At 42.7% G+C, this 237,058-nt stretch overlaps 11 protein-coding genes across 15 annotated transcripts; 3 read left to right on the forward strand and 8 right to left on the reverse strand.

Moving 5' to 3' along the window:
* Positions 1 to 21,669: 21,669 nt before the first annotated feature.
* Positions 21,670 to 24,061, reverse strand: LOC121576701 (P3 protein-like). The gene has a single exon (XM_041890070.2). It carries the CDS (start codon positions 23,569 to 23,571, stop codon positions 22,162 to 22,164), a length of 1,410 nt encoding a protein of 469 aa, XP_041746004.1. The 5' UTR covers positions 23,572 to 24,061; the 3' UTR covers positions 21,670 to 22,161.
* A 4,325-nt stretch (positions 24,062 to 28,386) lies between these two features.
* On the reverse strand, positions 28,387 to 33,894 carry LOC121576702 (charged multivesicular body protein 1a). Its single transcript, XM_041890071.2, has 7 exons — positions 33,769 to 33,894; positions 33,140 to 33,159; positions 32,966 to 33,043; positions 31,888 to 32,034; positions 31,563 to 31,691; positions 30,118 to 30,314; positions 28,387 to 29,810 (listed from the first exon to the last, which is right to left on the reverse strand). The coding sequence occupies exons 1-7, from the start codon at positions 33,773 to 33,775 to the stop codon at positions 29,789 to 29,791; spliced, it is 600 nt and encodes a 199-aa protein (XP_041746005.1). The 5' UTR covers positions 33,776 to 33,894; the 3' UTR covers positions 28,387 to 29,788.
* Positions 33,895 to 42,074: 8,180 nt separating this feature from the next.
* On the forward strand, positions 42,075 to 54,856 carry cdk10 (cyclin-dependent kinase 10). Of its 3 annotated transcripts, XM_041890073.2 has the most exons (15): positions 42,075 to 42,168; positions 43,192 to 43,235; positions 43,904 to 44,034; positions 48,187 to 48,259; positions 48,473 to 48,544; positions 48,716 to 48,818; positions 49,148 to 49,229; positions 49,352 to 49,419; positions 49,642 to 49,694; positions 50,015 to 50,084; positions 50,188 to 50,247; positions 52,795 to 52,918; positions 53,827 to 53,966; positions 54,160 to 54,212; positions 54,307 to 54,856. In XM_041890073.2, the coding sequence occupies exons 3-15, from the start codon at positions 43,945 to 43,947 to the stop codon at positions 54,399 to 54,401; spliced, it is 1,083 nt and encodes a 360-aa protein (XP_041746007.1). In that variant the 5' UTR covers positions 42,075 to 42,168; positions 43,192 to 43,235; positions 43,904 to 43,944; the 3' UTR covers positions 54,402 to 54,856. The 3 variants fall into 3 exon arrangements, with proteins under 3 accessions (XP_041746007.1, XP_041746008.1, XP_045065172.1); XM_041890074.2 differs by lacking the exons at positions 42,075 to 42,168; positions 43,192 to 43,235 and adding an exon at positions 43,245 to 43,426; XM_045209237.1 differs by lacking the exons at positions 42,075 to 42,168; positions 43,192 to 43,235 and having other exon boundaries at positions 43,786 to 44,034.
* A 100-nt stretch (positions 54,857 to 54,956) lies between these two features.
* On the reverse strand, positions 54,957 to 63,660 carry vps4a (vacuolar protein sorting 4 homolog A). Its single transcript, XM_041890072.2, has 11 exons — positions 63,393 to 63,660; positions 62,828 to 62,939; positions 62,566 to 62,710; positions 62,321 to 62,382; positions 62,100 to 62,219; positions 60,223 to 60,379; positions 59,927 to 60,075; positions 59,640 to 59,721; positions 59,125 to 59,344; positions 57,701 to 57,841; positions 54,957 to 56,075 (listed from the first exon to the last, which is right to left on the reverse strand). The coding sequence occupies exons 1-11, from the start codon at positions 63,411 to 63,413 to the stop codon at positions 55,974 to 55,976; spliced, it is 1,311 nt and encodes a 436-aa protein (XP_041746006.1). The 5' UTR covers positions 63,414 to 63,660; the 3' UTR covers positions 54,957 to 55,973.
* Positions 63,661 to 64,756: 1,096 nt separating this feature from the next.
* Positions 64,757 to 73,358, reverse strand: sntb2 (syntrophin, beta 2). The gene is made up of 7 exons (XM_041890077.1): positions 72,444 to 73,358; positions 68,198 to 68,408; positions 67,836 to 68,043; positions 66,962 to 67,104; positions 66,566 to 66,762; positions 65,699 to 65,889; positions 64,757 to 65,600 (listed from the first exon to the last, which is right to left on the reverse strand). The coding sequence occupies exons 1-7, from the start codon at positions 73,162 to 73,164 to the stop codon at positions 65,508 to 65,510; spliced, it is 1,764 nt and encodes a 587-aa protein (XP_041746011.1). The 5' UTR covers positions 73,165 to 73,358; the 3' UTR covers positions 64,757 to 65,507.
* Positions 73,359 to 74,573: 1,215 nt separating this feature from the next.
* Positions 74,574 to 99,841, reverse strand: spire2 (spire-type actin nucleation factor 2). Of its 2 annotated transcripts, XM_041890075.2 has the most exons (17): positions 99,534 to 99,841; positions 98,914 to 99,406; positions 93,645 to 93,688; positions 93,062 to 93,439; positions 92,873 to 92,947; positions 92,572 to 92,736; positions 92,382 to 92,468; positions 92,096 to 92,216; positions 91,802 to 91,968; positions 91,195 to 91,417; positions 76,957 to 77,084; positions 76,687 to 76,824; positions 76,388 to 76,455; positions 76,135 to 76,162; positions 75,890 to 75,928; positions 75,279 to 75,376; positions 74,574 to 74,891 (listed from the first exon to the last, which is right to left on the reverse strand). In XM_041890075.2, exons 2-17 carry the CDS (start codon positions 99,215 to 99,217, stop codon positions 74,648 to 74,650), a joined length of 2,307 nt encoding a protein of 768 aa, XP_041746009.2. In that variant the 5' UTR covers positions 99,218 to 99,406; positions 99,534 to 99,841; the 3' UTR covers positions 74,574 to 74,647. The 2 variants fall into 2 exon arrangements, with proteins under 2 accessions (XP_041746009.2, XP_041746010.2); XM_041890076.2 differs by lacking the exon at positions 75,890 to 75,928 and having other exon boundaries at positions 99,534 to 99,840.
* Positions 99,842 to 105,990: 6,149 nt separating this feature from the next.
* chst6 (carbohydrate sulfotransferase 6) lies at positions 105,991 to 124,503 on the reverse strand. 2 transcript variants are annotated; one of them, XM_041890081.1, is made up of 2 exons: positions 124,347 to 124,503; positions 105,991 to 108,869 (listed from the first exon to the last, which is right to left on the reverse strand). In XM_041890081.1, the coding sequence occupies exon 2, from the start codon at positions 108,846 to 108,848 to the stop codon at positions 107,649 to 107,651; it is 1,200 nt and encodes a 399-aa protein (XP_041746015.1). In that variant the 5' UTR covers positions 108,849 to 108,869; positions 124,347 to 124,503; the 3' UTR covers positions 105,991 to 107,648. The 2 variants fall into 2 exon arrangements, with proteins under 2 accessions (XP_041746015.1, XP_041746012.1); XM_041890078.1 differs by having other exon boundaries at positions 105,991 to 108,872.
* A 5,126-nt stretch (positions 124,504 to 129,629) lies between these two features.
* On the reverse strand, positions 129,630 to 133,013 carry tmem231 (transmembrane protein 231). Its single transcript, XM_041890082.2, has 7 exons — positions 132,455 to 133,013; positions 132,030 to 132,196; positions 131,812 to 131,940; positions 131,538 to 131,681; positions 130,852 to 130,933; positions 130,614 to 130,719; positions 129,630 to 130,141 (listed from the first exon to the last, which is right to left on the reverse strand). The coding sequence occupies exons 1-7, from the start codon at positions 132,591 to 132,593 to the stop codon at positions 129,979 to 129,981; spliced, it is 930 nt and encodes a 309-aa protein (XP_041746016.2). The 5' UTR covers positions 132,594 to 133,013; the 3' UTR covers positions 129,630 to 129,978.
* Positions 133,014 to 133,354: 341 nt separating this feature from the next.
* Positions 133,355 to 157,520, forward strand: gabarapl2 (GABA(A) receptor-associated protein like 2). Its single transcript, XM_041890083.1, has 4 exons — positions 133,355 to 133,657; positions 139,810 to 139,865; positions 152,973 to 153,145; positions 156,989 to 157,520. The coding sequence occupies exons 1-4, from the start codon at positions 133,624 to 133,626 to the stop codon at positions 157,077 to 157,079; spliced, it is 354 nt and encodes a 117-aa protein (XP_041746017.1). The 5' UTR covers positions 133,355 to 133,623; the 3' UTR covers positions 157,080 to 157,520.
* On the forward strand, positions 147,899 to 149,152 carry LOC121576711 (dynein light chain Tctex-type 3-like). Its single transcript, XM_041890084.1, has 2 exons — positions 147,899 to 148,094; positions 148,440 to 149,152. The coding sequence occupies exons 1-2, from the start codon at positions 148,068 to 148,070 to the stop codon at positions 148,758 to 148,760; spliced, it is 348 nt and encodes a 115-aa protein (XP_041746018.1). The 5' UTR covers positions 147,899 to 148,067; the 3' UTR covers positions 148,761 to 149,152.
* A 35,198-nt stretch (positions 157,521 to 192,718) lies between the features above and the next one.
* On the reverse strand, positions 192,719 to 194,065 carry adat1 (adenosine deaminase tRNA specific 1; the record flags this gene model as incomplete). Its single annotated transcript, XM_041890914.1, has 3 exons — positions 192,719 to 192,809; positions 193,242 to 193,341; positions 193,909 to 194,065. Coding segments are annotated over 3 exons (348 nt in total), but the record flags the coding sequence as incomplete, so codon positions are not given.
* Between the last annotated feature and the right edge of the window lie 42,993 nt (positions 194,066 to 237,058).

Consider the following 237,058-nt stretch of genomic DNA (forward strand, 5'->3'; position numbering starts at 1 on the left):
CACTCGCTTCAATGGGCAACCTCCTCACATCTGGCATTAGTCTGGAAATTAGGTACAGCATTTGCAAATATACACGCATACATGCACACACACCAATTCAGGCTGCAGCGATTATACTGCTGCTGCGGTTCAAACTGTGACTCACTCCTGCAGAGCCCATAGCACACTGCAACCACGCAGAACCTGGCCAACAAAAACAAAGCTGTCCACATAAATACATATTATGATAGCACTGTCCTATCGAGCTAAAGTTAACTGTGCCTTTTGGTTTACAATATACTGTATAATTAGCATAATGTCATCCTAGATGCTGAGGTTCCCTCTCCAGTCTCACCCACCTAACACAGAAGAGCATGTTGGTTTGGGTGGTGCAGGGCAGGGTAGTGGCCAGTGCCTCCGAAACAGACACAGGGCCGGGCAGCAGGGGTGGGCACAGCTGCACCAGGGGGCACTGGGCCTGGGAGGCATGAAGGTGCACAACTCTATAGGGAATGACAAAAGAAGACTACGTTTTAAGAAAAAGGAGGAGGGGGGGTAAGAAAGAGAGAGAGAGAGCAAGAGAGAGAGGGAAAATGAGATGAGAGAGCGAGAGAGAAAATGAGATGGAGAGAGAGAGAGAGGTGTCTTGGGTCACAGAGCACATTAAGCTCAAAGGAGAGAAGTGCAGTTTTATGCTGACTTGCAGTTACACTTGTGGAGGCTAAGAAGCACATAATATACACAACTATGTGCAGATGGACTGTAAAGAAAATCAAGTAGTGACAATTCTGTATTATTCCTCTCCAAATCTCACTCTTCCATACATCTTTCATATTTTGACTGAGTGACATGATTAGTTCCTCACTTATTTGGTGGGCTTATTCTGGAGGCGTCCAAAAGGCTCTGGCAGAAGCTACTGAGGATCATGTTCACCACCTGAACAAAGACAGGACAGACAGACAGGCAGTGTGAGAGACAGAAACAGTGAGCTTGTCAGACCAACCAGTTCTTTAGCACATTCAGGGAACACAATACAGTGTGTGAGAGATCCTGGCCAGCTGGGCAGACAACTCTGTGAAGTCAGAGAGAATAAGACTATTTTGATTTCTATGTGTGTTTGTTTTTGTTTAACTATTTGAACAACAAACAACACACACAAAACATCTGTATCAGTCTCAAAGCTATTACAGAAAACTGTATGGTAATTCAGTGGTTGTATGGCTGTGAGTGTGAATACCAGAACTGTCACGTTCGTCGGTAAGAGAGGAGGACCAAGGCGCAGCGTTGAATGCGAACATATTTATTATAGGTGATACACGAATAAAACGATAACGTGACAGTCAACGGTCTAACACAAACCAACTAGAACAAGATCCCACAACTATTGTGGGAAAACAGCCTGTTTAAATGTGGTTCCCAATCAGAGACAACCAGCCACAGCTGACACTCGTTGCCTCTGATTGAGAACCACACTGGCAACATAGAAAAGAAACAACTAGACCTACAACACAGAAATCTACACACCCTGGCTCAACATAACAGTGTCCCCAGAGCCAGGGCGTGACAAGAACTTACTTTTTGAGTGAATCTATGAAATTCATCCTGATATCAGGCTTCACAGGAAGCTGAAATTGACAGAGACAAAGAATACAATATCTGGACAGAGCAAGTAAACACACAATTCATTTTAAAGCAAGAGAGCATAAGACTTACCACACGTGGAGTTAGTGTTATGATTTAACTGGATAGAACCCAAATGCAGACAAGTACACCAAGCCAGAGAAGGTTTAACAGGTTTATTTACAATGTTCAATAGTCCAGGTTTCCAATAATCGGGGAAGAGCAAGTCCAGGTTACAGGGAGGGTAACAGATCCAGGTCAGGGCAGGTGTGGTACCGTAATGGCCTAGTGTCCGTGGTGTGTCCAAAAGAGAGGTCCGGTAGTGGAGAGCAGGATGGTGGTGGCAGGAGTGAAGCGGAGGCAGGAGTCAGGTTCCTAATATCTGTGGCACAGGAGAAAAGTAAATAGAACAGACCAAAAACACAAAGAGCAAAAAATAAACAGGTTGAGTCGGCAGCGAGACTAACATGGTTGTCTTGACTATGATCTGACGATGAGTGGTAAGTTTGACCGGGTCTTAAAGGCTGAGGTGATTATGGTGAATGAGCTGCAGCTGGAACCCTGACTCCCGCACACCAGACTTCACTCCTGCAATCAAGGACAGACAGAGGGGAGGGAGAGAGCAGAGAGAGAGCTACCTAGCAGCAGTAGGCCTAACAGTACCCCCCCTCTACGGACGCCACCTGGCGGCCGACGGGGTTTCTCGGGATGTAACCTATGAAACTCTCGGACCAGAGCAGGATCCACAATGAAGCTCCTGGGCACCCAGGAACGTTCCTCAGGACCATAACCCTCCCAATCCACCAGGTACTGGAAACCACGACCCCCGGCGGCGAACATCCAGAAGTCGCCGGACAGTGTAGACCGGACCCCCACCCACGATCCTGGGCGGAGGAGGGGGACGAGAGGGCGGGCACAGAGGGCTAACCGACACAGGCTTAATCTGGGAAACATGAAAGGTGGAATGAACCCGTAGGGAGGCAGGGAAGCTGTAGCTTAACCGCGCAGGGGTTAACAATAGACAGTATCTTGAACGGTCCTATAAAACGAGGCGCCATCTTCTTAGACTCCACCTTCAATGGAAGGTCCCGTGACTTCAGCCATACCTCTTGACCAGGAGAGTAACCGGAGCCTGGGACCGGTGACGGTTGGCTTGCCTCTGCATATACGCCGAAGCTCGGGACAGAGCTACCCTGGCCTTCCTCCAGACCTTGGAAGCAGCGGCGCATGTGGGACTGCACCGAGGGTACCGCCAGTTCCCTCTCTTGAGAAGGGAACAGGGGAGGTTGATAACCCAGAGCACACAGAAAAGGAGACAAACCAGAGGAAGCGTTAGTCAAGGTGTTATGAGCATATTCCACCCAGGGGAGCATGGAGCTCCATGACCCAGGGTTAGACCCTGTGACACAGCGAAGAGCGGTCTCCATCTCCTGGTTCGCTCTCTCGGCTTGCCCGTTGGTCTGGGGGTGATATCCAGAGGATAGGCTGGATGTAATGCCCAAAGCTTTACAGAAAGCTTTCCACACCTGGGAGACAAACTGGGGACCCCCTGTCAGAGACAATATCCGTGGGTAGACCATGAGAGCGGAACACATGTTCAACCAAAATATCAGCCGTCTCTCTGGCAGTGGGCAGTTTAGGTAGGGCCAAAAAATGAGCGAACTTAGAAAAACGATCAATCACCGTGAAGAATGACAGTCTTTCCAGACGAGGGGGAAGTCCAGTGACAAAATCCATAGCGATATGTGACCAGGGCCGGCTGGGTATAGGTAGAGGTCGTAGATGACCAGCGCTGGCCTGGGTGGAGTTCTTACTTCGTGCACATACCGTACAAGCAGCAATGAAGGCTCGAGTGTCCGCCTCCATCGTGGCCCACCAGAACTTCCGTTGCACAAAGTCAAGGGTCCGCGAAACTCCAGGGTGACAGGTAAGGGGAGACGAGTGAGCCCACTGAAGTACCTGGGAGCGAGCAGACTCAGGGACAAACATCCGGTTAGGAGGGCCCCTCCCAGGGTCAGCTTGATGATGTTGAGCCTGTCTAACAATCCCCTCGATGTCACATGTGATGACCGCAATACTGCAGGTAGGAGGCAAAATGGGTTCAGGGTTACTACCAGTCTCAACAGCCGAATGAACACGAGACAGAGCGTCAGGCTTGACGTTGCGTGACCCAGGACGGTAAGACAGAGAAAAATTGAATCTCCCAAAAAAATAGTGCCCACCTGGCTTGACGGGGTTGAGCTGCTTCGCTGACTGGAGGTAAGCCAGATTCTTATGATCCGTCCAAACGATGAAGGGTTGTTCCGCCCCCTCCAACCAATGTCGCCACTCCTCGAGAGCCAGCTTAACGGCGAGCAGTTCACGATTGCCAACATCATAATTCCTCTCTGCCTGAGAAAGTTTCCTTGAGAGAAAAGCACAGGGATGCAGTTTGTTATCTTCAGGAGAACGTTGTGACAACACCGCACCTACCCCAGTGTCGGATGCATCCACCTCCACGACAAACTGGCGGTCGGGGTCCGGCTGCATCAGAATGGGAGCCGAGGCGAAGCGATGTTTCAGTTCTTCGAACGCTGATTCGGGCCCTTCATTCCAAGCGAACGGTCGTGAGATGGAGGTGAGAGCGGTGAGTGGCGCCGCAATGCGGCTGTAGTCCTTGATGAACCTCCTATAGAAGTTCGCAAAACCCCAGGAATCGTTGAAGTTGTTTGCGGGTAGAGGGGGCTGGCCAGTCCGGTGACAGCAGAGATCTTAGCTGGGTCCATCCGCAACTCCCCCTGAGCTATGATGTAACCCAAAAAAGAGGTCTCAGACACATGAAATTCACATTTCTCCATCTTCACAAACAGTTTGTTCTCCAACAACCTTTTGCAACACCTGGCGCACATGCAGTTCATGTTCCTGGGAGGACTCTGAGAAAATCAAGATATCATCCAGATAGACAAAAACAAACCGATTCAACATGTCCCGAAGGACATCATTGACTAGTGCCTGAAAAACAGCAGGGGCATTGGACAACCCAAAAGGCATAACCAGATACTCAAAATGTCCCAAGGGTGTGTTGAAGGCAGTCTTCCATTCATCACCCTTACGAATGCGCACCAGGTGATACGCATTTCGTAGATCCAGTTTCGTAAAGATGGTAGCACCATGAAGGAGGGGAAAAGCAGAATTAATCAAAGGCAGAGAATACTTGTTCTTAATGGTGATGTTGTTAAGTCCACGGTAATCAATACAGGGTCTGAGGGTCTTATCCTTCTTAGCAACAAAAAAGAATCCCGCTCCTACAGGTGACGAGGAAGGACGCATAATACCTGCCGCCAAGGAGTCCCGAATGTAGTTCTCCATAGCCTCCGTCTCCGGCCGGGGAGATTGTACAGGCGACTGCTGGGGGAGCGGGGCTCCTGGCTGGAGGTCAATGGCGCAGTCGTAAGGCCGGTGAGGAGGAAGAGAAGTAGCTCTGTGTTTGCAGAAAACGGATGCCAGGTCATGATACACGTCAGGAACAGCAGAAAGATCAATGGACTCCAGTGGAGGTTGAGGCACAGTACTGGCAGGAGTCTGAGCAGAACACAAACAATTCACATGACAAAATGTGCTCCATGAAACAATTCTACCTGTCACCCAATCAATGTGTGGATTGTGTCTTATGAGCCAGGGGATACCAAGGACCAGGGGGGTCTGTGGGCAGTCGATAATATGGAATTGAATGTTCTCCTGATGATTTCCCGACACTCTAAGACAAACAGGAACAGTCTGATGGGTAATACGGGTCAACAATTGTCCATTTAGACCCTTAGCCTGCAGCGGACAGTCCATAGGAACAGTCTCCAAATCCATTTGTTGAGCCCACTCTCTATCCAAAAAGCTTTCGTCGGCACCAGAGTCAATCAGCGCACTAACCGAGAAATTCTGGGACTGCCACTGGAGGGATGCCTGGAGCAAAATGCGGGGAGAAGAGGAAGAATCCGCTGCTCGGCTCACCAAAACTTCTCCCATTAATGATGAGCCGGCCCTTTTCCCCGGACGAACTGGGCAGGAAGGAACGAAATGACCAGCTTCTCCACAATACAGGCAGACCCGAGCCTGAATACGACGTGCACGCTCCTCTGAGGACAACCGTGCACGACCCACCTCCATGGCTTCGGGTTCAGTGCTCCTCGTATCGCCTCGGGGAAGACACAGCTTTCTCCGTAGGGAAGATGCGGGGAGGAGTTTGTTGATGACAGACAGGTTGCTTGGAACTAACACTCCTCTCCCGGCGGCGCTCCCGAATCCGATTATCCAACCTGATGGTGAGTGAAATAAGATTATCCAGCGTAGGCGATTCATCATATGACACCAATTCATCTTTTAAAGTCTCAGACAAAGCATTGATGAACACTCCTTGTAATGCCTCGTCATTCCAACCACTCACTGCTGCTAAAGTCCGAAACTCCACTGCCATCTCCGCCACACTGCGAACCCCCTGCCGAAGAGAAAACAACCGTTTCGCAGCCTCCTTGCCTCGTACGGGGTGGTCAAAAACCTTCCTCATCTCAGTGGTGAAGGCAACGTAAGCGTTGCAAATGTCCGACTGACTCTCCCAGACCGCGGATCCCCAGGCACGAGCGGAACCGCTAGTAGAGTTGATAAGGTAGGCAATACGGGCTCTTTCTGAGGCGTAGGTGAGGGGCTGTTGTTCAAACACTAACGAGCATTGAGTCAAAAAAATCGCCACAAGTTCCCATGTTCCCGTCATAGCGCTCTGGAGCAGGAACAAAAGGCTCTCTGATCTGGCCTGAAGGGGTAGTAAGGGCAGACACTTGATTGGTGAGTAATTGAACCTGATTAAGCAGCACCTGACTGTCCTCAGCAATCGTCTTAAACAGGGTATCATGTTGGCCAAGTAAAATGCCCTGATTGGCTATGGCAGTCCAAATTTGAGTGCACTCTGGGGTGGTATCCGAGCTACTGTCTGCTGGGTTCATGTTGGTCAGATCATACTGTTATGATTTAACTGGATAGAACCCAAATGCAGACAAGTACACCAAGCCAGAGAAGGTTTAACAGGTTTATTTACAATGTTCAATAGTCCAGGTTTCCAATAATCGGGGAAGAGCAAGTCCAGGTTACAGGGAGGGTAACAGATCCAGGTCAGGGCAGGTGTGGTACCGTAATGGCCTAGTGTCCGTGGTGTGTCCAAAAGAGAGGTCCGGTAGTGGAGAGCAGGATGGTGGTGGCAGGAGTGAAGCGGAGGCAGGAGTCAGGTTCCTAATATCTGTGGCACAGGAGAAAAAGTAAATAGAACAGACCAAAAACACAAAGAGCAAAAAATAAACAGGTTGAGTCGGCAGCGAGACTAACATGGTTGTCTTGACTATGATCTGACGATGAGTGGTAAGTTTGACCGGGTCTTAAAGGCTGAGGTGATTATGGTGAATGAGCTGCAGCTGGAACCCTGACTCCCGCACACCAGACTTCACTCCTGCAATCAAGGACAGACAGAGGGGAGGGAGAGAGCAGAGAGAGAGCTACCTAGCAGCAGTAGGCCTAACAGTTAGGAGGGCAGGGAGGAAAGGAGTCAGGAAATATGGCCTTCTGAAAATGCTGGAGTAGGAAAAGAGTGCAAGTCTGGCGACACATAAAAAAAGACACAGTGCAGAACACAATACGATACGTAAGTCATCAGTACATTGATCTCAATAGGTGATTTGTGAAAGTTATGTAGCATGTTGATGCTATATTTTTAGGGTACCTACCTGGCCTCCATGATGACTGTGGCAGATATCCTTTCTGTGCTCTCAAACAAAGAGACTGCTTTGTCCACATCCTGACGCGCCTGACACTGGGGCTGAGAAGGCAGATTGCACACATACACAGACTGATACACACATGATGAACACATGAAAAACATTAATTGAAGAGACGGCACACAAATACAACCAGCAGAGGGCGCTCAACCCTGCACAAGAGCTCCTGCCCCAGAGACATCCTCATAAAGGCCCATCTCCACCACTGAGACCTGCAGACTGAAGGATGGGGACCCTGTTTATACAGCTGGAGGAGAGTAGATGAATGGGCTGCATGATGAGAGGGTTTGTGGTATGGCAGGTCAACCAGTCAGAGTTAGTTACATTGTAATAACCGGATTGTCTCAGCTGATCTATGTACGCCTCACATAATGGTTCAGTGACTCTACGCCCTACCTTCAGGTCAGACTCTGATCTTGGCAAGGGACACATACTCCTGTAGGAGGGCCCAGTGTTTCACAACCACGTAGGGCGGATGGAGGATGTGGATCTGAGAGACCAGACCACCCAGAGACATTAGGAGTCAGAACCACACAGACTAAAGGCCCAGTCCAGCAGTAAAGTGTTAAAGCAGAGCCAGAGTATCTGTCACATGACCTTCAGGTACTGCGGGGTGTCAAAGGACACTATGTCCGACAGGAACTTCAGCAAGAACACCAAAGACTTCTTACTGTTCCCATGGTAACTACTGGCACCGCCGAAAGACATCTAGGATGACAGGAGAGAAGTCAACTTTGTCTAAAAGGTCCAAACATAAGACGAAAGGGGACCAACATATTGGTATTCCAGTAGCCACTAACTAAACTCTGAGGGGACTTGCCTTAAACCACTCGCTGTAGGAGGGGAAAACACCAGGCCCTTCCAGTGCACCCCGGCGGGCCAGGAGGAAAGCAGTGATCATGTTCTCCAAGTCATACCCCTCAAATGCTGAGCTTAGCAGCCTGGACAGCAGCTCTGATGTACAGAGAGAGAAATGTCATAGGAGGAGCATTGTTGGAAATAACAAAGTGTGTCTGTGTGTGTGTACACCTTTGAGGTTGGTTGTTTGGATTGTACACGGAGAGACAGGAGAGCACATGCTGCCAGTTAACCTCATGTGTCTCTAGTACTTGCTGCAGGTGAGACAGCAGCTCCTCTACCTTGAATATCACTGCCAACTAGGACAAAGAGAAAGAGAAAGGGCTAGATGTTATATAACACCACAGACACAGTCACATCACAACTCTCTATTATAAGGGTTACACTTGTTATTCTATAGACCGGTTTTAACATACCCTACTGTAATTTCACAATGTCCTATAAAAACGTCCTAATTTCATATCTCACACCCACAGGTACATCATCATTCACTTCAGATGTATGTGGTCAGTCACACAGACAATACCTCACAAACAACTACATGACAAAATACATATTTGGAAGAGCAGCTCACATTAATCAGACAGGGTAATGTATTTATAGATGTACTAAGGTATTTATAGATGTTTCTTTAGAACAGAGCAGAACACCAGTCATTTACCTTACGAAACAAGGAGGTCAACAGTATGCAGGTTTTAGCAAAGCCCCACTCTCTTTGCATGGCAATAGCATCAGATACTATGGAGAATATACAGTGGGGAAAAAAACTATTTAGTCAGCCACCAATTGTGCAAGTTCTCCCACTTAAAAAGATGAGAGAGGCCTGTAATTTTCATCATAGGTACACGTCAACTATGACAGACAAATTGAGAAAAAAAATCCAGAAAATCACATTGTAGGATTTTTAATGAATTTATTTGCAAATTATGGTGGAAAATAAGTATTTGGTCACCTACAAACAAGCAAGATTTCTGTCTCTCACAGACCTGTAACTTCTTCTTTAAGAGGCTCCTCTGTCCTCCACTCGTTACCTGTATTAATGGCACCTGTTTGAACTTGTTATCAGTATAAAAGACACCTGTCCACAACCTCAAACAGTCACACTCCAAACTCCACTATGGCCAAGACCAAAGAGCTGTCAAAGGACACCAGAAACAAAATTGTAGACCTGCACCAGGCTGGGAAGACTGAATCTGCAATAGGTAAGCAGCTTGGTTTGAAGAAATCAACTGTGGGAGCAATTATTAGGAAATGGAAGACATACAAGACCACTGATAATCTCCCCTCGATCTGGGGCTCCACGCAAGATCTCACCCTGTGGGGGTCAAAATGATCACAAGAACGGTGAGCAAAAATCCCAGAGCCACACGGGGGGACCTAGTGAATGACCTGCAGAGAGCTGGGACCAAAGTAACAAAGCCTACCATCAGTAACACACTACGCCGCCAGGGACTCAAATCCTGCAGTGCCAGACGTGTCCCCCTGCTTAAGCCAGTACATGTCCAGGCCTGTCTGAAGTTTGCTAGAGTGCATTTGGATGATCCAGAAGAGGATTGGGAGAATGTCATATGGTCAGATGAAACCAAAATAGAACTTTTTGGTAAAAACTCAACTCGTCGTGTTTGGAGGACAAAGAATGCTGAGTTGCATCCAAAGAACACCATACCTACTGTGAAGCATGGGGGTGGAAACAACATGCTTTGGGGCTGTTTTTCTGCAAAGGGACCAGGACGACTGATCCGTGTAAAGGAAAGAATGAATGGGGCCATGTATCGTGAGATTTTGAGTGAAAACCTCCTTCCATCAGCAAGGGCATTGAAGATGAAACGTGGCTGGGTCTTTCAGCATGACAATGATCCCAAACACACCGCCCGGGCAACGAAGGAGTGGCTTCATAAGAAGCATTTCAAGGTCCTGGAGTGGCCTAGCCAGTCTCCAGATCTCAACCCCATAGAAAATCTTTGGAGGGAGTTGAAAGTCCGTGTTGCCCAGCTCTAGAGGAGATCTGCATGGAGGAATGGGCCAAAATACCAGCAACAGTGTGTGAAAACCTTGTGAAGACTTACAGAAAACGTTTGACCTGTGTCATTGCCAACAAAGGATATATAACAAAGTATTGAGAAACTTTTGTTATTGACCAAATACTTATTTTCCACCATAATTTGCAAATAAAATCATAAAAAATCCTACAATGTGATTTTCTGGATTTTTTTCTTCTCATTTTGTCTGTCATAGTTGACGTGTACCTATGATGAAAATTACAGGCCTCTCTCATTTTTTTAAGCGGGAGAACTTGCACAATTGGTGGCTGACTAAATACTTTTTTCCCCCACTGTATGTGTGAGAAGAAACGGCACAGTGCATCAGGTGATACAGACACCACACAAGGAAGCATCAAACATCTGTACCCCATTCCAACAGAAAGAGATACATAAAAAAGTGAATATTATGGATTATTATGTCTGTTCTATAATTCTGTTTGATTAGCAGCCTTTTCCACTTCACTATAATTCAGCTGCTGTTTCACCAGATTGCAGGGTCTGCTTGCTATCCAAAGTATCCAGCACACCTAAAAAAAATTGACAAACAAGTAAAACAAATTACACAGGTTCAGAAATTAATATTAGCAGTTGGATAAGATAAAGCCTCTGTCTATTGAATGCAGTTTTGAGCTGCAACGAGAGGGGACATTCAAACTCACAGGAGAGCATGTCATCCAGCACTGAACAACACACCAGGGAGAGTCCTGGGTCTCGTCAAAACCAGCTCGCACCAACACCGTTACCACAGCTGACACAATACATAGTTGGACGTATACAGACTGAGGTGAATGGCAGATAATTCGGAAAGTATTCAGACCCCTTCCCTTTTTCCACATTTTGTTATGTTACAGCCTTATTCTAAAATTGCTTAAATAAAAAATTTTCCTCATCAATCTACACACAATACTCCATAATGACGAAGCAAAAACAGGTTTTTAGAAATGTTTGCAAATGTATTAAAAATAAAAAAACACATACCTTATTTACATAGGTATTCAAACCCTTTGCTATCAGACTCGAAATTGAGGTCAGGTGCATCCTGTTTCCATTGATCATCCTTGAGATGTTTCTAAAATTTGAACATCTGTGGTAAATTCAATTGATTCGACATGATTTGGAAAGGCACACACCTGTCTATATAAGGTCCCACAGTTGACAGTGCATGTCAGAGCAAAAACCAAGCCATGAGGTCGAAGGAATTGTTCGTTGAGCTCCGAGACAGGATTGTGTCGAGGCACAGATCTGGGGAAGGGTACGAATACATTTCTGCAGCATTGAAGGTCCCCAAGAACACAGTGGCCTCCATCTTAAATGGAAGAAGTTTGGAACTACCAAGACTCTTCCTAGAGCTGGCCGCCCGGCCAAACTGAGCAATCGGGGGAGAAGGGCCTTAGTCAGGGAGGTGACCAAGAACCCGATGATCACTCTGACAGAGCTCCAGAGTTCCTCTGTGGAGATGGGAGAACCTTCCAGAAGAACAACCATCTCTGCAGCACTCCACCAATCAGGCCTTTATGGTAGAGTGGCCAGACGGAAGCCACTCCTCAGTAAAAGGCACATGACATCCCACTTGGAGTTTGCCAAAAGGTACCTAAAGGACTCTCAGACCATGAGAAACAAGATTATCTGGTCTGATGAAACCAAGATTGAACTCTTTGGCCTGAATGCCAAGCGTCACGTCTGGAGGAAACCTGGCACCATCCCTACGGTGTCAAGAATGCTGTAGGTGGGTGTAGTGGTGGAATCAAGCGCAGGACACCGAAGTATAGTCCAAAAGACTTTAGTTCAAATTCCAACAAGGAAAATACGAACAAAACTTGCCCGAAGGCGAAACTACGCACGAAGGCGACACAAACAAAAGGCGCACTAAACATGTGTGTAATGTTCCAACACAGTGGAGTGAAGCTCAACCGAGCGAAAATGCAAGCACAACACACGACAGAAAAATAATCACACACAAACACAGACACACCCAACGAGACTTAAATAGAACACTAATGAGGACTAACTAGACACAGGTGTACAACATCAAGACCAAACCAAACGAACATGAAACATAGATCGGTGGCAGCTAGTACTCCGGGGACGACGACCGCCGATGCCTGCCCGAACCAGGAGGAGGAACAGCCTCGGCCGAAACCGTGACAGTACCCCCCCCTTGACGCGCGGCTCCAGCCGTGCGCCGACCCCGGCCTCGGGGACGACCAGGAGGACGCGGAGCAGGGCGCGCGGGATGGTCCCGGTGGAACTCCGACAGGAGAGATGGGTCTAGGATGTCCCTCCGCGGCACCCAGCACCGCTCCTCCGGGCCGTACCCCTCCCACTCCACGAGATACTGGAGACCCCCATCCGGCGTCTGGAGTCCAAGATGGACCGAACGGTGTACGCCGGAGCCCCCTCGATGTCCAATGGGGGCGGAGGAGTCTCTCCTATCTCATTGTCCTGGAGTGGACCAGCTACCACCGGCCTGAGAAGAGACACATGGAACGAGGGGTTAATATTCTTATATTCAACAGGTAGATGTAACCTATAACACACCTCGTTCAATCTTCTCAGGACTTTAAAGGGCCCCACAAACCGCCGACCCAGCTTCCGGCAGGGCAGGCGGAGGGGCAGGTTTCTGGTAGAGAGCCAGACTCGATCTCCGGGTGCGTACACCGGCCCCTCACTGCGGTGGAGATCGGCGCTCGCCTTGTGACGAAGGACGGCCCGCTGCAGGTGGACGTGGGCAGCGTTCCACGTCTCTTCCGAGCGCCTCATCCAATCATCCACCGCAGGGGCCTCGATCTGGCTCTGCTGCCATGGTGCCAGAACCGGCTGGTAACCCAATACACATTGGAAAGGGGTTAGGTTAGTAGAGGAGTGGCGGAGAGAGTTCTGGGCCATCTCGGCCCAGGGAATGTAACGCGCCCACTCCTCAGGCCGGTCCTGGCAATACGACCTCAGAAACCTACCCACATCCTGGTTAACACGTTCTACCTGCCCGTTACTCTCGGGTGGTACCCCGAGGTAAGGCTAACCGAGACCCCCAGACGCTCCATAAACGCTCTCCACACACGGGAGGTAAACTGAGGGCCTCGATCAGACACTATATCCTCGGGGACCCCGTAATGCCGGAAGACGTGGGTAAATAGGGCCTCAGCGGTCTGTAGGGCAGTAGGAAGACCCGACATAGGGAGAAGACGACAGGCCTTAGAGAACCGGTCCACAACGACCAGGATGGTGGTATTCCCCTGAGAGAGGGGAAGGTCTGTAACAAAATCCACCGAGAGGTGGGACCATGGTCGTTGTGGAACGGGTAGGGGCTGTAACTTACCCCTGGGCAGATGTCGGGGCGCCTTACACTGGGCGCACACCGAGCAGGAGGAGACGTAAACCCTCACATCCCTAGCCAAAGTAGGCCACCAGTATTTAGTGCTAAGGCAATGCACTGTCCGGCCAATACCCGGATGTCCAGAGGAGGGTGACGTGTGAGCCCAGTAGATGAGTCGATCCCGAATCTCGAGCGGAACGTGCCTCCGACCCTCAGGACATTGTGGAGGGCTGGGGTCTGTACGCAACGCTCGCTCGATCTCGGCATCGACCTCCCACACCACCGGTGCCACAAGGCAAGACTCCGGTAGTATGGGGAGTAGGCTCAACGGACCTCTCCTCCGTGTCATACCGCCGGGACAGTGCATCTGCCTTACCATTCTGGGACCCAGGGATGTACGTGATTTTAAATACGAACCTGGTGAGAAACATACTCCATCGAGCCTGGCGAGGGTTCAGTCTCCTCGCTGCCCGGATGTACTCCAGGTTCCGATGGTCAGTCAAAATGAGGAAAGGGTGTTGAGCCCCCTCAAGCCAATGCCTCCACACCTTAAGGGCTTGAACTACAGCTAACAGCTCCCTGTCCCCAACGTCATAGTTACGCTCCGCCGGGCTGAGCTTTTTGGAGTAAAAAGCACAGGGGCAGAGTTTAGGTGGCGAGCCGGACCGTTGAGAGAGAACGGCCCCTATACCAGCCTCAGACGCGTCCACCTCAACCTGAAATGGAATTGTGGGATCCGGATGCGCCAGCACCGGAGCCGACGTAAACAGGTCCTTCAGTCTCCCAAAGGCCCTGCCCGCAACAGCTGACCACTGCAGGCGCACCGGACCCCCCTTCAGAAGGGACGTGATGGGAGCTGCCACCTGTCCAAAACCCCGGATAAACCTCCGGTAGTAATTTGCAAAGCCCAAGAACTGCTGCACCTCTTTTACAGTGGTTGGAGTTTGCCAATTACGCACAGCGGACACACGATCCACCTCCATTCTCACCCGACGCGGACAACCAATAACCCAAAAAGGAGACCGACTCCTGGAAAAACAGACATTTCTCTGCCTTGACATATAGGTCGTGCTCCAACAGCCTCCTCAATACACGTCGCACCAGGGTTATATGCTCGGCTCGGGTAGACGAGTACACCAGAATATCATCAATGTACACGACCACCCCTTGTCCCTGCATATCCCGGAAAATGTCATCTACGAAGGATTGGAAGACTGATGGAGCATTCATCAACCCATATGGCATGACAAGATACTCGAAATGACCTGACGTGGTACTAAACGCCGTTTTCCATTCATCGCCCTCCCTAATGCGCACCAAGTTATACGCGCTCCTGAGATCCAATTTTGTGAAAAACCGCGCCCCATGCAATGACTCCGTCATGGTCGCAATCAGAGGGAGTGGATAACTGTATTTCACAGTAATCTGATTGAGACCACGGTAATCAATGCACGGGCGCAACCCTCCATCTTTCTTTTTCACAAAAAAGAAACTCGAAGAGGCGGGGGAAATGGAAGGCCGAATGTATCCCTGTCTCAAAGATTCGCTATGTAAGTTTCCATAGCTTTCCTCTCCTCTTGAGACAAAGGATACACATGGCTCCGTGGGAGCGCTGCTCCTGCCTGGAGATCAATCGCACAGTCCCCCTGTCTATGGGGAGGCAACTGCGTCGCCCTAGTTTTGCTAAACACAAGAGCTAAATCCCCATATTCAGGCGGAATGTGCAGTGCGGGCACTTGGTTTGGACTTTCCACCGAAGTCGCCCCCACGGAAACACCCAGACATCGCCCCTCACACTGAGCAGACCACCCATCGAGAGCCCTCTGTTGCCACTAAATAGCAGGGTTATGGGTGCTTAACTAGGGAATCCCCAGCACCACTGGGTACGCAGGAGAGTCGATCAGATACAGCTGTATAGTCTCTTCATGACCCCCCTGCGCACACATCCTAAGCGGCGCTGTGACCTCCCTGATCAACCCCGACCCCAACGGGCGACTATCTAAGGCATGTACGGGAAAAGGTTTGTCAACAGGCAGGAGAGGGATCCCTAACTCTAAACAAAACTTTCGATCAACAAAATTCCCAGCTGCGCCTGAATCTACTAGCGCCTTATGCTGGGAATGAGGTGCAACCTGTGGAAAACCAACAGGTATACAAAAGTGCGCAACAGAAAGCTCTGGGTAAGCGGGGCGTCTACTCACCTGGGAGGCCCCCCCAGTGCGTGGCCTGTTGTCCTCTCCCTCGGAGAACCCTCCCCAGCACCTGGCCGCAGTGTGCCCTCCACGACCGCACTTGGTGCAGGAGACAGGCCCCCCTCGGGCTCTTCCTCCTCCGCTCTCTAGCGCCAGCGCCCCCGAGCTCCATGGGGCACGGCTCAGAGGCGCTGGAGGGTGAGATGGACGGACCCCCCTCGGAACGTCCGCGGGTAGCTAGCAGGTTATCCAGCCTGATGGACATGTCGACCAACTGGTCGAACGAGAGGCTGGTGTCCCTACAGGCCAGCTCCCGACGGACGTCCTCGCGAAGACCACATCTGTAGTGATCGACGAGAGCCCGCTCATTCCACCCTGCATCTGCCGCTAGAGTACGGAATTCTAGGGCGAACTCCTGGGCACTCCTCCTCCCTGCCGGAGGAAGACCAGACGCTCCCCGCCGCTTTCCCCTCCGGGGATGGTCAAACACCGCCCTGAAGCGGCGGGAGAACTCGTCGTAGGTGATGGTATCCGCGTCGATCCTCCTCCACTCCGCGTTGGCCCATTCCAACGCCTTCCCGGAAAGGCAGGAGATCAGGGCGGACACGCTCTCATGTCCCGAGGCGCCGGGTGCACGGTGGCCAGGTACAGCTCCACCTGGAGAAGGAATCCCTGACACCCGGCCGCAGTCCCATCGTAGGACCTCGGGAGCGAGAGTCGAACTCCTCGGGGGTTCCGGAATGGGAATGGGCTGACTGGCCGATGGTGCTGGCAGGGAGGATGGCGGTGGAGGAGTCCCCCAGCCTCGGATGGTGGTGATCACCTCCTGCAGTGCGGACCCCATCTGCAGGATCTGGTCACTTTGTTCCCGGACCTTGTCCTCCAGCGTCGCCTGGGCTGCTGCGGCTCCTGCTGATTCCATTCTTTATGGTGTGTGATTCTGTCAAGAATGCTGTAGGTGGGTGTAGTGGTGGAATCAAGCGCAGGACACCGAAGTATAGTCCAAAAGACTTTAGTTCAAATTCCAACAAGGAAAATACGAACAAAACTTGCCCGAAGGCGAAACTACGCACGAAGGCGACACAAACAAAAGGCGCACTAAACATGTGCGTAAACGTTCCAACACAGTGGAGTGAAGCTCAACCGAGCGAAAATGCAAGCACAACACACAGACACACCCAACGAGACTTAAATAGAACACTAATGAGGACTAACTAGACACAGGTGTACAACATCAAGACCAAACCAAACGAACATGAAACATAGATCGGTGGCAGCTAGTACTCCGGGGACGACGACCGCCGATGCCTGCCCGAACCAGGAGGAGGAACAGCCTCGGCCGAAACCGTGACATACGGATAATGCTGTGGGGATGTTTTTCAGTGGCCGAGACTGGGAAATGAGTCAGGATCGAGGGAAAGATGAACGGAGCAAAGTACAGAGAGATCCTTGATGAAAACCTGCTCCAGAGCACTCAGGACCTCAGACTGGGGCGAAGGTTCACCTTCCAACAGGACAACGACCCTAAGCACACAGCCAAGACAATGTAGGAGTGGCTTCGGGACTAGTCTCTGAATGTCCTTGAGTGGCCCATCCAGAGCCCGGACTTGAACCCGATCTCTGGAGAGACCTGAAAATAGCTGTGTAGTGACGCTCCCCATTCTACCTGACAGAGCTTGAGAGGATCTGCAGAGAAGAATGGGAGAAACTCCCCAAATACAGGTGTGCCAAGCTTGTAGCGTCATACCCAAGAAGACTCAAGGCTGTAATCGCTGCCAAAGGTGCTTCAACAAAGTACTGAGTAAAGGGTCTGAATACTTATGTAAATATGATTTACGTTTTTTTTTTTTATACATTCGCTAACATTTTAAAAAACCTGTTTTTGCTTTGTCATTATGGGGTATTGTGTGTAGCTTGATGAGAAAAACAACAACAATTGAATCCATTTTAGAATAAGGCTGTAACCTAACAAAATTTGGAAAAAGTAAAAGGGTCTGAATAATTTCCGAATGCACTGTATATAAAAGAGTATCGGTTCACTGTGAAGGATGAGAAACTCTAGTGTAATGGCTTACTTGAGAGAACCTGCTGAGGCACTCCATCTCCTGCTTCATCCTCAGTAGCTGTCCAACCACACAGAGCCTTCAACTCAGACATCAACCATGACTTCACCCCATTCTCACTGCAACAAGAGGGGAATAGCATACCAGAGATTGAAATGGAGATATCCCATTTAAACTTGTGGGAACACAATAGAAACACAATCTAAAATGCTTTTGAATCGCACTAAAGATCACAAAACACAGAATCTGATACATTGTATACCATAGTAGTAGTATATGATAAATAGAGTTTTAGCATAGTGTGTAGCTATTATCTAGGCTACTTCAGATACCTTTCCAACGTGTACTCCAGAGTGAGGATATTCTGTGTGTAAGTGGTGCACCACCTCTAGCATGTGCTGTTTCTACACAAGGAACAAGGAAGTCATTGTAATGTAAACATAAAGATATAACACAGGCTCAAACTGCCAGTGCCAACACCCGAAGGTATGCCATTGGCAGTCTCAAGACAAGAGCTTCTGGTCTGTGTGCACACACTCTCCTGATCACTCCAATACTCCTGCCAGAAGAGTTTAGAGCAGAAGGCTCCAAGAGAGAGAAGCTGACAGGTTGACTGCAGCAGCACTAAGAGGTGGACCTGAACAGAAGGCACTGAACATTCATAAAGGCATTGGCTATGTAAAACCTCTCGAACTCTAGGCCTAGATGTTGGATGATGAAAAATCATAATTGAAACAAACATCGACATACACTACATGACCAAAAGTATGTGGACACCTGCTTGTCGAACATCTCATTCCAAAATCATGGGCATTAATATGGAGTTGGTCCCCCCTTTGCTGCTATAACAGCCTCCACTCTTCTGGGAAGGCTTTCCACTAGATGTTGGAACATTGCTGCGGGAACAAAACAAAAAAAACTGTACTCGTAGGCTGCCACTCAAAATAAAGAAATACAGTAAGAAATACATACAGTTTAATAATAAATAATACATTCAGTATAAACAGGAAAATAAATTCTGCCAACACCACCGATCCATCATGTCTCCATCAAACACCCCCACCTAGCAAACTTTGCTTTTTTGATAGTCTTGAAAAGGGTACAAAAAAGGGTCAAATGATTTACCTTTAGTTGTTCACCATACCAGCTGGTACAATTTGACTAATATATTTGACATCTAAATTTCAGATAGTGAGAAGATTGATCATAGAACATCTGGATTGATCTATCCAATACAGAAGACATTAGTTGACCCTGTCAATTATCCCTCTTGCAATAATTGAAGGTATTTTAAGAAATCTAACTAATAGCAAATGATTTTTATTAAATTAATCTTAACACAATGAACAGAGGCATTATTAATGACCATCTAAAGATCAATCTCCTCAGACAGGACATGGGACAAACAGATCAATGCATTATCAGGGTTGGCAAGGCTAACATTTCAGTCTCTGTCTATCTTGCCAATCGATCCATTGAAGGTAAATGACACCAGCTAGTCCATTAGCGCTACACTGTCACTGGGATGATGAAAGTGTCTGCAACAGCAGTAATGTGAGGTACTATAGTTTATTACTCTAAGCAGACACATTGTTTATAGTCATTGAACAGAATGTTCCTCTTTTGAGTTTATCCTGACAGCACCAATGCTGCTAGAACATCGACTTGAAGGCAATTTGAGTACAGCTATGACTATGAGCTATCCATCCATACTATTGATGGACCAGAAAAGACCAGTCCTGGTTCATAATTGTATCTGTCTCTATTTTGTGTGAGAATGGCACATATGCAAACGTTTGAATGTAAGATGAGAGAATTGTATGCCCTTCAGACTGTCTTCCTTTGTTTGTGGTTCCAGTGAATAGGCCTACTGGAGATACAGGCATACATGAATGAGAATATTTTTGAGGATTTCCTGGGAATTCCGCCCATGTTTTCCTGGCCTCCCTGTCACTGCGGCAGGAAACCTGCTCATGGAAGGTGAAAATAACTCATTAAAATGTAATCCCATCTGTCTCATGAATTTGTAAGTGTTTTTTCCTATTGTGTCACTAAACCACAGCATAGGAAGTGTAAATACTGCAGCTGCTGGGAATCACCTGTCAACCTGTAAAGTACAGTGGACACTGTTACCTTGGGGAAACAATCTGAGCTGTCGCTCAAGTGGACGTGACACTGTCCTTGCACCCACAGCGGGTACTTTCACCCGTTTCTCTAATGGAAGTGACACTTTAGGCATTTCCTCAAAGTACAATTTACAAAGAGGCACTTTGCTTAGAGTTAGTGTAAGATTTTACAAACCACACAGCTCATATGGTAACCTCATGGCTCTGTAGTGCCAAGAAGAGAAATATCATACCAGGTAAATGAGAGTATATTGTGTGTATCTGTGAAATAGTCTAGGCCCTATGTCTCCGTCTGTCTCTGTGCAGCAGAGTACGAGGTGGAATCCATGGGCTGAAATCTGAAGTTATCAAAGGTCAAATTACCATTGAGAGTGAGGCTGAGCAGCTTTCGAGCCTTTCATTGAACTTACAGACAGGGGGTGCGTGGCAGTGAGAGAGAGGGAAAGAGACATGCATGCATTGACAAAATTGATGACTCCCATTGGTAGTGGCTTGATTGTAACTCACCATGTGAATTTACATCATTTTCATGCAAAGTTTAAAATCCTTAAAATACCTTTGGCTAAAAATAGGTCTAACAGCAGGTATATCAATTAAATGAACGATATGTTGTGCATCTGAGCGTAATTGATCTGCAAGGCTTATGACACTGCACAGGAGGGTCCAAAACACACTGTAAGCAGAGTCATGGAAACATTTCCCATTGGCTTCAATGTGTGTTAATCCATTCGTTTTAGATTAGGGATAGTTGCAATTGGAAAACAAAACAGTTTTTACAGTGGATCAAAAGATTTTCAGTATATGGCATTTTGTAATGGAAACACAAAATGGACTTGCCACAAAAATATTCCAGGTTTTTACTATTGTTTCCCAAAATATTTCAAAATACAACTTTACCCATAAACCCGTACTTGTTTTCCAATGGAAAAGTGTCAATAATTGACAGGAATAAGGAAACGTAATGATTTTGGGGGTAGTTGAGTTATATCTCAATTTACTGTTTTAACTATCACTTCTCATTTACAGGAAAACAATCAAATACAGTGGCTTCCCACTTCGCACAGCAGTTGATGTATGCCAATATTGACAAAGCCTCTTCTTACACCAAACAATTGAGTTCAGCCCATAGACCTAAGCATACATGCTACATTCCTGAGGTCCCACTCACACGTCTTGTGCCAAAACCAAGTTCCAATGCTGTTTTCACTACAAATGCGCAGAGAAACACAGTAATGAAAATACTTAAGTGGTGTAAAAGGGAAAAACACTCTTACAAAACTTTCACTCTGCTCAGGTGTCAGTTTTGCTTTTCACATAGGCAGCTATTCTGACTGTATGCGCATATTTCAAGTCCAACACCTGCTGAAAATCATGTTAATTCCAGTCATTTAAAAAAAACATTACACCTTTAAAAAGGTAACCACATAACATGTAAAGATAGATGAATAATGAGATTATTAACACAAATGCAAATACACAATGCAAAGAGACATGCAAATGTCCTCACATTGGCACACAGTCCACAAATATTATGCACAGGCAAATATTGTTACGGAAACACCCTCAGAAACAAAAGTACTGGCTATATTGCTCAGCTGTGCTGCAGCACAATCTTTACTTTAGTATGTCTCAAGAGTTAAGATTCCTTCTTTAAATAAAGATCCTCCTTGGACAAACTCAAGGCTGCTTTTATGAATGCTTTTATTTTTTATGTCTCCTCTTTATAAAGTACATGGATTCTTAGAAAACCATCTTTGAATCCAGAACAAAAACATTTGTAGCAGTACTTTTCAAACACCATACATTTTCCATCCGACAAACAGTTCCCATTCCTTCGACACATAGACCAATTGTAAACATGATACAAATCAATAATTTCAATTACAAAAAATGTTTGATAGAAAAATATATTATCTTTTATAGGTATTTCTCTTCTTCGGCCTATTTACATGAGGTACTCTTCAGTACAAGCTCATTAAAAAATAAAAAAAATAAAAAAGGGGGTTAGCGGGAAAAGGCCTTTGGTTTCAAGAAAAAAACTAACTTAAATGTCCATTCGCTGTCCTGTGTACACAGTGTCAATGTCATTGATTGTTTTCATCTTGTTGTGTGTGATTTGTAGCCAAGTCTGTGGGACCTCCACAGGTTTGGTTTAGAACAGAAACTCTGCCTACAATCAGGTTTCAGTCCGGGTGGTGGGGGTACAGAACTTTCGATGGGCGAAGTGACCGAGGACGATGAGGAGCATCTCAGAGGTGCTGCTGAGCGCCACTATGAAGGGCGCCTGGGATGCAAAGTCAGCCTCCGCCCGTCGGAACGACAGCTGCATAACCGCCAGTGCCAGAAGGCTGTTCTGCACCCCCACCTCAATACTGACAGTCTTCCTCTGTGGCACTGCCAGTCCTGCCAGCTTCCCCATCCCAAAGCCCAGCAGCAGCCCAAACAGGGGCACGGTTACCCCCGCGACCACCATCTGAGGTCTCACGTTGGCCAGGATAGACGCCCCCATCTGGTAGGCCATGAAGATGCCGCCCACAATGAGCACAAAGCTGAAGGGCCGGATCAGTGCCAGCAGCACGCGGGTCAGTTTGGGCAGACGTAGTTTCACCAGCATGCCCAGGGAGATGGGGATGGCAATGAAGAGAAGGGTGCCCAGGATCTTGATAAAGGGCACGTGGAGGGCAGCGTGGACCCCCAGTAGCCTGCCGTACAGGGCAGAGGACAGGGGCATGGCTGCTGCAGCTACCACTGTGGACACCAGGGTCATGGAGATGGCCAGGGTGACGTCCCCGCCCAGTAGCAGGCTGTAGAGGTAACCTCCGCCGCCGCCCGGGGCAGAGCATGTGATGACCAGGCCCAGGGAGAGGGCCTTGGGCAGGGAGCCCAGCCTGGACAGGCCATAGGCGTACAGTGGCATGACCAGGAACTGCCCTGCGACCCCCAAGAGGAGGGGCACAGGCTTCCGCAGGAGACCCCTCAGCACCTCTACCTCAACCTTGCACCCGAAGGCACACTTGTTGATGAAGATGAGCGGCAGCAAGGCAAATAGGACAGGGTTCTCAGAGAAGTGGGACAGCACGCCCGACTGTATGAGCTGGGCAGCTGGGTCATCACTGCTAGGCGCCACCCTGATGGAGTAGTCTGTCCTTTCTTCAATTACGACCGGGAAAGAATCCTGGTCCAACTCCAATAGCTGGATGAGCAGTTGTGCCAGACCCGGCAACCCAGACCTTATGTTGATAATGAAACTCTTCACAGGCCCCGCATGACTGTCGCTTACATTCAGGATGGAAAGAACCTCCGAGTCCAAGGAGCTTACCTTGACCGTCTGCTTCCAGCTCTCGCGGCCCTTCGTACTTGCGGCGCTTCGGTATTGACTGGAGATTACAATCACGCCCTTAGTGTTTTCGGGAAACTCAAATTCCTGGGAGGTCCCGTCCCCGATTTGTATATACCTTCTGTTGCTGTCGGCCGTCACGTTCGTGTTGTTGTTGTTGTTGTTGTCTGTCAGGGACCTGCCCTCCGTCGGCTGGTCTGCTCCTCTCGTTATCAAGAAGAGACAACAGAATGCAAATAGCGTCCTCATCGTTAGAGGTGCGCCGCAAATACACGCTGCTCCCCAGCCTGCGACCTCCCCAGTCCGTCTTAAACCGCCTCCCTTTTACAAAATGCTATAGAACTTCTCAGATCCCCTGATACAATAGCTACGTAGGCAGCTGGGTCTACATTCCTTCTGGTTCCCATTTAGCTTCACCCGTGTTCTTGCTCTCTTTCTACCGGAACTTAAACATCACCCCGCCCCATCCTACACCAAAAATTAGCTGTCATATTTTCACCAATTTCAGACGATTCACGACTCATTTTTTCGTGCTAAGAATAAATATCTGCCTCGGTGAACGGTCGCCACGCATTCCGGTTTTTATTTTCTCTGCTTGTTGGCAACTGTCACCACCGCTGTTCCCCCCTGCTTCTCCTCTTCTTTCACTCACTCGCTAAGACTTATTTTAATCCAATCAGAGAAGCCCCTAGCGTTAACTCTCTATGTCCCTTACCAAAATAACCACCAACGTCACATGAGAAAAATCTAATTACGGGGGTGTTCTTTCTTCCTGTGTGGGCTGCATTCTCAGCATCATAGAGGAAACACCGTTTAATGTCTATGGGGGAGGACCCACTGCAAAATGCTGTGGTCATGTTATGTTGACCAAAGCAAAATGGTAGAATAAATTAAACATAGTCCAAAACACATAATGAATGGAAAATAAAATAAACTGCAGTTCATTATGGCTGGAGGTATTTTCCTTTATTTAGTTATTCTTCCCTTACAAAAAAAGAATGCAGTTTTGAAACTGCAGTAAAAGTGCAGTAACTGCAGTTGACTGGTATTTTGGATGCAGTAATTGCTGAATAACTGCAGTGTACTGCAGTTGCACTGCAGTTATACTGTACTCTGACTGCAATGTTTTTTGTAAGGGTGGCATCACACACAGACACACGACTTATACAATAAATAATACATTTAAGATGGGCATTGGGGCTTGTTTTCTTATACTGGACAAAAATATAAAGGCAACATGCAACAATTTCAAAGATTTTACTGAAGTACAGTTCATATGAGGAAATCAGTCCATTTAAATAAATTCATTAGGCCCTAATCTATGGATTTTACATGACTGAAAATACAGATCTGCTGGTCACAGATAACTTTTAAAAAAAGGTAGGGGTGTGGATCAGAAAATCAGTCAATATGTGGTGTGACCACCATTTGCCTCATGCAGCGTGACACATCTCCTTCGCATAGAGTTGATCAGGCTGTTGATTGTGGCCTGTGGAATGTTGTCCCACTCCTCTTCAATGATTGTGCGAAGTTGCTGGATATCCCAAACATGCTCAATGGGTGACATGTCTGGTGAGTATGCAGTCCATGGAAGAACTGGGACATTTTCAGCTCTCCAGGGAATTGTGTGCAGATCCTTGCGACATGGAGCCGTGCAGTATCATGCTGAAACATGAGGTGATGGCAGCGGATGAATGGCACGACAATGGGCCTCAGCTTTTTGTGCTTATGGAACATTTCTGGGATCTTTATTTCAGCTCAAGAAACATGGGACCAAAACTTTACATGTTGTGTTTATATTTTTGTTCAGTGTAGTATGTGTGAGAGGGATGTTTGTCGAGGAGAAGGGTGGATTTAAGGTGTTCAAGTTAGTCTGTTCTAGTGCCAGATGTTTGATGTCTGGTGAGCTCTAGAATAACACATCCTCTGTGTGCAATAGAAAATCTAGGTTGAATTTAGTAGGCATCTTGAGGTTTTGTAACCTTGATGCGTTTATCTATGGAGATTCTTATGTCTAGTCCATGAGACCAGACTGCAACGGAAGCTTGTTGAGCCACTACAGGAACAACAACATGTTATACTATCAAATTCTATTGATCTTTGCCCGGCTGTATATTTGATCACTGAGCAAAAACATAGTGACCATTAACACACACACACACACACACACTGCACGGTATCCAGTTCCAGGTCGCTGCCAAGTATTGTTGATGGGACTTTGTACACAACGAATGCAATTGTGAAATGTTATTCTTTTACTGCCTGAATTTAAAATGGATACATTTAGATTTTGTGGCACTGGCCTACACACAATACCACATAATATCAAAGTAGAATTATGTTTTTAGAAATGTTTACAAATTAATTAGAACTGAAAAGCTGAAATGTGTTGTGTCAATAAGAATTCAACCCCTTTGTTATGGCAAGCCTAAATAAGTTCAGGAGTAAAGATGTGCTTAACAAGTCACATAGTAAGTTGCATGGACTCACTCTGTATGCAATAATAGTGTTTAACATGATTTTACAATGACTACCTCATCTCTGTACCCCACACATACAATTATCTGTAAGGTCCCTCAGTCAAGCAATGAATTTCAAACAGATTCAACCACAAAGACCAGGGAGGTTTTCCAATGCCTCGCAAAGAAGGGCACCTATTGGTTCAGTGGGGGAAAAAGTATTTAGTCAGCCACCAATTGTGCAAGTTCTCCCACTTAAAAAGATGAGAGAGGCCTGTAATTTTCATCATAGGTACACGTCAACTATGACAGACAAAATGATTTTTAAAAAATCCAGAAAATCACATTGTAGGATTTTTAATGAATTTATTTGCAAATTATGGTGGAAAATAAGTATTTGGTCAATAACAAAAGTTTCTCAATACTTTGTTATATACCCTTTGTTACCAAAAAGTTATATTTTGGTTTCATCTGACCATATGACATTCTCCCAATCCTCTTCTGGATCATCCAAATGCACTCTAGCAAACTTCAGACGGGCCTGGACATGTACTGGCTTAAGCAGGGGGACACGTCTGGCACTGCAGGATTTGAGTCCCTGGCGGCGTAGTGTGTTACTGATGGTAGGCTTTGTTACTTTGGTCCCAGCTCTCTGCAGGTCATTCACTAGGTCCCCCCGTGTGGTTCTGGGATTTTTGCTCACCGTTCTTGTGATCATTTTGACCCCACGGGGTGAAATCTTGCGTGGAGCCCCAGATCGAGGAAGATTATCAGTGGTCTTGTATGTCTTCCATTTCCTAATAATTGCTCCCACAGTTGATTTCCTCAAACCAAGCTGCTTACCTATTGCAGATTCAGTCTTCCCAGCCTGGTGCAGGTCTACAATTTTGTTTCTGGTGTCCTTTGACAGCTCTTTCGTCTTGGCCATAGTGGAGTTTGGAGTGTGACTGTTTGAGGTTGTGGACAGGTGTCTTTTATACTGATAACAAGTTCAAACAGGTGCCATTAATACAGGTAACGAGTGGAGGACAGAGGAGCCTCTTAAAGAAGAAGTTACAGGTCTGTGAGAGCCAGAAATCTTGCTTGTTTGTAGGTGACCAAATACTTATTTTCCACCATAATTTGCAAATAAATTCATTACAAATCCTACAATGTGACTTTCTGGAGAAAGAAATTCTCAATTTGTCTGTCATAGTTGACGTGTACCTATGATGAAAATTACAGGCCTCTCTCATCTTTTTAAGTGGGAGAACTTGCGCAATTGGTGGCTGACTAAATACTTTTTTCCCCCACTGTAGATGGATCAAAATAAATAAAAAGCAGACATCGAATTTCTCTTTGAGCATGGTGAAGTTATTAATTACACTTTACATGGTGTATCAATACACCCAGTCACTACAAAGATACAGGCATCCTTCCTAATTCAGTTGCCAGAGAGGAAGGAAACTGCACAGGGATTTCACCATGAGGCCAAAAACAGTTAAGAGTTTAATGGCTGTGATAGGAGAAAACTGAAAACAACATTGTAGTTACTCCACAATACTAACCTAAATGACAGAGTTAAAAGGAAGCCTGTACAGAATAAAAGTATTCCAAAACATGCATCCTGTTTGCCATAAGGCACTAAAGTAAAACCTCCAAAAAATGTGCCAAATAAATTAACTTAATGTCCTGAATACAAAGCGTTACGTTTGGGGCAAACACAACACATCACTGAGTACCACTCTTCATATATTCAAGCATGGTGGTGGCTGCATCATGTTATGGGTATGCTTCTCATCGGCAAGGACTAAAAATAAACGGAATAGAGCTAAGCACAGGCAAAATCCTAGAGGAAAACCTGGTTCAGTCTGCTTTCCAGACACTGGGAGACAAATTCACCTTTCAGCAGGACAATAACCTAAAACACAAGGCCAGATATACACTGGAGTTGCTTACCAAGACGACATGGAATGTTCCTGAGTGGATTCAGGCAGTAACACAACAAAATGTGGAATAAGTCAAGGGGGTATGAATACTTCCTGAAGGGACTGTACTGTAGACAGTTTAGACCCTTGTTTCAGTATGACCATGGGGACAAAGAGGTTTACTTTGAAGCTGCAGTAGGCATGTACAGTACAACAAGTCTGTCTCTTTGACTTCAACAGTTACCTACAACATGACACAGTGACCTGTTTACACCAGATGAATGCATAACACAAACAATATTTAATGAAGGCAAGCTTGTTATATAATCTGATTGGCTAATAATAAGGACCATCACGCCACACAAAAAAAAGAATGTGTGAAGCAGTACTGCAGATAAATGTTCACATCACAGATAATTTTTTAACAGCATGAACTCTTCAGAATGTGAGCTTACTTTGGCAAAATGTAAAATATGCATTTGAGGATGTGTTGAAACATCACCCACAGACTGATGGTTGAACTCATGTCATGGTTACATGGTTTTCTGATTACAAATGCTGCCTATCAGTTTGCTTGTGGTGCCATCTGCTGCTGTCATTTCCTGAGTGTTGAAATTACAAAATATTTGTATCAGATGGCTAAATCTACAAAAACACTTCAAAACTTGCATAACTGAGTATTAATAACCATTCCCATGTAAAATGAAAGAAATTAATTTATTCCCAAAATGTCTTTGCTACAGAAGACAAATCTCTGGTTTGTATGTGATGTGGACAGAAAGGGGACATCCTTGTTATATGGCAACATCATTCGAGAGCTTGGGACTGTAAGGATCTGCACTCTTAAATGTTTTGTTATTGACATAGCCTTGTTCTGTTCAATAACTATATAGCACTCTAAATACCCCAATTCATGTCGTTAAGTTAAAAATAATACAAGATACAATTTGCTAACACACTTCAAACCAATGAGGGTTCGGAACTTTAAAGCCAATTATCTCCAAAAAAAATTTTTTGCAGATAGAACCTTATAGTCCCAAAACCTCGATATTACAACCTTACATAGGATCAATCAATATATCTCTAACTAGATACATCCAGGCACTGAGGAGACCTATGCAAATACCTGCATCCCAATAAGGCATACATATTCAAAGCAAAATAACAGTCATGAATTAGCAATATATTTGAACAGAAATAATCAGGAAAACAAAAAAATATGTATGACTGAGACTTGTCCTCCCCTCTATACAGAAATAATGACATTTATTTTAAGAGTTGGGAAAAAACAGTACAGAGTGTGTCTTAATTTTGTTTGTTAGTGTTGTCAATACAGTGGGTCAAGAGGTGTCTGTGGTTTAGTGCTGAACAGAGTGCAAACTGGGAAACATCAGAGCACTCAAAATAAGTCCCCATTCAAGTCAATGATTTGTCCGTTCTATTCATTCTATTTTTATATTTAATCCTATCCGATAGGCGAAATCCAGATAGATAACTGTTGAAAACCTGTGCCCTGGGGTCCAAGCTTCCCTATATTACATGAATATGTCTGTTTTAAAACACCTTTTTCCAATATACTATTTGTACATTTTGTAAAACCCTTGTTCTCAGGAAAACCCCCCCATTCAAATATACATCAAAAAATGTGTCATGTGACAATGTACTGAAATTCACAAGTACAACTAACCAAGGGAGATATTTTTTTTCTCTGCATTGTTGTTTTACGAAGCATGTGACAAATAACACTTTATTTTGATTTGAGGGATCCCTGAATAAGAGAAGACAATGATTGAGAGACGGAAAGACTGATATGGGAAAGGGAAAATGAGAGGTGGAAAAAATAGATTGTTGTGCAACAGAAAAAGAGAGGGATGGACAGAGAAAGAGGGGGAAGAGATAGAGGGGGACCCATGCCTTCTCAGGTGGTATTTTCAGCACCACAGTGTGAGTGTATATATAAATAGATATGCGGATGGAAATCAATAGGCTCATTAGGTCCTCACGGTATGAACAGTTCGATAGAATCACACAGCTCTCCGCTGTTTGTTTCCAAGCAGTTGTCAAGCCTCCATTTGTCTGGCGAATAGTTGAGAGATATGTTCAGTTCCGCAAAGCAGCCAACCTGCAATGTAAATAAAAGTGTCATTGTTGATTTATATGAAAATCTTTGGTCTATGTGCATATTGATCATGAACAGTAATTGTCTTTTTTTTTTTTTTAAGTGTTTTACATAGTCCATGGAATATCACCATGCATAATTAAAAAGGGGATCTATCAAAGCTCCAACACATCTAGCCAGAATCTACACTACTTTACAGTCAAATAATTTCAGAATAGCTTAGGTCCGCTTGTCATCATCACATTTCCTTAATTTAGAAAACAAGCTAAATGTCCCACAGTAACCAGTGAAAGATGCATTGTTAGTGTACCTGCGGGACAACTGGTCCTCCTTCTCCTGCTGTGAGCGTGAGGAGCTCTCTCCCAGTGAGGTGGCTCCTGCAGGCAGCTGGCTGAGCTGGTCCATCACCTCCAGACCACTCTCCTCTGCTATCTGGACGATGAGGTCATCCACCTGGTCCTGGGGCGTGGTCAGTGTGGTGGCCGAGCTCATCGAGTCCTCCATCACCTACAGGTGAGTGGGTTTATGTTGTTTCACCATTAATGCAATTATCCAGAAGGGTACAGTAATGTATGGTGAGATAAAGGGTTTAGTGAACTAGGATGGTTAGTTAATTAATTAGGAGGATAATGGGCGAGGAGGCCGAGTGAGCTAGAGGTCTTACGGAAGAAGGGGACACATTAACAAAAGGTTAGTGAACTAATGACTTGAAGAAATGAAATTGATTATGAGTACAACTGTTATGTATACTGAACGAAAATATAAACACAACATGTAAAGTGTTAGTCCCATGTTTCATGAGCTGAAATAAAAGATCCCCAAAAAAATTCATATGCACAAAAAGCTTATTTTTCCAAAAGAAAAAAGGCACAAATTTGTTTACATCCCTGTTAGTGAGCATTTATCATTTGCCAAGATAATCCATCCACCTGAAAGGTGTGGCATTTCAAGAAACTGATTAAACAGCATGATCATTACACAGGTGCACCTTTTGCTGGGGACAATAAAAGGCCACTCTAAAATGTGCAGTTTTGCCACACAACACAATGCCACAGATGTGTCAAGTTTTTGTGGTCCTCTGTAGCTCAGCTGGTAGAGCACGGCGCTTGTAACGCCAAGGTAGTGGGTTCGATCCCCAGGACCACCCATACAAAAAAAAAATGTATGCACGCATGACTGCGCTTTGGATAAAAGCGTCTGCTAAATGGCATATTATTATTATTATTATAAGTTTTGAGGGAGCGTGCAATTGCCATGCTGACTGCAGGAATGTCCACCAGAGCTGTTGCCATAGAATTGTATGTTAATTTCTCTACTATAAGCCACCTCTAACGTCGTTTTAGAGAATTTGGCAGTACGTCCAACCGGCCTCACAATCGCAGACCATGTGTAATAACGCCAGCAAGGACCTCCATATCTGGCTTCTTCACCTGAGGGATCGTCTGAGAATGGGGAGGGGGGTTCTGTCTGGAATAAAGCCCTTCTGTGTGGAAAAACTAATTCTGATTGGCTAGGCCTGGCACCCCAGTGGGTGGACCTGGCTCCAAAGTGGGTGGGCCTATGTCCTCCCAGGCCCACCCATGGCTGCGCCCCTGCCCAGTCATGTGAAATCCATAGATTAGGGCCTAATACATTTATTTCAATTGACTGATTTGCTTCTATGAACTGTAACTCTGTAAAATCTTTGAAATTGTTGCGATTATATTTTTGTTCAGTATAGATTAGGAATATTTTCTATAAACTTGTGCCACTCACTGAGGTGTGAACATCCAGGTTCTGAACCTGCGACTCAAACTTATCCATTACAGCAGACACCTTCTGCAGGTCCATGGAACCCAGCGCCTTGTCCAGTGCCTTGGTGACCTGTGTCATATTCTTTGTGACCTAGAGATATAAAAACAGCCAGGATCAGATAAGCAGAGTGCCACATACGAAGGTAGGACAGAGAGTGCATCCCTATGAAACTAGCGAGGATGGTAGAGATTGGGGGTCAAGAGAAAATATGACAATGACTAATATGATACAGACAATTGAATGATATTAACATACGATTATGATTAGGCAGAGGGAATAGACTCACCGCTTTCATAGTGACAGCAGTCTGGACCTTGGAGGCAACAGCATCAACACGAGATGCCATGCGCAGACAATTAAGGCCCTCGTTCTTCTTACGGATGGCATTCTCTGCATATACTCTGGCAACTTCCACATTCTTCTGCTGAAGAGCCTGGTGAGACGAACACACACATACTAAAAGTCAGTTCAGTTGCCTATGAAAAGAAGTTCAGGGGCTGTATTTGTAACAATCATCTTCCAGTAGGAATACTGATCTAGGATCAGGTCCCCCCCGTCCATGTAATCTTATTCATTTTGATCTAAAAGGCAAAACTGATCCTAAATCAGCAATCTCTACTCAAAGACATTTGATACATATGGCCCCTGGTCGTCTGTTTAAATCCTTATGTCAGTAATGGACTGGTGCAGCCTCAACCATGATCTTCCACTGCCACCTGCTGGTTAATGTGCTGCACACCTCTTTATTCGACCTGGCCAGTCAACTCCAACTGAACGTGTGACACGGATGCCTAATAATTATTATAAATTATTATAAATTAACTATTTAATGACACATTTCATCAATAATGTTGTTTATGCTATGGGATAGACTGACTGCTGATCCTGCCTAGTCTTTTAAGTATGAAAAAAAAAATGTATGCACTCTGGATAAGAGCGTCTGCTAAATGACTAAAATGTTAAAAAGTACAGTTTGAACAATACCCCAGGAGATGGCATCTTAACTGGGGTGGACGGGCTCGTGGTAAAGGCTGAAGCGGAATCAGTGGAATGGTATCAAATACATGGTTTCCATGTGTTTGATGCCATTCCATTTGCTCCGTTCCAGCCATTATTATGAGCCATCCTCCCCTCAGCAGTCTCCACTGAACAATACACTCACTAGCTCTAACAGCCACACCCTGTATACACGTAACCTAGGTCATGTTCAGTAGGGCCCAGTGCACACCATATAGCAAAACGTTTCGCATCAGAAATCAAAAATCTGTTCAGGCAGTCCCTTCTGTTTCAAAACATTTTCTCCCTACTACACACGACCATGTTCTAGCCTACATTGTTTCTCAGAAAGCGCTCCCTTTACTCACCTTTTTAACTTTGGCTTGCTCGGATTTTGAATCCTTCTCTGCCTTTTTGGCAAGTTTTTCGAGCTGTTTTGCTGTAAACTGTAAGAGAGAAGTATATGCAGACATTTGAGATGTGTAAAAATGCTTATTAACTGTGTTAAGCTCCACAAAGACAATTCCTCATTTCTTATATACCTTCAGTTGGAAGAGTGTGTCTGAAAGAAAGAATGAAAAAAAATGGATGAGAGGGGTGATACACAGATACAGCCCAGTGCATTGGGCCTGGTATACTTTGCACTAACAGTGTGCAATGACGACTATGACAGACTGAGGGTAACTAGCTAGTGATCTCTGAGACTGGGTCAAAATCACTGAATTGTATAAGTTGTCAATGCTTTCTGATAATTTTAAACTCTACAGTCCTCCAATGGCGATAACATACGTAATGCTAGCCATCTACCTACAAATAAATGAATGAAAGTGGGAAGTTAGCTAGCTATCTAGGCATCCAGACAGTTTAGCAAAATCATCTCAATAGCCATGCAGCTAACGTTACTCGTCTAAACCTTACTTCTTTGAATAGTCGTCTAGCTTCTGGTGACATCTGACATGGCAGTGAGACTTTAATAGCTAGCTATAAAACGTGTATATTTGGTCAAATCTCATAGAAACTAATCTCATAGCTATCATAACATTTAGCTTACCGACTGGCTGCCAAACTTTGCCTTTATGCTAGTTTATGTCGGCTAGCTAGCGTTATAACGCGCGACATAGATCAAAGTAAGTTGACAATCTCGTCAAATCAAAAGTCGAAAACGACTTACCATCCATATCAGCGTGCCTTCACTAGACCTAAAACAATTTCCTTATTGTTATGATATTCTGTTATGGGATGAGTCTTTTTTCCCCCAAACGAGGTTAGCCAAAGCCACGCCCCCTTTCAACTATGGCGTATTCCAGCCTACAAACGTCCACGTCATTGGTCAAGCTCATGAGAGCGGTGATTGGATCGAGTCAGAGAGCCTCAGCCAGGCGCTTGCAGTCAAAAAGCACTAGTTACCGTTGCTAACAAAAGCATCTGAGACGAATGAACGCCAATAGCGCTACAGCAAGTGGCGATTCTAGCATGTAAATCTTGGTGGGGCAAACTAAAAAATCAAATGTTAGATGCATGACAGCAAAGCCACTACACAACAACACTAAACAATACATTAATTGCACTATAACGGTGACAAACGGTGCCCACAAACTGTTAGGGCCTACATAAAGCTGTCCCAACAGCAGAGCTTTCAACTTTATTTTCTGCACCATGGAGTGAATCCTTACCACTGCTACACCTGTCCTGGCTATCAGCTGAGCCTTGTCTGGCAGCGAAACAGTTAATTCAGCCTCATTTACTGCCTTTAAAAAAAACATAGCTGATATGTATGGAGGACTAAAAGTGCCACAATTAAATAAATAAATACACCATTAAATAATTACTTAAATGTGTCATTAATTAATTAAAATTAGAATTAAATACATAAATGTGTTATTAAATGTGTCATTAATTAATTCAAATACCGATTCATTTTATGTAAAATACATATATAATAATTTCACTATTTACATTTACATTTCATGGTCCTGCGTTGGAGTGCTTCCTGAATTACTTAAAACTGTCAAACTGACCCATCAAAAGTTGGTAGGCGGAACCTAACGCCTGATTGGTTACCCTCTGCATCAAGCCAAGACAAATCAATTCCGGATAATGGATTGATGCAGAGCTACTGAACACATTCCAATACACTGGGTGGCGCTATTCACCTCTACGTTGGTTTAGTTACACGGTTAAACAGAACTTTCATTGCAACGGCTAAAAATCAAGAGAAGACTCGGTCCTGCTAGCCCCAATGTTGAGACGCTGTGTGAGGTGCAGGACAAAATGTCTAAAAGTTACCTTCTCGGCTCGCCTCAGCTCGCTTGGAACCTCGACTGAGCAGGTGCTAAAAAAGTATATGTTAGCAGGTACCAGGTACTTTTTTTCGTAATGGAAAACCAAAAAAGGCGAGGCGAGGCGAGTAGGTACCATGTAATGGAAAAGCACCATTAGATTTTGAAGAAGTGTAATATCGTTACATGGTAAGTTTAGTCTTTTCCTGGTTTCAAAGGCTGCATTACAGTAAAGTGATGTCATTTTCTGAACTTACCAGACTGTTCTAGCTGTTCTATTATTTGCCTTTTACCACTTAGTCATTATATCCACAATATGATAGTTATTTATCCGAAATCTAAATGTGGAAGATATTTTGTGAATGCACCAATTGTCAACCTTACAATATCGTTGCAATATCGACATCAAGGTGTTAGGTCAAAAATGTGATATTTGATTTTCTCCATATTGCCCAGCCCTAATGTCAATGCATACACAGTTCAGATGAATTGACACAAGTTCAGTGTCTTTGAAAACATTAACACACTGTGCAGTAGTTGACTTTTTTTTCTTCCATTTACTAAAATCAAACTGTTCTGCACCTTCAGTGCTAACAGTACAGCATTCATGTTAGTCATTCTGTGGACCATAATGAGACAGGAAGCTTCAAAGAAACAGCTTTTTTTCCTTTCTTTTAAAAGGAAAGTAAACTTTCAGTTTTTCCTTGCTTGTTCTAACACAACAAATAAAAACATGGGTTGGACATCAGTCTAAGATTCTTGATAACACTTCCACAGTCTCTACATATAGTCTAAGTGCATCAGTAACAGAAACTCCTGGAGCTGGCAAAATTGCAACCTCTTCATCTGAGAGCTCACGGGCCAGCTGAACCTCGGGGACTGACACAGTGCCTCGATGAAGGCAGTGAGGTCCGTTCCAATCGATCCCATATTCTTCAGGAACCTGAATGGATGACAAGCATAATCAGTCTTGTACTTAAAACTAGTTTGACATGTCCTTACACAAGATTGTTATTTTTGGTCACCAAGGCAGTGAGAAATGAAATGTTACTTATTCAGTTTTTTAAAATAATACAGCTTTGCATAGTATGCACTGTAGAAACTACAGCTCACAGGTTGATCTTTAAAAGCTCGGGAGATTTTAAAGAGACAATAATCTATAGTAAATGTTTCATTTAAAGTATCACATTTAGCACCATTTTTTTCTCCCATAATTCCTTTGGGGAAACAATTTTAAGAAAGTGTTTAAAGTTCATTGTTAACCTCAGTAGGATCCTCCTCAGGGCCTTGCTCTCTGTAACTTCTCCAGAGTTGCTGTGGTGACTGATTCCTTTCAGTTCTAAGACCGTGGAAGTTCCAAGCATCTCGAAAAGAGTCGAGGCTTTGCTGAACCAGTGGAAGGAAAATCCGGTGCAGAGCGAAAAGATGGACTTCATTGTCTGGATTCAGTGTCTCCTGATCTTCCAATGAAGTAAAGATCTGATAGAAGAGGTCCAGGGCATGTTCATAAACATCTCTCCACATCCTCTCTATTCTGTGTTTAGGATAAAATTGAGAAATTGTTAATTTATGACATATGCTAAAGTACATTCAACTAGTATGTTAGTTGTGTGAGCCTAGTTGCCAAACATATTTCTTTACCGCTGATTGTGGACACTTCTGCCTGTGATGTGTGAATTCCTGTCGGTACCTCTGCTTCTGATCATGAATTCTGCTACATCTGCATTCTCCCCCCCTTTGTCAGACCGTACCCTTGATGGCAGCCCATACTGCTCAACAGCGGCGATAAAGCTCTGTAAGACCGTATGAGCTCTATTATTGCCGGCCACAGTCAGGTAGACCACTAAACGACTGAATCCATCCACCCCACCGTGGACAACAAATCTCCACCTGTTGCAAACACATGAAAAAATATAACTTTATTGTATAACAATTGTAATGAAACATATAGAAAGATGCATTGTTTATCTGCTAATATCACTGACCTGATAAGCTTATGGTGGCCATCTATATGCCACAAAGAGTTTGGGCCAGGAACAAAATACTGCCGTCGCCTTAATACACGCAGCCTCAGACGTCTCATGTAGACTCCCTCTGCATTGACTCTGCGTAAAGACTCTTGCAGTCTTGAGACTGAGGGGAGGAATTTAAAATGAATAACCACACACTCACTGGCTACTTATTTTGAGGATATAGTGGTGTCATAATAAAATAAATAATGTGTGTAAAACAGTCAACTATTACAGAACCACCACAGCTTCAAAAATGTACTTTGTCAGATATTGTACATATACATATATATATATATATATATATATATATATATATATATACACACATACACATATATATACACATATATAAAAATTACATATACATATATATATATATATATACACATACACACATACATACATACATACATATACATACATATATACATACATACATATATATATTTATATATATATACATACATATACACATACATATATTTATATATATATATATTTATATATATATATATACACATACACACATATATATACATATATATACACATATACATATATATACACATATACATATATATACACACATATATAGATAGATAGATAGATACCACATGCTCGAACAGAGATGACCTGAGATTTTTTGCCTCCTATGATATTTTGCTTTTCTATGATTATATTATACCCTTTACAGCAGGGGCACATCCGGACAGCTGAGAATATTACTGTCAGATATTGTTCCACCTCTATTAAACAGGAGGCTAAAAATCACAGGACATGTCTATCCTGATGATACAAGTCAGCCGTCCTGAAATGTGTGTTTCTCTTCACATTTCTTCTACACATTCTACATCTCAGAGGCGATGTCTTTCCATAAGCGGGCTTCCTTCACCTTTCAAAGGGGCAGAGCTCCAAATTAAAAATACATTTAAATAATGCCCATATTATTATCTACTCACTTGGAACATGCACACCTCTTGCATTCAGGTGACCACGCATTAGCTTGTAGCCGGTGTTTGGATGACTTCTGTGAATTTCACTTACAATACGGTCTAACTCCTCATCATTCACAGCTGAATAGAGATCTGTCTTTCTGTACAAACAAGAAAAACACAACATCAAGTAATGTTACCTTAAACGTCATATTCTTTCCGAGTGTATGAGAGCAGCAATTCATAAACAGAAAACTCATGAATTTAGTGTAAATACCTTAAACTGTATTGTTGCATGCGCCTCCTGATGGTCCTCTTTGACACACCGAACATCGCTGCAATTTGAACTGCGGGAACTCCACAAAGAAGTTGATGCTCCAGAACTGCACTCGGTATGTCAAACGCCAAACGCCCCGGTCCCTGTGTGTGTTGGGCCTGAAGTGCCCTGGTACCAGAGAAGCGGTGGACAACTTCTTCTAGATTTGCAATCACTCTGTGGTCGATATCTTCGTCGGAAAGTGCGGAAATGACTCCAACAACTTCAATAAGTTCCTCTGCTTTACTAGCTACATGCTCTGGGTCAGCAGGTCCTGCTTCTACATCCTCTGCTAAGTTTAAAATGTCTCTAACCAACTCCCTGGAAAGTTCACGGAGATCCTCCATTGTCTCTATCCAGGTTGGCCTACTCTACTTCAGACCAAAGCAATGGATCAGACTAGATTCGCGTTAGCCCCGCCCACTGACTTTGATGGGTCAGTTTGACAGTTTTAAGTAATTCATGAATCACTGCAATGCAGGATCATGAAATGTAAATGTAAATAGTGAAATAATTATATATGTATTTTACATAAAATGAATCGGTATTTGAATTAATTAATGACACATTTAATAACACATTTATGTATTTAATTCTAATTTTAATTAATTAATGACACATTTAAGTAATTATTTAATGGTGTATTTATTTATTTAATTGTGGCACTTTTAGTCCTCCATAGATATGGCTGACTTGCTTAAACAAATGTGGTTTCTACTGACAATTGAGATGTACAAACTATGGCATAAGGGGATGAGGAGCGGATAAGAGGCAATCCGTAATTTCGATTAAGACTTTAATGAGCGAGCTAGGACCGACGTAGTCAATATAACTATTTGTTAAGCGCTTTTTAAATGTACAGCGACAGAATTCTGAACATGGGCCGTTTTTATAGTATTCTCCCTGTACACCAAGTCAGAACCGTAGGATAAATAAAGGGGGCATATAAGCAGACAATGAAAGCTCTTACAATATTAAATGATTACATTTCTCTAAAACAGTCTATAGGCTACATGTGCACCACCAAGTCAGAACAGTAGGCTAAGTTATGAGGGGGTACGGGACCAAATTATTAGGGTGAGGCACACGGGCTACTAACATACACTTAGTATTACTTTCTTAGCTACAGTATACATATCTCCCTGGCATATTACATAATTTATGCAGCAGCATACAATACATTTTTGGATTCACCATTGTTGTGCTCACTTGAACAGCAAAGTGGCACGGCAGTCCTTCTTGTGGACATATTTTGTCATCAAACTTTGTCATCAAAGTCTGCCATTCTCTGGATTTATGGTGCTTTCAAGACAACTGGGAACTCGGGGAAAAAAAACAAGGTCGAATCATGACGTCAGTGATCTTCAGGTCGGAGTTCTAGAAAGAGGCCCCAATTCCCGACTTGGATTTCCGAGTTGGATGACCGTTCAAAACGTATTCCCAGTCAGAGCTCTTTTTTTTTTTTTTTTTTGAGTTTCCAGTTGTCTTGAACTCACTGAAATCTGAGATTTCCCAGTTCCGAGTTTCCAGTTGTCTTGAATGCAGCAGAAGTCATGCTGGATTGACAGCATGGCCAATGTATTCAACCTTTTCCGGCCCATGGTGTTGCGTGTGAATGTTTATCCTTTTAAGCTTGGAAAAGAGACCCTTTCAGACAGATGTTTTAAATCCTTAATCCCAGACTTGGACAACACACCCTATCCACCGAATAGCAAGCAGGGGAAACAAAATAGTGATTGCTTTGCAATGCTTGCAGTTAGCCACTGATTCCTTCCATTGTTGAATTTGCGATTTCCGACTTGTTGTGTAATGTTTATGTCCAATGAGCACCAATAAATGTTTTCTTTAATTTCTCTTCATATGACAAGGATTGAAAAGGATTTGCCAGTAGATTGTCAACGTGATTCATGATGATGACTGCTTGTCTAGCTTGCTAGCTAAGATTTTGAAAGTATGATGTTGACATGACTGCACCTGTACACAGCCCATCTGAAATTAGCCCACCCAACTACCTCATCCCCATATTGTTATTTATTTTGCTCATTTGCACCCCAATATCTCTATTTGCACATAACCTCTTGCACATCTATCATTCCAGTGTTAATACTAATTGTAATTATTTTGCACTATGGCCTATTTATTGCCTTACCTCCATAACTTGCTACATTTGCACACACTGTATATATATATTTTCTGTTGTATTTTTGACTTTATGTTTTGTTTTACCCCATATGTAACTCTGTGTTGTTGTTTTTAATCGCACTGCTTTGCTTTATCTTGGCCAGGTCGCAGTTGTAAATGAGAACTTGTTCTCAACTGGCTTACCTGGTTAAATAAAGGTTAAAAAAAAAAGATAAATCAAAGCTATGGTAGATATAATGTCATTTGACGTTATTTTATCTGTGGCTAATGACCTTGAACCTTCTTGGATGGGCACTTCTAATGTAAATCTATGGCAGCACCCAAGGGGGCTTGAACTGCCAAGCTCTCCCTGTAGATTATGCAGTGACGTGGTGTCCCCGTGAGTGACAGAACACTGAGCCAATCACGGCACAACTAGAGAAGATTACCAAAGCCTACACTCTATTTCCCACTGGATGCCCCTCCACCATAGAAAGCTCTGAGCTAGGCTGAAACACCTGCATTTTGTAGCTGCCTTTACTCAAGAAAGCAATCAATAAATTTGTTTTTACATTGTTTGCAAACTGATGTGACACGAATTAATGCCAAGATAACATGCAAAACAGGCAACAAAAAAACTTTTTTATTTTTTCCCTAAACAGATGAGGCTCAAAACAGGTGAATAAAGGCTTGCCACTGATCGCATATAACTACAAGTTTGGTAAACCTTTCTACATAATATTACAGTTACACTTGTCATGTTAGGGGGCGGCAGGTAGCCTAGCGGTTAGAGCATTGGGCCAATAACCAAAAGGTTGCTAGTTCTAATCAACGAGCCGACAAAGTGAATGTGTCCTTGCTCCAGGGTAATGGCAGACCCTGGGTCAGGGAGAGTGGAGATTAAAAAAAAAAACATTTCCAATTCACACATGAATATTAGTTTACATGTGTTACATATGAAAAATAAAAAAACACCCACCAAATTATAACAGAATGCAACGTTTAAAACAAATCATGTATAATATCAAACTTAACCAACTAACTATAATAATAACTACCTTACCTCACAGTTCCATGTTTGAGTGCAGTATCAAGGTTTGCAAGGAAGTTTTGAAGCCAGCAATGAACAGTTACCACGAACTAATTATGTTTGTACATTTCCCAACAATAACAATAATAAGCCAAATAACATCTCGTGAACAAAAATGTGGGTTCAATCGCATTTTCTCCTGTATTTTGACAGCAGTTACCTGATTTTCTCTTGTCTTTCGACTGCACGCGCCTGGCTGAACTCTCCGAATCCATCCAATCACGGCTCTTATGCTGTTGACCAATGACGTAGACGTATGTAGGCTGGAATACGCCTCTAGCTGAAAACGGGCGTGGCTTTGGCTAACCTCGTTTGGGGAAAAAAAGACGCGAATGGGATACTCTTCCTGTTCAGAGCAGATGACGTGAGAGAGGCTTTTCTGTTGCTGAAGCAAAAATGGAAGAGGCCATTATTGGCAGTCACATGACATGATGTTGCTTTTTTTAACCCCTTGTCATCCACTCTCCAAGGTACACGATCAACCTCCCCTTAATCTCCCCAAATAAATCATAAGCATAAATGATGAAAAATGCATAAATGGAACAGACATTATTTAAATGTATGCTCTGTGAAGGCTCATAGAAAAGGGGCCAGAGAGAGAAAGAGAGAGAGAGAGAGAGAGAGAGAGAGAGAGAGAGAGAGAGAGAGAGAGAGAGAGAGAGAGAGAGAGAGAGAGAGAGAGAGAGAGAGAGAGAGAGACTTCCTGTCTGGGTAATTCCCCAGGCAGTGACAGACACACCAATAGACAAAGCATGGATACTTGCAGGTTGTGTTGACCAAATGTCAGATGGGGTCTGCAGTGAGCCAGCAAGCAAATGAGGGTAAGCAACCAGGCTAAAGCTCCTAATGGTAGTTATTTGTCTAGAATATTGCAAATTGCACAACCCTTAATTCATGTCTATGATAAATCTGTTGTATAAAAATAATTACATTCATTGAGAGAGAACAAACATTTTGAACATAATTGTTTACTGTCAGAGTGGCCAATAAACAGATTATAAAGTACTCTTGGGAGCAGATAGCCTACCAGTGTGAACATTTTCAATGCAAACCCATCCACCTTAAGTGTAGACAACATCTTCTTTTTGATTCACTATTTTCTTGTATGCTTTGAGAAAGACCTTTGAGTCAGAAAGCTTATGAGCACAATGAAAATACTATGAAAATATTATACAAAGTTAGACTACCATTTTGGTTGTTGCTATTCATTTTATTTTTGGGGGAAGACAAAGACATTACTATTCTATTGGTTTTCCTTAAGTTTAAAACACAAAACACACATGTTTTTTTGGGTAATGCTCAGGTAAAAAATAACTGTAGTATTTCAGGTTTACAAATATTTAAACAGTTAAAATTACAAACACATGAATGAGTAGATAGCATCTGTTGTTATGAGGTTAATCTTTATTGTTCCTTGAATGATGCTCCCTCTAACACTCTTAAGAAATTAGCACAATCCAATTTAAAGGTGCTTGCATTACACTGATCGATCCTCAAGAACAAAACAGAATGACACTATTGAGGCACGATATTCCACTGGTATTATTATAACAACCCTATACACCCTTACTCATATCTAACAACTGAAGACAACTCACTCAGATTCATCATGATTGTGAAACCTTTGAGTGATACTTGAATTGGCTACATATGATACAGGAAGTTGCTGAAATTAAAGGTATTTTAGATTTAATTGCTTCATTAAAGGTGGAATTTCTTGCCACGTGTTGGTTATCTCACCTTCTGAAATACCTCTTGACATTTTGAAGAATATCACTTATAAATGTCTTAATTAGCTTTGTGAAACTAAATGATATAACAATGTTCACTTCTTCATCTTCTAGTGGTAGAGCCAAGTAAGCCAAGCCCCTCTCCAGCAGAGATTTCGGTTGGTGAAACTTCCTCCCCCTCTTCATTCATACCTCCTGCCATAATTGTCACTGCCCCATCCAAAGAGGACCTCTATGCTCAGCCACCCACCAAAAGTATAGAGGAGGCAAACAAGGAGCCACGACCTAGCAGGCAACCAATCTGTGTTGGTAGAGCGATCACTAACAAGGCATAACGATGTTGGAAAAAGTAAGGTCACATAAATACTACAGGCCTGCCATCCCCTTGAGCCAAAGATTGTGCTAGAGGAGTGCTAGAAGTACCAATTACAGTAATCCATTATAAGAAGTGGAAATAGATATGGACAGATTTGAGGAACAAAGTAATTTCTGGTGCTTTTTGGATGCATTACATATATTTGTTGTCATTTATCCCCAGCCTTAGAAAAAGTGGGGATATTATTGCACTATTTAATTCATATGAAGTGTGACTCAAGTGGATATGGACATATTTGTGGGAAAAGCTATTTCTAAATAGATGTAAATAAACAAAGTAATTTCAGTTCTGAGGGGAAGCGCATCTCACCGTCTTCAACCCCGGGAAAGCTTGTAGTCGTCCATTTAATAGACAAGGCATCGAGTGTGTGTTTTCCTGCCATTCATACTGTTTTGAATTTTTCTGGACGTATATTCGCTTACTGGTCACATTTTATGTAATCATATACAGCAAAGGGCGAATGAACCATAATCTTGGGCGTCCAAACAACAATGGAGACCGCTACAGATACTGACCCGGACCCCATAAAGCTGAAGTCGATCAAGAACAACAGAACGTTCACAGTACCGCAAAAACACAGGGTAAGCAACATGCAGTAGCTACTAGTTAGCTACTGCATGTTGATTGTTACGTGGGCAACGTACGCTTTAACAAATTACCGGCACCCTAATAGACAGCAAGGATACATCAAATGACGCCACTTCATTTAGTCGGAATGTATTTAAGACAATCTTATTAGCTGGACACAAATACGTTGATACGATTGCAAGTCGGGTGCCTTGTCTGTTTAATTTGGAACGTCACTCTCGCACACACTGCCACGCAATGACGCTACCAGCCAAAAAGCTTTGTTTTGATGTCCCTTCACACCGTCAATGGAATGTCCTGACCTTAGAACTCAGTGACCCAGACAAAGCTGCCTGTGAGATCCCTCTAAATCCCAGCCAGGTTCATTTTGGCTGTATCAAACGGCATTGTGTGCTGAGAAAGTGATCTGGGGCAATTCCAAAGTAACAGTGACGCTGAAACTCAATTTTTCACTTTAAAATGTATGCCAAGCTAATACCATTGATCATAAAGTTTAAGAAACTATACACCAATATGCAGAAATGAACATTTTACTCAAATACATTTACTTGTAACAGAATGACAGTAAAATATCCCTCAGTTGTTTATGTGACCACGTTTTCCAAAAACTGTTAAATATCTCATTCGAATTAAGATTCAAAGATGTCTGCAGAAAGAATGGAGTGTCAGCTATGATATGACACCTTGAGTTTGAAAAAAAATCTATTTTGATTATTGAACTACAGTAACTGAAGTGGCTCACCACCATTAACATAATGATGGTAACAGAGTGACATCATGGGTCCTAGATCTGTACTATACATAAATGCATAATTATGAATGTCATTCTCTTCAAGGTGATGTATCCTGAATAGGTACACAAAGGTAGAAAAATGTAATATCCTCCTTTGCATGTTTGGGTATTATTCTACACACTGGCTATTATTCGAATGAGCTCCGCCCCCAAACAAGACCAAATTTAGTTGGTCCAGACCAGACCAAATCTGTACCAATCATAGAAGTCTATGTTTCACAAATTTGGACATCACAGTAAAGCGCAGTAGAGTACAGCACAGCACAGCACAGTAGAGTAGAGTTCAGTACAGTAGAGCACAGTAGAGTATATTTAAGTAGAGTACAGTAGCAAACAGTAAAGTAAAGAAAAGTAGAGTATAGTAGGCCTACAGTACAGCAGAGTACAGTACAGTAGAGCACAGTAGAGTACAGTAAGTAAATACAAATAGTGTATAGTTCAGTAGAGTATATTACATTAGTCATGTGTGCTCTACTTTACTGTAATGAACTCTACTCTACTGAACTGAACTATACTCTACTCTTCTTTACTATACTGTACTCTACTGTGCTCTACAGTTCTTTGCTGTACTGTGCGCTACTGCAACTGTGGTTTGTGACTACTATGATTTCCCATTGTGGCCAATTCAATTGCAGTCATTCTGTTACTGATATTTCAGTTACTCTGTTACTGATTTGGTAACAGAGTGACGCGTTGTAATCACTTTAATAATTTGAAGCAAAATTGTCCTCAGTTAAAAGACAAATTGGTAGGTCTACCTTTACTTGTTACTTCTGTGAACTTTCATAATCTTCCCTCCTCATGAGGGATAGAAAATATCTTAGATATGTGGGTTTTTGGTAATAGAATGGCAAGACACTAGGCAACATTTTTTCTACTTAAAGAACGCAAATTGTTTCCCCAAAACTATATATAAATGTTGATATTAGTTGGCATGGGCCTTTACTTCAACATTATTGTGTTTTGATATATTTCTAATACCTCTTAAGACTTTTTCTAGTAGATTAACACCCCTTTTCCATCTGTGTGACCAGAAACATTTTTAGGATAGAAAATGGTTGAAAAACATATCTATATACCACTGCTAGGTGATCTGAAAAGTATAGTCAATCGATCAACAATATAATAATACTCTTAGCAAAATGTTTTATCTTTAATTTACAATCTGTAGAAACTATGAGAATAGAAAGGTTCTGAACTTTTGTGAAACATCACAGCACAGTTGAAAAATATATGGCAAATATAAATCAAAACTGGATGGTCTTCAGAGATAGATGGGAGGGGTTGAGGGTAGTTGAAGGATGGGACTAAAAACAAACAAAGGATAACTAATGTAAAATATACTGTGTCCGTAAAATGTATATAGTATGTATAAGCTGGAAGTAGAAGCCTAAGTGTTGTTGTCCATTAGTTTACTCCAATTAGGGGAGGGGTGGTAGGGTTAGGGGACAATAAAATAAAAATAAAATAAAATATATATATATACAGTACCAGTCAAAACGTTGGACACACCTAGTCATTCAAGGGTTTTTCTTTATTTTTTTACTATTTTCTACATTGTAGAATAATAATGAAGACATCAAAACTATGAAATAACACATATGGAATCATGTAGTAACCAAAAAAGTATTTTTTATTTGAGATTCTTCAAAGTAGCCACCCATTGCCTTGATGACAACTTTGTACACTCTTGGCATTCTCTCAACCAGCTTCACCTGGAATGCTTTTCCAAATGTCTTGAAGGAGTTCCCACATGTGCTGAGCACTTGTTGGCTGCTTTTCCTTCACTCTGCGGTCCGACTCATCCCAAACCATCTCAATTGGATTGAGGTCAGGTGATTGTGGAGGCCAGGTCATCTGATGCAGCACTCCATCACTCTCCTTGGTCAAATAGCCCTTACACAGCCTGGAGGTGTGTTTTTGGTCATTGTCCTGTTGAAAAACAAATGATAGTCCCCTAAGCGCAAACCAGATGGGATGGCGTATCGCTGCAGAATGCTGTGGTAGCCATGCTGGTTAAGTGTGCCTTGAATTCTAAATAAATCACAGACAGTGTCACTAGCAAAGCACCCCTACACCATCACACCTCCTCCTCCATGCTTCACAGTGGGCACCACACATGCGGAGATCATCCGTTCACCTACTCTGCATCTCACAAAGACACAGCGGTTGGAACCAAAAATCTCAAATTTCAGACCAAAGGACAGATTTCCACCGGCCTAATGTCCATTGCTTGTGTTTCTTGGCCCAAGCAAGTCTCTTCTTCTTGTTGGTGTCCTTTAGTAGTGGTTTCTTTGCAGCAATTCGACCATGAAGGCCTGATTCACGCGGTCTCCTCTGAACAGTTGATGTTGAGATGTGTCTGTTACTTGAACTCTGTGAAGCATTTATTTGGACTGCAATCTGAGGTGCAGTTAACTCTAATGAACTTATCCTCTTCAGCAGAGGTAACTCTGGGTCTTCCTTTCCTGTGGCGGTCCTCATGAGAGCCAGTTTCATCATAGCGCTTGATGGTTTTTGCGACTGCACTTGAATAAACTTTAAAAGTTCTTGAAATTCATGTCTTAAAGTAATGATGGACTGTCATTTCTCTTTGCTTATTTGAGCTGTTCTTGCCATAATATGGACTTGGTCTTTTACCAAATAGGGTTATCTTCTGCATACCACCCCTACCTTGTCAAAACACAACTGATTGTCTCAAACGCATTAAGTAGGAAAGAAATTACACAAATTAACTTTTAAGAAGGCACACCTGTTATTTGAAATGCATTCCAGGTGACTACCTCATGACACTGGTTGAGAGAATGCCAAGAGTGTGCAAAGCTGTCATCAAGGCAAAGGGTGGCTATTTGAAGAATCTCAAATAAAAAATATATTTAGATTTGTTTAACACTTTTTTGGTTACTACATGATTCCATATGTGTTATTTCATAGTTTTGATGTCTTCACTATTATTCTACAATGTAGAAAATAGTAAAAATAAAGAAAAAACCTGGAATGAGTAGGTGTGTCCAAACTTTTGACTGGTACTGTATATATATATTGTATTTATAAAAAATTTAAAAAAACATATCTATGCCTTCATTTCCCAAAAATATAAACACTTTCATTTGACACCAAATGTGATATTCTCCTATAGACTACACATGTTGGTGCTCATGGGCCCTTTACATGGAAACTACATCTGTTGAGTTGCCAAAATAATAGCTTTATAGCAAAACATTAGAAGCTGCATTGTCACACATTTCCTCACAATTTATGTGTAAAGAACAGTTGCAGACGGCATTAGCAATAATTGCAAAGGAATTGATCAATTCTTGAAAAAAGTATGTATTTCCTCTCCTTCTGTTAGCTTGGGAACTGTAGGAGTGTGAAGGAATTTGAGAAACTGAACCGAATCGGCGAGGGAACATATGGAATTGTGTGTAAGTTATCCTTGATCTGTTATCACAGGATTGGCTGTTCTTAGAAAGAGATGATAAAATGGAGTAATTCACGGTACTGTCCAGAGCAACACAGATTAGGCCTACGCATAGGCCCTATTATTTAATTACCGGTAAGAAGATTTCATACTGTACAACTGTCTGTCTGTGTAAGTGCCTGTAAGCCTAGGTTAAAACACTGTATCCTGTTCACAGACAGAGCCCGAGACACCAGGTCTGATGACATTGTAGCACTGAAGAAGGTCCGGATGGACAAGGAAAAGGATGGTAGGCTGACAGCTGGGGTCTCAGCCACTTGCCTTGCTTCAGTTGCTTTTAGCAAAGTATACAATCGTTTTGAGACATTTCCATCATATTATTAGGTTATCTTTGTTATTTATGGCCTTTTATGTTCTGTGTTTGTTTTCCTCTGTTTGACTTGTGTTGTTCTACACACAGGGATCCCTATCAGTAGTCTGAGAGAGATTACCCTGCTGCTCAAGCTCAGACACCCCAACATAGTGGAGTTGAAGGAGGTGGTGGTGGGAAGTCACCTGGAGAGGTAGGCAGCACACACTCCTTACAGCACACACACACACTCCCTCTCAATATACCTTAACTTAATTCAATAGACAATGATAACATTTTTTGAAATGATTAAGCCTAGGCCTACTCTTTCTTAACAGAAAAAAACATTTGTTCACATACTCTGATTTAATGCTTGTGTCACAGTTTACAATGTTTCATTAAGTTGTAATTACTACAGTAACTCAACATTGTTGTTGCATAGTATTTTAGTTTTGGTGTATTCAGTATTTACCTGTCCCATCTTGGTTGTCTGTATTCAGTAGCCTACTTATCAGTAATAGACCTGTGTGTGTCTCTGCTCAGTCTCTTCCTAGTGATGAGTTACTGTGAGCAGGACCTGGCCAGTCTGCTGGAAAACATGCCAACACCTTTCTCAGAGGCACAGGTACAACAGTGAAAAGTATCAAGTATTAAAGAATGTCCTCTTGTCTGGTTTCTGCTACTGTATTGATACTACACAACATTGATTATTTTAGAGAGTTGTGTGTTGAAATGTCCCTCCTTCAGGTGAAGTGTATTGCCCTGCAGCTGCTGAGAGGTCTGGATTATCTTCACCTCAACTTTATTCTGCACAGGTCAGACACGTTCACTGTCAAACTCCATATCTGCATATCTCAGACTTGTGCTGTTATTTAGGATGGAATATACTTCAGTCTGTTTTGGGATATATTTATTTGATTATAATAATGGATCTGAATTCTGTAATGAATTTGTGGTGTGTACTCTTGAGTGCAACCTTTCAATGCTTAGCGGTCATTTAGTTTGCTACTTTATTAAATGGCATGACTATGTGGCAGGGATCTGAAGGTGTCCAATCTACTGATGACAGACAAAGGCTGTGTAAAGATTGGTGAGTCATCACCATACAACTGCTGTGCTCTTGGATGATGTTTGTATGCATGTACTCCTTTCGTTGAACAACAATACCTGAATGATTTTAAATCTGCACTGTTCTTAACAAAATGCTTTAACTGTACTGTTTTTACTTCTGAATAGTGAACGTTTTACCTACTGTAACATGCATAACAATTAGCAATGTGCAGAACAATTAATTTGACATAGTTTATAACCAGTTTACAACATTATTTAACAATGCTGCTGTCAGTTATTGTGTGTAAAAGCATGCTTCTGTCAATGGTTGATTGTGCTAATGGTTCCCTCTCTATCCAGCTGACTTTGGCTTGGCACGTTGCTACGGTATCCCCTTACAGCCTATGACGCCCCGGGTGGTGACATTGTGGTGAGTCAGTCCTTCAACCTCAACTTTCTCCAAAGGCACTGATCCCTAACCCTCCCTGAGCCTCATCAGCTCCTGTTATTTCGCTCTCTCTCTCTCGCTCCAGGTACAGAGCCCCAGAGCTCCTCCTAGGGACCAAGACTCAGACCACAGCCTTAGACATGTGGTAATTTGTTTTAAGTCTCTACTTTGTCCATACACATAAGATACATAGGTCACATATGCTTTTAAACCTATTTAGAATTGTGTCACTATCACAGAGCTCCCTCTCTTCCAAACAAGCTCTAACATACAGAGAGAGTTGTCTATGTCATGTATGTACAGTACCAGTTAAAAGTTTGGACACACCTACTCATTCCAGGGTTTTTCTTTATTTTTACTATTTTCTACATAGTAGAATAATAGTGAAGACATCAAAACTATGAAATAACACATATGGAATCATGTAGTAACCAAAAAAGTGTTAAACAAATTAAAATATATTTTTTATTTGAGATTCTTCAAATAGCCACCCTTTGCCTTGATGACAGCTCTGCACACTTGGCATTCTCTCAACCAGCGTCATGAGGTAGTCACCTGGAATGCATTTCAATTAACAGGTGTGCCTTCTTGAAAGTTAATTTGTGGAATTTCTTTCCTTACATTTACATTTACATTTTAGTCATTTAGCAGACGCTCTTATCCAGAGCGACTTACAGGAGCAATTAGGGTTAAGTGCCTTCTTAATGCGTTTGAGCCTTCAGTCACCCCGCTATCATACAGAAGGCGAGGTCAGTACAGGTGCATCAAATTTGGGACAGAGAGGCTGAAAAACAGCTTCTATCTCAAGGCCATCAGACTGTTAAACAGCCATCACTAGTACAGAGAGGCTGCTGCCTACATACAGACTTGAAAATCACTGGCCACTTTAATAAAGGGAACACTAGTCACTTTAATAATGCCACTTTAATAATGTTTACATATCTTGCATTACCCATCTCATATGTATATACTGTATTCTATACTATCTTAATAATGTTTACATATCTTGTATTACCCATCTCATATGTATATACTGTATTCTATACTATCTATTGCATCTTAGCATATGCCACTCTGATAATGACATTGCTCATCCATATATTTATATATTCTTATTCCATTCCTTTACTTAGATTAGTGTGTATTAGGTTTTTGTTGTGGAACTGTTAGATATTACTTGCTAGATATTGCTGCACAGTCAGAACTAGAAGCACAAGCATTTCGCTACACTCGCAATAACGTCTGCTAACCATGTGTATGTGACCAATACATTTGATTTGATTTGAGCCAATCAGTTGTGTTGTAACAGGGTAGGGGGGTATACAGAAGATAGCCCTATTTGGTAAAATACCAAGTCCATATTATGGCAAGAACAGCTCAAATAAGCAAAGAGAAATGACAGTCCATCATTACTTTAAGACATGAAGGTCAGTCAATACGGAAAATCTCAAGAACTTTGAACGTTTTTTCAAGTGCAGTCGCAAAAACCATCAGGTGCTATGATGATACTGGCTCTCATGAGGACCACGACAGGAATGGAAGACCCAGAGTTACCTCTGCTGCAGAGGATAAGTTCATTAGAGTTACCAGCCTCAGAAATTGCAGCCCAAATAAATGCTTCACAGAGTTCAAGTAACAGACACATCTCAACATCAACTGTTCAGAGGGGACTGTGTGAATCAGGCCTTCATGGTCGAATTGCTGCAAAGAAACCGCGACTAAAACACACCAATAATAAGAAGAGAACTGCTTGGGCCAAGAAACACGAGCAATGGACATTAGACCGGTGGAAATGTGTCCTTGCTCTGGAGTCCAAATTTGAGATTTTGGGTTCCAACCGCGGTGTGGGTGAACGGATGATCTCTGCATGTGTATTTCCCACCTTAAAGCATAGAGGAGGAGGTGTTATGGTGTGGGGGTTCTTTGCTGGTGACACTGTCTGTGATTTATTTAGAATTCAAGGCACTATTAACCAGCATGACTACCACGGCATTCTACAGCGATACGCCATCCCATCTGGTTTGGGCTTAATGGGACTATCATTTGTTTTTCAACATGACAATGACCCAACACACCTCCAGGCTGTGTAAGGGCTATTTTTCCAAGAAGGAGAGTGATGGAGTGCTGCATCAGATGACCTGGCCTCCACAATCCTCCGACCTCAACCCAATTGAGATAGTTTGGGATGAGTCGGACCGCAGAGTGAAGGAAAAGCATCCAATAAGTGCTCAGCATATGTGGGAACTCCTTCAAGACTATTGGAAAAGTATTTAAGGTGAAGCTGGTTGAGAGAATGCCAAGAGTGTGCAAAACTGTCATCAAGGCAAAGGGTGGCTATTTGAAGATTCTCAAATATAAAATATACTTTGATTTGTTTAACACTTTTTTGGTTACTACATGATTCCATATGTGTTATTTCATAGTTTTGATGTCTTGACTATTATTCTACAATGTAAAAATAAAGAAAAACCCTTGAATGAGTAGATGTGTCCAAACTTTTGACTGGTAGTGTAGTTGTCCCCTTTCAGTTACGGAACTTGACTCTGTTCTAAATAGGATCCTCTCTGTTCTAGCAGAGAATCTCCCCTCCCATCCATACATCAACCCTCCAGAGAGTATTTTCATGGAATAGTCACCAATGTTTATTACCATACCATCTGTATAACCGTACTGGTATCTCATATTTCTCCAGGGCGGTGGGCTGCATCCTGGCCGAGCTGCTTGCGCATAAACCTCTGCTGCCAGGGGGTTCTGAGATCCAACAGGTGGACCTCATAGTGCAACTGCTGGGTACCCCTAATGAAAACATCTGGCCGGTAATGTCTCTCTCCTAGTGCTGTGCGATTAACCAAAATGTTTTTGTTTTTTACAAATTGACCTACATCGGTTCAATTATATGAATTCCATTTAATTCAGGGTTTTCTGTGAGCTCAATGCGCACATTGCGCTGCAGTTTCTCTAGAGATAAATCAGATCATGCCCAAACTGTGTGACGTAGTAGGGAGTTGTAGTTTCCAACAGGCCAATGTTCTACATAGTTTAGCACAGAAAACTTGATAATTAACTACAATGACCATAATCCATTGCGCGGCTACTTGTCCAGTCTGTGTTTCTTTTATGCCTGCTACATAAGAGACAGAAGAATGCACAATCAAGAAGGGATACATAGAGAGCAGTTGCTTCGCGAGGTATTGCCTTATTTACTTTGAAGAACTACTAAAATAGTGATTTTGTCAGACTGCATAGGCAACAGATCTATAGAGAGGAGATGATGACTTGGAATGAAATAATAAAGTCATCAAATAAAACAAATGTAATATACACAACAACTGAAATATTTGATTAAAGTAATGTGAATTATTGATGGTTAATAAATGATAAGTAGTCGTGGGCAGTCACTACCATCATGGGACTTTTATTAATTGTTTTATTCTGTGTTGTTACAGCATTCAACACACATAATGCATAGTGAATTTAATGTAATAAAAATTAAATTGAAAATGGTGATAATCTAACCAAAACCGACCTCAAAAATCACCAATCGCTCAGTACTACTCTCTCCTAAAGAATCACAGAATTGAGGATTTTACCATTCCAAAAGTTTAATTTTGGAGTCACTTAATATTAATACATTTTACACTATGCAACAACCAATGATAGTAGTTTCTCCTCAAAAAAGAATATTGTCGGTTAACGCCTGTCTGTTGTGTTTTTAATTTTGCAGGGCTTCACTCGTCTTCCCCTAGTTGGACAGTACAGTTTGAGGAAACAACCATACAACAATCTGAAGAATAAGTTCACCTGGTTGTCTGATGCAGGGCTGCGCTTACTCAACCTACTCTTCATGTACAATCCTCTACGCAGGTAACTACCAAAGAACAAACCTGCACAGCATTATACATACATGAAGAGACCCGCATACAGTTCTACACATTCTGTCATTCACATATTTACACACTCCTTCAATATGGTATACACAGAAACCTTAAATTAAGACATGTACAGTATACTTCCTTTCACTCCTGCATGGCTCACAAGTGTTTCTTGTCTCTGTTAGGGCCACAGCTAAGGACTGCTTGGAGAGTTCCTACTTTAAGGAGAAACCTTTGCGTAAGTGTGGCCTCAGGGTTATATGACAGAAGGGATTGGAACAGTTTTTGTGGAATGAAATAAGTGATTAACGTCTGTCTTTTTCACTTTTTAGCTTGTGAGGCTGACCTGATGCCAACCTTCCCTCATCATCGCAATAAAAGGGCAGCCCCAGCTGTAGAGAGCCAATCAAAACGCAATAAAGTGTAACTTCATTAACATCCTTGATCGCAGTTTCAATGAATGAATGACAATCTTACAGATATATGGACGTTTACTACTACACATAGATTATGTACCTGGTTGTAAAAAAAACGTGTTAGTTGTCATAGAATGCATGTACCTAGCAGTAATTATCCAAATGGATGGGGTGCTGGTAAGCTTTCAAGTATTCCACAGTTCAGCCTTCAGTTACTGCTTGCAAAATCCTATTTCTTTCACTGTGTGTCTGATGAATATCCATAAGTATGTGATTAACATGCATAAGTTCAATTGAATTCACCAATGTTGCTTTGTTTTTTGAATGGATGTTGGTTAACCTTTGACAGTGAGGTTCAAGGAACCAAGAGGATTTGGTTTGCTGTATTCATGTACATAGACATTTTATCTCTTGAAATTCCTTGAATATTGTAGTTTAGTTTTAATAAACTGCTTTTTCAAATTAATGTGTGTGGAAAGTTTAGCTACATCATTTGGAAAGGCAGCACATGTATATTTAAATTACCTGATTCGAAACTTGTGGACAAAAATATGGGTAGAAATAAATAAAGGTTGTAGTCTTTATTAGCCAGTGAAATGCTATATAATAACAGGGATAATGTAAAGTTGAAATATAATCATCACAAATCTTATTATTTTTAAATTCAGGTTTTATTAAGTCAGGGTAACTTGGTTATCATGGATATGTGTAACAGCAGTGAGATCCCCTCTGGGACCAGAACTGACTTCAGTATTACTGAACCGATACCCCCAACTATACAGAGACACAGCAATACTATTATGACATGTTGGAACAATGTGATCATGTCTGTCATGGAACTATTATTTTCAATGCTCAAATCCAGAAATAGAAAAGGGCTCTTGTCCCCATCTTCAGTCACATAACATGTCAACAGAGAAATACTGAAATCTAAACACCTCTCCCACTCAATGATGAGATAAAATAAATAATCATAAATAGTGTACGTAACACTGCCTGTAACATAGGGGCAGCTCTAGTGGGGACTGGGAGAGGTGGCAACACTGGAGCAGCTATGGTCAGTCAAAAGCTAAGTAAACAGAGCGATCATACACAAGACATACATTAAGGCTGCGTTTAGACAGGCAGCCCAATTCTGATATTTTTTCCACTAATTGGTCTTTTGACCAATCACATCAGATATTTTTCAGAGCTGATCTGATTGGTCAAAAGATCAGCCTATGACTTACACATTGAATAAAACATGTATGCACTTACACACATGCGAGACAAGAGCTATGTTACATGTAATTGTTCAAAGCTCTTCACCCCTCCTTCATAATGATTAACAACTTTAAAAAGTGCAGGATGGCAAAGAAAAATATAGTCTCAGTCTTCAGGACTGCAATAGTGTATGATCGGAGGGAAATAATATTTATGAGGTTAAAATGCTCCATCATTCTTGCCAATGCAGGTTAGTCGAACAAGTCCAAGTTTGTAGTGTGGTAGTACTGCAGCTATTACTTGACAGGAGGTTGTATGAATGGGGCTTGAGAGGAGAGACAGGGTAAGGAGTAGTGAAGCCCCTGGCTGACCAGGACCTCTCAGCCCTCCTGTCCAAAGTCCTCTGTGAACTTCCTGACCTTGAACAAGTCCTCAGTGTTGACTGTGGGACGCGTGGTGGACAGGGACCGCAGCATGTCAGACTGGAGGGCAGAGGACAAACCATTAGCACTGTTCAGTATTTGTACAAATATGAGTGTGTAATGCCTGAATGTGTATGTTGAAAAACAGCATGTACACTACCGTTCAAAAGTTTGGGGTCACTTAGAAATGTCCTTGTTTTCGAAAGAAAAGCAATTTTTTTGTCCATTAAAATATCAAATTGATCAGAAATACAGTGTAGACATTGTTAATGTTGTAAATGGCTATTGTAGCTGGAAACTGCTGATTTTAATGGAATATCTACATAGGCGTACAGAGGCCAATTATCAGCAACCATCAGTCCTGTGTTCCAATGGCACGTTGTGTTTGCTAATCCAAGTTTATCATTTTAAAAGGCTAATTGATCATTAGAAAACCCTTTTGCAATTCACAGCTGAAAACTGTTGTGCTGATTAATGAAGCAATAAAACTGGCCTTCTTGAGACTAGTTGAGTATCTGGAGCATCAGAAATTGTGGGTTCGATTATAGGATCCAAATGGCCAGAAACAAAGAACTTTCTTCTGAAACTCGTCAGTCTATTCTTGTTCTGAGAAATTAAGGCTATTCTCCATGCGAGAAATTGCCAAGAAACTGAAGATCTCGTACAACGCTGTGTACTACTCCCTTCACAGAACTAGCAGCTTCATTAAATAGTACCCGCAAAACACCAGTCTCAACGTCAACAGTGAAGAGGCGACTCCGGGATGCTGACCTAGGCAGAGTTGCAAAGAAAAAGGCATATCTCAGACTGGCCAATAAAAAGAAAAGATTAAGATGGGCAAAAGAACACAGACACTGGACTTTTTCTTTGCAACTCTGCCTAGGTCAGCATCCCAGAGTCGCCTCTTCACTGTTGACGTTGAGACTGGTGTTTTGCGGGTACTATTTAATGAAGCTGCTAGTTGAGGACCTGTGAGGCGTCCGGTTCTCAAACTAGACACTAATGTATTTGTCCTCTTGCTCAGTTGTGCACCGGGGCCTCCCTACTCCTCTTTCTATTCTGGTTTGAGCCAGTTTGCGCTGTTCTGTGAAGGGAGTAGTACACAGCGTTGTACGAGATCTTCAGTTTCTTGGCAATTTCTTGCATGGAATAGCCTTCATTTCTCAGAACAAGAATAGACTGACGAGTTTCAGAAGAAAGTTATTTGTTTCTGGCCATTTTGATCCTGTAATCGAACCCACAATTTCTGATGCTCCAGATACTCAACTAGTCTCAAGAAGGCCAGTTTTATTGCTTCTTTAATCAGCACAACAGTTTTCAGCTCTGCTAACATATAATTGCAAAAGGGTTTTCTAATGATCAATTAGCCTTTTAAAATGATAAACTTGGATTAGCAAACACAACGTGCCATTGGAACACAGGACTGATGGTTGCTGATAATTGGCCTCTGTACGCCTATGTAGATATTCCATAAAATAATCAGACGTTTCCAGCTACAATAGCCATTTACAACATTAACAATGTCTACACTGTATTTCTGATCAATTTGATGTTATTTTAATGGACAAAATATTTGCTTTTCTTTCGAAAACAAGGACATTTCTAAGTGACCCCAAACTTTTGAACGGTAGTGTATGTGTGAGTGAGCATTGTGAGTGTCAGTGTTGTGGATGTGTGTTTCTCACCATGCAGACGATGGGCTCCAGCAGCTTGTCGCTAGGCACATCCATCCAGGTTAATTCTATGGCAGCTGGGTCCCCAGGTGAACACGGGGTCAGAAGGTCATCCACCATCAATTGACTGTTGGCACGGGATGGCCCTCGCACCTTGAGTACCATAACAAACAAACAAACTATCTTAAATCTCCTCAGTAGTAGAGAAAGAGATACACCTTTAGTGTGTTGTACAAGAGTCAACTGCAAAAGAGTTCCTACATCATGGGCAATGTTCCCTCTAAGCTGCGCGCGGATACGCAATAGCCCAAGACTGCCACGCAGAGCGCAGAAGAAATATCAGCCCATTGAGAGAAGCATGAGATTGAACTTCACTCAACTTTCTAGAGTTTTCCCTGTTAGTTACCACTATCAACGTTTCCCTTTACTGTGGGAATTGTGATCGAATCAACGCAATATTAGCCACTTTCAATGCAACATACCGAAACAAACTATGCAAGAGATTTTGTTGTAGGATTCTGTTGTGCACGACACATACTCTACACAGACTGTGTAGCCAATCAGAGTTGCAGTAGGCCTATATGCAAATAGACCATTGTCATATATGGATATGTGGTTTTACTTTAAACTGGACTGTGTTTACAGTTGTGGTCGTGAGTAGATGCGCTTGTTTTGAGATCAAAGTGAGAGCTGCATGTAGCCACGTGTGCACATTTTGTTCATATCCTTTGCTAGTTAGTGAGTTATTAGTCCAGTTATAGATCATTTGTAGTCAGTAATAGGCAAGTGATTGCTTCCTACAAGAGCACAAACGTATACATTTCTAGACATCTTTGAAAAGCTAGTCAGGTAAAGAGCTTTTCTTTTTGTCTTAAAGGGGCAGTGCTGTATTTTGAGTCAGGCTTGAATAAGCAAAGTAGCCAATAGGAAGAGGGTGGCATAATTTGTCTGATTCTCTATAATAATGGTATGGGAATAATAATGCATTTTATTTTGTCAAGTGGTAGCTTGCATCAAACAATAACATTTTCAGTCACCTCCTTGTCTGAAGGACAAGTGGATAAACAGGTTAATGTCAAACCCTGCATGTTTTTTCTCTCCAAAAGTCTCAATGAATGTAGGCCTACATTGAACACCACACATTGGCTGCTACTGTAGGCTGGATGATAGAACAGCTATTATGGGACAAATTTACTCCATTGTTTTTGATGGTAGGCCACTCTGCTAGGCCTACATTATGATCAAATAGCCACAGTAGCCTACTTCGCCACTCTTAAAACTGTAACTTAAAGCAGGTACAGCCTCAATGTTCATAGTAAACGCGCGCTGGAAGTTGCACAGAATTTTCACAAAGTTCAAGTTTGCACACAGCAGACCTGAAATTTGCTCAGTGCGGCCATTTTGTTGAGGGAACATTGATCATGGGTATAAATTACCTTTTTGAAGTGTGTGGCTGACTGCACTTTCCTGACAGGCTGCATGAGGGCATCTCGTACGATGACGCTGATGTCAGCCCCGGAGTAGCCTTCTGTCTTTTTGGCAAGCTGACGCAGGTCTGCGTCACTCAGGCTGTGGGGTGTGTTGCCCAGGTGCAGCCGGAACATCTGGGACCTGGCGGGCTCCTCTGGGAGAGGGATGTAGATACGCTTCTCAAACCTGAAGGTGACATAATTCTGATGAGAATGCTTGATGATGACTATTGTATCCATTAGGAAATTATTTTTGCTTGAACAATACAACACAAAACATTTCCCATTTTGGGTGTTTATCTACTGTTGTACAAACAATTCAAGAAAAATCCAGGGCTGGTCTTCCACTCAATGGAATCTACATTAATAGGTACAGACAGTTTAATCAAATATTCAGTCTTTATCATTACTTTTGTGAATCTGTTAAAACAACAAACATACTGTATGACCCATCCCAACTTGTCCCTTTATTGACTACTGACCTTCTCCGGATGGCAGCATCCAGAACCCAGGGAATGTTAGTGGCCCCAAGGGTGAGGATTCCATCGTTGTTGTTGCCCACACCTGTCAATCAGAGAGGAGGAATGAAGACTATGTAAGCCTGTTGCTTATATAGAACATGTTACGCATTGAATCGGAAAGGTCAAGTCAACTGATGCAGTAGACTTAAGTTAAGTCCTCTTTGATGGGGTGTTTGTTTGATCTGAAGTGTAAAAGGTGTCTTGGCAGAAAGTGGGGAGTGGGTGTAGACTGTAGACTAAATTCTCACCTTGCATCTGTACCAGGAACTCGGTCTTAATCCGCCGGGCTGCCTCACTCTCATTCTCATTCCTGGAGCCACAGAGCGAGTCCACCTCGTCAATAAAGATGATGGAGGGCTTGTGCTGGCGGGCAAGATCAAACAGGTTCTTCACCAGTCTGACGGATGGAGAGAGAAAGATAGGCACAAACATTCAACAGGATACATAAGTATCAGTGACAAAAAATTTTTTGTCCAATCAGGTGTGGATGCATAATTGAGATTTACACAAACAGTAGAATTACAAATTAGAAATTATGTCTCACTTCTCACTCTCTCCAAGCCACTTGGACATGAGGTCTGATGATGACACAGAGAAGAAGGTGGAGTTGTTGGCTTCTGTGGCTACTGCTTTGGCCAGGTAAGACTTTCCTGTCCCAGGTGGTCCAAAGAGAAGAATCCCTCTCCATGGAGTGCGTTTGCCTGCAACCAGAGACACATTGAAGCATAATGAACAAATAGACAGAAAACACATACAGTATTATATCATTATGGCGACACATCCATGCAGAAGATAGCGAGAGAGTATACAGTGCCTTCAGAAAGTATTCAGACCCCTTGACTTTTTCCACATTTTGTTACAGCTTTATTCAAAAATTTATTAAAAAAAAATTCCCCCTCAATCTACACACAATACCCAATAATGACAAAGCAAAAACTGTTTGAAATTTTTGCAAATTTATTAAACATAAAAAAACGGAAATATAACATTTACATAAGTATTCAGACCCTTTACTCAGTACTTTATTGAAGCACCTTTGGCAGCGATTACAGCATCGAGCCTTCTTGGGTATGACGCTACAAGTTTGGCACACCTGTATTTGGAGAGTTTCTCCCATTCATCTCTGCAGATCCTCTCAAGCTCTGTCGGGTTGGATGGGGAGCGTTGCTGCACAGCTATTTTCAGGTCTCTCCAGAGATGTTCAATCAGGTTCAAGTCCGGGCTCTGGCTGGGCCACTCAGTGACATTCAGAGACTTGTCCCGAAGCCACTCCTGCGTTGTCTTTGCTGTGTGCTTAGGGTCGTTGTCCTGTTGGACGGTGAACCTTCACCCCAGTCTGAGGTCCTGAGCTCTCTGGAGCAGGTTTTCATCAAGGGTCTCTCTGTACTTTGCTCCGTTCATCTTTCCCTCGATCCTGACTAGTCTCCCAATCCCTGCCGCTGAAAAACATCCCCACAGCATGATGCTGCCACCACCATGCTTCACCGTAGGGATGGTGCCAGGTTTCCTCCAGATGTGAAGCTTGGCATTCAGGCCAAAGAGATCAATCTTGGTTTCATCAGACCAGAGAATCTTGTTTCTCATGGTCTGAGAGTCTTTAGGTGCCTTTTGGCAAACGCCAAGCGGACTGTCATGTGCCTTTTACTGAAGAGTGGCTTCCGTCTGGCCACTCTACCATAAAGGCCTGATTGGTGGAGTGCTGCAGAGATAGTTGTCCTTCTAGAAGGTTCTCCCATCTTGACAGAGGAACTCTAGAGCTCTGTCAGAGTGACAATCGGGTTCTTGGTCACCTACCTGACCAAGGCCATTCTCACCCGATTGACCAGTTTGGCCGGGCGACCAGCTCTAGGACGAGTCTTGGTGGTTCCCAACTTCTTCCATTTAAGAATGATGGAGGCCACTGTGTCCTTGGGGACCTTCAATGCTGCAGACATTTTTTGGTACCCTTCCCCAGATCTGTGCCTCGACACAATCCTGTCTCCCTCGACCTCATGGCTTGGTTTTTGCTCTGACATGCACTGTCAACCGTGGGCCCTTATATAGACAGGTGTGTGCCTTTCCAAATCATGTCCAATCAATTGTATTTACCACAGGTGGACTCCAATCAAGTTGTAGAAACATCTCAAGGTTGATCAATGGAAACAGGATGCACCTGAGCTCAATTTCGAGTCTCAGAGCAAAGATTCTGAATACTTATGTAAATAAGGTATTTCTGTTTTTAATTTTTAATACATTTGCAAAAATTTCAAAAAAACTGTTTTCGCTTTGTCATTATGGGGTATTGTGTGTAGATTGCTGAGATTTTTTTTTATTCAATCCATTTTAGAAAGCGGCTGTAACGTAACAAAATGTGGAAAAAGTCAAGGGGTCTGAATACTTTCCGAAGGCACTGTATATGTGAGAAATAAAAGGCAGACTAACCTGTGAAGAGGTGAGGGAATTTAATTGGCAGGATTACAGCTTCCTTCAGGGCCTCCTTAGCTCCCTCCAGTCCAGCTACATCGTTCCACCGGACATTGGGCTTTTCCATTACAATGGCACCTGTACCAGGACATGGATCAGTTTAGCATCCAAGTTAATTTCCTTCATGAACATGACACACAGTTTAGACAGCTGGTGTGTGAAAGAGGAGACACACTCACCCATCAGTTGCTCCTGCAGTTTCTTTCTCTCTGGGTTTTCACCCTCACTGTCACTGTCACTCCTAGAAGGAATGTGTACATGTGAAACAAACTATTTGGTGCCAGTGACTATGTGGCCCTTGTTATTGTCTGCAATGCATGCATACACAGTGTTTGTTGTCTGTTTAGCAAAGTGTTATTTCCTAGGTATGCTTGTGTTAATGTAGGCCAGTGTCTGTGTGAACAGATGTGTGACGTCAACATACTTATCATTACTCTGTGCTTCCTTGACAGGCTTCTTCCCTGCTTTTTCTTTGTTTTTCAAGAAATCTTTGAGTTTCTCGGCCCGGTCTAGGTACTGCATACACTTTCCACGTATGCTCTCCTTTGCCTTGTCACTGTGGGCCTCATCTGGAAGAAGAGATCAAAATACATTACTTTTTGCCTCCATAAACAACAACCTTATTTCCACTCTGCATACTTAAACAAATTGGACTGGGCCAGGAAAATATTAAATTTCACTCTCACACTTGATAGCATGCAGGAAGTACTCCACTGCATGCTGGTAAAGGCGCAAGGCCTCCTCATAGTTCTTGTTCTTGTCCTCCTCTGTGGCTTTGGTCACAAGATCAATCGCTTTCTGTGTGAGGGAAGAGAGGAAGGGATGAACGATAAAAAAATAGGGGAGTCCAGGTTCAGACCATGGGTCAAACCAAACAAATAAACTGTAGATTTACCTTTAAGGTTGGAATCCATATACTGTAACAGATTATAGCTGACATTTACAGACTTACTAATAACTACTAATACTAACTAGACTTGACCAGCAAACTATTTTGTTTGCAAGACATTCCATTACAAGATAGATACATGGCCTCGTAACAGTTATTTGTGCCAATGTTCAAACAAACAACAGTGGAAAATGTGGTGTTATTGTTGTAGCTACAGTATTCAGTTCAATAAAAAGTTGACTGGTAACTATTAAACAGAATGTATAATAGTGTAGCTCGTAAACTAATGGTGATAACGTCAGATATATTTTGTTGACACAAGTTAGCAAGCTACGTTAGCTAGCTAGCTAATGTTTTTCTACCTGTAATGTTGACGTTGTCATTTCATCTCACTCTTCTACTCTTCGCCCAGCGTCTCTGATGCTAATTCAAGGTATCTTTCAAAATATGTTTGCTATATTTTCAGGAGAGAGGTTGCTGCAATAATCATGACAAAGGTAGCTTCGCTAGCCTATTTGACAGCGGGGATTCGACAGCCACGGCCCAGGCAACAGCAACAACCGTAGCTAGTGGTAACTACAGACATTCATGCAGCGTCTGCGTCACTCCTGAAAGAGAAGAAAAACAGAGGTGCTGCTGCGTAGCGGACAGGATGATGACTGAGTCAGATGTTATTTTTTTAGGAGAGGAGTGGCACCGTATTGCGAAATCTATATATTTTTAGTTTGGCTTTTCTGAACCAGCTTTCTTTCCACTGCAATGACAGACAACAAAACCATTTGTTACAGTTGGACATTAACATGTTTTATTCTTATAGATATTTACATTTTAGATTATTACATTATTATCATACATTGCATATATCTTAATGCAGGCTTGGAAGTCTAAAATACTTTGCATATAACAGGTTTGCAGCAGCAGTGTTTCTCCTATGCTTTCTCTGCTAAATGATTGTGTGGAACGCAAGCTGCCACATGTAACTTTGGTTAAATAACCCTTTCTCAAAAAAAAGAAGCGTTGCTATAACAGTATACAGCTCAAAACTAACAACCAAAAGGAAAACAAAGATATGACAGTTTGTCAAACTGTGAAATGCGAATTAAGATACATTCATGGGTAAACTAAGGTGGCTATCAAGCTTGAAACGGAACAGTTCAGGTCTGTATTGATAGAAATGTCCATTATTAGAAGTAGGCCTACAGAGACTGAATTGGGATAGAGTTCAGTCATACAGTTGGCAGCATCCACTAGGCCCCACTTACAGTATCCGCTTACATACTGAGACAAGCTGTTAGGATGATCACGTGGTAGAGCAGGGTCTGAAAAAGAGCTTTAACATATGTAGGACACAGAGACAGAGGTCACATACAGCAAGATGATAAAACAAAATAAAAGAATAGCATCCTATTTGTGCTAGTAAAAGCATCCAACGCTTCCTTTCACTAAATGGACATGATGAGGTACCATATTGCAGCTGAAATTGTATTTTCTCAGATATCATAGTGCTGAATGAACATCTTTGAACGTTCTTTATAGGTATATCGCTTATTTTAATTACGTACTGGGTGGAAACATTCCCCAGAACACTTAGCAGACAGCTTGTAGCTCAGTGACTTTACTGTGGATGCCTATTGACAGTAAATATCATGTTTGCATTGTGTGTATACAAAACTTCCTCAGGAAACACAGAAAAAGATGAGGTCAGAAAAAGGCAGAGAAGCTTAGGTATGACCTCATGAGCTTTAATAGAAAGCATTGGCTTAGAGCCAATGCAGAAGGGAATGATAAAGGGAAGTGGTGTTCTCAGGCAGCATGGGACAATGGTTTGGCAGTGTGACTAGCCTACTGGAGAGCAGGTTGACTTTGAGGCAGATGACAGGGGTCACTGGTGTTACACCATGGTTTTGTAAATGCTCAAAAATAGCATCACATTTTCATAGTCAAGTAATGCTAAACATAGGATATACATACAAAATAATTAACTGAAAAACAGTACAGAAATAGCATGTTAACAATATAAGAATAATACTACTTGTTGTTGAAAGCTTACTTTGCTTTAAACCTATTACCTTTTGAAAATACAGAATACTTCTACACACACTAAAAATAACATTTAACAAGGCACAGTTGGCAATCCTGATTATAACAGTCATTTTGGATAATGTGCTAGATAATCAGTTTTCGAGTAACAGGCACTCTATAAAGCCAACAGAAATGCAAAAGTATAAACCCATTCATTCTGGCAGTATGCTCTAGGCCACTCACACTCAGTTATCAACTTGGAAACCCAATTGCATGTACACATGCTCATATGAACAAACACATACTCTGTTCATCACAAAATCACTCATTCGCCTGACAAGAACAGAGTACATGCATAAAAATAGCCAAAAGTATATTGGAAGGCTGTGATGAATGATGCATAGTAAAAATATGAATATTTATGGGTATGTTCCCGACTCCAGCCTCTTCCCACTTCACGTCAGCAGGCCCAGACGAGTCAGTTTGGCAGACAGGAAGGAATGAAGAACAAACACCATGGGCTTGGGGCCAGAGTGCAGGTCAAACACCTGAAAGAATGAGACAAGATAAAACATACAAACAGTACATGAATCAATACATTCAATGGACTTTTAGACCATTGCACTCTAACAGTGATGTAGCTTACCATTTCGCCCTCTGGACCTCCAAAGTCCAGGTAGAGGTTGCGGATCCCGTCGTCTGCAGACATCTTGAGCTTCTCGAAGGGGTATCTGTAGAGCACAGCACCCCCTGCAGACTCCCCTGGCTCCCGGGTCACAGTGAAGCCCTTCTCATAGTGCAGTATGAGGCGAACGTCCTGCCTGTTCAGCATGCAACCTGAGAGACAGAGGGAGGGAAGTGTGAGAACAGTACTGCACAAAGTAAACGTGTGTGTGTGTGTGTGTGTAATTGGAACAGTATGTATGTGCCTGTGTGAAAACGTTTATGAATATGTTTGTGTTGCAGTGGAATAGGGAAGGAAAAGACTGAACATTTCCAGCACATACTAGCAGCCAACTATTGTTCTCTATTGAGTGGAAACATTCCCCCAACTGACTAAGCTTCTTCCTTTACAACTTTTTTTTCCCACTGGTGTTTTTGGTACATTCACTTTTTTCTGTCGCTACTTCCTGTATCACAGTGAGAAGTGAATCATGTGATTCCAAAGCTTCACTCAATAATATATGCAGATAGTTAGACAAACCAATGTTAGAAATGCAGACACACATACACTTACCATCATTAGACATACAGACACACATCCACTCACCAATGTTAGATATACAGACACACATCCACTCACCAATGTTAGACATACAGACACACATCCACTCACCAATGTTAGACATACAGACACACATCCACTCACCAATGTTAGACATACAGACACACATCCACTCACCAATGTTAGACATACAGACACACATCCACTCACCAATGTTAGACATACAGACACACATCCACTCACCAATGTTAGACATACAGACCTACAGACAGACACACACACACTCACCAATGGAGACCTCCTTAATGAGTTCTGCGGCAGCATGCGCCCCCTGCACCAGTGCCCGGGTCCACGAGGACAGGTCCCAGTGTGTCTCTACCCGGAACACATGGGACTCGATGCCCCGCCCTGTACCCGTCCGAGTGGCAAACACCAGGTCTGCCCCCTGCGCCGGGGAACTGCGGGCACTGCCAGAGTGCACCAGTCTACAGAGAAATGCGAACATACCACAAAAGGTTATATCAGCTCACTCTTTGCGCCTCCCAGTGATTCATAAGTTATGATAACAAAATGCCAACACATCGCAGAGTGAAAAAGGCAGAGAGAGAGAGAGACAGACAGACAGACATAAAAAGAGAGATACAACCTTCATTCTAATTCTGCCTGGCAAACTTGTTGTCCTACCTTGTGGCGAGTAGTGGGTGTGTGAGCAGGGGTGTGGACCAGGCTTCGCGGTTCCATGGCACTGATTCAAACAGCAGGATATCTTTCTCTGTCAGTGCCATGACGATTGGTCGGAACTGGTGCCGCCCACCATCCAGCTGGACCTACACCATAAAGAAAGAGAGACAGCATGAGAGAAGTGAGTGTCAAAGTGCTCATGTCATTTCTGATGAGATTTTCCATATCTGTTTGTGTAGGTGTGTGTGTGTGTCATGCTAGGTGGGCCCAGAGGAAATAGTTAATGCAACGGCAGCTTCCTTTGGTTTTCTGTCTCAAAGTGCGTCCTGTCAACCCTCAACATGGCCAATTAAAAACACACACAGACAATATCTATACATTTAACATGGTATACTGACACTACACCGCTACCTGCTTTGTGGACTATTGCTCCCATGCTGCTATGCCCTGTGGACTATTTGCTGCATTCATTTTGTTGAGCTGTTTCTCGCTTTTCCCCATTGTTGCCCTTTCTTCAATCGTGTTTTCTCTATTGTTCTTTTTAATTATGTGTAAAGTGTGCTGTGACTTGTGACCCATGTAAACTGCACTTGAAATACATTCTGATTTTATTCTGATTTGCACAACATATAAGACAGCACATTTAAAAGACTACAGAATATCACAACTGAAAGTTCAGAAAACACAGTGATCCATTTAACTCTTTACAGTACACATGCACTATTGTACAAGACTGAACAACACTACACAATGCTGTATGTGTGAATCTGTACATAAGTGTACTTGACAGCAGCATACAGTCCTTCAATTTGGTTATTTTGCTTAATATTAAGTGTGTTTGTGTAATTTATTCTGAAGGCCTATATGAGTGCAGTACCTGTTCTGCCAGCCAGCTGATGTGTTTGAGTTGGGGGTGTGACCCGGTGGTGCTGGAGCCCAGGTAGGAGTTAATGTGGACCAGGGTCTGGGGCAGCAGGGCAGCAATGTTAGTGTGGATGGCTGTGAACCAGGAGTGGGCGCTGGGGCCGTCCTTACAGCGCATCACCACCGTGTGCTGGCCATCAGGAGAGTGCAGCTCCATGAGCCTTTGGAAGTCAACAGTCCTCATCATCATTATCTTACTAAACATACCAAACCAACATTCAACATTCATGCTGCATTTCAATTGCTCTCTCTCATTCACTCACACACACACACACACACACACACACACACACACACACACAATGCAGGTCTTACCTGTTCTCCAGGTCAGGCATGGTCAGGTTCCTGCTGATAAAGCACATTTTGAGGAGGATGATCTTCCGGTCCTTGGCCCCGCTGTGTTTGGGGGACCCAGAGTCCTCACTGCCACTGAAGTTGGGGGACTGAGGACGCACCCCATCCCACGGCAGGTCTGCCACCAAGGAAGGCTTCTTAAACAGTGGGGAAACCTCTCTGATATATTTCACTACCGAAATGCAGAAATACACAAAATAAAGAACATTAGTGATTAATTATGCATAGACCTCAAGTTGTACAAAAGTGTGTCCAAAAGCAACACATGATTGATCATATTTCAGACTGTGGTTGAAAAGTTGCAACGCTCAATTACAGAGTAATAAATGTCTTATAAGGAGGTATTAGTCTCTTGTGGAGTTGCTCTGAGTGGGAGAGTTGGCGATGCAGTTGTGTGCTTGGCAGGTCGACTGCTTGGAGAAGAATAGCTTTGACTGAAATCATGGATTCAGTTTCCAAATTTGGTCCAGCGGCCTATTCCACTTCTCCTCCATTCTCGCTTTCCCTCTCTCTCTCTCGCACGGTCTCTCTCTCACTCACTTCTACTGCTGTATGTTAGTCCTCTGGATTGCTCTGCTCTGACTGAGAAACTCGATATGAGGAGCTGAAAATATGAGGTAATTGTTGCATGTAGGAGAGGATTAGGGTTGTGAAAGTAATTGGCCCAAACATCTAGAATGAATATGGGTGGACTGTGTGTGTGTGTGTGTGTGTGTGTGTGAGGGAGGTAGAGGTGAGGCACTAGGCCAAGGATTGGAACCTATTTCCAAGACGCTGCAAACCACACTGTTCTTATTAACAGTGTCAGTGAATATTTCTGCTTATGCAAGTCTTTTGGTGTGTTTATGTACTGTATGTGTGTATGTATGTGTTTATGTGTGTGTGTGTGTGTGTGTGTTTCACGAAGCGGCTGGCCCTCAAGATATGAGCTATAGCATGACGAAACCCCCACCAAAACCCAACCCTGAAGAAATCAAGATGGACAGAGCCTGCTACAGTCATACAGCGAATCCTGACGGAGCAAAATATAGATTATACTCACTGCCATAGTGTCATATGTCCAATACACACAGCCACATGATTTAGTGCAGAAATGTGAGGAGTAGTAAATGACGAATCAAGTTTTAACGTAATCATAACATTTACTGTAAAGATGCTCAGTCAATACTTTTTCCAGTCACAACACCACTGCAGTGTTCCAGTGTGGTTATAAATGTCATGGTATGTTTAAGTACAGGCTCTGTCTCTGTGTGTGGTATTCCTGCGTCCCCACTCTACTGTAGCTCTGGTATCTGTACGGATATGCTTTAGCCATGACAGGTTGAGCTATACGTGACAAAGACATTATGACACTGGCTCGCACTCAGAGGAAAGATACATGTTGGAGGCTTGGAAGCTTACCACTACATCTCCATCTGCCAACACTCTCTGCTTGAGTAAGTGCAGACTGCATTGGAACAAGGAGGATGTTGGTGTTTTATGGCAGTGTTTTCTGTTGAAGTGAACGAGGAGAAAGTGTGTCCCACACCCAACATGGAGTTAAAACTTTGTGAAAAGTTCTGAGTCAGATAGTTGGTTCCAGAAGATGCCCTCACTGTCCCTCTCTGGTGCTGTTTAAAGATCTCATTAGAACTGTCAGCATTGTCACTCAGCTCCAGTTCGGATTTTAATTAGGGCACTACACAGAGGACCGCGTGTGTGTGTGCATGTCTGCGTGTGTGTAAGAAGGAAAGAAATAAGGAAATAAAAGAAGAGAGCGAGAGATTGAAAGAGATGAGACGAGGTCCCTAGAGGTGCCATCACACATAGCGGAGCTTGTCCGTCTCTCTCCCTCCATACCTCTATGCCCACAGCAATGCAGAGGAATGCCACAGAGAGGAGGAAGGGGAGTAGAGCCACGGTAATATGACCGACTACAACTCATATTTGGCTGAATGAGTTGTGGTTCAAACCCATGCACTGTTGCGCACCCTGCTCCTTTCCCCATGGTTTGATCATGTATACATTTGCTCTCTTCTTCTTGTAGCCTTCACCTGGGTATGACTTTAAGTGATCGCTTACACCCCAGACCCTTACCACTGTTTTTCTTCTGACCAAAATCCCCCTGTGGTTTGTCCAGCTTCACCCTCCTTTCTCTCCCCCTCCCCCTGCCACAGACTGTTCTCATTAAAGGCCTGGCAGCACACAGTGTGTCAGACTCCCCAGATTGGGAGGGGGTAGGGGGGTTGTAGAAGGCTCTGGAGAGGCTCCCTCTGCTCCCCTCAAATATACACACCTGCCCCCACTCAACAAAAAAAAACCTCTGCTGCTCCCATTCAAACACACACACCTGCCCCCCTTCCTCACATATTTTCACCCTGACCTGGATCACAAAAGGATGGCATGCCAATTAGCATTGTATATATCCAGTATGTGGATAAAAAAAATAAACATTATACAAAGTGCACATGCTACTACACTGTCCATGCAATGAATCACACATACAAATGTCTTAGTTAAGTAGGTTATACTCAGATATATTTATGTGGATATCCATCTCTGTTTACAAACACAGACAACTTGAAAAAAACATGAAAGAACGATGAGAAAGAAAGAGAGACTGGAGAGCAAATGTGCTTTTTCCACTGATATGAATCAATAACGACAGTGTTTCTTAAATTAGTTACATACAACATTAACCTGGATTCATACTTTATATGTGGTGGCTTTTATGATGCATTGCAGACTCAAGTGAAATGTTCAATGGTCATTGGTCAGTAAGTTTTGGCTTGTGAGCATAAGAAAATAACTGTCTCTAATCGGGCCTGTCCCCATTTTATGAATAGAGTCTTTGTCTCTTTGTAGTGTTTTTATTCTTCCTTTTAACCAGACAATGGCCTCCTCCTCTATCCACCAACGATCAGACAAACTAAACAAGACAGCCATGATCCAATTGACTAGCGTTATTCAGTTATTACATGTCCATTACAGTGAGCTCATATTTATTATGAACGGTTAAATAAAGCAGCTATCATATTAGTTAGAAACACAAAATCCATGCCTGTGTGAGAGTTTTACACAGGCCTTGGAAGCAACCTGGGTCAGGAATGTGAAGTCACTAATTGCCATAATGTCTAGCGTTTATGTATTGTGTACATTACATAGTGGTCTGGAAATTGAAACCTCATTCTGACCTTACGTTATGTCGGTCTGTGGTTAGGCCTATCGGAGTCTTCAGAGGATGAGGAGAATGCAGACAGATTGGAATTGGGGTCCATTTACAAACACCACAACTCACTCCCTGTCATTCTAACAAACAGTGACAGGCAACTGGCACATTCCTTAAACAAAATCCCAGGTTGCCCGCAATGGAGAGACACAGATTACACAAACTCTTATTTAGGACTATTAGGCCTATTTCAGACGACAAGCAGAAAATACTACTTTATTTTGGGGGTTATAGTGAGAACTAATTTGACTTGCTAAATGACGCAAACTGCTTCACACTAACCAACTCTCTACATCCAACCTTATTCAGTATTCATGCTGGGTTAATTTCCAAAACATTAACCACCACACAGTGCATTTCAGCCACTGACCAGTTGTTTCCAACCCCCGGGGAAACAAAGTACTCTTAAAATCAATATAAGAGCACACAAACATGATGATTCACTGTTTTAGCATACAATGATTTACCTAAAATAATCCAATGCCACAAATCCAATGTAGCTAATTTTGTAACCACTGTGCAATACTTTCCTGTTTACAATAGGCCAAATGATAGGCTACGTTGAGTCAGTTGACACCGCCCCCTTTAAAATCCCATCAACAGTTGTGGAGTGTGAACTGGTTACATAGTAACCTATAGCTATGCGCTGTGGTCTGGCAATGTGCCAGAAAGTAAACATCGTAGCCTAAAACCATGGCCAGAATTCTGGCTACGTTGAAAATAAATGGAAAAGTAGCCTGGGCATCAATCAGTTCAATATACTGAATGTTCATCATCCAACTGGCTGCTCATTATCTTATTTTTGGTATTTCTGTGTGTCTATTTCCTGACGCAATATTCGGCCCACAGCTGCATCCTAGGCCTAGGCTACAACTTCTAAAAAGAGGAAGAATAAAGTTGTATTTGGATATAAAGCGAACATTGTTTAGGCTACTACTGAATGTTGCTGTCAGACTGACTGGCCTTCTCAAATCCCCGCTATTGCGTTTGGAAACTTACCTTCAAGCGTAACCTCTTTCCCGGCCTTTTTTAGAGCCTGGACCGCTAGATCATGCGTAGCCTCCCTAAGGTCATTTCCATTGACTGACAGGATCGCGTCGCCGACCCGAAGAGCCCGACTCTGATCAGCTGCAAGTCCGGGGAAGATCTTGGATATGAGGATGGGCATTCGGTTTTCCCGACCCCCCTTGATACTGATCCCCAACCCGCCCGACTCTTGTTTTACAACTCTAACTTTACGCACAGCTTCCGATGCGCCGGATTCTAAATTGATGGAAGTTTCGCCATGCCTGGAACTGAAGCTAGATCCAGGACTACCGTAACTGGACCCCGGGCTGCCAAAATCAGAGTTCGTACCGTTATCGCGATTATACTTGCCAGAGCTGGGGCTATTAAAACCGTCGTAGTGACCCCGATTGATGCCCCCGCGCGCTGGGCTAACGCTTCGTCCTAGCGCACCATGGTTCGGATGTTGCTCTGGGTTCGAGTTTTGACCACGGTTCGAATTTCCCGACGCTAACCCCGGATCGTTTCCGTTCGACATTCCATTTCGCAGGCCCGCTGAATTGTTGTAATCCAAGTTGTTCCCGTGCGCGTTTATCTCTGCTTCGGCCGTTAATGTGAAAGTCTCGCGGGTCAATTCGGCGGCTACCCGAATCCAGCGGTCCCGGAGCAAAAGGTCTAATTGACCATTTTTGTCCGCTCGTGTCCAGACAGCCATCCTGGTAGTCCGCGGTAGGTTTCAGACTAAACTCATGATGAACTTTTCCTCTTTTCAGAGTGCGTAGGGTACCCAAGCACTAGCCTACACTACATTTGACACACCCACTTACGCACAGATTGCGGGAAATTGAAGGACATTTTTCTAAAAAGGGTGGAAGGGACTCAACTGCCTCTGATGTACTTCCTCGTCATTTGGCGTGCTGAAGCCGGCAGCCTGCTGAGTAAAAACTCCGAGCCAGATGACAGAAACAGCCAATGAATGGGACCTTAAATTACTTATTCATGAAAGAGGCGGGGTGTCAAGAAATTCCCAGACATGTAGGCCTACTTTTACCTTCTTCAGACATAGGCCTACTTTTTTTATATTCTGAAGGCTAGTCCATCTCCCTTCTTGCTATAGGGCTCTATTATCCTGTCTATTACATTGTAACAGACACTTTCTTATATAGGTGTATCTAATGGATTAATGAATGATAATAGCATTTAACATGTAGGCTATTGCATATTAGTGAACAATTCATTGACCTTTTAACCTATCTAACAAAGCTTTAGATCTTCTCATGGTAGCACAACATCAACAAGCAGACTAGACTACAACAGTTTTATAGAAATATACCTACGAAGGAGATGGACAGATCCACACTGTAGACATAGGACTTCCTTTTTACATTAGATTTATTGCAGTTGAGGTTTACTGGGTGATTGGAAAATTTGAGCAGATCGCACAGGGCCATCGAGGGTGAGAGAGGGGGTTAATGTCATTCTGAAGCAGCAGAGATAGGAGGCTGGGGTCCAGTCCAGTTTGGTGCCAATGGGACAGGTCCCTTCCAGGACCACTTTCACCCAGAACTGACCCTTACTGGTCCTCTCGGACCCGATTACATTCAGGCAGTCAGAAAGACGGTGCCACCGTGCATCATCAAGTTGGACCACAGATAATCCAAGCACATTCTAAACTAAAAAAATACTTATAATGAAATATCTCTTCTATTCAGCCTGCCATAGTGTCATTTTAACATTCCAGAAAAAAATTAAGTGTTCTGAGGAGGTGTGTCAATGTAAGATGTGTTCACAGAAAAATGTGTTATTTTGGTGTTAAAAGAGTATATTACATTCATAACTAAAACAAGGCAACTAGGGAGCTAAATATTTAGCCTACACCTTAAACTCTTGGCTCCTACAGTAGATATATCTCCTCTTTCCAATCATCCTCATCAATTCCGCTCTCACCTCTTTCCTCCTCCCTCGTATTTTGCCTTTCCTCTCTGCTTGTGAATTAAACCAGGGAGTGAAGTCAATATATGTGTGATAAGGCAGTCTTATATGGTTGTCCCTAGGCCATGTCCTATGAACCTCTCTACAGAGGAGGCAGAGAAACAACCCTTAACAAGCACTTCAGCAGGGGGTGTTTTGAGTGGGCTAGTAGTGCAGCAGAGGGGCAACCCTGCTAAGGAGGTGGGGTAAACCAACAGTCAATCTATTCACTTGTCCTTTCTCTTCAAGGTGGGTGGCTGTGGTGATGCGTGAGGCTGGGGGTGTGGCTTGGGCGTAGCTCTCTCCCTCTTGGGAGTGTTGTTGAGGATGTCCAGGCTCCGGCGGCTGGACGAGATGACATCAGCCACAAACTTGGTGCAGTCTGCACAAACATCCCGAAGGCTGCAGCCATGGGTGTACAGGTGGGGGAACTCCTCCTCCACAGACCGGCGGGAGAGAATACACAGAGATCTGTGGAGAGGGAGCGAGGTGTTATAATCCATCAGTGGAGCGCTCAGTATATAATATGACCAGGAACATTCTGGGCCTGGAGTTTTTCCTGATCAGGTCACATGGTTTGGAACAACTCTAGGCCCTTCCCATCTGTAGGGGCTTGCAGGGGGATATTAAAGACGGACTGCGGCGCAATCGGATGGGTAATTACTACAAAAAGGCTGCTTAGAGATCTGGATGAACCAGAGGCATTATACAACAGATGCTGAGAGATCTAGAGGAAGGACAGTGATTGGATTGAGCATGTAAGTTACTATTGGCTGGGGTGAGCAAAGACTTCTTCTGTTGAGGTAAAGACAGATCCAGTTCAGTGGCCATGAAGACAGACAGACAGATAAGACTCACTTGTAGACCTCACTCTTGCGACCATGGCTCTTTGGGCTGCTGTGAAAGCCCACAGTGTAGACTGGGATGTGGGCCATCTTCTTGGAAGGAATCTTCATCTGTGGCAGAGGGCGAGGGAAAGCAGAGAGTTAAAATAGGCATGGGTGAGGAGGAGGAGGAGGAGGAGGAGGAGGAAGAGGAGGAGGAGGAGAAGGTGGAGTAGGACGTTTAAAGAACTGAGTGAGATCATATCGGCAGGAGAAAGTGAAGAGGAAATGGCAGACTTGATATGATTAGGAAATATGAGAAAAGACAGAGCTGTGTGTATGAGGGAGAAACAACGTCACAAAACATCAACCACATACCACAGGCACCCAAATCCACACAGAACCACATATCTAAACTATAAACTCACACAACTCAGAACCTCACTGTACACAAACACAAGCAAGGAATCACCAAACATAACCATACACTCATATAGCATCACATACAACAGAACACACAACAGAACCTCAAGGCACAATCACAAACTGTATTCAGAACCATGAACTTACAAAACACAGAACTACACAGCACAGACAAACTGCAATCTCACACAACAAACTCAACAGCCCAGACCTCAAACCTACATAGCACAGAACCACACATCCAAATGGTCTGGTGGGTGACTGAGGCACAGTTGAAAATAATTGACATAATTAAAAGCACATAATAATACTATGAGCCAACACAGAATATCTTAGATACCTTTTGCTCGTAAAATAGATATTTTCAATACAAACAACATTAGCAAAAAGCACTGTAGAAAACATTACACATTCAAAGAACATTAATTTGCATTTACACAGACAAAGACAAAGGGACTGTAGGATACCTTTGCACTGCAGAATCCACAGACAGACCTGAAGGGGAGAGAACCACAGGGACAGAGTTAAGAATCCCCTGAATTACACTGCCAAAAACACGTAGAACACTATTCAATCAAACCCACAATGGTATGTCAAAAACAACATTATTCTTGTGCTTCTTGAGCAGAGAGGGACCAAGTTTAAATTAATTGAATATGGTGTTATTACAAAAGGAGCATGTACTAATGTAATAATACATACTGTGTAGTGTGTACTCACCTTTTACAGAGCAGGCAGCTGGATGGCCAGGAAAAGAGGGGGAACTTAATTCTGCAGCAACAGCACACCTGCGAGACACATACATATACTGTCGATAGAACCTCGCTCATAAGGCTTTGAGAGAACGTTATCATACTGTAGATAGAACATCGCTCATAACGCTTTGAGAGAACATTATCATACTGTAGATATAACCTCACTCATAAGGCATTGAGAGAATGTTATCATACTGTAAATAGAACCTCGCTCATAAGGTTTTGAGAGAACGCTACCAAAGGATGTGACGTCACTGCCTGTACCTTGCCTCTCCTCAGATTGTAATACAGTTCCTTGTTCTGCAGGTACTTCTCCATCTCTGCTTTCACGAGCACACGACGCACATTGATGACCTCATCCACTGTTAAGGCAAGACTCTCCACTGGGTGACTGAATTCCTCCTTACAGGGAGGGGGAGAGTAGGTAGAGGGAGTTAGCTAGTATAATATAATGGTCAGGTCAGGTTGAAGTGGAGCAGAGAACACCCAGGGTAAACAGTGTGGAGAGGTTATCAAAGATAATGGGCCACTCACCATCCACTGGTGTTTATTGCCATTCCGAGAACTGGAGCCGGTCTCAGCTCTCTCTGTGGTCTCATCCACTGAGCTGAGAGAGAGACGGGCAGGGGAGGGTGGCACCCAGCCTGGCACAGGAAGAGAGGCTGGGAACAAGGAGATGGAGACACAGAGGAGAGAGCAAGAGAGAGAGAGAGAGAAGCTTTGAATCACAGTCCATGTTCTTCTATTGAGTCAGAGCTCTGATCATCCAAAAGTGTAGGCTACATAAATTAGGTGGCAATTAGATAAATGAGTGGTGACATGTTTTATCTATTTGTTTTTAGTAGGGTATAACACATGCTGCCAGAAACATTTGCAAATCAGATCACAGTGGATCTTTGATGAGTATGATATGAGGTCCATTTTTCTAACATTCAAGAGAGTAACTCAATTGGGGTCAGAGGAAATAAAAAGTAGGCTAGGTATTAGTATAAATACTTTCTACAGGACATAACCTCTAAGACTAAGTACCAACCTACAGTTGAAGTCGGAAGTTTACATACATGTGTCAATTCCTGACTACAAGCTACAAGCCTAAATCCACCCAGGGTGCTCAAAGCACTCCCAACCTGCAGGGGCAACCATGCAACCGGAGCTGTTGAAACCAACCACCAGGAAGTGCTCTGGGGACCATATTAACGTGCGCACCCACAAGCAGTGCATGTGCATGGCACCGAAATGTTTGGTAAAAGCTTACTTGGCTCTCACTCATTCCTGAGAAGAGATACCAATGACCACGGCTCCTGATCATCCAAAGACGCAACTGGTAGGACAGAATGTGTTGTGAATTCATGCTTCTATATGCCCTTTTGTTTGGTTGTAACATACAATACAATTATTAATTAAATTAAATAGTGAAGACTTCATTATGTGAACGTAGTACTTGACAGTAACGTTACTATAATCATGTGTATTGTTAAATGTTTAATTAGGATATTGATATTTAATTATTAACTTGCAATGATCCTAGGTTAATCTAAATGATGAAATGATTGTTTGGTTAGGTTGAGGATTCAGTAACATTAGTTTATGCTTATTTTGAGAAAGTGGAATTGAGAGTTATTTGTAACTAATCCATGGGTTTTGTTTGTGTGTTTGAAGGTTATCAACCTATTCTGTTCCATCTTTATGACAATAAAAAATCATAAAGTGAACAGTTTTGAGTTGTCCTTTGCGTTCATCAAGGATAAAGCCGTTTTCAAGTTTGGGCAGAGCTGTGGTCAGCCAGAAATCACGCAGAACTTGACAGTTGATAACCAGCGCGGCAGTGAGGACGAGGATCAAAGGGCTGAAGTCAAGCTGTCGACGCAAAGGAAGAATTGCCTGTAAAACTCTACACCATGGCCAAGGAAACTTTTGGGAAAACAGTCAAGCAACTGAAGCAAGAGCGGACCTTAGCCAAATCTGCTTTCACCAGACAAGCGAACTACCTGAGTAAAGCTGCAGCTGGTATGATTAAGCATGAACTACAAGAGGAGTTCAGCAAGCTCAGTTCCCTGGCTAGAAGTGTCGGTGATTCAAATGATGACTACGCGGGCTGGCCTACTGGCTGAAGCGGGAACTAAGGGAGATGAAGAGGTCAAGCTCGACAAGGACCAGCATGCTGATCTTGAAAGGACGATTGAAGAGTGCGACATGAAATTGGAGGAAATCCGAGAGGCAGTCCAATTCAACCTCTGGCCAAGATACGGTAAAGAGGAGGTAGACTTTGCAATCCAAGAAGCGGAGAAAGCCTGTGACAGAGCCAAAGAAACCCCCGTCACTGCTATTAACAGGGACGGCTATGAACTACAGCTGGAAAGAGCGAGGAAGCTAATCCATGATGCAAGTGAAAGCCTGAAAGACTGGGAAAAATGGGTCCCACACGATGAGACTGCAGATCTGAAAGGCAGAGTAAAAGATCTGAGAATATTCGGCAGTAACCTCGAGGCCAAAAGAACAGAATTCCTCATCGCACAGAGAATTGCAGAAGAGGACAGAAGACCTACAGAGCTTCAACCAAGAGCAGTCCCACAACCAGTGGTGAGAATAAAACCAACCAGTCTACCTAAATTCACTGGGCTTAGGAGGAATTTCCACAGATGGAGGAAAGACTGGGAGAGCCTGCAAAAGCAGGGAGAGCCGACTGGTTCAGTGGAGGTGAAGAAGTTTCAACTTCTTGACAGTGTGGACGAGAGAATATGTAGAGACCTGCGCCTGTCATCATATAACAGTGCTGAAGACATGTTTAGAGTACTCCAAAACCGGTATGGAAACAAGCCAACAATTGCTTTGGAGATAATTGAGGACCTGGAGAGGATCCCTCCTTTAAAGTCACACCAACCAAGGAAGGTTATTGACCTGATTCAAGCTGTGGAAAAGGCCCTGAATGACCTCACGGAGCTCGAAAGCAGTGGAGCCATAAGGAATCCCCTTGTCATCAGATCCATAGAGAGCAAGCTGCCGGATAACATGAAGAGGGACTGGCTGACATTCATGGTCAACCCAAGAAATGGAGTCACACCTGACAATCACTTCGACAGCCTTCTAAGATTTTTAAAGACACAAGAAGACATACTGGAGAAACTGGATCAGTTGGGTGTAAGTGAAAACCCTGAAAAGAAAGCTACGTACCCGGAGAAGCGGTATGCTTCCACAAGGTCCACGAGAAAGGGAGGATGCGTTGTGTGTGGAGATGAAAAGCACCGTGAGAAGATTTTCTTTTGTAAGCAGTTCAAAGAACTAAAGCCTAGTGAGAAGCTGAATGCTGTCGAAAGACTGGGAGCATGCAGAAGATGCCTCAGATGTCATGGAGAGGATGAGGAATGTACGGACACTTACCTTTGCAGGAACAGAGACTGCAAAAGAGGAAGCTCCTCGGATCACCATTTCTTTCTCTGCCTTAAAGGAGGGGCTAAGAGGAAAGAATACGTGAAAGTGGAAAGACCCAGCACCAGGAGGCAAACATTCACAGAGGAGCAAGAGAGATTAATACGTGAGCTCACCCCGAACATGGCAGACAATTTCAGGAATGCTTTCACCAACATGGCAAAATCACACTGCACTGGAGGAAGCCTTCCTGGGGTAATGGACTCAAGCACACGTGAATTACCAGTTATTCTTATGCTTCTCGAAGTAACTACTAACGCAGGGCAGAAAATTGGAACTCTCATTGACTTAGCATCAGACACCAACTACATCACTCACACAGCCGCCAGGAGACTGAAGCTTCGAAGTGAAAGGATCACACTAGTCGTCCATGGAGTTGGAGGCATGGCCATGAAGGTGAAGACCAAAAGATACTTACTCAAGGTGAGAGTCAAGACACCAAGAGGCACGGAGAAAGCTCATGAGCTGATCTGTTATGGGTTGGATGAGATTGCAAAAGTTCACAGAGCAATCAAAGCACAACACCTCAAGAAGTTCTTCCCCGATACCAACCTGGAAGACCTTCACAGACCAGAACATGTTGAGCTTCTCATAAGCCACCGGGAAGGAAGACTTGCTCCACAGAGAGTAAAGGTAGTAGGAGATCTTGTCCTGTGGGAGAGCCCTTTAGGAAAGACCGTTGGAGGAGCACATCCAGACCTCTGTGAAGTAGTGGACATGGCCCTGCACAATTCTGAAACTCATTTTGCACGATCTATGAGAATCACAGCAGTAAAGTATCAAGAAATTGCTGAGATGCAAGAATCTAGAGCTGAAACTAAAACCACTGTTATTGGCAAAGAGTTCTTGGACTGGTGGAAGTGGGACAGCATTGGTGCGGCCTGTGAACCCATGTGTGGAGGATGTCGTTGTGGTAACTGTCAACCAGGAGGCAAAGACATGACTCTTAGTGAAGAAAGAGAGCTTGAGATAATCAGGCAAGGTCTCAGTTACGTGGAGTCAGATGTGCATAGTCAGGAGCCTCACTGGGACACAAAATACCCTTGGATTGAAGATCCAAGTTCCCTGCCCAACAACAGAAGCGCAGTGGAAGCCACGTTTCTGAGGACGGAGAAACAACTCAAGAGAGAACCAGATTGGCGTGCAGCATACACAACTCAGGTTCATGAGATGGTGGAAAGGAAGGCAGCAAAGAAACTCACTAGAAAGACCATTGCCGACTGGAAAGGTCCAGTATGGTACGTCAGTCACTTGATAGCACCAAACCCACACTCTATAACTACACCTGTCCGACTGGTATGGAACAGCAGCCAGAGGTTTAGAGGAAGCAGCATGAATGACCTTCTTCTGAAAGGGCCTGATGTACTTAATCCTATTCGAGCGGTACTGCTAAGGTTCAGGAGAGGAATCCATGCTGCTCTCGGCGACATCAAAAAGATGTACAATTCTGTGTGGCTCGAAGACCTGGAGATGCACCTCCATAGATTCCTCTGGAGAGACGGGGATGATGGGGACATTGAGGAATATGCCATCACCAGGGTCAACATGGGCGATCGACCAGCAGGGTGTATCGCACAACTAGCCATGAGAGAAACAGCGAAGTTGCCCATGTTCACACATCTGAAAGAGGAACGGAGGGTCCTTGAAGAGGATTCCTACGTAGATGACATCCTGACATCCCATAATGACCTGGAAAAGCTAGACGGAACCACCAAAAAAGTCGAAGAAATCCTAAAGGCAGGTGGATTCTTCCTCAAGCCGTGGGTCCGATCAGGCCAAAGTGGGAGGCAAACATCGACATCAGAACATCCAACATCATCAGATGAAGTCTTCATCCTCCCCAACCAAGTGAGAGAAGGAGACAACAGAGCCCTTGGAGTTGGTTATTTAGTCGAATCAGACAAACTGTACCTCATGACCTCGATAAACTTCTCAAAGAGACAAAAGAAGATGAGGATCAGTCAAGATCTCGTTGGAGAGGAAGTGAGAATGAAAACTCCAAACCCACTGACCAGAAGGCAACTGCTTAGCCAAGTAGCTAGTTTGTATGACCCAATAGGCCTTGCAACACCTGCCAAACAGAAAGGAGCCATTTTAGTCAGAAAAGCATTCCAAGAAACTGGAGGCAAAACTCTAACAAGAGACACATGGGACACACCTCTGTCTGAGAAACTTAGAGGAGAAGCAATCCACCTGTTTGAGGAATACACACGCCTCAACCAAATTACCTTCCATAGAAGCCTGACTCCAGTCAAAAGGATTGGAGAACCCTGGGGAATAACATTCTCAGATGGGAGCGACCAGAGTTATGGAGCAGTGGCATACTTCAGGTGGGAGACCGAGCAAGGCATCCTGGTCCGACTTGTTGAGTCCAAAGCCAAGCTTACACCACTTGACCAAAAAGGGGAGAACCAGTGAAGGCTGAAGTCTGTGGTGCTGTGTTCGCTGCAAGACTCAGGAAATACATTGAAAAGCACAGTCGGATGCAAGTAGGACGTTGGATCCATCTGTTAGATAGTCAAACTGTGCTGGGTGCAATCCAAAGGGACAGTTATGGGTACCAGACCTTTTTTGCAAACAGAGTGGGAGAGATCCAGAAGTCCACATCAGTTGAGGACTGGAGATGGATTCCAGGTGAGCAAAACATTGCTGACCTCATGACAAGAGGAGCAACCCCAGAGGACCTCAAAGAGAACTCTGTGTGGCAGAACGGCCCAGAGTTTCTGAAACGACCTGTAGAGGATTGGCCGACAAAGTCAGCCAAAGAAGTCGCTGCAGATGCCAAAGAAGGCATAAACAAGCTCCAAAGGAAATGTTTTACAGCAGCCCTGACCCGAGCGCAGGTGGGGAAAAAAATCCAACATGCTCCACGTATACCAATATCTCCAACCTCTGACAAAGGTAAAGACCTGCAAAGCAGCCCTAATGGAAGAGGGCACCAAATCCAAGTCCAAAGACCACCTTCTGGTTATTCAGTAGGGAATATCCTTAACATCAGCAAGTTCAGCAGTTTAACCAGGTTGACAAGAGTCATTGCCTGGGTGTGGAGAGCTGCCACAAGGTGGAAAGAAATGCTAGCCAAGACCACCACCACAAGCAAGCCAAAGAAAAAGGAAATTCCTTCAGCTCTTGAGATCAAGTCCAGAATCAAGAAAGCTACACTTACCATCATGGAGTGTGAAGATGCACTCAGGGATCTCTTCCTTGCAGCCCAAAAGGATGTAACCTGGCCAGACACCACACTCAGCAGGCTTGCTGTGGTCAAAGAGGAAAACACTGGACTCTTGCTCTGTGGAGGAAGATTCCAAATCTTTAATGAAGAAAAAACTGCAGTACAGGCTTGCCAGAGTTATTGACGTTAACACTGACAAGAAGGGAATTGTGAGGGATGTATATCTCCGATCCTTCCCCAGCTACCCAGTCGCAACCGTGAAGCCCACTAAAAAGATGGAAAAACATTCAATCAAGATACCAGCAACAGTTCTTCACAGGGATGTCAGACGGATAGTTGTCTTGCTTCCAGTTGAAGAGCAGCAGCAACAGGATCAAAAATAGAGTAACTGAATCCAACACATCACAGTTCTGTGTGACCTCCTTGGGTTGAAGAACCAGGAGGTCAAGTGGGAGGTGTTGTGTCAATTCCTGACTACAAGCTACAAGCCTAAATCCACCCAGGGTGCTCAAAGCACTCCCAACCTGCAGGGGCAACCATGCAACCGGAGCTGTTGAAACCAACCACCAGGAAGTGCTCTGGGGACCATATTAACGTGCGCACCCACAAGCAGTGCATGTGCATGGCACCGAAATGTTTGGTAAAAGCTTACTTGGCTCTCACTCATTCCTGAGAAGAGATACCAATGACCACGGCTCCTGATCATCCAAAGACGCAACTGGTAGGACAGAATGTGTTGTGAATTCATGCTTCTATATGCCCTTTTGTTTGGTTGTAACATACAATACAATTATTAATTAAATTAAATAGTGAAGACTTCATTATGTGAACGTAGTACTTGACAGTAACGTTACTATAATCATGTGTATTGTTAAATGTTTAATTAGGATATTGATATTTAATTATTAACTTGCAATGATCCTAGGTTAATCTAAATGATGAAATGATTGTTTGGTTAGGTTGAGGATTCAGTAACATTAGTTTATGCTTATTTTGAGAAAGTGGAATTGAGAGTTATTTGTAACTAATCCATGGGTTTTGTTTGTGTGTTTGAAGGTTATCAACCTATTCTGTTCCATCTTTATGACAATAAAAAATCATAAAGTGAACAGTTTTGAGTTGTCCTTTGCGTTCATCAAGGATAAAGCCGTTTTCAAGTTTGGGCAGAGCTGTGGTCAGCCAGAAATCACGCAGAACTTGACACTTAGGTTGGAGTCATTAAAACTCGTTTTTCAACCACTCCACAAATTTCTTGTTAACAAACTATTGTTTTGGCAAGTCGGTTAGGACATCTACTTTGTGCATGACACAAGTAATTTTTCCAACAATTGCTTACAGACAGATTATTTCACTTATAATTCACTGTATCACAATTCCAGTGGGTCAGAAGTTTACATACACTAAGTTGACTGTGCCTTTAAACAGGGGCCTGTTGCACAAAACTAGGATAAGGGATTAAGCCAGGATATCTTGGTGATCCTGGCTCAATTGATCCGTAATCCGGTTGCACTAAAGATGGATAGGGGGCAGGAGGATATGTTATGGTATAAATTACCATGGAGATTTATTCTGTGGAGCTAGCCTGCTCCAGACCAGGCTAAATTCCAGGATCTATTTAATCTCATCCCTAATGTCAGTCAGCAGTCACCACAAATGGAAACCAATAGTTATTTCACTGCTCACTATACATTGTTATCACATATAACTAGACCCACTGTCATTATTTAAACGTTTGTGATCATTAATTTCAATGATTTTGGATAAAAAAATGATTTTTAGATGATGTTGCTATCATTAGATAATTTACAGTTTCCCATAGACTATAAGGCTATATATAAAATGATAGAATATTAGGGCCACAGAGGGAAAAAAACACAAGTCATAATATTGTAACCAGTTGTTTTAAAGGAGGACAGTTGTTAAAATGACAGATGTGGGGCATTTCGTGAAATTGTACTTCAGTATGGTTTCATAAACAAAGACATGCTGATGTGCCAGAATATTAAGTATCACATTGTCATAAGTATCAAAACTGTAAAAACAATATGTAGCTTTTCTGCAGAAAGAACCAGCCTCATAAATGTATGACTTTATCCTTTTTCTTCAGTGTGGCCCTAGTACTCTGTCATATAAACAAATACACATTCCATATGAATATAAAAACACAATGTGTAACATTATGTTCCTTTATTGAATAAGGACAAAACAAAGCAGGTAAACCATCAGCTCCTTTCGAAACTGAAGTCACAGTGACTCTACAAGATGGAAAGCACAGAATCCAAGCATATTATACAAAATGATACATACACATTCAAAGGTCTGTATATAACACACCCTGCATGTCTGCACACTAAAATAAATGCAGGACAAATCCATACACATCAACTGAACAGACAAATGAATGGATGCAGTAGCCTCCCTGCAGCCTTGTATTACACACAGTATACCGCACAAACATCATAAGAGGCCAAATTCGTAAAAAACGAACCCAAAAAAACACAAATTCCTCTGCCACCGCAGGACATATTTAACCAAAATTGAAAGCACACATACTAACTAAAATAATTCAACACATATTGGTCCCTCAGCAGCCGACCACTGTCGTCATCAGGAAGATTGCCGGATTGTCCCAGTCCATGGCTGGTGGCACTCTGGGGGCCCTCTCCTTCCTCAGGCAGGCCACATTGTGGAGGACAGCACAAGCCACAGTAATATCACATGCCCTAACAGGGCTGACCCTTAATTTGTGAAGGCAGTGAAAGCGTGCCTTCAGGAGGCCAAAGGTCATTTCAACTCTGGCCCTGGTCCTGGCATGGGCATGGTTGTAGGCCTGCTGTGCTTCCTGGGGGTCTGTGAAAGGTGTCAGGAGAAAAGGCTGGCAGCCATACCCCCTGTCTCCCAGCAACACACCAGAGAATTCACCTGTCAACACAAATATCTCATCATTACTACCTCATAAACACAGTGATATTCTTGACACAGCCATGATGGTTATAAATAGGGGTTGTGTGGCTTACCTTGTGATAGGCACTGATAGATTTCAGAGGCCCGAAAGATTCTGGAGTCATGGACTGAGCCAGGCCATTTTGCCACAACATTGCTGATCACACAGTCAGCATTGCAGACCATCTGAAATCATAAGATGAGGAATATTACACCAATCAATGCACATCACTGGCAATGCAGAGTGTTCGTCAATGGACAATATCAAAAAGTTATGTTCACCTGAACATTAATGCTGTGAAAGGATTTCCTATTCACAAAATCGGCCTCATGGGCACCTGAGGGGGCTTTTATCCTTATGTGTGTGCAGTCCACTGCACCAATGACATTGGGGAAACCTGTCACACAAAGTAATGAGTATCCTACTATGTGTTAACAGTTGTCCTGTAATTTGTAGATCCTCTTACCTGCAATCCTATAGAACTCCTCTTTGATGTCACAGAGTCTTCTGTGGCCAGGGAAGGAGATGAAGACATCTGCTAATGCTTTGATAGCCAGACACACACTCCTTATTGTGCGGCAAATTGTGGCCTTGTTCAGCTGTTCTGCATCCCCCACTGAGTACAGGAAGGCTCCACTAGCAAAAAAGCGCAAGGCCACACAAACCATTTGCTCCACACTCAGTGCATGGCTCCGTGCAGTGCGGTGCTTAATCCTGGGACCCAGTAGTCTGCATAGATACCTGATGCCATCTGCAGAAAACCTGTATCTTTCATATAGATGGTCATCAGGGAAGGCCAGTGGGTCCAACCGGTCCCTGAAGACCCTTTCTCGCCTGAAGGCTCTCCTCCAGCACAAGTGCTTCTTCATCCACCACATCTCGCCTACGAATGGGCATGCCATTGTCAGAGCAGAAAGGACACACAATTTTGGGCCTTCATATAGGCTAGTGGCCACACCTGGTGCTGGGGGGTGGGCAAAGAGGGCGATGCCTTATAACGATGACTTGGTTGTACTGATTGCTGGGAAAATAAAAAAAACCTTAGAAAGATGCCACCGTCCTGTGTGCTCACAATAAGAGCTCATATGTCATGGCTCACTTGACTTTACGAGAATATACCTAATTTTTATTTTGAGCTGTGTCATCTTCTTGGAGCTGGGGGAGGAAAGAAAAATAATGATTAATACATTTGTGTTACAGTTAGCATACAGTGTACATTGAAGGCATATCTCACCTCCCTCTCAAGTTTTTTTTATTTCAAGGTCCAGTTTCCTAATTGTCCTCTTTTTTATTTCGGACTCCAGTGCAAGATTTTCCATCTTTTTCTTCTTGTACTGAATGTCTATGTCTGCCAGTTCTATTTGGCGCCGGAGGTGGTTGCCATACAACTTTCTGATAGCTTGTGAGCTCTTGAACACAATACAATTAGCGCAGCTGGAATTTGGCAGGATGTGGTGTCCTTTTATTAATACGCACTATGTTGCCAGGCTGGTTTCCCACTGTATAGCATCTGGGTCCTGTAAAAGAAATTAGATTTTTGATTTTGATGAGGACTCCTCACCATTGTAGAGTAAATAGTACTTTCACAGTCTTAACATGATACCTCATGCCTTCTGGAATCCAGAGAGATGGTCTCCTCCTCATCATCGTCTCCATCATGTGCTGTTGCTGCTGCACTGGGGCCTTCACCCTATCACATTTAATCGGATTCATATTGAAGCTAGTAGACAAGACATGCCAGGCCTACAGTATGCAGCTTTGATGGAGTACTCACTGGATCAGCATCGTCTGGTGCTTGTGCTGGTGGCTCTAACAGGAACACAGTGCTGCCAGACACTGCAAGGCAATAGGTAAACCAAAGTCAGACAGTCCAAATTGATTCAATATGAATGTGGTTGTATCCCATGTAGAGATGGAAGGACATACCTTGAATGAAGCGGGTGGCATCTTGGGGAGGAACCTATGCTCGTCTCTCTTTCCCCCAGGGATCCCCTCTAAGACGGGCCTGCCTTTATTTAGCTCCAAGGCCATGTCCTCTGCTGGGGGTAAGGTCAGCCTTTGGTGACCCACCACCCGTGCCTTGTCTGTGGGTATTCTTTTTCACTGCTAAAACAGTACAGACAATGTGTGAGCAGGCACCTTCTGGGTACAATATATGCTTGTGCTTTGTTAAATATTAGTCAGGGACCATACCATTCTGCAGAATGTTCTTGTATTTGATTTTGACCTGCTGCCATGTCCGTTTTGCCCCGTTCATGTTTAATCTACACACACACACATTTAATGGAGTCACACTGCAAAAAATTACTTGGTATTTTTGTCTTGTTTTCAGTAAAAATATCAAAAAAATTTATCATAGCTTTATACAGTGTGATGGAGTTACTTTACACAATTTCACTCATATCTGCAGTGCATTTCAATTAAAAAATTTAACCGTTTCATAATTACAGTACAACTGCATTTTTGGAGATGTGAATTAAATATTTGAATTGTAATTGTGATGTTTCAGCGGAGCGGTGAGTGTATAATTGTGCACTACTTACGCATTCAGGCGGTCTGCAATACTTTGCCACGCTTTTTCTCTTTGCTTTATCACTGTGGCGGTGTTGCCTTTCTTCTTAATTATATCGTTTACCTCCTCGTATGCCTCCACGAGGATTTGTGCTTCCGACGGGGAAAAGTACGCGGCTCTAGTTGCCATGGTAAATCAGTTAATCTGTGATCTGTGGCGGGGTCTATTTGAGTGAGCCGTGAGCGCGCACCTATCCAGGATTGGTTTCACCTGGCTTAATGAATCCGTGTCTGCTCATCCTGGCTTGGTCTTTGTGCAACCAATTAGCCTGGACGCACATGTTTTGGCTTCATTGAGCTCAGCTGAGTCATTTATCCCGGATGTCTTAATTCTACTTTTGTGCAACAGGCCCCAGCTTGGAAAATTCCAGAAAATGATGTTATGGCTTTAGAAGCTTCTGATTGGCTAATTGACATCATTGAGTCAATTGGAGGTGTACCTGTGGATGTATTTCAAGGCCTACCTTCAAACTCAGTGCCTCTTTGCTTGACATCATGGGAAAATCAAAAGAAAATCAGCCAAGACCTCAGAAAAAATATTGTAGACCTCCACAAGTGTGGGTCATCCTTGGGAGCAATTTCCAAACGCCTGAAGGTACCACGTTCATCTGTACAAACAATAGTACGCAAGTATAAACACCATGGGACCACGCAGGCGTCATACCGCTCCGGAAGGAGACGCGTTCTGTCTCCTAGAGATGAACGTACTTTGGTGCGAAATGTGCAAATCAATCCCAGAACAACAGGAAAGAACCTTGTGAAGATGCTGGAAGAAACAGGTACAAAAGTATCTATATCCACAGTAAAACGAGACCTATATCGACATAACCTGAAAGGTCGCTCAGCAAGGAAGAAGCCACTGCTCCAAAACCGCCATAAAAAAAGCCAGACTGCGGTTTGCAACTGCACATGGGGACAAAGATCGTACTTTTTGGAGAAATGTCCTCTGGTCTGATGAAACAAAAATAGAACTGTTTGGCCATAATGACCATTGTTATGTTTGGAGGAAAAAGGGTGTAGCTTGCAAGCCGAAGAACACAATCCCAACCGTGAAGCACGGGGGTGGCAGCATCATGCTGTGGGGGTGCTTTGCTGCAGGAGGGACTGGTGCACTTCACAAAATAGATGGCATCATGAGGAAGGAAAATTATGTGGATATATTGAAGCAACATCTCAAGACATCAGTCAGGAAGTTAAAGCTTGGTCGCAAATGGGTCTTCCAAATGGACAATGACCCCAAGCATACTTCCAAAGTTGTGGCAAAATGGCTTAAGGACAACAAAGTCAAGGTAATGGAGTGGCCATCACAAAGCCCTGACCTCAATCCTATAGAAAATGTGTGGGCAGAACTGAAAAAGCGTGTGCGAGCAAGGAGGCCTACAAACCTGACTCAGTTACACCAGCTCTGTCAGGAGGAATGGGCCAAAATTCACCCAACTTATTGTGGGAAGCTTGTGGAAGGCTACCCGAAACGTTTGACCCAAGTTAAACAATTTAAAGGCAATGCTACCAAATACTAATTGAGTGTATGTAAACTGGGAATGTGATGAAAGAAATAAAACCTGAAATAAATCATTCTCTCTACTATTATTCGGACATTTCACATTCTTAAAATAAAGTGGTGATCCTAACTGACCTAAGACAGGGCATTTTTACTAGGATTAACTGTCAGGAATTGTGAAAAACTGAGTTTAAATGTATTTGGCTAAGGTGTATGTAAACTTCTGACTTCAACTCTAGGTATTGGTACTTAAAAGACTCAACTTTCTTTATGCGAAATGGAAAGGAAGAAGGCACTAAGTAACCCTGAGACATAACTGCATGGACTCCTATGGAGTCTAACCACACCATGGGAGTCTACAGCCATGTTAGAGCTAGGATTAGAGCAGGGTTAGAGCCGGGTTAGAGTGAGGACCAGAAAACTAGAAAACAATAGCAGGCTACATGTAGGCTAACATAAATCAGCTGCTTATGATGATATTGTTGACATTTCTGGCATGCGTGTGATGAGAAAGGGTTGACATCCCCCTAGTGGTAGAACAGGAGACGTCACTGAACCACCTTTGTTTTTGTTCTCTCCTAGCTATGGTCAACACATCTCACAAATTAAGGGGCGTAGAAGGTGGGTATGATATGAAAGAAAAACATGTATCAAACCCATTAACTGTTGTCCTTCTAGTATTTTACTGAGCTAGTTCCTATCTGTACGTCTTTATACGTTGATTAGTATCCATCACAAAACCCTTTGAGCAAGAAATCATTGTAAGCAATTTACAGAATGGATTGACACACATTAGGCCTATATGTGATTACCTCCCGACATTGAATAAGATATAAACACTATAACAAACCTTGTTCAGAATTGTTTACAAAATCCTCTATAGCATTGGTTGTTTTTTTTAACGTTTTTTAACGGTTTAGACTAATGTTTTTTCCATTGCAATTATATTATTTTTTTGTCAGGCTTGCTTTCCAACACAAATAAACATTTGACATGACGAAAATACCACTATATCTGTTTCATAAACCATATTACAGTAAGTAGCCTAATGAGTGGAGCTGCAGTAGCACATTAATACATATTACAGTAAATGTCTCCCTCTGCTTACCAAGACCTGAAACTGTCTGCAGTGAAAGGAGTCTCAGTGAGCCTACTGACCTCTGTGCGTGGAGGGTGGCCCAGCCCCTGAGAGCATGTGTAACCATGGTCTCTCCCCCCTTCGCATCACGGCCCCTTCCAGATGGGTGCAGTCGGACAGCGAGGGGAGTATCTCCCCCCTGAGCTCAGCCAGGTCGTGTTCTGAGAAGGAGCGGTCCCGTTTCATAGATGTGGGAAAACTCTCAGCACGGCAGCGCTCCCCACTGTCTGGAGACTCCTCATCCTGCAACAGCAACAAGACAGGAGGACAACAGTGAGGAGGATGAGATAGAGGAGGACAAGGAGGGGGGAGGAGGAGAAGGAGGAGGTGGTGATGGAGGTGGAGGAGGAGAAGGAGGTGATGGAGGAGGAAGAGGAGGTGATGGAGGTGGTGATGGAAGTGGAGGAGGAGGAGGAGGTGATGGAGAAGAAGAAGAAGAAGAAGAAGAAGAAGAAGAAGAAGAAGAAGAAGAAGAAGAAGAAGAAGAAGAAGAAGGAAAACATGAGTGCTTGTGTGAGACGCTGTGTTGGTGGATGTTGTAGTTATTATTTCTCAGTATTCTAAATGTAAGAGGTAGTACATTTAAATGAGAAAACAATATAGTTTCTCTTCTCTTTTCCCTCTAACCTCCAAAATGTTCATTTCCTCCATCTCTTGAAGAGTAGGGGCTTTGAGCAGAACACGGAGACGAGAAGGGGGACGGGACCCTAGCTCTGAGACTGACAGGTCAATGCAGGAAGTAGATTTGAAATCACACGGGCAAGTGTGTGCCAGACAGGGCAGGGAGCCAAATGCTGGCGAATGAAACACAACACACAAACACTGAACTCTCAAACACATTTTACTTAGAATACATTCCACAATATGAACATACTACATGTATAGCTCTAAGTATTAATGTAGTGACAGTGATGTCCATACATCTTTTGGAGCTGGGTGGGTCCACAGGTTTCAGTTTGCGCTCTTGTTTGATTTCAGCCAGGACACGTTCATGGAGGGACTGCTTCTCCTGAGGAGGAGGGGGCAGGTTTCGCTCTGACGCCTAGCATGTAACACATCACAACATACAGACTGAGAACACAGGAGAAACAGACACAGACACATATTACCCAGTCTCAGACTGTGACACCTTGTGACATCCAAGGTACTGGCACAGCCACACTGCAGTCATGTCAACAAAACAAATTGTAGTGAAAGGGACGCTCACTGGTTTGAGTGGAGGGCGAGACCTGATGAAGTCCAAAATAAGCTCATGGGCATTTCTCTTCACCCGCGTAGGGATGTCACCATCCACCTATGGAGACAAAATGAGCGAGGGCTGGGAGATAAATACAGGAGAAATAACTACTTGATCCATTGATCAAGAGTCCTCTTATCAGTATCAATACCCAGCTCACCATGACTTTCCGCAGCTGGAACTTGCGGGTGCGGATGTCCTGCATGAGCATCTCAAAAGGTGTGAGGCTGAACTCAGTGGGCAGTGGGTCAAACTCCTGGTCCTGTACCTTCTTCAGCTTCACCCCCTGTCTCAGCTCCTTCATCAACTGGACCCAGAGACGAGTCTGAAACACACACATACACTCATGTACCTCACACACACACCCCATCAACCCAATGAAGGAACATACAGTACATACCACATATCCTCATCTACACACACAGTGACACAGATAAACATACACAATCCCCGCTTCTCACCCAGTCTGTTTGTTTAAGTGCATCGATCTCAGCTCTATCTTCCTGAGGATCCTCTGTTTTGATCTTCTTCAGCATCTACAGAGAAATGATAATACACTGATAATACCACCACTATTCAGTTAACAATGATCTCAGTGCTTTACATGTGAGTGATCTGTAATCTCTGGTATAAACAAATCAGGAACATACCTTCTTGGCATCACGGATTTTGGTCAGGAAGGTTTGTAGCTCCAGAGTCTCAACAAACAAGGCTCGGCACACAGCCTGGTAGTGCTCAGGGGCAAGGGCAGGGTTGGCCAGTCTGGAAGCGCAAAGTGTCATCACCTGACGTAATGTACCCACTGGCCTCATAGCCCCCTCTTCTCCCTCCTCTTCCTCCTCCTCCTGACCACTGTAGCCCTCATCTGTAGTTGCGTTGCCACCACCACAGTCAGCCCCCAGGCTGTGATCTCCCCCTGCCATGCGCTCAATGAGCCGCTCCAGCTGAGGACTCAGCTCCCGCTCCTCAGTGTCATCCAGTCCCCAGTCCAGGGCCTGGTAGATGGCCACGCCCAGAGACTGGACCAGCTGAGGAGACAGATTCAAGTGATAGAGGAAATAAATAGGAGTGGACAACAAGCTGTGAGGATAGAGAGGACTGGAGGGCTGCTTGGAAGATGGACTGCTCCAAATATGGAGACTGGCAAAGCAGGGTGGCATCATAGCTGGCATTCACCTATCATGACAGTGTGTTGTATGTTACAAGGTGGTGATGAGGGGTTCAGAAACTCACCTGGCGCTCTGCAATAGGTGGGAGGGGAGGTCCGTCTGTGTCATCTATGAAGACAAAAAAGTAGGCATGCAGCCGCATAACTAGCAAACACTGTTTTATACTTGCTCACCTCCCTGATATGGTCTACAGTTTTCCATCCATCTCACACATTTTTGATACAATACATGGTTCAAATGATCATTTCGATCTATGAATTTCAGAGCAGTTACATTTCTCCAGCCCCACCCCTCAGCTGTTTACCAAAAAATTGGCAGGGTGACGCTTTGTTGTTGTTTGAATCCCAGATTGCCCCTTTGACTTTGCATTTTATGGGTATAATAAAGCAATAAGGCCCGAGGAGGTGTGGTATATGGCCAATATATCACGGCTAAGGGCTGTTCTTATGGACGGATACAGCTCTTAGCCGTGGTATATTAGCCATATACCACAAACCCCTGAGGTGCCTTATTGCTATTATAAAGTGGTTACCAACTTAATTAGACCAGTAAATAGTCATGTTTTGTCATACCCATAGGATACGGTCTGGTATACCACGGCTTTCAGCCAATTAGCATTCAGGGCTGGAACCACTCGGTTTATGAATATGATTAGAGACAATATATAGTAGAAAATGCTGACAAAATGCGTCATTTTCCCACCATTTTAAAAATGGTTTTATTTAACCTTTATTTAACCAGGTAAGTCAGTTGAGAACAAGTTCTCATTTACAACTGCGACCTGGCCAAGATAAAGCAAAGCAGTGCGATAAAAACAACAACAACACAGAGTTACATATGGAATAAACAAAAACGTACAGTCAATAACACAATAGAAAATCTATATACAGTGTGTGCAAATGTAGTAAGTTATGGCGGTAAGGCAATAAATAGGCCATAGTGCAAAATCATTACAATTTAGTATTAACACTGGAGTGATAGATGTGCAGAAGATGATGTGCAAATAGAGATACTGGGGTGCAAATGAGCAAAATAAATAACAATGTAAATAACAATATGGGGATGAGGTAGTTGGGTGGGCTAATTACAGATCCCGTATGACTAGAATGCGCATTTTTCATTTTATTGTCGTCAAATTCTATATATCTCATGTGCTGCAGTCACAACTCAGCTAGCCAGTAATGGCTCAGTTTTCTGTGTGTACAGAGAAGTGCAGGGCTCAGATGTCAGTAATGACACCCGGGAGGCCTGACACCACACATTCAGCACATTAGCGCTGCAGAACCCAAGACTAGTGGAGAGGCCTGGGTGAGGGGTCAGTGCTGCTCCTTCTGTCCAGAACAAAGCGATGAAAGCAGGACTAGGCCCAGATTAACAGAGCCTGTCTGAATAGATCTGCGCCATGAACAAAGAGTCAGCCTGACACAGAGTCATAGTACTGTTCTCTCTCAGGAGCGTGAAGTCATTTCTATTCAAGTCCCTCAGAAGCTGAGTAATAGATCCTTTCTGAAGCAGTTAGACAGGTTTCATTATGGCCGGTTAGGGTCACGTAACCAATGACACAGACAGTGGCCATGTCCGAATACCCATACTAGCATACTACATTTTACATTTTAGTCATTTAGCAGACGCTCTTATCCAGAGCAACTTACAGTTAGTGCATAATTTTTTTTTTCTTCTTCATACTGGCCCCCCGTGGGAAACGAACCCACAACCCTGGCGTTGCAAGCGCCATGCTCTACCAACTGAGCTACACGGGGCCCATACTACATACTTAAATGGCATAGTGATTTCGGCATTTGATCAAGTAGAATCAAGAGTCAAGAAGAGAGAGGCCCAACTCCGTGGAATATCTGTCTCCCTTCAGCATGTGGCGTTTTTTCGCCCAGCAAGCAATGAGTTTTTGTATGGAGGTCAATGAGAGTGTCGAATTTGGTCAACAACAAAAATGAATGTTTTTTTTGCTAGGTGAGGTTTATTTGATCGAATAGAAGTTTCGTAATTCTTAAGTTGTTAGGAGTGTACTGATATAAGTAGGACACGTGACATCCTGGCAACTTTGAGAAAAAACACTTTATATCGGAGTTGTCTCAAGATGACTATGCATATTCTTGAAATGGGGCTAGTAGCATAGCATATCTCTCCATTGAATACAGGCGGTTGACGTCAGCAATCCTCATCGAATATTCAAAAAAGGATTACAAGAACGAGATGTATCCACCAATCCAAAGAAAGGAGCTAGACAGACCACCGGCCGCTTTGTGGACAACGACTCCTATTGTTAGGGCGGAGAGACATGTATCTTGTCAGTATATCCATAATCTTTGGTGGAATTCACTCGTCTTTTTTCTGACTCGTGTTTGACAACAGCTGATAATCAGATAAATTGACGCGCTATACCAAAATGAACGAATGGCGGGAATCAACGCAGTCGCGCACAGATGACGCATTCGGAGTACTATTTTCTAAATTTCACATACTATAAAAACATTTTTGCATACTATTTAGTATGCTGGTATGGGTATTCGGACACGGCCAGTGTCTCGGAGAGAACATGCAGTCTTTCATCTTGTGTCTGTCAGGTGATGATAATTATTTCGCTTTCAGGCAACGTTTTCAAGATTCCATCTCTTTACATTTACATTTTAGATTTTAGTAATTTAGCAGACGCTCTTATCCAGAGCGACTTACAGTTAGTGAGTGCATACATTTTTCACACTGGCCCCCCGTTTGGAGCTGTTTTATGTTTACTGCCCCTGTGATTTACCCCACACTCAAAATATGGACCTGGAATCTGTTGACATGGAAATATCGGGGACAAGACAAACATTTAAAAAAACACAGGGAGGTAAACATTTGTAAAAGTGCATCAGAGAGAACTATTACAGTCACGTCAAACAGTGCAGCCAGAATATCAGCAAAGTAGCTGCATTTGCATTTGTTTAAGCTGTTTTCTAGTGACATTTATTTGGATACATCCATAACAATGAGCTAATGATACACGATTTCGCCTGGCATAGAAGATGTGCTAGCTCGTCAGGACACCGTTGTTCAGAGGAGTTAGCCAACAACACAGCTAACACAATTACTTCAAACTGAAGCTGGAAAGACAGCAAACTATCTGCATTTCGTTTCGTTTGACCTGTTTTCTATTGACATTTCTTTGTATATCTCCATAAAAATTATGCCAGCTGATTCATGATTTCGACTGGCTGAGAAAAGTTGCCAGCTTGTCTGTCTCGTCCCGACTCCCTACACGTTCATTACTATGGGACAGCTGGAGACAGAAAGGTTTATACAAATCTTGGTTGTTGAAAATCAAATGCGAGTCTAAAAGAAATTGGAGATAATGTCTAGATGCTTTTTACAGTGGAGATCAAGTTTATAAATTGCCTGGCTGTGCTGATGAGCCAGTCGATTGCCCAGTGAGATTGAACAGAGTAAATAGGCATTTCAACTTTATAGCTTTAGCCGGTAGTCATTTGTGGAATAGACACCGTCTTAAATGCGGTTTTCACCAATCAACATCCAGGATTAGACCCACCCGTTGTATAATATAAAACACACCCTTAGTAACCTTGACCCTTAACGAACAATCTCTGTAACCTACTTCATTACTCCCTCATTTGCAGAGGTTAAGTAGCCTAATTGTGATGACCAGACAGGTTGTGATCTGTGATGAAAGTAAACTGTACATAAATAAACTGCAGTGTTGGGGAGTAGTGAACTATGTAGTTCAACTAGTAATTTAACTGCATTTTGCAGTAGCTTGTTGGTAGTTGAAATAATTCAAATCTAGGTAGTGTTTTCAGTAGTTCATTACTTTTTTTGCCATGCAGTGGTGTAGCTAAATACTGGAACTAAACACAACTTTTTTTTGCAAAAATAAAATATGGGTGAAGTAGGCAATCATTTCCTTTATTTTTTGGCATCAGACCAGCCTAATTTTCACTTGAAACATTGTTTTTGTGTTTAATAGGCTAAATTGCACATTCTGTTAACATGCAGTACTGTATGACCCCAAAGTGACTGTTCTTGCAATTTGTAGTCTATGACATTTCAGATTTACATATGATAATTTTTCACAAAGTAGTTTGGATGTAGTGAAGTACTTTTTAAAGTAACTTTAGTTAAGTAAACAATATTTTTCCTAAGGGTAGCTTTAGTGTAGCTTAACTTCTTCCAGTGTGAAGTAATTGGTAGCTTGGTAAACTATATTTTCAGAGTAGCTTCCCCAACACTTGTTAACTGTACCCATACTGACCAACTGCATCAACAATGCAATATAATTGGCTCATCAGCAAGGACACAAATGTTGCCCTCATTAAATTGACGGACTCTCTTCTGTAAATGGCTCCATAAGTGACGAAAACATAGAAGAACATAGAAACACCCCTCCTAAGTAAACAGCTCCCAAGACAAGATGACCACAGTGACCCTGTAGTGGGCTATCAATCACTGTCTGTGCTATTAATTATGATTTACATTGTTCATTATAGAATTTTGTCATTTCTCAATAGTAATAAAAACCCAAAAGTATTTATATATTTGGGACAAAAATTTGGCCTATACAATTCTATCTCAGCAACTGATCTATAGCCTAAACTATTGGATTAGCTTTTGTCCATTGTGTTGTGACATCATTTCTGCGTTTTGTTTAGGCTACATTCTATTACCACTACAAAGTAGCCTATTTAAAATGAAACCGAAAATCAGCATAGTGAGTGATAAGGTGATTTCATATTTTTCTCTCAGTTTTAAGTAATTTTCATAGTCACCCTTAATGTCGCAACATTTCGTAATCTACTAACCTACTATCTTTTTCCACTCCCAGTTGTATCCTTTATCTTATCATGTCATAGCCTAATGAACGGGGCTATGTCAGCAACTCTGACCGAGTTTTTCTTTGGGCCCCGGCCCCGCAGAGCACGCAGGACAGGTATTTTCTTGGCATCCAAGAGATCCTTTAACCTAATCCCTTGTGAATGGGAAGCAGATCACAAAGCTGCACAATACCTCTAACTCGAAACCTTCTGTAGCAGATACAAGGGGGGAATTGCACTGTATGAATAATTGATCATTTCGCCTAGCGGCATAATCCAAGCCATTTCTGTTATCGTGAATTGCCCATTATAAACAATATTCCATGTTGCAATTACAGCATACAAATAGCGAATCAATATCAAATTCATTGAGCAATAACTGAAAGGCCTATAATAAATTAGGCTATATTGTATGCCTAGGCTATGGTGTTAATGAAGGCATTTTGGTACGGCATTGGGCAGTCCGGAAGTTAGATCAATAAATAATATTAGCTAACAGAGCTCTCTTACGGTTGTTGCAGGGCTGATGCTGTAGGGAAACCATCCCATCCCTGAGTAAGAGTATAGAGGACGGGTCCTTCACCCGGGAAACTCCACCGGGCACAGTTGCCGGGCGCGGCACCCTCAGCCCGCTGCAGCATTGATAACACACAGCCCAAGCCTGCTCCTCGTTGATGGGCTGCTCGTAGGATTTCAACACTTCTTCAAGAGACAGTTCCCTGGGATCGCTCAGGTCCCGCGCCTCTGCCCGGTCCGTGGGAGCGGACACCCTTGAATCTCCATCCTTGACGCTTCTGTTTGTTGATCTGGCCATGGCTGCGGTAGGCTACCGATCCCATTGCTCTGTGGCCATTATCTTTTCACGCAGGGTTCTTTCCTTTCACACAGCACGCCAACTCAACTGCCACAGCTGCGAGTTACCATATAGCAAATGAAAGCGATCTTTGATCTGCAGGAATGTCAATCAGCGCCAAGGAAAGGAGAGGAGGCGGGAGGAGGAAACCTGCAAAGACAAAAAGGGGCAATCTTGTTGAAAATGTTTGACCACCAGCCAGACGAGTACTGGTAAACAATGAAGAAGAGATAAATAAACCCTTAAAGATGATTGTAATTGAGAGAATAGACCATACGCTCAGGTTTGACAGTCGGGTCCCCCAGATTATCCGCTCCACTGCAGTGCATCCCCGCATTCCCTGTGCTCCGCCCCTGTCTCACGCAGCCTGAGCATCATCCAACCAACCCACAAATCTATCGAAGTGGCGACCTCCACTCTGTGAGAATGTCAGCGCTCACATGCATATTGTTAGATAAACAAACAGAAGCAGTGGATACATCACATCAGCAATTCATTCATGAGACTCAATCCCCCTATGGTTAGGCCCAAGGAAATAATTCCGATTATAGCCAAACATTACATAGCCAGAGCTTGTAAAGGGTTTATAACTCTCAGTAGTTATTGACTGTTCATCATTAGTTAATATAGGATAGTCTAGTTTATAAATCAATAATAAACATTGTTTGAAAAGGTGTCATAACTTGAATAGGCCTACACCATTCACAAACCCTTCATACAACCTTTGTATACACTTTATAAAAAGTATATTAATATTACAGTTATAAATGGAAGATTTTTTCTTTTGATTTATTCATGCACCAGTTGGTCCAAAAATAAATAGTTCTGCATTCCCCCTCAAGCAAAGTCACAAGTTGATTATGAACAGAAAAATCCATATGGTTAAAGAGACTCTCCATAACTTTTATATATTTTTAGCCAGTAGTTCTGAAAGCAGCGCCAATTGGGTCCCTACAATAGGGTCCCTAAAAGTTGTGTACTAAGTCATCACGTAATTGCTCTCAAGCCCCTGCAGTTGTGCACAAAGACATGCACGCGCTTGGGGGCTCATCCCACAACCTCACAATGCTGTGCCGATCTGATCCTGCCTCCCACTTTAACCTTGCAACCTCATTGGACATCATTACACCTGCCAATCAACATTGTCCCTCAATGTTCGGTTGTCGCTAATTCCTTGTTGCTTGTTGTACAGATTATTATGGCAAGCAAGCGATTGTGAGGATGTCATTTTATACAATTTAAAAGTTATAGCCTAATTATATGTTTGCATTAAATGTCCTACTCCTTGAAAGTGTAATGATTTGGATGGATTCATTATTTGATTTGGATGGATGGTTGACACAACAGAAAGGTACAGCAATATTTTCTTATCTAAAAAGTGGGTGAAAGTTTGAGGTATACATTTCTAGAGCGCATCAAAGTTCTGTGTGTGTTGTGTCGTGATTTCTGCCTAGTAAAAACCTTTGTTTTTTGCGCAATATATTCCAAATTTAAAACAAAATACACCAGCGACACCATTTAGGAGATACAGGTTGTGAGCAGTGTTTCTGATCGGCTTGACAATTGTCTTCTAATGTACACTGCTCAAAAAAATAAAGGGAACACTTAAACAACACAATGTAACTTCAAGTCAATCACACTTCTGTGAAATCAAACTGTCCACTTAGGAAGCAACACTGATTGACAATACATTTCACATGCTGTTGTGCAAATGGAATAGACAACAGGTGGAAATTATAGGCAATTAGCAAGACACCCCCAATAAAGGACTGGTTTTGCAGGTGGTGACCACAGACCACTTCTCAGTTCCAATGCTTCCTGGCTGATGTTTTGGTCACTTTTGAATGCTGGCGGTGCTTTCACTCTAGTGGTAGCATGAGACGGAGTCTACAACCCACACAAGTGGCTCAGGTAATGCAGCTCATCCAGGATGGCACATCAATGCGAGCTGTGGCAAGAAGATTTGCTGTGTCTGTCAGCGTAGTGTCCAGAGTATGGAGGCGCTACCAGGAGACAGGCCAGTACATCAGGAGACGTGGAGGAGGCCGTAGGAGGGCAACAACCCAGCAGCAGGACTGCTACCTCCGCCTTTGTGCAAGGAGGAGCAGGAGGAGCACTGCCAGAGCCCTGCAAAATAACCTCCAGCAGGCCACAAATGTGCATGTGTCTGCTCAAACGGTCAGAAACAGACTCCATGAGGGTGGTATGAGGGCCCGACGTCCACAGGTGGGGGTTCTGCTTACAGGCCAACACCGTGCAGGACGTTTGGCATTTGCCAGAGAATACCAAGATTGGCAAATTCGCCACTGGCGCCCTGTGTTCTTCACAGATGAAAGCAGGTTCACACTGAGCACGTGACAGACGTGACAGAGTCTAGAGACGCCGTGGAGAACGTTCTGCTGCCTGCAACATCCTCCAGCATGACCGGTTTGGAGGTGGGTCAGTCATGGTGTGGGGTGGCATTTCTTTGGGGGACCGCACAGCCCTCCATGTGCTCGCCAGAGGTAGCCTGACTGCCATTAGGTACCGAGATGAGATCCTCAGACCCCTTGTGAGACCATATGCTGGTGCGGTTGGCCCTGGGTTCCTCCTAATGCAAGACAATGCTAGACCTCATGTGGCTGGAGTGTGTCAGCAGTTCCTGCAAGAGGAAGGCATTGATGCTATGGACTGGCCCGCCCGTTCCCCAGACCTGAATCCAATTGAGCACATCTGGGACATCATGTCTCGCTCCATCCACCAACGCCACGTTGCACCACAGACTGTCCAGGAGTTGGCGGATGCTTTAGTCCAGGTCTGGGAGGAGATCCCTCAGGAGACCATCCGCCACCTCATCAGGAGCATGGCCAGGTGTTGTAGGGAGGTCATACAGGCACGTGGAGGCCACACACACTACTGAGCCTCATTTTGACTTGTTTTAAGGACATTACATCAAAGTTGGATCAGCCTGTAGTGTGGTTTTCCACTTTAATTTTGAGGGTGACTCCAAATCCAGACGTCCATGGGTTGATAAATTTGATTTCCATTGATAATTTTTGTGTGATTTTGTTGTCAGCACATTCAACTATGTAAAGAAAAAAGTATTTAATAAGATTATTTCATTCATTCAGATCTAGGATGTGTTATTTTAGTGTTCCCTTAATTTATTTGAGCAGTGTATTTGTCTGGCTAAAATTGCATCTTTAGCACACATCATTTTCTGCTTGGTTTCCAGAGAAATGTAGCCTATTGAAAGAGAGAAATGAAACAACTACCGAGGTCTAACAGATCTTACTTATAATTTCAAATGGATTCTAATTTATGATGCATGTATTTGATCGATGTATTCAATATATTTTCGCTGTTATCAAAATAACTAATGGTAAGTGCATGTAGCCAGGCAATCCCACTCGCTTCCAAGCATGTGCTCACTAGGAACGAGCACGTATCTCATGCACTAAATGATGCCAGGTAAAAATGTAAGGATTATGTGCCTTTCTCCTCAGGGAGAGGACTGCATATGGTTTATTCTGCATGTACAGTGGGGGAAAAAAGTATTTAGTCAGCCACCAATTGTGCAAGTTCTCCCACTTAAAAAGATGAGAGAGGCCTGTAATTTTCATCATAGGTACACGTCAACTATGACAGACAAATTGAGATTTTTTTTTCCAGAAAATCACATTGTAGGATTTTTTATGAATTTATTTGCAAATTATGGTGGAAAATAAGTATTTGGTCACCTACAAACAAGCAAGATTTCTGGCTCTCACAGACCTGTAACTTCTTCTTTAAGAGGCTCCTCTGTCCTCCACTAGTTACCTGTATTAATGGCACCTGTTTGAACTTGTTATCAGTATAAAAGACACCTGTCCACAACCTCAAACAGTCACACTCCAAACTCCACTATGGCCAAGACCAAAGAGCTGTCAAAGGACACCAGAAACACAATTGACCACTGATAATCTCCCTCGATCTGGGGCTCCACGCAAGATCTCACCCCGTGGGGTCAAAATGATCACAAGAACGGTGAGCAAAAATCCCAGAACCACACGGGGGGACCTAGTGAATGACCTGCAGAGAGCTGGGACCAAAGTAACAAAGCCTACCATCAGTAACACACTACGCCGCCAGGGACTCAAATCCTGCAGTGCCAGACGTGTCCCCCTGCTTAAGCCAGTACATGTCCAGGCCCATCTGAAGTTTGCTAGAGTGCATTTGGATGATCCAGAAGAGGATTGGGAGAATGTCATATGGTCAGATGAAACAAAAATATAACTTTTTAGTAAAAACTCAACTCGTCGTGTTTGGAGGACAAAGAATGCTGAGTTGCATCCAAAGAACACCATACCTACTGTGAAGCATGGGGGTGGAAACATCATGCTTTGGGGCTGTTTTTCTGCAAAGGGACCAGGACGACTGATCCGTGTAAAGGAAAGAATGAATGGGGCCATCTATCGTGATATTTTGAGTGAAAACCTCCTTCCATCAGCAAGGGCATTGAAGATGAAACGTGGCTGGGTCTTTCAGCATGACAATGATCCCAAACACACCGCCCGGGCAACGAAGGAGTGGCCTAGCTAGTCTCCAGATCTCAATCCCATAGAAAATCTTTGGAGGGAGTTGAAAGTCTGTGTTGCCCAGCGACAGCCCCAAAACATCACTGCTCTAGAGATCTGCATGGAGGAATGGACCAAAATACCAGCAACAGTGTGTGAAAACCTTGTGAAGACTTACAGAAAACGTTTGACCTGTGTCATTGCCAACAAAGGGTATATAACAAAGTATTGAGAAACTTTTGTTATTGACCAAATACTTATTTTCCACCATAATTTGCAAATAAATTCATAAAAAATCCTACAATGTGATTTTCTGGATGATTTTTCCTCATTTTGTCTGTCATAGTTGACGTGTACCTATGATGAAAATTACAGGCCTCTCCCATCTTTTTAAGTGGGAGAACTTGCACAATTGGTGGCTGACTAAATACTTTTTTCCCCCACTGTATGAGCCATACATCAAGTCCAAAACGGGAGGTTGAAAAAATAACTAGGTTGTTTTCAATCGTCTGGAATGCCTCTAAGTGTGGTGTGGTGACAAATATTTTTTTTTCACTTGAAATGTCAATTAGGAACCCTATACTTAATACCATGATTCTAAGTTATAATACTTTAACTAGATGGGGGGGTCATGTCAAGCACTGTGAGGTACAGGTAACTGCCAAAATAAAGGAAAAACCAACACACAGTGTCTTAAGAGGGCGTTGGGCCACCACGAGCCGCCAGAACAGCTTCAATGCGCCTTGGCATAGATTCTAGTGTCTGGAACTCTATTGGAGGGATGCGATACCATTCTTCCATGAAAAATTCCATCATTTGGTGTTTTGTAGATGGTGGTGGAAAACACTGTCTGTCGCCGCTCCACAATCTCCCATAAGTGTTCAATTGGGTTGAGATCTGGTGACTGAGACACACACACACACACACACACCCTTTAAACCCCCTATGCTCCTTTGAGACCCCTCTTTCAAACTCATTGAGATCTCTTCTTCTAGCCAAGGTAGCAAAAATAATGGGAAACTGGGCATTTGCATACATGACCCTAACTATGCATGATGGATGTTAATTGCTTAATTAACTTAGGAACCACACCTGTGTGGAAGCCCCTGCTTTCGATATACTTTGTATCCTTCATATATTCAAGTGTTTCCTTTATCTGATACTACCATTTACCCGACTGCGACTAAGGGCATGCACCAATGATCTCTGTCAGCAGAGGGAGCTGTTTTATCATGCATTCACAAAAATATGCCTCACCTTCTTTAAAATGTGTCAGGTAGGTCTATACCAGCGGTCTACAACAGGTCGATCGCCAAACAATTCTGAAAGTACATGCAATGTTCAAGTGTTCCACCGCAAACGGTCATACATAAATCTCACAAGTATCCGCAAGCTCCCAGCTACTATCTAATCAACGCAACATTTACATTATCCCACCCATGGTTAGCAAACACTTTCCCCATAACCTTATCAATTAAATGTTAACTGCAAAGTAGGCTTACCTAGCAGAAGTATATAATGAGTAATAAGTATATCGTTTGTATCTATTATTTGCTAACTTTGCCATGAAATGCGCAGCAGCAGTACAGAACCATTGCTAGACCAGCACATTAGATGGCACATTCCCCACTGGCTAGATGCGCAAAGAAAGGGCCAGATGCACAATTAAAGGGGAATTACACATAAAATTGACTTCTGGTGTGATTTAAGCATTGACATGGAATCAGAACATCCAATTTCGTTGTTTCTCTATGAACAATTGTAATTTTGAGTGAAAAACAAAAAACATCTAAAACCAGGAAATCATAATTTGGGAAAATATTAAACAGAATTTGGGGAAATAATTACATATTTTATAGGGCCCCCCTTAGAGTTGTTTATTAACCATTATTTTACCAGGTATATTGACAGAAAACAGTGCACTACCTTCTCTTGTACAACAAGGACCCGGAGAAGAGTTGCAGGGGAGATGAGAAGAGAAGAATGTGCCTATTTGAAAGCTAGAAAAATAATTAGTAGCTCGCGACATGTTTGATATTTTAAAAGTAGCTGTCATTCAAGAACAGGATGGAGACTCCTGGTATACTGTGCCTACGTCTTCATTTACAGTCAACATGCCTTCTGTCTAGCATACCACCACCAAATCTATTTACAGCAAATAACCAAGAGAAAACATGGGGGGAAATAAGGGCAAAGGACTAATTTAATAAAATGTTATATTTATTGCTAATAAAATCAACGGATCAAACAAAATCAATTCCGAAATCACCAGTACCTCATAATCTCACCATAATCAAATAAAATCATCTGGTTATTATTAGATAATTACATTGGGAAAATCAAGATGATTCCATTAGCATTGCCTACAGTAAGCATTCTTATTGTCATTAGTACAAAACTATGTATAACATAGCCAGATCTAGGTGAGAAAATCAAGTGGTTCCATCAGACCACTATCATTGTAACCAAATTCCTTTTTTCTACACCCATGAAAAACAACATAGCAGAGGATTTGTTCACATTATACTGGGAGCCATATTGATGTGTGAAGACTGCATGGATAGCAAACTTCATTGCAAATGCACACACCCATGAATGTTAATGTCAAGTCATGACACCTAAAAGTACCAGTCACAATATAATAAGTAGAAGGATATTTGAGGACATTCCACATTTAATTATGCCCTTCAGATAAAATATGTCATTGATATTAAACACTATGGAAATGTTAATTAAACAAAGAGCAGGGTGCATAAACTGGCTATGTTGTATGTAAAAAGTCACTCTATTCTTGATTCATAAAGTAATGGAGTTAAACAAAGCCACTGACCAACACTCATTGCAAGGTTTCCCGGACACAGATTAAGCCTAATCCTGGACTAAAAACTGATTTAGGAGAAGGGTGGAGTACCTGTTTATATAAAATGATATAAACAGTAACAAAACCCATAAATCCACTTTCATAGACCACCAAACCGATACAAACACACAGGCATTCACACAAACACACACTGAGTTGCACCCTCTCACATGCACACTTGTAAATGTGTTTTAATCTGGTGCTTCAAACTACAACACATTCTGAGCATAACCGGTTGTGACAGAGAGAGGGCTTATCTTCAGTCTTCACTGACGGCTACAGTACAGCAGCTCCTTCTCAAACCCCGGTCGGGAATAACATCATGCCACGGAGCTGGGCTTCATCTCTGGCTCCAGTATGTGTAGGTTGGAAATCAATGTGATTTATGATATATCCCACTGCCTAACTCTTCCATTCCTTCCCCAAAGACGAACCATTCTTTCAGTACTCTATAGAACATTACAACAATGACATAAAGAAAGATTAGAATCAAGAAAATAAAACACAACATAACCATCAGTCTCTGTAAACATAAATCAAAGCAGATCTACATATGATTGACGTGTATTAACCCAGGGGTCCCCAAATACATTCAGCAGTGGGCCGATTTTTACTTGAGCGGATGGTCGGGGGGGCCGGAACAATTGACCGCAAGAATCCCAAACAGAGATACTATTTGACAAAAACAGAATAATTTCAAACCTTGATTACACTGGGATACGATCACATATGCCTCTCTATTTATTAGTGGGAATACTTGGCAATGGATTTCCTAAATTAAAATCACTTTGAGCTGATTTGACAGTATTTTATGTCCCGTGGGCCGCCTATTGGGGAACCCTGCATTAACCCCTTACCAATACTGGCCCTCCAGCTCTTTTTCCAGCTCCATTTTCCCTTAGGGGATGGATATTGACACCCTCCTGTTGGGGAATAGTTGCATTGTTCTCGTTCCCACAAATAGATTTGAGTGGGATTCGGTCTCTGAAAATATGATTTACTCATTGTTTTTTATATTGTCAGTTTTGGAAGGGAGCCAGCTGAAGTGATATCGTTCACGGGGAGTCAGAAGGTCCACGTCAAGTTTCTTCTGTTCTTTCTCACTGGCAACGGTCCTATACCCCAGCAAAGACATGGCGCCCTTACACACCTCCTGGATGTGCCTTACCTTGCCATGGGGCAAAGTAGTACGCCAAGCCTGAGAGACGTCTGCTGCGTTGCGGGAGGTGATTTGGAAGGCCTCCTTCTTGGTGCCCTTGCCCTTACCGTGGGTGACCTTATAGATCCACTCCTGTAGCGACTGTGTCATCTCCAGCCCCACAAACTGATACATAGAGTCGATCTCTGTCAGGGGGTCTCTCACCATGTCCTCGTAGCGTACCATCTTGTAACGTCCACGTAGAAAGTCTGGGGGTTTGAGCATGGCCCTCTCGTGGATGCGGACGTGGCTTCGGCATATCTCCTGCATGACGCGGTACTGTGTGTCAACCACCTTGGTGTTGCCTTCCTCCAGGACCAGGGCATTGTCCTTCACTAGGGCTTTGGCTGACTGCTCCCTGGAGCGTGCCACGGCCCGCGGGTCTCTCACCAGGTGGATGATGCGCAGGTCCAGAGTGGGGTCCTGCAGGAGAGGGTACAGGGAGTCCAGCTCAAAGAAGCGCACCTCTTTGAGCACCACATGGCTGTAGGTCTGACAGGCCTCTTCTGCCCCCTGCAGGCCAGGCCTGTCACACTTCCGCTTGCACTCCGTCTCGTTGCTGAAGAGGTGGCGAGGTGTGAGCTGGCAGGCAGGTGGAGAGCACAGGGCACGGCTGTGGCTCCACATAAAGAGGGCTGACATGTTGTGCTGGGCCGGAGTGTAGGCATCCATGACAGACATGTCACACTGGAAGACGCTGCGCATCAGGTCCCTCACCGCCATGCGCAGCGCCCGGGCTCCAGGCATCTGCAGAGTGGTCCACACATGCCACGATGGCTCCATCAGGTAGAAGACAGACGGGTGCTGGCTGAACACCTGGCCCAGGAAGGAGGATCCAGACCGCCATGAGGACAGCAGGAGCACGTGGACCTTGCCCTGGGAGGGAGGGCTACCACAAGGGAGGAGCCGGATGTACCATCCAAACAGCAGCACCACGGCCACTCCCTGCAGAAGCAGCAGGAACACCATGGCCGGTGGCGTCAGTCTGAAGCGCGGCATGCTGGAGACTCTCTGTGTGAGCTGCTGGGAATTTATAGGAGAGCGAGAGGGCGAGAGAGCAAGAGAGAGAGAATAAGGGGAGGCATATTAAGAGTTTAATTCCAAAACGCTATACATACATTTTCAGAAATGTTGGTAAATTAGCTTTTATTGTTCCAAAAAAATATTAAAAGAGATGTGTGTTTTTCACTAATCATGGCATGGGGTTGTTTAATGACACACATGTAGTTGTTTAAAATCTATCACTTGATGCATTCATTTCAGAGAGACAAATAATCATGTTTTTTAGCAAAATGCTATATATCTGCCTCACTTTCAGAGAAATAAGTTGTACTGCTAGGTTTTACACAGTCAAATGTAACAAATAACGATTTTTTTTATAAAGGAATGTACAAATGAAACATTTGTTACATCAATATTTAAAAAAACTTTTATTTTAAATAATCCAATACAGTAATATGAGATCTGTATGTAAAACATTCACATTTTAGTCATTTAACATATTCTCTTATCCAGATTGACTAACAGTATGGTCGATCTTCAAGGTATTCCTAGTCGATCACCAAACATTTCTGTAGAAAAGCCAACGATAAAGCCATGCGCTGCTTTTTTAAAATGTGTATTCGTTTTGCGCTGTTGGTTGGAAGTGCACTTGATTCAGAAGTCCTGCACGCCGGGTAGGCAGGGTTCACATTTTGAACCATTTAATATTTAATTTGTCTGGAAGGACAAACTCACGGCGGGACGTGATAGATATATTGCGCTGGCCAATCGGAAAGCTCAAATCACCGTTCCTACATTACCAGTGTACCACAACCCCGCAGCACAATTTGATACTAGCCTACATGAGATTTCATTAAGTTAATTTTTGTAATTTATTTTACCACCAATTTCGTGATATCCAATTGGTAGTTACAGTCTTGTCCCATTGCTGCAACTCCCGTACGGACTCGGGAGAGGCGAAGGTCGAGAGCCACGAGTCCTCTGAAACACGACCCCGCCAAGCCGCACTGCTTCTTGACACACTGCTCGCTTAACTCTGAAGCCAGCCGCACCAACGTGTCGGAGGAAACACCGTACAGCACATATGTCAGAGTCAAGGCCCGCGGGCCACATCCGGCCCGCGAGAAGGTTTTTTACGGCCCCTGGGATGATCTTGATTTATTATTAGAACCGGCCCGCAGACCGCAGCAAGCCGGCAGCCCGCAGATCTTTTACACGCACCAATACTACATTTCCCACAATGCAACGGTGACGCACCGAGCAGTAGGCTGCTTCATTTCAATATTTATTGGCACAGCAGTCGTCAGCATCACAGTAAAATTAACTTTCAGATACCCATCAAAAATGGCAAAACGGAAGGTGGACACTGAGAACCGGGGGTTTCAAACAAGGTGGGAGTCGGAGTATATGTTCACGGAGGTAGCTGGAAAACCTGTGTGTCTTCTGTGTGGAGAAAGTGTGGCGGTACTGAAAGAGTATAATCTGAGACGACATTATGAAACGAAACACGCGGACAAAAACAAGAATATGGACATGGAACAAAGGCTACAAAAGGCAGAGGAATTAAAACGAGGCCTCAAATCTCGACAGGCTCTGTTCAAAAAAGCCAAATCACAAGGCCAGGCTGCTGTCAAGGCCAGTTTTATTTTGGCAGAAGAGATCGCTAAATCAGCCCGGCCATTTACTGAGTAGGTAGTGCTGAACACCTCCACTCAATTCTGGATTTCCTCAGCTCAGAGCCTTACCCCGAACATTGATGAACTTGTGGAAAAGATGGGACACCACCAAGTATCACCCTCAACCTCAAACAAGTGAACATTACTGTGCAATCACATATTTAGAGTTTTTACTCAGTTCAAGTTTAAAAGTTAAAGTTTAATATTTGTTTTCACTGCATGTTACTTCTCCTTAAACAAAGTGTTGTTTTTGATTAATAGATTTTTGCACTTTATTTTATTGTATTTCAATCCAATTATATATAAAAAATATTTCAGTTGAGTGGATGATAGAAAATTGCTATTATTGTTTTTTTCTTTGAAGTAAATTTAGCCCACTTTTGCTAAAATAGAAAATATAGGCTACTGATGGTGCCTTGAATACCGGTTTCTTTCATTTAATGTTCATGTTATGGGGATTTTTATATAAAGGAAATTTGTCTTTTGTGTCTGTTGAAAATTAAAGATTACTGACAGAGCCATAAGAAAATATTGCTTTATTTATCTGATCATATTGGAATATATTTGTTAGGTTTTCAGTAGGTTCAATTAGGTTCACTAGACTATATGCGTCATTTAAAAAATGTTCAATGAACATTCGAACAGTCCGGCCCTCGGCTTGTAGCTAAATTTTTTATTTGGCCCTCCGTCCATTTGACTTTGACACCCCTGCCGTACAGCGTGCATGCGCCCGGCCCTCGCTAGAGTCCCAGCTGGCCAAACCCGGACGACGCTGGGCCAATTATGCGCCGCCTCATGGGTCTCCCGGTTGCGGCCGGCTGCGACACAGCCCGGGATCAAACCCGGGTCTGTAGTGAAGCCTCTAGCACTGCCTTAAACATAAAACGTGCTTCTCCCTTCTTCCACTCGTGCTGCAGCTGCAATGAATGAGTAGCCAAATGTATTGATAGGCCTGCGTTTTTATTATTAGCAACGCGTTGTGTCTATTTTAATATAGAGGAATATTTCACTTTCTCTGGTCATGGAAACAACATGAATTTGTGCATGAGGCAGAAATAATGCAATGCAACTCAAGTTTCACCACCAGGCGAAATCACTTAAACAAATCGGGCAGAGTTAAAACCTAGGCAACAGTAACAAATATTACATTGGAAACTGTTGGAATACCCACCCATATGACCATTGGCCGCGTGGTGGTTGTAGATATAATTTCATATCAATATAATATATACATAAATTATGTACAAAATGACCAAGTGAGACCTGGATAGCAAGACAAAATCAACGTGACATATTCATGTAAGAAATTGTCCAATTTCAAACTCTTGGAGACATGGTGGACAAATGGTGAATCCAATACAATTCTCTGCTCAGTAATAGATTACCAGTATCTCCCCCCTACTAGGTGCCTTAACATGATCGATACCAATGTATGTTGTGACGAGACTCGATGAAATGCCCAGCCACAGGGTTTCTCTGATCAGTAGTCCTGATATTACTCCTGTGTCCTACTATGCGTTGTAAGAGCTTGTTTCATTTTTCCTACATAGCATCAACCACAAATACACTTGATAAAGGTACACCACATTTTTTTGTGGAACACGTGATTATACCTGAATCTTAATGGCCTTGCCCGTAATGGGGTGATTGAACGTTGTGCATTTGTTCGTAAAGTTACACTGGCCACATCTGTAATTACCGTCCGGCACATTGTCTAGGAAAGTACTAAATGGTTGCCGTGGAAGATCAGACCTCACCACCATTTGACTGATGTTGGGGCCGCGTCTGAAGACATCCCGCTTGGTTTCTTTAGACGTCTTTTCCAGTTGTGGGTCAGTGCTCAATATGTGCCAGCGTTTTTTTTATGATGTGGTCGAACTGTTTGCCTAGTGGGGAGTATTGAAGAAAGCATTGGACTCGTTGGTCAGGGAGGCGGGGTGGTTTGGGAGTTAAGATGTCATCCTGGGTCATATTTTTGTAACGGTCCCGTCCATCATGCAGCCAATCCTCTGGTTAACCCCACTGTCTGAAGCGCTCATCCAGACAGTGAGGTTTTTTGTTATAGTCACTGTGTACTACAGATCCTGCGTATGCGACTGTATTGGCTGATAGGGTGGCTCTTTTTCAGGGGTGTAGGGTTGAAGCCATCTCTGCATAACAGGGAATTCCCGTTTGTTGGCTTCCTGTATAGGTCCGAGCTAAAGCCACCCCCTCCTTCCTTATCAAAATGTCCAGAAAACTTGTTTCATGCACATCAAAGGTGAACGTGAATTTCAGATGTTCTCTGCTTCTATTGATGAAGGAGTGAAATTTATGAAGTTCCTGTGCTGTGCCCTGGAATAGAAGGAATCAATGAACACTGGCATAGCACTCACCCCCGCAAGGCGAGGGGCCCACAAGCTTTGGGACCAGGGCCACCCGGAGGTCAGGTCCCCCAGATAGTATATGAACACATCATAAGCCATGATTTAATTAAAACTGCAAAACCTTCTCTCAGGCTCATGACAAAATGTGAAGTATAGCAGGAAATTAGCTCAGGGATTCTGAAAGTCAGGACAATCCTTGTCCGGCAGGGAAACTTTATTTTTATAGTAAAAACAATGGATTATGTTGCATTATTTGAGCTTAAAATGTACATTTAGGGGAATTTTATAAGGGAAAACTATTTTCTAAATACTTTCAGTATTATTAATTTCCATGTAGGCTCTATGCCCAGAAATGCCCTTGTCTGGAGCAAAGGATCCCAATGACAAACTCTCCAAAAAAAAGTGTTTAAAATTCTAAAAACTGGTAAAATGTGATATTAACTGAAAAATGATTTATGTACTTTCTTGCAATAGCCCTCTGTGAATTTAAATAATATTTCTCTCAAAACATTGATTCCTAAAAGATGTGTCCGGAGATTTGGTTTACACCGTCAAATTTGTCTAAAATCCTAAATTAATCAGGTATGAGCAGGGCCAGCTATCCAATAAGGACCCCTTATTCAAGGAGCCCTTATTCATGTCCTCATTACAACAATATTGGAATCACTTATGGTCACTCACAACCATAAACTGTTAACTCCCTCTGCCTGATTTTCAAATGAATCATTTTCCATATTGTACAAATGTTTGTATTTAACTTTTAATTTTAGAGGCAAAAATAAGTCAGTTTTGAGTATCTGTTGTCAACTCCGTCAGTTGCTTTTCAACTCCGTCACTGATTGCTCACCCCCTTAAGATCATTTTTTTTGTCAATATTCAGATAAAATATTGTAATCACTATTCTGCAAAATATGCTTAAACAATTGAAGTATTTGCTGTGCTAGACCTAAGGGATAATGTTTGGACAATTAATAGACGCTGCAGTAAATAAAACCTAATAAAAATGTGTCCGTTTTGTCCAGGCCCAGACTACACAGACCGGTGCGCCATAGCCAATCAGAGTTACAGTAGGCCTATATGCAAATAAACCATTTTCCACATGGGCCTGTATCATTCACTTTGAACTGGACTGTGTTTACAGGCAGTAGCAACAGTGTGACTTTAGACCATTAGAAAGCATTCGCCAAAAGCCACAAAATACACCTGAAGGGATTTCTGCAAATATGTAAATACCACAGGAGTCCTCTTACATTTGGGTACTTTACAGTCCTATTGCTCAAACAAACATTAACAGGTAGGCAATCTCTCCCTCACTAAGATCAACAACTAATGTTATCCAGAGCGAGATGAGCTAAAAATCTAATGAGGCAAGAGTAGATAAACTCTTGCAAACTTTTTCAGCTTGTAGTTGGCCGTCAAAATTGCACTGATAAACGATGGGGAATAGTAGCCTGTTTGCCCTTCTGCAGCTTGCCTGCCAATGCATGCTTGTCCCAATCCACGTTTTGACAACAATGGGAACTCCCTGCCCGCCCATTTGAACGATGCCAAATACATTTGATTGACAACTAAGAGATATGCATGAATTTCAAGCACAGATTCAACTACAAAGACCAGGGAGCTTTTCGAAACCTTCATAAAGAAGGGGAGTGATTGGTAGATGGGTAACAATAACAAATCAGACATTGAATATCTTTTTAAGCATGGTCAAGTTAATAATTATGCAGGATGAGGATGATGTATTAAACCCCCCAGACACATCACTTAATCATGCATGAGAGCACCAGCTGTTCCGGACGACTGTGTGATCACGCTCTCCGTAGCCGATGTGAGCAAGACCTTTAAACAGGTCAACATTCACAAGGTCGCAGGGCCAGACGGATTACCAGGCCATGTACTCAGAGCATGCGCGAACCAACTGGCAAGTGTCTTCACTGACATTTTCAACCTCTCCCTGACAGAGTCTGTAATACCCACGTTTCAAGCAGACCACCATAGTCCCTGTGCCCAAGAATGCGAAGGTAACCTGCCTAAATGACTACCGCCCGGAGCTTTGAAAGGCTGGTCATGGCTCACATCAACTCCATCATCCTGGAAACCCTAGATCCACTCCAATTCACATACCGCTTCAACAGATCCACAGATGACACCTCAGATGGTAATGCGCCGTCGCAACCTTCGCTCTCTCTCTCCCGCTACTCTCTCCTCTTCCATCCTATCATCTCTTCGCTCTGCTCAATCCTTCTCCCTCCAATCTCCTGATTCTGACTCCTCAACCCTCCTCTCCTCCCTTTCTGCATCCTTTGACTCTCTATGTCCCCTATCCTCCCGGCCGGCTCGGTCCTTCCCCTCCTGCTCCGTGGCTTGGCGACTCATTGCGAGCTCACAGAACAGGGCTCCGGGCAGCCGAGCGGAAATGGAGGAAAACTAGACTCCCTGCGGACCTGGCAATTTTTCACTCCCTCCTCTCTACATTTTCTTCCTCTGTTTCTGCTGCTAAAGCCACTTTCTACCACTCTAAATTCTAAGCATCTGCCTCTAACCCTAGGAAGCTCTTTGCCACCTTCTCCTCCCTGCTGAATCCTCCTCCCCCCTCCCTCCTCCCTCTCTGTGGATGACTTCGTCAACCATTTTGAAAAGAAGGTTGACGACATCCGATCCTCGCCGAACAGTGCCGGAGAAGATGGCTGCCGTTTTACAGCCCTCTAACCAATTGTACTATTATGTGTGTTTTTCCGCGTTATTTGTAATTTATTTTGTACATAATGTTTCTGCCATTGTCTCTTATAACCAAAAAGAGCTTCTGGATATCAGGACAGCGATTACTCACCTCGTATTGGACGAAGATTTTTTCTTCAACGAGGCGGCCGCGAAGGATATCATACAGACACCCGACAAGGCCCAAATCCCTGTCATTCGCATGAGGAAGAGACGGAGATATCGTGGACGTAGGTCGGGGTGCCTTGTAAGGATCCGACGGCGAGCGAGTAAACTGCCGCTCCCATCAATCCTATTAGCCAATCTTCAATCATTGGAGAACAAATTGGATGACCTAAGATTACGGTTTTCCTACCAACGGGACATTAAAAACTGTAATATATTATGTTTCAAGCAGACCACCATAGTCCCCGTGCCCAAGGACTCTAAGATAACCTGCCTAAATGACTACCGACCCGTAGCACTGACGTCTGTAGCCATGAAGTGCTTTGAAAGGCTGGTCATGGCTCACATCAACAGCATTATCCCAGAAACCCTAGACCCACTCCAATTTGCATACCGCCCCAACAGATCCACAGATGATGCAATCTCTATTGCACTCCACACTGCCCTTTCCCACCTGGACAAAAGGAACATCTATGTGAGAATGCTGTTCATTGGCTACAGCTCAGCGTTCAACACCACAGTGCCCACAAAGCTCATCACTAAGCTAAGGACGCTGGGACTAAACACCTCCCTCTGCAACTGGATCCTGGACTTCCTGACGGGCCGCCCCCAGGTGGTAAGGGTAGGCAACAACACATATGCCACGCTGATCCTCAACACCGGGGCCCCTCAGGGGTGCGTTCTTAGTCCCCTCCTGTACTCCCTGTTCACCCACGACTGTGTGGCCAAGCACGACTCCAACACCATCATTAAGTTTGCTGACGACACAACAGTGATAGGGCCTGATCACCGACAACGATGAGACAGCCTATAGGGAGGAGGTCAGAGACCTGGCAGTGTGGTGCCAGGACAACAACCTCTCCCTCAATGTGAGCATGATAAAGGAGATGATCATAGACAACAGGAAAAGGAGGGCCGAACAGGCCTCCATTAACATCAACGGGGCTGTAGTGGAGGGTGTCGAGAGTTTCAAGTTCCTTGGTGTCCACATCACCAACAAACTATCATGGTCCAAACACACCAAGACAGTCGTGAAGAGGGCACGACAACACCTTTTCCCCCTCAGGAGACAAAAAAGATTTGGCATGGGTCCCCAGATCCTCAAAAATGTCTACAGCTGCACCATCGAGAGTATCCTGACCGGTTGCATCCCCGCCTGGTACGGCAACTGCTCAGCATCCGACCATAAGGCGCTACAGAGGGTAGTGCGTACAGCCCAGTACATCACTGGGGCCAAGCTTCCTCCCATCCAGGACCTATATACTTGGCGGTGTCAGAGGAAGGTCCAAAAAAATTGTCACCCAAGTCATAGACTGTTCTCTCTGCTACCGCACGGCAATCGGTACCGGAGCACCAAGTCTAGGTCCAAAAGGCTCCTTAACAGCTTCTACCCCCAAGATATAAGACTGCTGAACTATTTGTTTTTACACTATTTGTTTTTACACTGCTGCTACTCGCTGTTTATTATCTATGCATAGTCACTTACCCCAACCTACATGTACAAACTACCTCAACTAACCTGTACCCCCGCATATTGACTCGGTACCCGTACCCCCTGTATATAGCCTTGTTATTGTTATGTAATTTTATTGTGTTACTTTTTATTTTTTACTTTAGTTTATTTTAGTAAATATTTTCTTAACTATTTATTGAACTGCATTGTTGGTTAAGGGCTTGTAAGTAAGCATTTCACGGTAAGGTCTACACCTGTTGTATTCGGCACATGTGACAAATAAAATGTGATTTGATGTGATACAGTCATCCTTCTGGACTGAGCTGCAGGAAAGGAAGGAAACTGCTCAGGGATGTCACCAGCCATTGAACTACAGAGTTCAATGGCTGTGAAGGGAGAAAACTGACGATGGATCAACAACATTGTAGTTACTCCACAATAATGACCTACATAAGAGTGAAAAGAAGAATAAAAATATATATAATAAATATTCCAAAACATGCATATGTATGCAACAAGGTATTACTGAAAGAAAAAAACACAGCAAAGGAATAGATTTATGGGCCTAAATGCAAAACCTGCTTCAATCTGCTTTACCCACCAGACACTGGGAGAGGAATTCACCTTTCAGCAGGACAATAACCTACAACACAAGGCCAAATCTACACGGGAGTTGCTTACCAAGAAGACAGTTAATGTTCCTGAGTGGCCAAGTTACAGTTTTGACTTAAATCTGCTTGAAAATCTATGGCAAACCTTGAAACATGCTGACTAGAATAATGGGCAAATATTGCACAATCCATGTGTGCAAAGCTCTTAGAAATGTACCCAAGAAGACTCACAGCTGTAATCGCTGCCAAAGGTGTTTCTATCATGTATTGACTCAGGGGGGTGAATACTTATCTAATCAAGGTATATCAGTGTTTTATTTTTCATTAATTTCAAAATAAAATGTTAGAATTGTTTCTTCTACTTTGACATTAAAGTATTTTGTGTAGATCAATAACAAACAAACAAAAACGCTATTTAATTAATTTCTATTCACTTTGTAACGCAACAAGATGTGAAAAAATCCAAGGGGGGGGGTTGAATACTTGGCTATTCAGTGGATACCCACTGTATAGCCAAGTCACTGGAGGAGAGCAGATGATTTCCAGTTTGTAAAACACAGCTGGGATACTGTACGTTCTGTATAGGAATTGCATAATGCTTTTCATCTGAAATGAGAGCTGAAGTAGAATCTGTTCTCTCTTTCTGTTCTGCACTTCAGCCTATTATATGAAAGAGAGAAATCTCAGAGGCATTGTCAGCAGCCAGTAGATGCCACTGTTGTCTATCTAATGGATGATTTAGCACAAGCCATCTTTCTTCTTAAGTTTTGCAACTGAATTTCACACATGCAGACAAACATATTTCAAATTTTTCTTAAAGCATGTCAAAACATGAACATGAGATAAAGACCAACTGCTGTAGAACAATAAGACAACAATGACCAATTAACCCTTCTGGAACACTGTAGGCTACCTACTGTACGGAACGAGCTGGAGGAGTTACAGTCGGACGAATTCTCCTCACCTGCTATAAGGGACGGGGAGAATCACATCATGCCTGTGTGTGTGTATGTGTGTGAAACAGATTGGGGATGAGTGAGGAAAACCAGTTGGTTGATTTAGATATGCTGATCTGCTCCTACCTCTGTAATATAAGTATAATTCTCTGCATTATAAAGGCCTCTTTTTTCCTCCGTTTTTTTAGTGGTGGAAAAAGTACCCAATTGTCATAATTGAGCAAAAGTAAAAGATACCTTAATAGAAATTGACTAAAGTAAAAGTAAATGTAGTTGTTAAAATACACTTAAGTATCAAAAGTTAAACTAAAAGTACAAATCATTTCAAATTCCTTATATTAAGCAAACTAGACAGCACAATTTTCTTGTTATTTTTTAAATTTACGGATAGCCAGGGGCACTCTCCGACACTCAGAAATAATTTACAAACGAAGCATGTGTTTAGTGAGTCCACCAGATCAGGCAGTAGAGATGACCAGGGACGTTCTCTTGATAAGTGCATGAATTGGACCATTTTCCTGTCCTGCTAAGCATTCAAAATGTAATGAGAACTTTTGGGTGTCAGGGAAAATGTATGGAGTAAAAAGTACATTATTTTCTTTAGAAATTTAGTGAAGTAAAAGTAAAAGAAAAATATAAATAGTCAAGTACTGATACCCCAAAAAACTACTTTAAAGTATTTTTGCTTAAGTACTTTACACCACTTTAATTCTCCCTGTTGTGTAAGGCGCTTTCATCCTCTGATGTTTTCTCAGTAGAGATTAACATTGAGAAGAATGGGGATATGTAGCCGACTATTCCTAAAGCTTAGAGTAGGGGATAGATCCCAGCTGAGGTGATCTATGGGAGCATACTATAATTTGGGTGCTTATTGGACAACCCCTGACAGGATCTCCACACAAAAGACCCCTTAGGGCAGGGTTTCCCAAACTCGGTCCTGGGGCCCCCCCTGGGTGCACGTATGCGTTTTTGCCCTAGCATTACACAGCTGATTTAAATAATCAAAGCTTGATGATGAGTTGGTTATTTGTAGTGCTAGGGCAAAAAAGAAAACCGAGTTTGGGAAACACTGCCTTATGGTTTACATAAACAAGGGGTTCAGCTAGTGTTGACATCATGGAACATGCTACTAAAAACACACACATGCACACACACAAATACTATATTTTGGCAGTAGGCGGCAGGAACGAGTAGGCGGCAGGAAAACTTTAGTGAACTATACAGGTCATATTTTCAAAGAATACTTATAAAGAAGCAGATCAGCCAATGACTGACATAACAGGACGCACAACTAAAGTAAGTATTTGCTCCTTATATGTATTCTTTGTAAATATAACCTGTTCACTAAAGTTTTCCTGCATCATACTGGCCGCCTACTTGTTTTCCAAGTTTAGCAGAAAACAATTATTTGGTAGTGCCCTAAAATGTAGCAGGCTGGATACATGATGTTAACATTTTCCAGGTACAGATCTCTGCAATGGCAGAGTATGTGGAGAACATTTTCATTGCTAGGTGGAAACTGTGGGGTGGGGGTGCTAACTGTCAATGTTTTCCTGTTTACTGCACCCCCTGGGTGCTCTGGTCTCTAATGGGAATGTGTAGTGCAGCACAGTTTTTTACAGTAAACTAAATAGGAAGTAGTCTACTCTGTATGAATCGATATTTGGATTTATTATTCAGATGAGTATTCTAGTTATGAAGACTGCAGGTCTGAAATGACTGCTCTGAGCTGAGATAAAGTAACCAGTGATACTGATTTGGCAGGAACAAATCATGTGTGGTTCCTTAATCTTGAAAAATATAATCCAGAGTGAATTGAAATATAGAGTTAATGTGAATTATGTATGTTTCTGTGCAATAACTAACCCAAAATGCAAACCTGTCTGCTATGTAATGGTTGTACAGTCGTCTCAAATAAAACTATGAAGGATCTCAGCGTTACTCTGGACCCTGGTCTCTTTTTTGACGAACATATCATGAATATTTCAAGGACAGCTTTTTTCCAACTTCGTAACATTGCATAAATCAGAAACTTTTTGTCCAAAAATTATGCAGAAAAGCTAATCCATGCTTTTGTCACTTCTAGATTAGACTACTGCAATGCTCTACTCTCCAGCTACGCAGATAAAGCACTAAATAAACTTCAGTTAGTGCTAAACATGGCTGCTAGAATCTTGACTAGAACCAAAAAAAGATATGTTAAGGCTAGGGCTGATTTCAACAAGCCTACAAAGCATTACATGGGCTTGCTCCTACCTATCTCTCCAATTTGGTCCTGCCGTACATACCTACACGTACACTACGGTCACAAGACGCAGGCCTCCTTATTGTCCCTAGAATTTCTAAGAAAACAGCTGGAGGCAGGGCTTTCTCCTACAGAGCTACATTTTTATGGAATGGTCTGTCTATCCATGTGAGAGACGCAGACTCGGTCTCGACCTTAAAGTCTTTCCTGAAGATTAATCTCTTCAGTAGGTCCTATGATTGAGTCGTGGTCAAAAGTTTTGAGAATGACAAGTATTGATCTTCACAAAGTTCGCTGCTTCAGTGTTATGAGATATTTTAGTCAGCCTTTGACACTTATGGAATGCTTGTAATTATACTTCAGTATACCATGTGTTGGTACCATTCTTTATTCATGGCTGTGTTCTTAGGCAAAATTGTGAGTGAGCCCACTCCCTTGGCTGAGAAGCAACCCCACATATGAATGGTCTCAGGATGCTTTACTGTTGGCATGACACAGGACTGATGGTAGCGCTCACCTTGTCTTCTCCGGACAAGGTGTTTTCCGGATGCCCCAAACAATCGGAAAGGGGATTCATCAGAGAAAATGGCTTTACCCCAGTCCTCAGCAGTCCAATCCCTGTACCTTTTGCAGAATATCAGTCTGTCCCTGATGTTTTTCCTGGAGAGAAGTGGCTTCTTTGCTGCCCTTCTTGACACCAGGCCATCCTCCAAAAGTATTCGCCTCACTGTGCGTGCAGATGCACTCACACCTGCCTGCTGCCATTCCTGAGCAAGCTCTGCACTGGTGGTACCCCGATCCCGCAGCTGAATCAACTTTAGGAGACGGTCCTGGCGCTTGCTGGACTTTCTTGGGTGCCCTGATGCCTTCTTCACAACAATTGAACCTCTCTCCTTGAAGTTTTTGATGATCCGATAAATGGTTGATTTAGGTGCAATCTTACTAGCAGCAATAGCCTTGCCTGTGAAGCCCTTTTTGTGCAAAGCAATGATGATGGCATGTGTTTCCTTGCAGGTAACCATGGTTAAAAGAGGAAGAACAATGATTTCAAGCACCACCCTCCTTTAAAAAAATTCCAGTCTGTTATTCTAACTCAATCAGCATGACAGAGTGATCTCCAGCCTTATCCTCGTCAACACTCTCACCTGTGTTAACAAGAGAATCAATGACATGATGGCAGCTGGTCCTTTTGTGGCAGGGCTGAAATGCAGTGGAAATGTTTTTTGGGGATTAAGTTCATTTTCATGGCAAAGAGGGACTTTGCAATTAATTGCAATTCATCTGATCAATCTTCATGACATTCTGGAGTATATGCAAATTGCCATCATCGAAACTGAGGCAGCAGACTGCTCCAGCTTCAACAGTTCTGCCTGCGGCTATGGAACACTGACCTGTTCACCAGACGTGCTACCTTGTCCCGGACCTGCTGTTTTTGACTCTCTCTCTACCGCATCTGCTGTCTCGACCTCTGAATGCTCGGCTATGAAAAGCCAACTGACATTTAATCCTGAGGTACTGACCTGTTGCACCCTCTACAACCATTGTGATTATTATTTGACCCTGCTGGTAATCTATGAACATCTTGAAAAACGATCTGGTCTTAATGGCCATATACTCTTATAATCTCCACCCGGCACAACCAGAAGAGAACTGTCCACCCCTCAGAGCCTGGTTCCTCTCTAGGTTTCTTCATAGGTTCCTGCCTTTCTAGGGAGTTTTTCCTAGCCACCATGCTTCTACATCTGCTTTGCTTGCTGTTTGGGGTTTTAGGTAAAATTAATCAAGAATAGTCTACATTTAGGACATGTTAACGTCATTTCTATGGAACATATGCCTATATAATAATAAATGTACTATATATATGTATTTATACATAATAATACATAAAACATAATAATTATTTAGATAGGCCTCGTAGCTCTACTTTTCTAACCCAAATTAAGTTTTTTAAAGTAATGTGCTGAAATTGAATGGAACACTCACCTACAGTAGCCTAAATTAAGCCATCTGTAGCGGTGCAATCCATAGCTTCGGACTATCTAATATCATACAGAACTACATACCAGACAACTGACAACTGCAGACGAACACTGATGCAAACAGCGATTGGTAACAGTGACCCACAGAAACATAAAACAATGTCCCCAATTATACAATGGGTGGATCTAATCCTTAATGCTGATTGGTTAAAACCGCATTCCAGCCAGTCTCTATTCCACAAATTGCCACCTGCTAAATCTATGACATTAAAATGCCTATTTACTCTGTTCCATCTGACTGTGCAATCCACTGTCTTATCAGCCCAGCCAGACAATTTATAAACTTGATCTCCACTATAAAAAGCATCTAGACATTATCTCACATTTCTTTTAGACTAACATTTAGTTTTCAACCGCGGAGATTTGTATAAACCTTGCTGTCTGTCTGGCCTGACATTTGCAAAATTGTTTCAATATTCAAATTCGATCTCCTGCTGTCCCATTGTAATGAACTTTTCAGGAGTCGGGAGGAGACAGACAGGCAGCGTTTATCAGCCAGTTGAAATCATGAATCAGCTGGCATCATTTTTATGGATATATACCCCAAATATATCAATTGAAAAAAGGTCAAACGAAACGCAGCTAATTTTCAGTCTTTCCAGCTTCAGTTTGAAGTGATTGTGTTACTGTAGCTGTGTTGTTGGCTAGCTCCTCTGAACAACAGTGTCATGACGAGAGAGCACATTTTCTATGCCAGGCGAAATCGCGCCTCATTGTCTCATTGTTATGGATGTATCCAAATAAATGTCACTAGAAAACAGCTTAAACAAATGCATCTGCTTTGCTTTTATTCTGGCTGCACTTTTTGACGTGACTGTAAGTTAGCCGTAATTGGCTAGCTAGCAAACAAGGGACGAGAAAGTTGCCAGCCAATATGGCAATGGAACATTTAGAACGAACGACTGGGTCGCGTCCATAGATATAGACCAAAAAGACTGAACCACTGGGTCGCGTCTCTAGCAACCCTAGATTTGTGTCAAAACTATATATTGTGGAAGGATGAAATAGTATTAATAAATTAATCAAAATAATGTTTTTTATGAAAATATGTCAATCATTATTTGAATATGTTGGTAACCCCTTGTATAAAAGTGATAATGCCAGTGTTTGGAGGATATATTGGCACGGTTTGCCGGCCCTCGACGAACTAACAACACCGGTGCCAATATATCCTCCAAACACCGGCTTCTCGGGTATTATCACTTAAAATGAGCTCTTTTCGGAGCTGGTCAGGCAACGTTGTTAATTTTTGCTGGAATACCTTACCTTCTCCGGTGTGTTGCTGGTCGACGAGACCCCAATGAGTGAGGAGAGCTCTGAAACGTACTGTTATATTACGTTCACGGTCTTTAGACGAACATCCACTGTCTTCAGAGTGTTAGTTTGCGTAGCCTACAAAGAGTTTTGAGACGTGGCCATGAAAGAGGTGCGCCTGGCAGTGCAGACTGGTCTCATAAACTAGACATAACATAGTAAACGTAAATCCGGGATATAGACATTAGTGTGATGTGTTTTGTTTGGTATGGTTATAGAAGACAAAGGGTTACTTAAAATAGGTTGGTTGGTCAAGGCAGATGGGTGGGCGTATAACGTGAACATCTAGCAACCCAAAGGTTGTGAGTTCAAATCTCATCACGGACAACAACTCATCACGGATGTTCACAAATTAATACATACCATGTGAAACATAACATATAATGCAAAAAATAAAGTCCTATGAAACCTGATGCAAATTTTATGCTATACCAAACATTATAGTCCTATGTTATACAGGGGTAACTTGGAGTCAGCTTTTTCTCTCACACATATTGCCGCAAACTTTTGGCCCTTACCTAAAGCAGACTGAGCCCGCTATGGGAATCCGCTGCGCTGTACAAAGTGGCGTGCTCCCTTAAAGCAACCATACTAAATGGAGTGTCTCAGATTTACGTACAGAATCATATGAAATGTTTTGAGACCACGTTGGGCAGTGGGATGGACAGGGGACAGCAGGGTTGAGAGGGGTGGCATAGGAATCTTGAACTTAAAACCCTTTTCAAGTAAACTTTCATGGGTTGGAAAGGCAGTGAGTAAAGAGAAGTGAGCTCATAGAGATCCTATTAAATTACTGCGTGACCTTTTAGATGATGGCCTAATTGACTTTCATCAGGGGGTTATTGGGCTCAGTAGGCCTAATATCCGCCAAAAACATTTGTTATTTAATAACTAATAACCATGAAATAAAATAAAACGTTTGGACCACTTTGTTACTGCCTGTTTGGAATTCACAAATCACAATATGCTACTGAGGCGCATTATTTGCATAGCCTTGGGCACAGGCATCAGATAGGCTATGTAAACTTTATAGGATGGTTACTCACAGATTAATATTATTCTGATCATGGACAGGTTCATTATTACTTATTTTGGACACTTGATTGATCAGTTTCAACTAACTTCCACAATATAATCCACCGTCACAAAGGATGCATCTGGTTCCTGATCACTTGAGACTCACATCCTGTGCTGCTCATTGTTTGGAAGATGGGAAATAAAGCATATCAGGCTATTATTGAGTTAAAAACCTCTCTTAACTACACACAGTTCTCTAGTGGTGACATTTAACATTTTTATATTGAGCAGAAAGTTAATGAAGAAGAGTGTTTTATTGAGCTATAGTGGGTGGGACTGTTGCTGAACTGGCCAAGCTAAATGAGCTAACACATTGGTACTGGACCAGAATGACAGAGAAATAATGACAGTATGTTTGTGTCCCTGAAAGAGAAAGAGAAAGAGAGAGAGATGTTGTCCTCCTCCACTGCCCACAAAATGAGGTGGAAACTGAGCTGCACTTCCTCCTTCCAAATGTATGACCACATTAGAGATACATATTTCCCACATATTACACAGACCCACAAAGAATTTGAAAACAAATCAAACATTGATCAACTCCCATAGGAAAAATACCGTAGTGTGCAATCACAGCAGCAAGATTTGTGGCTCATTGCCATGAGAAAAGGGCAACCAGTGGAGCACAAACACCATTGTAAATACCAGCAATATTTATCTTTCCCTACTAAATTATTTGCACATTGCTAAAACACTGTACATAGCTGATAATATAACACTTGAAATGTCTTTACCTTTTAAAATCATTTTTGAGTGCAATATTTACTGTTCAATTCTAATAGTTTTTTGTTGATGTTTTGTTTCTTCTCACTTTTGTCTATTGCTTATTTCACTTGCTTTGGCAATGTAAACACGTTTCCCATGACAATAAAGCCCCTTTGAATTAAGAGAGAGAGAGAGATAGAGAGAGGCATTCTTTCTGAGGTAGATCGCCATAGGCAAAGAATGGGCAGACACTGAGCCATTCATCTGCCAGTCTAAATCAAATGACTAGACATGATTTACACATCTAAACAAAGCCTCAAAAGCAACCCACCAAAAGTACGTTTTCATATAAATAAATTGCATCCTGAATAGGTACTTTAGCTGCTGGTGGAGCCATTTAACCCTTATAGAAGCATTATTACTATTATAGCATTATTGAAGGCCACTTTCCACTTTTTAGAGACAGATGAATGAGGATGATCACAGGAACACACGTTACTTAGATACACTAGTAAGACAAGGACAGGATATAGGTTTGCATTAATCACACATAAATACACACTTACAACCAGTCAACTGAATTCAATTATCCTTGAATAAAAACATACACCCAAACACCTATCACTAAGCTCAAACACAAGCACACAGACAGTGTGCAGAGCCCAACCTATTCTGATGAAAATGTCATAAAATTGAGAAGGCATAAAAAGATACCTCACCCCTGCCTGAAAGTACATTTAACTAGTACTGAATCTATTCGTCATGCTAACTTACACATTAGGTTAGGCGGTCTCAATCAGTCACATATTAAAAGGTTGTCAGCACCTTCATGTATCCTTATGAGAATTGTGACTATACAAAGCCCTCTTTACAATTCATTTTCACCACAGCTTATACACTTACAGTGGGGAAAAAAAGTATTTAGTCAGCCACCAATTGTGCAAATTGCCAACAAAGGGTATATAACAAAGTATTGAGAAACTTTTGTTATTGACCAAATACTTATTTTCCACCATAATTTGCAAATAAATTCATTAAAAATCCTACAATGTGATTTTCTGGAAAATTTGTTCTCATTTTGTCTGTCATAGTTGACGTGTACCTATGATGAAAATTACAGGCCTCTCTCATCTTTTTAAGTGGGAGAACTTGCACAATTGGTGGCTGACTAAATACTTTTTCCCCTCACTGTATAAAAGTGTAATTCATTATTTGAGTCTTACTTTGATTTAGGGCAAAGTTGATATTTCTCCAAAACCCAATGCTTTTTGATGAATACATACTTTTTCATTTTCACCAGGTGTATAATCAGGCATATCACATGCTAGGGGGCCAACATTGCATCACACTTCACATTTCTATCCAAATGTATATTGTGTCGTAAAGCCTATATGCAAATGGTAATATGAAGACATTGTAACAGGTATGTTAACACACCTTGAAATGTAAGCCTATTGTAGAGGGAAGAAGTAGAGCTATGAATTAAACAGGAATACTACATACTTCAGCTTTTAGCTGTCATTGTACACATTAAAATAACACTAAACTACTACGTGCCTAAGTGGCAGACACTGGCTTTACACAAATGCAGTCTGACGTCACTACAGATGTGTGACAAGGGAGGCTCTCCCATAACTTATTCTGGTTAGATCTTCTCTGTGATCTAGACTCAGATAAGGCTTAATACCATTGACGAAAACTTTTCTTTCATCAAATCAAATTATATTTGTCACGTGCTCCGAATACAACAGGTTTAATGCTTACTTACAAGCCCCTTCCCAACAATCCAGAGTTAAAAAGTAAAAAAAATAAATAATAATAAAGCAAATAAGACAAAAAAGGAAATGGTAACACAATCAAATAACAATAACGAGGCTATATACAAGGAATACCGGTACCAAGTCAATGTGCAGGGGTACAAGGTAGTTGAGGTAATATGTACATGTAGGTAGGGGTAAAAGTGACTGGGAAATCAGGATAGATAATAAACAGAGTAGCAGCAGCGTATATGAAGAGTGTGAAGGTGTGTCTATGTGTGAGTGGCGTTAATATGCATGTATGTGTTTTGTGTGTGTGAGGGTATGTAGTGTGTGTTGGAGTGTCAGTGTAGTGTGTGTGTGGGTAGAGTCCAGTGAGTGTGCATAGAGCCAGTGCAAGAACGTCAGTACAAAAAAAAAAGGGGTCAATGCAAATAGTCTGGGTAGCCATTTGATTAACTGTTCAGCAGTCTTATGGCTTGGGGGTAGAAGCTGTTCAGGAGCGTTTTGGTCCCAGACTTGGCGCTTTGTACCATTTGCCGTGTGGTAGCAGAGAGAACAGTCTATGACTTGGGTGGCTGGAGTCTTTGACAATATTTAGGGCCTTCCTCTGACACCGCCTGGTATAGAGGCCCTGGATGGCCCTGATATATAGGCCCTAGTGATGTACTGGGCCGTATGCACCAACCTCTGTAGCGCCTTGCGGTCGAATGCTAAGTAGTTGCCATACCAAGTGGTGATACAGCCAGTCAAGATGCTCTAAATGGTGCAGCTGAATAAATATTTTCAGCCTGCTGAGGTAGAAGAGGCGTTGTCATGCCCTCTTCACGACTGTGTTGGTGTGTTTGGACCATGATAGGTCCTTAGTGATGTTGACACCAAGGAATTTGAAGCTCTCGACATGCTCCACTACAGCCCCGTCGATCAATGCATTTCAGTCCCACCCCTCTGTGTACTTATTCTGAGCCCACTGTATACTATATAGACTACCCATGTTCTGATCTTAACAGTGAATGAAAATATGAGAAAAAGTACAATAGTATACAACTTCATTACAGTGGTGTAAAGTACTTAAGTAAAAATACTTTAAAGTACTACTTAAGTAGTGTTTTGGGGTATCTGTACTTTACTTTTTATATTTTGGACTACTTTTACTTCACTACATTCCTAAAGAAAATAATGTACTTTTTACTCCATACATTTTACCTGACACCCAAAAGTACTTGTTACATTTTGAACGCTTAGCAGGACAGGAAAATGTACACACTTATCAAGAGAACATCCATGGTCATCTCTACTGCCTCTGATCTGGTGGACTCACTAAACACAAATGCTTTGTTTGTAAATTATGTCTGAGTGTTGGAGTGGCAATCTGTAAATAAATAAAAGTCTGGTTTGCTTAATATAACACATTTGAAATTATTAATACTTTTAGTTTTACTTAAGTATATTTAAAACCAAATACTTTTAGACTTTTACTCAAGCAGTATTTTACTAGGTGGCTTTCACTTTTACTTGAGTCATTATTTTCTTTTTTTGTCATTTTAGCAGACGCTCTTATCCAGAGCGACTTACAGTTAGTGAGTGCATACAATTTTCAATTAAGGTATCTTAACTTTTACTGACGTATGACAATTAGGTACCTTTTCCACCACTGCTTTATTAACAGTGCCAAGAGCTATGTACAAAGTAAAACTGATTCATAAAAAACTAGACATTTATTTTCCGCATTCACAAATCTGTTTTCAACATTTACACAGCACCAGCTAATGTTACATAGCTAACTGAAAATCAATCACTCCATAACAGTTCATTAGCACAACAGATGTTAAAGGACTGATGCAGCTGTATATTTGAATGCCTTTTGTGTGTAGCGATGTGTACTAGTGCTGTTTAAGTTCATGTATATGAAAAGCCAAGGAAAATACTGTATCCTGTGTGTGTGTTGATTTTCTGAACATTTGGCCATTGTACTGTAAGTTGTTTGGTGATGTGGCATCTTCCCTCCATAGTACTACAGTATGAGGGAGACAAACAGTTTCACTGAATCAAGAGTGGTGCTGTTTGAAGAGTGGTATAGGTACAGTCGGTACCACCTGATTCTGGAAAACAAAGGTCTGAATCCTGTTGAAAACCCAGAGGAAGATAAGCAGCACACTGACGTACTGGATCCAGGCAAATTTGATCATCTCCCAGAACCCAGGCCGATAGGTGGAGGCTCAGTCAAGGAAAAACTGTGTGTGTGTGTTTGCCGTTGCCCCCCCCCCTTCCCTTACTTTCTATATGTAAAAGGATAACCTGATTCTGCCAATTTAATATTATATAAAAATTAAAAATGTCATTTCTTAAATCACTTTAACTATTATTATTACCGTTACTGTTATTGTTGACGTCATTATCCTTGCCATTCATGCTAATCAACAATCTAAATCATCATCATATTTGTCTTCCCTACACTTGTAGGCCTAGATAAATTAAATATTGAATATAACAATGGTACCATTGCAAAAAATCATATAGACAAAGAGACAATAAGGAAAGTAAACATGGATGTCTGGCTTTTGTGAACTCTCCAAAGCACGTTCATTGTCAAACTGGTTGGGCTGCATCTAACACAAACTAGAGAAAGTAAGTCCTTTCATAAGTCCTTTCATCACACACACAGACACACAATAAAGGATATCTAATAACCTCCACTGGGTAGCGGACTTCAGCATTTATCTGGAAGGGAGTACCAGCAGCTCGACCCATAGTCCATACTGGACTCGGACAGGACAGAAACGTTGTCACTGTGTGAGAAAGAGGAAGTGTGAGAGTGAGAAATAGCATGCCAACACATAAGTGGGCTAATTATGTATAATCAGATACAACTCAACAGTGATCACCTTACAGAAACATGACAAGTGAGAATTCCCACTTACAGTTTCTATCCTGATAGGATCCAATGACGTTCGCAAGATCATATGCGCTTGCAAACGGACTTGCTCCGTCAATTACTGATACCTAGATTATAACAAGAGGACAATATAAGTCAAGAAGTACACAAAATATAAGTTAAGTACACAAAGCAGTATTTAAACATCCATTAAGACTCCCGGACGTAAGGTTTGTCACTGTCATGACATATTCAGTTGCACTGAAGTATGACACCAATATTTGGTTTTTGGGAGTATATGCTTGTAGTGTCCATCCTACAATGATGGAGCTTTGTTTAAGTGTATACTTTGTTATAAAAACGGTTGGGGTGTGAGTGTATGTGTGTAAAGGATGTCACGCTGCTTGCTTAGCGAGTATCACTACCTCCTGATTCGGCTCATACCGATGCTCGAACCCTGAAGCGTCTTACAAAGTCGCACCATCGGAAAGTTAGCTATTCAGCCGCACAAGTGGAGAAACTTCAGACTGAGGAGTGAGTTTCACAGATCCCCATTTCCTACATGTGCTCATTGAAGCCCCAGCAGGGGTAGGTCAAAGTTGCCCCTACCACTAATACAGTGTCAGGTTAAGGGCCATGTCTACAATTAACAATACTTTGTGTTGTGTGGCTGTGTGTGTGTGTGTGTGAGAGAGAGAAATGCGGAGAGAGAGAGAGAGAATGTGCCCTCACATTGTATACAGTGTGTAGACCACGGTGTGGAAGTGGGGTTCTCTGCTGGAGCCGCAGATCGCCACTGATGAAGAGCTGAGAGCCAGGAACTGAGGAGGAATGCTGCACAAAGGCCAATGTCTGCATCACCACAGTGGACATTCTCTGCAAAGAGATAAGAGAGACAGATAGAAGTGAAATACAAAAAGACACTGTAGTAGTGAGAGGAACTGTATGGATGTAGTGAATGCATTGGACATCATGTCTGACTGAATGAGGGGGGGGGGGGACATACAAACAGCTGGTAGGAGAAGGTGAGTAGTAGCTGGATGCTGTACACTTGCTCATCAGGCCGAAGGGGAAGGTCTAGTCGGAATTTCAAACGGTCCAACTTCCCATCCTGATTCTGGTCTTCCTCTCGCACCTGCACATTCACAACATTCCCAGAGATCAGTGAGTGATCTTTATGTGTCACTCAAGAAACACCATCTTAATAGTACTATTCACACTTACCGAGATAGAAGGAATTCTGAGGTTAGTCCCTTGCATGTTATTAAAATTGGGAAAGGTGCTCCACGCAACATAGTCACCACTGGTGCTTGTTGCTGCAATTATCAGAGCCTTGTACTGGAACCGAACAACAGGCTGCTCTTCATATGTACTCCTCTTCACCCAGAACCCTAAATAGAGCATGGGAATAACATAATATTGTATCAAATCAAAGTGAGTCATCAACAACGAGAACATATAGTTACGGTTAACAATAGAGGAATTGCAACATTGATTTCAATTAGATAGCGATGATAGTCTCTTGCTGGCGTTCTACCACCATGAGAAACGTACTAACGGAATAATTCCATAGCTAGCTATTTCAAGACAATCGAGTTCAACTCGAGCTAGCTACCTAAGTTACATTTTTAGGAATTGACTGATGTTACCTTGGCTCCTGTAAGCAACCAGGAGGGGTGGGATGTAGGTGAGACACAAGACAATACCAAGAAACAACGTGGCTTTGGTGCAAACGCTTGTTTTGTATCTAATTGAAGCCGGGTGAGAATAGACTTCATAAAAAGCCATGACGAATAGTTTTTCGCACGTGGTTTTGTCGGCTAGAGTCAGTAGTAGCTACAAGGCTAATGTGGTTACTTTCCAAGAGAGGTCGTGTCGTTGCTAGCTAACGTTAGCTAACACCGACTCCAACATAAATATTTGGGTTGTAGCCAGCTAGTAGCTAAATCCAAAAGCTCAAGTCAGCTCTAGAAAAACAGTTGGTTGTATCATGTTTAGGAGGTCCATCAAGGAAAGTGTTATTGACTTCGAATCGAATTCTCCAAAATGTCGCGCCACTTTGTCTTGCTAGCTTAGAACTACTTCCCGTTGTTTAGCGTTCAGAGGTTACCATGGCTGCAGCAGCTGATTTCAATGCAACAAATCCTTGTTGTACCAAATACTAAACCAAGATAGACCACAGCCTGTCGTTTGCAATGGTAACAAATTAGTCATAGTGGGCAGAACCAAGCATGAGATAGCGAGATCCTATTGGCGTGTTCTAGCAAACATCTGCATATTTCCGTTAGGGAACGCCTACTCTGTGAAGTGCGCGTGTGCAATAACTCAATTCGCCTTCGCACTCCTAAACAACGCGATGTTAAAAAACTTTTGCAAAGGGTCTGCAAAACTTAGTCCACTCTGTTCATAACATATTCTAGTTTTGGGAACAGAAAACTGTATTGAAATCAAATGTTTCATCGATGAGAAAACTTGCAGAATATCGGCCAAAATCCATCTCGTTCCATCTTCTCCCACTGCCGGCCAGTGGAAACGCCAAGCGGATGCTTCACATTTATGCATCCGATGAAATATCTGTGTCATTGTTCTATTTGTGGTTGTACAGCCACCCCACCTTACAGAATCGAAATGGTACAACCGGACAGTGACATCACCATCACCTCTTTGGGCTAGACGGGCGTTCGAAGGGTTGTAGCTACATTGTTTACATTTTAGTTGTTACATTGTATCGTTTTACATAAAATCGACATTAACCTGCCTGTTTACACGTTCGGGTTTTAAATTCAGCATCACGTCATAGCGCGAGGATTCTGCAAAAATGAAATGGATGTTTAAAGAGGATCATTCCCTCGGTAAAGGGATTTTAATTATGTCACATGTAATTGTCTGTGTAATTTCCTGTACAGATTTCGTTTTCGGTTTTGAGATGCCAAACTGATGATGGCATGAGCAGACTAGATTGCATGTGCCGTACGTCGGGCCACAAATACACAAATAGGGCTTGGAGCTTGCACAAAAAGGATAATATGGTGCATGTATTCATGTACTGGCCTACAGGTTATTCGTTAGATAATGTCTCTTGTAAACACCATCATAACTTTTACTCGAATCACAAGTAGGCCAACGTTACCCTCCCTGAACCTTACTGGTTCCATCAGTAATACATAGTATACATGTATATTAACTAAGAGTAAGTAAGTATAGGGGGCATAATAGCACACTATTTTTTAAAATAAATGAACAGCATTTATTAATTCAGGTTATTACATTGAGAATTCTATATTTTTTTTAACAAAATTGAGAGAGAGAACTGTCCCAACATATAAGCAGTTATAAACTACCAGTTATATGACTAAAAACTGTCATTTTGTCCCCCATTCTAAATGTGTTTTTGAGTACTTTACACTGTTTTCTTATTTTAATGTTACCACTTGATGAAGGATCTGCTCAATTGTGTCTAATTACAGGGCTCATATCTAGGCTAATGAAACTGACAGCATTGAACCTCAATGGAATCATCACACCTATACCGTTTTCACACTATTGTGTCGAGTCCGATCCAAACTGTTCTGTTCTGGCTCTGATATTTTCTTTTCACATTATCCTTTCCAGCTTGGCAACTGTAGTGGATGTGTAAACAGCCCAGTACTGCTCAGCTTGGCTGTACTTGGCTCGCCTCAGTAGTTTGAAAAGGGTTCTAGTGGCATGCATGACATGGCATGTCTGCCAGAAACCAGCTATATAAAGCAAATGGTTTAGCACTATTCTAGTAAATCTAACATTGAATCATATACAGTGGGGGGAAAAAGTATTTAGTCAGCCACCAATTGTGCAAGTTCTCCCACTTAAAAAGATGAGAGAGGCCTCTAATTTTCATCATAGGTACACGTCAACTATGACAGACAAATTGAGAATTTTTTTCTCCAGAAAATCACATTGTAGGATTTTTTATGAATTTATTTGCAAATTATGGTGGAAAATAAGTATTTGGTCACCTACAAACAAGCAAGATTTCTGGCTCTCACAGACCTGTAACTTCTTCTTTAAGAGGCTCCTCTGTCCTCCACTCGTTACCTGTATTAATGGCACCTGTTTGAACTTGTTATCAGTATAAAAGACACCTGTCCACAACCTCAAACAGTCACACTCCAAACTCCACTATGGCCAAGACCAAAGAGCTGTCAAAGGACACCAGAAACAAAATTGTAGACCTGCACCAGGCTGGGAAGACTGAATCTGCAATAGGTAAGCAGCTTGGTTTGAAGAAATCAATTGTGGGAGCAATTATTAGGAAATGGAAGACATACAAGACCACTGATAATCTCCCTCGATCTGGGGCTCCACGCAAGATCTCCCCCCTTGGGGTCAAAATGATCACAAGAACAGTGAGCAAAAATCCCAGAACCACACAGGGGGACCTAGTGAATGACCTGCAGAGAGCTGGGACCAAAGTAACAAAGCCTACCATCAGTAACACACTATGCCGCCAGGGACTCAAATCCTGCAGTGCCAGACGTGTCCCCCTGCTTAAGCCAGTACATGTCCAGGCCCGTCTGAAGTTTGCTAGAGTGCATTTGGATGATCCAGAAGAGGATTGGGAGAATGTCATATGGTCAGATGAAACCAAAATATAACTTTTTGGTAAAAACTCAACTCGTCGTGTTTGGAGGACAAAGAATGCTGAGTTGCATCCAAAGAACACCATACCTACTGTGAAGCATGGGGGTGGAAACATCATGCTTTGGGGCTGTTTTTCTGCAAAGGGACCAGGACGACTGATCCGTGTAAAGGAAAGAATGAATGGGGCCATGTATCGTGAGATTTTGAGTGAAAACCTCTTTCAGCATGACAATGATCCCAAACACACCGCCCGGGCAACGAAGGAGTGGCTTCGTAAGAAGCATTTCAAGGTCCTGGAGTGGCCTAGCCAGTCTCCAGATCTCAACCCCATAGAAAATCTTTGGAGGGAGTTGAAAGTCTGTGTTGCCCAGCGACAGCCCCAAAACATCACTGCTCTAGAGGAGATCTGCATGGAGGAATGGGCCAAAATACCAGCAACAGTGTGTGAAAACCTTGTGAAGACTTACAGAAAACGTTTGACCTGTGTCATTGCCAACAAAGGGTATATAACAAAGTATTGAGAAACTTTTGTTATTGACCAAATACTTATTTTCCACCATAATTTGCAAATACATTCATAAAAAATCCTACAATGTGATTTTCTGGATTATTTTTTCTCATTTTGTCTGTCATAGTTTACGTGTACCTATGATGAAAATTACAGGCCTCTCTCATCTTTTTAAGTGGGAGAACTTGCACAATTGGTGGCTGACTAAATACTTTTTTTCCCCACTGTAGCTATCTAGATCACTACTATGTCTGAAACATCAGTTGAAAGTTCACAGACACAGACATATATGTTGAGATACATATACACTACCGGTCAAAAGTTTTAGAACACCTACTCATTGAAGGGTTTTTCTTTATTTTCACTATTTTCTACATTGTAGAATGATAGTGAAGACATCAAAACTATGAAATAAAACATATGGAATCATGTAGTAACCAAAAAAGTGTTCAACAAATCAAAATATATTTTATATTTGAGATTCTTCAAAGTAGCCACCCTTTGCCTTGATGACAGCTTTGCACACTCTTGGCATTCTCTCAACCAGCTTCACCTGGAATGCTTTTCCAACAGTCTTGAAGGAGTTCCCACATATGCTGAGCACTTGTTGGCTGCTTTTCCTTCACTCTGCGGTCCAACTCCTCCCAAGCCATCATTTTGGTTGAGGTCGGGGGATTGTGGAGGCCAGGTCATCTGATGCAGCACTACATCACTCTCCTTCTTGGTAAAATAGCCATTACACAGCCTGGAGGTGTGTTGGGTCATTGTCCTGTTGAAAAACAAATGATAGTCCCACTAAGCCCAAACCAGATGCGATGGCGTATCGCTGCAGAATGCTGTGGTAGCCATGCTGGTTAAGTGTGTCACCAGAAAAGCACCCCCACACCATAACAGCTCCTCCTCCATGCTTTACGGTGGGAACTACACATGCGGAGATCATCCGTTCAACCACACCGCGTCTCATAAAGACACATCGGTTGTAAACAAAAATCTCCAATTTGGACTCCAGACCAAAGGACAAATTTCCACCGGTCTAATGTCCATTGCTCGTGTTTCTTGGCCCAAGCATTCTCTTATTATTATTGGTGTCCTTTACATTTTACATTTTAGTCATTTAGTAGACGCTCTTATCCAGAGTGACTTACAGTTAGTGAATGCATACATGTTTTTTTGGGGTTTTTTTTCATACTGGCCCCCCGTGGGAAACGAACCCACGTCCCTGCCGGCCAAACCCTCCCCTACCTTGGACGACGCTGGACCAATTGTGCGCCGCCCATGGGTCTCCCGGTCACGGCTGGCGACAGAGCCTGGACTCTAACCAGGATCTCTAGTGGCACAGCTAGCACTGCGATGCAGTGCCTTAGACCACTGCGCCACTCGGGAGTCAAGTAGTGGTTTCTTTGCAGCAATTCGACCATGAAGTTCTGATTCACACAGTCCCCTCTGGACAGTTGATGTTGAGATGTGTCTGTTACTTGAACTCTGTGAAGCATTTATTTGGGCTGCAATTTCTGAGGCTGGTAACTCTAATGAACTTATCCTCTGCAGCAGAGGTAACTCTGGGTCTTCCATTCCTGTGACGGTCCTCATGAGAGCCAGTTTCATCATAGCGCTTGATGGTTTTTGCGACTGCACTTGAAGAAACGTTCAAAGTTCTTGACATTTTCCGTATTGACTGACCTTCATGTCTTAAAGTAATGATGGACTGTCGTTTCTCTTTGCTTATTTGAGCTGTTCTTGCCATAATATGGACTTGGTCTTTTACCAAATAGGGCTATCATCTGTGTACCCCCCTACCTTGTCACAACTCAACTGATTGTCTCGAACGCATTAAGAAGGAAAGAAATTCCACAAATTAACTTTCAACAAGGCACACCTGTTAATTGAAATGCATTCCAGGTGACTACCTCATGAAGCTGGTTGAGAGAATGCCAAGAGTGTGCAAAGCTGTCATCAAGGCAAAGGTTGGCTACTTGAAGAATCTCAAATATAAAAAATATTTTGATTTGTTTAACACTTTTTTGTTTACTACATGATCCCAAATGTGTTATTTCATAGTTTTGATGTATTCACTATTATTCTACAATGTAGAAAATAGTAAAAATAAAGAAAAACCCTTGAAAGAGTAGGTGTTCTAAAACTTTTGACCGGTAGTGTATGTACAGTGCATTCGGAAAGTATTCAGACCCCTTCCCTTTTCAACATTTTGTTACATTACAGCCTTATTCTAAAATGGATTAAATAAAAACAATTCCTCATCAATCTACACACAATACCCCATAATGGCAACGCAAAAACAGGTTTTTAGACATTTTTGCAATGTATTAAAAATTTAAAACAGAAATACCTTATTTACATAAGTATTCAGACCCTTTGCTATGAGACTCGAAATTGAGCTCAGGTGAATCCTGTTTCCATTGATCGTCCTTGAGATGTTTCTGCAATTTGATTGGAGTCCACCTGTGGTAAATTCAATTGATTGGGCATGATTTGGAAAGGCACACACCTGTCTATATAAGGTCCCACAGTTGACAGTGTATGTCCTCTGTGGTCCTCTGTAGCTCAACTGGTAGAGCACGGCGCTTGTAACGCCAGGGTAGTGGGTTCGATCCCCGGGACCACCCATACACAAAAAAAATGTATGCACGCATGACTGTAAGTCGCTTTGGATAAAAGCGTCTGCTAAATGGCATATTATTATTATTATTATTTATTATTATGTCAGAGCAAAAACCAAGCCATGAGGTCGAAGGAATTGTCCGTAGAGCTCCGAGACAGGATTGTGTCGATGCACAGATCTGGGGAAGGGTACCAACACATTTCTGCAGCATTGAAGGTCCCCAAGAACACAGTGGCCTCCATCATTCTTAAATGAAAGAAGTTTGGAACCACCAAGACTCTTCTTAGAGCTGGCCGCCTGGCCAAACTGAGCAATCAGAGGAGAAGGGCCTTGGTCAGGGAGGTGACCAAGAACCCGATGGTCACTCTGACAGAGCTCCAGAATTCCTCTGTGGAGATGGGAGAACCTTCCAGAAGGACAACCATCTCTGCAGCACTCCACCAATCAGGCCTTTATGGTAGAGTGGCCAGACGGAAGCCACTCCTCAGTAAAAGGCACATGATAGCCCGCTTGGAGTTTTCCAAAAGGCACCCAAAGGACTCTCAGACCATGAGAAACAAGATTCTCTGGTCTGATTAAACCAAGATTGAACTCTTTGGCTTGAATGCCAATTCCCCAAATACAGGTGTACCAAGCTTGTAGCATCATACCCAAGAAGACTCAAGGCTGTAATCGCTGCCAAAGGTGCTTCAACAAAGTACTGAGTAAAGGGTCTGAATAATTACATAAATATGATATTTCAGTTTTTTATGTTTAATAAATGTGTAAACATTTCTAAAAAACTGTTTTTGCTCTGTCATTATGGGGTAGATTGATGAGGGGGAAAAAACAATTTAATCAATTTTAGAATAAGGGTGTAACAACAAAATGTGGAAAAAGTAAAGGGGTCTGAATACTTTCCGAATGCACTGTATTGGCATTGCACATCGCTTTCACATGGAATGCTTAGAACAGTGTGTTCCCTCACATGATCATTAGAACATCCCCAAAACGACTCTATTACTACCTACTATTACTGTTTAATGTGCTGTCTCCAGTCTTCTGTTTATCTACTGTCTTAAGTGTATGGAGGTACGGAACTGTAAATGTCAAGTCTGGGTCATGTGTTTGTTGGTCTTCTTATGTAAATGTATGAGCTGTGGAAAGGAATTCCCTTTTAGGAGGACAATAAATCTATCTAATCTAATGTATGTAGCTATATCATGCCACCACCTACGCCTACGCATCTAATCCTACTTTTTTCTTCTCTTTCTTAGAACACCGATGTGTGGAGTCTGCCAAAATACGCAACAAATATCCTGACAGGGTGCCGGTGAGTGAGTGAAAGGGATCGACCTAGGGGCTAGATAGAGTGTTTTCCTGTGTTAGTGTCTATGCACCCTCAGCGGGTCTGCAACAACCAGATGCATCCGGTTTTCAGGGGAAATGGAAAGCTAGTCTTTTTAAAATCTCCCTCTTTGGCCTGAATGTGTCAATGTGTAGTTCATACATGCATAATCTATGAGTAGAATTACTGTCTTACCTCAATTAGCCACGAAATCCCTAGTTTGAAAGCTGTGCGGCGCCATTTTCCCTACATTTACCCCCACATGGGCCAGCCCCCTAGCAATTAGAGTTTCAGCCAATGAGCTTCAGCCCCTCGCCATTTGAGTGACAGCTAGGAAGTGGTACACATATCTGCACATTTGTGACTTGTACGCAATTTTCGGGGACCTTTGGCTCTTGGGCGCTACTTTCAAATCTACTGGCTAAAAAGTATACAAAAGTACTGGAGAATATCTTTAACAAAGTGACACTCGATCTTAACTCCTCCTCCACATATACTGGATTTGTTGAACAGTGCAGAAGAGAACCTCAGACAGTTTTTTTTTCTTCTCATCAGGACCAGAAAGAAAGAAACGCTGTATTTATTTTACGCCTTGTGCTGGGGACAATAAAAAGCCACTTTAAAATGTGCAGTTTTGTCACACAATAAAATGCCACTGATGTTTTAAGGGAGCGTGCAGTTGGCATGCTGACTGCAGGATTGTCCACCAGAGCTGTTGCCAGAGAATTCTATGTTAATTTCTCTACCATAAGCCACCTCCAATATCGTTTTAGAGAATTTGGCAGTACGTCCAACCGGCCTCACAAACGCAGACCACGTGTAACTACGCCAGCCCAGGACCTCCACCTCCAGCTTCATCACCTGCGGGATCGTCTGAGACCAGCCACCCGGACAGCTGATGAAACTGAGGAGTATTTCTGTCTGTAATAAAGCCCTTTTGTGGGGAAAAACTCATTCTGATTGGCTGGGCCTGGCTCCCCAATGGGTGGGCCTGGCTCCCAAGTGGGTAGGCCTATGCCCTCCCAGGCCCACCCATGGCTGCGCCCCTGCCCAGTCATGTGAAATCCATAGATTAGGGCTTAATTTATTTATTTCAATTGGACTGATTTCCTTATATGAACTGTAACTCAGTAAAATCGTTGAAATTGTTACATGTTGCATTTATATTAATGTTCAGTATAGTTAGAGTTTATAAATTATTATACATTTTTACCCCCTTTTTCTCCCGAATTTCTTGACTACAATCTTGTCTCATCGCTGCAACTCCCCAACGGGCTCGGGAGAGGCGAAGGTCGAGTCATGCATCCTCCGAAACATAACCCGCTTCTTAACACCCGCACACTTAACCCGGAAGCCAGCTGCACCAATGTGTCGGAGGAAACACCGTTCAACTGACGACCGAAGTCAGCCTGCAGGCACCCGGTCTGCCACAAGGAGTCCTATTGCACGCTCCCTCAAAACTTGAGACATCTGTGGCATTGTGTTGTGTGACAAAACTGCACCTTTTAGAGTGGCCTTTTATTGTCCCCTGCACAAGGTGCACCTGTGTAATGATCATGCTGTTTAATCAGCTTCTTGATACGCCATACCTGTCAAGTGGATGAATTATCTTGGCAAAGGAGAAGTCCTTACTAACAGGGATGTAAACACATTTGTGCACAACAATAGAGAGAAATAAGCTTTTTGTGCATATGGAAAATGTCTTGGATCTTTTATTTCAACTCACGAAACATGGGACCAACACTTTACATGTTGCATTTATATTTTTGTTCAGTATAAATACTGCACTCTGACCCACAAAACGTATTTGCTAGATTCATGATAGTGTTGATAGAAAAAGCAAAGGAAAGTGAAATTCAAAACGTGATGTAGTTTTATTGGAAATTGCAGCTGTTGTTTGTTGGTAAGTAACTCCCGTGTGGCGCAGTGGTCTAAGGCACTGCATCACAGTGCTAGCTGTGCCACTAGAAATCCTGCTTCGAATTCAGGCTCTGTCATAGCCGGCCGCGACCGGGAGACCCATGGGGTGGCGCACAATTGGCCCAGCGTCGTCCAGGGTAGGGGAGGGGAGGGAATGGCCGGCAGGGATGTAGCTCAGTTGGTAGAGCATGGCGTTTGCAACGACAGGGTTGTGGGTTCGATTCCCACGGGGGGTATGAATTAAAAATATATATAATAATGTATGCACTAACTGTAAATCGCTCTGGATAAGAGCGTCTGTTAAATGACTAAAATGTAAAAATGTAATTAATCTGCTAGCTTCTGACATGATTTACTGCAGCTAGAAAGAGAACTAAAACAGCTTTACCTACAGATTGGTAGACGCTATTCCTAATCCGTTTTCAGATTTGAGAAGTAGGGGAAGATTTCATACCCTCTATGTTTTTGTCTGACTTGATGGGGGAGTGGTCAAAACTGCATTTGTTTGCAAATAAAACTACATCTATGTTGTTGAAGCGGTTACTAAAACAGCTGTAAGTTTTTATCAGAATATAATTTTTTGTTCAAACGCTAGCTTTGAGTAGCAGAGAAATAAACGAAGATGTAAACACTAACTTTTAAAATGTTTAGGAAATCCCATACAATGGAATGGAGGACAAAAAGAAGGACAATAAATGTAATATTTTAAAAGTATAAAATATATAAGAAAGTTGACGTTTTAAAGGTTGAATGGCGTTTCTAGCTTGAACGGTGTAAGAGGAATAGCGTGCTAAAGAAGAAGAAGAAGAAGAAGAAGAAGAAGAAGTATTATCTGCATGGTATGTTTTGCTGGCTACCTAGCCAGACAGTTTTATAGGAAATAATCTAATTAACTGCAAATATGCCGACATTCCATTCAAACAATACAGTCAATCCATAGCCATACACTGGCTGAAATCAGTTGATGATAGGTGTCACGGATTCTGCCGAGGCTGCTCCTCCTCCTTGCTTGGGCAGGCTTCGGCGTTCGCCGTCCCCGGAGTACTAGCTACCACCGTTAGATGTTTCGATGTTAGATTGGTTTTGTCTGTCTGTTGCACCTGTGTCCGTTTGTGTCTGATTATGTGTCCTATAAGTTGCCTGCTTTGTGTTGGTTAGTTTGTGTGTTATTGTTCGCCTGTCCGTTGGAGCTGCTCTCTGTTTTTTGTTTTGTAGTTTACGCACAGTTTGCGTAATCGCTCGCCTCTGTTTTGTGTTGAGGCCGTTGTTTGTATTTTTGCCTAGTGTTTACTAGTAAAAGTCTGTTGGACTAAGCTTCAGTGTCCTGCGCCTGACTCCCACACCACATTTACATCAGCCCTTGACAGAATAACACACCATATGGAGTCAGCAGGAGCAGCGGCGGCACCCAAGTCGCTGGAGGAACGGATCAGCGATCAAGACACCATGATCCGGCAACTTGGGGCCGCCATGAACGAGGTGTCCAACACTCTGCGCCGTTTGGTCACTGGAGAGGTGCCCACGCCTTCGCATACCTTACCATCACTATCGGCCAGTCCTCCTCTCCCAGCACCGGAACCCAGTGGCATTCGGCTCTCGCTCCCGAGGGCATATGATGGTACCGCAGCCGGGTGTCAGGGGTTCCTCCTGCAGGTGGAACTCTACCTGGCCACCATACACCCGGCGCCCTCGGGACACGAGAGCGTCTCCGCCCTCATCTCCTGTCTATCCGGCAAGGCGTTGGAGTGGGCCAACGCCGAATGGAGGGGAATAGACGCCGCCACCATCACCTACGCGGAGTTCTCCCGCCGCTTCAGGGCTGTGTTCGATCATCCACCTGAAGGGAAGGCGGCGGGGGAGCGTCTGTTCCACCTCCGACAGGGGAAGAGGAGTGCACAGGAGTTCGCCCTGGAGTTCCGGACTTTAGCGGCGGATGCGGGGTGGAATGAGAGGGCCCTCATCGACCATTATTGGTGCAGCCTACGAGAGGACGTTCGTCGTGAGCTGGCCTGCAGGGACACCAACCTTCGACCAGTTGGTGGACATTTCCATCCGTCTCGACACCCTGCTGGCTACCCGCGGACGTCCCGAATGGGGGTCGTCCATTCCGCCCTCCAGCACCTCCGAGCCGATTCCCATGGAGCTCGGGGGTGCTGGCGCTAGGGAGAGGAGGAGAGAGAACCCGAGGGGGGCCGTCCCCTGCACCAACTGTGGCCGTGGAGGGCACACTGCGGCTAGGTGCTGGGGAGGGTCTCCTGGGAGAGGGGACAACAGGTCACGCACTGGGGAGTCATTTCAGGTGAGTAGGCGCCTCACTTACCCAGAGCTCTCTGTTGGTCACCTGTGTATACCTGTGAGATTTCCACAGGTGGCACCTCATTCCCAGCATAAGGCGCTAGTAGATTCAGGCGCAGCTGGGAATTTTGTTCATCGTGAATTTTGTTCTAGGTTAGGAATTCCCCTTCGGCCGGTGGAAGCCCCCTTCCCTGTTCATGCCCTAGACAGCCAGCCGCTGGGGTCGGGGTTGATTAGAGAAGTCACAGCACCACTTAAGATGACTACGCAGGGGGGTCATGAGGAGATCATTCAGTTTTATCTGATCGACTCCCCTGCGTATCCCGTGGTACTGGGGCTTCCCTGGTTAAGCGCCCATGATCCTACCATTGCGTGGCAACAGAGGGCTCTTATGGAGTGGTCTGCCCAGTGTGTAGGTAGATGTCTAGGTGTTTCCTTAGGGGCGACCTCGGTGGAGAGTCCGAACCAAGTGCCCGCAATGCGCATTCCCCCTGAATATGAGGATTTAGCACTTGTGTTCAGCAAGACTAGGGCAACACGGCTGCCACCTCATAGACAGGGGGATTGTGCGATAGATCTCCAAACAAGAGCGGCACTTCCGCGGAGCCGTGTGTATCCCCTGTCTCAAGAGGAGACAGCGGCTATGGAGACTTACATAGCCGAGTCCTTGGAACAGGGATACATACGGTCCTCCACTTCCCCGGTTTCCTCGAGTTTCTTCTTTGTGAAGAAGAAGGACGGGGGTTTGCGCCCGTGTATTGATTACCGTAGTCTCAATCAGATCACGGTTAAGTACAGTTATCCTCTTCCTCTGATTGCGACTATGACTGAGTCATTACGCGGAGCGCGGTTCTTCACAAAGTTGGATCTCAGGAGCGCGTACAATTTGGTGCGCATTAGGGAGGGGGATGAATGGAAAACAGCATTTAGCACCACCTCGGGTCATTACGAGTATCTCGTCATGCCATACGGGTTAATGAATGCTCCTTCAGTCTTCCAATCCTTTGTGGACGAGATTTTCCGGGACATGCATGGGCAGGGTGTGGTAGTATACATCGACGACATCCTAGTGTACTCTTCTACACGAGCCGAGCATGTAGCCCTGGTGCGCCGAGTATTGAGGAGGCTGTTGGAGCATGACTTGTATGTCAAGGCAGAGAAATGCTTGTTTTTCCAGGAGTCCATCTCCTTTTTGGGTTATCGATTGTCCGCGTCTGGTGTGAAGATAGAGGTTGACCGTGTGTCGGCCGTGCGTAATTGGCAAACTCCAACCACTGTAAAAGAGGTGCAGCAGTTTTTGGGTTTTGCTAATTACTACCGGAGGTTTATCCGGGGCTTTGGACAGGTGGCAGCTCCCATTACGTCCCTGCTAAAGGGGGGCCCGGTGCGTTTGCAGTGGTCAGCTGAAGCGGACAGGGCATTTGTTAAACTGAAGAACCTGTTCACTTCGGCTCCGGTGCTGGCGCATCCGGACCCCGCTTTACCATTCCAAGTTGAGGTAGACGCGTCCGAGGCCGGTATTGGGGCAGTTCTGTCGCAACGGTCTGGCACGCCACCTAAACTCCGCCCCTGTGCGTTCTATTCTAAGAAGCTCAGCCCGGCGGAGCGTAATTATGACGTAGGGGACAGGGAGCTGTTAGCTGTGGTTCAGGCCCTAAAGGTGTGGAGGCATTGGCTTGAGGGGGCTCAACACCCTTTCCTCATTCTGACTGACCACCGTAACCTGGAGTACATCCGGGCAGCTAGGAGATTAAACCCTCGTCAGGCTAGGTGGAACATGTTCCTGACCCGGTTTGTTTTTAAGATCACATACATCCCAGGGTCCCAGAACGGTAAGGCAGACACCCTGTCCCGGCGGTATGACACAGAGGAGAGGTCCATTGAGCCTACTCCCATACTGCCGGAGTCTTGTTTGGTGGCTCCGGTGGTGTGGGAGGTCGATGCGGAGATCGAGCGGGCATTGCGTACCGACCCTACTCCCCCAGAGTGTCCTGTGGGGCGGACGTACGTTCCGCTCGAGGTTCGTGATCGCCTTATTTATTGGGCTCATACATCACCCTCCTCTGGACATCCAGGTATTGGCCGGACAGTGCACTGCCTTAGCGTGAAATACTGGTGGCCAACGTTAGCTAGGGATGTGAGGGTTTATGTCTCCTCCTGCTCGGTGTGCGCCCAGTGTAAGGCGCCTAGACACCTACCCAGGGGAAAGTTACATCCCCTGTCCGTTCCACAACGACCATGGTCCCACCTCTCGGTGGATTTTGTAACCGACCTTCCCCCCTCCCAGGGGAATACCACCATTTTGGTCGTTGTGGATCGGTTTTCCAAGGCCTGTCGTCTCCTCCCGATGCCGGGTCTCCCTACTGCCCTACAGACCGCTGAGGCCCTATTTACCCACGTTTTCCGGCACTATGGGGTTCCCGAGGATATAGTGTCTGACCGAGGTCCCCAGTTCACCTCCAGAGTCTGGGGGGCGTTCATGGAACGCTTGGGGGTCTCGGTGAGCCTTACCTCGGGTTACCACCCAGAGAGCAATGGGCAGGTAGAACGAGTCAACCAGGATGTGGGTAGGTTTCTGAGGTCCTATTGCCAGGGCCGGCCGGAGGAGTGGTCAAGGTATATCCCCTGGGCAGAGATGGCACAGAACTCTCTCCGCCACTCCTCCACCAATCTAACCCCTTTCCAGTTTGTGTTAGGGTATCAGCCGGTTCTGGCACCATGGCACGAGAGCCAGATCGAGGCTCCTGCGGTGGATGAGTGGATTCGGCGCTCGGAGGAGACGTGGAACGATGCTCATGTCCATCTGCAGCGGGCCATCCGTCGACAGAAGGCGAGCGCCGATCGCCACCGCAGTGAGGGTCCGGTGTACGCACCGGGAGATCGAGTCTGGCTCTCGACTCGAAACCTGCCCCTCCGCCTGCCCTGCCGGAAGCTGGGTCGGCGGTTTGTGGGGCCTTTTAAAGTCCTGAGGAGATTGAACGAGGTGTGTTACAGGTTACAACTGCCTAGTGATTATAAGAATATTAACCCCTCGTTCCATGTGTCTCTTCTCAGGCCGGTGGTAGCTGGTCCACTCCAGGAAGGTGAGATAGGAGAGACCCCTCCGCCCCCACTGGACATCGAGGGAGCTCCGGCGTACATGGTCAGGACCATCTTGGACTCGAGACGTCGGATGGGGGGTCTCCAGTATCTCGTGGAGTGGGAGGGGTACGGTCCGGAGGAACGGTGCTGGGTGCCTAGGAGGAATATCCTAGATCCATCTCTCCTGACTGAGTTCCACCGTGGTCATCCCACGCGACCGGCTCCGCGTCCTCCTGGTCGTCCCCGAGGCCGGGGTCGGCGCATGGCTCGAGCCGCGCGTCAAGGGGGGGGTACTGTCACGGATTCTGCCGAGGCTGCTCCTCCTCCTTGCTCGGGCAGGCTTCGGCGTTCGCCGTCCCCGGAGTACTAGCTACCACCGTTAGATGTTTCGATGTTAGATTGGTTTTGTCTGTCTATTGCACCTGTGTCCGTTTGTGTCTGATTATGTGTCCTATAAGTTGCCTGCTTTGTGTTGGTTAGTTTGTGTGTTATTGTTCGCCTGTCCGTTGGAGCTGCTCTCTGTTTTTTGTTTTGTAGTTTACGCACAGTTTGCGTAATCGCTCGCCTCTGTTTTGTGTTGAGGCCGTTGTTTGTATTTTTGCCTAGTGTTTACTAGTAAAAGTCTGTTGGACTAAGCTTCAGTGTCCTGCGCCTGACTCCCACACCACATTTACATCAGCCCTTGACAATAGGACTTAGACAAGTTGTAAATGCAACAACTATTGCTTGTTTTGCCACTATGACTCATTTGTTCACGTTGGTTGTGGTTTAGCTATACACATATTTGTCTCTGCCTTTGATGATCTCAATCTCGTTGAAAGCTAAACAGGAACAACAGCAGGATCGGCGAAACGGTCTTTGTATAAAGTGGAGATCTTTGCCTTTAAAGCAATGGAGGAGTACAATTCCGGAGAGGAGGTAGATTGTGCATTTAGCTATATAGCTAGCTATATATATAGCTCAGACTTTATATCATTCGGCCCAGTTAGCTAGATGGCTAGCTAACGTTTGCATGCACTGAATAGATGGTGTTTTGAAACGTCACAAGCGAGTACTTGAGGGGATTTGTTTATTTTGCCCGGATTATCCCAGTGGGAGGAGTTTGATTGGGGAGAAAAGTGATTGCAGGAAAAGTAACAACTGTGTGAATGAATGCCAAACACTCAACAACACACCTTTGTTTGACTTTATATCATAACTAAGTAATACCCTCTAGTTTTTTCATGTTTTTCATAATGAGCCTTTTTTATAAATGAATCACAGGTGTCTTTCAACACAGATGAGGCCAGTGTCTCTGTTAAAGAGTGTATCGAAGGTATCATTGGAGGAATAGACTACAACCAGAACAAAGGGAACCAATGGACTGCCAGCATCGTGGAGCACTCTCTCACCCAGTTGGTCAAACAAGGGAGACTATTCAAGTTCATAGTGAACTGTGTCATCATGCAGAAGAGTGGTGCTGGTCTCCACACCGCCAACTCCTGCTACTGGGACACTGCTACTGATGGAAGCTGCACAGTCAGGTGGGAGAACCGCACCATGTACTGTGTGGCAAGTGTTTTCGCTGTGGCCGTGACCTGTTAACGTGGGACCCTCCATTTCCCTTCCCAAAACCCCCTGTCTCGCACAGAGCCGAACACAGCCAGGCATGCACCAGGACCACCAAGCCTTGAATATCCTATGCTGATTACCCATGAACAGAAATGTCTGTTGTACAAGAACACCTCTTAACCCCACACTCACAAAGTTTGACCACCCACAATGGGAATCATAGGATGATGATGTGTTGCCATATGTGGTGGATTTATAGTGTTGTTTAGTGTTGTCTGTGTATAAATGTAAAATAGACCAATAGTTAGAGAGAGATATGCTCAGTATGGATTTAGGAAATGGCACTACCCATACTGGTAAACGTTCTTCTTTCAACAATCACAGAACATCTTCAACTAGGCTATACATGTGTAATAATAGTATTATCTAAATCAGGGGTGTCAAACGTCCGGCCCGCGGGCCGGATCAGGCCCGCAAACGGGTTTAATCCGGCCCGCGAGATGATTTTGAAATAATATTTCAGTGGATTTGGACAGTCAGTTGAAGCAAAAAGTAAAGTCATTTATTGCGTTTTCGGTTGCAATTGATGAAAGCACGGACATTACAGATGTTGCACAACTGGCCATTTTCATCCGCGGAGTTGATGACACATTGACCGTCACCGAGGAGTTCGTGGAGTTGGTGCCGATGACAGATACAACGACAGCAGCTGATATTTTTACCGCACTCGTCGGGCGCGCTGGACAGGGTCGGAGTGGACTGGTCCCGCGCTGTCAGCCTGGCTACAGATGGTGCACCCTCAATGATCGGGAAAAAAGCAGGCGTTGTGACAAAGTTCAGAGAGAAAGTGCAATCTGCAAATGGAGGACGTGATTTTTTGACTTTTCACTGTATTTTGCACCAGGAGGCTTTGTGTTGCAAGTCATTAAAGATGGATAACGTCATGAAGGTGGTCATCCAAACTGTTAATTTCATCCGATCCAGAAGCCTGAATCACCGTCAGTTTGACAGCCTTCTCAGAGAGAAAGACCACATCTATGGCCTGCCATACCACACTGAGGTAAGATGGTTAAGCCGAGGTGCTGTGCTGAGGCGTTTCTTTGATTTACGAGAAGAAATTGAACAGTTCATGGAAGAAAAGGGCAAACCAGTGTTAGAATTTCATTCCGCAGAATGGATGCAGGACCTTGCATTTAAGGTGGATGTTACAGAGCACCTGAATAACTTGAACAAATAGCTGCAAGGGCGCAACAAAGTTGTCACGCAGTATTATGACAGCATACGTTCTTTCAAGTTGAAGCTGTCATTGTGGGACACGCAACTTGCCGGTGGTGATGCAGCTCACTTCCCCTGTCTGAAAAATGTGTGCGCGACCCAACATGTGGCAGACATGAAGCGGTTCAAAGATAAAATAACGGGACTGTTACGGGAGTTTGAGCAACGCTTTCAGATTGATGTTTATATGTTTTTATGTTGATGTGCTATTGTTTTTAATTGTTTTTATTTTATTTGTATATTTAACCTATTCTTGACTCTGTGGTTCTTGCACTTGTTTGGGGAACAGGATTTCATTATTTTTATCTACATTTCTGCCTGAGAAATGACACCCTGATATAGTTCTGTGATATACTTCTGTGAATCACTGAGGCATTGTGTGTTTGTGTGTTCTTTTTCCTCAGAACTTTCAAATAACTTGAGGTGTTTTATGATTAATAGTGATGTTGTGCTTTTGGACACTGTCCTCAGGCTCCAGCTTTATGTTTATATGTTTTTATGTTGATGTGCTATTGTTTTTAATTGATTTTATTTTATTTGTATATTTAACCTATTCTTGACTCTGTGGTTCTTGCACTTGTTTGGGGAACAGGATTTCATTATTTGTATCTACATTTCTGCCTGAGAAATGACACCCTGATATAGTTCTGTGATCTGTGAAACAGTTATGTTAATCACTGAGGCATTGTGTGTTTGTGTGTTCTTTGTCCTCAGAACTTTCAAATAACTTGAGGTGTTTTATGATTAATTGTGATGTTGTGCTTTTGGACACTGTCCTCAGGCTCCAGCTTTATGTTTATATGTTTTTATGTTGATGTGCTATTGTTTTTAATTGATTTTATTTTATTTGTATATTTAACCTATTCTTGACTCTGTGGTTCTTGCACTTGTTTGGGGAACAGGATTTCATTATTTGTATCTACATTTCTGCCTGAGAAATGACACCCTGATATAGTTCTGTGATCTGTGAAACAGTTATGTTAATCACTGAGGCATTGTGTGTTTGTGTGTTCTTTGTCCTCAGAACTTTCAAATAACTTGAGGTGTTTTATGATTAATTGTGATGTTGTGCTTTTGGACACTGTCCTCAGGCTCCAGCTTTATGTTTATATGTTTTTATGTTGATGTGCTATTGTTTTTAATTGATTTTATTTTATTTGTATATTTAACCTATTCTTGACTCTGTGGTTCTTGCACTTGTTTGGGGAACAGGATTTCATTATTTTTATCTACATTTATGCCTGAGAAATGACACCCTGATATAGTTCTGTGATCTGTGAAACAGTTCTGTTAATCACTGAGGCATTGTGTGTTTGTGTGTTCTTTTTCTTTAGAATTTTCAAATAAACTTGACGTGTTTTATGATTAATAGTGATGTTGTGCTTGTACTATTTTGGACACACTGTCCTCAGGCTCCAGCTTTATGTTGTATGTTGATCGTATTAAAACAAAGAAAACAATCTGAAGTTGTTGTTTTTAAGTTATATATACCATGATTTTTCCGGTCCTGCCCACTTGGGAATAGATTTTCCTCCATGTGGCCCCTGAGCTAAAATGAGTTTGACACCCCTGATCTAAATCAATACATCACAATTATAGTTACAACTGTGAACAGGCTCATCAATAGTGTGCCATAGTTGTACCACTATCTAAAATATCACACCACTACATATCTACAATACAAAATGTATAATACCACTATACAACAATATTACAATGTACGTGTGTGTAGAGTGTTTGTGCTACTGCTTGTGTGCGTATGCGCGTGTCTGTACCTTTGTGTGTGTTTCTTCACAGTCCCCGCTGTTCCATAAGGTGGACTTACCTGTTTTTTAAATCTGATTCTACTGCTTGTATCAGTTACCTGATGTGGAATAGAGTTCCACTTCTTACAAAAACAAGTAGTGATTAATGAAAATGTATGCCTCCTGAGTGGCGCAGTGGTCTAAGGCATTGCATCGCAGTGCTAGCTGTGCCACTAGAGATCCTGGTTCGAATCCAGGCTCTGTCGTTGCCGGCCGCGACCGGGAGTGTAGGGGAGGGAATGGCCGGCAGGGATGTAGCTCAGTTGGTAGAGCATGCGTTTGCAACGCCAGGGTTGTGGGTTCGAGTCCCACGGGGGGCCAGTATGAAAAATAATGTATGCACTCACTAACTGTAAGTCGCTCTGGATAAGAGCGTCTGCTAAATGACTAAAATGTAAAATGTAAGTACTGATATTGTATCATATAATAGCACTGAGAGATTTCCAAGAAAACACAAATTGAGACATTTATGATCTGTTTACATATATTTTAGAGGCTATTTATACAGAAAATGTGTATAAAACCCATATAAACTGTACTTATAATTATATGACAATATTTTAGGTCGACAATAATTATTTTACACAATTTCTTCTATATCACATGCTTTACTTTTATTTTCCTGCATAAGTAAAATCAGGAAATGCATAACTGATGCCTCTACTGCCATTCATTCCAATTAGACTGGTTTGGATTTTCCCCTGCCATTTTCACCCTTCTGTAACTCTGACGGTTTATGACATAGCCCCACTAGTAATTTAATAGGATCTCTATGGGCACTTTCACATATCCATTTATGATCCCGATCCTGGAGCGTTTGGTAACCTGATCCATGCTGCAAAGCATTTATGAAATGCAAATGAACCCTGCCTGAAACGAATCATGGACCTGCTTGAGTAGCGGGTCCAAGATCCAGGACCAGAGAGACCCTGTCCTACACCCTTATGTATGAATGTGTTATACGTAAATGTACAATAAGGTCGTTATTGTAACAATGTACCTGGCTGAATAAAGATTAAATAAATAAAATATTGAGCACACTGAATTGTGGAAAATCGCTGGAATGTTTGTGTTTGGCTGTGTGTATATCATAACACAAAAGGATGTTATACGTCATATCCCTGTTGGTGTGTGTGTTTAAATATGTTATTTATCTGCTTCTCAGGTGATAGTGGAGAAAGTGTCTGGCTCACAGATAGTGGACATCGACAAGAGAAAATACTTGGTCCCTTCTGACATTACAGTGGCCCAGTTCATGTGGATCATCAGGAAGCGCATCCAGCTGTCCTCGGAGAAAGCTATCTTTCTCTTTGTTGACAAAACTGTTCCCCAGTCCAGGTGAGATTAAATTGACTTAATTGGAGGAAGGGGTGTGGGCTGTGAGTAGTATTTCTTAAAACACTGATCTAAATGAGCCCTGAGTGCATTGTTTTTCACTCTGTCCCAATGATCTAACGTGTTATACAACCATCCACACTTTACTTTTTGTCTTCAAGAACTGTTGCATTCTTATACCAGCCTAGGTTTAATCCCACGTGGTCTGTATGTGCATTTGTTTGTGTGTCCATCTCTGTAACTAAAGACCAGGAACATTCCATTTCAGTCTCTGTTAAATCAATCTCCCTGTGAAAGAGTATAGCCACACCAATCTCCTTCACTTACACCAAATCTTGGTTAACCCAGAACTAAAATCTCATGTAATTTGATCAGACATTTATGTTACGTAGTCTGCCAACAAGAAATGACTTGCACGTAATCACACCTTCAAATCTACCCGAATCACAATCTCTCTAGCTGGGACTGATTGTTAGTACTATCTGTCAAAAACCTGTTAAATACATATACCTACTAATGCATTATGTGAGTAGACTGTTGGTAACACATGGTTACGGGGTTAGACTGAATAGGCCTTGAAATTAGATACTTTAAAACTCAGCATCCTTATGCAATTGTTTATATTTTCTAGACAATGCCATTCTGATGTAAGATTAACTTTTTGAACACATCACGGGTGACTCAGATGTCAGATGAGTTCCTGAATGTGTATTGTGTGTGGGGTATATATACAATGAGGGAAAAAAGTATTTGATCCCCTGCTGATTTTGTACGTTTGCCCACTGACAAAGACATGATCAGTCTATACTTTTAATGGTAGGTTTATTTGAACAGTGAGAGACAGAATAACAACAAAAAAATCCAGAAAAACGCATGTCAAAAATGTTATAAATTGATTTGCATTTTAATGAGGGAAATAAGTATTTGACCCCTCTGCAAAACATGACTTAGTACTTGGTGGCAAAACCCTTGTTGGCAATCACAGAGGTCAGACATTTCTTGTAGTTGGCCACAAGGTTTGCACACATCTCAGGAGGGATTTTGTTCCACTCCTCTTTGCAGATCTTCTCCAAGTCATTAAGGTTTCGAGGCTGACGTTTGGCAACTCGAACCTTCAGCTCCCTCCACAGATTTCCTATGGGATTAAGGTCTGGAGACTGGCTAGGCCACTCCAGGACCTTAATGTGCTCTTCTTGAGCCACTCCTTTGTTGCCTTGGCCGTGTGTTTTGGGTCATTGTCATGCTGGAATACCCATCCACAACCCATTTTCAATGCCCTGGCTGAGGGAAGGAGGTTCTCACCCAAGATTTGACGGTACATGTCCCCGTCCATCGTCCCTTTGATGCGGTGAAGTTGTCCTGTCCCCTTAGCAAAAAAACACCCCCAAAGCATAATGTTTCCACCTCCATGTTTGACGGTGGGGATGGTGTTCTTGGGGTCATAGGCAGCATTCCTCCTCCTCCAAACAAGGCGAGTTGAGTTGATGCCAAAGAGCTCGATTTTGGTCTCATCTGACCACAAAACTTTCACCCAGTTCTCCTCTGAATCATTCAGATGTTCATTGGCAAGTTCATTGGCAAACTTCAGACGGCCCTGTATATGTGCTTTCTTGAGCAGGGGGACCTTGCGGGCGCTGCAGGATTTCAATCCTTCACGGCGTAGTGTGTTACCAATTGTTTTCTTGGTGACTATGGTCCCAGCTGCCTTGAGATCATTGACAAGATCCTTCCGTGTAGTTCTGGGCTGATTCCTCACCGGTCTCATGATCATTGCAACTCCACGAGGTGAGAACTTGCATGGAGCCCCAGGCCTAGGGAGATTGACAGTTATTTTGTGTTTCTTCCATTTGCAAATAATCGCACCAACTGTTGTCACCTTCTCACCAAGCTGCTTGCCGATGGTCTTGTAGCCCATTCCATCCTTGTGTAGGTCTACAATCTTGTCCCTGACATCCTTGGAGAGCTCTTTGGTCTTGGCCATGGTGGAGATTTTGGAATCTGATTGATTGATTGCTTCTGTGGACAGGTGTCTTTTATACAGGTAACAAACTGAGATTAGGAGCACTCCCTTTTTACCTGTATAAAAGACACCTGGGAGCCAGAAATCTTTCTGATTGAGAGGGGGTCAAATACTTATTTCCCTCCTTAAAATGCAAATCAATTTATAACATTTTTGACATGCGTTTTTCTGGATTTTTTTGTTGTTATTCTGTCTCTCACTGTTCAAATAACTAGACTGATAATTTCTTTGTCAGTGGGCAAACGTACAAAATCAGCAGGGGATCAAATACTTTTTTCCCTCATTGTAGGAGGAACCTTGATTTTCAGCTTTCCCACGAGACTTGGAAGTATGGCAAAGCGAGACTAATAGAGGAGTGAATGTACAGTACCAGTCAACAAAAGTTTGGACACACCTACTCATTCTAGGGTTTTTCTTTATTTGTAAAATTTTCTACATTGTAGAATAATAGTGAAGACATCAAAACTATGAAATAACACATATGGAATCATGTAGTAACCAAAAAAGTGTTAAACAAATCCAAATATAACGACAGTCCATCATTAAGTTAAGACATGAAGGTCAGTCAATCTGGAACATTTCAAGAACTTTGAAAGTTTCTTCAAGTGCAGTCGCAGAAACCATCAAGCGTTATGATGAAACTGGCTCTCACGAGGACCACCACAGGAAAGGAAGACCTAGAGTTACCTCTGCTGCAGAAGATAAGTTCATTAGAGTTAACTGCACCTCAGATTGCAGCCCAAATAAATGCTTCACAGAGTTCAAGTAACATGTCAACATCAACTCTTCAGAGGAGACTGCGTGAATCAGGCCTTCATGTTCGAATTGCTGCAAAGAAACCACTACTAAAGGACACCAATAATAAGAAGAGACTTGCTTGCACCAAGAAACACGAGCAATAGACATTAGACTGGTGGAATTCTGTCCTTTTGTCCGATGAGTCCAAATCTAAGATTTTTGGTTCCAACCGCCGTGTCTTTGTGAGACGCAGAGTAGGTGAACGGATGATCTCCACATGTGTGGTTCCCACCGTGAAGCATGGATGAGGAGGTGTGATGGTGTGGGGGTCCTTTGCTGGTGACACTGTCTGTGATTTATTTAGAATTCAAGGCACACTTAACCAGCATGGCTACCACAGCATTCTGCAGCGATACGCCATCCCATCTGGTTTGCGCTTAGTGGGACTATCATTTGTTTTTCAACAGGACAATGACCCAAAACACACCTCCATGCTATGTAAGGGCTATTTGACCAAGGAGAGTGATGGAGTGCTGCATCAGATGACCTGGCCTCCACAATCACCCGACCTCAACCCAATTGAGATGGTTTGGGATGAGTTGGACCGCAGAGTGTAGGAAAAGCAGCCAACAAGTGCTCAGCATATGTGGGAACTCCTTCAAGACTGTTGGAAAAGCATTCCTCATGAAGCTGGTTGAGAGAATGCCAATAGTGTGCAAATCTGTCATCAAGGCAAAGGGTGGCTACTTTGAAGAATCTAAAATCTAAAATATATTTTGATTTGTTTAACACTTTTTTTGGTTACTACATGATTCCATATGTTTTATTTCATAGTTTTGATGTCTTTGCTATTATTCTACAATGTAGAAAATAGTCAACATAAATTCTACAATGTAGAAAATAGTAAACATAAAGAAAAACCCTTGAATGAGTAGGTGTGTCCAAAATTTTTACTGGTACTGTATGTGCATGCATTTGTGTTCTGAGTTCGAACTGTGTCTGGTTGGAGGATGTATCTTTTTTAAATGTTTGTGTGTTCTGGAAAATGTATGTTCAAAATGTGAGCAATGTCTTTCTCTATCTTGCAGTCTGACAATGGGACAGCTATATGAGAAAGAGAGAGACGAGGATGGCTTTCTGTACATGGCGTACAGTGGCGAAAACACATTTGGTTTCTAGGCCTTCACACAACATTGAGTTGACACAACCCTTGCATCCTACTTGAACCAATCACCCCATTATTTCTTGCAGACAAGCTTGATTATATCACTATCATAATAAAGAAAGATGTGTGGAAGAAGTGTGTTAGAAACCTCAACATTAATCATGTTATGGATGCATTTGTATTACTAGTATCACTCATATCATATTATATTGAAACCATAAATTGTACATTTGATTACTTTTAGGTAAAGAAAACAAGCTGTTTGGGAATGTTGTTGCCTTATTATTAGCAGTTTAACATATTCATGTCAGCTATGATATACAGTAATAACGGTTTTGTTTTAATTTATCAATGTTATTTGATTTGTTTATTATCTTTAAAGATGATAAATACCAAGAATTTGAATAAATGAAAGGTAAGGTAGCTTGATGACCAATAAAACACATAAAATGTAACTTATTCTCTGTACTCATTCAAAACAACAATTTCATTTTCTCAACAGAGAAATATTCACGGATGCATATATAATTCTATACACATACAGGAACAAAGACTGTCACAAATACTGTATATAATGACTCAGATCTCATGAACATAGCTACTGTAAATATGCACAGATAACAAATGAGTTAGATCAACAGTGCAGGCCTTGTATCTCATCTACCACTTTTCCTCATTCCACTTTACCACATTCCTCAAAGCTCTCCATAGGCACATGAAACTAAAGACAAAGCAACCAAAAGGGCTAGTTCGGGACACTGACCATGTGAGCGCCAAGCTCCTTCTAAACTCAGGTCTTTGCATGTCCTGACAGAATTGGTCATTGCTTCCTTGGCACATCTACAAGTACAATAATGCTTCATGACAGGGAATGACTGTGTTCTTTCACCTGTGTTTGAATGTCCCTCTAAAATCACACAGCATTATGTACAAACCGGTCTCTCAGTCCCTTGTTGCTGTAAGCAACAAAGTCGTGCTGTGCTTAAGTGAAACAGCAGCAGGTTTAAGTCACTGCGGAGCCACAGTGGGAAGGCCTCTTAGCGCAGCTGCAGCCGGCCTACTGTTACAACAGAGCCGCCTGCTAGTAGTCCCAGTACATCTGGACCCAGCTAACAATTCTAAGGAGGGGGAACGTTTTTGTAATGTTACCCGTAATGTTCCCCTAATGTTTGAGGCTCCAGTTTTCCGTTAGTTAGGGGAACATTCTATCTATAGCTAGGTTTCCATCCAACTGGCGACAGATCTTCATGCAAAAATTCTAAAATACGCATAAAAACATTTTCCCACCAGAGATGTGTTTCCATCAAATTGACTTGTTGCAGATAAAAAGCTGTGCGTGATGACGTAGTGCATAGTGCATCAATGTCCCACCAAACATACATAGAATATGTTGGACATGTCCTCAGAATATAACATATTAATGTTCTAAACACATTTCATGAGAACGTTGCAAGAACATTTATGTGTCTAGTTATCTGTGGGGTTAGGCGAATGTTCCATCAACGTCCCACCAAACATGCGCAGAATATTGTTGCCATGTTTTCAGAATATAAGATATTAATGTTCTAGACACATTTCATGAAAGCATTGCAAGAACATTAGTGTCCAGTTTTCTGAGGGTTAGGAGAATATTCCTTCCATCAACGTCCCAACAAACATACACAGAACATGGTTGCCATGTTCTCAGAACGGTTAATCTGACTATTCTCATCATTGATTTGATTTACTTATTTCAGCAATTTAAGGGCTTTAAGTATAGTTGTCTAATGTTGGTGGGGCAGAATATTCCATCAACATCCCACCAAACATACACAGAACATATCCCAGGTGAAGACATGTTGAATAATAATTACTGTATAAATGAACATGCACAATGTAATCAACTAGGTCAAAGTGTGTCTAATATGTAAATTGAAAAACATGGTCCAGACTCTGATTGGTGAACCACTGATCCATTCATAGCTCTTTGTCTATTGGCAAGGTCAGGGATACTCACACACACACACACACACACACACACACACACACTGCTTTTAGCATACAGGTTCGGCAAGAGTAACAAGGTGTGGTACGTAATGGAAAATATTTTATTGTATTAGTCATCTCAGGGATCCTTCTTGGAAACGTAACAGAGAAGCAATAGATCATGTTACCAGTTAATAAGACTGTGAAGGCTCAAATACATACACACGCACATACACACATTCCGCTGCTAATGTCGAAGACTCTCCACTCGAACTCAGACACAGGAAATGAAGCTGTGTTGGTGGGGCATGGAGGAATGAGGTGGATGTCCAGGCTGATGAGATGCAGGGTTTGAGCCTCAGAGACAGAAACACAAAGGACATGAATCGTAGGGACATGTTTCCACACCCTGGAAATAAATCCTTAATTTCCTCAGTAGTTTAAAAAGGGTTCATTCCATAAAAATAGAATGATTCATTCTCATTCGATGGTTTATTCACCACGTCACCTCCTGTCACCTCAGGTCTTGTGATTTAGAGGTTAATACATCATGGTAATGGTCACTGAGTTTCTGTATTTGTTGTTCTGTTTGTTTGTGTCTGTAGGGGAAAGGACCTTCCCAGCTAACAACAAATGTTCCCATAACTTTAGAGAATGTTCCATTAAGAGTCTCATTAGGTAATTAATTAACATTTTCATAGGAATGTTCCTGTGATGTGCAAGGAATATTTCCAAGAGACCATTCACTTAATGTCAAATAGAACTTACCCAGAACGTGGTTACCGTGTTCTCAGAATTTAAGATATTAATGTTCTAGACATGTTTCATGGGAATGTTGCAAGAACAGTCACGTGTCCAGTTTTCTGTGGGTTATGAGAATATTCCATCAATGTACCACCAAACATACACAGAACAGAGTTACCACGTTTTCAGAACATAAGATTTTCTTGTTCTAGACATGTTTCATGGGAACGTTGCAAGAACATTCATGTGTCCAGTTTTTTTTAGGGTTAGGAGAATATTCCATCAAAGTCCCACCAAACATACTGTACACAGAACATGGTTGCCATGTTCTCAGAACATAAGATATTAATGTTCTAGACACGTTTCATGGGAACCTTGCAGGAACATTTCTGTTTATCAGAAAGAAGAAACGTTCTCCCACCCAAAAAAATTGTTTCATTACACACACGCCTTGTTACTGTTCACCTGATTTGTGAAACACTGATCCACTCATAGTTTTTTGTTGGTTGGGATACTCACACACACACACACACACACACACACACACACACACAGCTTTTAAAATAGTGTTTTCAATTTAAGTATTTGACAGACTTTGAAATACATGATTACGTTGTGCATGTTCTTTTATACAGTAATATTAATCAACAGTCCTCACCTGGGATTTGAACTCATAACCTCTTGGTTGCACAGTACACCAATATCCCTGCTTCACCACAATGTCCATGTCATGTATTGGTTAATCTGACTATTCTCATCATTGATTGGGTTTACTTATTTCAGCAATTTAAGGGCTTTAAGTATAGTTGTCTAATGTTGGTGGGGCAGAATATTCCATCAACATCCCACCAAACATACACAGAACATATCCCAGGTGAAGACATGTTGAATAACAATTACTGTATAAATGAACATGCACAATGTAATCAACTAGGTCAAAGTGTGTCTAATATGTAAATTGAAAAACATGGTCCAGACTCTGATTGGTGAACCACTGATCCATTCATAGCTCTTTGTCTATTGGCAAGGTCAGGGATACTCACACACACACACACACACACACACACACACACACACACACACACACACACACACACACACACACACACACACACTGCTTTTAGCATACAGGTTCGGCAAGAGTAACAAGGTGTGGTACGTAATGGAAAATATTTTATTGTATTAGTCATCTCAGGGATCCTTCTTGGAAACGTAACAGAGAAGCAATAGATATGAAATCATAAAATGACACAAACTGTTTAGGACTTCACTAAATCCTTCATAATAACAACCCAAATGTTAAAAGAGACGGAGTTGTCTTTTAAGACTCAAAACTATCTCCTGCACACTATTGCCATTTATTTACGTCCTTTAGGAGTAAACCATTCTCTGTCCCATTGGAGTGCAGTTACATTTAATTGTCTAGGGGAGCAGTATGCCCAATGAGTGCATTCCATTTTTTTGAAAGGATCATGTTACCAGTTAATAAGACTGTGAAGGCTCAAATACATACACACGCACATACACACATTCCGCTGCTAATGTCGGAACCTCTCCACTCGAACTCAGACACAGGAAATGAAGCTGTGTTGGCGGGGCATGGAGGAATGAGGTGGATGTCCAGGCTGATGAGATCCAGGGTCTGGGCCTCAGAGACAGAAACACAAAGGACATGAATCGTAGGGACATGTTTCCACACCCTGGAAATATATCCTTAATTTCCTCAGTTGTTTAAAAAGGGTTAATTCCATAAAAATAGAATGATTCATTCTCATTCGATGGTTTATTCACCACGTCACCTCCTGTCACCTCAGGTCTTGTGATTTAGAGGTAAATACTTCATGGTAACGGACACTGAGTTTCTGTATTTGTTGTTCTGTTTGTTTGTGTCTGTAGGTGAAAGGACCTCCCCAGCTAACAACAAATGTTCCCATAACTTTAGAGAATGTTCCCTTAAGAGTCTCATTAGGTCATTAACTAACATTTTCATAGAAATGTTTCCGTGATGTGCAAGGAATGTTTCCAAGAGACCATTCCCTTAATGTCAAATAGAACTTACCCAGAACATGGTTACCATGTTCTCAGAATGTAAGATATTAATGTTCTAGACAAGTTTCATGGAAATGTTGCAAGAACAGTCATGTGTCCAGTTTTCTGTGGGTTAGGAGAATATTCCATCAAAGTCCCACCAAACATACTGTACATAGAACATGGTTGCCATGTTCTCAAAACATAAGATATTAATGTTCTAGACACGTTTCATGGGAACCTTGCAGGAACATTTCTGTGTATCAGAAAGAAGAAACGTTCTCCCACCCATTACACATCACGCCTTGTTACCGTTCACCTGATTTGTGCAACACTGATCCATTTATAGTTTTTTGTTGGTTGCGATACTCACACTCACACACACGCACACACATACACACAGCTTTTAAAATAGTGTTTTCAACTGAAATATTTGACATACTTTTACATACATGATTACGTTGTGCATGTTCATTTATACAGTAATATTATTCAACAGTCCTCACCTGGGATTTGAACTCATAACCTCTTGGTTGCACAGTACACCAATATCCCTGCTTCCCCACCATGTCCATGTCATGTATTGGTTAATCTGACTATTCTCATCATTGATTGGGTTGACTTATTTCAGCAATTTAAGGGCTTTCAGTATAGTTGTCTAATGTTGGTGGGGCAGAATATTCCATCAACATCCCATCAAACATTCACAGAACATATCCCAGGTTGTCACGTCTACTCCCGCTCCCCGGCGCTCGAGGTCGCCAGTCGACTGTTCATTACGCCCACCTGCCTTCATCACTACGCGCACCTGCACGTCATCATCAGGCACACCTGTACTCAATCACCTTCCAGATTACCTCCCCTATATATGTCACTCCATTTGGTTCCTTCCCTAGGCGTTATTGACTCTGTGTTTGTGTTTCATGTCTGTACGCTACTCGTGTTTCTTGTTTTGTTCCATGTATTATTTATGATTAAATTCACTCCCTGTACTTGCTTCCCGACTCCCAGCATACACGTTACAGAATAACGCCTCACCAAAGGGGAGCATCAGGTATTATTTGTATTTTAATTTTTTTGGTGACGTCGAGTCCGAATGCCACAGCCGAAGCAACCTCCAATGCCTCAGTCGGCTCGTCAGGCTCCCGTGCCTCAGCCGGCTCGTCAGGCTCCCGTGCCTCAGCCGGCTCGTCAAGCACCCGTGCCTCAGCCGGCTCGTCAGGCACCCGTGCCTCAGCCGGCTGGTCAGGCACCCAATATCCCTGCTTCCCCACCATGTCCATGTCATGTATTGGTTAATCTGACTATTCTCATCATTGATTGGGTTGACTTATTTCAGCAATTTAAGGGCTTTCAGTATAGTTGTCTAATGTTGGTGGGGCAGAATATTCCATCAACATCCCATCAAACATTCACAGAACATATCCCAGGTTGTCACGTCTACTCCCGCTCCCCGGCGCTCGAGGTCGCCAGTCGACTGTTCATTACGCCCACCTGCCTTCATCACTACGCGCACCTGCACGTCATCATCAGGCACACCTGTACTCAATCACCTTCCAGATTACCTCCCCTATATATGTCACTCCATTTGGTTCCTTCCCTAGGCGTTATTGACTCTGTGTTTGTGTTTCATGTCTGTACGCTACTCGTGTTTCTTGTTTTGTTCCATGTATTATTTATGATTAAATTCACTCCCTGTACTTGCTTCCCGACTCCCAGCATACACGTTACAGAATAACGCCTCACCAAAGGGGAGCATCAGGTATTATTTGTATTTTTAAAAATTTGGTGACGTCGAGTCCGAATGCCACAGCCGAAGCAACCTCCAATGCCTCAGTCGGCTCGTCAGGCTCCCGTGCCTCAGCCGGCTCGTCAGGCTCCCGTGCCTCAGCCGGCTCGTCAGGCTCTCGTGCCTCAGCCGGCTCGTCAGGCTCCCGTGCCTCAGCCGGCTCGTCAGGCTCCCGTGCCTCAGCCGGCTCGTCAGGCTCCCGTGCCTCAGCCGGCTCGTCAGGCACCCGTGCCTCAGCCGGCTCGTCAGGCACCCGTGCCTCAGCCGGCTCGTCAGGCACCCGTGCCTCAGCCGGCTCGTCAGGCACCCGTGCCTCAGCCGGCTCGTCAGGCACCCGTGCCTCAGCCGGCTCGTCAGGCACCCGTGCCTCAGCCGGCTCGTCAGGCACCCGTGCCTCAGTCGGCTCGTCAGGCTCCCGTGCCTCAGCAGGCTTGACAGGTTCCCGCGCCTCAGCAGAGGCAACTGTTCTGCCACTGGTCCTCGGGACCGTCCCTCTGGACGTCGTCGTCCTGAGGCTCCTCAGCTGGCTCGTTAGGCTTCAGTGCCTCAGCTGGCTCGACAGGCTTCTGTGCCTCAGCTGGCTCGACAGGTTCCCGAGCCTAGGCTGGCTCGACAGGTTCCCGCGCCTCTGCAGGTTTTCGTGCCTTGGCTGGCTCGACAGGTTCCCGTGACTCGGCTGGCTCGACAGGTTCCCGTGCCTCGGCTAGCTCGACAGGTTCCCGTGCCTCGGCAGGCTCTACAGGTTCCTTCCTTAGGCGTTATTGAGTCTGTGTTTGTATTTCATGTCTGTACGCTACTCGTGTTTATTGTTTTGTTCCATGTATTATTCATTATTAAATTCACTCCCTGTACTTGCTTCCCGACTCCCAGCGTACACGTTACAGAGGTGAAGACATGTTGAATAATAATTACTGTATGAATGAACATGTACAGTGCCTTCAGAAAGTATCCATACCCCTTGATATCTAATTTACGTAAGTATTCACACCCCTGAGTCAATACATGTTAGAATCACCTTTGGCAGCGATTACAGCTGTGGGTCTTTCTGGGTAAGTCTCTAAGAGCTTGCACACCTGGATTGTACAATATTTGCACATTATTCTAAAAAAAATGAATAAAGCTCTGTCAAGTTGGTTATTGAACATTGCTAGACAGCCATTTTCAAGTCTTGCCATAGATTTTCAAGTCGATTTAAGTCAAAACTGTAATTAGGCCACTCAGGAACATTCACAGTCTTATTGGTAAGCAACTCCAGTGTATATCTGGCCTTGTGTTTTAGGTTATTGTCCTGCTGAAATGTGAATTTGTCTCCCAGTGTCTGTTGGAAAGCAGACTGAACCAGGTTTTCCTGTAGGATTTTGCCTGTGCTTAGCTCTATTCCATTTTCTTATCCCCCAAAAACTCCATTGTCTTTGCCGATGACAAGCATACCCATAACATGATGCAGCCACCACCATGCTTGAAAATATGAAGAGTGGTACTCAGTGTTGTGTTGGATTTGCCCCAAACATAACGCTTTGTATTCAGGACATAAAGTACATTTCTTTGCCAAATTCTTTGCAGTTTTGCCTTATTGCAAGCAGGATGAGTGTTTTGGAATATTTTTATTCTGTACAGGCTTCCTTCTTTTCACTCATTTATGTTATTATTGTGGAGTAACTATGATGTTGTTAATCCATCCTCAGTTTTCTCCTATCACGGCCATTAAACTCTGTAAATGTTTTAAAGTCACCACTGGCCTCATGGTGAAATCCCTGAGCGGTTTCCTTCCTCTCCGGCAACTGAGTTAGGAAGGACTCCTGTATCTTTGTAGTGACTGCGTGTATTGATACACCATCCAAAGTGTAATGAATAACTTCACCATGCTCAAAGGGATATTCAGTGTCTGCTTTTTTTATTTGTACACATCTACAATGAATGTTCTTGCAACGTTACCATGAAACGTGCCTAGAACATTGATATCTTATATTCTGAGAACATGGCAACCATGTTCTGTGTATGTTTGGTGGAACGCTGATGGAATATTCTCCTAACCCAAAGAAAACTGGACACATAAAAGTTCTTGCAACATTGCAATGAAACGTATCTAGAACGTTCATATCTTATGTTCTGAGAACAGGGCAACCAGGTTCTGGGTATGTTCTATTTGACATTTGTTGTGGAAATGCAGAGTCCACTTGGGTGTTGTCCATCAATGACTTAATTAATCCTTTACCACCACATAGTCTCCAAATTGCAAAAAATGTCCAGATTCTCCTGGTAGGTCTGTCAGAGAAGCCTTCACCTTTTCGAAAAAAAATCTTCATAACATTGTTAGTTGAGACACAGCATGCTACTTCATCCTTTCGTCTTATCATTCCTGATAAGCCTTCTAGATTAGGAAGTGCACATTCTTGCAGCTTGTTGCAGTCTACTAATGTCATAGAAAGGTCTCCTCTAAATTCTGCCTTATACCACAAATACATTTTCCCCTAAAACATTTAATCTAACCCATAACACATTACTTACTACTGCTCATATTCTTAATACAATATGCAAATGTACCAATAAATCCTCATACCATCAATACTACCTCCTTTTTTGAACACGAGTCACAACGTGATTCATGCTTTCAAAAACAAAACACCAACATTGTTTATTAAACCCTAATAAAAATGAAATTAAAAAGACAACCTTTGATAATACCTCAATTTACTTCTATCCCGTAAAGTAATCCAAGATTAGTACACTTAACTATCAACAGGTATCCCTCATTCAGGATAGCTCCCTCTCTCTCTTTTTATTATATAGCCCAAATCATATATATTAAAATCAAATTATAAAAACCACTTCACAATAGTCAGTTTTAATAAATTACCCTCAACTCAGTAAAATGAACTATCTTAAATTCCTCACCCAGGATTACTAGTGTGGGTGATCAGATCACACCAGCAAGTCAGAACAGAGTTCAGAGGTCATTGAAATCATTCAACGAATTGTTCCATCAAACAGTATACTAATCATTACCAACATTCAAAACATCTAATAAATGTTATGTACCCCAAGTGTACATAAAATCCTCATGACATTTATTCTCATAAGAAATCATGTACACCAAAAAATAAAAATAAAAACTCCATAAAATTCACTGTGTGTGCTCCTTTAAGACATATCACCTTTGACCTGTTGAAACTGGTGTGTTGTGTGTTTATTTGAAAAACCCATTTGGAAAACAAATAAAACAAACATGGCCTTATTTAATTTGGTAGCTCCCTATGACAACCTAAAAATAAGACTACTTAATTTATAATTAATATAATTATAAATATAATAAACTATTTCCACCTAGCCTACATGCTTTTGAAACATCCCAATGAGATATAAAGAAATCCCCATGTTCCTGGAAGAGAAAGTATACATGTCGTTAACATTTATTTACAATCAGTAATCCAAAGATAGTAAGTACCCACAAAACATGATACATATATCCACAGTCCTATCTCACCAATAATCGTTTATATCAATCTCACTCCTCATAACTACTCCATAAAAATATTATATAAAACCTTTCACAAAATTAAAACCACTAAAAATTCCTCTGAGTTTACAATGATTCTGTTGAATTGATTACCCTTCAGATCATATCCTCTTTAAATCTCACCATGATTATTGAACCCCTACATCTGCTCCTTGTGATCCCATATCAAATAAAGCATTATCGTTTACAGTATTGTAGTGTCTGAAGGTCTATGATTTTGCTGACATTTGCAAATGGTGCAATATATCAACTTTACTCTGCTTTGCTGAAACATCTGGAAAGCATTACTACATAGGCTTCTTGGAATAGAGGACATTTGGAGATATGTGGAAGCCGGGGATTGGTCTGTCAAAAAAACACCCATCTTATGTTACATAGGATAAATACCATGTTTTGAACAAAGGACGGGGAGAAATAACATATTAGGGATTGGGTCCGGTTATTCTCCAGATATCTGCAGATGTCTGTAAATTGACGCTGGAATCCTTTGAAATAATAAACCTTTATAATCAAAGTACAGCGTCAGCGGAATTCTTATCATCACAGCATAATCAGCATCGTTGTCTCGGACACCACAGAATGGCGACGAGGTATTGGTCGTGTTGCGTCTTTTCTCAGCGTTCCATTCATGGGCGCCGAGCTGACTCTCGCTCCAGAGTCCGGCAGATAAGGGTGAGTTTTCTCACTACTTTGGGCACTGGTTAGTTTGTGTGTCTGTGTGTGTGCTTTGAATGAATGCACCGTTAAGAACTTGCGTGTGTGCTTTGCTGTTATTTGCTGTGGGGTAAGAGTCCGTTCTAAATTTCTAAATTTGTTTGCGCTGGTAACAACGCAAACAGGGGGGAGTGTCTATAGGGATATTTTGCTTGAATAAAATTCAAAAAGAATACAAGGAAGGAAAGGCCAGGAACTAAGGAAAATGTATACACATTAGGGCATCGCGAATCTATGGAAAGCCCTCAAACGAGGCGATCATTAGGATGGGCCGAAAATCCTAAAAGCGCATTAGGTGAATTTAGGTCAGTCCCGGGGACTGTGGGTTGTGGTATATACATTCGATTGCAAGTTACCGCTCAACTTATAGTTGACAAAGTATATGTTTGATGTAACCGCTCATTGGATATCCGCGAACTCGAGGTAGTAAAAATTTAGGAACAGAAGGAAAAATGGCGCGATGATAGTAGCATGCTTAGAGGTCCGTAGGAACGGAAATAAGCCTCTTAAACTGTATGTGTGTGTGTGTAGAAGAGAGTAGGATTTGTGTTCTATGTTTTGTGTTGGTTTGTGAGCTCTGTTAAGTGTTACTGTTTGTCTATGGGGGGAGAGAACGGAGCGACAGCAGGTCTGTCTACTTTCTGTTGTCTAGCTGGGAGAGAGCTGCTTGAGAGCTCCCTCCACTCTGAAATCGCACTGGTGAATGAACTACGCATGCGTGTGATTTTATGAGTTTAGAGTTACGTAGAGCAAATGTGCCACTCTCTGCCTGCACTGAGCTGTTGGGAGACGCAGACTCAGAGCAGACAGAGAGGGAGACTTACATACGATTAAAGTATTCTGTTTGTTAAATCGGCTGTTGCTTGACGATGAAACTATTTGATTGAGATCTATTGAATTGATAAATGAGAGATATGTTGACGGATTAAAAAAAAAAAAAAAAAAAAAAAAAATGTTATTGAGCTATTTATAATATTCCTGAGTTAAGCTGTTTGCTTATTTTTTAGAGCGAATGTGAACAGAGGAATATTGAATGGTTGAAATACCCAGTGAGTGCATAAAATACTAAATTCTTGTCTGTTCTTTGTTCTTCTGTGATATGAGAGACGATAAGAAGGAGGAGACGGAGAGAGAGAGGAGGTGCTGACGAGTGCATCACGCGACAGAGTGTGCTGCAACGGATCAAGTCAAATCAAGGCTAGTACTGTTCTATTCACAACTTACCTTCCCATAGAGGATATTTTGGGTGCCTAGCATATTTGATGTTGTGACAATTTGACAGGGACTTGGCAACAGACTGATCAATTGATGTAATTAAGAATTGCATTTTGGAGTTTTTGTGCATGAGTGGGTTTGATTAGCGTTGAGTGGGGAAATCGAGCACTGACATTATTCTGTAAAATTAAGGTCATTGGGTGCTTATTAAGCAATGGGTTTGTGAGTGCTGTAGTGTTGCTGGATTAGAGGTCTTTCTTTTTTGGATTGCTCTGAAGTTGACTACTTTCCTTTACTTTTCCTGATCGGATGTGGTAAGATTGCCACTAATCAATAATTTGGTAAAATAAAATAAATAAAATAAATGGATATATCGATTGATTAATTAATTATTTAATTATTTAATTATTTAATTGATTAATTAATTAACTAATTAATTAATGTTAATTAAATAATAAATAAAAAAACAAAGGAGGGAAACATATAAAAGAGTCGTTACAATGGGGAAAAGGGACATAAAAACTGCAAAAGTAATTACTCCTGTTGATGTAGTACAAAATAGTAATCCTTTAGTTAATGGTATTGCAAGGTTATCTGGAAAGGGAATAAACGTTGGCATGACATTGAACAACCATGGCTAGTGGAAGGGACTCTTAACCCTGACGTCATCAACATGATAAAAGTGATTGAATAATAGAGAGAGGAAAAGCAGAAACGACAATAAAGATGAATCCAAAACTCCAAAAGTAAGAAGAAAACGAGATGTCTGGAAACTAAGGGTGGAGTGAGGTTCAGGAGGATGGAAATTGAAGATGATGATGATGATTAGAGTGATTCAGAAGAGATCATGGGTGGATATGACCCTGTGATCAGACAGAGGTTGGCCAGAGTGGAAAGAAGGGATGATGGAAGTTGGAAGAAGGATACAAGAGATCTGATCTCTGATGAAAGTGAAGATGGAAACAGCGATGAAGATTTGGAGATTAAAGGTGCTTCATATTCAAGAGGATTTTATCCTACAATGTTTAGCACAGAAGAAATAGAAAGAGATATAGACCGATGCGTATCATGCCTGGATAAAGGGAATAATTTAGAAGAAGTAAGAGAACTGGAAGAACAACTCAAGAAGTTGAAGATAGAGAAGAAAAAACTGCTGAGAAAAGGATCCCAAGAATTGGAGAAGAATAATACATTGAGGAAAGGAAAAAGAGCACAAGTAAGAAGATGATGCCAGATGATATTTCGAGGACAGAACCTAGAATATAAGCCTTTGAAGAATACCGATATGTCAGATATACTTGAGAAGCTGTCTACTCTTCAAGATGGAGCATATCCTTGGATTTCAAAAAATTGGAAGAAATTATGGTGGGAACATAGTCTGCCATAGGAGACATTAAGAGACTTTTGGCTAATCTCCTTGGGATTCCAGATATGGAAGAAATATTTCAGAGAGCGGGACTTAATAGATATGTGGGGACTGCAGTGAATGACCCTGAATTGTTGGCTGCAAGTAGAAATAGGCTGTGGAGAGCACTGAAAGATATGTTTCCAACAAATGTGCATTCTGACAACATCCTGATTGATCCACTAGGACAACAAGAAAATCTGAGAGCCTATGTGTCAAGAGTTCATCAAGTGTGGAGAAATATTACCGGAAATGATCCAGATATGAGTCAAATTGAGCAGTCAATTTTGAGAGCTAAACTACAGATGGGACTGCCCTCACCAGTAAGGAGCAAACTGGCAGAGGTGGTTGGACTTGGAAGCATGACAAAAGGTGTCTATAGAGATCATATAGCCCATCAAGTGGATCTGTACAGGAAGAAGGAACACAACTAGAAAGAACAGGACCAAGAAACTCTCAGAAAACTAAATGAAATACAACTGGGGGAGAATAAGAAGGAGAAGAAAAGCTTTGGTTATGAAGAATCAGTGTGCACCAAATCAACAATCACTGCTACAGCTTCAACTGGACCAGTTCCAAATGCAATTGTACCAGCCACAACTAGTGGTACAAGTTGTTTCATATCCATAGCCAGTTTCTGGAAAGACAAAGAATTGGAGAGGAAGAGGAAGAGAAGGCTTAGAAAGAGGAAGAGGAGGAAGATTTAAGCCATACTTCCAACAATCTTGAGAAGTGTGTTATGATTGTGGACAGGTTGGTGACTTTGCCTGTGAGTGTAATGGGCCAGGAGGAAACACAAGAGGGAATTTCAGAGGAAGATACAGGAGCAAGTGGAGATCATCTGGAGGACAGGTGAACCCTTATAGGGGCAAGGAGCAAGGATTCTAGGGGTGCCTAGAAGATCCGAAAGGGGGGTGTCAGCTGGTAGCACCAGTTAGGGGAAAAAGATCCAACAATTGAGGTGAAAATAAACAACTGACCATGGGAAGTGATGATGGATAGCGGAACGGCTTTTATCTGTGTTCAGCCTGAAGAGGTTACACATCTCACTATGTCAAATCAACTAATTAGGATAGGGATTTGAGGGAGTGAAACAGTTGATTACTCTTAAGGAACCAATTGAGCTCTGCTATGAAAATGAGAAAATTACAATACCCATACTGGTATCAGAACATATACCTATTGCATTGTTGGGAAGAGATGCATTGTGTAAGTTGAACTCCGACGAGGAGCCAGACCTCCTTGGAAGAATCAGTATCCATTGAAAGATGAAGCAATCCAAGGGATTGAACCAGAAATTGAAGGACTTTCAAAAGCAGGTGTTTTGAAGACAATAGAAAAAATCCTTAGAGTAGCAATCAATTGTTGTTTTGGGAGAAACCATGAGGGGTTGATAGTAGCGCCTCTGGACCTATTAGGTCTGATGATTTAGGAAGCTAGGGGTTAGCTAATGTTGCAAGGGGGGAGATTAGGAGAAAGATTATAAAGGAGTAGGGTTTTTGGGAACCATATTTGCTTGAATAGGTTGACTATATCATAGGCAGGTGCACAATCTGTCTGAAAAATAGTGTTTGCAGGGGTGTGACTGTTATTCTTGGATTACATTCCTACACCAAGAGGTGCATAAAATGTCCAACTAAGCTAAAAGATGCTCAGTCGGTTGCAAAGTTCTTGTGTAAAGAAGTCATTAGCAGGTGGGACTTCCCGATTTAATATCCTCAGAAAATGGGAGGGGGTTTTGTGGATAAATCAGTGAAATGGTTTTTGAATAATTGGAGAAAAAAAAGTCAGACTAAAATGTTATGAAAACTAGGGTTGAAATAACTCTAGGAAATTTTGAATATCTGATTGTGGGATAATTATATTATTGTGATATTTAGTATTTTCTTATGAATCAAAGGGGGGAAATGGAATGTGATTCATATATATATATATCATTCTTATATTTTTAGTTGATATTGATGTTTTAATTTGAATGTGTTGTTTTGCAAAAGATACTGTTTGGTCTTTTCTTTTCTTCCAGAGGTATATGGGGATGTGTAGAGTGGGATTCAAATACTCAAACATGGACAATATGAATGGACTGGAGGAAGTGGAACAAGGAAGGTGTGGAAATGTTCAGATTCCATCATCGACGTTGCATTGAAAGTCGACACTGTGGAGGAGCTGCAGTGTAGTGGACTACATTCCAGTGTTATATTCTTTCTGTATTAATTTTTTGAAGAATTATGTTTTCTGTTGTTGGGTACATGTGGGGACCTCAGATGTTTTTGTTTATTTAGTTGAAGCTTAGGGATATTGGGTCTAGGCAGGGACAGAGAGAATCCACAGGAGGGTCCGATGGGTCGACCAGCCTGAATGTGGACATTTTTTATTGTATTTTGTTTTCTGAGGTTTTCATCTGTATTCAATTGCATCATAGCTTAAAATGCATTGATAAAGATTTATAAATTGATCTGGAGTACTTAGGTGGTCGCCTGGGGCAGAGGGGCCGTGAGAGAATTTTCCTGTCTTGATTGATTGATGGATATTTGGAATGAAAGCTGCCAGACAGGTTTTTCGCTCTTACACTCCATAACAATTTACTTACACTCCATAACAATTTATTTACACTCCATAACAATTTATTTACACTCCATACAAAAATGTGTCTATATAAACATGTGTTTACTCTCCATAAATTTTGGTTTATTGCTGAAGTTACTCAAGAACAAAAATTGTTATTTGTCATAATCCTATTCTTTTTGTTTTCGAGACTTAATTAGTCTCGAAGGGGGGAAATATGTAGTGTCTGAAGGTCTATGATTTTGCTGACATTTGCAAATGGTGTAATAGATGAACTTTACTCTGCTTTGCTGAAACATCTGGAAAGCATTACTACATAGGCTTCTTGGAATAGAGGACATTTGGAGATATGTGGAAGCCGGGGATTGGTCTGTCAAAAAACCACCCATCTTATGTTACATAGGATAAATACCATGTTTTGAACAAAGGACGGGGAGAAATAACATATTAGGGATTGGGTCCGGTTATTCTCCAGATATCTGCAGATGTCTGTAAATTGACGCTGGAATCCTTTGAAATAATAAACCTTTATAATCAAAGTACAGCGTCAGCGGAATTCTTATCATCACAGCATAATCAGCATCGTTGTCTCGGACACCACAGTATCAACAACCTAGGAAATATCAGCTACCCCTTTTATTGTTCCTAACTCCCCTCTAAATGTCAAATTCCATACATTATCCAATACAATCATGTACTCCTCTTAAGTAAGACCAGATCTCTTATCCCCAGCATCGATTTAAAAATAGTTTGATACGTTGTCTCCTACTCTACCCCTAACATAATATTATAGGAGACTCCCATCAATCATGGAAAAAAAACTCCCACTTAGAAGACACTAGATAATAACACGTTTCATTAAGTTAACTACACCTTCCACTATAAACCTATAACCCCTTTCTAGTAATTTAATAATCGCAAACTGTTGTATTGATGTTATTAAAATATAATAATCCAAAACCCACAAAAGATGTCTACTTAATCCATCAGGCCAACAGCAACAACTATCTCCCATCGTTCAACGTACTATAAACAGCCTATAGTTATCAGAAGTAATGAACCATCGTCATAACTCACCGTTGTTTAAACAAACTATCTAATGTCATAATAAAATGATCAATTATCAAATATCATTCCTTATTCAACTATCTAGACATGTTCTTCATTAGTAAATCGTCTCCACAAAGCAATACTACCTAATAACATATTCTTATTCACTTAAATATAAATAATTACTAATATTAAACAATCCCATTGAACATCAAGTCAACCTGTCTCATCACCCAATTAACTTACTTACTTTTTAAACCCTCTACAATATCTATCATACTCTACCGCTAACTTTCCTTATAACGGTACCTCAACAGATGACAAATTAATTGTACATTTATAGTCAAAAACAATTGTCACGCCCTGGCTCTGGGGACTCTTAAAAGTTGAGCCAGGGTGTGTAGTGTCTGTGTTGTGTTTTCTATGTTCATGTTCTAGTTTGTGTATTTCTATGTTGGCCAGGGTGGTTCCCAATCAGAGGCAGCTGTGGCTTGTTGTCTCTGATTGGGAACCATACTTAGGCAACCTGTTGGCACTAGTTAATTGTGGGATCTTGTTCCGTGTAGGTTTGTGTATTTATGACCGAGGACTTCACGTTTCATTTTGTTGTTTTTGTTGTTTGTATCGTGTTGCTAAGTACACATTAAAAAGATGTACGCATATCACGCTGCGCCTTGGTCCGTTGCTTACGACGATCGTGACACCAATAAAACATCCATTCACCGATATGCAATTTTAATTACTATGTTATCCTATCCGACATGGATTGGTAGGACAATATCTTTCCTATAATGTTATCAATTAAACCAGTAATTCACGTCAATAGCATCAATGTAAAAGATTTGCATTCTGTCCCTTACTGGGCTCGAACCAGGGACCCTCTACACATATCGACAACATTCACCATCGACACACCATACAAAATCCGCGATTCTTGCAAAGCAACTACTTCCAGTTCATAGAGCAAGTGAGGTCATCTAATGAAAACCGCACTAGCTCTCACCGCTAACTAGTTAGCCATTTCCTGCCGATAATATTCAACCCCCTATGACGTCCTACAAAATACGCGATCCTTCTAAACCTAACGTAACCCATAATGTCCCTTACAGCGCCCTCACGTTTCAGCAAGCCCCAATGGTTAACACCCGCAGACAAAAATTGAAATTCTTCCATTATTACTAGCAGACCTAATAAGACACACTTTCAAACAGTGTTCTGCATTTACCTCTATCATAGGGTTTAAAAACAAACTTAACAACATTAACCATCCTAAATTGCCGTAGTAACGTCATGTTTGGTTCAGTTTATCTATTACCATATAAGACATTCACTTCTCCATGCGTCGTAAACTATATCCTATTTCTCTTGTAATCAACCAAAATCATAGCCACGCAATGAAACCATCACTCCGCCATTATCAGAATGAATGAGATCTAGTCAACTATCCTTTCTAAGTAGGCTACAAGTAACACCAAACACTTGCTGTAGTTTACCATCATATATTGAAATCATCCATTTATCACGATCCAGTTTATTTATAGACATATTCCACCATTCTCACTCGTTTAATGTAGCAAAACCTTATTCAATGCCCAAAAAATTACTACCACGCACTCTTCTCTCCATAACCGTTAACATTCTTACATTTTAGTCATTTAGCTGACGCTCCTATCCCTAGCGACCCACAATTAGTGAGCTCATACATTTTTTATACTTATACTAGCCCCCCTTGGGAATCAAACACACAACCCTGGCGTTGCAAGCACCATTCTCCACCAACCGAGCTACAAGAGTCCTGCTATTTAAACCACACACGCTTCAAATCATACATTCAACATCACTAAACCAAATACTCCGTCGTACCCATTCAATCAACACATCAGCAGTGGAATTTACACTCATAAATGCAGATTGTTACTCCATGCCTTGAAATGATAAATAAATTCCACAAATAGCACCATTACAATGATTTCTCATCTTACCCTCTGATACAAAATGAAGTTCCATCACTTTACTACGTTAGCTCTACCATGATAATTAGTTCAATTGAACCCTATATTGGCTTTGTACTATATTATACATTACGTCTAAAACAACTTTACTTATGGTCAGTTTATTCCACCATCACATGATCCAACAACGGTATAAACTTAGAAAGCCCATATTAATTACTTTCTTCACCCACGACGTACGTCTACATTTGGGTAAACAAGTTAATATTTATTATTATTCCAATTATTATTTTATGAAATCTCTAATAATCACCTACCCATAAGTAAAATGGATCATATTTTCACATTTGTCACAAACTCCATATAGACCGTTAGAAACTTCTAGATAATCACATCAAAGAATACTTCAGTTAGTTTAATAATCCTCATTCAACCCAAATCAGCCTCTCCTTCATTCTCTCAGCGGAACCAAAAAAACAGACGGTAATTTCCAAGGACACTGCCGTTCCTGTCCCAGAAAACACAGACTCTTCCACTACTTTCTACAATAACATCAAGCTCTATTTACCCCTTATAAATACTCTCCTGAGGATATTCATTATCACCCATGCAATGTTAGTAACATTCAATGTTAGTAATTTAAATTCTTGCATCAAATCCACTTCTGATAATGTTTTTAAAATGTAGTTCGCCTTTAAATGTCATTTTTTGGGTGCTATGACTCAATATGTTACTTGTCATTGGCTCCCTCTCCTAGCCATTTTGAGTAATTCATTAAAGTATTAATTCAAAAGGGCCTTAAACCCATTCATTCATAATGTTTTTTTTAACCATTATGAATTAAACATCACAATAAAGAATTCCTGCTCTGTTGGGGCCTCGAACCTCACAACTCTGCACTAAGGCCTGTAACCTTTGATTCTATTTTATAATGTCGTACACTCCATAATCTCGTCATGTTGAGGACTCGAACCTCGCATCTTTCTACGTTCGTCTACCAAAGACGTTTATCGCTTTCATAGTGATACAGCACATCTCTCTATTTCATGAATTATTCCATGATGATACAACACATCAGAACTTCATCTATTTTACTCCCATGATGATACAACACATCAGTCTCTCTTTACCAATTTATGCTAATTACTGTTAACACACCTTGTTTTGAATCATAGCATCATGTCATTTTGCAATTCAATATTTCTCCTTACATCCCTTTACATAATTCAACACCACTCATCATCCCCTTTTAAAATATAGCATTTTAAACGTTCGTTACAGCTCAGCTTTACCACAGATAAGCAGATTTGGACATAATTCAAAAAATGAAAGCCTGCTTACCTGTTAGTTGAGCTGTGAACTGCATCCTGTTCGTTTAGACGCCAATCTGTTATGATGAGTTTCTCAGGTATCAAAGAATCAAGGATGCAAGGATATACTTAGACATTCTGTGGAGATTTCATACCAAGTATTTATTGAATCACGAGCTTGTGGGTTCATCTAACAAACGGACATGGCTTTGCCCTTCATCAGTTGAACTAACTTGAACAAAGAAGACACTATCTTATATAGCCTTTATTACCATCTTCCTGGCATACATCTGGCAAGTCTCCATGGGCACTCCCTGTCTTTGATGATCACTTTTTACCCCAAGTCAGTATCCTGCCCATCACTCATGCTATTCTAAACATCACTAATCTACCTTGACATAATGGAATGTAGACTTCATGGCCCCAAACCACTCATCTCTTAACTCTTCCTCTGCCCTCACAATACTATAACATGACATCATTACAAAGTGTTTTCAACAATTACAGACAAATACCGCCCCAGCGACTGTCCAAGCACATTAATTATCTTGCAACGTTCCCATGAAAAATGTCTAGAACATTAATATCTTATGTTCTGAAAACATGGCAACCATGTTCTGTGTATGTTTGGTGGGACGTTAATGTTATATTATCCTAACCCCTACTGGACACATGAATGTTCTTGCAACGTTCCCATGAAACCTGTCTAGAACATTCACATCTTAAATTTTGAGAACATGGTATCCACGTTCAGGGTAAGTTCTATTGTATTTGACATTAAGGGAATGGTCTCTTGGAAACATTCCTTGTACATCACGGGAACATTCCTATGAAAATGTTAGTTAATGACCTAATGAGACTCTTAAGGGAATGTTCTCTAAAGTTGTGGGAACGTTTGTTGTTAGATGGGGAGCTCCTTTCCCCTACAGACACAAACAAACAGAAACAACAAATACAGAAACTCAGTGTCCGTTACCATGACATATTAACCTCTAAATCACAAGACCTGAGGTGAAATGGTGAATGAACCATCAAATGAGAATGAATCATTCTATTTCTATGGAATGAACCCTTTTTACACTACTGAGGAAATTAAGGATTTATTTCCAGGGTGTGGAAACATGTCCCTAGGATTCCTGTCCTCTGTGTTTCTGTCTCTGATGCTCAAACCCTGCATCTCATCAGACTGGACATCCACCTCATTCCTCCATGCCCTGCCAACACCGCTTCATTTCCTGTGTCTGAGTTCGAGTGGAGAGGTTCCGACATTAGCAGCAGAGTGTGTGTATCTGTGTATGTGTATGTACAGTGGGGGAAAAAAGTATTTAGTCAGCCACCAATTGTGCAAGTTCTCCCACTTAAAAAGATGAGAGAGGCCTGTAATTTTCATCATAGGTACACGTCAACTATGACAGACAAAATGAGAAAAGAAAATCCAGAAAAATCACATTGTAGGATGTTTAATGAATTTATTTGCAAATTATGGTGGAAAATAAGTATTTGGTCAATAACAAAAGTTTCTCAATACTTTGTTACATACCCTTTGTTGGCAATGACACAGGTCAAACGTTTTGTGTAAGTCTTCACAAGGTTTTCACACACTGTTGCTGGTATTTTGGCCCATTCCTCCATGCAGATCTCCTCTAGAGCAGTGATGTTTTGGGGCTGTCGCTGGGCAACACGGACTTTCAACTCCCTCCAAAGATTTTCTATGGGGTTGAGATCTGGAGACTGGCTAGGCCACTCCAGGACCTTGAAATGCTTCTTACGAAGCCACTCCGTTGCCCGGGCGGTGTGTTTGGGATCATTGTCATGCTGAAAGAGGTTTTCACTCAAAATCTCACGATACATGGCCCCATTCATTCTTTCCTTTACATGGATCAGTCGTCCTGGTCCCTTTGCAGAAAAACAGCCCCAAAGCATGATGTTTCCACCCCCATGCTTCACAGTAGGTATGGTGTTCTTTGGATGCAACTCAGCATTCTTTGTCCTCCAAACACGACAAGTTGAGTTTTTACCAAAAAGTTATATTTTGGTTTCATCTGACCATATGACATTCTCCCAATCCTCTTCTGGATCATCCAAATGCACTCTAGCAAACTTCAGACGGGCCTGGACATGTACTGGCTTAAGCAGGGGGACACGTCTGGCACTGCAGGATTTGAGTCCCTGGCGGCATAGTGTGTTAATGATGGTAGGCTTTGTTACTTTGGTCCCAGCTCTCTGCAGGTCATTCACTAGGTCCCCCCGTGTGGTTCTGGGATTTTTGCTCACCGTTCTTGTGATCATTTTGACCCCACAGGGTGAGATCTTGCGTGGAGCCCCAGATCGAGGGAGATTATCAGTGGTCTTGTATGTCTTCCATTTCCTAATAATTGCTCCCACAATTGATTTCGTAAAACCAAGCTGCTTACCTATTGCAGATTCAGTCTTCACAGCCTGGTGCAGGTCTACAATTTTGTTTATGGTGTCCTTTGACAGCTCTTTGGTCTTGGCCATAGTGGAGTTTGGAGTGTGACTGTTTGAGGTTGTGGACAGGTGTCTTTTATCCTGATAACAAGTTCAAACAGGTGCCATTAATACAGGTAACGAGTGGAGGACAGAGGAGCCTCTTAAAGAAGAAGTTACAGGTCTGTGAGAGCCAGAAATCTTGCTTGTTTGTAGGTGACCAAATACTTATTTTCCACCATAATTTGCAAATAAATTCATTAAAAATCCTACAATGTGATTTTCAGGATTTTTTTTCTCAATTTGTCTGTCATAGTTGACGTGTAGCTATGATGAAATTACAGGCCTCTCTCATCTTTTTAAGTGGGAGAACTTGCACAATTGGTGGCTGACTAAATACTTTTTTTCCCCACTGTATTTGAGCTTTCACAATCTTATTAACTGGTAACTTGATCCTTTCACAAAATGTAAAGCACTCATTGGGCATAGTGCTCCCCTGAACAATTAAATGTAGCTGCACTCCAATGGGACAGATAATGGTTTACTCTAGATTACCTAAATACATGGAGATAGTGTGCAGAATTTTCTGTTACCTTTTCAAGTAGGATCCGTGAGATGACTAATACAATAAATTAAGGACAGTCATTAACAGCAATCTATATAACCTGTCTGTAGTTTTCTGATCATATTAGAACTCCCTGCTATATGTTGCTGTGGTTGTCGTTGTCTAATAACATCTCTAAATATTTTAAATAGACCCTCAAAAACCTACAGAATTATATTTACAGTCAACTTACTCCAATATTTCTATGTTGTTCAAGGCTCAAACTCCCATGATTCCATTCTGCAAAACCTCTCCCACCATCACCGACCGAAGTTGCAGCTCTGGCAGCAACTGTGCCCTTTCCAAATAGTTTATGTTTTCATACTGAATTTCTTGTAACCGTGATACTTTTATTAGTTCTAATAGGCCTCCAGGGTTGTTGGATGGTTGCTTGGACAGTCGCTGAGGCTGTATTTGTCTGTTATCGTTGAAAACACTTTATTACAGATGCAGAAGGTTTAGCTACTTATCCAGCTAACAATTCTAGGGACAGAGAAAGTTTTTGTAATGTTACTCGTAATGTTCCGCTAATGTTTGAGTGACCAGTTTTCTGTTAGTTAGAGGAACATTCTATCTACAGTGCCATCGGAAAGTATTCAGACCCCTTGACTTTTTTCCACATTTTGTTATGTTACAGTCTTATTCTCAAATGGATTTTTAAAAAAAATCTTCATCAATCTACACACTTTTAGAAATGTTTGCAAATGTAAAAATATTATAAACTGAAATATCACATTTACACAAGTATTCACACCCTTTACTCAGTACTTTGTTGAAGCACCTTTGGCAGTGATTACAGCTTTCAGTCTTCTTGGGTATGATGCTACAAGCTTGGCACACCTGTATTTAGGGAGTTTCTCCCATTCTTCTCTGCAGATCCTCTCAAGCTCTGTCAGGTTGGATGGGAAGCGTCGCTGTGTAGCTATTTTCAGGTCTCTCCAGAGATGTTAGATCGGGTTCAAGTCCGGGTTCTGGCTGGTCCACTCAAGGCCATTCAGAGACATGTCCCAAAGCCACTCCTGCATTGTCTTGGCTGTGTGCTTAGGGTCGTTGTCCTGTTGGAAGGTGAACCTTTGCCCCAGTCTGAGGTCCTGAGCACTCTGGAGCAGGTTTTCATCAAGGATCTCTTTATACTTTGCTCCATTCATCTTTCCCTCAATCCTGACTAGTCTCCCAGTCCCTGCCGCTGAAAAACATACCCACAGCATGATGCTGCCACCACCATGCTTCATTGTAGGGGTGGTAACAGGTTTCCTCCAGACGTGACGATTAGCATTCAGGCCAAAGAGTTCAATTTTGGTTTAATCTCACCAGAGAATCTTGTTTCTCATGTTCTGAGAGTCTTTAGGTGCCTTTTGGCAAACCCCAAGAGGGCTGTCATGTGCCTTTTACTGAGGAGTGGCTTCTGTCTGGCCACTCTACCATAAATGCCTGATTGGTGGAGTGTTGCAGAGATGGTTGTCCTTCTGGAAGGTTCTCCCATCTCCACAGAGAAACTCTGGAGGTCTGTCAGAGTGATCATAGGGTTCTTGGTCACCTCCCTGACCAAGGCCCTTCTCCCCCGATTGCTCAGTTTGGCCTGGCGGCCAGATTTAGGAAGAGTCTTGGTGGTTCCAAACTTCTTCCATTTAAGAATGATGGAGGCCACTGTGTTCTTGGGGACCTTCAATGCTGCAGAAATATTTTGGTACCATTCCCCAGATCTGTGCCTCGACACAATCCTGTCTCAGAGCTCTACGGACAATTCCTTCGACCTCATGGCTTGGTTTTTGCTCTGACATGCACTGTCAACTGCTGGACCTTATATAGACAGGTGTGTGCCTTTCCAAATCATGTCCAATCAATTGAATTTACCACAGATGGACTCCAATCAAGTTGTAGAAACATCTCAAGGATGATCAATGGAAACAGGATGCGCATGAGCTCAATTTCGAGTCTCATAGCAAAGTGTTTGAATACTTATGTAAATAAGGCATTTCTGATTTTTTTAAAATTTATAAAAACCTGTTTTTGCTTCGTCATTATTGGGTATTGTGTGTAGATTAATGAGAGAAAAAATAATTTAATCAATTTTAGAATAAGGCTGTAACGTAACAAAATGTGGAAAGAGTCAAGGAGTCTGAATACTTTTCGAATGCACTGTATGTTAGCAAAAACCTTCTGAGTACCTTTTTAGCATGTTTTGGCATCCCTTCGTGTCAAACAGAACATACCCAGAACGTGGTTGCCATGTTCTCAGAACACAAGATATGAATGTTCTAGATGCGTTTAATGGGAATGTTGCAAGAACTTTTCATGTCCAGTTTTCTGAGGGTTAGGAGAATATTTCATCAACGTCCCACCAAACATACACAGTTTCAAGTTTCATGTTTAATTAGTCGTATGCCACCATATCTGTGTCATATTTCCAGCCTGGTCTCATAGACTAGACGTGACATAGTAAATCCGTGACACTCAAATTATTATGATACAGTATGTTACATTTGGTATGGTTAGATAAGACAGATAATGACTTAAGTCAAAAACAAAACTAGGGTGGTTGGTCAGGGTGGATGGGTAGGCGTATAACACGAACGTCTAGCAACCCAAAGGTATAATGCGGAACGTCTAGCAACCCAAAGGTTGCGTGTTCTAATTACATCACGGACACCTTCAGCATTGTAGCTAATTAGCAACTTTGCAACTACTTAATACTATTTAGCTACTTTGCAACTACTTAGCATGTTAGCTAACCCTTCCCCTAACCTTAACCCTTTAACCTAACTCCTAACCTTAATCTTAACCCTAACCTTAACCGCGAACCCTAACCCCTAGCCTAGCTAACGTTAGCCACCTAGCTAACATTAACGTTAGCCACCTAGCTAACGTTAGACACAACTAATTGGAATTCATAATATATGATACATTTTTCCAAATTCGTAACATATTGTACGTGAAATTCATAACATTTCATACGAAATGGATGATGGACATCCACAAATTAATACATACCATACGAAACGTAACATATCATACTACTTGTAGTTTTCTGAATGTATGTTTACTATGTAATGTCTACCCCTGAGTCCAGGTTAATGAATTGCTTAGTCTGAGTATATTCATCATTTATTTTATTTACTTATGTCAGCAATTTAAGGGCTTTCTGTATAGTTGTCTAATGTTGGTGGGGCATGTTAACCTGTTTTAATGATACTCCTGAATCACTATGATCAATAAAAGCTTTTCTTGAGTGTAGCCTACTTTTAACAGAGCTGAGATTTACTTCGAAGTGCATTCACCCTATTGCTTACAGCCATACACCTATCAAGTTGTTTCAGATCTTCACAAGTGCCTATGGAGGAGGGGGTAGGGTTTCTTATGGACAGGACAGGGCCTAACTATACTTGCCCAATAAGCACATGTCCTAGAGATATCCCTTATTGGGACAGTCGTTGGTGCTGGTGGACTGGGTTCGAGACCTGCTAGCAAAATATATTCATGTAATTATTTGGCAACATTTACAACACAGCTATCTGATCTACTTAAAATGAGTTTCTCATTAGCTAGGTTTTCATCCAATTGGCAACAGATTTTCATGTGAATATTCTAAAATCTGCATAAAAACACTATGCATATTTTCCCACCAGAGAGGTATTTCCATCAAATTGACTTGTTGGGGATAAAAGGCTGTCTGTGATGACAAGTGCACATAAAAATAACTTCTGTGGTTAAATTCTCCAATAAATGTCCAATAAAACAATACTAGTTATTTATTTATATTATATTTAGTGGAAGGAGCATCAAGTTCATCACCTTGCACTTTCACCACCATTTGAAGTTCATCATAATTTATTTCATCTGTAGCCTAATAAACTGTATGATTTCCCAGACCCGAGTCGAAGTGGGAGGACCACACATCATCGCGTCACTTCGATATTATGGCTATTATATCAATATTTGCGCATAAAAGTGTTTCCACCTATATTTCTCGCATAATATATTTTACATACACAAAAAGATCCCACCTTGTTTAGCATATTTTGTTTTGTCAACATTTGGAAAGTTTACCGACAAATTAGCTGTTTCCATCAGGCCTGTTGTGAAATGTTTTATCCGACATGCACTTTACTTGCATAAAAAGGTTGGATGGGAACGGAACCTGGTTATTGAAAGATGGAAATCTGTAGATATATTTATTATGACCACATTAATTCTATATAGCTGAGCATCTAAAAAAGAACTCTATTGTATTTTTGAAATCTACACGTATGATTCATGATTTCGACTAGCTGAGAAACGCTGCCTGTCTGTGTGTCTCGTCCCGACTCCTGACATGTTCATTACTATGGGACAGCTGGAGATCGAATTTGAAAATGTAAACAATGTTGCAAATGTCGACGAGACAGACAGCAAGGTTTATACAAATCTCCGCTGTTGAAAACGAAATGTTTTTCTAAAAGAAATGTGAGATAATGTCTAGATGCTTTTTATAGTGGAAATCAAGTTTATAAAGTCAGGACCAGTCAGGATCAGAGAGGCAATGGGGTGAGGTTGTGTTCTTCTAAGCGGAGAGGTAAGCTTGGCTTCTTCTTTATATGTGTTGAGTAAAGCTTAAACCATGCATTTAGATTGTAGGTAGGTATTGTAGTTAGGTATTGTAGGTAGTTTATCCAGGTAGTTATTGTAGGTAGTTATTGTAGGTAAGTATTGTAGTGTATTCGGCTGAGCCCGGTGAAGCACGAGGCTAGCTAGCTAACCCACTACTTGGACCAATAAAGCTAGCTAGCGGGTAGCTACTGGTAATTTGGTAACTGTTAGCAACTGTGGATAGTTGTTTCCAATGTTATTTCACGCTTAAGAGTACCTGTAATTATTGTAGGTAGGTATTGTAGGTATTGTAGATAGTTTATCTAGGTAGTTATTGTAGGTAGTTATAGCCAACTTTACCAGCTAGCAGTCAACACGGCAGCCACTGCTAGCTAGCCAACCTTACCAGCTAGCAGTACTGTAGCAACCAAATACATTACAACGGAACTATTTGATTTGATTAGTGTAATGTTAGCCAGCTACATTCGTTCGCAGCGACGCCGTTTTCCATACTAAGTCAACACCACAGCCACTGCTAGCTGGCCAACTATACCAGCTAGCAGTACTGTAGCAACTAAATACATTTAAACGGAACGTTTTGATTAGTGTAAAGTTAGCTAGCTACATAGTTGTCTTGGTATCAAAGACAAAGGTGTAGTATAGAGAAACTATCGAGGTTAGCTAGCCAGCTACATTTTCAAACAGTCAACACCGCAGCCGCTGCTAGCTAGCCAACATTACCAGCTAGCAGTACTGTATCATTTTAGTCAATGAGAATTTTGCAACGTAAGCACTTTCTGAACATTCGAGATGTGTAGTCCAATTGTGTAGCTAGCATGACTGACTTTGTGCTAGCTAGCCAACGTTTAATTACTTCTGCGTTATGAAAGGAACTAGACACAGATATGAATGATCCATTGGTAGTTTGTTGTAACCAAGTATTGGTGCTAAACTGTGTGTTATTGGATGCTAGCATGCTAGTTAGCTATGGCGTCATAGGATATGGTGCCCTGGGCGGTTTTCACAGAAGAATACTGTACCAAGTTAGCTAGCTGAATAAACTAAGTTAGTCTATTCCTGGAAACCTTGAACTACTGTAGATTACAGCAATTATAATTTCTAAAGTGGAAGTTGGAAGAGTTGTATTTGAGTGTTTCAGTGAAAGGTTAGTGAGGGAGGCCTCGCTTCCCCAGATGTTTAGTTAATTTCATTCCGATCTCCTTTGCATTAGTGTAGCCTTTTCTGTAGCCTGTCAACTATGTGTCGGTCTATCCCTGTTCTCTCCTCTCCGCACAGGCCATACAAACGCCTCACACCGCGTGGCTGCTGCCTCTCTAACCTGTTGGTCCCTGCACGCACAACCCACGTGGAGTTCCAGGTCTCCGGCAGCCTCTGGAACTGCCGTTCTGCGGCCAACAAGGCAAAGTTCATCTCAGCCTATGCTACCCTCCAGTCCCTCGACTTCTTGGCGCTGACGGAAACATGGATTACCACAGAAAACACTGCTACTCCTACTGCTCTCTCCTCATCTGACCATGTGTTCTCGCATACCCCGAGAGCATCTGGTCAGCGGGGCAGTGGCACAGGAATCCTCATCTCTCCCAAGTGGACATTCTCTCTTTCTCCCCTGACCCATCTGTCTATATCCTCATTTGAATTCCATGCTGTCACAGTCACTTGCCCATTCAAGCTTAACATCCTTATCATTTATCGCCCTCCAGGTTCCCTTGGAGAGTTCATCAATGAGCTTAACGCCTTGATAAGTTCCTTTCCTGAGGATGGCTCACCCCTCACAGTTCTGGGTGACTTTAACCTCCCTATGTCTACCTTTGACTCATTTCTCTCTGCCTCCTTCTTTCCATTCCTCTCCTCTTTTGACCTCACCCTCTCACCGTCTCCCCCTACTCACAAGGCAGGCAATACGCTTGACCTCATCTTTACTAGATGCTGTTCTTCTACTAATCTCACTGCAACTCCCCTCCAAGTCTCCGGCCACTACTTTGTATCCTTTTCTCTCTCGCTCTCCTCCAACACTACTCACTCTGCCCCTACTCAGATGGTAATGCGCTGTCGTGACCTTCGCTCTCTCTCCCGCTACTCTCTCCTCTTCCATCCTATCATCTCTTCCCTCTGCTCAATCCTTCTCCCTCCAATCTCCTGATTCTGCCTCCTCAACCCTCCTCTCCTCCCTTTCTGCATCTTTTGACTCTCTAAGTCCCCTATCCTTCCAGCCGGCTCGGTCCTCCACTCCTGCTCCGTGGCTTGATGACTCATTGCGAGCTCACAGAACAGGGCTCCGGGCAGCCGAGCGGAAATGGAGGAAAACTAGACTCCCTGCCGACCTGTCATCTTTTCACTCCCTCCTCTCTACATTTTCTTCCTCTGTTTCTGCTGCTAAAGCCACTTTCTACCACTCTAAATTTCAAGCCTCTGCCTCTAACCCTAGGAAGCTCTTTGCCACCTTCTCCTCCCTGCTGAATCCTCCTCCTCCTCCCCCTCCCTCCTCCCTCTCTGTGGATGACTTCGTCAACCATTTTGAAAAGAAGGTTGACGACATCCGATCCTCATTTATTAAGTCAAATGACACCACTGGTCCTGCTCACACTGCCCTACCCTATGCTTTTACTTCTTTCTCCCCTCTCTCTCCAGATGAAACTTGCGACTTGTGACGGCCGGCCGCCCAACAACCTGCCCGCTTGACCCTATCCCCTCCTCTCTTCTCCAGACCATTTCCGGAGACCTTCACCCTTACCTCACCTCGCTCATCAACTCATCCTTGACCGCTGGCTATGTTCCTTCCGTCTTCAAGAGAGCGAGAGTTGCACCCCTTCTCAAAAAACACTCGATCCCTCCGATGTCAACAACTACAGACCAGTATCCCTTCTTTCTTTTCTCTCCAAAACTCTTGAGCGTGCCATCTTTAGCCAACTCTCTTGCTATCTCTCTCAGAATGACCTTCTTGATCCAAACCAGTCAGGTTTCAAGACTGGTCATTCAACTGAGACTGCTCTTCTCTGTGTCTCGGAGGCTATCCGCACTGCTAAAGCTAACTCTCTCTCCTCTGCTCTCATCCTTCTAGACCTATCTGCTGCCTTTGATACTGTGAACCATCAGATCCTCCTCTCCACCCTCTCAGAGTTGGGCATCTCCGGCGCGGCTCACTCTTGGATTGCGTCCTACCTCACAGGTCGCTCCTACCAGGTGGCGTAGCGAGAATCTGTCTCCGCACCACGTGCTCTCACCACTGGTGTCCCCCAGGGCTCAGTTCTAGGCCCTCTCCTATTCTCTCTATACACCAAGTCACTTGGCTCTGTCATATCCTCACATGGTCTCTCCTATCATTGCTACGCAGACGACACACAATTAATTTTCTTCTGATAACCAGGTGGCGAATCGCATCTCTGCATGTCTGGCAGACATATCAGTGTGGATGATGGATCACCACCTCAAGCTGAACCTCGGCAAGACAGAGCTGCTCTTCCTCCTGGGGAAGGACTGCCTGCTCCAAGATCTCGCCATCACGGTTGACAACTTCGTTGTGTCCTCCTCCCAGAGTGCAAAGAACCTTGGCGTGACCCTGGACAACACCCCGTCGTTCTCTGCTAGCATCAAAGCGGTGACCCGATCCTGTAGGTTCATGCTCTACAACATTTGCAGAGTACGACCCTACCTTACACAGGAAGCGGCACAGGTCCTAATCCAGGCACTTTTCATCTCCCGTCTGGATTACTGCAACTCGCTGTTGGCTGGGCTCCCTGCCTGTGCCATTACACCCCTACAACTCATCCAGAACGCTGCAGCCCATCTGGTGTTCAACCTTCCCAAGTCCTCTCACGTCACCCCACTCCTCCGCACACTCCACTGGCTTCCAGTTGAAGCCTGCATCTGCTACAAGACTATGGTGCTTGCCTACGGAGCTGTGAGGCGAACGGCACCTCCATACCTTCAGGCTCTGATCAGTCCCTACACCTACACCCAAACGAGGGCATTGTGTTCATCCACCTCTGGCCTGCTTGCCCCCCGACCTCTGCGGAAGCACAGTTCCCGCTCAGCCCAGTCAAAATTGTTCGCTGCTCTGGCACAAGCTCCCTCACGACGCCAGGACAGCGGAGTCACACACCACCTTCTGGAGACACTTGAAACCCCACCTCTTTAAGGAATACCTGGGATAGGATAAAAGTAAGTGGTTGTCCCACTGGCTATCATAAGGTGAATGCACCAATTTGTAAGTCGCTCTGGATAAGAGCTTCTGCTAAATGACGAAAATGTAAATGTAAATGTAATAAAGTGCATGCCGGAGCTGATGAGACAGTGGATTGTGCAATCAGATGGAACAGAGTAAATAGGCATTTCAACGTCATAGGTAACTCAACGCCAGTGGTAATTTGTGGAATAGACATCGACTGGAATGCGGTTTTAAACATGATGAGATTATTATGGATAAGAGCGACCATATTTTTATTTGTCAAACGGCAGTCAAGCATCGATCATCATGTCACCAGAATAAGACCCTTGATATTTATTGGAAAGGAGCATCAAGCTCATCATCTTCCACTTTCACCACCCTGTGAAGTTCATAATAATTTATTTAATCTCTAGTTTAATAAACTGCATGGTTTTCCGAGAAGTAGTGGGAGGACCACACACCATATTGTCGCGTGACTCCCAAGTTTACTTCAATTTGACAGTTACTATATCAATAGTTGCACATAAAGGCGTTTCTGCCAACTGTGGATGGAAACGTGGTTACTGACATGTTTGTTCTGCATTATACAACGGGTGGGTCTAATCCTGAATGCTGATTGTAGACTATCCAATAGTAGGCTATCTGCAAACTGTTGGCTAGAGTGCACGTGCCAAGACCAGACTATTTAACGGAACCGTTTTTTTGACTAAACTATCCGTAGAGTTATTTGGTACATGAACACTTAAGCGGAAAAGTACATTCTGTGTGCACTACATCATCACACACTGACAACAAGTCAATTTGGTGGAAAAAGCACTGGTAGGAAAACATTTTTAATGCAGATTTTAGAATATTCACAGGAAAATCTGTCACCAATTGGATGGAAACCTAGCTATTGATAAACTAATTTTATTTAGATCAGATAGGTGTTGTAACTGTTGCCAAATAATGAAATTAACATACAATCAGTGGCCAGTTTATATGTATTTGTATTTATTATGGATCCCCATTAGCTGCTGCCAAGGCAGCAGCTACTCTTCCTGGGGTCCAGCAAAATTAAGGCAATTAAAAAAAACATCACAATACATTCACAGATTTCACAACACACTGTGTGCCCTCAGGCCCGTACTCCACCACTACCACATATCTACAATACAAAATCCTTGTGTACGTGTGTGTATAGTGCGTATGTTATCGTGTGTGTACGCATGTGTCTGGGCCTATGTTTGTGTTGCTTCACAGTCCCTGCTGTTCCATAAGGTGTATTCTTATCTGTTTTTTTTAAATAAAATTTTACTTCTTGCATCAGTTACTTGATGTGGAATACAGTTCCATGTAGTCATGGCTCTATGTAGTACTGTGCGCCTCCCATAGTCTGTTCAGGACTTGGGGACTGTGAAGAGACCTCTTGTGGCATGTCTTGTGGGGTATGCATGGGTGTCCGAGCTGTACGCCAGTAGTTCAAACAGACAGCTCGGTGCATTCAACATGTCAATACCTCTCATAAATACAAGTTGTGATTAAGTCAATCTCTCCTCCACTTTGAGCCAGGAGAGATTGACATGCATATTAATGTTAGCTCTCTGTGTACATCCAAGGGCCAGCCGTGCTGCCCTGTTTTGAGCCAATTACAATTTTTCGAAGTCCCTTTTTGTGGCACCTGACCACACGACTGAACATTAGTCCAGGTGCCACTGGCCGCAAAAGGCATGGATATTTTTAGGGTGCATTACAGCCACACAAATGGGAGGCTGCCGTGAAAGTCGAGGCATTATCAAATGCTTGTCAAATTGTGAATGAGAGACTGATAAAGTGTGTACAGCCTGCGCAAAAAAACAAAGCAGAACTCATGCCTTTCAAGCAACTTTTTTCAAATCATCATTAGGGTCACATCATGCAGCCTTACAATGTATTAAAAATCAAAACATTTAGCCCAACGTTACATTAATAACTCTAAATTATAGGAGTACCTATTTAACTGCTCAACACAGAATAGCTGCATGTGCTCACTCCCTCAAATCGTTTGGAGAAAAGATCCTTTCTATTTTATTCAGCTTTGTTCAATTGTATTCTTCATATAAAATAATGTCACGGAATTCTAAGCAAATCTTGTCTGCTAAATGAACTTGTGTAGCCCACAGCCATTTGGAATAGCTAGATCAGGACCTAACATAAGGACAACTCAAGAGTATGCTATACTGTTCTTCTGAAATAGACTAAATTTTCTTAATATCATGCATCTTTAGATCTGTCTAAAATAAATAATGGATTTATTGTGAAGGTGTAGGCTATATTACATGGATATATTAGACTGCATTAGTGGCTTGTAGGCTATGTGTGGAAGCCAGGGGATGCTAAATGTGTTTATGTTAATTTACGTTAATTACCGTGACACCGACAGTTACTTGCTTGACAATCACCAGCTGATTAAATTTAGTGACCGCTACAGCCCTATGTGTGAGTATCCCTAACCTTGCCAACAGACAAAGAGCTATGAATGGATCAGTGGTTCACCAATCAGGGCCTTGATTGGCTCGGCAACAGTAACAAGGCGTGATGTGTAATTAAATTTTTTGGGGGGGAGAATGTTTCTATGGGACCATCAGGCGACGTCCTGACAACTGATACACAGAAATGTTCTTGCAACGTTCGCATGAAAAGTCTAGAGCATCAATATCTTATATTCTTATATTCTGAGAACATGTTCTGTGTATGTTTGGTGTGACGTTGATTGAATATTCTCCTAACCAACAGAAAACTGGACACATGAATGTTCTTGCAACGTTTCCATGAAACTTGTCTAGAACATTAATATTTTATGTTCTGAGAATATGGTAACCACGTTCTGGGTAAGTTCTATTTGACATTAAGGAAATGGTCTCTTGGAAACATTCCTTTCACATCACGGGAACATTCATATGAAAACATTAGTTAATGACCTAATGAGACTCTTAAGGGAATGTTCTCTCAAGTTGTGGGAACGTTTGTTGTTAGCTGGGTAGCTAGCTAGCATTGCTAATGTTAGCACCAAAGATACAGTCTGGGAGACTAGGATTCCATAATGATTTGCCTGTAAATTTTATAATGAATGTTGTGTTCTTCTAACAGGCCTTCTTGCTGTATAAATCCTATCATTATTTCAGAGGGCACAGAAGCTGAAATGCAAAGGAGGGGTTGCCAAGGGGGAGGGGTGATGTAGGCTCAGGTTATCAGGTGGAGAGCTGAAGAACAGAGGGTGCCTGTTCCGTTGGGAGTGGATTCTCAGCAACACACACACACCTTTGATCTATACTGAACAAAAATATAATGTTGGTCCCATGTTTCATGAGCTGAAATAAAAGATCCCATACATTTTCCAGATGCACAAAAAGCTTATTTCTCTCAAATTTGGTGCACAAATTTGTTTACATCCCTGTTAGTGAGCATTTATCCTTTGCCAAGATAATCCATTCACCTGATAGGTGTGGCATATGAAGAAGCTGATTAAACAGCATGATCATTACACAGGTTCACCTTGTGCTGGGGACAATAAAAGGCCACTTTAAAATGTGCAGTTTTGTCACACAACACAATGCCTCAGATCTCAGGGAGACGATTACCTTAGAGATTCAGGGAGGTCGGACTTGGCAGTGGCAGCCAGCAGTGACAGGAAAGACTGAAAAAGTTCCACTTTACAAATAAGAGACCTGAAAAGATATATACAGCCGTCAATCTCAAGTTCAGGGGGCTTAACACAATACACATAGGGGCAGCCTCATCATTTCTTATATGTAGATGGATATTTTATATATTTTTTAACCTTTATTCCACTAGGCAAGTCAGTTAAGAACAAATTCTTATTTACAATGACGGCCAACACCGGCCAAACACGGATGACGCTGGGCCAATTTTGCGCCACCCTATGGGACTCCCAATCACGGCCGGTTGTGATACAGCCTGGAATTGAACCAGGGGGTCTGTAGTGACACCTCAAACACTGAGATGCAGTGCCTTAGACCGCTGCGCCACTCGGGATATGATGGGATGAGTGCATTGAAATAGGGGGCACAGAAGGTCTGGAACTGGTCAGATTTAATTTGTCTAACTTGTGCCTAAACTACATGTCCTGCCTCTGTTACCGTGCTTTTGCTGTGTCCCGAGCCTTTTTGGTCACTCCATGTCTGTATCCATTAGCAGTGACATCTAGTGGCTGATCCGACACAGTGTACCAGTTGATAGTTGACGTTCATGCCTCAGTGTAGATCAGTGTTGGGGAGAAGTGAACTACATGTAGTTTAACTAGTAATTTAACTACATTTTGCAGTGGATTGGTGGTAGTTAAACTAAATTAAAATATTGGTAGTGTTTTCAGTAGTTAATTACTTTTTTTACCATGTAGCGGTTTAGCTAACTACTGGAACTACATTTACATTTTAGTCATTCAGCAGACGCTCTTATCCAGAGCGACTTACAGTTAGTGAGTGCATACATTATTTTATTTTTTTCGTACCCCCCGTGGGAATTGAACCCACAACCCTGGCGTTGCAAACGCCATGCTCTACCAACTGAGCTACATCCCTGCCGGCCATTCCCTCCCCTACTCTAGACAATGCTGGGCCAATTGTGCGCCGCCCCATGGGTCTCCCGGTCGCGGCCGGCTACGACAGAGCCTTAGGCTGAGAAAAGATTAGGACAGTTAGAAAGGGCACATGAGGTGAAATGGGATGACAGTGGACAAATAGGGTGAAGGACAAGTGTTACATAATGAGACAGTGACTGAGGGGGGTAAAACAACAGTATTCCCACCTGCTCCACAGGGTGAGACTCTGCCCTGGCCGGGCTGTTGACTGTGCTCCGTCTGTGCCTGGCTGTGAGCAAACTCCAGGCTGGACTGCAGGAGCTCTGGAGCCTGCACTGTGAAGCCAGCAGGCAGGGCTGTCACGTCAGAACACCTGGAGAAACACAGAAGAACCAATCACTTCTAGTTGTACTCAAATCTGTTTAAACAGTGGGGGTCACTAATAACTTTCTGTTTCCCTACTCTGTCTCTCACACACGATCAAACAGAAACACACATAATGTGACACACAAATATGTATGGTCAATTTGTTATTTTATGGGGCCATCCCTTGTATCATTTTCTAGGCCTCCCAGGTATTTGCATTTAAAGTAATGTAAATGATTACTGCCGCTAGGGGAAGCTGTGGCGTCAATGGGGAGCGTTAGTGATATCGGGTGGTCTTGGAGGTTTCTTCTTCAATCTTGGAGAATGCCTACTACTGAACACTACTAATGTCTCTCTGTCTCATAATTTTACCTTGTTAATTCAGGTATGTAATGTGCAAAAGTGCAATATGACTCTCAAAATATTGAGGCAACATGGTTAACTACATGGTCCATGAGTTTGGCTTCTTTCTTGCTGAGCGGCCTTTCAGGTTATGTCGATTTAGGACTAGTTTTACTGTGGATATTGATACTTTTGTACCTGTTTCCTCCAGCATCTTCACAAGGTCCTTTGCTGTTGTTCTGAGATTGATTTGCACTTTTCGCACCAAAATACGTTCATCTCTAGGAGACAGAACTCGTCTCCTTTCTGAGCGGTATGACAGCTGCGTGGTCCCATAGTGTTTATACATGCGTACTATTGTTTGTACAGATGAACGTGGTACCTTCGGGCGTTTGGAAATTGCTCCCAAGGATGAACCAGACTTGTGGAGGTCTACCATTTTTTTCTGAGTTCTTGGCTGATTTCTTTTGATTTTCCCATGATGTCAAGCAAAGAGGCACTGAGTTTGAAGGTAGGCCTTGAAATACATCCACAGGTACACCTCCAATTGACTCAAATGATGTCAATTAGCCTATCAGAAGCTTCTAAAGCCATGACATCCTTTTCTGGAATTTTCCAAGCTGTTTAAAGGCACAGTCAACTTAGTGTATGTAAACTTCTGACCCAATGGAATTGTGATACAGTGAATTATAAGTGAAATAATCTGTCTGTAAACAATTGTTGGAAAAATTACTTGTGTCATGCACAAAGTAGCTGTCCTAACCGACTTGCCAAAACTATAGTTTGTTAACAATACATTTGTGGAGTGGTTGAAAAACGAGTTTTAATGACTCCAACCTAAGTGTATGTAAACTTCCGACTTCAACTGTATATGTAAATATGTGATGTCATGATAAAATGTGTTAAAGTGTTAATATTTGTACAAAAATAGCATTTAACAGTTCGCTAGCTTGATGCTAACCAAATGTAGCTTGGCTAAGCGCTAGCTAGCTCTAGGCTAGTTGGTTTCAGTCAATGTTAGCTTACCCCGACTCAATAAAATACACAAGGTGCAATGTTTCTCTTGTTATGTCAGTCACTCAATTAGCTGACAATTAGCCATGTCAATTTTTAGATTGGTGGTTAGTCTAGCCAGCTATCTAAACTTGTAGTAATCATGTCCGAATACCGACCGGGCACGCAGGGCACGTGCCCAGAGGCCCTGACCTCCAGGGGGCCCACATTGATATTGTTAGTCACTGTCACTCAGATATAATTTTAACATGGCATAATTCAAAATGTGTTGAATTGTAGATATTTCGCTTTAAAGGCCCCCACCAGAGGGCAATGGTGCCCTTATATCGATGTAATTCCTGTCCTATAGCGGAATTTCTCGTTAAGGTTCCACCTCCGAAGAATGACGCAGGATATATTTGGGGTTGAAGGGGGAAATCCGAAGTGGCCAATTCTGTGTGCTTCCCATATGATATGATGTGCTAATACTTTTCAGTCTGTTTCTTTTCAGGGATGGGTTTTATTTGAATGTTACCACCCACCAGCAAGGCATTGTTTATTAATCGGAAACACCTGCAGAGTTATTCCTCTTCGCGAGTCGCGACTGAGATGAGCAATATACTACATAATCTTTGGCTGAGCCAAACAGCTTTCGCTGTAACCTACACTTGGCCGCCTGAGCCATGGAGCAAATTAAAATATGGGGTGCAAACTTATGTTTTTGGTTTATTTGTTTTACCAGCAAATTATCATTGTCAAGTTTAACTTATTTTTTAGCTAGTCTGTATAAAAAAATATGTATGACCATTTTATAAATGGTACAATTGCGTGTAATAGGATTGTGTTTTGCAACCCCGCTCCCCCATCGCCCAAAATGAATGGTTTTTACCATGCTCCACTGCTTTGATTGGTGCAGCTAGAAATCACAAGTGTCTATCCTATAATGAAAAGGCACCCGCAAAATAAAATTCCACAAACTTCTTTATCTATTTTGTGCTGTTGTTACATTTGTATTGGTGTTTCGTTTCCGATGCACTCAGGGTGTTGTTACATATCATTTGCGGAGTGCATCATGAGCAAAGTCATTGTAGCCTATCATTTCACTTCCCCTAGCTGTGAGAACCATGGCATGTCCACGGGATGATTTTGCATTGCTGTAGCGCAGACTGCCAGAAGCCTACCAAAGGTTACACCGTGTCCATTACAATGTAGACGCTAGTCCAAACCGTTCAATAGTTAGGCTATCCATATTACCGGTGCTTAATCTTATTCTTTCTATCTCTATGGTAGATTCACGGCCGTTATTTATGGAACATGCCAAGTCAAAGATACTGGTTTCCCCTATCCATCTGTGGCGAAGTTTTCCCTAAATACTTATGACAAATAGAGCTCCAGAACCAGCCATACAGTAGCCTAGCCAGCTGGCTAATCTTTTGAATATGGTGTAGCAACAACATATAACATTAGCTAGCTAGATAAGGCTAGCATGCTAGCTAGCTAAACTGGCAGTTGTCAGTGCCCTACTTGTTGTTATTTCTCCACTCCACGTGGAAATGCGTTTCAGAAGAAAGTTATTTGTTTCTGGCCATTTTGAGCCTGTAATCGAACCCACAATTGCTGATGCTCCAGATACTCAACTAGTCTTAAGAAGGCCAGTTTTATTGCTTCTTTAATCAGCACAACAGTTTTCAGCTGTGCAAATGTAGCCGGCGCGGTCTGCTCGTTGCCGACTACTGCGTTGTGTTCCGGTGCACTGAAGACAAGACACTGGCGTACTTGAAGGCACTTTATTGTGTACAACTCTCTCAATCTGTTCAACATCAAAGAGAGAAAATGTTCAACACTCTACCCTCGACCAGAATCCGCCTCTCCCAGCCGAATACAATGCAGACTCAGTATAATCACATTCAAAAATACAAGGAATAAAATACAACATCATTGGAAAATAAACATTGCATCTGGTGTATATCTTATGTATGTGTCATATTCATGTTATCTCTGCCAAAAACTCTGAGCTTTTAGCCTTTATATTAATACTGTGCAACATGACATAAACCATCTTTCAAACAGGTAATACATACAGTAATATGCACGAAGCAACATGTAATCCTTCACATTTGAGCTTTTCAGTGCCATTAAACACTAATCAATACATGAAAACATTTTAAATGAACACATTTTTAACCTGATATAGGGAATACATACCTGTTCAACATCAAAGAGAGAAAATGTTCAACACTCTACCCTCGACCAGAATCCGCCTAACATAAAAAGAACAACGTGAGCTTCGTCACAAGAGGATAGAATGATGATTGCTAACTTACAGCTAAACAGAACACGAGGTTAGCTAAGTTAGCAATTTCTCAACTCTCAAAAATGGCTATATTCACGACACAGCTTGATTAAATGTACGTACACTCATCATATAATATACATACAAGTTACTATGTGCACTGAAACGTTTTAGTTTTAACAGGTATATCAAGTTTATGTCACGCCGAAGTGAACACGTACCTCTCCCAGCCGAATACAATGCAGACTGAGAAAAGCACAACATCCCTCCGCATATAACCAACTCTAGAGGGCGCACTTACACAACTAACTCTCCCAATATCTGTAGACTACACGAAATGCTGAACAATACAATATTTTGGTGAAATCAACTCACAAAATAAAATAAAAAATAGAAAATGAACGGTTGCAAAAATCTGTAATTCTTTGACCTGTTACATTCACCCCCTCTTTAATTTCACCAAAATCCTTCACACTTCGAGGGTGGAAAATAACCAAAAACATATAGAATAAAACTCTTGTCCACTTGGTCCAAGATAGCCCTGGGACTCCATTTCCCATATACAGCGTATAAAGCTACTTACAAAGTAAGTTAAAAGAAAACAGCAGTTGATCAGGCTACTGCCCTTCTAGTGAATATGATGCCTTATACATCATATGAAATCTTGGAACACTTTCCCTCCATTATGAACATCTCATGACTCAGGTCATACTACTGGTAATAAAGAAAAATATCTTAATCTCAAAAATGTATCTAAAATAAAGAACGGAAAGACAGTGACCTTCTGACTCCTGTAACAAAACCCTTGGTGAGTGGTTTTGCACCATGTTCTCTATCAAGCGATCGACTGCCTTAACAACCCTGCCAGTACGTGTTCTGACAACCTGACTTTCAAACCCTTGTACTTGGGAGGGTATCTGACTATCAATCAGTGTAACAGGTGAATTGACGTCCGAAGACCCTGTCTCATCTAAGTCAGGAACATCAATTGGGGCAACAGAGTCAGTGTCAGTCATGTGCAAATCAGGGGGTCACTGGAATCCGACAAGTCTCTCACAGGTGAGTATTCATTTTCCCCTTGGCCTCTGACCTCTTTAGACTGGGCTCTCGTGGGTGTCAGTTGAACAGACTTCCTGGACAGAGAGTGGGGCATCTCATTCTCCATCTCAGACTCATCAGCTTCTCCAATAGACTCAGAGTCAGAGGATGCGTTTAACCACGAACATGTACGGTCCTCAGAAGCGTCTACTGCTAGGCCACTCAAAGCATCAACAGAAGGAGGCTGAAACTCACTGGCCACATCCGAGGCAGCTCCATTCGTCTCTTCATCGCTTAGTTCTGGCATGGGCAAGAAGCTCACGTCCAACATCAAATTCCGATGAACAACTTTTGTTTTCCCACTTTCGTCTCTGACTTTGTAAACGTGAGTCTGAGGGTTCCGGTCTATGATGGTATACATAGTGGCTTCCCACTTATCCGCTAACTTCCTCTTCCCTCTCTCTGCTTTATTAGCTAACAAAACTCGGTCGCCAACGTTCAAGTGGGTTCCACGAACTCTCTTGTTGTAGCCATCAGCTTGATGTTGCTGTCCTTTCCTCGCATGCTGCTGAGCTATGTCGGCAGCCACATGGAGGTTCGCCATCAGTTTCTCTGCATAGGTCTTATAATTCACCACGACTGGATCCCTCAAGACTTGTTTGAAGACCATGTCTACTGGGAGTCTGGGCACTCGACCATACATCAAATAGAATGGAGGATATCCAGTTGTTTCATGAGTGGTGGCATTATACGCAAAAGTCAAAGTCTGTATCTGTTGGGCCCAGTGTTGCTTAGCTGTCAGGGGTAGGGCACGCAACATACTGCCAAGTGTCCTATTGAACCTTTCGGTTTGCCCATTTCCCATGGGATGGTATGCTGTTGTGTGTGTTTTCTTAATCCCTGTGAGGCTGAGGAGTTCAGCTATGAGTTTGCTTTCAAAATTGGCCCCTTGATCAGAATGTATTCGCTCTGGGAAACCGTAGATGCAGAATACGTTATCCCATAACTTCTTCGCTATTTGCTTTGCAGTTTGGTTTACGCAGGGAAAGGCATGAGCCAATTTTGTAAAGTGGTCTGTTATGACTAACACATCGACAGATCTTTGCTTAGAGTCCTCAGCACTCCAAAAATCAATGCACACCAGCTCCATGGGTGCCGAAGTGCGAATGCTCTCCAAGGGAGCTCGGGCAGCTGGTTCAGGGGTCTTTGCAAGGATACAGCGTTGGCAGCATTTCACATATTCCTTGATGTCTCTTCCCATTTGCGGCCAGAAGAAACGCTGTCGGGCGAGGTGTGCTGTCCTAGCCTGCCCTTGATGCCCAGCGAAGTCATGCACACCAGCGAGAGCTTTGGCCTTCAAGCTAGCAGGCAGCACAAACTGATACCTCTTCTCTCTGCTTAATGGGTCTTTGGTTACCCTATATAGGACTCCGTCCTGGACTTTTAGATGATGCCACTGCTTGCACAGTGTCTGGGTCGTAAGAGCTAACCTCCTCCTCCCTCGCCTAGGTGGTGGCTCACCCCTCTGAATGAGTGGCAGGACTTCCCTGATAACTGGATCTATTTCCTGGCTGTGCCTCAGCTCGCCGATGGAGAGGGCTGGAAGTGTGTCTTGTTCTGAGGGCACCGCCTGGGGAAGAACATTGAGAAACTGTGTTGCTCTTATCTCTGCTCCCCTTTCCCACTCTACATGAGCTTCACAAGCAGATTTCACATGAGAGGGTTCTTGACTGCCGGCCAGCCTGTCTTGAGTGGGGTCCATAGTTACACAGCACCCTGCATCAAGTGCCTGGAGACACTGGGTCTTACTCCGGAAGAGATCTTGGACTTTCTCCTCTTTGGTTCCCTCCGCCTCGGCCAAAAGACTTCCATAGGGCTCACTGATCAACCTTTGGCTCACTGATTTAGCAAACGGATCTCTACTCAGGGCATCTGCCACAATGTTCTTTACCCCAGGAATGTGTTTGATACTGAAGGTGTAGGGGGAAAGCTTTGCCACCCACCTCTGTTCGCAAGCGTCAAGTTTTGGTTTGGTCATTATATAGGTCAAAGGATTATTGTCGGTCCACACTGTAAAAGTGTGGCCTTTCAACCAGTGGCTGAATTTTTCACAAACACTCCATTTGAGCGCCAAGAACTCCAGTCGGTGAGCAGGATACCTCTTTTGTGAGCCAGTGAGGGTCTTGCTGGCAAAGGCGATCGGGCGTGCCTTCGTTTCTCCTTCTGGTATCTGGGACAGAACTGCCCCAAGGCCATCAAGAGACGCATCAATGGACAAAACCAAGGGCTTAGAAAAGTCTGGATGGCTAAGGACCACACAATTCAGGAGCTTCTCCTTAAGGCCGGCGAAGCGGAATCGCAGTCAAGGGTCCAATCCGCAGGTTTGAGCTTTCTGTAGACTCCCGCATTCTGACTGTACTTCCCGGCCTTTCCTCTCCGTTTCTGGCCAGCTGTGAGAGCAAACAGGGGTTTTGCGATGGAGGAGCAATTTGGTATGTAGTGTTGGTAATAAAATACCATCCCCAGGAACGACTTCACTCTGCGAACTGAAGGAGTGCAGCCATCATCTTCCATCAAGTCCCTCTTTGACATTTTGGTGATGACCTCGACCTTCTCTGGGTCAACAGCAACACCGTCACTGTCAACGATGTGTCCGAGAAACTTCACAGATCTCCGCAACAGATGGCATTTTTTTGGACTCAACTTTAGATTGTGCTCCCGTAGCCTCTGGAAAACAACCTCTAATCTGCTGAGGGCCTGCTGTTCGTTGGGGGCAAATATCAAGAGATCATCTAGGTAGCACAAGAGACTGCTGAAGTTAAGATCGCCAAAGATACTCATCATCATCCTCATGAAGGACGCTGGACTGTTGCAAAGCCCCTGTGGCATTCTGTTATACTCGTGCAGGCCTAATGGTGTTGTGAAGGCGGTATACTTTTTGTCCTCCTCATGCATGGGCAAGTTATAAAATCCAGACGTGAGGTCCATGGTGCTGAAGACAGCATTACCGCCAAGGGCAGCCAAGCAGTCCGATTGATGGGGCAAAGGATGAGCATCCTTGATAGTTCTTGCATTCAGCCATCGAAAGTCTGTGCATATCCGGAGGTCGCCATTTTTCTTCCAAACCATCACGAGTGGAGAAGCATATTCACTCATTGATTTCCGTATGATTTCCTGTTCCTCCATCTCGGTGAGAACTTGGCGCAGCTTTTGATAGTGGGCTGGCGGCACTCTGCGATATGGAAGACGGAAGGGACGGTCGTCAGTGAGGCGGATCCTATGGGCAAAGCCCTTGGCTTCTCCACAGTCAAGATTATGCTTTGAAAATATATCCTGATATTTCTCCAGCAATGTCACAAGTTGGAGCTTGGTGGAGGGGCTCGCTTCACAATGATCAATGTCGACATTTCCTAGACCAGACTTCTGCAGTCTGTCTTTCAGGTCACCGTTGTTGTCCTGTTTCACATGAGTCACTCCAACAGAGCCAGCATCACTCTGACAGGAACCCTGGAACAGTGTGAGATCTTCAGCTGCAACACAAGTAGAGACGTCCGCAAGCTTGCTGTTCCTTTTCAGTGTGAGTGGTTTGTCTGAGATATTAGTGACTTTCATGGGAGTCCAGCCATCTCCCCATAGCGGTGTTACCACTCTCCCCACCATAATGCCCCGAGGCACACACCTGGAGGTTGTAGGCTCCACCATAACTGTACTCCCAGGTGACTTGGGTATATTACTTGGCAGTCTTCCCCACAGCAGGTACTCTTGTTTGGGAAGGAGAGTCACCGCCTGAGTTAGCTTCACTGTCCCTACTTTTCCTGGGACATCTTCACCCCCTCCATCTTGTGAGACTGGTCATCATTTCTAGAAACTGTTCGCCATCTGGAGACCCTTTTGTGTTGCTCGAGATAAGTGTCCAATAACTGTTCTCGTTTTTCAGCTGATGCAGTACATGTTTCAACATGTTGGTGCCTACTATTATGTCGTCTTTCTGACCAGTGATCACCAGAACTGGGACCATGCACTTTACCCCATACAGACTTAGTTCCATGTCATACATGCACTTGGGGCGCACTTGTACTCCTCCACAGCCAACAAGGATGATATGCTGTGAGAGTTCTTGATGTGGGGTCAAGACGCTATCCGATAGTAGTCTCTGCTCTGCCTCTTCACTTATCGTGCAGGCCATTGAGCCTGTATCGAGGAGCCCTTGCAACTGAGCACAGCCATTAACTGTCACCGGTGCGTGAAATAACTCACTGAACGTCTCAACTCTGTGAATATTCTGAACAATTACCGTGCAATTATCAGACATTGCTTTACAGACATTGACATACATTTCCTTCAATTCTTCACTTTTTTCAAGGGTTGAATCTTCAACGCTCACACATCCCCCTTTCCGTATGTGAGCTATCTAGTTTAAACTGGCTCCAACTTGCTCAGAGTTAGGTGGTGTGTGCGCTAACTGTGGCTGAGCGTTAATTCTTGGCCGGCGCTGTTGGCATTCTCTCTTCCAGTGGCCGGGCTTGTAACAGCCCATACAGAGGTTCGCCTGTCTACAGTGTGCAGTAGTTGAATGTTCGGCAGACTGACAGACTTTACATCTACTCTGAACAATGGCTGCTGGCCCCCTGCTTGGTGGCACGACTGCTGTTGTGTGTGCCGTCTGCTCTAGCACACGGTCCAGCAAGCCAATGAGAGACTGCATGCAGATGCTCTCTGTCTGAGGAGAGGATGGAAGCCCCATTGCCTTTGGGTAACCAGTAAGGTCTGTTGGGTTTTCAGCAGCGACTGTCTCTGTGGTTAATGCCTGAGCATGTGCACCAATGTTCTTTGGCCGATAAGATTTGGCTTGACACATTGTTCTAGCCTCTCTCTGATGTTCAACGAGGTGTTCATGAATCTCATTTGCTGTCCACTTTTCAGCTGTTTTGCACTTTAGGACACTTGTAAGAGCGGGGTCGGGACAGTGTTTCACCAGCATCATTGTGACTTCGTGAGAGGGGTCCTCAATGTTTCGCCCCTGCCTTCTCAGACACTCATCTGCGACATCCACAGCCTTGTTCAAGCGTATCCAATAGTCCATGGGACTTTCTCCAGCCAGAGGAAGTGTGTTATAGAAATCTGCTAAAGGCATAGAGGAGTAGGTTAACTCACTGAAATGTTGTTTCAGAATATCAAAGACGAGCTTGGAGTTCTCAGCTGGCTGCAGCGATGGCATACTGCGCAGGGTAACTTTAACAATGTCTCTAGCCTTTCCCATTAGTCTTGACATTATCTCCTGGGAGTGCTCTTGCGGGTGTACACCCCTCTTATTCAGGTAAACGCTCATAATCTCTTCCCACTCATGCACTGTGTGTTTGTCTGTTCCATCACCCCTGAAGTACGGCGGCTCTTTGACATCTGTCTTCATGACTAATTTTACTCCTGTCATGTTCAAATCAGACTGTCCATATCCTAAGTTCAGGCTAGGCGTAGGAGTGGTTTGGTTATCTGCACTACCAACAGATCTCTGTAATTGGCTAGCAATGTTCTCTCCTATTTCATGAGCTAACTGTGTGATGAGACTCCCTAGGTCTGCAGAACTCACATGTGAACTAGACACTGGCTGACGTGGAGAATGTTCATCTGTTTGGGTGTGAGTGTATGAAAATGCAGGACAGCCCACTGAACTAACGCTGCTTGCAATGTCTGGAGCATCTCTTAAGCTACTCATGTGTGGTGCGGGGGAATATTCATCAGTGCGTAAGCGTGTGGACGAGAGTACAGGTCTGCCTAGTATACCAGCACCCCTAACCGGCGTGCTCTCCACCATACTCATAAACCTGCCCCTCCCCAGGCTTACCCCTGCAGCATCTCCAACACTAAATGGTGTCTGCGCATCCTTGCCATCAGCCATTTTTTTTTTTTTTAAATAGAAAGTTGTAATAGACTATGGTAATGATATGTGAGTCACCAGAACATGTGAATATGAAAAAAAAATTGTAAAATGATAGAAGTAGCTGAGGTAAGCAATTAAGAGCTACAATTTACACATTAATGTTTGCCCTTATACTTGTAACGTTCCGAAGAGGTTCCTACTCGTCACAGCAACCACCGGCGATCACCCTGGCGATGATCTGAAGCGAAGATAATCCGGGTCACGGCACCAATGTAGCCGGCGCGGTCTGCTCGTTGCCGACTACTGCGTTGTGTTCGGTGCACTGAAGACAAGACACTGGCGTACTTGAAGGCACTTTATTGTGTACAACTCTCTCAATCTGTTCAACATCAAAGAGAGAAAATGTTCAACACTCTACCCTCGACCAGAATCCGCCTCTCCCAGCCGAATACAATGCAGACTCAGTATAATCACATTCAAAAATACAAGGAATAAAATACAACATCATTGGAAAATAAACATTGCATCTGGTGTATATCTTATGTATGTGTCATATTCATGTTATCTCTGCCAAAAACTCTGAGCTTTTAGCCTTTATATTAATACTGTGCAACATGACATAAACCATCTTTCAAACAGGTAATACATACAGTAATATGCACGAAGCAACATGTAATCCTTCACATTTGAGCTTTTCAGTGCCATTAAACACTAATCAATACATGAAAACATTTTAAATGAACACATTTTTAACCTGATATAGGGAATACATACCTGTTCAACATCAAAGAGAGAAAATGTTCAACACTCTACCCTCGACCAGAATCCGCCTAACATAAAAAGAACAACGTGAGCTTCGTCACAAGAGGATAGAATGATGATTGCTAACTTACAGCTAAACAGAACACGAGGTTAGCTAAGTTAGCAATTTCTCAACTCTCAAAAATGGCTATATTCACGACACAGCTTGATTAAATGTACGTACACTCATCATATAATATACATACAAGTTACTATGTGCACTGAAACGTTTTAGTTTTAACAGGTATATCAAGTTTATGTCACGCCGAAGTGAACACGTACCTCTCCCAGCCGAATACAATGCAGACTGAGAAAAGCACAACATCCCTCCGCATATAACCAACTCTAGAGGGCGCACTTACACAACTAACTCTCCCAATATCTGTAGACTACACGAAATGCTGAACAATACAATATTTTGGTGAAATCAACTCACAAAATAAAATAAAAAATAGAAAATGAACGGTTGCAAAAATCTGTAATTCTTTGACCTGTTACACAAACATAATTGCAAAAGGGTTTTCTAATGATCAATTAGCCTTTTAAAATGATAAACTTGGATTAGCAAACACAACGTGCCATAGAAAGTTGGTTGCAATTTCAATTTAATCCTCCAGAAACGACAGAACAAATAATGCAACAAATATTGTGGTTAAATTCAAATATACTAATTGACAAAAAACCTTTATTTTTTGACAGAATGTTTAAAAAAGGTATAATCTTCGTAAATGATATCATCGGTAGGACTGGTGGAGTTATGTCGCACATGCAGCTAACAAAAACATATGGAAATGTCTGCTCTACCCAAAATTACAACCAAATAATTGCAGCCTTACCGTAAAAGTGGAAGAGGAAAGTTGAAGGGGGAGAAAGTAAGGAACTTGTCTGTCGGCCTTGCATTAAAGAACATAATTGGTTAAGGAAAACTGTGATAAATAAAAAAGTATATCAGTTTCACTTAAGGACCAAAGGATTGACAGCCGTCCCATATAGATTGCAAAATAGTTGGGAAGAGATCTTTGACGTACCGATCCCATGGCATAGTGTTTATGAACTGACAAGCAAAACGACACCGGATTCAAAAATTAGAATCTTTCAATTTAAATTATTATATAAAATTCTTGCTACCAATAGAATGTTATTTATATGGGGGATACAATCTTCCCAGCTCTGCAGATTTTGCTGTGAAGAGATAGAATCATTAGATCATTTGTTTTGGTTCTGTCCATTTGTAGCTTGTTTTTGGACACAGGTCCAGGAATGGCTAAAGGATTGCAATATTTACCTGGAACTAACCTTGCAGATAGCATTACTGGGTGATCTGAAAAGTCATAGTCAATCAATCAATAATATAATAATACTTTTAGCAAAAATGTTTATTTTTAATTCACAATCTGTAGAAGCAATGAGAATAGAAAGGTTCAGAACTTTTGTAAAACATCACAGTATGGTTGAAATATATATGGCAAATAGAAATCCTATATGGATGGTGTTACGAGATAGATGGGAGGTATTGAATAGAGTTGAAGGATGGGACTAATAACAAATAACAACAAATAATAACAAAGATAGCTAATAATGTAAGCATACTGTGTCCATAATAAGTATATAGGTTGTATGTTGGGAGCTTTTGGGAAAGAGCACAGTTAGAAAGATATGGCATTTAGAAGCAAACCGGATGGACATCATGAAAATGATCGGAGAGGTTTAGAGTAGAAGAAGTTCAGGAGCAAAAAAATAAATAAATGGATATGTATATGTGTGTATGTGTATGTGTATATATATATATATATATATATATATATATATATATATATATATATATATATATATATATATATATATGTATGTATGTATGTATGTATGTATGTATGTATGTATGTATGTATGTATGTATGTATGTATATATGTGTGTATATATATATATATATATATATATATGGATATAGAATTATTGTAAAATTAACTCTGTCCATAAGGTGTAGATAGTAATTATAGACCGGAAGTAGAGGCCTGGGCGTTGTTGTTCACTAATTTACTCCAAGTAGGGAAAGGATGGTGGGGTTGAAAAGTAATAAAGGGGAATATATATATATAAAAAATTTTAAAAAACATGGGGGATTGGAAGTGATGCAGACAATTACATTGATAGAAGATACAATCTATCTGCAATATTAAGCTGATCCATCCCCCCCCAAAAAAAAAAAAAAATAAATAAAAATACAAAAAAAAAAAAACAACACAACGTGCCATTGGAACACAGGACTGATGGTTGCTGATAATGGGCCTCTGTAGGCCTATGTAGATATTCCATTAAAAATCAGCCGTTTCCAGCTACAATAGCCATTTACAATATTAACAATATCTACACTGTATTTCTGATCAATTTGATGTTATTTTAATGGACAAAAAATGTGCTTTTCTTTCGAAAAACAAGGACATTTCTAAGTGACCCCAAACTTTTGAACGGTAGTGTATGTACACATGTAATGCTAGGAAATACAAAGACTAAGTGCATGATATTGATATAGAACCTATAGTTCTCATGAACCAAAAAAATGGCAAACAACCAACTCACATGGTGTGTGACTAGTGAAGAACAGGAAAGACCCCCCCTGACTCCACCTTCCACTTTCCTCTCTCATCTCCCTGACAGAACACAGTGCGGTCCTGCCCACATACTGCCATCCGCAGCTGCTCAGTCAGATTCCTGCAAATTCATGCTTGACATGCCAATCTGGTCTCAGAGCATTTCGTATTATTCTGTATGTAAATCCGAGACACATTATATGTTACGTTTCGTATGGTATGTAAAGTACCAGTCAAAAGTTTGGACACACCTACTCATTCCAGGGTTTTTCTTCATTTTTACTATTTTCTACATTGTAGAATAATAGTGAAGACATCAAAACTATGAAATAACACATATGGAATCATGTAGTAACCAAAAAAGTGTTAAACATAGAATTGAGATTCTTCAAAGTAGCCACCCTTTGCCTTGATGACAGCTTTGCACACTCTTGGCATTCTATCAACCAGCTTCATGAGGTAATCACCTGGAATGCATTTCAATTATCAGGTGTGCCTTGTTGAAAGTTAATTTGTGGAATTTATTTCCTTCTTAATATGTTTGAGCCAATCAGTTGTGTTGTGACAAGGTAGGGGTGGTATACAGAAGATAGCCCTATTTGGTAAAAGACCAAGTCCATATTATGGCAAGAACAGCTCAAATAAGCAAAGAGAAATTACAGTCCATCATTACTTTAAGACATGAAGGTCAGTCAATCCGGAAAATTTCAAGAACTTTGAAAGTTTCTTCAAGCGCAGTCGCAGAAACCATAAACGCTCTTGAGGACCGGCACAGGAAAGGAAGACCCAGAGTTACCTCTGCTGCAGAGGATAAGTTCATTAGAGTTACCAGCCTCAGAAATTGCAGCACAAATAAATGCTTCACAGAGTTCAAGTTACAGACACATCTCAACATCAACTGTTCAGAGGAGACTGCATAAATCAGGCCTTCATGGTTGAATTGCTGCAAAGAAACCACTACTAAAGGACACCAATAATAAGAAGAGATTTGCTTTGGCCAAGAAACACAAGCAATGGACATTAGACCGGTGGAAATCTGTCCTTTGGTCTGGAGTCCAAATTGGAGATTTTTGGTTCCAACCGCTGTGTCTTTGTGAGACGCAGTGTAGGTGAACGGATGATCTCCACATGTGTAGTTCCCACAGTGAAGCATGGAGGAGGAGGTGTGATGGTGCTTTGCTGGTGACACTGTCAGTGATTTATTTAGAATTCAAGGCACACTTAACCAGCATGGCTACCACAGCATTCTGCAGCGATACGCCATCCCATCTGGTTTGGGCTTAGTGGGACTATCATTTGTTTTTCAACAGGACAATGACCCAACACACCTCCAGGCTGTGTAAGGGCTATTTTACCAAGAAGCAGAGTGATGGAGTGCTGTATCAGATGACCTGGCCTCCACAATCACCCAACCTCTAACCAATTGAGATGGTTTGGGATGAGTTGGACCTCAGAGTGAAGGAAAAGCAGCCAACAAGTGCTCAGCATATGTGGGAACTCCTTCAAGACTGTTGGAAAAGCATCTCAATTCTAAAATATATTTACATATTTGTAACACTTTTTTGCTTACTACGTGATTCTATATGTGTTATTTCATAGTTTTGATGTCTTCACTATTATTCTACAACGTAGAAATTTTTTAAAAAATAAAGAAAAACCCTAGAATTAATAGGTGTGTCCAAACTTTTGACTGGTACTGTATGTATGTATTTGTGAATGTCCATCACCCATTTTGTATGATATGTCACAAATTACAATTCGTATTATATGTTACAAATTTGCAAACGTACAATATGTTACGAATTTGCAAAACGTATGATATTTTACTAATTCTAGCTAGGTGGCTAATGTTAGCTAGCTGGCTAACGTTAGCTAGGCTAGGGGTTAGGGTTAGGATTAAGTTTAAGAGTTAGATTAAAGGGTTAGCTAAAAGGGAAAGGGCAATACCTAGTCAGTTGTACAACTGAATGCATTCAACTGAAATGTTTCTTCCGCATTTAACCCAACCCTTCTGAATCAGAGAGGTGCGGGGGGCTGTCTTAATTGACATCCACATCATCGGCGCCCGGGGAACAGTGGGTTAACTGCCTTGCTCAGGAGCAGAACGACAGATTTTTACCTTGTCAGCTCAGGGATTCGATCCAGCAAACGTTCAGTTACTGACCCAGCTGTTTTGTGAATTATTTAACAAACTATTTCAGTGTCTCTGTGCGTCTCCCAAAAGGTTGTAAGTCTTTTGGGATTTAAGTAACGGACAGAGTCCCGGTCTGCATAGTCAGAGATATTTATTCATTGAGAATTCTGCCATCACAATTTCAGAGTCCATCTTTTATACTCATACGTCATACAAACATCCTGTCCCCCCCCCCCAGGCGGCCTGTATTTTTCCACTATACACATCTTGTAAGCACACACACTTCGGTTCAGCTCATGTTTTCCTCTGCTCTCCTGACCATTAGGTCACACACTGTTCTTATATTTTCCTACTCCTTGCTCGGCCAGGTGGCAAACTTCAGTTATCGCATCCTCACAATATCCTGCATACAGTGAGGGAAAAAAGTATTTGATCCCCTGCTGATTTTGTACGTTTGCCAACTGACAAAGAAATTATCAGTCTATAATTTTAATGGTAGGTTTATTTGAACAGTGAGAGACAGAATAACAACAACAAAATCCAGAAGAACGCATGTCAAAAATGTTATAAATTGATTTCCATTTTAATGAGGGAAATAAGTATTTGACCCCCTCTCAATCAGAAAGATTTCTGGCTCCCAGGTGTCTTTTATACAGGTAACAAGTTGAGATTAGGAGCACACTCTTAAAGGGAGTGCTCCTAATCTCAGTTTGTTACCTGTATAAAAGACACCTGTCCACAGAAGCAATCAATCAATCAGATTCCAAACTCTCCACCATGGCCAAGACCAAAGAGCTCTCCAAGGATGTCAGGGACAAGATTGTAGACCTACACAAGGCTGGAATGGGCTACAAGACCATCGCCAAGCAGCTTGGTGAGAAGATGACAACAGTTGGTGCGATTATTCGCAAATGGAAGAAACACAAAAGAACTGTCAATCTCCCTCGGCCTGGGGCTCCATGCAAGATCTCCCCTCGTGGAGTTGCAATGATCATGAGAACGGTGAGGAATCAGCCCAGAACTACATGGGAGGATCTTGTCAATGATCTCAAGGCAGCTGGGACCATAGTCACCAAGAAAACAATTGGTAACACACTACGCCGTGAAGGACTGAAATCCTGCAGCGCCCGCAAGGTCCCCCTGCTCAACAAAGCACATATACAGGGCCGTCTGAAGCTTGCCAATGAACATCTGAATGATTCAGAGGAGAACTGGGTGAAAGTGTTGTGGTCAGATGAGACCAAAATCGAGCTCTTTGGCATCAACTCAACTCGCCGTGTTTGGAGGAGGAGGAATGCTGCATATCACCCCAAGAACACCATCCCCACCGTCAAACATGGAGGTGGAAACATTATGCTTTGGGGGTGTTTTTCTGCTAAGGGGACAGGACAACTTCACCGCTTCAAAGGGACGATGGACGGGGCCATGTACCGTCAAATCTTGGGTGAGAACCTCCTTCCCTCAGCCAGGGCATTGAAAATGGGTCGTGGATGGGTATTCCAGCATGACAATGACCCAAAACACACGGCCAAGGCAACAAAGGAGTGGCTCAAGAAGAAGCACCTTAAGGTCCTGGAGTGGCCTAGCCAGTCTCCAGACCTTAATCCCATAGAAAATCTGTGGAGGGAGCTGAAGGTTCGAGTTGCCAAACGTCAGCCTCGAAACCTTAATGACTTAGAGAAGATCTGCAAAGAGGGGTGGGACAAAATCCCTCCTGAGATGTGTGCAAACCTGGTGGCCAACTACAAGAAACGACTGACCTCTGTGATTGCCAACAAGGGTTTTGCCACCAAGTACTAAGTCATGTTTTGCAGAGGGATCAAATACTTATTTCCCTCATTAAAATGCAAATTATTTTCTAACATTTTTGACATGCGTTTTTCTGGATTTTTGTTGTTGTTATTCTGTCTCTCACTATTCAAATAAACCTACCATTAAAATTATAGACTGATCATGTCTTTGTCAGTGGGCAAACGTACAAAATCAGCAGGGGATCAAATACTTTTTTTCCCTCACTGTACTCCTCAAAAAGCCTAACAGTTTCTATCTTGGTTTAGACAGTTCTCCTTTGTTGTCTGGTCTAACTCTTACTCACATTGCTAAATAGTAGCTCAATGCCATAGTCTTTACTGGTCCTACACTCACACATTCTAAAACATTTCACACAGTTTCAGGGTGTAATAATTAGTCATTAATAATTAATCTATCAATCCACCCTTTGACTAAATATTACACACATACAAAATATATGTTGTTATAGAAATGAATCACACACATTGAAGCATATAAGTTGGTTTGCATATAAAAACATAAAAAATGGTCTCATTCAATACAGGTTCGTCAGGGTTACCCCATGATTAAAAGTGTAACGTTACTTTTTAGCAATGGTACCTAACCTGTTTACCCCCTATCTGGAAACAACAGTCTAAGCCTATAGTAAAGAACATTTGCTTCATCACATCCTGCAACATCGGTTAACTAGTACATTATACTTAAAACAAGACTTTAATACACAAAAGATAATTACAATAACTTATAAACTAGAGATCTATAGTTCTAGGAAAACATCCAGTCACAGTTCTTCGTCAGATTTTCACTGCAACCTTCACACATTAGAACTAAGAAAAGTTTCATCCAGTCTCAAACTATCTGAATAGTCGTCATCCTCCACCAAGCCTGGTGGGTCATATTCTTCATTCCTTAGGTCGGAGTCCGGGATTGGGCCGTATCTCACCATTTGTTGTGAGCATTCTCCAACGCCTTGCTCACCAACCCTCGGACACAGGGAATAAGACAACATCCACAAAGAACAAGCATACCCATAGACGTGATTGCCGCGCCTAAAATAGTTACAACAATAGTTTTCCATTTACCAAACATGTTATCAAACCAACCAGTCATTGATGTATTCACCCCCCAGTTCTCAGCCCATGCTTTACATAATGCAGTGACACCTGCCAGTGCTCTAGTTACTGTACCATCTGGGGCTGTATTGTTGGGGATAAACATACAACAATGACCTCCCACCATCTTGCAAATCCGCCCTTCTCTGCTAAAAGCATTTCGAGAACCAAACTATTCTGCAGGTCATGAGTGAGGTGGCGGATAGTTGGCCTGAGATTCTCTTCACTGCATCCCCTGTCTAATTAACGAACCTTTGTAGATGTAATTAATCCAGTCAACATTTTTATCAATTGTAACCCACCAGAAAAACGTTGTTGTAAACCCTTCTCCAATTTGATCTGTGATTCGCATTACTTTGGTGTCTATAACATTGATAATCTCTGGGGTTCATGGTGAAATGGGGTGCCTTAGTGTTATCCTTTTTAAGAGTGGTTATTTTAATATCAGAACAATTAGGTGAGGTTTGGTTTGATCCCAAATCTATCACTCAAGAGAACATGGTCTGAGGCATAGGTGCAGTTACAAGGGTTGGCCTACCTGTTGAACAGGCATAACAATTACTTTGACCCAACACCCTAGCTGTGTAGTTCATCCACCTTACCCAGAAGTTCTCATTTGAAATTCCTTCTACTCCTCCTTGGTTCATTTCCTGCAAGAGGAAATATTCTACCCTTGGTGGTTTAGTGCTATTTAGGATTCCTTCTGAGGGCCTTCCAAGGGGTATTAGACTATTTGTTGATACCTCTGGTGATAACATTGGATCTACCTGCTGATCTGTCTCGGAGGTGGAAGATTCATTTTTCTCCTGAAAAATGAACCTCAAACATATATCTGCCCCGAAATCATCAACACAGGCCCAATAGTTCCTTGCTATGTCATCTTGCATAATTGACTTTACCGTTATCACCAGTTCCGTTTTACATTTATCATGGGTTTGTTTAATTCCCCATCGGTGTACTGCGTCCATTCCATTCTCATAGTATGTTCCCCAGGTATGTTTAAACACCCTTGCCCAAGGACATGAGTGTTCCCCAGTGCAAATGTATTTACCATTCCTTCTAGGACCTAACTTTCTTGTACACGCCCCCTTCTTACCAAAGCCCCCAAAACATCCTATCTCTTCATGGGAGAAGTCGAATGGTATCTTGAATCTCCCATCTTGTCCTAAACTGACTTTAACTATTAAAATAATAATTCCCCCAATAGTCTTTCTTGGTTTCAGTATTTCTACAAGATCGAATCAGTGCATCATTTCCCTGTTTAGGTTGACCTGGATTAATCCATAATATGGTTAACATGATGATGCAGCTCAGAGTCCCCCAAAATCCCCAAAACCGCCATCCCAATCCTGTCCCTGACCCACCTGCCTGGTACTTCCCCATACCCACACCTCCATAAACACCCCACAGTGATGAAAGGTCGGGGTAGGGTTTCTTCGTTAACAGAGTTTACCCCCGAACCCTAATGGTTCAGTTCTTCTCTTTAACTCTGTGTGTGTTCAACGGTGTTGGTATGTGGGCCTACCTTTTTGCAGTGGGTAACGTGGACCCAAGTGGCTCTCTCAGCTATTCTTATAGCGAAGGCAGTTACCAATAGGACTTGGTATGGTCCCTCCCAGCGTGACTGCTTTCGATCCTTTTTCCTAAACGATTGGATCCACACCCAGTCTCCAGGTTATATACTATGAATCACCTTCTCCTTTAATTCTCCTGTAGGACACAAATTCTTAGACATACGGTTAATGAACAACTTTCTCATGTGTTCTGCTAGTGTATTCTCTAGTTCTATGTCTGCCTGTCTGGTCCTGCCAACTGTGGCAACAAACACTTTCTCAAAGGGGGATAACCCATCTTTATCTGGGGTTACTCTAAATGTCTTCCCTTCACTCCGTGATAACTCTATAAAATCAATTTCCAATTGCTGGAAAGGGTACTTAGCCGGAGGATACTCACCCTGAGGTGCCCTTTGTCTGCCCTGGTGATTATTTTGAGCACAGATAACACATCTTGAACAAAAGTTTTTTTTTAATAATTAGTAATCCCATATGCAACCAAGTGTTGTCTAATCTGCTCTACCATCCATCCCTCCTTTTGACACATCACTGCCCATGTGTCAATATTACCACCTACCTAAACAATCACTTAGGTCAGGGGTGTCAAACGTACGGCCCGCGGGCCGGATCAGGCCCGCAAACGGGTTTAATCCGGCCCGCGAGATGATTTTGAGAAAAAAAAAAAGATTTTTTTTTTTTTTTTTGTAAGTATAAAAACACCCTCATCTTTGGCACCCTCATTGCCCCAATATGTCTCTGTCAAAAAAGAGAAAAGTGGACGCAGAGTGCAGAGTGTTCCAAGAAAAATGGTCATCCTATTTAATCACGGAATTGAATGGGAAAGCTGTATGTTTGGTGTGTTCAGAGCATGTTGCAGTGCTGAAAGAATATAACCTTCGTCACCACTATGTGAGTCTTCATGCCGACAAATATGACAACTTTCAAGGACAGCGGAGAAGAGAGAAGGTGAATGAACTGTTGGCGGGTCTGAAGAAACAGCAGTCTGTGTTTACTCACAGCCGAGACATCAGTGACGCTGCAGTGAAAGCTAGCTACCTCATTGCTAATGAAATCGCAGTGGCTTCAAAACCATTTAGTGAGGGTGAATTTGTAAAAACATGCATGATGAAGGCAGCGGAGATTGTGTGCCCTGAAAAGCGGCAGGCTTTTGCAAATATCAGCCTGACAAGAAACACAGTTGCAGACAGGATTTCCGATCTTTCAGTGGATTTGGACAGCCAGTTGAAGCAAAAAGTAAAGTCATTTATTGCGTTTTCGGTTGCAATTGATGAAAGCACTGACATTACAGATGTTGCACAACTGGCCATTTTTTCATCCGCGGAGTTGATGACACATTGACCGTCACCGAGGAGTTCGTGGATTTGGTGCCGATGACAGATACAACGACAGCAGCTGATATTTTTACCGCACTCGTCGGCCCGCTGGACAGGGTCGGAGTGGACTGGTCCCGCGCTGTCAGCCTGGCTACAGATGGTGCACCCTCAATGATCGGGAAAAAAGCAGGCGTTGTGACAAAGTTCAGAGAGAAAGTGCAATCTGCAAATGGAGGACATGATTTTTTGACTTTTCACTGTATTTTGCACCAGGAGGCTTTGTGTTGCAAGTCATTAAAGATGGATAACGTCATGAAGGTGGTCATCCAAACTGTTAATTTCATCCGATCCAGAATAATATAATATAATATTCCATTTAGCAGACGCTTTTATCATGCGTGCATAAATTTTTTTTTGTGTATGGGTGGTCCCGGGGATCGAACCCACTACCTTGGCGTTACAAGCGCCGTGCTCTACCAGCTGAGCTACAGAGGACCAGAAGCCTGAATCACTGTCAGTTTGACAGCCTTCTCAGAGAGAAAGACCACATCTATGGCCTGCCATACCACACTGAGGTAAGATGGTTAAGCCGAGGTGCTGTGCTGAGGCGTTTCTTTGATTTACGAGAAGAAATTGGAACAGTTCATGGAAGAAAAGGGCAAACCAGTGTTAGAATTTCATTCCGCAGAATGGATGCCGGACCTTGCATTTATGGTGGATGTTACAGAGCACCTGAATAACTTGAACAAACAGCTGCAAGGGCGCAACAAAGTTGTCACGCAGTATTATGACAGCATACGTTCTTTCAAGTTGAAGCTGTCATTGTGGGAGACGCAACTTGCCGGTGGTGATGCAGCTCACTTCCCCTGTCTGAAAAATGTGTGCGCGACCCAACATGTGGCAGACATGAAGCGGTTCAAAGATAAAATAACTGGACTGTTACGGGAGTTTGAGCAACGCTTTCAGATTTATGTTTATATGTTTTTATGTTGATGTGCTATTGTTTTTAATTGATTTTATTTTATTTGTATATTTAACCTATTCTTGACTCTGTGGTTCTTGCACTTGTTTGGGGAACAGGATTTCATTATTTTTATCTACATTTCTGCCTGAGAAATGACACCCTGATATACTTCTGTGATCTGTGATATACTTCTGTGAATCACTGAGGCATTGTGTGTTTGTGTGTTCTTTGTCCTCAGAACTTTCAAATAACTTGAGGTGTTTTATGATTAATAGTGATGTTGTGCTTTTGGACACTGTCCTCAGGCTCCAGCTTTATGTTTATATGTTTTTATGTTGATGTGCTATTGTTTTTAATTGATTTTATTTTATTTGTATATTTAACCTATTCTTGACTCTGTGGTTCTTGCACTTGTTTGGGGAACAGGATTTCATTATTTTTATCTACATTTATGCCTGAGAAATGACACCCTGATATAGTTCTGTGATCTGTGAAACAGTTCTGTTAATCACTGAGGCATTGTGTGTTTGTGTGTTCTTTTTCTTTAGAATTTTCAAATAAACTTGACGTGTTTTATGATTAATAGTGATGTTGTGCTTGTACTATTTTGGACACACTGTCCTCAGGCTCCAGCTTTATGTTGTATGTTGATCGTATTAAAACAAAGAAAACAATCTGAAGTTGTTGTTTTTAAGTTATATATATACCATGATTTTTCCAGTCCGGCCCACTTGGGAATAGATTTTCCTCCATGTGGCCCCTGAGCTAAAATGAGTTTGACACCCCTGACTTAGGTAATATTGTTAATTTATCATCCAATTGCCATCCCTTATTTATTTTTCAGACTGTCCCTTGCTTCTTTATTGCTCCTATCTTCCTGATCTCATTACTAAATAAATGATCTAGGTAATAGCTGTTTCGCATTAGATTGTGCCTTTCTCTGATTACTGCAGCTCATTGCATTAATTTAGTTTCAAATACCAACTTGTTGTTTATTAAAGCATAATAAAAATGAAATTTGAATGACAACATTTGATAATAGCTCAACTTACTTCTATCCCGTAAAAGTAATCCAAGATTAGTACAATCTACTAGCAACAGGTATCCCTCATTCAGGGAAAGCTCTCTCTCTCTTCTCTTGTTTTATGGTTCAAATTATATATATTATTACCAAATTATAATCTTCTTCACACTTTTCACAGTATTATAAATTACCCTCAACTTGGTAAAATAAACTATCTTAAAGTCCTCCTCTCATGCCTTTAGAATTTACCAGTGTGGATGATTAATTAACACCAGAAAGTCAAAACAGAGTTCAGAGGCAATTGAAATTATTCTACGAACTGTTCCATCCCATAGTATACTAAACATTACCATCATTCTAAATATTTCATAAATGTTACTTATCCCAAGTGTTCATTAAGTCCTCATTACATTTATTCTCATAAGAAATCATGTATACCCTAAACTCAGTCAAAACCGAAAAACTCCATAAAATTCACTGTGTGTGCTCCTTTAAGACTTATCACCTTTGACCTGTTGAAAACCCCCTAGAATCAAAATAACAACCCTTTATAAACATCATACTAGGTGTGTTGTTTTTTTATTTGAAAAACCCAATTGAAAAACCCAATTGAAAAACAACAACCAAAAATAGCCAGGCCCCACTTAATTTGGTAGCTCACTTTTACGACGTAAATACTGCCTACCTCCATTAAACTGCTCCCCCTATCACTGGGCAACATTCCAATGAGATAAGCGAATCTCTTTCTCCTGGAAGAGAAATTATTCATTTTGTTAACCTTCAATTACCATCAGTAATCTAAAGATGGTAAGTACACACAAAACATGATACAGATATCCCCAGTCCTAACTCATCAATAATCGTTTGTATCAATCTAATTCCTCATAACTAATCCATAAAACCACTCAAAATTCCTCGAGTATACAATGATTATGTTTAATTGATTACCCTTCAGATCATATCCTCTTTAAATCTCACAATGATTATTGAACCCCTAAATCTGCTCCATGTGATCTCATCTCAAATGATCCATGATCAATTATTTGATCAACACCATAGGAAAATCTGTCTCCCCTTCTATTTTTCCTGTCACCCCTGTAAATGTCATATTTCATTCATTAGCCAATACAATCACATACTCCGTGTAAGTAAGACATTATATTTTATCCCAGGCATCCCCTTAACATAATGCTATAGGAGACTTCCATCAATCCTGGAAGACACTATATAATACCACGTTTCATTAAGTTCACTACACCTTCTAATAAAAACCTATAACCCCTTTCTATTAATTTAATAATCGCAACCTGTTGCATTGATGTTTTTAAAATATAAGCCTATTGTTTAAAAACTTCATACTTATAACCAATGTTTATTTAATTCATCATCCTAATAGTCACAACTATATCCCATTGTTCAACGTACCATAAACAGATTATCGTTTTAGAAATCACCAATTATTTTCATACACCGCTGGTGTTACCCAACCTATACAATAAAGTAATAACCATTAGAATTTGTCAAAGAAATGCTTTTCATTCAACTATTCAAACTTCTGCTCGATACAGTCAAGCAAGTACAACTCTTTTACCCGCGAACTAGAACCATAATTTTTTTTCTCAATTCAAATAATTGTCCCAACTCTATAGCAATTTTCAGTTCGCTATTCAATTTCTTTAACTGTTCTCTCTGATTAGGCCCTAATTAATAAAACAAATACTTTCTATCGTTGATAAGCATACATTTAACTATGTACTGTCTCTCACCCCCCCCCTGCTCCTTCCTACACAACAGGGGAGGCGCGGGGACCTGCCCTAATCATCTTCCTTCTTACGAAATCATGTCATTAGTACTTGTAACCACAACTCATTACTACTTAATAACATATTTTCATAGACATAACTAGAAAGCATGAATTTAATACCATTCTTGCTTAAACAATGCAATTCAACATTTCTCAAATCTAATTACCCCCTTGAAGCTTAACCGAAATACAATGTGTTGACGTCATATGCTCAACCCTGTACACATGACCTTTTTCTCCAACAAGATTTCTCATATCCCTCCTATTCTTTTTTTTCCTTCCACTTGTCTGCTTTTTCCTATGTTTCTGCAGTGTCGGGATTGATGCCCTGTCTTATTACAGTAAGTACAAGGTGCCTTACACTCTCTTGCAAAATGACCCCTCTTGTTACAGTTAAAGCACTTATTGCCCCCGTTGTAGCCTTCACTCTTTCCTGGGTTTCTACCCTTACCCGCTATCTCGCCTAGTGTGGCTATTAAATACTCTGCTCCCTTCTGTTCTTTTCTTACTCGGTCCTGTCAATTATTCTCCCTTCTTTCTCTAAGTTTTCTGAGTTCCCCCTTCCCCCCCCCCGCTCCTTCCTCCTTCAACAGTCCAGCTTTGCCGTCATATGACGAGGGAGGTGCGGGGATCTGTCCTACTCTTCTTCTATACACAACAACCCCATCATCTGGGTTCCCTTTCCAAGCCTGTTCTGCCAGGACTAGATATAACCTTCCTGCCCTCTGCTCTGGGGGAGGCACTGAGACCTCGACCTTCACTTCTCTTTCACTCTCACTCCCTTCTCTTTTCTTCCTGCCTTCTTCCCGCTTTCTAGCTTCTACTAGCCACACCCTGGCTGTTTCTAAGCCCTCTCTTTTCTGTTTCTTTAGATCAGTACCACAATTTACATGCATTTGTTTAATCATGGATTCCAGTTTAATTGCATCAAGTATTTCTCGTCCCCAGTAAATTCTGGGACCTCTTGTGAGGATTTGCCCCCCATGGTGTCACGGATTCTGCCGAGGCTGCTCCTCCTCCTTGTTCGGGCAGGCTTCGGCGTTCGTCGTCCCCGGAGTACTAGCTGCCACCGTTGAATGTTTCTATGTTCGATTGCTTTTGTCTGTCTATTGCACCTGTGTCCGTTTGTGTCTGATTATGTGTTCTATAAGTTGCCTGTTTTGTATTGGTTAGGTTGTGTGTTGTTTTTCGCATGTCAGTTTGTGCTGCGTGTTTGCTCTGTTTGTTGTTTTGGTGTTTACGCACAGTTTTGCGTAATCGCTCGCCTCTGTGTGTTTTGAGGCCGTTTATTGTATTTTTTCCTAGTGGTTCACTAGTAAACTTTGTTGGACTAAGCTTCGGTGTCCTGCGCCTGACTTCCACACCACACTTACATCAGCCCTTGACAGAACAACACACCATTATGGAGTCAGCAGGAGCAGCGGCGGCACCCAAGTCGCTGGAGGATCGGATCAGCGACCAAGACACCATGATCCGGCAACTTGGGGCCGCCATGAACGAGGTGTCCAACACTCTACGCCGGTTGGTTACGGGAGAGGTGCCCACGCCTTCGCACACCTTACCATCACCATCGGCCAGTCCTCCTCTCCCAGCACCGGAACCCAGTGGCATTCGGCTCTCGCTCCCGAGGGCATATGATGGTTCTGCAGCCGGGTGTCAGGGGTTCCTCCTGCAGGTGGAACTATACCTGGCCACCATACACCCGGTGCCCTCGGGATACGAGAGCGTCTCCGCCCTTATCTCCTGTCTATCCGGCAAGGCGTTGGAGTGGGCCAACGCCGAATGGAGGGGGAATAGACGCCGCTACCATCACCTACGCGGAGTTCTCCCGCCGCTTCAGGGCTGTGTTCGATCATCCACCTGAGGGGAAGGCGGCGGGGGAGCGTCTGTTCCACCTCCGACAGGGGAAGAGGAGTGCACAGGATATCGCCCTGGAGTTCCGGACTCTAGCGGCGGATGCGGGGTGGAATGAGAGGGCCCTCATCGACCATTACCGGTGTAGCCTACGAGAGGACGTTCGTCGTGAGCTGGCCTGCAGGGACACCAACCTATCCTTCGACCAGTTGGTGGACATTTCCATCCGTCTCGACACCCTGCTGGCTACCCGCGGACGTCCCGAGTGGGGGTCGTCCATTCCACCCTCCAGCACCTCCGAGCTGATTCCCATGGAGCTCGGGGGTGCTGGCGCTAGGGAGAGGAGGAGAGAGAACCCGAGGGGGGCCGTCCCCTGCACCAACTGTGGCCGTGGAGGACACACTGCGGCTAGGTGCTGGGGAGGGTCTCCTGGGAGAGGGGAATACAGGTCATGCACCGGGGAGTCATTTCAGGTGAGTAGGCGCCCCACTTACCCAGAGCTCTCTGTTGGTCACATGAGTATACCTGTGAGATTTCCACAGGTGGCACCTCATTCCCAGCATAAGGCGCTAGTAGATTCAGGCGCAGCTGGGAATTTTGTTGATCGTGAATTTTGTTATAGGCTAGGAATTCCCCTTCGGCCGGTAGAAGTCCCTTTTCCTGTTCATGCCCTAGACAGCCGGCCGCTGGGGTCGGGGTTGATCAGAGAAGTCACAGCACCACTTAAGATGACGACGCAGGGGGTCATGAGGAGATCTTTCAGTTTTATCTGATCGACTCTCCTGCGTATCCCGTGGTGCTGGGGCTTCCCTGGTTAAGCGCCCATGATCCTACCATTGCGTGGCAACAGAGGGCTCTTATGGAGTGGTCTGCCCAGTGTGTAGGGAAATGTCTAGGTGTTTCCTTAGGGGCGACCTCGGTGGAGAGTCCGAGCCAAGTGCCCGCAATGCGCATTCCCCCTGAATATGAGGATTTAGCACTTGTGTTCAGCAAAACTAGGGCAACACGGCTACCACCTCATAGACAGGGGGATTGTGCGATAGATCTCCAAACAGGAGCGGCACTTCCGCGGAGCCGTGTGTATCCCCTGTCTCAAGAAGAGACAGCGGCTATGGAGACTTACATAGCCGAGTCCTTGGCACAGGGATACATCCGGTCCTCCACTTCCCCGGTTTCCTCGAGTTTCTTCTTTGTGAAGAAGAAGGACGGGGGTTTGCGCCCGTGTATTGATTACCGTAGTCTCAATCAGATCACGGTTAAGTACAGTTACCCTCTTCCTCTGATTGCGACTATGACGCAGTCATTACGCGGAGCGCAGTTCTTCACAAAGTTGGATCTCAGGAGCGCGTACAATCTGGTGCGCATTAGGGAGGGGGATGAATGGAAAACAGCATTTAGCACCACCTCGGGTCATTACAAGTATCTCGTCATGCCATACGGGTTAATGAATGCTCCTTCAGTCTTCCAATCCTTTGTTGACGAGATCTTCCGGAACATGCATGGGCAGGGTGTGGTAGTATACATTGACGACATCCTAGTGTACTCTTCTACCCGAGCCGAGCATGTAGCCCTGGTGCGCCGAGTATTGAGGAGGCTGTTGGAGCATGACTTGTATGTTAAGGCAGAGAAATGCCTGTTTTTCCAGGAGTCCATCTCCTTTTTGGGTTATCGATTGTCCGCGTCTGGTGTGAAGATAGAGGTTGACCGTGTGTCGGCCGTGCGTAATTGGCAAACTCCAACCACTGTAAAAGAGGTGCAGCAGTTTTTGGGTTTTGCTAATTACTACCGGAGGTTTATCCGGGGCTTTGGACAGGTGGCAGCTCCCATTACGTCCCTGCTAAAGGGGGGTCGGTGCGTTTGCAGTGGTCAGCTGAAGCGGACAGGGCATTTGTTAGACTGAAGAACCTGTTCACTTCGGCCCGGTGCTGGCGCATCCGGACCCCGCTTTACCATTTCAAGTTGAGGTAGACGCGTCCGAGGCCGGTATTGGGGCAATCCTGTCGCAACGGTCCGGCACGCCACCCAAGCTCCGCCCCGTGCGTTCTACTCTAAGAAGCTCAGCTCGGCGGAGCGTAATTATGACGTAGGGGACAGGGAGCTGTTGGCTGTAGTCCAGGCCCTAAAGGTGTGGAGGCATTGGCTTGAGGGGGCTCAACACCCTTTCCTCATTCTGACTGACCACCGTAACCTGGAGTACATCCGGGCAGCTAGGAGATTGAACCCTCGTCAGGCTAGGTGGAACATGTTCCTGACCCGGTTTGTTTTTAAGATCACATACATCCCAGGGTCCCAGAACAGTAAGGCAGACGCCCTGTCCCGGCGGTATGACACAGAGGAGAGGTCCATCGAGCCTACTCCCATACTGCCAAAATCTTGTCTGGTGGCTCCGGTAGTGTGGGAGGTCGATGCGGAGATCGAGCGGGCACTGCGTACCGACCCTACTCCCCCCGAGTGTCCTGTGGAGTGGACGTACGTTCCGCTCGAGGTTCGTGACCGCCTTATTTATTGGGCTCATACATCACCCTCCTCTGGACATCCAGGTATTGGCCGGACAGTGCACTGCCTTAGCGTGAAATACTGGTGGCCAACGTTAGCTAGGGATGTGAGGGTTTATGTCTCCTCCTGCTCGGTGTGCGCCCAGTGTAAGGCGCCTAGACATTTGCCCAGGGGAAAGTTACATCCCCTGCCCATTCCACAACGACCATGGTCCCACCTCTCGGTGGATTTTGTGACCGACCTTCCCCCCTCCCAGGGGAATACCACCATTTTGGTCATTGTGGATCGGTTTTCCAAGGCCTGTCGTCTCCTCCCAATGCCGGGTCTCCCTACTGCCCTACAGACCGCTGAGGCCCTATTTACCCACGTGTTCCGGCACTATGGGGTCCCCGAGGATATTGTGTCTGACCGAGGTCCCCAGTTCACCTCCAGAGTCTGGGGGGCGTTCATGGAACGCTTGGGGGTCTCAGTGAGCCTTACCTCGGGGTACCACCCAGAGAGCAATGGGCAGGTTGAACGAGTCAACCAGGATGTGGGTAGGTTTCTGAGGTCCTATTGCCAGGGCCGGCCGGAGGAGTGGTCTAGGTATATCCCCTGGGCAGAGATGGCCCAGAACTCTCTCCGCCACTCCTCCACCAATTTAACACCTTTCCAGTGTATTTTAGGGTATCAGCCGGTCCTGGCACCATGGCACGAGAGCCAGATCGAGGCCCCTGCGGTGGATGAGTGGATTCGGCGCTCGGAGGAGACGTGGGACGCTGCACATGTCCATCTGCAGCGGGCCATCAGTCGACAAAAGGCGAGCGCCGATCGCCACCGCAGTGAGGGACCGGTATACGCACCGGGAGATCGAGTCTGGCTCTCGACTCGAAACCCGCCCCTCCGCCTGCCCTGCCGGAAGCTGGGTCGGCGGTTTGTGGGGCCCTTTAAAGTCCTGAGAAGATTGAACGAGGTGTGTTACAGGTTACAACTGCCTATTGATTACAAGAATATTAACCCCTCGTTCCATGTGTCTCTTCTCAGGCCGGTGGTAGCTGGCCCACTCCAAGAAGATGAGATAGGAGAGACCCCTCCGCCCCCTTTGGACATCGAGGGGGCCCCGGCGTACAGGGTCCGGACCATCTTGGACTCGAGGCGCCGGATGAGTGGTCTCCAGTATCTCGTGGAGTGGGAGGGGTACGGTCCGGAGGAACGGTGCTGGGTGCCTAGGAGGGACATCCTAGATCCACCCCTCCTGACTGAGTTCCACCGTGGGCATCCCACGCGCCCGGGTCCGCGTCCTCCTGGCCGTCCCCGAGGCCGGGGTCGGCGCACGGCTGGAGCCGCGCGTCAAGGGGGGGGGTACTGTCACGGATTCTGCCGAGGCTGCTCCTCCTCCTTGTTCGGGCAGGCTTCGGCGTTCGTCGTCCCCGGAGTACTAGCTGCCACCGTTGAATGTTTCTATGTTCGATTGCTTTTGTCTGTCTATTGCACCTGTGTCCGTTTGTGTCTGATTATGTGTTCTATAAGTTGCCTGTTTTGTATTGGTTAGGTTGTGTGTTGTTTTTCGCATGTCAGTTTGTGCTGCGTGTTTGCTCTGTTTGTTGTTTTGGTGTTTACGCACAGTTTTGCGTAATCGCTCGCCTCTGTGTGTTTTGAGGCCGTTTATTGTATTTTTTCCTAGTGGTTCACTAGTAAACTTTGTTGGACTAAGCTTCGGTGTCCTGCGCCTGACTTCCACACCACACTTACATCAGCCCTTGACACATGGTTGGTACTGTTAAAAATCCCTTAGCCACCTCTTCTATATAACAAGTCAATATAACAAGTAATTCAAAACAGCTTCACACCATAACACCTAGAATCACCCCTCCCTGTATAGGTATTCTTGACTAGTACCCCAGAATTATCTCCTACTCTACGGAGGAATTTATCCCCACAATGTAATCTTGACAATTCCTGACAGTCTCATACAACAGGAATGGGTTCTCTCTCTTCTCTATACAACCACCTGGAACCACCCCTTCCTGTATATGTAGTCTTGACTAGTCCCCCAGAATTATCTCATACTCTACGGAGGAATTTATCCCCACAATGTAATCTTGATAATTCCTGACAGTCTCATACAACAGGAATGGGTTCTCCCTCTTCTCTATACAACCACCTGGAATTATTCATAGATGTGACTTTTGAGGAAATATTAGGTCTCACATGTATACAACCTTACATGATTATTGGTTAACACTATCGGTAACCCGGAGTTTGTAAGGCTCCAGTTTCATGAAATGGATAGAGTTATGGCAAAATCTACAGTTGTTTGTGACTTTTGACTTTACTAATATTCTATTTCTCACACATGCTATTTTAATTCCTTCTGGTGTACTTTTTGTATTTGTTTAACCCGGATTATTTGTTGACTGTTCTATAATCTCTTACAGGTTACATCCCTTAGGTGTACTTTTAATAGTTCCTTCTATTTCAACACCGGGTAGTTTCTTTTGGTAATGGCCTATTACCGTGAATCGTTACGGACCCACCAACAGGTTGACTAGTCCCCCAGAATTATCTCCTACTCTACGGAGGAATTTATCCCTACAATGTAATCTTGATAATTCCTGACAGTCCCATACATTTCACTTAAAATGGCTACGCATTGATCAATTTGCTACTTTTCAATATTTTAGCAAGTTCTCAAATCAATTTCACCAAGTAATGAATAAAGACTACTGACCTTATCCTTGCAGCCGAGATTCAATGTAGGTTTGAATTCCGTCACCGTCTCTGTCATTAATCAGGTGTCCTCTGGCCTGTTTTAACCCTTAATGTCAAAGGGCAGGACTTTCTATTTACGAATGGATCATTCGCCCGTCGACGGTTTTCAGAGTTACCTGGAATAACAGAAGCAGGTATTGGATTCCAGCTCAGAAGGACCAAGCTGTTATGTGAATTATTTAACAAACTATTGTAGTGTATTAAGATTATGACTTTGATAAGGTTTTAAGTGGAACCTGAGAGGATGTTTATTTAGAAGAAAGGGAGCCGTTTGTAGGGTGACGCCCCATAGAAGACAGGGGATTGGACAGTAGAGGGAGCCACCCATATTTTGGGGAATATTATAAGTACTGGATGGAGACAAAGAAGAGCAGAGCGGCCATTGCAATTTGGGAAACACTGCTCTCCGGGTGATCATGACATCTGTAAACTTATGCTGAAATCTTGTGATATGAATAAAACTTATGATCAAAGTTCAGTATAAGCGGACTCCTTTAATAATTAGCAACATTGACTCGACACTACAAAATGGCGCCCGAACAGGGACTGGTCTGCGTCTCTCCTTTGTTCCATTCATGGGCGCCAAGCTGACTCTCGTTCCGAAGTCATGGCCAGATAAGGGTGAGTTTCCTCACCACTTTGGGCATTTGTTAGTTCGGAGGCTATTTGAGTGTGCGCTGGGGAGATGTACCGTGTAAAGTACTTGTGTGTGCTGGTGTGGCTGTTATTGCTGTTGACTAGGGGTCTGTCATAACTATTCTAAATTTGTTTGCACTGGTAAACGGCGCAAATAGGGGGGAGTGTCTATAGAGATATTTTGCTTGAATAGGAATTCAAGAACAATTGATTGACGGGAATAAGGCCAAGGTATATGTATACAAATTAGGACATTGCGAATCTGGAAAGACCTCTAAACAAGGCGATCTCTAGGATGGGCCGGAAATCCTGTAACATGTTAGATGGAATGGGTGAGTCCTGGGGACTGGAGACTGTGGTATATACATTATATTGCAAGTTACTGCTCATCTTATAGCTGATATGTTTGATGTGACCGCTCATAGAATATCCATAACTCGCGGCAGCATAAAGTTAGGGACAAAGGAACAGGAATTTTGGCGCAATGTAGATTACATTGCTACATGCTACATGCCACATGTTACATACATGCTACATGCTACATGCTAACATGTGACCTTGGAGGGCCATTGAGATGGAATAAAGCCTCTTAAATTATGTTTGTGTGTGTAGAATTTAAGTTCTATGCTTTGTGAGCTCTGTTAAATGTTATTGTTTGGCTATGAGGAGAAAACGGAGTTACAGCGGGACTGTTAACTTTCTGTTTGGCTTGGGGAGAGAGCTGCTTGAGGGCTCCGTCCACGCTGAAATCGTATTGGTGAAAGAACTGCGCATGCGTGTGATTTTATGACTTTAGAGTTACGTAGGGAGAATATGCCACTGCCTACACTGGGTGCTGGGAGACGCAGACTCAGAAGCAGACAGAGAGAGATTTGAACACGAATGGAATGTTCTAGTTGTTACATAGGCTGTTGCTTAATGATGAAGCTATTTGTTGAGATCTATTGAATTGATAAATGAGAGAGATATGTTGACGGATTAAAAATAAATAAAATAAAAATAATTAAATAAATAAAATAAAATGTTATTGAGCTATCTATAAATATTCCTGAGTTAAGTTGTTTGCTTATTTCTTAGCGTGAATGTGACTGGAGGAATATTGAATGGTTGAAGTAACTCAGTGATTGCATAAACTACTAAATTATTGTCTGTTTCTTTGTTCTTTTGTCATATGAGAGACGATAAGAGGAACGAGATGAGAGGAGAGAGAGAAAGAGAGGAAGTGCTGACGTGTACATCATGTGACAGGGTGTGACGCGACAAGAGGCTGCTGCGACAGGATCAAGTCAAAAGAGAATCAGGCTAGTGCTGTTCTGTTTACAAAGCCTTCCCCTACAGGATGTTTGATGTTATGACAATTTGACAAAGACTTGGCAAAAGACTGATCAATTGAAGTAATTGCTTATTGGAGTTTTTGTGCATGAGTGGGTTTGATTAGAGTTGTGTTGGGAATCGAGTACTGACATTATTCTGTAAAATTAAGATAATTGGGTGCTTATTAAATAATGGGGTTTATGAGTACTGTAGTGTTGCTGGATTATAGGTGTTTTCTTTTTGGATTGCTCTGAAGTTGTCTACTTTCCTGTACTTTTCCTGATTGAAGGTGGTAAGATAGCCACTAATTGATAAATTAGTAAAATAGGAAATAGAAGAATATGCATATTTTTTATTGATTACTTTTTATTATTTAGATTTTTTTTTTTAATTAAAGGGAGGACACTATAAGCTATATATTCTAAAATAATAAAATAATTCACAATAAAGGAATATAAAAGAGTTGTTACAATGGGGAAAAAAGGACATAAGGACTATGAAGGTAATTACTTCTGTTGATATAGTACAAAATAGTAATCCTTTAGTTAATGGTATTGCTAGGTTATCCGGCAAATGGAACAAACGTTGGCCTGACATTGAACAACCATGGCCAGTGGAAGGGACTCTTAACCCTGATGTAATCAACATAATGAAAGTGCTTCTGTCAATTCATAAAGCAGATCAAAAGAAAGGGAAAAAAAGGGAACAACGTAAAGAAAAGAGACAAAGAGAGCTGGGTGTTCTTAAGTTGTTTGAGAATGAAGATCAAAAACTGATAAAAGATGCCAGGGATAAAATAAACAAAGGTATAGAGAGAATGGTGAAACAAGGAAAGGCGACAGAAAAACTAATGGCAGAAGTCAGTACACCTTTCTCACATACGGATTTAGCAAAAAGACCCCCACCTTATGAGAAAGAAGTAGAGCTTAAGGACGTCTATCCTCAGCTTCCGGTGATCATCCAGGAGGGGGATTATTGCATCAGAGATGAAGATGAACGAATAATAGAGAGAGGACAAGCAGAAACTACCATAAAAATGAATCCAAAACTCCAGAAGTAAGAAAAAACCGAGATGTCTGGAAACTAAGAGAAGAATGAGGTTCGGAAAGATGAAGACAAAGATGAAGACTTGGAGATTAAAGGTGCTTCATATTCAAGAGGATTTTATCCAACAATGACTAGCACAGAAGAAATAGAAAGAGATATAGACCGATGCGTATCATGCCTGGATAAAGCGAATGATTTAGGAGAAGTAAAAGAACTGGAGGAACAACTCAAGAAGCTGAAGATACAGAAGAAGAAACTGCTGAGAAAAGAATCCCAAGAATTTGAGAAAAATATACATTGAGGCCAAGGAAAAAGGCCACTAGTAAGAAGATGATGGAAGATGATATTTCGAGGACAGAACTTAGAATATAACCTTTGAAGAATACTGATATGTCAACAACAAGAAAGAGCAGGACCAAGAAACTCTCAGAAAACTCAATCAAATACAACTGGTGGAGAATAAGAAGGAGAAGAGAAGCTTTGGTTATGAAGAATCAGGGTGAACCAAATCAACAATCACTGCTACAGCTTCAACTGAACAAGGTCAAATGCAATTGTACCAGCCACAACAAGTGGTACAAGTTGTTTCATATCCATAGATCGTTTCTGGAGAGAAAGAATTTCAGAGGAAGATACAGGAGCAAGTGAAGATCATCTGGAGGACAGGTGAACCCTTAAAGGAGCAAGGATTCTAGAGTGCCTAGAAGATCCGAAGGGGGGTGTCAGCTGGTAGCACCAATTAGGAAGGAAAAATATCTAACAATTGAAGTGAAAACAAAGGACTATGAGAAGTGATAGTGGAAAAGCTTTTATCTGTGTTCAGCCTAAAGAGGTTACACATCTCACTATGTAAAATTAACTAATTAGGATAGGGATTTGAGGGAGTAAAACAGTTGATTACTCTTAAGGAACCAATTGAGCTCTGCTATAAAAATCAAAGAGAAATTACAATACCCATACTGGTATCAGAACATATACATATTGCATTGTTGGGAAGAGATGCATTGTGTAAGTTGAACTGTACAATAAGATGTACACCAGACGGCTGTCTGGTAGAAGTGCCAAAGGAAAAGGTTTACAAATTGTTGATGATGACAGAGATGGATTCGTCTTCAGTATTCTGGATTGGAAATCTCAGTGAAGATTTTTTGAAGCAGGCTAAGATATGGGAGAGATTTATTGTTGCAAATATGCCAGATGCGAGGCTTCCGGAATATCCATTTCATTGTACGCTCAAGTATTTCAAGAATGCTGCCCAACCAGACTCAGAGGAATGGTTGAGTCATCAACCTAAGAATGTTCAACTTAGCTCAAGTTGCATTATTTTAGGACCACAAGGAGCAGCTATGAAGATAAACACAGATGATTATCTGAATAAAGAATTTGAGATTGAGAAGAGTGTGCCACAGGTGACCTTGTTGGTTTCGGAAGACTATGACCAGAAGCAAATAGGAGAAATGATGACAGAAGCAGAGAAAGCTGTTTTCGTACCGATGAAAGAGAATTTGGCGATTTGGAGGAGTGAAGATTTTTAGGAGCCAGACCTCCTTAGAAGAATCAGTATCCATTAAAAGATTAAGCAATCCAAGGGATTGAACCAGAAATTGAAGGACTTTCAAAAGCAGGTGTTTTGAAGACAATAGAAAAATCGTTAGAGTAGGAATCAATTGTTGTTTTGGGAGAAACCATGAGGGGTTGATAGTAAGATCATAAAGGAGTAGGGTTTTTGGGAACCATATTTGTTTGAACAGATTGACTATATGATAGGAAGGTGCACAATCTGTCTGAAAAATAATGTTTACAGAGGGTGACTGTTATTCTTGGTTACATTCCTACACCAAGAGATTTCAAACTAGGCTAAAAGATGTTCGGTCGTTTGCCAAGTCTGTGTGTAAAGAAGTCAGAAGCAGGTGGGGATTACCCGATCACATATTCTAAAATTTAGTGGTAAAGGCTTTTGTGAATAAATCAGTGGAAAATCGGTTTTTAAAAGTTAGGAGAAAAGTTAGATTTAAAAAAAGTTATGAGAACTAGGGTTAAAGGAACTCTAGGACAGTAAGCTAAGTTTCAATGTTAGTTAGTAGTAAGAGAGTGAATGGAGTGACACTAGTGGTGATAGATGGAAATACAAGTCAAGAGTTCAAAGCTTTAGGGAGAATGGATGAAGTAACAACAATGACATCAACACTTCAGCATATTAAAACAACAGTGAGAAGCAATTCAACTCTTTCAACATTGATAGTTATTAAAGCCATAAATATATCGCATTTGATTACAAGGGAGCAGATAGCTCCAGCACCAATTTTAGAGGAATTTCATAGTCTGGGAAGCCTATCATTGGAGGATAAGTCTAAGAGAGAAGTGGGGATTTTTCCATGGTATGGTGTAACATTTTTGGCAGATCATATTGATAATATTACCTATACTTTGAAGGGTTTGGCAAATGAAACGATAAGAGGGTTTAATCTTCTGTCGAAGATGTTTTGCTTTTGTACTTTGTTACTGACCTTTGAGAAGGCTATGATATTGAGATGGGTTGGAGTAGTGATGCCTGAAGACAACACTCAGATGCCGTTGTTGACTGTTCCTGATCTGGATGAAGAGGGACAAGTGGGACTGGAAGGAGTATTGATGGATAAATATCCTTTTTGATTATTTGATCATTTTTCAAATGTTTTTCAATATTAGTGTGATTTTAGTATTTTGTTATGAATCAAAGGGGGGAAATAGGATAATGTGATTCATATATCATTTTATATCATTTTATATTCTTAGTTGATATTGATGTTTTAATTTGAAAGTGTTGTTTTGCAAAATATACTGTTTGGTCTTTTCTTTTCTTCCAGAAGCATTTGGGGGAATATGTAGAGATTGAAATACTCAAACAAGAACAATATGAAAGGACAATATGAAGGGACTGGAGGAGATGGAACAAGGAAGGTGTGGAAATGTTCCGATTCCATCATCAACGATGCATTGGAAGTCGACACTGCTGAGGAGATGAAGTGTAGTGGACTACATTCCAGTGTCTGCAATGATATATAGACATATTTGCATGTGTAATACATCATTTGTGTCATATTCTTTCTGTATTAATTTTTGTAGAATGATATTTGATGTTATTGGATACATGTGGGGATCTTAGATGTTTTTGTTTATTTCGTGAATGCTTAGGGACATGGAGTCTAGGCAGGGATAGAGATAATCCACCGTAGGGTCCGATGGGTCGACCAGCCTTAGTGTGGAAATTTTTTGGATAGTATTTTGTTTGCTGGGGCTTTCATGTGTATTTAATTGCATCATAGTTTCAAATGCATTGATAAAGATTTATGAATTGATCTGGAGTACCTAGGTGGTTGCCTGGGGCAGAGGGGCCGTGAGAGAATTTTACTGTCTTGATTGATGGATGGATATTTGGAAAGAAGGCTGCCAGACAGGTTTTTCACTCTCACACAGATTTGTTCATATTTCATAGTAATGTATTCACACTTCATGAAGATTTGTTCATATTTCATAGAAAGGTATTTACACTCCAGAGAAAAGTGTTTTGGGTTTATTGTTAAAGATACTCAATAAGAGAAATTGTTACTTGTCATAATCCTATTCTTTTTTTGTTTTCGAGACTTTTAGTTAGTCTCAAGGGGGAAATATGTAGTGTATTAAGATTATGACTTTGATAAGGTTTTAAGTGGAACCTGAGAGGATGTTTATTTAGAAGAAAGGGAGCCGTTTGTAGGGTGACGCCCCATAGAAGACAGGGGATTGGACAGTAGAGGGAGCCACCCATATTTTGGGGAATATTATAAGTACTGGATGGAGACAGAGCAGAGCGGCCATTACAATTTGGGAAACACTGCTCTCCGGGTGATCATGACATCTGTAAACTTATGCTGAAATCTTGTGATATGAATAAAACTTATGATCAAAGTTCAGTATAAGCAGACTCCTTTGTTTAACAGCAATAATTAGCAACATTGACTCGACACTACACTATTTCAGTGTCTCTGTGCGTCTCCCAAAAGGTTGTAAGTCTTTTGGGATTTAAGTAACGGACAGAGTCCCGGTCTGCATAGTCAGAGATATTTATTCATTGAGAATTCAGTGTCCATCTTTTATACTCATACGTCATACAAACATCCTGTCCCCCCCCCCTTTGGCGGCCTGTATTTTTCCACTATACACATCTTGTAAGCACACACACTTCGGTTCAGCTCATGTTTTCCTCTGCTCTCCTGACCATTAGGTCACACACTGTTCTTATATTTTCCTACTCCTTGCTCGGCCAGGTGGCAAACTTCAGTTATCGCATCCTCACAATATCCTGCATACTCCTCAAAAAGCCTAACAGTTTCTCTCCTCCCTAAATTGGGAGGCCCCTTTATCTTGGTTTAGACAGTTCTCCTTTGTTGTCTGGTCTAACTCTTACTCACATTGCTAAATAGTAGCTCAATGTCATAGTCTTTACTGGTCCTACACTCACACATTCTAACACATTTCACACAGTTTCAGGGTGTAATAATTAGTCGTTAATAATTAATCTATCACCAACACTCTTACCCACCAGGATACCAAGGGTTAAAGTTAGGGATAGGGGAAGGGTTAGCTAAAAGGGTTAAGGTTAAGGTTAGGGGAAGGGTTAGCTAACATGCTAAGTAGTTGCAAAGTAGCTAAAAAGTAGTAAGTAGTTGAAAAGTTGCTAATTAGCTAAAGTTGTCCGTGATGAGAATCGAACTCGCAACCTTTGGGCTGCTAGACATTCACGTTATACGCCCACCCATACATCTCGACCAACCACCCTTCTTCTGTTTTTGCCTTTTTGCCATCTGTCTAATGTAACCATACCAAACGTAAGGTATCATACTAATTTGAGTGTCCCAGATTTACATTTACTATGTTATGTCTAGTCTATGAGACCAGGTTGGACACGCTCTCACCTAATGCAGCCCCTCCTGGCAATGACTTTTGCATGGCTGTCATTAAGCATATCTCCTGATGGGATGAGAAGGTGAGTGAGCTACTACCTGTCTATGCTTTATGTGTGTGTGTTTGTGTAAGAGCATGTGTGTGAGAAAAAGTGTGTGTGTAAGTGTGGGGCTGTGCAGGTATACCAACCCTTTGAGCTCATGGCTAAGCGCCCAATACACTTGGTGCCAGTTCCCAAAGACACCACCTCCTTCTCAACAGTGGAGATAAAACAAAGTCCTTATTGTACTGGCATTTACTTTAATAGAAAATCAAGTACAATTTTGCTTGGGTTGCCTACATATATAGTTATTTCTCTGATATTTGTATTATGAACTGAAGGGGAAGAAACAATGTCAACGACATGCATTTATATTTGACCTTTCTCTTGATTCGGGGACGCAAACTTTTACTATCGCGGCCAACAGCGTCCACTCTCTGCCCGGCTCGGGCTTTCCTCTGTTGGGCAACTCGCTGAAGCACTCGTAGCACAGCTGGCATATAATATAATATAATAATATGCCATTTAGCAGACGCTTTTATCCAAAGCGACTTACAGTCATGCGTGCATACATTTTTTTGTGTATTTTTTGGGTGGTCCCGGGGATCGAACCCACTACCTTGGCGTTACTAGCGCCGTGCTCTACCAGCTGAGCTACAGAGGACCACATCAGCAGCCCACATACTGCAGCAGTAGCATTGAGTTTTAAACCAACTAGCTAGCTAACTATGGTGGCAGGAGCACCCTGCTGTGGTGGTTAGTTAATTTAATTAAAAAGCTATACTCTTTTATTATAGTTGTATCTCACCGATACATTCATTGCATTGCACATTTTTCAGACCACTTCTCTCTCTAATACTTACATAATTCCAGAGAGGACATATGAAAGAAGAAAAAATATCCATTCTTATGTCAAGATCACGATTTATCTCGTGTTCACGACATTAAAAAAAGTATAACATAAACCATTCTGTCTAATCCGGAAATTCTTGCGCAATATTTCAGCCAATTTTTGACTCCTTTTGGCTAAAGAGCACCCCCAGAGGCAAAAGTTCTGTATTGCCTCCAAATGGTGTGTTCAAGCTCCTCACATGCCCATTGACAATGCAAAAGTTCAGGGCTGATTAGATATTTTTCTATCGTCACACTGAACCGACAAGGATTTATGAAAACGAGCACATCTTTTGTCAAAATTGTATGGCAAATCATGACTCTGCATCGATGTAAGCCTACTCTACACTCAAGGTTATGTAGCTGTAGGCCTACTCTGGTACTTCGGCCTAGGCTTACTTCAAGGTTCATGAAACATCACAGGAATGGTGACAGTTATATATGTGGAAATATTGCTGTCATTTGCTTTGCAGTTCATTCTGGTATGTTCATTTTCACATATAAATTTAACATTTTGGTTATTTAGCAGACACTCTTATCCATAGTGATTTACAGTCTGTAAGTTGTGTTACATAGATGCTGTGTTCACGATGCATGATTAATACATAATTCATGGTTTATTTGATGTAGTAAATAAATACATGATTTATTGATGTATAGGTAAGAATTTAAATGTGATGTAACAGGTTAAATTAACGTTAGGTCATTGTTTGTGTTTTTATGTTCCATCCCGGAACTAACGTTCTCTGTTGTGTTACTGCTACGGAATTTGTTAATTGACTGTGTGCAATCTAATTTAAGCAGATCTTAGTCTGAGTTCTAATTGTTGATGGCAGAGGCCAAGAAAGACAGTAAAGGGATTTAAGGATTCAATAACCTCTTTTTAGGACAAGCAGCCAACGAGGTATTTGTTCAACCTGTAGAACTTTGTTTATATTCGCGCCGAGCGCCATTTGTATTCTTTTGTTTCAGTACTGTATAATTTATCAACGTTACTGTGTTCATTCAATTTTTTTTTTTTTTTTTTTGTCATTTAGCAGACGCTCTTATTCAGAGCGACTTACAGTTAGTGACTGCATACATTATTATTATTTTTTTTCATACCCCCGTCTACCAACTGAGCTACATCCCTGCCGGCCATTTCCTCCCCTACCCTAGACGACGCTGGGCCAATTGTGCGCCGCCCCATGGGTCTCCCGGTCGCGGCCGGCTACGACAGAGCCTGGATTCGAACCAGGATATCTAGTGGCACAGCTAGCACTGCGATGCAGTGCCTTAGACCACTGCGCCACTCGGGAGGACGTTCTCACGATGCATCGGAGAAAAAGACGTGCAAGGCAATAAACGCCCGTTTCAAGGAACCAACCTGTGTCTGTTGTCGTGAAGAGAGCTACACAGTCAGTGCATTC

Source organism: Coregonus clupeaformis, chromosome 29, assembly GCF_020615455.1.
Source record: "Coregonus clupeaformis isolate EN_2021a chromosome 29, ASM2061545v1, whole genome shotgun sequence".
NCBI classification, from domain to species: domain Eukaryota; kingdom Metazoa; phylum Chordata; class Actinopteri; order Salmoniformes; family Salmonidae; genus Coregonus; species Coregonus clupeaformis.

Coding starts and splice junctions, on each gene's coding strand:
- gabarapl2 (XM_041890083.1), top strand. CDS start 133,624: ATGAAATGGATGTTTAAAGAGGATCATTCCCTCG. Junction 133,658..139,809: donor TAAAGAGGATCATTCCCTCG/GTAAAGGGATTT, acceptor TCTCTTTCTTAG/AACACCGATGTGTGGAGTCT. Junction 153,146..156,988: donor AAAACTGTTCCCCAGTCCAG/GTGAGATTAAAT, acceptor TCTATCTTGCAG/TCTGACAATGGGACAGCTAT.
- chst6 (XM_041890081.1), bottom strand. CDS start 108,848: ATGCCGCGCTTCAGACTGACGCCACCGGCCATGGTGTTCCTGCTGCTT.
- sntb2 (XM_041890077.1), bottom strand. CDS start 73,164: ATGGCTGTCTGGACACGAGCGGACAAAAATGGTCAATTAGACCTTTTG. Junction 68,409..72,443: donor GAAAGAGGTTACGCTTGAAG/GTAAGTTTCCAA, acceptor GCATTTCGGTAG/TGAAATATATCAGAGAGGTT. Junction 66,763..66,961: donor CACCCACTACTCGCCACAAG/GTAGGACAACAA, acceptor ATTTCTCTGTAG/ACTGGTGCACTCTGGCAGTG.
- cdk10 (XM_041890073.2), top strand. CDS start 43,945: ATGGAGACCGCTACAGATACTGACCCGGACCCCATAAAGCTGAAGTCG. Junction 49,695..50,014: donor CAAAGGCTGTGTAAAGATTG/GTGAGTCATCAC, acceptor CTCTCTATCCAG/CTGACTTTGGCTTGGCACGT. Junction 50,248..52,794: donor ACCACAGCCTTAGACATGTG/GTAATTTGTTTT, acceptor ATATTTCTCCAG/GGCGGTGGGCTGCATCCTGG.
- spire2 (XM_041890075.2), bottom strand. CDS start 99,217: ATGGCCAGATCAACAAACAGAAGCGTCAAGGATGGAGATTCAAGGGTG. Junction 76,163..76,387: donor AGCTGCCTGCTCTGTAAAAG/GTGAGTACACAC, acceptor TCTCCCCTTCAG/GTCTGTCTGTGGATTCTGCA. Junction 75,929..76,134: donor GTGGATTCTGCAGTGCAAAG/GTATCCTACAGT, acceptor ACTGTGCCTCAG/TCACCCACCAGACCATTTGG.
- tmem231 (XM_041890082.2), bottom strand. CDS start 132,593: ATGGCTTTTTATGAAGTCTATTCTCACCCGGCTTCAATTAGATACAAA. Junction 131,682..131,811: donor CCTTCTCCTACCAGCTGTTT/GTATGTCCCCCC, acceptor ATCTCTTTGCAG/AGAATGTCCACTGTGGTGAT. Junction 130,142..130,613: donor TACCCAGTGGAGGTTATTAG/ATATCCTTTATT, acceptor CTGAGCCTCCAC/CTATCGGCCTGGGTTCTGGG.
- vps4a (XM_041890072.2), bottom strand. CDS start 63,413: ATGACAACGTCAACATTACAG. Junction 62,220..62,320: donor ACTGCAGGAGCAACTGATGG/GTGAGTGTGTCT, acceptor GTCCTGGTACAG/GTGCCATTGTAATGGAAAAG. Junction 60,380..62,099: donor ATTCCCTCACCTCTTCACAG/GTTAGTCTGCCT, acceptor CTCTGGTTGCAG/GCAAACGCACTCCATGGAGA.
- LOC121576711 (XM_041890084.1), top strand. CDS start 148,068: ATGGAGGAGTACAATTCCGGAGAGGAG. Junction 148,095..148,439: donor AGTACAATTCCGGAGAGGAG/GTAGATTGTGCA, acceptor AATGAATCACAG/GTGTCTTTCAACACAGATGA.
- LOC121576701 (XM_041890070.2), bottom strand. CDS start 23,571: ATGAGGACGCTATTTGCATTCTGTTGTCTCTTCTTGATAACGAGAGGA.
- LOC121576702 (XM_041890071.2), bottom strand. Junction 30,315..31,562: donor ACCTGGATGTTCACACCTCA/GTGAGTGGCACA, acceptor ACTCACCTGTAG/GTGATGGAGGACTCGATGAG. Junction 29,811..30,117: donor GAGGACCAGTTGTCCCGCAG/GTACACTAACAA, acceptor TTTACATTGCAG/GTTGGCTGCTTTGCGGAACT.